The sequence below is a fragment of the Rhinolophus sinicus genome, linkage group LG02 (assembly GCF_036562045.2).
Source record: "Rhinolophus sinicus isolate RSC01 linkage group LG02, ASM3656204v1, whole genome shotgun sequence".
Taxonomy (NCBI): Eukaryota; Metazoa; Chordata; class Mammalia; order Chiroptera; family Rhinolophidae; genus Rhinolophus; species Rhinolophus sinicus.
In genome coordinates this window covers 83,410,654-83,696,882 of record NC_133752.1, presented here as the reverse complement: position 1 = coordinate 83,696,882, position 286,229 = coordinate 83,410,654, and the positions used below count along the sequence as shown (strand labels likewise).

At 35.1% G+C, this 286,229-nt stretch overlaps 1 protein-coding gene across 1 annotated transcript; it reads left to right on the top strand.

The window, feature by feature from the left end:
- The first annotated feature begins 49,059 nt into the window (after positions 1-49,059).
- On the top strand, positions 49,060-208,999 carry CCDC7 (coiled-coil domain containing 7). Its single transcript, XM_074324828.1, has 23 exons — positions 49,060-49,338; positions 50,494-50,586; positions 56,826-56,909; positions 68,293-68,313; positions 68,635-68,667; positions 73,008-73,174; positions 76,341-76,402; positions 77,658-77,714; positions 80,651-80,726; positions 90,416-90,446; positions 90,856-90,945; positions 118,887-118,972; positions 120,728-120,782; positions 124,322-124,543; positions 132,148-132,185; positions 147,471-147,765; positions 164,694-164,868; positions 165,311-165,439; positions 168,229-168,312; positions 176,658-176,768; positions 181,464-181,574; positions 186,378-186,485; positions 208,896-208,999. Exons 1-23 carry the CDS (start codon positions 49,060-49,062, stop codon positions 208,997-208,999), a joined length of 2,511 nt encoding a protein of 836 aa, XP_074180929.1.
- Positions 209,000-286,229: the final 77,230 nt, after the last annotated feature.

Here is a 286,229-nt window from a genome sequence, read left to right as displayed (position 1 = left end):
ATAATAATGTCAAACGAATGCTACACTATGACTGATTGCAAATGTGAAGTCACAAAAGACAGCACATATCAAAATGTGTCAAATACTGCATATACGTTTTAGTTGAACACATTCAGTGCAAAATTCTTTGCCAGATAAATTTCTAATGAGCCAAGGATAGAATAGGGTTTAAAGGAATTGGATGAAGAAAGGGGTGGGGAATTGCTTGCATTCTTCAGGGGACCTTTTCCCAGGCGCGCGCGCGCGCGCCCCCAACCCGCCCCCCCCCCCCCCCAACACACGTCTAGTGTTTCTATCCTTGCCTGGTATTTAATAGGTAACATTCTTAGGGAGCTATAGGTGGGGTGACTGTTTAATTCATTGGCTAAACCAGGACATTTTTGAGAGTGAAAGGGGGCATTAACTGAAATAACTAGAGACTGTCCAGATAAACCAGGAGGTAGAGCTCACTATGTATTCAGAGAGACCTCCTTGAACTTTTGCCAGACAGGTCACCTACAGACGTAGGTGCTAGGCCAATGTATATAAAACTTCACTTAGACCCTTTCTCTGGGCTGCATCTACTGCCCTTGTTCTATCTTCAAGGAAAGTAAACAATGACAGACTCAGATTCAGATGTATTTGATGAACAATCATGGTAAGGAAAATACCAATATTTCCATTTTATTTTGTGGTCTCACTAATAGTGACCCGATGAGACTAAATTTCAACGACATTTATTTGATTGAAATCAAGAAAACATTTTTAAGAAGTCATCTAATGAAGAGAGTAGATTAAAATTCTTCAGAAATTTTTAAGTGGTTTTTCTTCCAATAGAAAAATTTTGTTAGGGGCCATTTTCACTCTATACTTTCGTTTTTCTACCACCCCAGCCCTGTCCTTTTCTTTCCCATCCCTTCTCCCACCCTTACATACACATGTACATCCATATATGTATCTATACATATATAATTATGCAAATATAATTTACATGTGTATATATGTATATATACTTTTATTATCTATTTTATTATCTATAGATTAGAATATTCTGTACGTTTTCCACATTATGAATATTTTGAATTATATACTTTCCTGGGAGAGAATTTTCTTCAGAGGTTTTGTGACAATATTCATCATGTACAAGATTTGAACATCTTTTGTTTCAGTAAAGGTAAAATGTAGAGTAGGATGGTTGGAAAAATTACCACTGTAAGACATAGGATAAGTAATTCTCTTGTTGTTCACTTAAATAGTTCTTGAGAGCTTAGAGTGTGCCAGGCATGGTGCTTGGTATTATATGAATATATATTAATAAACAAGTAGACAGTTTATCTCCTTCATGGAGCTGATAGTCTAGTGGGGAGACAGAAGAAGAAGCCAGCAAATATTAAATTGCCAATTATGGTAAGTGCTATTTAAAGAAAGAAACAGAGTGCAGTCTTAGACAATAACAGGGAAGGAAACACGTAGATAAGGTGGCAAAGAAAGTTGTTTCAAAGCAGGTGACATTGAATCTAGATTTGAAGGATGAGAAGGAGCCAAACTTGAAAAATACATGAAATAGACGACCAGGAAAAGGTTAGAACGTGTGCGAATGCCCGGAGGCAGAATGGAGCTTGGAGTATTCCAGGAAGTAAAACAAGGCCAATGTCTGTGCAGTATTTTGAAAGGGAAAATGACATCCGATGAAGTCAGAAATCTAGTGACATTCTGCAGAGTGGAAAGCTACAGCAAGGAGGTCCATATCTAAGAAAGTGAATTGTATTCAGAGAGTAAAATGTTGGAATTTGAAATTTTGGAGGTTTTAGTGATGAAAAGATCCAGAGAAGCTGTGGCGAAATGGAGGAAAAAAACTCCATGCTAATTTTGAACTGAAATAGCTGCACCACAGTGTTTTGGTATTATATTTTTTAAAAGCCACATTTCATTTGCGTGTTATAGCCATTGGTTATGAATGAGTTCACAAATAAATACGAACAAGAAACAATTATCTATGATCATACATATTACTAGTAAAATGAAAAGGAAGAATTCAGGCAACAATTTACCTCAGTTTTCTGCTTCATTATAGTTGTATTGCCTTTGGTATTTTTTATTCAAAAAAACCTTACATTTCATATCAGTTGAACAAAGCTCAATTAACACTTTTTATTAAACAAAGAGGCAAAACATTATTAAAGCTTGAATTTAACTAATATAATTGGAATACAAGCAGTTATTCTTTTTGAATTCACTAACTGGCTGTTAGCAAACTACAATATTATGTACACATGGGCAGCAATAATATGTTCAATTTCTTAGATTCTGAGAGTTAGAAACATTTAAAAAGCAGATCAATTCAATGATGTGTAATGCTTTGAGTGAGCTTTGATTGTAATAGGAATCTCTAAACAAATCAAATTTTGAACCTGTTAGGTAATGCAGTTTTTAAGATCTTTACAGCTCAGAACTGTGAGGTGAAGGAAGATATATTTTTGGAATTCAGACGCTGGTTTCTGTGAAGCCTCCATTCCATCTAGACCTTTTTTTTTTTCATGAGCGAAAAAGAAAACCACTAATTTTGTTAAAAGCACCATTTATGGAGTCTCTTCCTCATAACCAAATGCAATTCTTACTACAATCAGTGTGAGTAATCCTCAAAGTATTTTCCCTGTTAAAATCTGTGATTGTGTAATTGCTATGCGGTAGTAGGCTGAGGAGATGAACCTGGGGACCTCATGGAATACAAGAAATCTGCTAACTTAAAATCTAATAATTTTAAAGTAATAACATGATACAGTACCCCATAATCAAATATAGTAGTATTTTTGCAGTGAAATATATTACCAACCAAACTAAATGGGGGTAAAAACAGACTGTAAGTAGTCTCATATCAGTTTAGGTCAGGTTTTGTCACCAAACAGATACTACAACTTGTGAAAAAGCTTTCAGAGTTTAAAGATTTTAGGAATGCATAATTGTGGATAAGAGATTGTGGATCTGTAGATTTTAGTCCCATTCAGGTATTTAAAAAAATTATTCTTAGCTTGAATGAAAGCTCATAATCCTAATGATTATGAATAGTTATAATTTGTAAATGGCCAGATTTCCATTTGTGGGCCCTACTGATTACTGTACACCATATTATTCAATTTCTTTAATAATAAGTTATTTGTGTGGTCTCAGAGAAATCCTTTGAATTTTAGCCTTTACATTTCCCCCATATTGTCCTCTTAAGAACAGTGAAAAGCTATGTTTGTTTGTTTTTTTGGCAAACATATTTTAAAGCAGTAACTCACTAGACTTTTTCTTTTCAAAATGTTTTAATATTATGCCTTTAGCAGAGATTATAAGAGTGTTTATTTCAGAACTCATCATCCATTGCGGGATGATACAGATTTCATTTATCCATTACAAGAAATGGCATTTCCAAGAAAGGTCATTCGTGGGAGCAGTTTGTGATCATTGGTGTGGCCAAGACTGCTTGCTGACTAACCAATATCCATCTCCCTTTTCTTTCTTACTAATAAAATCCAATTTTACTTTGGGTTTGCCACGCAAAATTGTGTTTATCACACAGTTTTAACCAGTGAGATTTAAGCTGAAGTCGTTTGGTGGAGCTTCTGGGAAAGCATTTGAAGGTGGCTGACTCAGCAGGCAGTGCTGTCTGCTTCTCACCTTCACCCTTCTTCCTGCTTGGAGGTTAGTCAGCACACTTGGGTGGCATCAGGAACTCTATTATAACAACCAAGAGTCACGCCTTGGCTAAGGGTAGCTGACCAGAAGGAGGAAAGCTAGGTTCTCTGGAGCCACCACTCCATCTAGACCTTCTTTAACAGGAGAAAAAAAATAAACCACTAATTTGTTTAAAGCACGGTTTTTTTTTTTGGTTTTTTTTTATGGGGGTCTCTTTTTCATAGGCAAATACAATTCCTAGTTCAATTAGTGTGAATAATCTTCAAAGTATTTGCTCTGTTAAAGTGAGCTACTTTTTAATTGCTGTGTAGTAATTGTGTAGTACTAGAGAAGGGGAATGAGGGAACTTTATGAATGCAAAAAATCTGTCTTAATCTGGGTTGTGGTGGCATGTGGTTACATATATGTATGAGATAAGCATATATTTATATATATATGTGTCATATATGTAGATATATATTATATATGTAAAATTTATTGACTTGTTCATTGATTAGTACACTAAGTGTGCTCTATTTTATGTATGATAGCCCTTCATTAAAGAAGGCTATTTTAATATATTACAGAGTAATAGGTTTTGAAATTTTGAATATAGACCTTGTAAAAGAGCTGGACAGATTTAATTCCTTTAAACAGTATTCAATAATCTTTTTGTTCTAAGTTCCTAAGACAGCTATCCATTTCTCTCATTTAAAAAATGGTGCTCCTGGGGAGGCCGGATGGCCAGTTGGTTAGAGTGGGAGCTCTCAACAACAAGGTTGCTGGTTCAATTCCTGCATAGGATGGTGGGCTGCGCCTCCTGCAACTAAAGATTGAAAACGGAGACTGGACTTGGAGCTGAGCTCCGCACTAGATTGAAGGACAATGACTTGGAGCTGATGGGCCCTGGAGAAACATACTGTTCCCCAATATTCCCCAATTAAAAAAAAATGGTGCTCCTGTATTTATACATTTCTCTATAATTATGTTGCCGGCACGGTGTTCTAGAGCTGCATATTTCACCAATATTCACTCTCTCGGTATTATTTTTCTTATATTCTATTTGACAGCTATATATGCATGACGCTGTCAGTAGCAGCCATCTTCATTTTATGAACCCTAAATCTTGAGTGATCTTAACTAACTGTCATTCAAGTTTCTCATTCCTGTGTGGCTTATCAGAATTCTTGGATCTGTGGTAATTGACCTATTGTGGACCTAGTGGATCTGAAATGGTTAGACAGCAGAGCCCTAGGTTGACGTTTTCTTGCAGTATGATATAGGAAGTATCATAGTAAAAACACAACAACAGGAAATTTTCATTTAATTATCAATATGAAAATTATTGTTTTTGGTATTAAAAAAAGGACTATAAAGAACTCCTCCCTCCATAACAAACTCCCCACAACATACACACACACACACACACACACACACACACACACACACACATACACATATTGCAGGGTAGTGATGAAAAAAATCACACATTGACAGAGACCATACTGCTTAAAATTTCAGCATTGCATGAGTTTATGAAGGAAAAGAGGAACTGGAATAGCTATAGCAATAGAAACACAGTTGGTAAAGACTCTTAAAGTATGAAACTTGAACAATTATAGAAAGAGAGATGAGAAGTTTCTGTAAGAGATCATTAAAGCTTCCACACAATCAACACCATTTATGGTTATGGAACATGAATCATTATTGAGAGTGATTGAACAAACAGAAAGTCCACAAATAATTCAAGTCTAGGATGACAAAGGAAGAAGAGTTTAATAGGATCAAATCATAAATAATTTTCCTAGCTATAACAAGCTAAGGATTCTTTTTTTCTTCATTTTTTTCTGTTTAAGATTTTTATTAAATATATAGCTAACAAACAATATTAGTTTCAGGGGTACACCGTAGTTATGCAACATTTATATACCTAAAGAAGCGATCATTATGATAAGTCCAGCAACCATCTGACACCATACTATGTATGCTATCACAATATTGTTGACTATATTCCTCATGCTGTACATTGCATCCCCTTGAGTTTTATGCCTGGAAATTTGGACCTCTATTCCCCTTCCTCTTTCACTTCCTTTTTAAATTTATCAATTACAGTTGACATTCAATATTCTTTCATATTAATTCCAAGTGTTCAGCTTAGTGGTTAGACATTTATATAATTTAAGAAGCGATCCCCCTGACTAGCCTAATACTCACCTAGCACTATACATAGTTATTACCATATTATTGATTATATTTCCTATGCTTTACTTTACATCCCCATGACTATTTTATAACTACCAATTTGTACTTTTTAATCCCTTCACCTTTTCACCCTGTCCCAACCCCCCTCATCTATGACCCCCAAAAATGTAGCACACATCTGACACCATACATAGTTATTATAATATTATTGACTATATCTCTTATGCTATACCTTACACCCCATAACTATTTTGTAACAACCAATTTGTACTTCTTAATCCCTACCCCTTCTTTTACCCACACCCCCAACTCCCCTCCCATCTGGCAACCATCACAATGTTTCTGCATCTATGAGTTTCTTTCTGTTTTGTTTGTTAATTTTGTTCTTAGATCCCATATATAAGTGAAATTGCATTGCATCTGTCTTTCTCTGTCTGACACTCCACTGAGCACAATACCCTCCAGTTCCAGCCATGCCGCTGCAGATGGCAAGAACCCATTCCCTTCCATGGCCGAGCAATATTCCATTGTATATGTGTACACCTATTCTCTATCCATTCTTCCATCAACAGACACCCAGGCTGCCTCCACATCTTGGGCATTGTAAACAATGCTGCAATGAACATATGGATGCACACAACACTTCGAAGTACCATTTTGGGTCTCTTCGGATAAATAACCTTAAGTGAGATTATTGGGTCTCTTCTTATACACTTTGTTTTAAAGTCTCTTTTGTCAGGTATAAGTATTGCTATCCCAGATTTTTTGTTTGTTTGTTTTTTCATTTCCATTTTCATGAAATATCTTTTTTCATCCCTTTACTTTCTGTCTATGTGTGTCTTTCAATCTGAAGTGAGTTGCTTGTCCATCCAGCACTTCTATGTGTTTTGATTGGAACATTTAATCCATTTACTTTGAAAGTAGTTGTTGATAGATATGTAGCTATTCCCATTTTATTATTCATAATTTGGATTTTTTTCCATCTCAAAGAAGTCTCTTTAAAATTTCTTGTAATATTGTTTTGGTGGTGAACTACTTTAGCTTTTTCTTGTCTGGGGAGCTCTTTATCTGTCCTTTGATTTTAAATGATAGCTTTGCTGGGTGTAGTAATGTGGGTTGTAGTTCCTTGCTTTTCATCACACTGAATATTTTGTGCCAATCTCTCCTGGCTTGCAAAGTTTCTGTTGAGAAATCAGCTGACAATCTTATGGGAGCTCCCTAATGAGTTACTTGTTGCCTTTCTCTTGGTGCTTTTAGGATTCTCTCTTTGTCTGTAACTTTTGCCATATTAATTATAATGGGTCTTGTGTGGGTCTCTCTGTGTTTCCTGTACTTGTATGTCTATTTCCTTCACTGGGTTAGGAAAGTTTTCAGTTATTATTTTTTTCAAATAGGTTCTCAATCTCTTGCTTTCTGTCTTCTCCTTCTGGTATTCCTATGATGCAAATATTGTTATGCTTGATATTGTCCCATTTTGGGGGGACTATCTTCATTTTTTTGGATTCTTTTTTCTTTTTGCTGTTCTGATTGGATGTCTTCTGCTACTTTATGTTCCAAATTGCTGATTCGATCATTTGCTTCATCAAGTCTGCTGGTGATTCCTTGTAGTGCATTCTTCATTTCAGATATTGTATTCTTCACTTCTGTCTGGTCTTTTTCTATTTGTGTGTGTGTTGTTTTTTTTGTTTTTTTTTGGTATGGTTTCTATGTCCTTTTTTATGCTTGCTATCTCTTTGTCAAAGTTCTCACTAAGTTCCTTGAGTATCCTTATAACCATTGTTTTGAACTCTGTCTCTGATAGGTTACTTGCCTCCATTTTGTTTAGTTCTTTTTCTGGAGTTTTCTCCTGTTCTTTTATTTGGGATGTATTTCTTTGTTTCATCATTTTGGCTGCCTCTCTGTGTTTGTTACTATGTATTAGGTAGATTTGCTGTGTCTCCTAGTCTTGGCTGGGTGTATATAATAGGTGTTTGTGGGGCCCAGTGGCACAGTTTCTTCCTGGGCACCTGAGCTGGGTACTCCAGGAGTGTCCTTTGTGTGGATTGTATATGCTCTCTTGTTATAGTTGAGCCTTGACTGCTATTGACACTCAGTGGGCGGGGTTGACCCTTGGGCTGACTGGCTGTGGGGTTTGGCCACATCCATAGCTTATTGGCTGCTGTGTGGCTGCTGTGTTGGAGCCACCCACTAGTGTGGCTAATTGGGCAGGGCCATGCTGTAATCTGAAGCCAATCTCTAAGTATGTTGGTTCCGGGGCATCTTGGGAGGGGCTCTGGTGCAAGCCCAGGTCAGCCACTGCCTGTGACTGGCTGGGGGCTACCTGGTAGGAGCTACAAAGTGATCCGCAGTTGTTTGCTGCCTGTGCTAAAGCTGGAGGGCCATAGAAGAGGCCACGCTGTGAACCACGCATGGCTGCTACCAGTATCAGGCCTGGGGTAACTGCAAAAAGCCAGGAAACCTGGAAGCCTGCTGCCACTGCCAGCTCCCTTAAGTTTCAGCCACTGATAAAGCCTCATGTGATGTGCATGTTGGGTGAGACAAAGTCTCAGGGAGTCACTTAGAGTGGGAAGAACTGTGGTCACCAGATTAATGTAGACTCTGGTTTGGTGCCAGTGCTGAGCCTGGAATGACTCAGCAAAAGTCTTGGAGTACACCAAGGCCAGTCACTGCCCGCCTGCGGCCCGTGGGCTCTGAAAATTTTCCTAGAAAGAGTTCAATGCTGGCAGGGATGGATGCTCTTGGAGAAAGTGCCTCCTGTGGTGCCCCAGGTGGGTGAGGCAGGGTGGAGCAGCAGAGCTCACCAGGCCAATCAGATTTAGATTTGGCCTGTGGGGGTGGGATCAACATAGGAAAGATGGCGCCTGCCTGCCGGCTGTATAGGAAGAAGACTCCTCACTGGGAAAATGCTGACTGTCCTCTAGTCCCTGAAGCCACACTCCTCAGTGTGCCTCTTGCATATCTCTGAGGCCCCCTGAGTCACCGACCCTCCATGGAGCCTAAGGTGAGTGCCTGTGAGCGAGTGAATCTGTGAATGGGGCCATTTAAGAGGATGGATGCCTAAGTTTCCCACAGCCTTCTGTCCCACCTGAATGGTTGGAATTCCCAGTGTTTTTCAAAGCCAGATGTTGTGAGGGCTCCTCTTCCCAGCAACAGTACTCTGGGCTGCAGAGCCTGGTATGGGGCTCGCCGTTCTGGGCGGAACCTCCGCAGCTGAGGTATTTTTCCTGATTCTCAACCACCACCAGGAGGTTTGGGGCCCGTTCTGCGTCTCTGCCCCTCCTACTAGTCTCGTTGTGGTTTTTGTTATAGGACTTCTGTTTGGCTAGACTTCAGATGGTACTCCGTGTTAATTGTTCTACAATTTAGTTGTAATTTTAATGTATTTATGGAAGCATGAAGGCACAGTGTTTATATACTCTGCCATCTTGGAGCTCTCCAAGCTAAAGATTCATATAATTCCTTAGTGTGGGGGGAGTGGGGATTGATGTTACTGATAGAATCTACACAGATGACTTGTATTTTAATATTTAGTTAGTTACACTTAATGAATCCTCCTGTCATTATATTGTATTTCATTAAAAGAACATTTTAGGCATTATTATAAGTTAGATTTGGGGATTGAATAGCCCTCAACTGGCAATTACCATCAAAATTTTGGTGCTCACAGCAGGTGGTATAGAGAAGTAGCATCCCATACCAAAATGTGCTTTTACAAGGCTTATTTCTATGTGGCCGGGTTAACACCTTACAGGGCCACACACTAGGAAACAGTGGGCATTTATTTTGCTAGTAAGGGTGACTAGTAAAAGAGAGACAATTCTTGCAAAGCCAGATTGCCAGTGTGATGATTCACTTCAACATTTAACTATTGAAAGAAGCATTACATGACATATGTGATGTAAATATATATATTTATAATTAGCAGACTATCATCCAATGGCAAATCTAGTTTCAGATATTCTTATTGATAAAAATAAGTAATGGTCTAAGTGTTTTTTACTCTTCTTGCATATTATTCTCTTTTATTGTATTCATTTTTCCCCAGTGGTAGAAGTAATATAAAGTCATCACCAGCCATTTGGAAATATAGAAATGTGTAATAAAAATATACTAACAACTTGTAGTCCTGCTCCTCTGCATCTCTTTCCAATGTCTTTCCTTGTACTTCTTTTTGTGTTGGCAAACTTTCAGAATAAAGGGTGCCAAGTCAGCGATCCCTATTATATAACTGAACAAGTATATATAATAGCAGTCACAAAAATAACTCAGACAGAAGTGATTACATAATTAACACAATTGCACCTTACTTTGATAAAGGGCAAAGAGTTTGCAAGAGGCATTAGAAAACTGTTCTCCTCTTTAGTTATAAATTATTTGTGAAATCACAGATAGCACAAGTATGAACTATTGTAATTGAAATAATCAGATTGCTTACTCCCTAATCATTTACCAAGATCTGAGCTGAATGAATGGGGTTATATGGGAGTGCATATTGTAAAGAGGGGTAACTTTGAAGCATGAAACATTTGGAAAACAAGGAAAGACAACCAATGGGCAAAAATGAAGATATGGGATTCTTGGGGGATGAGGGAGAAGAGTAAAAAAAGGGGAAGATGAAGCATAAAATAATATGGGATTGTGCAATAGATAAGAGTGACCAGATAATTTATAGTTAAATCCAGAATAATTTCAAGAATGAAAATGGCATTATTAATAATTGCAGTGGGATAACAGTCTGGATTATACAGGGAAAATCAGGATATGGTGTCAGTCAACAGTTTGCTACCTTTAACGTATATGTGACGAGGTCTCGATATTACCATCCTTAATTTTTTGACTCACCATTATTTACTCCTAAACAATTTTCAGTAGCAAAAGAAAATGCCAGATGGGTACTATTTATCCTCACTGAGGGTTCTTTAAAGAGCCTGCTTATCCGGGAGTTAGTGTAAAATGTTGATGAGGCCCAGATCAGGTTTCTGTCATTGTGAGAGTAAGTTAGAGTCCCTCTATTTTAGGGGACAGATTTCACTCTCAGGAATGCTAGTAAATATCTGTGTTATTGGCTCTTTATTTTGTGGTAAATTTAGGCCCAAAGCTGGCATGCTGAGCTCTGTCTTGGCCTCTCCGTAGTGAGTGTTGTAATATATTCAGTGTCATCATAGAAGTCTTAAAATGTTTGCATTTTCACATTTGCTGTGTCCATTGTATATATTTGGAAAATTAATACATCAAACTTCAGTTTGCAACCATAATTTGTGGGGTACTTACAATAGGAAACAAGGGTTAACAAAAAAAAAAGCTCATTCTGGATCAGCTTTCACCCTGGGAATCTGAGAAATAAGGGCTGAACTAACTGTTCATTGAGAGCTGTAACCCTCTAGGCTTGAGACTGTGCCAAGCATGATGCTGGAATTTCCTGTTGCCAAAAGAACCCCAAAGAATCCTCTGTCACTCTGAGGCCCCTTGGGCCTGCTTGTGGCACTTGGTACCATCAAAACAGATTTATGGTAGTCAAATCTCTGCCCACTGTTTCTCTCTTTACCCGGTGGTCTATATTAAAATAGGACTCAAACTAGCTGGACTCCCCAGCTCCAGATGCCCCCAAATGCCCTGTGTCGTGCAGGGTGCCAGGTGGGGTCTCTGCTCCCGTTCCCCACAAGAGAACGTAGGATATGATGAGACCAGAAAGGAACACCCACGGAGCCATAAGTAGGGGAGTCATATCACTATATTCTCTCTGGCAGCATCCACCTCTCTGCAATCCGCTCTTGTTAGCTCAGCCATCATCTTCTTGCTAGCCCCCATTTTCTGCTAGCGTAGCCACAGCAGTTATATTAGTGGCCAATGGCTCTCTGGTTACAGCTGACGGCCAACTAGCCACAGCTGATGGCCATCCAATCACAGTTGATGGCCATTTACTACCTGAGCCAGCACCTTTCTATGTGAGGCCGAGAGCCTGGAAACTGCTTTCTGGGGCTCTGTCCTCACATCCTGAGTATATGATAGAAAGGGGTGGAAACTTGAAAGACTATTCTGGAGACTTTCTGCGGGAGAGAGTTCTCTAGTGCTTCCATTTTCATTTAAATAATAATTTTATAAAGAATATAAGCATCTTATGGTTCATCTGAATGACGTCTCTACAGCCAAGCACAACCCGGTGATTTTAATCTTGTGTTTGTGTTTATAATTGAGTCAGCATTGAGCAATTCTTCTTTACTCAGAGAGCTAATGAGAAAAGAACCAAAGCAGCCTTAATGTGTACATGATACATTTATGCAAGTGAAGGCCACATGATATCACAACAAATTGTATGAACAAATGGTTTAGAGTAATTTGAATGAACAAAGAAAGTGATAGGGATTGTCATCTCACACTACCTGGTGGTAACCTGAGAGTAATTCGTGCTACAGTTGGTGATGAGAAAAACAGTTTCATCTGCCACATAAAATTAAGACTTTTAATTTAAAACTTATTGGTTTTATTGCTTGGTTTATATTCGCTGTACAGATTGGTATTTTTTATAGTTACATAAGCTCTATAAGCAGAAATAATTTCTATCTGGTTGTATGAAGGCACAAAGATGGTTAAAGACCATGGACTTAGTGGTCAAATTTCCTGGATATTAATGTTAGCACTGCTACCTGCTCCTACTGTGTTTCCCCCCAAATAAGACCTAACCAGAAAATAAGCCCTAGCATGATTTTTAATGACATCCCCTGAAAATAAGCCCCAATGTGTCTTTTGGAGCAAAACTTAATATAAGACCTGGTCTTATTTTCGGGGAAACACAGTAGCAGAGTAATTAACCTTGTGAATGTTACTTAACGTTTTTGTGCCCCAATTTCTTCATCTGATGGGGGATAATAGTACCTACTATTTCTATGAGGAGTAATTAAATATATGTAAACTATTAGAATAGGGCCTGGGGATGCTAGGTAGTGTATGGTAAAAATAATTTAGCTCAATATTTCAAGTGAAAATACAAAAGTGTGAGAAATTTGCTCTATTAGGTAAAATTAAGGTTTGTAATATATTTACTTTTTACATAGCACATCCTATTGATAAAATACTTTTTCATATACATTATTTTTCTTAGTCATTAACATCTATCCTGAAAGCTAGCTATTTGTGTCGTTATAAAAATGAGGAGACTAAAGCTTGAAGTGAGAATGCCCTGAAAAACATAGGTTTGCCATCAGTATTTGATAGTTCTTTCCCTCATGGTGAACAAAGGAATATTTTGTAATGGAACATTTTTCCGTTTTCTTTTGGGTTGCTAGGAAGCCCAAAGGTAATTTTGTACTTTAGCACACATTAGTGCTTGTGTAGGACTTACTGGTCTGGACATCTATGTTATATATTGTTTTTCCAGGTCTTGCTTTTCTGTTTTTCTTTCTTTCTTTTCTTTTTTTTTATTAGTTTCAGTACAAAACAATGTACTAGCTCAATTTACACCCCTCACAAAGTAATAACTCCCTCCCCCAATCTACTACCGCATTTCCCCGAAAATAAGACCTAGCTGGACCATTATATTAAAATAAAACCAGGTCTTATATTCATTTTTGCTCCAAAAGATGCATTAGAGCTGATGGTCTGGCTAGGTCTTATTTTTGGGGAAACATGGTGCCCCTCTGACATCATATATCACTGTTATAATTCCATTGACTCTATGCCTTATGCTGTACTCCATATCCTGTGACCATGTATATATTAAATTGTAGTTGACATTCATTGTTACTCAGCTTCAGCTTCAGGTGTACAGTGCAGTGATCAGGCATCTACAGCATCCCTGAAGTGACCTCCCTAATAAGACAAGTGTCCATCGAATACCCTACAAAATCTTTACAACATTATTAATGATATTCCCCAAACCATCTTTTCGTATCCCTGTGGAAATCTTGTGGTTACCAATTTGGTAATTTCTAATCCCCTCACCTTCTCCCTTATCCCCACCCCCTCCCTGCTAGCAACCCTCAGTTTTTCTCTAAATCTCTGAGGCTGTTTCTGATTGGTTTGCTCAGTTGTTCTATTCTTTAGATTCCACTTATAGGTGGGATCATATGGTATTTGTCTTTCTCTGTCTGACTTATTTCACTTAGCATAATGCTGGTTTTGCTTTTCTATCCTAATCTGTATTTTTCCTGATTCTGACATTTTATGTATGCTGTTTTATTATTTGGAATTCTTAGAATCTGCCTCATATACATTTTGGAAAAATTCGATTGATAAATAAACTGACCCATGGTTATATAACTAGTAAGATTAGGAACTGAGTTCTTTTGGTTTCATGGGGAAGTCACATTTATTGACCACCTAATAGGACCTGGTGCTTTATATACATTATCTCATGCAATCCACACATTAATTTGTGTGGGGTAAGTCAGTTATTGCTGTCTTTATTGTCAGATGAAGAAATCTAAGTGCAATACAAGTTCTAAGACTTCCCCAAGGTTAATATATGTTCTAATTTCTGGTCCTATAAATTGTTCTTAAACAAAATCATGAGCTTCCTTTTCTAAATTTTGCCCAGTTGTTTCGGGTTTAGATCTTTGTATCTATCTCCCCACCTCTTTCTCTCTTCTCCCCTGCCAATCCTCCCACTCCCATTTGTGGCTTTTCCTCTTGTAGCTTTGCTAAAAACAAAAATTACCATTCCAACTATTTGCCACTTAAATAAGATAGTTATCATTTTTTAGCTAAAAAAAAATACTTGCTCTAACAAATATCATAAATATCAAACAAAGATGGTGCCCTATTTATAGTCTCCTTAGTAGACTCTCAAGAGTGTCCCCGAGAACCGTGCTCTCTCTGTCACCGTTGTACATTTGCCCAGGATCCATATCTGCCTTCTAGAAAGAGCCAAAAAAGGAAACTAAGAAACTGGTGCTCCAAGCGTGAGGTGGCATGCAAATCCGTGTTCTCTGATCCTGGCCAACTTGTGTGTTTATTGCTTTATTTAAAAACCATAGTTTTATGGTTTCTATAGAACTTGAAGGCTGTCGCTCAGATTATCCCTGTCAGCATATTCCCTGGGTGTTCCAATTTGTGATAGGATCCCTCCTCTAATTGCTTGCCAGCAAGACACTTTTACTTATATGTTATTTTAAAGGGAGACTTTATATTGCTACCATTAATAGGAGAACAGTTTCACTTACTATTAATAGATGATAATCTTAAAACAAAATATAATGACAGTAAGACAATACTATTAAATTCTTTCCAGTGACAGGAATTGGAAATTAGGAGGCGGCCATTTATTTCTAAGCATCACATAAACTATTGCAGAGTATGCAAGCAGTACAACTTTCTGTGCCATCATTTTCCCTATTTGAAAAAAGCTTCCAAACCACTTACCATGTTCATCACGCGCCATTGTCCGTGAGGAAAAGAGGATAGTTTTCCTGTGCCAATTGCAGGAAGTAACTGGAGAATCTAAGGCATTAGGTTATGGAATGAAGGTACTAATAGAGGTTAGAAACTACAAATAAAGAGAGTCAGCAATGATATTGCGCTGAAACCAGAGGGTACCAAATTCAGCAAGATTCTGTCCCTTGGTTACACCTAGAAAGTTCGATGAGCCCTACTTGCGGGTTTTGAGTAGTATGATGAGTAAAGGAAAGCAAAAAGCATGGTAAATCTTAGAATAAAGGGCTTCGAATGAGGGAGAATATCACGACACTGGAGTTGAAGAAAAAAGGATAATAAGTGTTTTCAGTGGTAAAAATTGTAAGTCCTGACTTCTAAACAAAATTCTGCTTCTGATGATCATTCCAAATTAATCTATTGACTTTGGAAATATACATACTGCACATCCTGAAACATTCCTTTACATTTTACGGGCTTATAAAATAATGCGTAAGTTGCTTAGGTGGTAGCGACACTCAGGGATATTGCTGGTCACTGAATGAGCAAGGGAAGGCCTAGAGGAAGTCTCTTAGGAAAAGAACACAGATCACGGAGCCGTTCTAAATAGAATGCATCATTCAAGAAAATTCAAATAAATCATCTATTGACCAAATATAGGGATTATTTTGTGAGAGTCCTGATTAAAATGCCATTGGGAACAATTATCAGATACAATTTTTTCAATGATTCAGCTGCCAAGAATGAACATATATAACTTGCCTAAGCCTTGGATGAGAGGCACACTTTGATTTATTCTGGAAGAAACATATGGAGAAAAAATGAGAATTGCTAGATATTGTAACAAATCTATGAGTTGGGCTGAGAATAAGGAATGATTACATGTAAATATAAAAAGAAAAAAGCTGCAAATATTACATTGGAGCAATAAAAAAATTAGAAAGTTTCTTTAAATCAGTTGAGCAAGATTTGTGGTGTGAGTGTGGTGACAACAATGGTAGGAATACGTGGAACAAGCCATCAACCTTGAACTCTGTATTACAGGAAAATGCTGCTGTGAATATATTCAGTAGCCCAGTACCTCCATTAAGTGTAGCTCTAGAGACTAGTTAAGTATACGTTACCTGAAGCTTAAATTGCTTTCTAGAAAGCCAAATGAGAATGTAAAAACTTTTACGTGATTAACAGTTTTTGAGTCCTGTGGAAAAGGAAGATATAAATTTCATTTCTCTTTCTCTTCGTCAAAGCAGCAAAAAGCCAAGTTTCCTAACTGATTTAGGTCTCATAGCAATAAATGTGGTTGTAGGCTCACATCATTTTGAAGGGGCAAAGTATCTCTTGGGGTGTGCAGGGCTTTCAAAAATATCTGCTACTTAAGACTGAAAGATGGGATATGAACTCAAGATTTATATAGAACTGAATTTAATCTTAAATTCAGAATTTTAGAGAAGATAGTTGAATTTTCCTATCTTCTGGAGGTGTTCACCTGTCATGGTTGGATTTTACCACCTCCGAAGGAGGAGTAGTCTCCAGATCTTGAAGGTGCCTTGATGTTGAGTAGGCTCTGAAACATATATTAGCAAGTTTGACTTGGGCAGAGTCAGTTTTCTAAAAAATATAGGTATAAACATGGAGGGTCCCTCACTTCCAAAAGTCCTCTAGCTACAGAAGGGTACCCACATAATCTTAGAGATATCTGATTCAAACATATAGGGCTCAGACTAGTCAGAGTAAGCTGGTCTTGGGACAGAGGAAAAGACCACTGCCATAGCCAGGGGACATGAAGAATCCTGCCCTTTCTTGGATATGTTAGACAGTGACCTATGAATGTTCTTTTGTCCCTGAAAACTTCTAAATGTCCTTAAGGATCAATGGTATTTCACTGAAGGAGTCTTTTGAGGCATACCTACTTTATTGAATTTAACATACATACTAAAAAATATACAAATTGTAAGTATATAGCTTGATGAAATTTTAAAAAATGAATAGGACCCAGAACAAGAAACAGAATAATATTAGAACCCTGGAAACCCCCTTTATACCCTCTTCCTATTACTACGCTCCAAATAACTACTATCCTTACTTCCAACACTATAGACTATTTTTGTCTATGTTTGAACCTTATATAAACAGACTCATATGACATATACTTTCCTGTTTGGCTATGTTTGTGAGATTCATTCTTTTTGTTGTGTAGTTATAATGCACTCATTGCTGTATAATATTCCACTTTTGAATATACCTTCCTTACTACTTCCTTTCCTTCCTTACAAGTATTGGCCATCTGTATGTCCTCTCCATATAGTTTTTTTAAAAAATTGATATTCATGTCACCATACAGATGTCTCCAAACCTCACAAGCCTGTGACCACAAAATGAGGTCTCATTCTTTTCTATATTTAAAATATAATGACTTAGAGCCTCCATACAACTAGTGTAGTGAAGTCCAATCTTTCACTCATATCACATAGGTAATGTTGTTTTTTAGTGTTCTTTTTCTGTTTCCATTTTTACCTGCCTTCCCTGTTTTTGCTTTTCTCCTTACCACAAGAATACCTCATGTTCAAAATCTGGTGTATAGCCTAATGTAATTTTTCTATATTCAAATAGTCATTTATAAGCATATTTATACACATATTTTTATTTTTTTAATACACAATGGGATAATATTATACACACTTCTGTGCATCTTACATTTTTCATTCAATAATACCACCTGGAAATCTCTTAGCACTGACTAATTTCACCCATTCCTTCCTTGAAAGCAAACAAAAACAAAATAAAACAAAACTCTTGTCCATGCTGCCGCAGAACAAGCCACAAAACAATTGGGAGAAATATAACTAACGGGTTCCTTCTTGTAATTTTTCCATAACAAAGGAAATCTGTTCCAGGGAATAATTGATGTTGCTACTGGTTATGACAACTTTTAAATGAAAATTTTCAGATTCAAACCAAAGCAAAACAAGAAAGCAAAAATGGGGCCCTGCTTTCACCAGGCATCCTGTACCCATTTGATATATTGACTAGTTTTGGGGAAAAGACCCAAGAGAGATAGTGTTAATGTAGGATATTGGAAGTGCTAGGATGCACCTGAATGTTTGCAATCCTCATACGTGGGTAATGTCTGCCATAGGAAGCCAGAAATTTACCAGAAGAAAAGTCATCTTTACCACCAATAAACCAAAATCAAGAGGACAACAATTACAAATATGTAGTAAATGTTGGGTGGTGCACTTATGTCAGTAGTCAATTTCACAAGTTTTATTAGCATAGAAATGAGAGAACTGGTGGTAGAAGTTGATATAAAAGATGGCTGGGCAGTTTTAGCAAATTTCAGGTTTAATATGAGCAAACAGTGTTAAGTAGTTATTAAAGAAGCCATGGTATCTTAGGCTCTATTAATAAAACTGTACTGTCCAGGTCCCAGTGAGTCATAAATTCTCTATATTTACTCATGGTCAGTCCTTATTTGGAGTTCAGCTGTAGGAGCCATATTTTGAGAAGCATATTTTGAAAAACCTCCTCCAAGGAGGATAATTATAGGGGATTGTAATTTTATTTATAAAGTGGTATTTCTTTTTAAAAAAGGGAAATAAAACTGAAGTAAATTCCATAATGCTAACATTTATTCATTTTTGCAAGTTTAATAATATATTATAATTTATACTTTATAATAACCCCAAATACTTTCCAAAATTGGTTACCACTGCTAATTTCTCGTTGGTCTTTTTTTAAATGTAATTTATTTTATTTTTCAGAAGATTTTAATTAAAATATAGCTAACCTACAACATTATATTAGTTTCAGGTATATACAATAGTTATTCAATATTTATATACCGAAAGAAGTAATCACTATGATAAGTCCAGCAACCATCTGACACTGTACCACGCTATCACAATATTATTGACTATATTCCCTATGCTGTATATTACAAGCCTATGACTTGTTTTATACCTGGAGTTTGGAACCTCTTATTCTCCTTCACCTTACCCCCCTTTTTAATTTTTCAATTACAGTTGAAATTCAGTATTATTTTATATTAATTTCAGGTGTACAGCATAGTGGTTAGACAGTTGTATAATTTAAGATGTGATCCCCCTGTCTAGTTTAGTACCCACCTGGCACTATACATAATAGTTATTACTGTGTTATTGACTATATTCCCTATGCTTTACTTTACATCCCCATGACTATTTTGTAACTATCAATTTGTACTTCTTACTCCCTTCACTTTTTATACCCTGCCTCCCAGCACCCTGTCATCTATCACCCCAAAAATTCTAGTACCCATCTGACACCATACATAGTTATTACAATACTGTTGACTATATATTCTTAATGAAATACCCTACATCCACATGACTACTGTGTAACAACAAATTTGTACTTCTTAATCCCTTCACCATTTTTCACCCTGTTCCCAACCCCTTCCCATCTATCAAATCCAGTACCAATATAACACCTTACGTAGTTATTGAAATAGTATTGACTATATTCCTTATGCTATAAACTACATCCCCATGATTACTGTGTAACAACCAATTTGTACTTCTTAATCCCTTTCCCCTATTCACTCATTCCCAAACCTGTTCCCAATGGCAACCACTAAAATGTTCTCTGTATCTATAAGTTTGTTTCTGTTTTGTTTGTTTATTTTGTCCTTTAGATTCCACATATAAGTGAAATCACATTGCATCTGTCTTTCTCTGTCTGACATACTCCACTCAGCACAATACCCTCCTGGTCCATTCATGTCGCCGCAAATGGCAAGAACCCATTCTCTTCCCTGGCCAAGCAATATCCCATTGTATATATGTACCACCTCCTCTTTATCCAGTCTTCCATCAACAGCCACCCAGGCTGCCTCATCTTGGCTGTTGTAAACAATGCAGCAATGAACATATGGATGCATTTGTCCCCTCAAAGTAGTGTTTTGGGTTTCTTCAGATAAATACCCAGAATTGGGATTACTGGGTCCTTCTTTGTGTCTCATTATAGCCTTTGTTTTAAAGTCTGTTTTGTCTGGTATATGCATTGTTACACCAGCTTTTTTTGTTTCCATTTTCATGAAATATCTTTTTCCATCCCTTTACTTTTAGTTTGTGTGTGTCTTTGATCTAAAGTGCATCTCTTGTAGCAGCATATATAAGGGTCTTGTTTTCTTGTTCATTCAGCCCTCCTATGTCTTTTGAATGGAGCATTTAATTCATTTACATTGAAAGTAATTGTTGGATGATATGTAGCTATTGCCATTTTATTTTCATAATTTTGATTTTTTCCATCTTAAAGAAGTCCCTTTAAGATTCCTTGTAATACTGGTTTGGTGGTGATGAACTCCTTTAGCTATTTCTGGCCTGGGAAGCTCTTTATCTGTCCTCCAATTCTAAATGACAGCTTTGCTGGGTAGAGTAATCTTGGTTGTAGGTCCTTGCTTTTCATCACTTCGAATATTTCCTGCCAGTCCCTTATGGCCTGCAAAGTTTCAGTTGAGATATCAGCTGACACTCTTATGGGGGCTCCCTTATAAGTTACTTGTTGCCTTTCTCTTGCTGCTTTTAGGATTTTCTCATTGTCTTTAACCTTTGACATTCTAATTACAATGTTTCTTTGTGTGGGCCTGGTTAGATTCATCTTATTGGGGATTCTCTGCACTTCCTGGACTTACATGTCTATAGGTTAGGGAAGTTTTCAGTCATTATTTCTTCAAATAGATTCTCAATCCTTTGCTTTCTCTCTTCTTCTGGTACCCCTATGATGCAGATGTTGTTATGCTTGATGTTGTTTCAGAGGTCTCTTTACTATCCTCATTTTTTTGGATTCTTTTTTCTTTTTGCTGTTTCAATTGGGTGTTTTCTGCTACCTTAGTCTCCTAATTGCTGATTTGATTCTCTGCTTCATCTAGTCCACTGGGATTCCATCTCATGCATTCTTCTTTTCAGTTATTGCATTCTTCACTTCTGACTGATTCTTTTTTATGGTTTATATTTCTTTTTTTATGCTTGCTATCTCTTTGTTGAAATTCTCACTAAGCATCCATTGTTTTGAACTCTGTCTCTAGTAGGTTGCTTGCTTCCATTTTGTTTAGTTCTTTTTTTGGTGTTTTTCCTGTTCTTTCATTTGGGATATATTTCTTTGTTTTGTCATTTTGGCTGCCTTTCTGTGTTTGTTTATATATTAGGTAGATCTACTATGTCTTCTAGTCTTGGCCATGTGGCTTTATGTAGTAGGTGTCATGTGGGGCCCAGTGGCACACTCTGCCTGGTCACCTGCACCAGGTGCTCCAGGAGTGTCCCTGTGTGTGCCCTCCTATTATAATTGAGCCTTGGTTGCTATTGGCATATCATTGGATGGAACTGACCCTCAGGCTGATTGGCTGTGGGGTTTGGCCATGTCCACAGCTTACAGGCTGCTGTGCAGGGGGCTTACCCTCCTGAGTTGGATTTACCCCAATGGGATCTAGTACTTGTTGAGACTGCCCTGTAGCTGTGCCACTTGTGGGGCTATTTGGACAGTGCTCTGCTGTGATCTGAAGCCAACCTCCAAGTATGTTGGTTCTGGTGCAGTCCCAGGTCACCCACTGCCTGTGAGTAGCTGGGGACTACCTGGTAATAGCTACAACACGATCCATGGTTGTTCACTGCCTGTGCTAACCCTGGAGGTGTGTGGGAGAGGCCATGTATGAACCGGGGATACCTGCCACCAATACCAGGACTGGGGTAGCCCCGCATAATGGCAGGACACCCCAAGGCCTGCTGCCACCTGCCAGCTCCTTTAAGGATTAGCCACGATAAAACCTTTTGTGGCATGCAAGTTGGGTGAGGAAGAGTCTCAGGGACTAACTAGAGTGGGAGGAGTTGAAGTTACCAGGTTAATGTAAATTCTGGTTTGGTATCAATGCTGAGACTTAAGTTTCTCAGCAAAAGTTCAGAGCACACTGAGGCCAGTCCCCCACTGCCTGGGGTCTGTGGGACTCTGATAGTTTTCCAAGAAAAGGGTGCAGTAAGGGCATGGCTGATTCCTCTTGGAGAAAGTGCCTCTTGCACTGGGGGAGTTGGGGGTAGGGGTGGTGTCCCCGTGAGTTAGCAGGGAGGAGCTGTGAAGCTCACCAGACCAATCAGATTCAGATTTGGCTCCACCACAAGTGGAGGTATAGGTCACTTGTAGCCTTACTGTTATCTGCATTGTTGAGACTGGATCACTATGCTATCTGGGGTCTACTCAGTGGGAAAAGAGAAAAGGGCAAGGAAGAAATACAACCACTATCCCCACTCTCTTTTGGTTTCCACTTGCATAGAATATCTTTTTCTACCCTTTCACTTTGAGCCTATACATTTCCTTAAAGCTGAAATGAAGTCTCTTGTAAGCAAAATATAGTTGGGTCTTTAAAAAAAAAATCCATCCAGCCACTCTGTGCCTTTTAATTGAAGAATCCAATTGATTACATTTAGAATAATTATCGATATGTAAGGACTTACTAATGACATCTTATTAATTATTTTCTATTTTTTTGGGTCGTTTTCTTGTTCCCTTTTCCCTATGTTGCTGCCTTCCTTTGTGAACTGGTGATCTTCTGTGGTAGTATGCTCTGATTCACTTCTCTTTATCTTTTGGGAATAATCTAACTTTATACCTCAAGGAAATAGAAAAAAGAATAAACTAAGCCCAAAGTTTCAGATGGAAGGAAATATTAGGTTGGTGCAAAAGTAATTGCAGCTTAAAAGGTAAAAAACAATCGCAAAAACCACAATCACTTTTGCACTAACCTAAAAACAAACATTAGAGCAGAAATAAATGAAGCACAGACCAGAAAATCAATAGAAAAGATCTACAATAAAACCTGCTTTTTCTGAAAAGATGAACAAAACTGAAAACCTTTAGCTAGGCTAACTAAAAAAAAAAAAAAAAAAGATAGAAGACTCAAATTCATAAAATAAAAAAATGAAAGAGGATATGTTACAACTGAAATACATAAAAATCATAAGAAAAATAGTATGAAATACATAGGATCATCAGGGACTACTATAAAGAATGATATTCCAACAAATTAGATAACCTAGAAAATGAGTAAATTCAAAACATAAAATTTATCAAGACTAAATCATGAAGAAGAAGAACATATGAACAGACCAATAATGGTAAGGAGATTGAATCAGTAATCAAAAACCTCCTAAGAAAGAAAAGCCCAGGACCAGATGGCTTCACTGATGAATTCTACCAAACATTTAAAGAATTAACAATCTTTCTCAAACTCTTCCAAAATATTGAAGAGGGGGAACACTTCCAAAATCATTTTATGAGGCCAGCATTATTCTATACCAAAACCAGATAAGGGCACTATAAGAAAAGAATAGTACAGATCAATATCACTGATGAAATATAGATGCAAAAATTCTCAACAAAACATTAGCAAACAATTCAACAGCACACTGAAAGGATCGATCATACACCATGATCAAGTGGGATTTATCCTTAGGACACAAAGAAATGTGAGGAAAACCCCCAATCAGAACAACAAAAAGAAAAAAGAACCCCCCAAAATGAGGATAGTTTAAAGGGTCTCTGGGACAACACCAAGCATAGCAAAATTCCCATCATAGGGGTACCGGAAGGAGAAGAGAAAGAGCAAGGAATTGAAAACCTATTTTAAGAAAGAATGACTGAAAACTTCCCTAACGTAGGAAGGAAAGTAGACATGCAAGCCCAGGAAGCACGGAGTGTTTCAAACAAGATGAACCCAAAGAGGTCCACACCAAGACACATTATAATTAAAATGCCAAAGTTTAAGGACAAAGAGGGAATCTTAAAAACAGCAAGAGAAAAGTGGTTAATTACCTATAAGGGAGTTCCCATAGGACTATCAGCTAATGGCACCAAAATCTTTGCAGGCAGAAGGGATTGGTACAACATATTCAGAGTGATGAAGAGCAAGTACGTACAACCAAGACTACTCAACCCAGCAAGGCTGTCATTTAAAATTGAAGGAGAGATAAAGAGCTTCCCAGAGAAGAAAAAGTTAAAGGAGTTCATCATGATCAAACCAGTATTACAAGAAAAATTAAAGGGACTTCTTTAAAAAGAAGGAAAAGAAAAAGATTAAAAATATGAATAATGAAATGGCAATACTATGTATCTATCAATAATCACTTTAAATGTAAATGGATTAAACGCTCCAATCAAGATATAGGGTGGCTGAAAGGATAAGAAAACAAGACTTTTACATATGCTGCTTACAAGAGACTCATTTCAGATCAAATGACACACAGACTGAAAGTAAAAGGTGAAAAAAACATTTCATGAAAATGGGAATGAAAAATAAAGCTGAGGTAGCAATATGTATACCAGACAAAACAGACTGTAAAACAAAGGCTATAACAACAGACAAAGAAGGACCCAGTAATCCCACTTCGGGTATTTATCTGCAGAAACCCAAACCACTACTTCGAATGGACATGTGCATCCATATGTTCATTGCAGCTTTATTTACAACAGCCAAGATATGGAAGCAACCTAAGTGTCTATCAATAGATGAATGGATAAAGAAGAAGTGGCACATATATACATTGGAATATTACTCAGCCATAAAAAAGAATGAAATCTTGCCATCTGCAACAACATGGATGGACCTAGAGGGTATTATGCTAAGTGAAATAAATCAGGCAGAGAAAGACAAATACTATAAGATTTTACTTATTATGGAGTCTAAATAACAAAATAAATGAACAAACAGAAACAGACTCACAGATACAGAGAACATTTTGATGGTTGCCGAATGGAAGGGGTTTTGGGGGGTGGGTGAAAATAGGGAAGGGATTGAGAAGCACAAATTACAAAATAATTATGGGGATGTAAACTATAACATAGGGAATATAGTCAATAATATTGTAATAACTATGTATGGTATCATATGTGTAGTAGACTTGTTGGGGTGATCACTTCATGAGTTATATAAATGTCTAATGTTTAGTATATAAATGTGCTATGTTGTACACCTGAAACTAATACAATATATGTCAACTGTAATTGAAAAATAAAAAATATTTTAGAAAATGAAAGAGGTTAGATAAAAATTTTTTAAGTTATGGGAAAATATACATAACATAAAATTTACCATCTTAACCATTTGTATGTGTACAGTTCAATACTGTAAGTATATTCACATTGTTGTGCAATGAATCTCCAGAACTTTTTCTTCTTGGAAGACCATTAAACAACTATTCCCCATTTCCTGTCTCTCCACCTCCTGGCAACCACCATTCTACTTTCCATTTCTATAAATTTGACAACTCTAGGTACCTTATATAAGTGGAATCATAGAGTGTTTCTCTTTTTGTGACTGGTTTATTTCACTTAGCATATTGTCCTTAAGGTTCATCTATGTTGTAGCATGTCTTAGAATTTCTTTTGGTAGACTTACTTTTAAAAATAAGTTTTCAACTATTCCAAAAATAAAAAAATAAAAAAATAAAGCTAAAGAAACTCAAAAAAAAAAAAAAAAAATAAGTTTTCTAAGATGTACTTGCCAAAATTCCTAGATTTCATTTAAAATCACGTTTTTCCATGTGTTGAAAGATAAAGATGACTCTAACGCTGCAGATTATTATTGCGGAATTATAAAAAGTGAACTTCACGCTTAGAAAGCATCCTGTAATCACCAGTATGCTCCTCATGAATATCCCACTTTGTTTGGTATAGGTACACATGGGAATATTTATTACCCTGAATCAGCCAGTGTTCTCTTCAACAGGCTATTCTCTGTCATCACTCTTGTTCAGAGTTCTGTTAAGAAGTTTAATGAACAAAAAGGAATGCTGTAAAAGAGCATATTTAAAACCTTAAGTATGTGGACTACCGTGTTTCCCAGAAAATAAGACCTAGCTGGACCATCAACTCTAATGCGTCTTTTGGAGCAAAAGTTAATATAAGACCCGGTCTTATATTACATTAAAATAAGACCAATTCTTATATTATTTTTTGCTGCAAAAGATGCATTAGAGCTGATGGTCGGGCTAGGTCTTATTTTCCGGGAAACACGGTTTCTATTGATGGTGAGAATTTCTGAGCAACTTTAATTTAAATGCTAATTTTCCACACTCATGTCTCTTACTAGATACCCTTTTGAGCTTCACTTCAGGCTTTGCTTTCTGTGTTCTTTCTCTCTGCTTGGAACATACAGTCTCCCAGAGTTCCTGGAACTCTTCTGAATGTGGTGAATTGGGTCTCCTCCAAGCCCTTCACTGAAGCACTGCTAATTTACCCAGAGTTGGCCCCTTGATAACAGGCAGAAGGCAGTCTTGATTGTTAGTAGAAAATACTCGCTCAGATTCATCCCACTGTAGCTATTATTCATCCTTGGTAGCTGTTGGAACTCTTTCTTTTCTCCCTCTGTTTCATAAGGAAATGCTGCTGGGGTGTGCTTGGAGAAGGACAGTCCAACTGTGGAGAATTCCCCAAATGGGGGTCAACATTTATTTTTCCCCCAGTTTTGAGATTTAATTGACTTATAACATTGTATTAGTTTCAGGTGTTCAACATAAAGATTTGAAATACTGTGTTTCCCTGAAAATAAGACCAGGTCTTATACCGTATTGCCACGAAAATAAGACCGGGTCTTGTATTAATTTTTGCTCCAAAAGATAAATTAGGGAGTATTTTCAGGGGATGTGTTATTTTTCATGTAGAACAATCTACATTTATTCAAATACCGTCATGTCATCTTCTTCTGGAACATCGTCATACAGTACTAAATGCATCGTCTGGCTGATTTAACTGGGGCTTATTTTTGGGGTAAGTCTTATTTTTGGGGAGACACAGTATGTATATGTATATTGTGAAATGATTACCACAGTAGGTTTAGTTAATATTCATCATCTGACATAGTTACGTTTCTCCCCCTTAGGATTAGAAGTTTTAAGATCTCCTCTCTTAGCAACTTTCAAATATGCAGTACAGTATTGTTAATTATAATCACCATGCTGTGCATTAGAATAGAACTTATTTATCCTATAACTGGAAGTTTGTACCTTTTGACTACCTTCACTCAGCCCGACCCACCCCTGTGGCTCTAATCACCTCTGTTTTGTTTCTGAGCTTTGTTTTTTTTTTTTTTAGATTTCACATATAAGTGAGCTCATACATTATTTGTCTTTCTATGACTTATTTCACTTGTCACAGTGCCTTCAAGGTCCATCCATGTTATTGCAAATGGCAGGATTTCCTTCTTTTTATGGATGAATAATATTGCATTTTGTGTGAATGTGTGTGTGTGTGTATGTGTGTATATAACATTTTCCTATCCATTCATCTGTCATTGGACACCTAGGTTGTTTTCATATCTTGGCTATTGTGAATTATGCTGCACTAATGTGGGGGTGCATGTATCTCTTCAATATAGTGACTTTTATTTTCTTCAGATATATGCCAAGAAGCAAGATTGCTGGATCATATTGTAGTTCTATTTATAATTTTTTAATGAACCCTCATACTATTTTTCATAGTGGATGAACCAATTACAGTCCCACAAACAGTACACAAGTCTCTTTTTTCTCCACATCCTCACTAACACTTGTTATCTTTTATCTTTTTTATGATAGCCATTCTAAAAGGTGGAACTGACATAGAGCATTATATGAATTTCATGTGTGCAACATAATGATTTGATGTTTGTATATATTGCAAAATAATCATCACCCCGCAATAACTCTAGTTAACATACATCACCACACATACTTACAAAATAAAAAAAAAATTGAAATAATATAAAAAATTTTGAGATTTCTTTAAGGTACATAATATGGCCTATTTTGGTAAATGTTACATGTGGAGGGATATGATTATGTACTCCAGTCTTTTTCTTTTTTCCAGTGTTCTATAAATGTCAATCACTTCAAGTTGGTGGATAAGCCTGTTAGTGTTGAAAGTGTTACTTAAGTTTCTATATTACAATGGGTTTTCTGTATTTATTTTATCAATTATGGGGGGAGAAGCAATGAAATCTCTGACTCTAATTGTGAATTTTTCTTTTTCTGCTTGGAATCCTATCTGTTTTTGCTTTATGTATTTTGAATCTCTCGTTAGTTTCGTAAGTGTTTAGGATTGTTATGTCTTCTTAATGAATGACTTCTTTATCATTCATTATGAAATAACCCGCTTTATGCCTGGTAGTAGTCTTTATTCAAAAACTACTTTTTCTGTAATATAAGAACTATAGTTTTCTTTTCATTAGTGTTAGCATGAAATCTCTTTTTCCGTCTATTGGGAGGCAATTTTCTATGGATCTCTTACTTTTTTTGTACTTCTGTTTCAGCTTTTGTCCTGTACTATTTTTAAAGGATATTCATATAACAAACAGCCTTGAAAGATAGGGATGGTGTCTCCAACCTGGTCTGAAGGCATATTTTGTTTCCGACCAGAACAATAAAGAGAATTTCTCCTTTTAGGGCAATAATTGGGTAGGTTTGATTATTGATATGGTTGAACTTCATGCAATTATTTTGCTATCTATTTTCTTTTTCTCATCTGTCCTTTGTTCTCTTTTTCTGCCACCTTTTAGACTGGGTATTTTTAAAATTCTATTTTATCTTCTTTTAATTTTTTAGTAATTAGCTATAACTTTTCTGTGTTATTTTATTGCTTGCTTTAGGTTTTATAGTATATATCTTTAACTTATCACATGTATTAGTTTCCTATGGCTGCTATTACAAATTACTACAAACTTGGTGGCTTAGATAAAAGAAAACTATTCTGTCATGAAATCTGAAATAAATTTAATTGGGCTAAAGTCAAGGTGTTGGCAGAGTCACACTCCCTTCAGAAGCTCTACCTGGGAATTTGTGACTTGCCTTTTCCAGTTTCTGGTGGATGCTGGCATTCTTTGACTTGTGACCACATCACTCCAATCTTTCCCCTCATGGTTACATTGCATTCTCCTCTTTTTGTCTGTGTCAAGTCTCCTTCTACCTCTCTCTTATAAGGACACTTGTGATTACATTTAGGGATTAATAATATCCAGGATAATCTCCCTATATCAAAATCCTTAAATTAATTTCATCTACAAAGTCTTTGCCATATAAGTTAACATTCACAGACTCCAGAAGTTAGGACCTAATATTTTTGGGGCCATTATCCAGAATATATCCTAGTCTACTTTCAAATGGTATTATAACACTCCACATATAAAATAAGGACCTTACAGCAATATATTTCTACTTCTTTCAATTGGCTTTTGTACTATTATTTCATGCATTTTACTTTAACATATGTTCTGAATTCTTCACTACATTGTTACTGATTTTCTTTAAACAGTCAATTATCTTGGGAGATTTAAATTAGAAAAATATTTTTATATATTCCCCTGTAGTTACCATTTTTGGTGCTCTTTAATCCTTTGACAGATCTAGATTTCCAACTGGTATCATTTTCCTTCTGGTTGAAAGACTACCTTCAAAATTTATTGTAGTGTAGGAATGCTTTTGATTAATTATTTCAGCTTTTGTGTGTCGAAAATTTTATATTTCACCTTGTTTTTAAAAAGATAATTATTGTATGTAAAGAATTCTGGATTGACCATTTTTTTCTTTCAGTACTTTAATTATGTTGCTTTACTATCTCCAGTCTTGCATTGTTTTTGACAAAATATCTGTTGTCACCCTTACCTTTGTTACTCTGTATATAATGTGCGTTGTTTTTTTTTCTGATTTATTTTAAGATTTTCTCTTTTTCACTGCTTTTAAGCAGTTTCATTACAATTTGTCTCATTTCCATCATGTTCCTCACACATGGTGTTCATTGTACTTCTTGGATCTTTGAGGTTATACTTTTCATAAAACTTAGGGAAATATTTAGGATTCCACATACATGTATATTAAGTCATTTGAAGTTTTCCCACAGAAATCCAGATAATTTTCCCCCAGAAATCTTTTCTGTAGCTTTCTTTCTGGATAATTTATCCTGCTATGACATCAGGTTCATTATCCAGTGCATTCTTCTCTTATCCAGTGCATTTTTTTTTTTTTATCTCAGACATTGTAATTTTCATTTCTGGAAAGTTGATTTGAGTGCTTTCATGTCTTCTATATCTCTGCTTAACATGTTCAGTATTTCCTTTAAATTATTGACTATATGGAATACAGTTGTCATCACTTTTATTGTCCTTGTCTGCTAAGACTATCATCTGCTTTATCTGGGACCATTTTAGCTAATTACATGTTATATAACTTTTGACTGGATACTGGACATTGTGATTCTTACCTTCTTGGGTTCTAGATTTTTTTGTATGCCTATAAATGTTTTTGAGATTTTGTTCAGGATCTCAGTCAAATTATTGGAAACATTTGCTCTTTCCAGGTCCTATTTTAAAGATATGTTTGGCAGGTCCAGAGGAGTGTGTAGTACAAGACTAGTTTTGACTCCCTCTTGATTTGGGTCTGGTTGGTGGGAACATAAAATATTCCCAGCTTTTTGTGAGATCTGAGTATTATACTCCATGATTCTTTCAGGTGGTTCTTTCCGTAGCCTTGGGTAGTTTCCATACATGTGTACAGTGACCATTAATCAGTGAGTCCCTCTAAAGATTTATGGAGCTCGCTCTGTTCTTCAATATCTTCTCCAGTATCCTCTTCTCTTAACTTTAGCTTCCTTTGCCTTCCTGGACAAATTCTCCTCAACTTAGGCTGATTTCTGGGATCTGCCTGTTTTCTTTTCTCTTTGTATTATGACTTGGAAACTCTTCTCATTAGGAAGTAAGCTTAGGAAATCATAGGGTTCATCTTGTTTTTTTCCTGTTACACAGGGATTACTGTCATTCATTGCCTGGCAGCCATCTTGAAATTCATTGTTTTATACATTTTATCTAATTTTTTAGTTTTTTTCAGCTGGGAGCATAAACCCAGTCCCTTGTTACTCTGTCTTGGCTAGAAGCAGACCTCTTCATGTTATCTTTTGAAGAATGATAAAATAGTACATGTCTATGGTACACAGTCTATTATCCAATTCTGAATAATTTTCAGGTATGGCATTAGCCAGGAATCATGGGAAAATTATTTTCCATAATGATATCACCTGTTCTGTTTCTATTTGTTGGGGTTTTCTGTCCCCATTGAAGTTAGCATTGTTGAACATCAATTGAAGGTATAGATGTATCTTGTCTCATGTTGGGCTTATATTCCATGAATCCATCATAAACAGAAAATATTATAAGCTGAAAATGCATTTAATACACCTAACCTATTGAACATCATAGCTTAGCCTAGCCTTAAATGTGCTCAGAATACTTACACTAGCCTACAGTTGGGCACAGTCATCTAGCACAATAAATACACTATAGAGTATCTTTTGTTTGTCCTTGTGATCACATGGCGAACTGGGAGCTGTGGCTTGCTGCTCCTGCCCAGCATCGTGAGAGACTATTGTGCTGCATATCACTAGCTCAGGAAAGGATTAAAATTCAAAATTTAAAGTACTATTTCTATTTATGCCTATCACTTCCACATGATCGTAAAGTTGAAACATCATAAGTCAAATAATCATAACTTGGGACTGTCTGTATGAGTGGGTGTATTTCTGAACTCTTAATTTTGTTCCATTAATCTATTTGTCTATCTTTGTGCAATACTGTACTGACTTTTTTACTATAGCTTTATTATAACTCTTGAAACCACATCGAATAAGTTATTTAAATATTTGCTCATTTTAAAAGATCATTGTGGCTATTGTAGATATTTGCATTTCCATATAAATTGAAAAAATATTTTGTAAATTTTTACCGAATAGTCTGCTTGGATTTTGATTTCATTTAGTTTATCAATGTAATATTAATAAACATAGATTAATTTAAAGACTGCTGACATTTTATCAATGTTGAATTTTCCAATCCATGGAACATGGTGTCCATTTCCATTTATTTAGGTCTTTTAAAACTTCTCTCAGTAATGTTTTATAGTTTTATTTGTATATGTTTTGCATATTTCATATTAAAATTGTTCCTAAATATTTGATTTTTTGGGTCATAGTATAAATGATTTTTAATAAATCTTATATTCTGTCGGTGAAGGAATTCAATTGTTTGTTGCTGGTATGTAGGAATACAATTGATTTTTGTATCTTGACCTTCAACTCATGACCTTGATACTTTTAATTATTAGTTTTAGTAGTTTGTTTATATATTACTTTGGATTTTCTTTGAACACAATCGTGTTGTCTAGGGATTAAGACAGTTATATTTCTTTCATTACTTTCCTTATTGCACTGGCTAAGACCTCCAGAACATGTAATAGACATGGTAAGGGCAAATATCCTTGCCTTGTTTCCAATCTTAAGGGAAAATTACTCAATTTTTCACCATTAAATATGATATTAGCTATAGAATTTTCATAGATGTTCTTCATCAGATGATAACGTTTCTATTCCTAGATATTGCTTGTCTGTTTGCTAAGAATAAAGGACTCATTCATGTCATAGATTTGAACAACTGCCAAGTTTGACATTCTATGATTAAATTTATTCATCTTGCAGGCTTCTTCATTTTTACTTTATCAGCATTGATACTTGTCTTTATTTCCCAGCTATGTTGAATATTAAAGACATAGAGAGATAACGATGCTAGATTTTTGAGTTGACTAATGCTGAGTGGTTTGCTCATGTAATTTGACAACTTGACCATTCAGATTTTGCCAGTAAAATTAAAAAGAACTAGATATTATCAATTTTAAGATTCTGGAAAATAGTAGAAATCTGCTGTCAAATCTAGAAAGTTTGAGGATCTCTTTTAATTTTAATGTCTCTTTTCTGATTTTTGGTTCCATCTTTCCTATCCCTTCCATTTATAATGGTTTTCAGAGATTTTGAATTTAGTGATTCAATTCTTTGTAAACAATTTCTTCAGATTAAATTTATTGCCAACATTTTTTATGTTAGTGTAGTTTTTAATATGTTTGATCACTATATGCATATTTTCTCTTTATTATTGACATAATACATACTGAAAAATGCACAAATAATAATTGTAAACCTTCATGATATTTTGAACACACCCAGAAAGTCAGAGAAGGAAACATTTCACTGCAGAAGACTTCTTGGTGTCCCTTTCCAATCCCAACACTACCAATATTACACTGGAGGTTGAAATTTTCAGGAATTTGGTGAGGCAGTTATTAAACATAGCCATTGTTAACAATTAAATTATATCAAGTTAATATTTTTTTATATAAAGCATTTTACTCTGGTCAACAAAGCTTTATTTAGAGAGAGTTTTTAATTAAATGAATAATCTTCAATTTCTTACAGACAAAATATTATTTTCCTAAAATCAAACTATGGAAAAAAACTCTGCCTTGGAAAAATGCATATGAAAATGCGTGGAAACTTATGGCAAAAGAGACAATACATCTGTCTAGTCCACTTTATTTTTAAAACCTCAAAAATGCGACACAATTCCGTGGGAGTATAGAGTCTGATAAACGGACTCCACAGAAGGTCTCACTGAAAAGAGCTTTATTTTGGACAATGGCTGATGAGGGCCCGTGGCTCAGGTTTTGCTGGTGACGCCTAAGTTCTCAATGGGCCCGTATTTGATTTCTTTAGGTCAGATGCCTGAAAAAATCTGTACTTGTGAAGTGTCCTGGAAAGAGTTATATGGTAGAGAGAGCAAGAAAGAAAGAGTCTGGACGTTATTCTTGAGGACTCCATAGTTGCCGAAATTCCTCAACGTCTTCTGCGCCAAGAAAGCCGCAGATCCGCCCCTCTCCATATGCAGCTCGCGCCCATGCGCGGCAGGCGTTGGACATCAGCAACGTGTCAACGGCTCAGCCCAGCTGCTGGCACCCTGAGGTCGTTGCTGCCGCCCAGGGGGCCGCAAAGGCTGGGCCTTTCCTTTCAGCACAAATGTCAGTTTGTAAAATAGCAAGGCTGGAGTCCGGAGAGTTTGCAGACTTCCGTCTTGAAGGAAGTCTGGGAGGCTCAGAATTTCCATCTTGGTCACCTCAGAGCCAGCCTGGTCAAGGCAGAACCACCCTGTGACCTGACTTCGAACAGCCACAGCAGGTATACTCCTGGGAGGGGAGACCAGTGCGCTACCACCCTCACCAAGTTGTGCGAGTTTTCATTAGATTCTCTAACAAATGCGTGCTTATTTTTCTCTTAATTTTTCTGCTGTGTGACCTCAGTAGTATGCGTGCTTCTTTTGATGCATAATCTCAGGCAAATCATACTTTTCTACCCCAACACCTCCCCAATTTTGCATACTGTATCATTACAGATTTGAAATTGATATCACGTTAATCCTTGAAGGAAAACCAGAAAACATTTGTCTTTGTGGTGAAAAGTGACTGATCAACTTGGGCCAATTTATGGTGATATAATATCAATCTCCTAGGATTCTTAGGAGGGTTTTAAATGAAGTAAATATGTAAATATAAGTATTCACTGCATGTAACTTTTATTTTTGTATTTATGTGAACTTCATGGGTGCTTTCTAGCACGTGGGGAGTGTCCCATTTTTTTCTTACTGGTTTCTTGAAGTTGCCCACATCTCTGCCTTTCTGTTTGTTACTATAGGTAAACATTCCCTGTGCTTCATCTAAAGTTCATTGGCCCATTTGTGCATTAAAACCCATTTCTTCTTGTTTACTCAAGGATATCAGCCCAGCAGTTTTCCTCTCTACCACTGATACATTTTTACTTTTTATTGAATCATTTCCATCAGACTATGTATTAGTTTCCTAGGCCTGCTGTGACAAAGTACCACAAACTGAGTGGCTTAAAACAATAGAAATTTCTTCTCTCACAGTTTTGGAGTCTAGGAGTCTGAAATCAAGGTATTAACAGTGCTGTGCTCCCCCTGACGGTTCTAGGGAAGAATCTCCCCTTGCTTCTTCCTAGCTTCTGGTGGATGCTGGCAATCCTTCACATTGCTTGGCTTGCAGCTGCCTCCAATCTCTACCTCTGTCATTACAGGGCCTTCTTCTCTGTATGTCTATGCACATGTGTCTTCACATGCCTTCCTTACAATTACAGCAGTCATTGGATTTAGGGTCCACCCTAATCCAGTATGACCTCATCTTAACTTGATTACATCTGCAAAGAGTATTTTCAAATACGGCCATAGTCATAGGTGATAAGGGTTAGGACTTGAACATATCTTTTTGGGGTACACAGTTCAACCCACAACAGGACTAGTTTAGGTGTGAAGAGTTTCAGACTGCAGAGAACCAATGCTGTTCTATCTTAATTTTGCCAGTCCATCCAATAACTCCTATGGTCAGGTAGCTACTTTAAAACTCTTTGGGAGGAGACATTGTCTTGAATCTTAATCAATCAGCTTTGGAGAGAGAGAGAGACAGAGAAAGACTTAAGTCCTGTCCAGTTAATACTTCCTTATCCCAGCATGATTTTGGTGCTGCCTTGATATTACTCTGCACATACCCTGAGCCTAGGATATTATTTCTATGGAAATAAACATATATATATATATATATATATATGTGTGTGTGTGTGTGTGTATATATATATATATATCCCCCCCAAAAGTATACACATTTTAAGAAAGGAAAAAACTGTATTAAAATTGTAATACTCAATATATACCGATAACAAAAGATGAACATATTTGACTTCTGCACTTATGGGAAGTGCTTCAAAGTGGTTACCATCAGTGTCCAGACACTTCTTTTTTATTTTTCATAATTAAAGATTCAATTTTACTAATGTAGTGAAATTACATTACTAAAAATTTGTTTCATTTTATCTAGCTCTCTTTTTTATTGAAGTATAATTAACATAACATTATATTAGTTTCAGATGAACAACATAACAATTCAATATTTGTATACATTGCAAAATGATCACCACAATAAGTCTAGTTACCATCTATCACCTTCCAAATTTACTAAAATATTCTTTCTTGTGATGAGCACCTTCAAAAGCCACTCTCCTAGCAACTCTCAAATGTGGAATACAATGTTACTGACCATAATCACCATGCCATGTATTATATCCCCATGGTTATTTCCTTTATAACTGGAAATTTGCACGTTTTGATCCCCTTTACCCATTTTACCCATCCCCCAACCCTATTCCTTTCCTTTCCTTTTTTAAATTTTTTTAATTAAAGTTTATTGGGGTGACAATTGTTAGTAAAGTTACATAGATTTCAGGTGTACAATTCTGTATTACATCATCTATAAATCCTGTTGTGTGTTCACCAACCAGAGTCCATCACCATATATTTGATCCCCTTTACCCTCCTCTACCACCCTCCTCCCCCCTTACCCTCTGGTAACCACTAAACTATTGTCTGTGTCTATGAGATTTTGTTTCTCATTTGTTTGTCTTGTTCTTTTGTTGTTTTTGGTTCATATATCACATATCAGTGAAATCAGATGGTTCTCTGCTTTTTCTGTCTGACTTATTTCACTTAGCATTATAATCTCAAGATCCATCCATGTTGACACAAATGGTCCTATTTCATCTTTTCTTATTGCCTAATAGTATTCCATTGTGTACATATACCACAACTTCCTTATCCATTCATTTATTGGACACTTTGGTTGTATCCATGTCTTGGCCACCATAAATAAAGCTGCAATGAACACTGTAGCACACTTGTCTTTTTGTATAAATGTTTTCAGATTTTTTGGGTAGATACCCAGGAGAGGGATTGCTGGGTCATATGGTAATTCTATTCATAATTTTTTGAGGAGCCTCCACACTGCCTTCCATAACGGCTGCACCAATCTGCATTCCCACTAGCAGTGTGTGAGGGTTCCTTTTTCTCCACAGCCTCTCCAACATTTGTTACTATTTGTTTTGTTGATGATAGCCATTCTAACTGGGGTGAGGTGATATCTCATTGTGGTTTTTGTTTGCATTTCTCTGATTATTAGTGATGTAGAGCATTTTTTCATATGTCTATTTGCCATTTGTATGTCCTTTTTGGAGAAATGTCTCTTCAGGTCCTCTGCCCATTTTTCAATTTGTTTGTTTGTTTTTTTTGTTGTTGAGTTCCATGAGTTCCTTGAATATTTTGCATATTAACCCTTATTGGAGGCACTGTTTGCAAAAATCTTCTCCCATTCAGTTGGTTGTCTCTTTATTTTGTCGATGGTTTCTTTTGCTGTGCAAAAGCTTTTAAGTTTTATATAGTCCCATTCATTTATTTTAGCTTTTACTTCCCTTGCCTTTGGAGTCAAATTCATAAAATGCTCTTTGAACCCAAGGTCCATAAGTTTAGTACTTATGTTTTCTTCTATGCAGTTTATTGTGTCAGGTCTTATGCTTAAGTCTTTGATCCATTTTAAATTAATTTTGGTGCATGATGACAGACAGCAGTCCAGTTTCATTCTTTTGCATGGGGCCATCCAATTCTTCCAGCACCATTTATTGAAGAGGCTGTCTTTTCTCCATTGTATGTTTTTTGCTTCTTTGTCAAAAATTATCTGTCCATATATATGTGGTTTTATTTCTGAGTTCTCAATTCTATTCCATTGGTCTACATGTCTGTTTTTCTGCCAATACCATGCTGTTTGATTATTGTTGCTCTGTAGTACAAGCTAAAGTCAGGGAGTGTGATACCTCCAGCACTGTTCTTTTTTCTTAAGATTGCTTTGGCTATTCGGGCTCTTTTGTGGTTCCAAACAAATCTGATGTTCTATTTCTTTAAAAAATGCCATTGGGATTTTGATGGGACCATCAATAAAGCTGTATATTGCTTTGGGTAATATGGCCATTTTAACTATGTTGATTCTTCCAATCCATGAGCACAGAATGTCTTTCCATTTCTTTGTGTCTTCTTCAATTTCTTTTAAAAATGTTTTATAGTTTTCAGCATATAGATCTTTCACATCCTTGGTTAAGTTTATTCCTAGGTATTGTATTCTTTTTGCTGCAATTGCAAAAGGAATTGTTTTTTTATTTCTTTTTCTGAGATTTCATTGTTAGTGTATAGGAATGCAGTGGACTTCTGTATGTTGATTTTGTAGCCGGCAACTTTACTGTATTCGTTGATTGTTTCTAATAGCTTTTTGTTGGAGTCTTTAGAGTTTTCTATATATAGCATCATGTATACCATTGGCTTGAAGTGTCAATTTCCACCCTTTCACTTTGAGTCTATGCTTGTCCTTGTAGCTGAGATGTGTCTCTTGGAGACAGCATATGGTTGGGTTTAGTTTTTTGATTCAATCTGCTACTCTGTGCCCTTTTATTGGTGAGTTCAGTCCATTTACATTTAGGCTGATTATTGATATGTGAGGATTTCCTATCATTCTATCTTTAGTTTTCTGGTAAGACTGTGTCTCCATTGTTTCTTTGCCTTTTTGTTGTTGTCTATTATTTCTGTGTGGTGGTATTCTCTAATGTTTCCCTCTGTTTCTTTTTTTATTACAGTATATATTTCAGTTCTGGATTTTTTTTGAGTGGTTACCCTTAAGTTTATGTAAAAGAAAGATTGATATTTAGAGTATTCCATTTTTTTCAGCATGCTTGCTTTTTCCATTCCCATATTCCGGGTTAGGCCTTTACTCTCCCCCTTTTTATGTTTTGGTTGCCACAAATTGTCCCTGTTGATGGTGGTCGAATAGCCTCTGTTAGTATTTCTTATAGTGCAGGTCGCGTATTAGAAAATTCCCTCAGCTTCTGTATGTCTGGAAAGGTCTTTATTCCTCCTTCATATCTAAATGATATCTTTGCTGGATATATTATTCTTCACTCATAATTTCTCTCTTTCAATAGTTTGAATATTTGGTTCCACTCCCTCCTGGCTTGTAGAGTTTCTGCTGAAATATCTGATGATAATCTAATGGGCTTTCCTTTGTAGGTTACCGTCTTCTTTTCCCTGGCTGCCTTGAGGAGTCTTTCTTTGTCGTTGATTTTAGACGGCTTCAATACAATGTGCCTTGGAGAAGGCCTGTTGGGGGTTGAGGTAATTAGGTATTCTATTTGCTTCTTGGATTCAAGGATCCATTTTTTTCCACAAGTTTGGGAAGTTCTCATTGACTATTTGTTTGAATATACTCTCTGTTCCCTTCTCTCTTTTTTCTCCTTCTGGTATGCCCATTCTTCTTCTTCTTCTTTTTTTTTTTTTTTTTTAAGAAATATTAATTTTTAATGAACTGTTCCTTTTTTTCAATTAACCTGCTTCTCTTTGCTTCTGTATGCATCATAATTTATAGAATATAAAGAAGAGGGTAAGGAGTTAGCAACCATGTCTAAAAAACTCCAAAATGATGGATAAATTTCTAATTATGAAAGAAGCCAACATATCCTCATTAAAAGAAGCAACAGTAATTTTAAAAATGCTTTATTAATCTCCATTTCCAAATTCCCCTTCTAGAGGCAGCCACAGTTAAACTTGTTAGGTATGCTTTCAAATATTTTTGTGTTTATATCCAAATGCACTTTTTTATACAAATAAAATAACATTATAATGTATAATTTTTTAAAACCTATTATATAGTAGATATTTTCCCAAGTCAGTACTTATTAGCCAGATCCTTTTGATGAATGTTTAGGCTACTTCCAATTTTCTAGTAAAATTAATGCTTCATTGAACATTTTTGTTGATATATCTTTGCATTCTTGTGTAAATACTTTTTTTGGGGGGGGGGTTTACTGTTTTTTTATTGTCATTATTTTTATTAGTTTCAGGTGTGCAAGACAAAGCAATACTTAGACGTTTATCATTTATATCTCTCACACTGTGTGAACCCACCTCCCCCCATCCACTATCCCTCTGACATCGCACAGAGCCATTACATTTCCACTGTCTCTATTCCTAATGCTGTACTCCGCTTCCTGTAACCATATACATACAAATATATACATATACATATATATGTATAAAATTATAGTTGGCATTCATTATTGTTCAACTTCAGGTGTACCGTGCAGAGATCACGCATCTACATCATCCCTGAGGTGGTCTCCCAAATGGGACACATGTCCATCGGATACCCTACAAAATTTTTACATTATTGATTACGTTCCCCAAATTAATTTTCAAAACCCTGTGGCCATCTTGTGGTTATCGACTATTTTCTAATCCCCTCACCTTCACCCTTATCCCCACCCCCCACCCCTCTAGCAACCCTCAGTTTTTCCTCTATGTCTCCAAAACTGTTTCTGATTAGTTCATTCACTTATTCTTTTCTTTAGATTCCATATATAAGTGAGATCATATGGTATTTGTCTTTCTCTGTCTGACTTATTTCACTTAACATAATGTTCTCTAGGTCCATCCATGTTGTTGCAAATGGTAAGATTTCTTTCTTCTTTATGGCTGCGTAATACTCCATTGTATAAATGTACCACAATTTCTTAATCCAGTCATCTACCGATGGGCATTTTGGTTGTTTCCATGTCTTGGCTATTGTGTATAGTGCTGCAATAAACATAGGAGTGCATAAAGATTTTTGAATTGGAGTTTTGGATTTCTCCAGATAGATACCTAGGAGTGGAATTGCTGGATCATAAGGTAGTTCCATTTACAGATTTTTGAGATACCTCCATACTGTTTTCCATAGTGGCTGCACCAATCTGCAATCCCACAAACAGTGCATAAGCGTTCCCTTTTCTCCACATCCGCAGCAGCACTTGTTGTTTGTTGATTTATTGATGATGGCCATTTTGACTGGGGTGAGGTGGTATCTCATTGTGGTTTTTATTTGCATTTCTCTGATGGTTAGTGAGGTTGAGCATTTCTTCATATGTCTGTTTGCCATCTGTATTTCCTTTTTAGAAAAATGTCTCTTCATGTCCTCTGCCCATTTTTTAGTTGGGTTGTTTGTTTTTCGCAGTTGAGTTGAGTGAGTTTTAATAAATTTGTGATAGTAACCCCTTATCAGATAGATCATTAGCAAATATCTTTTCCCATTCAGTAGGATCCCTTTTTGTTTTATTGATGGTTTCCTTTGCTGTGAAAAAACTTTTTAGTTTGATGTAATCCCACATGTTTATTTTTTCTCTTCCCTCACCTGAGGGGATGTATCAGTAAAAATCTTACTCCAGGTAATGTCTGTGAAGTTTCTTCCTATATTTTCTTCTAGGAATTTTATGGTGTCAGATCTTACATTTAAGTCTTTAAGCCATTTTGAATTTATTTTTGTGTATGGTGTAAGGAGGTGGTCCAGCTTCATTTTTTTGCATGTGTCTGTCCAGGTTTCCCAGCACCATTTATTGAATAGACTGTCTTTACCCCACCGCACATTCTTGCCTCCATTATCATAGATTAAATGGCCATATAAGTATGGATTTATTTCTGGACTCTCTATTCTGTTCCATTGATCTATGTGTCTGTTTTTATGCCAGTACCATAATGTTTTGATTACTGTAGCCTTGTAGTATAATTTAATGTCGGGTATTGTTATACCTCCCACTTTGTTCTTATTTCTCAAGATTGCTGAGGCTATCCAGGGTCTTTTATGGTCCCATATAAATTTTAGCATTATATGTTCTAGTTCTGTGAAAAACATTGTTGGTAGTTTGATAGGAATTGCGTTGAATATGTATATTGCCTTAGGCAGTATGGACATTTTAACTATATTAATTCTTCCTATCCATGAACATGGTATGTGTTTCCATCTATTTGTATCTTCTTTCATTTCTTTCTTCAGTGTCTTATAATTTTCTGAGTACAGATCTTTTACTTCTTTGGTTAAATTTATTCCCAGGTATTTTATAGCCTTTGGAGCAATTGTAAATGGGATTGCTTTTTAAATTTCTCCTTCTGATGTTTTACTATTGGTATATACAAATGCAACTGACTTCTGAATACTAATTTTGTATCCTGCTACTTTACTAAATTCATCTATCAGCTCTAATAGTTTCTTGGTGGAGTCTTTAGGGTTCTCTATATATAGTATCATATCATCTGCATATAATGACAATTTTACTTCCTCCTTACCAATTTGGATGCTTTTTGTTTCTTTTTCTTGTCTGATTGCTGTGGCTAGAACTTCCAGCACTATATTGAATAAAAGTGGAAAAAGTGGGCAAGCTTGCCTTGTTCCTGATCTTAAGGGGAATGGTTTTAGCTTTTCCCCATTGAGTATGATGTTAGCTGTGGGTTTATCATATATGGCCTTTATTATGTTGAGATATGATCCCTCTATTCCCACTTTCTTAACGGTTTTTATCATAAATGGCTGCTGGATTTTAGCAAATGCTTTTTCTGCATCTATTGATATGATCATGTGATGTTTATTTTTCATTTTATTAATGTGGTGTATCACATTAATTGATTTGCAGATGTTGAACCACCCTTGCATACCAGAGATGAATCCCACTTGATCATGGTGTATGATCTTTTTAATGTAGTGCTGAATTCTCTTTGCTAATATTTTGTTGAGGATTTTTGCATCTATGTTCATTAGCGATATCGGCCTGTAGTTTTCTTTTTTTGTGGTGTCTTTGTCTGATTTTGGGATCAGGGTGATAGTGGCTTCGTAAAAAGTGTTTGGGAGTCTTCCCTCCCTCTGGATTTTTTGGAAGAGCTTGAGGAGAATAGGTGATAATTCTTTTTTGAACGTTGTAAAATTCACCTGTAAAGCCATCTGGTCCAGGGCTTTTGTTTGTTGGTAGATTGTTGATTACTGATTCAATTTCCCTGGTGGTAATCAGTCTATTCAGGTTTTCTGTTTCTCCTTGAGTTAGCTTTGGAAGGTTGTACGCCTCTAGAAAATAGTCCATTTCTTCCAGATTGTCAAATTTGTTGGCATATAGTTACTAATAGTAATTTCTTAATATTTTTGGTATTTCTGCAGTGTCTGTTGTCAACTTCTCCTCTTTCATTTCTGATTTTATTAATTTGGGTCCTCTCTCTCTTTTTTTTTAATGAGTCTGGCTAAAGGTTTGTCAATTTTGTTTATCTTCTCTAAGAACCAACTCTTGGATTCATTGATCTTTTGTATTGTTTTTCTGGTTTCTATTTCATTTATTTCTGCTCTGATCTTTATTATCTCCTTCCTTGTACTCCCTTTGGGCTTATTTTGTTGTTCTTTTTCCAGATCCCTTAAGTGTGAAGATAAACTGTTGATTAGTGATGTTTCTTGTTTCTTTAGGTAGGCCTGCAATGCTATGAACTTCCCTCTTAGGACTGCCTTTGTGGCATCCCGTAGATTTTGGGTCGTCATGTTTTCATTTTCGTTTGTCTTGAGATATCTTTTGATTTCTTCCTTGATCTCCTGCTTGATTATTTAGTAACATGTTATTCAGCCTCCATGAATTGGTGTGTCTTCCAGTTTTTTTCCTGTAGTTCATTTCTAGTTTCATAGCACTGTGGTCAGAGAAGACAATCGGTATGATTTCAATTTTCTTAAATTTATCAAGACTTGTTTTTTGGCCTTACATATGGTCTATCTTGGAAAATGTTCTATGTGCGCTTGAGAAGAACGTGTATTCTGCAGCATTGGGGTGGAATGCTCTGAAAATATTGATTAAATCCAAGTGGTCCAATGTATCATTTAAGGCTGTTGTTTCCATATTGATTTTCTGTCTGGAAGACCTGTCCCTTGTTGTCAGAGGTGTGTTGAAGTCCCCTACTATGATAGTGTTACTGTTGATCTCTGTCTTTATGTCAGTCAATATCTGTTTTATATATTTAGGTGCTCCTATGTTGGGTGCATAGATGTTTACTAGGGTTATGTCCTCTTGTCGGATCAATCCCTTTATTATTATATAGTGCCCATCTTTGTCTTTTAATATTTTCTTCATTTTAAAGTCTATTTTGTCAGAAATAAGTATTGCAACTCCAGCTTTTTTCTCATTTCCATTTGCATGAAATATCTTACTCCAACCCTTCACTTTCAGCCTGTGTGTGTCTTTTGATCTGAGGTGAGTCTCTTGTATACAGCATATACAAGGGTCTTGCTTTCTTATCCACTCAGCCACCCTATGTCTCTTGATTGGAGCATTTAATCCGTTTACATTTAAAGTGATTATTGATAGGTACATAGTTATTGCCATTTCTAAATTTGTAGTTAGATTGTTTTCATCTTTCTTCTATTTACAGAAGTCCTTTTAGTATTTCTTGCAATGCTGGCTTGGTGGTAATAAATTCCTTTAGCTTATTCTTTTCTGGGAAGCTCTTTATCTCTCCATCAACTTTAAATGATAGCCTTGCTGGATAAAGCAATCTAGGTTGTAGGCCTTTGTTTTCCATCACTTTGAGTATCTCCTGCCACTCCCTCCTGGCCTTCAATGTTTCTGTAGAAAAGTCATTTGATAGTCTTATGGGAGTTCCCTTGTATGTAACCCTCTGTCTTTCTCTTGCTGCTTTTAGGATTCTCTCTTTGTCTTTAACCTTTGCCATTTTAACTATAATGTGTCTTGGTGTGGACCTGTTTGGGTTTATCCTGGTTGGAACTCTCTGCACTTCCTGGGCTTGTATGTTGGTTTCCTTCATCAGGTTAGGGAAGTTTTCGGACATTATTACTTCAAATATGTTCTCAATCCCTTGCTTCCTCTCTTTACCTTCTGGTATTCCTATGATGCACATGTTGTTGCGCTTGATGTTATCCCAGAGGTCTCTTAAACCATCTTCATTGTTTTTAATTCTTTTTTCTTTCTGTTCTGTTTGGGTGATCTCTGCTAACTTGTCTTCTAAGTCGCTGATTCGATCCTCTGCTTCATGTAACCTGCTGTTAATTACTTCAAGTGAGTTCTTTATTTCAGTAATTGTGTTCTTTAGTTCTAACTGGTTGTTTGTTATGATTTCTACATCCTTCTTTATGTCGTCTCTAAGCTCCTTAAACATTCTTACCATCAGTGTTCTGAACTCTGTCTCTGATAGGTTGGTTGTCTCTGTTTCATTTGGTTCCATCTCTGGAGATTTCTTCTGTTCTTTTATTTGGGACATGTTTCTTTGTTTCCCCATTCTGGCTGACTCTCTGTGTTTGCTTTGATGTATTAGGTAGATCCCCTAGAGTTCTTAGTTCTTGCTGGGTTATCTTATGTAGTATGTGTCCTTTATATTTGACTTGCACTACTTCGTTCTTCTCCTCTGCGTGTGCTCCAAAGGTGACTCTTGTGTTGTGTATATTGTCCTGTTAAAGAAGATCTTTAATTGCTTTTCGCTTTTGAGTAAGTGGGGTTAACTCCTAGGATGACTAGTTGTGATACTGGCTCTGCCCACTGCAGGGTGTTCTGCTGCGTGAGGGTTGACCGCTTAAATGTGGTTTGGCCTCTATGGGCTCTTGTGCCTGTAGAGAATTCCCTCTGGGTGTGTCACTTGTGGGTCAAACCCCGGTAGTAATCTGGTTTGGTCTGGAGTTGGCCTCCGGGTATGTTGAATCTTGTGCCTCTTAAGCTGGGCCCTGGTAGGGCAATTTCAGAACAAAGCAAATCACCAAGCACAACAACAACAACAACAAAGAAAAAATCAAATACATTCACATGTAAAAACAACCGACAACCCCCACTCAACACAGGCAAAGATATCAAAGATATAAAGACAAAACAAAACAAAACAAAAAAGCAGCACCAGTCTTGGCTTAAGCCCACCAAGTAATCTCCAGGTTGTCCTCTGCTGTACCAAAGAGTCCCCTGCCTATTGTGCAGGCAGAGCCGGTCATCTGGTGCCCAGAGTGACGTTGGGACTGCAGATTTAGATGCGTGGGGCTGAGGGTCTGGATGGTAGTTTTTACAAAGCCAGTTCAGTTTCTGCCTTGCCTGCACATATGCACACTGAGGGTAGCACCACCAGCCCTGTGTCCAGTTCTACTGAGTTTTAGGGCACTTCTTCCGTGTGTGTGTGTGGTTGGCGGGAGATTTCTGAGCTGCTGAAAACTGGGAGCTACGACTGCCACTTACTGCTGATCCCTGGGTGTGCCTCCGCAGTTGTAAGTGCCCCGCCCTAGGCAGGCCAGAAAGGGTGGGGGCTGGGGATGGAGGGGTCTTCTGTTTCCCAGCCCAGCCGTGTCACACTCTTCCCACAGGCCAGAAAAGGTGGTGGCTGGGGGTGGAGGAGTCTCTTCTCTCCTAGCCCAGCAAAAATCACACTCTTCCCAGCCTTTTCCCTGGGTCAGAGCAGCCCACCAGTATTTCCAGAGCCTAACCACTAAGGCTCCTCTGTAATCTGACACTACTCCTCAGTTCAGGGGCCAGTTTAAGTCTCTGGAATGGCGTGGGTAGGATTGAAAGAGTGGGGGGAGGGGCCCTGGTATGGAGTTTGTGTCCTTTGTCCAGCCTAGGGCCCAACTGGAGGTATCAGCTGAGGTTATTGCCTCAAATGCTGGATATGCTCCCCCTCAGCGGGAGAGATCAGCTGTGGGATGCAGGGAAAGAGCCCACCTCCTGGCTTTTGTGTTCTCTGTTCCGTCCTGGGATCCCCTGCGTCTCTGCAGTTGTTGTGGATGTCGGCCTTGTTTCCACCACCGCAGATGTGGGCCACGTCTCCATTCCGCTCCCTTCCCTCTTCCCCTGCTTGCTCACTTTGCCCACCTGCAAGTAATCCTTGCACGAGTCTCTTAGCTGTTCTGCGTGATGAGCAGAGAGTCCTTTGATGGGTTATAAATAAGGTTATATCCTTCTGATAAGATCCGGAGGAGAACTCAGAAAGTGCTCCCCGCTGCCGCCATTCCTATGACGTCACTCCATTATTCTTATATCACTCTTTCTGATGGAGTCAGAAAGTTCTTGTAGAGTTCTTTCATTTCTTTTAAGTCTCAATTGTCTTTATTCTTCCAGCCGTGTCATTTCCAGGTTTCAGTCTTCGATGTCACTGATTCTTTCCGCCATCTGATCAACTCTACTAACCTAAGCTGGCTATTTCATTCTTCATTTCTTCTATTGAGTTCTTAGTCTCCAGAAATTCTATTTTGTTCTTTGTTAAAATTTCAGTCTTTTTGGTAAAATGTTCATGTTGTTCTTTGATTGTGTTTCTGAGTTCATTGAACTGCCTTTCTGTGTTTTCTTGCATCTTATTGAGTTTTTTCAGAACTGCAATCTTGAATTCTCTGTTATCTAAGTCACATATTTCCATATCTTTAAGTTCATTTTCTGGAGACTTTTCACTTTCTTTCTGAGCTGTCTTGTTGCCTGGGTTATTCATAGCAATCAATGATTTATATTTCTCTTCCTAGACATCTACAGGAGTGGGTTCTGCAACAGGTTGATAGGAAGAGGTCTTTCTTTTGTTTTCCAGTACTTTTTGGTAGAATGTTTTATTTTCTCTCCGACTGCAGCCTATTTTTTCTCTCTCACATTTAGTGCTATGTTTTCTCTGCACTATTCCGGCTTCTCACACAATGGGGGATTCCCTGTAAGCTGGGCTTCTCCTCTGTTATCAGTTCACCTGGGTCATTGGGCGCCACCTCCGTGGGGGGATGTGGAGAGCTTTTGAAGTTACAAAGTTCTTCCTGCACCAGATTCAGAGCCCATGTGTTTCAGCAATTCTGTTTACTCCTGCAGGGATCACCCAGATAGGTGGGGACAGGGGCGGGGTGAGTTGTGAGAGGTGGCCCAGAGCAATGGCGGCGACCACTATCACAGCCAGTCCTGCTTCCGCAGCTCCCTCCCCTTTGCCGGACCTAGTTGGGTTGCGAATCTGTGTCTGCGGACCACAGTTCTCAGTATTGCAAATATTCTGTTCTTTTGATCTGACACTGCTACTGTTCTGTTTCTAGCACTGGGCAGGTGGGGCGGGACGAGCTCTGGGAGGGTAGGGAGGGGTCAGCTAATCTCAGTACCTAAGGCTTCCATTCTCTGCGGCAGTGAGGGCTTAAACCACCGTTTTCAGCCTCCGTCCCTCAGTCTTTGCTTCGAGGTCTCTGCCATGACCATTGAGTTCAGCTGTTATATGCTGTCCCCTCAGCCCTGTGGGCCATAAATGGAGCCCTAGGTCTGAGTTCTTCCCTCTCCCGCAGCTGCAGTAGTTCCGGGATGCAGTGAGCTCGGAGCACTGAGCTAGGTCTGCGTCCTGTGCCCGCGCAGCTCCGTCTCCACACTTCTCTCTTCCCTCCTCCCCTGCTCACGCGATTCGTACACCTTTAGGTGAATTCAGTAGTGGGCCTCTTCATCTTGCCTGTCTGCTGTGCAGGGAGTCCTTTGTGGAGTTATAGTTCTATTTATTGTAAATTCCAGGGAAGATTTCCAGAGGCTCACCTCACACTGCCATTTTGATGACATCTCCCTCAGACACTTCTGATTACGGTGTACTACTGCTTGAGCAACGTTGACCAGTCCACTTGTATACATTTTTTTTGGAACTCCTGGTATATATATCGTGTGTGTGTGTGTGTGTGTGTGTGTGTGTATAGAGCGAGAGCGAGCCCAAAAAATGTGTACACATTTTAAGGAAAAAACTGTATTAAAATATGCTGATGGTAACCACTCTGAGTACCTCTTATAATTGCAGAAGTCAAATGTGACTTGTGTTCATCTTTTGTTATTGGTATGTATTGAGTATTTCAATTTTACTATATATATATATATATATATATATATATATATATATATATATATATATATATACACACACACACACATATGTGTGTATATATATATTACATAGTAGCTTAAAAATGGCAGAAAGCTAAGAATAAAATTTTAAAGTTTTATAAATATATTCTCTTACTGTTGCCACTGTCTTCTTCTCTCCTGTCAGCTCCCATCCTAAATGCCCTTATATAAATCAGTCTTCAGCCACCTCTAGGGGTTTCTTACAGTTCTTAAGAATTTGTTGTTATTATGTTGTTAGGAATGTTTCTTTTTTCATTTTGTAATTTCTCTAGACTTGATTTTGGGATTCACTATCTTTATGTCAACTGATAATCCTGCTATCATATAAAATCTGAAATCTTAATCTTTTATTCACAGGGAGAAGTAAAATTTTTTCACCTATAATTTGGAAGCTAAGTAAATAACAAGATGAAGCCAGTAAAGCATCTGTCAGCCTATAGTAATAAATTGACAAGTGTTCCAGAACTAAGTTACAAAAAAAGATTGTTTAATTCACCATTGTCACCTAAGCCAAAGGAAAAACATAGTGTAAAAGTAGTACGTGATAAACTTGAACCCATGGTCTTAAGATCTCCACCAACAGGAGAATCCGTTGTGAGGTTTGCTTTGCCCATTCCATCAAGTAAGACAAAGGAGTTAATAGCAGAAGATGAATTGCTCAGGAAGATTACCAAACATCTGAAGATGGTAAGACACTTGTTGGTCCCTGTGTTTGGGGGTCCCCATCCAATTCCCCGGGTTTAGTGATTTGCTAGGAGGAATCACTAGATTCAGCATATAGTCGTAGTAATGAGTAATATTTATTGTAATGAAAGGATACAAAACAAAATCAGCAAAAGGAAAAGGCTCATGGGTGAAATCTAGAGGAAACCAGGTCCAAGCTTCAAAGATTTCTCTTCCTGTGGAGTCACACTGGATATGCTTGATTCTTCCAACAACAAATTGTGACAACACATGTCAAATGTCTACCAGGGAAGTTTATTAGAGACGCAGTTCCCTGGGTTTTATTGGAGATTGGTCACATACTCTGTCTATCATATATCAAAATTCCAGACTCCCTGAAGGAGAGTAGGTGTTTGGCATAAATCATTGTTTGTACAAACAGTTTAGGGGCAGTGAATCACTGTAATTAGTTACTGATTAGTGGGAACTCTTAAAATCTTAAGTTCTGAGATGCACACAGATCTTTCTAAGGTTAGGCTTTTCTAAGTCTCATGCCTGCTCTGTTAACTCTTGACTACAGTTTAGAAAGTTTAGCTCTTAGTTTTGGGAAAGAAATATCCCTTTTTGTGGGTTTCTTTTTGCACAGTGATCCAGAATTGAATTGTAAAGGTACCAAATGCCAAGTGAAAACAATGAGGAATAGCATAAATATAAAAAGAATATAGTTTGTCAAACTTCCAAAATAAAGGTTTTCTCAAAGTTTGAGGGGTTCAGAGAATTTTCTTTAAAAATGTATTACTTTCTGGTCTCCATCTCTCTAATTTCCCCACTCTCTTCAAAGAACAAAGTCAAGTCAGTTAGATTTTGAGGAATACTTTGGTGGTAAGTCGAGACGATGCTTCAGTTATTCATAGGCAGACCCTCTCCTTGTCAACACAGAAATGGACGTGTTATAGGGCCTCTCTTCACGATTAGGAAGTAGGTTCAAGAACTGCTGCTCATCACTTCTTCATGATGATATGAGATGGAGAGTAAGATGGAAAACTTAAGTTTATGGCACTGGCAGAAATAAGTCTTACTGCCAAAAAAGTCCTGACGTGGTTTATTTGACATCTTTTTACATTTAATATAATAATTTTAAACTATCAAAGTATTGAATTTGCTTTGATTTTCTCTTAGGTGGTTTCTTCTTTGGAAGAAACCTATGGAGTTAGTACTGAAAATGCGGAAAAACCAGTTGTGAAACCTGAACATGAAAAGTTATCTTTCTCTGTAAGTATACATAACCCTAATGCAGAGACATCAACAGTGAAAAGAGCTAAGATTTCCTTTTGGAGTCCACATTTGTTCACTGAATGAATTCCCCATCCAGGAGAATGATCCTCTTAGGAAACTTGAAAATAGTGTACTGATTTTTCCATCCTCTGCCAACACTTAAAGTTTAATTAAGGTGCATGTGTGTTTGTGTGCGTGTGTGTGTATGTGTAAATATACATGTATATCTTGAGCCTATTTGTAATGCTAATGTTTCTGCTGTTTAATTTTTAAACATGTAGTTGATTGTTAGTTTTAGATGTATATGAGTATTCTTTATCACGTTAACAAAGTTTTCTTCTATTTCTAGTTTTCTGAATAAAAAAACAATAAAGAGGTTATTGAATTTTAACAAATGTCTTTGTTGTATATAATTGAAATAACTATTAAAGTCATTATTTGGTTCTCCTTTAATCCATTAATGAATTATTTTACATACTTTAAAAATATTCAACTGTACTTTAATACACTTACTCATAGAGTATTTTTTGTCTATTTTATAATTAGTTTTGTTAGTTAGGGATTGAGTTTGACTCCTGGTAATAAAACACCTATATTGAGTCTTTCAATCCATGAACATGGTGTGTCTTTCTCCATTTATTTAGGTCTTATTTGATTTCTTTTATCAGCATTTTATAATTTTCAGCGTACAAATCCTGCGTGTGATTTGTTAGATTTATACATTAATATTTCATTTTTTGGGGAATGATTTTCAATGGCATTATGTTTTAAATTTTAGTTTCCACATGTTTGTTACTGGTATATAGAAATATGATTAATTTTTGTTTGTTGATCTTATATCTTGCAACCTTGCTCAGTGTACTTTTTAGCTCTAGGAGTTTTTCTGTAGATTCCTTGGGATTTTCTACATAGGCAATTATGTCACCTTCAAATAGGGACAATTTTACTTCTCCTGTCCAATAGGAATGTTTTTTATTTTCTTTCTGTTGACTTGTGCTGCCTCTGGCTCCCAGTATTATATTTAATAATAGTGATGAGTATGGACATCCTTGACTCATTCTGATTGTTACTTCCAGACAAGGGTGGAAGTTCAGTTCTCTGCTTGGCTCCACCAACACTATTGTGGTAGGTGAGTTGGAGTGCTACCTACTACTGCTATTTGGTGGAAATTCACTCTCCAGCCCCACTGACACCACCCTGGTGGGGAATAAGGAAAGCCAACTTTCACGGCCACATTATTTTGCAGTCCTATTCACACAGGTGGGGCGGTGGTACAATTGTTTTCTTGGTGTTTGGCTCAAGTAGGATAAGTATTGTCAAAAAATTTTGTTTTATGATAGAGATCCCCTTTCACCATTCTCTGGCTTTTCTTAGGGTTTTTGTTTGTTTGTTTGTTTTTTGGTCTGTGCTTACTGGCAGTTCCAGGTTGCAGTTTTTTCCAGGGCTCCATTCATTTTGTGTATGTAAAATGAAAACCTAAGGAACTCACTATTCCTAAGGTCCTGAGAGCCCTGCTTTCTCTTCTCACCTTTCAGAATTTTCCAGTGTTTGTTTGTTGTGTTACGTCTAGGGTATTTTAGTTGTAGGAGGGAAGATTAGAGGAACGGGCCTAGTCTATCATAGCCAGAACTGGAAATCCAAAATTGTTTTTTATCTTTGATATAGTTCCATGTTCTGATGTCTGCTTTGTCTGATACCACCTTTCTGATGATTAGTCATTGCATATTATACCTTCTTTCAAATTGTTACTTGCAAACTATCTATGACTGAGTGTTTACTGTGTCTCTTTGAAACATATAGTTGAGTCTTGCTTTTTTATAACAGTGTCAATCTCTATCTTTTAATTGGTGTGTTTAGTTCATTTACAGTTAATTATACAATTAAATATCATATAATTAATTTATTATAATGAAATGTTAATGACATAATGTGAAGTCAGTTTACTATCCTGCTATTTGGTTTCTTTTTGTCCCGTATGTTCTTTGTTCCTTTACTCTTTGTCCCATATGTTCTTTGTTCTATGTGGGTAAATTATGTATTTTTTTAGTATTTCATTGTATTTCTTTTCTCGGCTTTTTATCTATGTCTTTTTTTGTGCTTTCTCTAGGGAATTCAGTATGTATCTTAAACGTTACAAGCTATCTTGAATAAATAGTATACAGCTTCATTTCTAATGTGAAAACTGTATAGCAGTATAATTCTATTTATCTTACTTCTGTTTTTGTGCTATTGTTGTCATATTATTGTTTCCCCTTTTTTCTGACTGCTTTAGATTTTCTGTTTTTTGGGTTTCAGCAGTTTAAGTATGCCTAAGTGAGGTCTTCAGTGTATTTATTCTGTTGGAGTCCATCAAGCTTTGAGTTGATGTTTTTTATCAGATTTGGAAAATTTTGTTCATTATTTCTTCAGATATATTACTGCCTCCCTTCCCTATTTTTATGACATTTCAATTACACATATATTAGACTGCTTGATACTGTGTAAAAAGTCACACACTATTCACTTATTTCAACGTTTCCTCTTTCCGTGCTGCAGTTTGAACAATATATATTACCCTGTCTTCAAGTTCACCAATACCTTCTGTGATGTCTGATGTGTTGTTAAACTGTATCCAATGAACATGTTATTTCAAATATTGTAATTTTCACCTTTAGGATTATCTTTTGGTTTCTTTTTAGGGGGTTTTCATATCTCGCCTTCTGTTACCACCTCTTCACCTAGTCTGTCTTTTCCTGTAAGTTCTTTTATTAAAAATTGAATTTAAAATTTTTTTATCTGCTAATTACAATATCTGGGTCATCGGTGTGTTTGCTTCTGCTATTTTTCTTTTGATTATGGCTCATATTTTTTGTTATTCATTTTATAATTTTTTTTAGTGGATCCCAAGCATTGTATTTAGTAGAACATTGGAAATTGTGGTACAATATTTTGTTTTCTTGAGAATGCTTGCCTTTTCCCATCTGGCATTTAGGGTGAAGGCCTAATCATTCTCATTTCTCTAAGAACTGAGTTGAGCAGGAACTGATCCATATGTTCAATTAGGTTGCGTTCTTGTTTGATTTGTCTAATCCATAGTATCTCCTATTGCTGCTTCCCCTGAGGGGCTGATTTCTTTGATCTTGTCAGTATTTTAGCTGGCAGGAGTTTGGGCTTCAAATTTAAATAGTTTTGGTTCACAATTTCGTTCAATCCTGGCAGAGTTTCAAAATACAATTACTACAAGAACACGCAGAATGAGATTTTTCTGCTTTTTAGCTCCTCCTTTTATGTAGTCATGTAATTGCCACCACAGTGAAACAGTAAAACATTTTTATTATCCCAAAAATCTCCTTTGCAGTCAATTTTCTTCTACCCTGGCTCCAGACAACCACTGATCTGTCACTATAGTATTGCCTTTTTTAGAATTTCATATAAATAAAATCACACAGTATGTAGCCTTATTTATCTAGCTTCCCCTTTCACCATAATGGTTTTGAGATTCACGTTGTTCTAGATGTCAGTGTTTTATTCCTTTTATTGTGAAGAGTATTCCATTTCATGGCTAAACCACAATTTGTTTATCCTTTCACCAGTTAATAAACATTTGGGTTGTTGGATCCAGTAGGTATTTTGGCTATTATAAATGAAGATTTTATGAACATTTGTGCACAAGTCTTTGTGAAGACATATGTGCTCATTAATCTTGGATAATTACTTAGGAGTAGAGCTGGTGGGTTATATTTTAAGTATGTGTTTAACTTTATGAGAAATTGCCAACCTGTTTCCCAACATGGCAGTACCCTACCAGCTCTGTATAAAAGTTCCAGTGGCCCCACATCCTTACCAAAATTAGTGTGGTCAGTCTTTCTAATTGTGACCTTTCCTAATGGATATGTAGTCTTCATTTTCTGCCACTTTCTTAGCAAAATTCAGATGAGGGGTGTTTGGTGAGAGAAACAACTAACTTTTTCATAATTAAAATTTTAAATATCCTTATCTCTGGCTACTACCTCCTCTTATACTTCCCGTTTAGTCTACCTCATATTCTGACTCCCAAATCCTTTGATTCTACTGGGTACTATAATCCAGTGGTTCTGCTACTTTTTACTGTCCCAAATCCTCCTTGTGTTTTTATTTACCTAGATCAGACTCCATGGTCCATTGTTATTGCTCCCTTGCATATGTAGTTAATGCTTTTGCCCTGTCCTTTATTGAGCTTATTTTGTTAAACTGCAATCCTGATCTAATTCATCTCTCTCTATCATCTCTATATTTGTGACATGTGAATGTGGGTGAAAGAAAATCCCCAAGTATGCTAATGGTCTCATTTTACCTTTGTGGTTAGTAACTCTAGTTTATTCATCTTCCCACTCTCTTAAATGCCTATTGTGATTTCCCCCCTCTGGTATAGGTCTTTACCGTGATCAAAAAATATATGAACCTATGACTATGTTTAAAATGCAGCATTGAGGGAACATATTCCTCAGGGAGAACATTATATGAGAACCCTAACTGTATATAAGCATCTGAGATTTGTTTATCATGGGTCAATTCTATGATTTACAAATCACTGGTCTTCTAGAAGAGCTTCAATTATTGTGACACTTTAATTTGTAGCTATTTTTTCCTTAAAGTTTTCTCTTAACTATTAAGTGGCAAGTATAATCAGAGGTCATAATTAGCATTCACTTTTTTAACACAGAGATATTTGTAAAGTATACACACAGTGGTTACCTTTTTTTGGCCACCCATTATATTTCAGGAGTCTAAGGCTGAGATGCTTGATTTTTTTCAACTGTGTAGAGGACAATAAAAGACATAACTGGGCATATGTCATTAATGGGCCATTCCTCAGAATATACTTTCTTTCACACTTTCAGGAAGAATTTGCTAGTATAGCATTTGGAGCATGGTTTCTTTTCTTATATGTTTGAAGGAACATAATTTACATGCATAAAATTATTTTCAAAGGTAGTTAAGTATGCTAAAATATATGATGTCAGACAATTAAGTTCGTGAACTCATCCTAGAAAAAGTGCTACATACCTCATTGCTGAATATCACTAAGGTCACCCCTGAAGTACTCCCCTTGGGAAGCTATGCACCAATGCCAGCACTTAATCCACCCTTCAAAGCAATTTTGGAACTCTTTTTCTGGAATGACCACCAGAACTGTCATCGTTTTACCCTTGATTTCCTGAAAGTTATCAAAATGTCTTTCTTTCAATATTTCCTTTATCTTCAGGTAAAGAAAGAAGTCACTGGGGGCCAGATCAGGTGAGTAGGGAGGGTGTTCCAATACAGTTATTTGTTTACTGGCTAAAAATTCCCTCACAGACAGTGCCGTGTGAGCTGGTGCATTGTCGTGATGCAAGAGCCATGAATTTTTGCAGACAAGTTCAGGTCGTTTTCGTCTAACTTTTTCATGCAGCCTTTTTAGCACTTCCAAATAGTAAACTTCATTAACTGTTCGTCTAGTTGGTACAAATTCATAATGAATAATCTGATATCAAATAATCTGATACACCCATGTGTCATCACCAGTGGTAATACAGTTCAGAACATCGTCTTGCCTCTCCAAAAGTTCTTGGCAAACTTTGATTCTCCTTTGCTTTTGTTCATCAGTGAGCTCCTTTGGAACCATTTTTGCACATACCTTTCTCACGCCAAGATTTTTAGTTAAGATTTTCCTGTTTCTCTATTGATGTTTACTTGGTCTGCTATGCTTCTCACAGTCAGCCGATGATTTTGATGCACAATTCGATGAATTTTTGCAATGTTTTTGTCAGTTCTGCTCGTTACGGGCCGCCCTGAACTCTCTTCATCAGTGATGCATTCTCTCCCCCTCAGAAAAATATTTAATCCATTTGTATACTGCCATTTTCTTCATGGTATTATCCCCATAAACCTGGACTAACGTGTTCCTGATTTCACTTCCACCCTTGCCAAGTTTACAAGGTATTTAATGGTTGTTCGTTGCTCTAATTCAAGCTTAGACATTTTTACCATGGCACACAAAAACACCCAACAACAGTAATGAACGCCACTCGGCAAGATAACCACCACACGTCAACAGGAACACAGCTGTGAGACACTGATATACCAAGGTTATGAAACCTTATTGAGCTGTTTGTACAGTGCTGCCGATGAAAGCGCATGGTGGCAAATTCGCGAACTTAATTGTCAGAACTTGTAGATGACTGTGCATATAAATTCTGAAATAAAAGTAACTTTTTATTTTGTTATTCTTTTCAAAGGTTGGGGATGATCTGCATTCATTTTTGTTATGTTGTTCACAATTGGCTGCTCAATTAGAAGAAGCAGTTGAGGAGGAACATCATGTATGTATTTTGTGTAAACTGCCCAGTATAAAATGTTACTTAATATTTTAATAATTTTAATTATTAGTAATCAATATTAATCAATAAAACAACAATATTAATTATATATAGTAAAATTAAATGTTATTAACAATAATTTTAATAATAAAATATTTAAAGTTATATTGGTTTTTTGACTTGAATGTGATAATAGTCAGTATTATTAGTCTAGATACAATGCCTTAAGTAATTATAAGGACATTAGAAAGCATTATTTATTTTTCTTTCTTTTTTTGTAGTTGTTATTTTATTTTATTTTTAACACTGTATTTTGACATTCAATATTATTTTAATTTCAGGTGTACAGCATAGTAGTTAGACATTTATATAATTTAAGAAGTGAACCCCCTGACTAGTCTAGTATACACATGACACTATGCATAGTTATTACCATATTAAGTATATTCTTAATGCTTTACTTTACATCCCCATGACTATTTTGTAACTACCAATTAGTACTTCTTAATCTCTTCTTTTTTCACTCTGCCACCCAACCCCCTTTCCATCTGTTAACCCAATAAATCTAATACCCATTTGACACCATACATAGTTATTACAATATTATTGACTATATTCCTTATGCTATATCCTATATCCCCATGACTACTGTGTAACAACCAATTTGTACTTCTTAATCTCTTCCCCTTTTTCACTCACTCCCAAACCCCCTCCTATCTGGGAATCATCAAAATGTTCTCTGTATCTATGAGTTTCTTTGTTTTGTTTGTTTGTTTCTTAGATTCCACATATAAGTGAAATCACATTGTATGTTTCTTTCTCTGTCTGACATACTTCACTCAGCAAAACCCCTCCAGATCCAGCCATTCAGATGCAAAAACCCATTCCCTTCTATGGTTGAGCAATATTCCATTCTATATATGTACCACCTCCTCTTTATCTACTCATCCATCAATGGATACCCAGGTTGCCTCATCTTGGCCATTGTAAACAATGCAGCAATGAACATATGCGTGCATTTGTCCCCTTGAAGTAGCATTTTGGGTTTCTATGGGTGAATAACCAGAAGTGGGATTACTGGGTCCTTCTTTGTCTCTTGTTATAGGCTTTGTTTTGAAGTCTATTTTATCTGGTATACGTGTTGCTACCCCAGCTTTTTTTTTTTTTCTATTTTCATGAAATACCTTTTTCCATCCCTTTACTTTCCGTCTCTCTGTGTCTTTTGATCTGAATTGAATCTCTTGTAGGCAGCATATGTAAGGTCTTGTTTTCTTATCCATTCAGCCACCTTGTTTTTTGATTGGAGTTTTTCATCCATTTACATTGAAAGTAATTGTTGATAGATATGCATTTACTGCCATTTTATTATTTATATTTTTGATCGTTTTTTTTTTTCTTTTCTTTTTATCTTAAGTCCCTCTAAGATTCCTTGTAATACTGGTTTGGTAATGATTAAACTCCTTCAGCTTTTTCTTGTCTGGGAAGCTCTTTATCTGTCCTTTGATTTTAAATCATAGGTTTGCTGGGTAGAACAATCTTGGTTGTAGATTCTTACTTTTCATCACTTTGAATATTTCCTGCCAGTCCCTACTGGCAAAGTTTCTGTTGAAAATCAGCTGACCATCTTTTGGGGGCTCCCTTATAGGTAACTAATTGCTTTTCTCTTGCTGTTTTTAAGATTCTTTGTCTTTAACCTTTGGCATTTTAGTTATGATGTGTCTGGGTGTGGGCATCTTTGGATTCATCTTGTTTGGGACTCTCTGTGCTTCCTGGGCTTGTATATCTATTTCCTTTGCTATGTTAGGGAAGTTTTCAGTCATTATTTTTTCAAATAGGTTTTCAATTCCTAATTCTGTCTCTTCTCTTTCTGGTACCCCTATGATACAGATGTTGTTATGCTTGATGTTGTCCCAGAGGCCCCTTAAATTATCCTCATATTTTTGGATTCTTTTACTTTTTGCTGTTTTGATTGGGTGTTTTCTGTTACCTTATCTTCTAAATTGCCGATTTGATCCTCTGCTTCACCTAATCTACTGTTGAGTCCCTCTAATGTAGTCTTCATTTCAGTTATTGTATTCTTTATTTCTGATTGGTTCTTTTTTATGTTTTCTATCTCTATTTTTATGTTACTTGTTTCTTTGTTGAAGTTCTTTGTGAGATCATTGAGCATCCTTATAACCAGTGTTTGGAACTCTGCACGTCTGATAGATTGCATATCTCTTTTGTTTAGTTCTTTTTCTGGAGCTTTGTTCTGTTTTTGTGTTTGGGACGTGTTTCTTTTTTTCTTCATTTTGGCCTCCCTGTGTTTGTTTCTATGTATTAGGTAGGGCTGCTGTGTCTCCCCATCTTAGTAGATTGGCTTTATGGAGTAAGTGTTCTGTGGGACCCAGTGGTGCCATCTATCTGGTCACCAGGGCTGGGTGTATCTGGTGTTTCCCTTGTGTTGGTTGTATGTACCCTCCTGTTGTAGTTGAGCCTTGGTTGCTGTTTGCATGTCAATAGGAGGGATTGACCCTCAAACTGATTAGTTGTGAGAACTGCCCATGTCTACAGTGGGGGAGTTGTGGTGCAAGGGCTGACCTTAAAGTGTAGCATTCACTTTAGCAGGGTTCTGGTGCCTGGCCAGTCTGCCCTTTGGGTGTGTCATCTGTGGAGGTGGACTAGTGATGCTCCTGCTTGGTCCAAAGCTGGCCACCAGGCATGCCAAACCTGGGGCCTCCTGGGAGGGGATCTGCTGCACTCCAAATTTAGTTGCAGCCTGTTCCTTACCTGGGGCCACCTGGTATGAGCCACAAAGCAATTCACATATGGCTGCAACTCACACTGGGCTTGGAGGTGCCTTAAGAGTGCAGTCAGCAAACTGAGGTTGGCTGTTGTAAGTGCTGGGCTTATGGCTGCTCAGCCAGAGGTATGGGACACGCTGAAGCCAGATGCTGCTTGTTTGGGTTTTGTGAACATTTGAGAGATTTTATGAAAGTTCGAAGCATGAGCAAAGACAAGTTGTTTGTCCAGAAAAGCCACTGGAAGGGTCTTGGGTGTGCCTAAAAGTTGGGTGGGTGGGGTCTCAGGGAATCACTAGGGTGGGGCAGATGAAAAGTGATAGCCAGTTTGATGGAGACTCAGATATGTGTCTGCCTGCATCTGCATGTAGGGCTGGGGAGGGCTCAACATAGAATCAATGGCTTCTGGCCCTACCTCCTGGAGAAAGCTGCCCCTCTAGCCCTCATCTTGAAACTAGTCAATTCAGTTCTTCCCTGTATGTCTCTGGTGCCTTTTGAGCTGCTGCCTCCGTGCTGGATCTCAAAGTGAGTGAGTACATCAGTAAGTCTGTGCGCCCACCAGTGAGTAAGTCTGTCAGCCTAGCCCTGCAGCAGCCCTCCGTTTCATTCACTCACTTTCTCTGCTGGTTTTCACAGCCAGAAGTTATGGGAACTTCTCTTCCTGGCACTGGAACCCTGGGCTTGGGATCCTGGTGTGAGGCTGGGAACCCTCATTCCTCTGGGGTGTGGGGGAATCTCTACAGATGAGATACCTCTCCTGAGTTTTAATGTTCACATACGGGTGTGGGACCAGCCCATTCTGTGTCTCTGTTCCTCCTACCAGTCTCGAGGTGGCTTCTTCTGTATGTCCTTAATTGTATGGCTTTGGTTAAGCTAGACTTCAGCTGATTCTCAATGATGATTGTTCTGTAGTTTAGCTGTAATTGATGTGGTTTTGAGAGGAGATGAGCACAGCATTTACTTACTCCACCATCTTGCCTGGAAATCTCTATTTTCTTTATTCTTAACATAGTCATTTAGATCAGTGAATTTTCCTTTAAGTGTAGCATTTATTGTGTCATAAGTATTTACATATGTAGTGTTTTATATTTTATATGCTTTTATAAGTAAATTTGTATTATAAAAATAATATGTCACAATGAAAATTAAAAATATAAACACATGCAAAAAGAAGAAAATAAAATTATTATAATTATATTTCCCCAAGAACCAACTATTGTAAACATTTTTGTTTACCTTCCTGTTCTTCCAGTTATATATATATATCTTTAAAAATGAAATTACATTTTACATACTCTTTAGTAATGCAGCTTACTATTTTTTGAGTTTTGAAAAGTAATGTGTGTTGTGTTTTATTTGATTATAAAGGTATTCTTGTGGAACATTTGAAAAAATGAGAAAAATATATAGGAAAATAAGTTATGTGTAATCTAATTTTAATAGATAAGCATCATTAACATTTTAGAATATTTTGGGTGATTCTCAATGATGGTTCTGTAGTTTATTTGTAGTTTTTATGTGGTTGTGAGAGCAGGTAAACACAACATTTACCTACTACACCGTCGTTGCCAGAAATGGTCTGAGTTAGTTTTGTTTTTTATTGATTTTACAGTGTTCTGCAGGTATATCAATGTATCCTTATAAATTTAATGCAATCCCAATAGATAGCTTTTATCTTCTTTTCCAAGTTTCATGGGAAGCTTAGTGTTTTCTCTAGCCTGATTGGATTGTGTAATACCTCCAGAACAATGTTAAATATATTGGAAATAGGCAGGAGTGAAATCAGCATCTTGGCAGTATAAGACATTCATCGTTTGTCTGCTCCCCCAACAACAAAAATTCAGTATCCATCCACAGACAAAAGTGCTTTGGAGGAGCTGTGGGATTCAGCACCGTATGGCAAGGGACCAGGGAGAAGCTCATCTACCTGGGAATTGGGTGATAGGCAGACAGTGATGAGTCCCAGCTGTGGACTGTGCAGTGATCCATGAAGTGGCTCCATGCCCTTTATCATGGTTCAAGGGCTCCTGGAAAACACTGACTTAGGTAATTACTCACAAGAGAGAACATTTGTGGAACTCCAAAGAAGGTCATTATATAATGATAAAGGTCTCAATTCATCAAGTAGATAGAACAGTGATAAGTATATATGCACCCAATATCAGAGCACCTAAATATATTTAGCACTTACTAACAGACATGAACAAAGAAATGAACAATACCATAGTAGTAGGGACTTTAACACTGCACTTTCTACAATGGATAGGTCATCCAGACAAAATAAACAAGAAAATGTTGAAATTGAACCAAATTTTAGACCAATAGTACTAGCAGACTTGTACAGAACAATTGATCCAACAGCAGCAGAATAAATTTTCTTCTCAAGCTTACACAGAATATTTTCCAGGATAGATCATAGGATAAGTAATAAAATAAGTGTGGCAAATTTAAGAAGACTGAAATCATACCAAGTATTTTTTTATAACCACAATGGTGTGAAACTAGAAATCTATAACAGCAGAAAGCTGAAAAATATAAGAATATGTAGAACTTAATGCACTCCTGCATAACCTGGTCAAAAAAGAAAGAAAAGATTATCTTCAAGCAAACAGAAATGGAAGCACTATAGACCAAAACCTGGCAGTTCTAAGAGGGAAATTTATAGAAATAACACCTACATTAAGACAAAAGAATGATCTTAAATAAACAACTCAACTTTATACCTCAAGGAGTTACAAAAAGAAGACCAACTAAACCCATAGTTAGCAGAAGGAAGGAAATAACACAAATTAGATTAGAAATAAGTGAAATAGACACAGAAAATAGAAAAGATCAATAAAACTAAGCCTGCTTTTTTGAAAAGATAAAAAAAAATTTTTTTGCTAGTTTAGGAAAAAGAGAGAGAAGACTCAAAATCAGGAATGAATGAGGAAACTCTACAACTGATACCACAGAATATGAAGGATCACAAGAGACTATTATGAACTATTACATGCCAAACCTAGATAACCTAGAAGACATGGATAAATTTCTAGAAATGTACTACTTAGAAAGACTGAATCATGAAATAGAAATTGTAAACAAACTAATAATGAGTAAGGAAATTGAGTCATTAATGAAAAAATCACACCTCACCCGCCCCCTGACATAATACCAGATGCTTTCATGGGTGAAGTCTACCAAACATTTAAAGAAAAATTAGTGCCAGTTCTTCTCAAACTCTTCCAAAAAAATTGAAGAGGAAAAAACACTTCCAAACTCATTTTATGAGGCCAGCAATACCCTATACCAAAGTCAGATGAGGACACTAAAAGAAACACTACAGACCAATATCATTGATTGATATAGGTGCAAAAATTCTCATGAATATATTAGCAAACAAAATTTAACAGCACATTGAAAGGATCATATACTATGATCAAGCAAGACTTACCTCTGTGATGCAGGATGGTTTAACATATGCAAATCAATAAATGTGATACACCACACAAATAGTATGAAAGATAAAAATCATATAATCATTTCAATAGATGCAGAAAAAGCATTTGACAAATGCAACACTCTTTAAAAACTCTCAACAAATTGGGTTTAGAAGGAACATACCTCAAATAATAAATGCCATATATGACAAACCTACAGCTAACATCATACTCAGTGGTGAAAGGTTGAATACTTTTCCTCTAAGATCAGGAACAAAACAAGGGTATCCACTCACATCACTGTTTTGAACATAGTACTGGAAGTCTTAGTCAAGTGGAGCATTTAACAGGAACACCAATGTTATCTAAGTTTTGGGCTGCTGATATTGCACCCAGCACATGAGTGTCTTCACGTTGGGTCTAGAAACGAAAATGATTTGTACTTCTGGGTATGCAGCCAAACAGGATCTTGAAGAAATATCTGCACTCTCATGTTCTTTGCAGCATTATTCACAATAGCCAAGATATGGAAACAAGCTAAGTGCACAGAAGAAGGTAAGGAAATTGTACACACCTACACAATGGGATACTATTCAACCATGAAAAAGAAGGAAATTTGCCATATGACAAATGGACGGACATTGAGGTCATTATGCTAAGTGAAATAAGTGAGACACAGTAAGATCAGTAATGTACAATATCACTTATATGTGGAATCTAAAAAAAGCCAAATTCATAGAAACAGAGTAGAATAATGATTACAAGGACTGGGGTGGGGGAAATGGGGAGTTGTTAGTCAAAGGGTACGAACTTCCAGTTAGAAGATGAATAAGTTCTGAGGATCAAATGTGCATCATGGTGCTTATGCAGTCAGCCCTCCATTTCCATAGGTTTCACATCTGCAGATTCAACTAACTGTGGATCAAAAATGTTCAAAAAAATAAAAATCTCAGAAAATTCCAAAAGGCAAAACTTGAATTTGCCATGTGCCGCGCACTATGCTGAATCCATGTGAATGAAGTGACATGTAGGCATATCCTGCTGTACTATGCAAATATGATGACATTTTATATAAGGGACTTGAGCATCTGCAGATTTTCGTATCTGAGGGGGTCCTGGAACCAATCCCTGGTGGATACGGAGGGATGAGAGATGACTGTAGTTAATGAACTGTATTATGTATTTGGAGTTACTAAAAGAGTAGATCTTAAATGTTCTCACCAAAAAAAGAAATGGTAATTACGGGACATGATGGAGTTGTTAGCTATTGCTATGGTGGTAATCATTTTGCAATATATAAGTATCAAATCAATACATTGTACACCTGAAAGTTACACAATATTCTATGTCAATTTATCTCAATAAAGCTAGAAAAAAATAATGGTGGAAGTAGACATTTTTGTCTTGTTTCTTTCTAGTAAAAGTGCTTATAGTGATTCTCCATTAAGTAAAATCCTATGGAGTTTGATCATCTATCTATCTAATCCTCACACAAATATATTATCATGTTAAAAACTTTACCCTTCTTATTTTCTCATGTTTTTATTAGACTTGGTGTTAAATTCTGTCAGACTTTTTCAACATTTATGGAGATAATCATACTGGTTTTTTCTCTGGACTTAATACTATGGTGAATTATACTAATAGTTTTTCTAGTATTCAGTCATTCTTGCATTTCTTGTTACCAACTTCTCTTGGTCATTCTGTATTATTTTCTTAATATGTTGGAGTTAGCTAATATTTCATTTATGATTTTTGTATTGATATTCATAAGTAACATCAGGTTATGATATTTTTTTGTGCTATCATTATCAGTATTAAGTATCAGTATTTTCAGTTTTCCATGAAAGAAATTTAGAAGTGTTCCTTTAATTTCTAGACTCTGAAACAATTACAGCATTTTGATTAGGTTCTAAAGATTTGCTAGAGTTTTCCATGAACCCATCTGGGCCTGGTGGTTTTTTGATGGAGTAGTTTATACATAATTTTCTGTAATAATTTTCTTATTTTATGGAAACTTGTCAGTTTAAGCTTTCGCTCTCTGTTAAGGTCAATTTTGGTAAATTGTTTTTCTTAGAAGTTACTCATTCTATTGAGGTTTTGAAGCTTATTTGCATGGTGGTATACAATGTAGTGTCTTATTAACATTTTTTTTCTTCTACCAATAGTTACATTTTCCTTTTCCATTTATTCTTTTAATGTATTTGTGCTTTTATTAATTTCTTGATTAACTAGCTAGTCATTTTTTGTTCATTTTTTCAAGGAACATGATTTTGTTTTATTAATATCATTTAATTTTTTTCATTTCCTCATTAATTTCTGCCCTTTTTCTTTAGTATTTCCTTTCTTATATTATCTTTTGGTTTACTTTTTTTTAAAATTAAAGTTTATTAGGGTGACAATGGTTAGTAAAATTACATAGATTTCAAGTGTACAATTCTGTAATATATCATCTATATATCACATTGTGTATTCACCATCCAGAATCAGTTCTCCTTCCGTCACCATATATTTGACCCCGTTTACACCTCATTTACCAGCCCCTTCCCCTCTTCCCCTCTGGTAACCACTAAACTATTGTCTGTGTCTATGAGTTTTTGTTTCTTTGTCTTGTTCCTTTGTTGCTTTCATTTTTATATACCACATATCAGTGAAACCATATGGTTCTTGAATTTTTCTGTGTGACTTCTTTCGCATAGCATAGTAATAATCTCAAGATCCATCTATGTTGCCGCAAATGGCACTATTTCATCTTTTCTTATGACTGAATAGTATTCCACTGTGTATACATACCACATCTTCTTTATCCAGTCATTTATCGAAGGGAAGTTTGGTTGTTTCCATGTCTTGGTCACTGTAAATAAAGCTGCAGTGAACATTGGAGCACATATATCTTTACAGATAAATGTTTTCACTTTTTTTTTTTTTTTTTTTTTTTGGTATATACACAGGAGAGTGATTGCTGGGTCATATGGTAATTCTATTCTTAATTTTTTGAGGAACTGCCACACTGCCTTCCATAGCGGCTGCACCAATCTGCATTCCCACCAAGAGTGTATGAGGGTTCCTTTTTCTCCACAGCCTCTCCAACACTTGTTATTATTTGTCTTGTTGATGATAGCCATTCTAACTGGTGTGAGGTGGTATCTTTTTGTGGTTTTTATTTGCATTTCTCTGATGATCTGATGATTAGTGATGTTGAGCATCTTTTCATATGTCTATTGGCGATCTGTATGTCCTCTTTGGAGAAATGTCTATTCAGGTCCTCTGCCCATTTTTAAATTGGATTGTTTGTTTTTTTGTTGTGAGTTGTATGATTATATATATGTAATATATATATGCTTGGTTTACTTTTTTTCCTAGTGTTTTGAGTTAGAATTTATTTGTGTTTCTTAGGGCTGTGAGTTTTCCACTGATCAGTGCTATAAATGTCTCCTATACATTATGATATACATTGTTCTCATTATCATTACTTTTTAGAAATTCTGTAATTTCTTTTAGTTCTCTATTCACTCAAGAATTATTGAGTAATATCGCAATGAAAGATGCTTTTTGGATTTTGCTTTTACAGTCCAATTTGGCATTGTGATCAAAGAGTGTTGTTTGTAATATTTCCACTTTTGCAAGCTACTGGTTTTCTCTATGTCTTAATATATAATCTATTTTTTCCACATGAACTTGAAAAGGAAGTATGTTTTCTATTGTGTGAGTGTAATCAGTGTTAGTCAGGGTGTATTTCATATATAACCAAAGGTTCTACTTTATTAAGTTATTTGATTTTATTAATGTCATCATTTATTTTTGGTTCACTTGACTTGTCAAACTGTTTTATATCAGTGATTATTATGTTACTTGTTATATAGATATTCCTAAATATTATATCTTCATTGTGGAATGTATGTTTTAACATTATAAAGTGTACTTCTTTGTCTAGTTTAGTGGTGTTGTGGCTCAATATTTATTTTGGTTTTAGGGTTGCAACTTCTACTTTTTTATTGTTTCTATTTTTACAGTAAATATCCATCATTTTATTTTTAACCTTTTTGAATCACTACATTATGATGTGTCTGTTGTATATAGCATGATGTTCATTGCTTTACCAGTCAATTTGAAAATTTATTTATTTTAATATGCAAGTGATGCCTATTTTGATATGCTTGATTCTCAAACTTTAGCATACAAAGGAATCAACTGGAGGGCTAGTTAAAACACATATTGCTGGCCCTACTCCCAAAGTTTTTGATTCAGTAGGCTGGAGTGGGACCTGAGAATTTGCATTACTAACAAATCTGATTGTTTAGGTAGTTCTGATGCTGTTGGTCCTGGGACCACACTTTTTGAACCATTGATCTAGAGTTAGTGTTGCCAAAGACAAAATTTGGACTAGCTTGAATTTTTTGCTAATTAACTCTTTTCTGATGGAATACATGTAGTAATATTTTTCTTTAATAATGCAATTCAAAACTTTTATCCAGATGTGACAGTTTTTTGTTTTTTTTTGGTGGCAGGTGTAATCATATTAACATTACATTTTCTAAGTGGTAAATATTAGTACCTTTTGGACTTAGTGATTGGTTTTGTATATTTAGTTTCTCACAATTTTCCATACCAGATATTTGCATTTTCTATTTAAAATATCAAGTAGTAGTATAATACTTTATGTCTTGATTTTTAGGCCTATTAGCAGAGCAAAGTTATATTGAAAAGGTAATATTGGGTAAAATAATGCTTTTCATGATTTTACTCTTTCTGTATGAAAATAAAATAATACTCTTCTGAGAGTAATTTGAATTTTATCCCTTTACTATATTAAGAAAATATACGAAATCATTTATGTGAATTATTTTGGGGTCTTCTAATATATATAGATCTAGTATAAAGATGTAAAATTCTTTTTTTCTGGAACTTTAGGTTGGTGCAAAAGTATTTGCAATTTTTGCCATTTTTAACCCTTTAAACCACAGTTACTTTTGCACCAACCTAATAAGTTGTCTGTGCAAGATGTACTAAAACTTATCTGCAAATATAAAAATACTTTGAGTTTTGGATTATAGATTTATAATTTCATTTTAGTAATTTGTACATTTTTGTGATTGAAAATTGTAAGAGACTTGAATTAAATATTTTATCATATGCATTGTGAATAATTTTATTTTAAAACGTATTAATTAAAACTTTATTTTATAGATTTTGGAATCTCTTTTTAAGGTATGTTCAATATATTTCACTTTAAGCCTACTAAAATTTAATACAGAAATACATTTAAGTTTTGAGAAAGTAAAAAGTAGTCACAAACTTGCTACTATATGTATTTTAAAAATTTATGTTCCAGTTGTATGTTACATTAGCCATATTATGAACCCTAGGATAAATGATATTTGATTCAGTACTAATAGTTGATATGTGAAAGTTCTCTCTCTCTCTCTCTCTCTCTCTCACAAACACACATATGCATACCCATTTATTTCACTGTAGAAATTTAACTTGTCAATAACTATTTCTTTTTTGTTCCTGTTTTTTTTTTTAAAGTGGTTTCAGCAGCAAGTCAATCAGGTGGAAGAGGTAAATATAACATTTCTTAAATGTTAATTAGATTAATATTTTGTCTCATTTGCAAACCAATTTGAAGTATAATTTAAAAAATTTTGAATAGCCATGGTTATAATCTTGATTTAGATAGAAAAGAATGAGTGGGTAGAATAAAAGTGTCTCAGTGATTTACACACTACATTCCTGAAGATATCTGGCATGCTCTGAGTTTGGCACATTCTTTCTTCTAGAATTGAACAATAGAAATTGAATTGTTATTTCCCTAATTTACATACAAGAGCAAGTGACAAGATAAAACTAATCAACTTAAAAATTCCCCTATATTTAAAAAATCTTGTGTCATATTATATATGCTTACTCATAAAATTATATACTGGTATTCTTCAAAATTAATGTTATTTCAATGATTTTGTTTTGCGCTTTTTTATTTTCATGTGCTTTACAACCAGTTTGAAAAACTACTGGTCTCTATCCTTATGGGCTTTTAATTTTATTTTGGAAAAGTCTTTATGGATGGTGTTAATATAGCAGAATGATTTTCAGGGTAGCTTCTGTGAGTCATAGAATTATTTAATTTTCCTTTGGCTGTGTTTGTGGTTTTGTTCAATTAAACACTCTGGAAGCCCAGACACTTTAAATTAAGTAGGTTTATTTATTTCGGATATAAATTAAAGAGTAAAGATAGAAATGGTAACTGTATCCTAGCACCTTCTTATTATTTTACCTCTGGCCCCAGAATAGACTTTCATGGTCTTACACCATGAGAGAAAAACCTTGCAGATAGTTTAGGAATGATGGAAGTAGTAGAATTTTTCTTAAAAACTGTTAACTGATAAACTGGCACCTAGTGTAGAGGTTAATCTGGGCATTCTCTCCTTGAAAGAGCCAACTAGGGGTATCAAATAAAATTGGAGTTGTTTTTGATTGTCTACAAAACCTTAACAGTTTAGGTGAGGACCATACTTTACAGGTTCAGAGCTTTTTTAAAAAAAATAAATTTATTATATACTACTGAAGCATTTCTCAGCCTACCCAGACTGGATTCTGGCCCTATAACAAAGAAAATATTCTGTATGGCTTTCTGCGATTTATGTTGTTAAATTCAACAGGCATTTTTTTTTTTTTTTAACTTTAGCCATAGTTAACATTTATCAATAACTTCCTTATTTTTAAAACACTATTTCTTTGTTTTTTGTGAATTACCCTCTCCTGGCTATTGTTTTACCTCTTTGGCGGTCTCCTGTTTGGAGTTACCTTCTTTGTATAACAGTTAAATATGTTGGATTGCCTCAAGATTTCATCCTATGTCTTCCTTTTTTTTTTTTTTACTTCAAACTTTTCCCCTAGGCAGTCTCATCCAGTTTTTTCACTCAAGTATTACCTTTATACTGGTGATTTAGAGATAAACACCTCTTGCTCAAAACCATACCTCTGAACTCCAGACATGTGTATAATTACCTACTAGATTATTCTATCTCAAACCCAGTGGGTCCAAATCAATTTTTTACTGCTAAACTCATACCTCTTCCAGGGTTCCCTCTCTCACTGAGTGGTAATGCTAGCATCTATCCTTTTGGGTAAACCAGAAATGTGGTAATTTACCTCGACAACTCGATTCCATCTATCCCTGGTATCCAATCCATCCCTGAATCCTTTTGATTTTATTTCCTAAATAGCTGCCAAATGTGTCTACTATACTCTGTATCTACTGCTTATACTTTGGTGCCAATAACCATTATCTCTAATATAAATCCTGATTTTCATATTCACCAGGAGTAATCTTGCATATACCACTAAACTTCTGATCTGAAATTCCAAGTTTTTCAGTGTTTAAACCCATAATTGATATTTTCTTAATTTGGTGTACCTGGTACATTGTCCAAGTGTTATATTATCTCCTGCCTTTCAGGGAGTGTTTCTTAAAGCATAATTGATAGAACGTGTTTAAATATCACCTAAGATACCTGTTACAGATGCACATTTCAGACCTCCAAATCAGACGTACTGAATTAAAGTTTTTTTTGTTTGTTTTTTGTTTTTGTGTGTGTGTGTGTGTGTGTGTGTGTAAGGAATCTTCCGCTTTAAGCGGCTCCCTTAGAGGATTATTATGCACTCTAACATTTGAGAATCTTGGAATACTACTGTGTTTATTGCTGACATATTTTATTGTCACTACATGCTGATGAGGTAAACGCCTGTGGTCCTGTTGCATTAACAGAGTTGAGGCCTTCAGAATATACAGTGACTGGCACTAGATAAATGCAGGATAAGCAAGCAGCCTAAATGCTTCAGAGTTGTGCTGAAACCTGTACTAGTAGGTCTCTTTAATGAAATCTTACAGCTGATAATCCCACTGTCTTGCCCGTATTTCCTTAGTTCTATGACATTACCTCTTCTCCTAGAAAGGACTTATGTTCACATTGAGTCCATACTGGGAAATATAATGTATCAGTTGGGGTCTAATAGAAAGGCAAAAATGACAGTAATCTGACTAGGGAAAGTTTAACATAAAGAATTATTATAATAGAAGAATACCTACTACAGAAGTGGAGATATGCAAGGATAGAAGATACAGGGAGCAGCCTCTACCTCTATGATTGAAGTAGAGCACTCAAGGATGGACCAAATCTGAATACCCACATCTTTCCCCTCCCCCTAACCAACGGCTAAGATTCAGATCTTGTGAAGAAGAAACAACTGTCATCCTCGGATGGCAAAAAGTTTGCTGGAGTGCCATGATGATGGCATTAGAACTCACTGGGCAGCTGCCCATGGGGGTGGTACATTGGGAAGCCATCCTCTGTGGTGCTGGGAAAATCTGTCTTCCAGGGAGGTGCCAGACTTCTTGCTGGGAAGCTGTCCAGACGGGTAATTTGCTGGTAATCTTCCCAAAGAGAGGTTTTGCACTGGTAGATTTTGGTAAGAAGTTCTGCGAGAAGCTGCCCTTAGGAATGAGCCATGCCGGGGACCTTGCTAGGAAGCCATCATGGGGTTGGTGCTGTTGAAACTTGCTGGAGGTGAACACTACTAGGTATACACTGTGCACTGCCCTAGGATTACACACACACACACACACACACACACACACACACACACTCACAAAACAGAACTAGGAAGAGAAGCTCCTTTTTCTTCTAGTGTCTAGGACCCTCCACTGACAAAGGTTAGCATCATGCCACATGTCAAGAGAGAAATGTTCCATTTTTATAAGTAGGACTTCGAAGAATGGATTTTGGATGAGAGACAATAAATTGATAACTGTAGCTGATTGCTACACCACTTTTTAGACTCAATTTATGATTAGTGTCCTCTTCTTTGGGCTCATATCTTTGTCCATAGAGTTTCCATACATTTCCTTCGACCCTTCCACCTGTTCTGCATCTCCTAATCTCAGGCTTGTAGTACATTGCCCAGTATTTACTTGTGCTGTTATATCCTAATCCCAGTCCAAATGCCCATTGCTAAAATGAAAACTCTGTTCTAAATTCCCAATGCTAGAATTTCTCTTTGCTGGGTCTGGGGACTATGCCTTGACTACTACTTCCCTCCCCCCCACCCCCCACGGCTGTCCCTCCTATCATAAGGATTAAAGATGTCTGTATGGATAGATTTCTATTATTCTCCTGTTAAAACTTTCTTACCTCAGTTGTTATTCTGTTTGCTTGTGCATCCATATATTGGCTGTTTCTGGGTTTCCTTTATTGTGTTTTTTTGGGCACTCATTCTTGCTGAACTTTGTTTAAATAGTCTTATTGCCTAAAGTACCAATTATTGTCTGTCATCTTATTCAGTGGCTCTTACTGATTCTTCCGGCAGCTCATTACTCTGTAGCTTGGTGTATTCCAAAAGGCTTGAGACACCCAAATGGATTTCAGTCTTCCCCATACAGACTGAGGGATACCAGCTCCATAGACCTTTATATATTGACTTTTGGGAGCTAGTAGTAGAAGATATTAGTCTTTGAGGGCAAATTACTGTCTTTCCATAATTTATCACAATAAGAGTATTCTTGTAAAGGATTTTGGGAAACAGTTTAAATTCTCTTGTAAATATTTTGAATTTCCTTTAATTGGTTCTGCTACAATTGTTAATGCACTTGCTTAAAATTGTTATATATTAAAATAGAGGATTGGATTTGAGTTTTGACATGTAAAGGTCAACACTTGGCTATAATTCTGTTGCTAAGTAATTGCTCATATCAATGTATTTGTAAAATATTAGTACTTGATTATAGCAATGGATAAAAATAATATAAAATTATTTAGATAAGATAAATGAAACAATGAAATTGCTTTGAGGTAAAGAAATGAAATGGGTATTTCCTAAGTAACTGGCTAATTTTATTATTTTAGCTAAGTAAAGGTCAAAGTTTTTTAGAAGTAGAGTATCCAACATCTGATAAAGAAGTCACTTTAAACATTGCACAAGTAGGAAAGCATGCTAAAAAGCTTGAAGAACTGAAAGATCGCCTTAGAGAAGGATCCAGATTCTCCTTGAAATCCCTGATGTCTAGCTCCGTGTAAGTTAAATATGAGTTAGTAGAATTAAAACAGTACTAGTAAGTATATAATTAGTAATGAATGTAAGATAGTGGTTCAAATATTATACTACATACATAGAGCTTCTAAATCAAATCAGAAGGTCTAGTCAGCTTGTTCTTATTTGAAATTTTAAATAGCTTGAAATGGCACTGTCAATACAGTAGACACCATATGTGGTATTAAAATTAAAATTCAATTAATTTAAAAAAACAATTTCTTTGTCATACTATCCACATTTCAAGTGCTTTGTAACCACCTGTGGCTATTGTTACAAAGTTTTATTGGACATTGCTAACTTTGAAATATCTGGCTTATAAAATCTTCTCTCAGTATGATTAGGTAGTGTTCATAATAAAAAGGAAACTAAGGTATGATTAAATATTTCATTGTTCATGAATATCATTATTTAAAGTTGCATAGGGTTATATTCCAAAGAATACATTCCTACTTTTTAGTTGAGAAAAGCCTTCTTTTCTTTTTGTGGGTGGGAGGAGGATTCAAATGAATGATTATGGTTATACTCCCATTATCTGTTGATGTTAATTTTTGATATTTGTGGTTTATCTGTCTTGAAATTAAGTAGATGAATAAATCATCATCATAGAATATCTTTAGTGATTTTTTTCCACTTCACATAGTTACTTTTTTGTGTGTGTTGAGAACACTTCAGATTCACTTTCTTAGCAAATTTCAAGTATACAATAGTATTATTAACTGTAAATACCATGATGTATATAAGATCTCCAGAACTTATTCAACTTATAACTGAAAGTTTGTACCCTTTGACCAACAGCTCCCCATTTCCCCAACTCCCCAGCCCTGGAAACCACTATTCTACTCCCTGGTTATAAGTTTTGACTTTTTCAGATTGCACATATAAGTGAGGTTGTACAGTATTTGTCTTTCTCTTTCACTTAGCATAATGTCCTCAAGGTTCATCAATGTTGTCACAAATGGCAATATTTCCTATTTATTTATGGCTGAATAATATTCCATTGTATATATTTACCATGATTTCTTTATCCATTCATCCATTGACTGAAAGTTAGATTGTTTCCATATCTTGGCAGTTGTGAATAATATTGCCATATACATGGGAGTGCAGATATCTTTTCAAAGATAGAGATTTTATTTCCTTTGGATACAGACCCAGAAGTGGGATTGGTGGTCATATGGTAGTTTTATTTTTAATTTTTTGAGGACTCTTCATATGGTTATCCATAAAGGTTGTATCAATTTATATTGCTAACAGCAGTATACAAGTGTTCCCTCTATCCATATCCTTGCCAACACTTACCTCGTCTTTTTTGATAATAGCCATTCTACCAGTGTGAGATGATATCTCATTGTGGTTTTGATTTATGTTTCTCTGATGATTGTGACATTAAGCACCTTTTTCATGTACCAGTTGGCCATTTGTATGTCTTTTTTAGAAAAAAATGTCTATTCATTTGTCTGTTTCTTTGTCCATTTTTGATTGGGTTATTTTTTTTTTTTTTTTTTTGCTATTGATTTGTATAAGTTCTTTATAAATTTTGGATATTAGCCGCTAATCAGATATTTCCTTCCATTTTGTAGGTTGCCTTTTCATTTTGTTGATATTTCTTTCACTGTACAGAAACTTTACATTTGATGCAATCCCATTTGTTTATTTTTGCTTTTGTTGGCTGTGCTTTTGGTGTAATATCCAAAATATCATTGCCAAGACCAATGTCAAGGAGTTTTTCCCCATGTTTTCTTTTAGGAGTTTTATGGGTTCAGGTCTTTACTTAAGTCTTTAACCATTTTTGAGTTTATTTTTGTGTACGGTATAAGATAATGGTCCTATTTCATCCTTTTACATGTAGACATCCTGTTTTCCCAGCTCTGTTTATTGAAGAGGCTATCCTTTCCTCATTGTGTATTCTTGGCATCATTGTCAAAGATTAGTTGACCACATGCATGAGTTTATTTCTGGGCTCTCTGTTCTGTTCCACTGGTCTATGTGTCTATTTTTATGCCAGTACCTTACTGTTTAGATTACTATAGTTTGAAATCAGGAACTATGATTCATCCAGCTTTTTGCTTTTTTCTCAAGATTTCATTGGCTAGTCAATATCTTTTCTGGTTCCATATGAATTTTAGGATTGTTTTTCTATTTCTCTGAAAAGTGTCATTGGAATTTTGATAGGGACTTCCTTGAATCTGTAGATCACTTGGGGTAGTATAATTATTCCAATCCGTGAACACAGAATATCTTTTTGTTTGTTCCTCTATTACTCTGTTATCTTTAATCATATCTGGTATGGTAACTTATCTAAATAAAAATTTATATTCATAAACAACCTTTTATTTGCATTAAACTTAAACTAGCCCTTTTTATTTTATAGTGTTAAAATAGAAAGTACCCATAATTGGGATAGATTACTATTTATTATGCAATTATTTTATTGATCTCTCCATCTGTCAATGACCAGATTTAGAGGAATGAAGGGAGTGGTACTTGAGTTGGCTCCAATGGGGGTTGCATAATAGATGCTTAGTTCAGAGGTTCAGATATATTCCCTTGAGCTATCTATTGTGAGGAATGAAATTAGTTTCTAATCACATATTAATATTGATACTTGAAATTCAAGTGTCTGATGTTTGCTGGGTATTTTCCTAGTAAGTTTATACACATTCTTTGATCCTTACAAGTGCTTTATGAGATAGGTACTCTAATACCTCAGTTTTAAAAGATGAAACTGAAGCTCAGAGAGGTTAAGTAACTTAAGTACACAAGGTCAAATAATTAGTAAGTGGGGAAAAAAGGTTTTGAGCCAAATAGTTTGACTCTAAAACTTGTGCTCTTTATAATTATACCATTAATAATACATTAGTAAAAAGAAATATCATGCTTCTACCCAATTTACTCTTGCTATTTTTGTTGTTAATGTTGTTGGTATATCTAATTATAGTTATGGAATACATAGAATTACATGGTTTGACTTTTATGCTTATTTGCTTGCTAATAATTAATTTACTGTGTTATTTGTGAATAAAGAGTAAAGAATATGTTAAATTTTATTTTACAAACTATATAGGTCTAGAGCATACATTCTAGTTCTTATTTAAGAATCTTATTCTTTGACAGTAAATATGTTTTATGTTTTGACATTTGAACAGGGATAGTAAAAATGCACCAGAAGCAATGCAAGGTTGTGAAAATATACAGCAGAAAATTGAAGGTGATATTTTATATCTGTTTAGCTTTTATAAAGTTTCCTAAATACATTAACATTTTGGGACTGATAGTTAAAATGTTTATAGCCATAAAATTATACATTTGTAAATTTAAAAAGGTATTCAATAGTGAATTTGATATCTTCAGTAAAGGTTCTTATTATATTCCAGATTCTGGGAATATACAAAATGAATAAAATTTGCTTGTTACCCCCATAAAACCCACAACTTACTAAGGACACAAGCACATTTTCATTTTATTATATATCATTTTATTATAGTGTAATGCATGATAAATATTTGTGTAATTTGAAAATAGTCTACAGAAATGAGTCAATTTGTTCAACTTGAGAGAGTTAGGAAGATTTTATGCAGCCTTAAAACATGAATAGAACTTAGATAAGTGAGGAAGGGAGATATTTGGTATATTAAAAATATAATATATGGTGATGGAAGGAAAACTGACTCTGGGTGGTGAACACACAGTGTGATATATAGATGATGTATTGCCGAATTGTACACCTGAAACTTTACTAACAATTGTCAGCCCAATAAAATTTAACTAAAAAAAGAAGAAGATATAGTATGAACAAACAGCATGAATTGGGAATTATAACCAGAATGGTACTAGAGTGTAAAGCAATAAGTAGGGATAAGGTAGGAGAGAACCTCGTCAGAGCGATTGGATGCTGTGCTAAGGAGCTTTTAATTAATTAATTAATTCTACATATAATAGGGAATCACTGAAGATTCTCTTTGTAGAGAAGTGACGTTGTTGGATTTTAATTTTAGAGAGATTATTCTAGCCATACTGTAGAAGCTAGATTTGGGGACTGGGAGTAGAAAAGGGAAGTTTTTGCTGTATCTTAGATGTGTAATAAGTGCCTATGTTAGAGCACAAGTTAAAAACAAAGGGGGGCAGATTTGAGAAATGGTTGTCTGGTAAAATTGGCAAAACTTGGTGACTGGGTATGAAAGGAAGGGAGATTAAATGATGGTAATATTAACCAAGAGTATATCAGAGGAAAAACAAGTTTCGTTGACAATATGATGAGTTCACATCACTCAGACACATTCTTTCAGATATTACCATTTGTTGCCTGGTTGGGAGGACGTGTAGTGTTGGCAGCTCCTTAGCATTTTCCTTAGCATTTTCTTTCTCTTGAATGAGTTATTAAAATAAATATGAAATTCATGAAATTTAAACTCAATACATAGAATTTATATTTGAAACTTATGACAAATTGACTATCATTTCAGAATTCATAAAAACCCACTCAACTGAAGAATTTAGAGATGTTTTTGCACCTGAGCCACGTAAGTTTCCACTCATGTAAGCATCCTTGTGTTAATAACCTCTGTTGAATGCATTAATTTCTATAATTTTCTATAATTTAAATTATTAAGTTACAACATTGATTCCCTGAAGTTTGGAGTCAACGAGCTGGCTATCAAGCAAGTCTTGAAATTCCTAGTTAAGGCTACATGTTACTAAAAACAGACTCATTTTTGAGGAGGGCCATGTTATTACTTGGAATGGAGGAATTGTAGTTGTGATTAGAATGTGCTACTGAAATGTTGCAGGGGTAGCAGACCTTTAAGGTAGAGCAGTGATTAATTTAAGAAATCGTTTGTACATTTTGTTACGAATTGCAGATTATCTCCCATACACTAATGCTGCTGATAGGTATGTAGGTACTCGGCTGCATCAAAGCTACTAGAATTAATATGTTAAACTTCTGACTACTTGTCAATAAGAAGGAGAAATTACCTTGCTTAAGTCTTAATACTGGAGAGAATTTTGTAACAGTCACGTAATGTATGCTGTGGAATACAGTTTTGACGTGAAAAATAAGATTTAGTTTGAAAAAAATGGAAGGGAATCTGGTCCTCTTTCAACATCAGCTTTAAACCCTAATGTTACCATGTTTAAACCAAGGACAGCAAGGACAGCTACAGTACTCCCAAGTTCTATAGAGAATTCTGATCCAAGACAGCCCAGACAAGGTAGGGTAGAAAGGTATCCAGAGCTTTGGCATGGATAGTGAAAGCCTTCCCTCTACATGAAACCCTCTGCACATCTATGGAGCTCGCTGTCTCTCAGTCTGTGCTGCTATCTTCTCTCTAGTCCTGTGTCCTGTGAATTCTAGCTGCTTTGGCCTCCCCAAACTCTAAACTTGGTCTCTGAACTCAGGGAGACCAGTAAAGTCTGTTTGGCTTCCTCTTCCTATGCCCTGGCCTGGAAACTCCAGGCAATAAACTGCGGTCACCACAGGGTTTTGCTCCTTTGTTTTCCTTCTGTCAGGGATTACTGCCTTGCACTATCTGTTGTGCAGTTAGTGCAAAATTGCAGTTTCTGAATATTGCAGTTTCATTTATTTTTGTCCAGTTTTTAATTAGTTTAAGGTGAAAAGGTAATTCTGGTCTCAGTGTTCCATCTTGGACAAAAGCAGAAGTCTCTGTGTCTACTTATAGGCCAGTGGAACACATCCTCCAAACACGAAACTAAGTTCTAAATAAATAAAATTTAATAGTAGAAATTTTATGCATGATTTTTACAACTACATTGTACAATATGGAGTAAAATCTTTTGCAAATTCCTAAGTATCTTTTCCCATGTCAGCTACTTCAGTCCCTGAGCTCCACTGGTATAGATCTACTTTCAACATCACTCTGTTTCACTTGTATACTCCCTTTGTCTCTTAACAGTACCCACTTTCATCTTCTCCAGCAAAACTTCATTCTGTTCTTCTTTTCCCATTCTCTGAATTGTATTAGATTCCATAGCCGAGTCAAAAAGACAAAAGCTACTGTTGTATTTCATTCTGTTTTCTTTGTTTTTTAGACTATCACTTAATGTCGAGGTTGCTTCATTTCATCATTAATGGACTTTGTTTTTTAGAGCAGTTTTAGGTTTATAGAAAAATTGAGCAGAAAGTACAGAGTTCCCATATACTGTTCTGCCTCCAATACCCCAGAACAAAGTTTCCTCTATTATTAATATTTTGCATTGGTATAGTAAGTACATTGTTAAAATTGATAAATCAATATTGCTACATTATTATTAACTATTTGTTTATTCTTTTGCCAATATATACTGTTTTGATTATTATAACTCTATAGTAAGTCTTAAATTTGGTTAGTGTCAGTCCTCCAACTTTATTCTGCTTCAATATTATATTGCCTTTCCATATGAAGTTTAGAATCAGATTGTTGATGTCCAGAGAATAACTTGCTGGGATTTTGATTGGGATCACATTGAATCTAAAGATTAAATTGGCAAGAACTGACATCTTAACAATATTGAGTTTTCCTATTGCAATTGCTTCCCTATGTACAAGCAGTGAACAAGTAGGATTTGAAATTACAAACACACCATTTAGATTAGCACCAACACATTCAATACTTAGGTATTAATCTAAATATGTGCAGGATCTTTATGAGGACAAGTACATTCTGGTGAAGTAAATCAAAGGTGATATAAATAAATGGAGAGGTATTTCATGTCAGTGGATAAGAAGGAACTGTGGTATGCTTCCATGTTATTTAACATTTTCTCTGTGCTTGTCATGTTTTGTTTATCTAGGAGCAAACACAGTGCAGGGACTGTCTTATGTCATATAATTCTTGTGTTATAAGATTGAAGAGTCTTGTGTTACTGCCCTAAGAGTTAACTGACTATTATGGATCCTCATTACGTTGATTCCCTTTTAAGTATCATCTTGAGTAACCTCTTGAGTTATTTGACTCAGTTGAAAATTTAAACAGGGTTGTTAGATTCTTCCCATAGACCTTATTGACTTTAGCAGCAACAACCAAAGCAGTTTTCTCTCTTAGCATCCTATAGTCCTCTTATATGTAATATCATAAGGAGGTTACAGACACTGGACCTCAGTCCAGTTTTGTCACTTACTAGATGCATAATTTTGATCATATAGATAACCCCTCTGAGCCTCAATTTCTTTATTTGAAAATGGTGATAGTATCTTTTTTGGGGGTTTATTTTGAGGATTAAGAGATGTAAAGTAGCATAGGGTCATGCACGTAGTGGACATTTAATAAAATGGCAACTGTTTTTATCCTAAGCATTTTGTTCCTTGAGTACTTACATGGTCCTGCTCTCCCCTGGTTATGCTTGTCTAGTTCTCACACATAGAGCAGTGAATTATATCAGCATAGAGGTATAACTTCAGCCATTTGTAATACCTTTAATGTTTTCTTTCTTTTCTTTTTTTTTTTTTTTTTTACAATAGAAACTGCTTATTCAGTATCTAATCAGTTGACTGCCATGTTGAAAATATTTGAAAAACAGTCAAATATGTTAAACAGGTAAGCTGTTAAAATGATTCATTTTCTTAATTATAAAACTGAGTACATATTTATTTTAGAAAAATTGGAAATATAAAGAAGAAAATAAGACCATTGTTAAAAATATTTCTGTTCTTACATCAATTTTTATGATATATATATATATACTTTTAAAACTTAAAACTATAATCATATAAAATATCAAACTTGATAGTCCCAATGGAAAACCGTATGTCAATTCCTCAAAAAAATATAATTACTATATGATTCAGCAATTCCATTTCTGGGGATATTCCCCCCAAATTTAAATAATCTCAAAGAAATATTTGTACACCCATGTTCAGTGTAGCATTATTCACAATAGCAAAAAGGTGGAAGTAACACAAATGTCTAACAATGAATGAATGGATAAAGAAAATATAATATATACATACAATGGAATATTATTCAGTCTTAAAAAGAAAAGAAATTTTAAGACATGGTACAGCATGAATGAACCATGAGAACATTATGTTAAGTAAAATAAGCCAGTCACAAAAAGACAAAAAAATTATTATTTCACTTACATGAGGTAACTTGTAGTCAAATTCACAGACAGGGAAAGTAGAATGGTGGTTTTCAGGGGCTGTGGGGAGTGGGGTTAGGGAGTTGTTGTTTAATGAGTACAGGATTTCAGTTTTGCAAGATGAAAAGAATTCTGGAGATTGGTTGCACAACAGTGTGAATATACTTTATTGAATTGTACACTTAAAAACGGTTAAAATGGTAAATTTTATGTTATGTATGTTTTACCACAATTTTAGAAAACTAAAAAAATTGCAATCATAAAAAATGTCATTTGTGTATATATTTTTCACTTAGTGATATTTCTTTGCAAACTTATATAATTATTTTTTAAGTAAATGTTTTAAAGTAAAACATATTCAGAAAATTCACATCATACAGTGTTTTCAAAAAATTTCTTTAGATTTAACATTGAAAAATTGGAAAATTTTACATGATCAGATTTTCTAGTTATCAAATCCAATGATCAAGACTTAATAGGAAAAAAAATGACTTAAAAGTATAACAGCTCAAATGTAAAGAAAATGATATTTAGGACAGCTGCTAAAAATGAAACTAAAGTACTTATGACTCATATTGATTGATGTTCAAGAATTTGGTGTTGTAATTCAGTTAGGCCCTATTTCGCATTTCCCCTTTTTCTCTTTAGCATCCTCCCTATCAGAAAGGTAGAGTCAGAACTTTCACAGCTTTGTCAGATGAAAGCTATCAGCTGTTCTAGGGATGTTCTTAAAGGTGGAGGTTGTTTCCATGAATATTCTTTTCATTGAACCAGGATATTAAAGCAGATATCTATACTGTTATTTATTTTAGCTCCTCATGTTAGGCTATTGGTGCTAGTTATAATTGTTTTTAGACTTGCTGGGCATAACAGAAAGCAGTGGGAAGGACTAGCTGAGTGGGTTACTATAAAGGAAAGGATTTACAACTTGAATTATCTTATACCCAGAATAAGTTTGTACAACTGTCTGGTCAGAATATGTTTTGTACGTTTCTTTGCATGTCAAGCAGTATCTTGAAAGTCACTGTAGATGACCTACAGTTCTTTCAGGTGTCTAAGGTTATATTAGTTACACAACTGGTATATTGAAAAAGCATGTCTTATAGAATGAAATAAAAAAAACAACTGGTTATGGACTGTTTGTGCTCACTTATATTTGCTAATTGGGTCTAATTTTCCTCTTGCCCCTGGATAAAAATTAGGGCAGTACCATGAGTTTTCTGATTACTCTTAGATAATAATTAATTTAAAATTTTTATAAGCACTGCCCTAAATTGGTAATTAATATTCCCTGTCAAATATTTTAATTTTTTATTAAAAGTTAAGACTGCTATCAGTATCCCAGCTGGAGCCTGCTGAGGGGTTGGCTTTTCTCTTTCATTACCCCCTTTCCCACTAACTAGTTGTAGTTTCTGTTCCCCATGTGTTTGGGAAAGGAAGAAAGAAAGGTAAGGTATACAAGAAAGGTCTTATTTGACTGTCACTACTTCCTTTATCCATAATTGCAGATAACATGCAACAAATTTTATGCATATTCTCCTTCAAGTGCCTCTCACTAGGCTTGAGATAAGGGCAACCATATCCATCTCTCTCTTAAGAGTTTTGATAGGGCTCAAGACACCTCTAACAGCTCTCTACAAAGAAATAACTCTTTCTAAATTTTCTTTCATGACCCTTTTATGTGGTTCATTTTGGTGAAAGATTTTAGTGCTCTTTCTTGACTGCCTAATTTATTTTTCAGGTGCTAAAAATAATAAATTTTTTGTCTTTTTGTGAGGTCATCTGCCTCACCTCTTACTTTGATATGTGATACTGTGAGCTTCAGGCCTCAGTTGACGCCTTCATTTAACAACTTGTTGCATTTATATACTTTAACATTTTGTTAAAATAAATACAGTGTGTGGCAAACATGTTAGCACGGTTTTAAGCATTAGTAACTTCAGAAGACCTATAATAATACAACCATTCAAAAAATATTATTTTGAAATTTGATTATGTACATTTCTTTTGCAGTTATTTAAAATTTTTCAATAATAATTTAAAAAGATTTTTCAGTTAAAATTGTTTGTTTGTGTCAGCATTTTCCATATTCAATCAGAGAGACTGAAAATTAAGTTATTGTTCAAAATTCACAAAATTAAATACCTTAAAGAAATGGAAATAAACCATCAAATGCTTAATTTTTGTAAGTTTGTAGCATTTAGATCTCTGAAGTCACTGAAGCTTAAAACTACACTAAAAGTTTTAGAACATACTATATTAATTGAACATCTACTATTTGGCTAAGTGCTTGGGACAGAATCCCAACTCAAATTAGTCTGAGCAAAGACATTTTATTGTTCATATTCTGGCCTTATCATTGAACCTAACGATAGCAATGTGGCTCAGTCTCAGAAATAAGTATAAACGAGAACTTTTGAACATTATCAGGATACTTTTTATTTTTCTCTGCACATGAGCTTTATTTTCTTCTCTCATTGCAGACCTCTTCTTTCCTTCTATTTTCTTTTTTTGGTAATTTTTTGCCATAAGTGGGAAGTCATGACTACTGACAATTCCTAAGATTTAGTCTTTCAGTTTTAGTCACTCCGAGAGATAGTATTTGAATTTTTTGGGGCATTTATGGATGATTTATTTATTTACTTATTTATTTATATTTTATAATTTTTTTATTCATTAAATTTATTGGGGTGACATTGGTTAGTAAAATTATATAGATTTCAAGTGTACATTTCTATAATACATCAGCTATATATTGTGTGTTTATCACCTAGAGTCAGTTCTCCTTCCATTGCTGTATATTTGATCACTTTTCCCTCTTCTACCACCCTTATCTTCTGGTAACCACTAAACTGTTGTCTGTCTGTGAGTTTTTGTTTTTTTGTTTGTCTTGTTCCTTTGTTGCTTTCAGTTTTATATCCACATATGAGTGAAGTCATATGGTTCTTGACTTTTTCTGTCTGATTTATTTTGTTTAGCATAATAATCTGAAGATCCATCCATATTGTCACAAATGGCAGTGTTTCATCTTTTCTTATGTATATATAACACATCTTCTTTATCCAATCGGCTATCAAAGGACATTTTGGTTGTTTCCATGTCTTGGCCACCATAAATAATGCTATAATGAACATCAGAGTACATATATCTTTACAGACAAATGTTTTCAGATTTTTCTGGTAGATATCCAGAAGAAGGATTGCTGGGTCATATGGTAATTTTAATTTTTGAATTTTCTAAGTCTAAATGTCCTTAGTGAGAAGATAATTTGTGTAACTGGAGACAGGTACCCATTTCTGGACCAGTCAACTCTAGTCAAAGTCTCATGATCATGTAAGCTCTCTCAGTAATTACACCGATTCAGAGGGGTGGGAGAGGAAGGGTTCCCTCAAAAAGGTGGGGTCTATTTCTGAGGTACTTAATAGTGAGCAGAAGTAATGGGATGAAAGCAATATTAACATAGGAAAACAGATGAAAGGATTGTATTTTGTTATTATGCATGTCAGGGCAATCACGCTGGTCTTTGGGGGGAACTTATAGACCTATTCATCAGGATCTGGTCATGCTGTTGATCTAGCTGTTGTTCTGTGGGTAGTGGAAAATGGAAAAGTAAGCATAGACCCAGAAGACCTTGAAAAGTTGTTTTTTTCAATTATGGGACAAATTGGAATTCCAAATACAGATTGGATTATAGGATGGTTTATGAAGGCATACAACTTCTTTGATGAACATGCTGAGAGCCCGTGTCCAGTGTTGGGGATGAAATTGTCAACGTTGATGAGAACATTACCCATCACCAGAATCATGTGTGGTCCTGATAGGAAAGCAGGCCTATTAAGAAACCCATCATGTTTTAGTCTAAGAAGGCCCAGGGTCAAAAGTAGGGTTAATAGGCTGTCTTGCCTTTCCAATTCTTTTTAGCTCAGGTACATGTATCACAGGTAGTTATGTTATATCAAAGATGGTGTCACATTAACTTCAATATGGCAAATTCAAAGTCTTGAATGAATTTCAGTGGCCAACTAGAGTACTGGCAAGACAAAGACATCCATTTGGCCAAAAAATAATGACAGAGTCTTCACACCATTGAAAAAACTAAATTTAATGTTGATTATAGACCTCAATGTAAGAAAACAAAATCATAAATATAGGGAAATGCATTTGACTCTATCAAAATTTGAAACATCTTGTTCAAAAAAATGAATCAAAGTTAAAAGATAAACCATGGACTGAGAGATAATAGTGCACATACAAGAAAAGGAGTGATAATAAGAATATATAATTCCATAAAAAGGTAAATAACCCTCAAAAACTAAGCAAAATATTTATGTACATGTAATTTAAAGAAGAGACAAAAATGGGCAATAAACATTTTAGGAGGCTCTCAATCTGACTTGTGATCAGGGGAGTGCAAAGCAAAATAGCAAAAATACATTTTTTGTCCTATCAGTTTAACAAAAAGTAACAGTTTTCTAATATCAAGTTTGACAGAGATGTAGTATAATGAATATTTTAAAATGCCAATACATTGGGAATTACCTACTTTCGAGGATAATTTAGCATGGTTTATTTAACAATAACAATAATGATGTATAACTTATTATACAGTATGCCTCTTTTAATCTAACCCAGATGAAGGAATATGGTCAATGAGGCATATATGAAAAAAATTTATCACATCATTGTGATAACAGCAAAAAACTAGAAAGAATTTCAATTTTTGTTAGTAGGAGTATGGCTCAATTATGTATAGTAATAAGGAATATCAACAATATAGTAATATCAACAACTGTATGACAACAAATTAGATACCTTACATGATATGGACAAATTCCTAGAAAGACACAAACTAAACTGACTCAAAATGAACTGGAAAGTGTGAATGGAACTATAACAAAAAAGATTTAGTTAGTAATTAAAATATTTCCCACCAAGAAATGCTCAGGCCAGATAGTTTTCCTGGTGAATTCTATCAGATATTTAAAAAGGAATTAATACTGTCCCTTCACAAACTCTTTCAAAAAGTAGGAGTTAATACTTCTCAACTCATTCTATGATACTGGTATTACTCTGATACCAAAATCAGACAATAGTTTAAAAAAATAAGAAACCTCAGACCCATATGTTATGAATATGAACCCCAAATCCCCAGCAAAATACTAGCAAATTGAGTCTAGCAACACATAAAAAGGGTTATAAACCACAAGGAAGTGCAGATTGTCCTAGTAATGCAAGGTTGGTTCAAAATGCAAATATCAATTAATGTACCATGTTTCCCTGAAAATAAGACCTAGCTAGACAATCAGCTCTAATGCATCTTTTGGAGCAAAAATTAATATAAGACCTGGTGTTCTGTTCTGTTCTGTTCTGTTCTGTTCTGTTCTGTTCTGTTCTGTTCTGTTCTGTTCTGTTATATAGACCCGGTCTTGTAGTAAAATAAGACCAGATCTTACATTAATTTTTGCTGCAAAAGATGCATTAGAGCTGATTGTCTGGCTAGGTCTTATTTTCGGGGAAACATAGTATTACATGATACTAATTGAAGGAGAAAAATATCACGTGATTGATTTACTAGAGAAAGTAAAAGCATTTGATAAAATCCAATACCCTTTCTTTTTTTAACTTTTATTTATTTATATTTAATTTTTTAAAATTAAAATTTATTGGGGTGACAATGGTCAATAAAACTACATAGGTTTCAAGTGTGCAATTCTATAATATATCATGTATATACTGCATTATGTGTTCACCACCCAGAGTCAGTTCTCCGTCTATCACCATATATGTACCCTCTTCTACCATCCCCTTTCCCCCCTTATCCTCTGGTAGCCACTAAACTGTTGTCTGTGTCTATGAGTTTTTTGTTTCTTTATTTGTTTGTCTTGTTCAATATCCTTTCATGATAAAAATGTTCCACAAACCAGGAATAGAAGGGAACTTCTTTTATCTGATAAAGGCTATCTATGAAAACTCATAGCTACCATCATACATACTTAATGGTGAAAGACTTAATACATTCTAAGATAGGAACAAAATAGGACATTCTTACCACGTCTACTCATCATTGTAGTAGAGGTTATAGCTAGGGCAATTACAGAAGAAAAGGAAATGAAAAGTGTTCAGACTGTAAAGGAAGAAGTAAAACTACCTCGTTTGCAGATCTCATGATCTTGTATATAGAAAACCCTAAGGGATCCATTAAAAAGTATTAGAAGAAATAAATTAATCTATCAAGATTGTAATATACAAAATTCATAAATAAAAATCAATTGTATTTCTATACACTAGGTGCCCAGGGTTGAACTGTGTCCCCCATAAAGGTATGCTGAAGCTCTAACCCCTTGTACCTCAAAATGAACTTATTTGGAAATAGGGTCATTGTAGATAGAATTAGTTAAGATGAAGTCATACTGGAGTGCAACGGCCTCTTAATCCAATAGGACTGGTATCCTTATAATAATTGAAGAAGATAGATACACACAGAGGGAAGATAGTCATGGAGGAAGAGATTGGTAGTTATACTGCAACTACCCAAAGGATTCCATGGACTATTAGAAGCTGGAAGAGGTAAGGAAACATCCTCCCTTAGAGATTTCAGAGGGAGCATGGTCCTATCAACACCTTAATTTTAGTTACAGTCTCTAGAACTGTGAAAAATATAAAGTCTTATTATTTAAGTCACCCAGATTGTGATACTTTGTTACAGCAGCCCTAAGAAACTCATACACTAACAATGAACATTCCAAAAATGAAATAAAACAATTTCATTTACAATAGTACCAAAGAAAATGAGAATGAATTTAACAAAAGAAACACAAGACATGTGCATTGAAAACTACAAAACATCATTGAAAGTGCTTAAATAAGACCTAAATAAACGGATAGACATCCCATCTTCATGGACTGTTAGACTTAATCTTAAAATGAAAACACTCCCCAAATTGATCTACAGATTCAATTGCAATCTTTATCAAAATACCAACTTTCTTGCATGAATTGACAAGCTGATTCTAAAATTCATGTGGAAATACAAGGAACCCAAAATAGCCAAATAAATCTTAAGAAGAAGAACAAAGTTGGAGGACTCACAGATAACTGATTTTAAAACTTAATAAATATAAAGTGATAGTAATCAAGACAGTATGGTACTACCATAAAGATAGACCTATATAGGTCAATGGAATAGAATTGAGTGTCCAGAAAGAAACCCTTACATTTATGGCCAACTGATTTTCAAAAGGGATGCTAAGATAATTCAGTGGGGAAAAGAATAATCTATTTTAATAACTGGTACTTGGACAATTGGATATTCATATGCAAAAGAATGAAGTTGGATCCAATTTCCCTGCCAGGCATTAAAATGATCTCAAAATTATCTAAGACCAAAATTTAAGAGCTAAAACTATAAACATCGTAGAGGAAACAGGAGTAAATCTTTGTGACCTTGAGTTAAGTAATGATTTCTTAAATACGACACCAAAAGCACACCAACAAAAGAAAAAAAACCATAAATTGAACTTCATAATGATATTATCAAGAACATGAAAAGTCAACTCATAGAATGTGAAAACCATTCACAAAGCATGTATGTGATAAGGGACTTGCATCCAGCATATATGAAGAATAACCCCTCAATAATAAGAAGATAAATAATCCCATTTAAAAATGGGTATATTCTTTGAATAGACATTTTCCCAAACAAAATATACAGATAAAATAAGCACATGAAAAGATGCTCAACATCATTATTTACTAGGGAATCGCAAATCAAAACTATAATGATATACCACTTCACAACCACTGGGATGACTATAATAAAAAAGATGAACTATAACAGTTGTTGGCAAAGATGTACAGAAATTGGGACTCTAATACATTGCTGGTAGAAATTTAAGTGGGACATCTGTTATGGGAAATGGTTTGTTAGTTCCTCAAAATGTTAAATATAGAGTTAACATATGACCCAGAAATTCTGTTTATACCCGAGAAAAATGAAAACATATGTTCACATAAGAACTTGTACATGGGTGTTCATAATAACATTATTCACAATAGCCAAATAGCAGAAACACCCCATATGTCCTTAAATTGATGAATGGGTAAATAAAATGTATATATCCATAAATAGAATATTGTTTGTCAATAGAAAGGAAAATATTACTGATAAATGCTACAACATGGATGAACCTGAAAACATTATGCTATGTATAAGAAACCAGTCTCAAAATGCTGCATATTGTATAATTCTATTTGTACGAAATATCTAGAATTGGCAAATCTATAGAGACAGAAGGTAGATTTGTGACTGCCAGAGCTGGGGCAGTGCTGAGAGGAATGGGGAGTGACTACTAATGGGCATGGAGGTTTTTTTTGAAGTAATTAAGTTATTCTAAAATTAGATCATGGTAATAATTTGATGAACATATTAAAAGCCATTAAATTCCACATTTTAAATGAGTGACTTGTATGGTATGTTAATTATATCTTAATAAAGCTTTAAAAATTCTGATTATAATAACTCATTTGTCAAAGAAAGTTATAGTTTATCTGTATTATGGAACAATTGTCATCAAACTGCAGTCTGTGGGTCAATTCTAGCCTGCAGCTTATTTTTATAAATAAAGTTTTATTGAAACATTCATTTACGTGTTATCTATAGCTGCTTTTGCAGAATTGGGTGGTAGTGACAGAGATCATCTGGCCTGCAAAGTCTCAAATATTCACTATCTGGCTCTTTATAGACAAAATTTACCAAATCCTTCTATGGAATAGGAAGCGGTATTTAAGAGGAGTGAGATAGATCAGTGTCTACTAGTATAAATAGCTCTCAGAAATTGTGATACGTGAAAAAAATAAGTTGAGAACAATATATACAGTGAAAAATAAAACAGACATCCAACCAACTAACAAAAATTGTAGAATCTAATAGGTACATGCAGTCTTGTATAAATGCATGGAACAAGTTCTGGAAAGATGCACAGCAATCTCATATTATCTCTGGGGAGAGCATTGCATTTTTGAAATGGTAGTCAAAGTATACTCTAACCTTATTTGTATTATTTAAAATTTTTTTTTACAAAAAATGTATAAGTATGTTACGTAAATAAAAATATAAATGACAAATTATAGATTTTTTCTTTTTCAGAACTAGGAATGATCAAGTTTTGTTAGAGACTGTAAGTATAGCACTCTCAGTTTGAAATTCCACTTTGCCTTTGTTAATAGATTCTAGAAATTGTCAGAATACCCAATCTACTAGGTTTATTCAAGAAATTTCTATGCTTAGGTGAGCTGGAAAGCTTTGTTTATTCTTTTGATTTTACTAGATATAATCACTCAGAAATACTTCACTTCTGAAATAGTAAACTGTAACATCCCATAGTATTCCAAACTTCTATTCATTATCATAGTCCCTTTGCCTCTTCCCCTCAATAATAGCTTCACTATACAGATTAGTACCAGCAGTTCATTACTTTCATGAGCTAATAAAGACTTTCTTACTTTAATAATTAAGTCCCCAAATAAGTTCTCTATATTGAGATGTTTGCTTTTTAGTAATACTAAAATTGTAATATATGTTTTTAGAAATACAAACAGATGGAAAGTGATTTCCAAATGTTATCAGAGGAGAAATTGATGCTGGAAAATGAACTACAAAAGTTGAAGAATACAGAGGTTAGTTAAATTTTAGTGTATGAAAATGGTATACATTACCCAAAAAGCCTTATTATATTAGGATATGAATCAAATATGTGTTTAAATGTTTTGTAATATATTTTCAATATTAGTAATTGGTAACAGCTATGTCTTAAAAATGTAAAATAATCCTGTATTTAAATTGCCATAGTAGCTATGAAAACCGAAAGGATGCTATGAAAAACAGACATAAAATTTAAGCATTCTGAAAGACATTTCTATGACAAATACTGAACTTTATTAAAATATCAATAAATTAGGGTTTTCAAATATCCTTTAAATGTATTTTATTGTATTCTTTGCAATTATATAATGTGTGTTTAAGTTCACTATACCAAGTGGAGTGAATAGAAAAATTTCTTTCTTTTTCACCATTTTCATATAGCTTATAAATAAAGTCAAATGAATTAGAAGCAAATTTATATTAACTATGTAAAACCATAAGATGTATGTTTTAACATAAAATCAATATAAAATGAGGGAAAATACTCTCAAATCCATTAATGTTGGGTACCTGATATTTCTTTCTTACTAGAGAAGGAAGCAGTAGAAATACCAGGAGATTTGCTACTTAATCAACTTGAGAAGCACTGATCCTACACACTTGTCAAATATAAGACCAGGGCTGTCACACATTCAATTAGGAATAGTTCCATTTAGGAATAGAAAATAAAAAAAATAAAATAAAATAAAATAGAAAATTGTCATAGTAAATAATTCAGTAGTCTGGCCAAGTGTAAGAATTTTGCAATGCTTAATCACGCACTATTAAATTCACATTCAAAAAACTTTGGAGCTTGTTAGATAACTTGAAGATGCTGCAGTAGTTTCTGGTTTTGCTTTCTTGTATTGTTCCTTAAGGTTTTGTGTGTAGAAACCTAAAAAGTGTGGAAGTGTGAAGGAGAAATAGGGAAGGAGCATTACTACATATATAGTAGTAGTAATATTGTATCCACATGAGGATAATGATCAAGAGATCTGAGAGATAGTCTGTTCAGAGAAAGGAACTAGTTGGTGTAATAGGAAGAGAATAATAGCTGATGAATTATGTCAAGCTCAGGATTTCTAATAACAAATACATAAGTTTTCTTCCAAAGTAGGCTTCCTTTCCTAACTAAATTAATTCTTTTAATAATTTTGTTTTTGTAGACAACCATTTTTAATAATCAAAAGCCACATTTGATTACTATTCTTGTCTGGCAAATGTTAATCAGTAGTTTCCTGTGTTGATTAGGGTTTTATTTACTTATTTTTCTTGTAAGTAGGAGACACTGCCCCTGACTATCTAAAGTAAGAAATTTATTGGATGGGTAACTCAAAGAATTGAAGGAAAATTGAACAACGTGTTTGGTAGGAATAGACTTGACCGTAATTCTTGGCGTCAAAAATAACCGAAGTTCATGAACTGCTACTGCATTTGTCTTTCGAGGGACTTTTTAGAGAGTGAGCGCATGGTTATTTTTTCCCCACCCGTTCATTTACTGGCTCTTGAATTACTCAGCTCATACTGCTTCCATTTCATAATAGTTAATTCTTAGGTGATTGGATCTTATTGGCCTTGCTTGGGTCAAATGTTACCAGGACAAGTGACATAAGAAACATGGCAGAATGAGGGGTCCCCCTTGATCTCTCCCTTTGAAGTTACAAGTTGAACAGCTATAATTCAATGAAGAATTCCTTGTGCAACACACAAACATACCTGAGAGACCCATGAATCGAAACATCTGAAGGTGGGCGAATCAGAGCAAATGGGAGGAGGGAAGGGAGAAGTGCAGCGATGGGTGCACAGACGCAGCCTGGAGCTCACTGAGGTCCCAGGAGAGGGCAGGATTCAGACTGTAGGTGCAACTCTCTTTGGCCCTGAGCAACCCTGCCTGAGTGATCAGCATGTAATAAGGGCGAACCCAGGGGCCAGAGATCTTTGGGCAAAGACTGAATACAGAAATGTGACAGTTGTGGTCTAACAGCTCTCACTGCCAGGCAGAAAACAAAGCCACAGAGTCGCCTCCCCCTACCCTCCCAGAGCTCACCACCACCACACACTCCCAGTGCTAGCAGCAGGCCCCAGAAGAAACTGTAGCAGTGTTGGGTTAAAAAGCAGAATATCTACAATCCTGAGAACTGGAGAAACTGTTCCTGAGTGGCAGACGCATACTGTGGCTAATTCCAGTGATAAGGGAGGAGATATAGGGGCAAGGCAGCTGTGGTCTGGCAATCGCCATTACTCAGAGGAGTGAAGATAAAAATGTATCAGCCGACCCCACGCCTACCTTTCACAGCTGATCCCAGTGGGGGCACCCGGGGCTGCTAAGGCCCACAGCTCTGCATCTGGCTGCAGGGGCAACAGTGGGATTATAGAGATGCAGAACCTCATCTCCCACCACATCTTCCTATGGTGGTGGTGTCCTGAGACCAAGGTGACCTGATCAGAGAAGAGACGCCCTCCTCCCAGGGAAACCTTCCAATGCGAGAAGCTGGAACAGGGCAAGAGAATATAAAACGCTCCAGTGCCACCTACTGGAAAATAAAAGAAAGACTTCTTAGTATTAGCTTGCTGCAGAATTCATTCCCATTGATGCCTAGGAAGAGAAATAATCCATCAATTGTCATGAATAACCAAGGTAACAAGGCAGCTCAGGAAAAAGAAAAAAGAAAAAAAAAATCCAGAAAATAAACTTAAAGACAGGGAAATATGTGACTTAAATGACAGATAATTCAAGATTGCAGTTCTGAAAAAACTCAATGAGATGCAAGAAAACAGAGATAGGTAGCTTAATGAACTCAGAAGAAAAGAGACTGAAATTTTACAAAAGAACCACCAAATAGAAATTTTGGACCTGAAGAACTAAATAAAAGAGATGAAGAATGACATAGCCACTTTAGGAAATACAGCTGAGCAGATGCCTTAGTGATATCAAAGACAGAAATCTGGAAATGACACAGATGGAAGAAGAGTGAGACTTGAGAGTCAAAAGAAATGAAAGAACTCTACAAGAACTATCTGACTCCATCAGAAAGATCAACATAGGAATAATGGGTATACCAGAAGGAGGAGAGACAGCGAAGGAACAGAGAGCCTATTCAAACAAATAACCAATGAGAACATCCCAAACCAGTGGAAAGACCTGGATTCTCAAATACATGAAGCAAACAGAACACCTGAGTACCTCATCTTAAAGGCACATTGTATTGAAACTGTCAAAAAGGAATGACAAAGAGTTCTCAAGGTAGCTAGGGAAAGAAAGACAGTAACCTGCAAAGGAAAGCCCATTATATTATCATCTGATTTTAAAGCAAAAACTCTACAATCTAGGGGGGAGTGGAACCAAGTACTCAAACTGTTGAGAGAAATTATCAGCCAAGAATAATATATACAGCAAAGTTATCCTTTAGATATGAAGGAATAATAAAGACCTTTCTAGATATACAGAAGCTGAGGGAACTTTCCACCACAAGGCCTGAATTCCAGAAAATACTAAAGGAGGTTATTCTACCTGAAGCAGAAAGATAAAAGCGTACAAAACTATGAGTAAGATGACTAACAGACAGAAACAGGAAATGGCAAAGCCTACACAGAATAGGGCACTGTACACTTAAACATAACATAAAGGGTAAAGGAGATATATAAAAGAGAAGACAATTTGGTACTGCAACCGGGAAATAAACTCACAGCATAAATAGGGATATTTTGTGACAGCAAAAACATAAAAGGAGGGGGGGTAAAGGTCTAAGTTTGCAAAGGGGAGTGAAGATGCATGCTGAAGAAAAAGGTAGTGTATGTGTGAAACTTTCTTTTACATAAACTTAATGGTGTACACTCAAAAAAATCCAGAACTGAGAAACAACGTAAAAAAAGAGGAAACAGGAAAATGTCATGGAATACTACCAAACTAAAATAACAGACAGAAACACAAAGGCAAAGAAACAATGGAGACACCGAGCTACTAGAAAACAAAAGCTAAAACGGCTATGAAAAAGCCTCATATATATAATAAACTTAAATGTAAATGGACTGAACAAATAAAAAGGCTCAGAGTAGCAGATTGGATCAAAAACAAAACCCAACCATATGCTGCCTTCAAGAGATACAACTCACATTATGCTAAGTGGAATAAGTCAGTTGGAGAAAGACAAATACCATATGATCTCACTTACATGTGGAATCTAAAGAACTGAATAAAGGAGCAAAGTAAACAGAAATAGTCTCAGAGCTATAGAGGGAAAACTGATGGTTGCCTAAACAGAGGGATGTAGAGATGAGGGAGAAGGGGAAGGGATTAGACAGCATAAATTAGTAACTATAATATTGCCATGGGATATGAAAGACAGTTTGGGGAATATAATCAATAATGTAATTTGTAGGGTGTCAGATGGGCACATGTCTTATTAGGGAGACCACTTCATGGATGGTGTAGATGCTTGACCACTGCACTGTACACCTGAAGCTGAAGCTGAATAATATTGTATGTCAACTATAATTATAATTATATATATATATATATATATATATATATATATATATATATATATATTCATGGGATATGGAGTAAAGCATAGGGAATAGAGTCAATGGAATTGTAATAGATATATACAATCTCAGAGGGGCAATAGATTGGGGGTGGGGGGTTATCACTTTGTGAGGGGTGAAATGACTATTGCATTGTTTTGTACACCTGAAACTAATAAAAAAAAAGACACAACTGAGCTTCGAGGACAAATATAGACACCAAGTGAAAGCGTGGAATATGATACTCCAAGCAAATGGCATTCAGAAAAAAGTGGGTGTAGCCATACTTATATCTGACGAAACAGACTTTAGGATAAAAAAGATAACAAGAGACAGAGATGGACATTTCATAATGATAAAGGTGATAATACATCAAGAAGACAACACATCAATATAAATGCTCCCGATCAGGGAGCACCAAAATATATAAAACAACTACTAACAGAACTAAAGGGAGAAACTGACAAAAACTCAACTATATAGGGACCTAAATATGCCATGGACAGCTATGGATAGCTCATCCAAACAGAAAATAAGGAAATATCAGCTTAAAGGACACATTAGACCAAATGGATATAATTGACATTTATAGGCCTTTCATCGTGGAACACTGGGCTATACAGTCTTTTCTAGTGCACATGGAACATTCTCAAGGATAGACCATATGTTGGGACACAAATCTAGCCTCAGCAAATGTAAGAGGATTGAAATCATATCAAGCATGCTCTTTGAACACAATGCTTTGAAATTGGAGATGAACTACAAAAAGAAAGTGGGAAAAATAGGTGGGGATTAAACAACATGCCACTAAAGAATGACTAGGTCAAAGAAGAAATCAAAGGCAATATCAAAATATACATAGAAACAAATGAGAATGAAAATACATCCTATCAAAATTATTGCTGTACAGAAAGCAGTGTTATAGGGGTTTTTGTATCATTACAGGCCTATAAGAAACAAGAAAAATACCCCCCCACATAACCTAACATAATATCTTAAAGAACTAGAAAAAGAAGAACAAATGAAGCCCTCAAACAGAATAAGGAAGGAAATAATATAAATTAGAGCAGAATTAAATGAAATAGAGAACAAAAAAGACAATTGAAAAAGTTAATGTAACAAAGAGCTGGTTCTTTGAAAATATTTATAAAATTGACAAACCTCTGGTCAGACTCACAAGGAAAAAAGAGAAAAGACACAAATAGACAAAATAAGAAATGAAGAAATTACGATGGATACCACAGATTGTAAAAGAATTCTACGAAGGACTAAATGCCCGCAAATTTAATAACCTAGAAGAAATAACCTAGAAGTTCAACAACCTAGAAGTTCTTAGAAATATATAACCTTCCTAAACTGAATCAAGAACTGGAAAATCTAAATAGACCAATTAACAGTAAGGAATTGAAACAATCATCCAAAACCTCCCCCAAAACAAAAGTCCAGGACCAGGTGGCTTCACTAGTGAATTGTACCAAACATTCAAAGATGATTTGATACCTGTCCTCCTTAAACTTTTCCAAAAAATTGAAGAAAAGGCAATACTTTCTACATCATTTTAAGAGGCCAACATTACCCTGATACCAAAACTTGGTAAGGATAACATACAAAAAGAAAACTACAGACCAATATCTCTGATGAATACATATGTAAAAATCCTAAACAAAATATTAGCAAATCTAATACAACAATATATTAAAAAGATTATACATCACTATCAAGTGGGGTTCATTCCAGAGGTACAAGGATGGTTCAACATACAGAAATTGATCAATGTGATATACCACTTAAACAAAACAGAAGATAAAAATCACATGATCGTATCAATAGATGCAGAAAAAAGCATTTGACAAGTATAATATCCATTTATGATTAAAAGACTTAATAAATAAAATGGGTATAGAAGGAAAGTACCTCAACATAATAGCCATATATATGAGAAACCCTCAGCTAATATACTTAATGGTGAAAGCTAAAAGCTTTTCGTCTAAGATCAAGAACAAGACTGGGATGCCTCCTGTAAACACTGTTATTCAACACAGTACTGGAAGTCCTAGCCAGAGCAATTGGACAGGAGGAAGAAATAAAAATCATCCAAATTTGGAATAAAGAAGTTAAATGGTCACTTTTTGCAGAAGACATGATTCTTTATTTAGAAAACCCTAAAGTCCAAAAAAAAGTATTCGAAACAATAAATAAATATACCATGTTCCCCCCCAAATAAGACCTAGCCAGACCCTCAGCTCTAATGCGTCATTTGGAACAAAAAGTAATGTAAGACCTGGTCTTATTTTACTATAATATAAGACTGGGTCTTTAATATAATATAATATAATATAATATAATATAATATAATATAATATAATATAATATAATACTGGTCTTATATTAATTTTTGCTCTAAAAGATGCATTAGAGCTGATTGTCCGGCTAGGTCTTATTTTAAGGGAAATATAGTAGTAAAGTTGCAGGATACAAAATCAATATACAAAAATCCTTTGTGTTCCTATATACTAACAATAAAATGTCAGAAAAAGGTAATTTTACTAACAATTGTCACCCCAATAAATTTAAAAAATAAGTAAAAAAAAAAAATTTCAGAAAAAGAAATGAAATAATCAATTCCTTTTGCAAATTGCAACACAAAGGATGACATACCTAGGAATAATCTTAACAAACAATGTGAAGGACCTCGACCTATGTGCATTGAAAACTATAAGACATTAAAAGAAATTGAAGAAGACACAAAGAAATGGAAAGATATCCTGTGTTCATGGATTGGAAGAATTAACTTAGTTAAAGTGGCCATATTACCCAAAGCAATATACAGATTTAATACAAGCCCCATAAAAATTGCAATGGCATTTAAAAAAAAGTAGAACAAAAAAATCATTAGATCTGTATGGAATCACAAAACACCCCAAATAGCTAAAGCAATCCTGAGAAAAAAGAACAAGGTTGAAGGTATCACACTCCCTGATTTCAATTTATACTACCAAAGGACAATAATTAAAACATCATGGTATTGGCAGAAAAACAGACACAGAGACCAATGGAATAGAGTTGAAAACCCAGAAATAAACATATATATATATTTAAAATTATATATTTAAAAATAATATATATTTAAAATAATATATATTATTAAACATATATATATAAAAATTATCTGCATATATATATATATATATATGCAGATAATTTTTTGACAACCGAGTCAAAAACATACAGTGGAGAAAAGAGAGCCTCTTTAATAAATGGTGCTGGGAAATTTGGAAAGCCACATGCAAAATAATAAAATTAGAGTGCTATCTGTCACCATATTCCACAATTAACTGAAAATGGATCAAGCACTAAATTCCATAGAAGAAAGCATAGGTACTTAACTTATGGACCTCGGGTTCAGAGAGGATTTTATGAATTTGACCTCAAAGTAAGGGACATACGAGCAAAAATAAATGAACGGGACTATATCAAACTAAAAACCTTCTGCACAGCAAAAGAAGCCATCAACAAAATGAACAGGTAACCAACTGAATGGGAGAAGATTTTTGCAAACAACACCTTGGATAAGCGGCTAATATCCAAAATATATAAGAAACTCATACAACTCAACATCAGAAAAACAAACAATCCAATTAAAAAATGGGCAAAGGACCTGAACAGACACTTCTCCCAAGAAGACAGCCAACAGATATATGAAAAAATGCTCAGCTTCACTAGTTATTAGGGAAATACAAATCAAAACCACAGTAAGATACCACATTACACCTCTTAGATTGGCTATCGTCAACAAGACAAATAGTAACAAGTTTTGGAGAGGTTGTGGGGAAAAAGGAACCCTTATACACTGTTGGTGGGAGTGTAAACTGGTACACCCACTATGGAAAACAATATGGAGTTTCCTTAAAAAATTAAGAATAAAATTAGCTATGACCAAGTAATCCCTCTTCTGGGTATCTACCCCAAAAACCTGAAAACATTTATCCATAAAGATATATGTACCCCTATATTCAATGCAGCATTATTCACTGAGGCAAGACATGGAAACAACCTAGTATACTTCAATAGATGATTGGATAAAGAAGATGTACTACATATATAAAATGGAATAGTACTCAAGCATAAGAAAAGGTGAAATCCTGCCATTTGTGACAACATGGATGGATCATGAGATTATTACGCTAAGTGGATAAGTCAGACAGAAAAAGTCGAGAACGATATGATTTCATGTGTGGGATATAAAACTGAAAGTAACAAATGTACAATATAAACAAAAATTCATAGACACAGACAACAGTGTAGTGATTACCAGAGGGGAAGGGAGAGGGGAAGGGTAAAAAGGGTGAAATATATGGTGATGGAAGGAGAACTGACTCTGGGTGATGAACATACACTGTAATATATAGCTGATGTATTGTAGAAATATACACTTGAGATCTATATAATTTTACTAACCAATGTCACCTCAATAAATTTAATTAAAATTTAAAAATATATGTAAAAAGTAAAATGGCATTAACTACAAAAAGAATGTCACCAGGACAATTTAAAATGAGGGAGGTTCAAAACCCTCCTACAATGTGGTGCCGTTCCTTAACAGAAGGGAAAAAGGACACTGGCCACAAATACATGGTGTCCAATGTATTTGGTAATGTTTTCCACATTACTGTCTTTTCTATTTACTTATTCCTGGTATCACCAAACTTTTACTCTAAAGGGCTAGATAAGTATTTTTAGGTTTTGCAGGCCATACCGTCTTTGTTGCAACTACTCAGATCTGCTTCTGTATATGAAAATAGCCATAGACAATACATAAATGAATGAGCAGGGTTGTGTTGCCTTAAAAATTTATTTACAAAAACAGGCAGCAGGGCAGATTTGACCTATGGTTTGTTGATTCCTTATTTACTCCATTTTGCTATCACCTGGCTTTCTATTCTAGCTTCCTAAATAGGATCCCCTCATTGTATATATTTTGGTATGGTATTGTTGGAAAATACTGCTTCAAGATTTGTTTCTGCTCTTTGTATTCTTTTCCATTGGCCTTGTCTATTCCTACACCAATACCTGAGATCCTTAATGATTAAAGATTTAGAATAAACCCTGATATTTTTGTAAGGAAAGTCAAGCCACCTTATTATTTATAAGAATTTATTTATTTTTGGCCTTTGCACTTCCATAGAAATTTTAGAGTTAAGCTGTCAAGTTCTGCAATTGCACTGAATCTGTACATCAAATTGGAGAGACTTACAGCTAGGATATCAAGACACATCTTTTTTTTTTTTTAATATATTAAATTTATTGAGGTGACAATTGTTAGTAAAATTACATAGATTTCAGGTGTACAATTCTGTATTACATCATCTATAAATCCCATTGTGTGTTCATCACCCAGAGTCAGTTCTCCTTCCATCACCATATATTCGATCCCCCTTACCCTCATCTCCCACCCCCCACCCCCTACCCCCCTTACCCTCTGGCAACCACCAAACCATTATCTGTAAGACACATCTTTTTGTTTATTATTAAATATCTCCATTTTAGGTTTTCTTTAACTTAATGATAAATGTTTATGATTTTATTCTTAAAACTTTATTAATTTTTGTTAATCTTAGGTATTTCATATTTTTATGCTATTTTAATTGCAATATTTTATAGATATTTTAACTATTACTAGAGAGGTATAATAAATTTTTATGTATTGAATTTGCATGTAGAAATCTACCTATACTGTCATAGTAATTAGATTTTTATTTCTTACTTGCATAACTAAAGTATCTACTCATGAATAATAGCCTAAATTTTCTTGCTTTTCATCTTGTAATACTTTCTGTTTCTTTTTCATACATTGCTGCACTGGCAAAGACCTCTAGAATGATACTGAATAGACTTGATGAGAGTGAGCATATTTTATTTGTTCCAGATTAAGGGATTTTTCTTTATAGTATATTTGCTAAATATTTGTTTTCATCCTCCATAATATACTTACAGCCTCTGCCCACTGCTCAATTCCAAATCCACTTCCAAATTTTTAGTTGTATGTTATGATAGCACTCCAATAACAAGTATATTAGTCCCCTTAAAGTTGTCCCATGGCATACTGAATCTGTTCATTATCTCTATTGTCTTTCTTTTCATAATTTTAGTACTTTTTAATTGCCAATATAGAGTAGATTTTTCTGAATAGTATTTTCGTATTTAAACAAGAAAAAATTATTTGGGGATCTTAATGATTCTCATTAGAAATTCATTATTATATTTACTTTCCATATTTTATGAGATATGTTAACTTCATGTTTAACTTAATGGAGAGTTTTACCACTATAGGGAATTGGTGTCTGATGTAACTTGTGGTTTGAAACAGAAAATAACCACCTAATACTTTAATAGGTCTCTATTATTGAGCTCATCTAAAATTTTTAACAAGCTAATTGTTAATTTTTTCTCTTTTTTTTTGAATAAAATAATCCAGTACTACATCGTAGTTCAATAGTACTTTAAAGCATGTGGTCAGTAGTGCTATAATATTTGTTTTGAAATGAAAATTTGTTTTAAACAATTGAACAATTTGAACATACTGTGAATTTTTATATTTGCTTATGGACAATTTCATCTGCAAAAAGTATAGGTGTAGGTAGAAAATAGCTTCTACATGCTACCTTGGTTCACCATGTATGTAGTGTACCACACCAGTCCATATCTGGTGTTACAATTTTTCATTCAGTTTCAGATAACCAACCTTCTAACACTGCACAATAACTCACAAATTGCTACCTACTCAGTGCTCACTTCCATGAATAAGCTTCATGTCTCTTGCAAGATAAAGAGCTATATTTCTCATAGTATGCATTTCTTAATCATTTAACTGTATAAAATGGGACTGATGTTTTTATTAGTTTTCTATTTTTTAATATGTATTACTAAAAACATTTTTCGTGTGCTATGTACCTAATATATTTTTCCCATATATCCTGCAGTTTGTATTGCATGATTTTTTTCATAGTGAGGTGATTTTCAGGAAGGCATATGCCATGTTATAGCAGAACTGACTATAATTTGTCAAGGAAATTTTATTGTTTTCATATACATGAACTTACTCGTAATACAATGTACATTCAGTAAAAGAACATAGTAAATAGTCTGACCTTATCATTAATTTTGTTTTGTTTCTATTCAAATAATCTTTCTTGAAAAATAGTATAGCAATTCTCAAAATAAAATGGAAATCTTAATAATGTATATTATCATTTATTTCCCTATAATTTATTGTCTTTATTTTTGGCTTATATAACTTACACAGAAAACAAAGCCTACACGTGATCAAACAAAGAAAACTATGAAAACAGACAAGAAATATACCAAAGAAAAATCTGAGGATTCAGAAGAGTAAGACATAAAGATGCATTCTAATATTTTCTGTTCTTGTTGATTTATTTTATACCAACAATTTGAGGTCACATAAAAATAACTTATTAATAGGTTTCTAAAAACCATAGCATTGTTCATGAGCCAGTAGCAACATTTTGGTGAACAATGGACTGCATATATGACATTGTTCCTGTAAGATTATAATGGAGCTGAAAAATTCCTATCACCTAGTGACATTGTAGCCACTGTAAGATCACAGCAAAGTGCATTACTAAGTGTTTGTGGTGATGCTGTTGTGAACAAACCTACTGTGCTGCGAGTTGTATGAAAGTATAGCACATAGTATTGTGTGATACATATTACTTGATGATGATAATTAATGATTATGTTACTGGTTTGTGTATTTACTATCCTATACTTGTTATTGTTATTTAAGAGTGTACTCTTTCTACTTATAAAAAAAGTATGCTGTGTTATGCCAGCAGCAACCTCATATATCTCATGTTTACCATGTCTCTTAAATTGCATCATTTTTCTCTTGTGCTTGATTTAATGTCGTTATTTTATAAGTTCTTGTAGCCTAAGTGTATAGTGTTTATAAAGTCTACAGTGGTATACAGTAATGTCCTAGGCTTTTTCACACTCACTCACACTCACTCACTGACTCACAAAGAGCACTTCCAGTCCTGTAAACTCCATTTATGATAAGTACCTTATGCAGGTATGCCATTTTTAATACTATATTTTTGCTGTACATTTTCTATATTTAGATATATTTAGATACAGCATTATTTAGTACAGTAACATGCTGTACAAGTTTGTAACCTATGAGCAACAGGCTATACCATATAGCCTAGGAGTATAGCAGGCTATACCGTCTATGTTTGTGCATGTGCACTATGTGATGTTCACAAAATCATGAAATCGTCTAACGATGGATTTCTCAGAATGTATTATGGTTGTTAAGCAGCACATAACTGTATATAGTTTTATAAGCAAGCTAGGATATGATTGTGGGAGAAAGCTGAGAAGGGAAGAACAAAGAACTAAAGAGGAGGAGAATGAACCACTACATATTTAGGAATGGTAAATAGAATTAAATCTATAAACAATTTCAGGGAAAATAGTTTACATTGTGTCCTTGGTGGTCTAGCTAATGATTTGTAATTTGTATGTTAAGTCCTTCTTCTGGGACTTTTTTTTTTTTAACTGAAATTCTTCATTGTATTTATTTTATAAAACCAATTATCTATTTATTATGTATGTGGATTTTTGTAAAGTGGCCTTGTTAAATGAATATTTTCTTCAGTAATATAAAATAATTTTGCATTTTGAATTGCCTTGGTCAAACCGTAATATAAATATATAGCTTAAAAAGATCTAATGAATTCAATCTTTGTAGAGCTCAACAAATTCTGAAAAGAAATTTATTGGAGAAATGGCCTTGACCATTGACTTACAGAAGAAAAGATGACCAGAGAAGAAAAAATGAACCAATGTACTTTGAAAATCATTGCCCCATTTCATCTTTTCATATTTTAATCATACCAGTGAGAAGTTACTTTGAGAAATGTTGTTCAATTATTCGTTATTTAACCTACATGGATTTTATGGCTTTCAAAAATATTAATTTCTTTAGAAAAAAATTGTTTTTGTAAAGGGTTTAGGTAGCCGTCAAGAAAGCAAAATAGTCTTGCGATTTAAAAAAATCTCATGATGTGTTTTAAAACATTTTTAATTACAGGAAGAAGTCTCTAGTCAAAGAGGTTAATACACAAGAAGATTTCCTTAAAGCCCAGGTAACACATTCTCTCTGTGCATCACAATTTGAGAAGTGCTCTGATAATTGTATGTGTAGACAACGTTAGTATGTATGTGACTATAGGTGTGTGTGTGTATTAAAGTTCTTCCTAAGATATTTCTTTTTTGTTGGTTGAGTGTTCTCAGTAAGTTTTAGAAAATAAACTGGTAAATCCAGGTATGTTTACTGTCAAGGTTATGAAAATTATGATTTACTCAACTACAGGTAATATCATGGAGGAAAGAACATCATACTAGTAGTCAGAACAGGGACTTACTAGTTAAGTGACATTGGACAAGTCCCTTTAACCTACTGGATCTTCATATTTTTTATTATTAAAGTTGCTAAAACTATAGCTGCCCTATCTATCTCAAGAAGGTATAAGAGGAGTAAGAAGCAAATAACAAAAAGTTCTTTAGAAATTGTAAATTATGTAGCCCAATCTTCTTTGTATGATCCAATTAAAAAATGCAAGTAATCCTTTATTTCATCTTTACTTTGGAATACTTTATTTTGCTACAGTTAACTTTTCAATAACCATCAGAGCTTCATACCACCCATTTCAGTGAGTGGCTGGAGTTAAGTTTTCCACAATATGCACGTGAAATATTAAAAAGTCAGATAACATAAATTTGGGAGAAAATGAGAGTGCTGCTTGTGATATTGAATGTAACATGTACAGCTTTATGGTATTAGTCTTCTATTCCTGCATAACAAGTTACCACAAATTTTGCAACTTAAGACAACTTATGTTGTCCCATAGTTTGAGTGAATTGGGGGGTCTAAGCATGGCTTAACTGTGTCCTATGCTCAAGGACTCACCAAGCTGCAATCCAGGTATTAGCTAGGCTCTGTTCTGTTACGCAACTTGGGGTCCTCTTCCAAGCTCAAGTGGCTGTGGCACACTTCAGTTCCTTGTAATTGTAGGACTTAGGCACTCAGCCATGTTGTAGGACTTCTCTGTAGGTGGTTTACACCACGGCAGCTTGCCAAGAATCTATTATGTTTGTTAAGACAGTGTCTTATGTAATGTAATACAATCATGGGAGTGACATCTGGTCACTTTAGCTACATAATGCAATCTAATAGAGGGAATGGCATCTCATCACTGCTACATTCTATTGGCTAGGAGCAAATCGCAGGCCACACTCAAAAGAATGGATCACACAGACCACAGCACCAGGGATGGGGAACATGGAGGCCATGTTAGAATTCTTCTGCCACATTTACTTATGAGCTTATTTTATATAAAACAACATTTTGTATATTTAAAAAGTTATTATAATCCCAGTATATTATTAATGGTAGAAGTCTTTAAGCTAGTGTTTTAGTTAATTTGGGCTTTGTCTTTGTCCATTGAGACTACTCTAACAAAATATCAGGTACTGGCCAGTTTATAAACAGCAGAAATCTATTTCTAACAGTTCTAGGTGCTGGAAGTTTGAGATCAGCGTATCAGCATGGTGGCGTGAGGGCCTTGTTCTGGTTGCAGACTTCTTGTTGTATTCTCACTGGTAGAAAGGGCAAGAGAACCCTCTCATGCCTCTTTTATAAAGGCGTTAATGTCATTTATGAGGGCTCTGCTCTCATGACCTAATCACCTCCCCAGGCCCCCACCTCACAATACCATCCCATTCGGCATTAAGATTTCAGCATTTGAATTTTTTGGGGGTGGGGGCACCAACTTTCAGACCATAGCAGGCTTCCATAACAAAATACCATAGACTGGGTGGCTTAAATAACAAATATTTATTTCTTACAGTTCTGGAGGCTGAGAAGTCTAAGATCAAGGTGCCTGATTCCTGATACACACATGTGTACATATGGCAGAAAGGGCCAGGGAGCTCTCTGGAGTCTCTCCATTAAGGGTATTCATCACATTCATGAGGGTACTACCCTCCTGACCTAATCACCCCCCCAAGGTCCCACCTCCAAATAATATCACATTAGGGATTAGGCTTCAATATATTAATTTTGGGGGGGACACAAACATTCAGTTTGCAGCAGCTAGTGTCATTTTAAATTATTATTTTTAAACGAATGTGAAGTCAATATTTTCTGTGTAGGTATAATTTTTTTCTGGGCAAGGCCTATGAGATTTAATGATAATTTTAAGGGAATCTCTCTCCCTTCTCCAAAATTCCATTATAAACCATCACTGGTGGGCCATATTACAGAGATTAATAGAAGTTAAAAAGTAACTTGTTTAGGGATAGAGAACAAATTAGTTGTAAATCCGAACTGCAAACACGGCTCTCTGAATCCTGCTCAGCAGTTTCAATTTGTGAAAATATATTCAGTTTTGCTTCCTCAAGCAGGCATGGATAATAGAATCAGTTGGTATTGTTATCTGTCTTCCCAAGTATTATACTTATACAGTGCTTAATAAGACATATAAAACTGTATGTCAGTTTTTATAAAGAATCATGTCACCTGCAAAAAGTGACAATTTAATTTCTTTATTCCCACTTTGGATGATTTTAAATTTTTTCTCTTGCCTGATTGCTCTGGCTAGCACTTCCAATATTATGCTAAATAACAGTAGTGAGGGAGCATCCTTATCTTGTTCCTGATCTTAGAGAAAAAGCTTTCAGTTTTTCCCCATTAAGTATGATATTAGCTGAGGGTTTGTCATATATGGCCTTTATTATGTTGAGGTACTTTCCTTCTATACCCGTTTTATTGTTTAAATCATAAGTAGATGTTGTACTTGTCAAATGCTTTTTTCTTCATCTGTTGATAAGGTCATATGATTTTATCCTTTATTTTGTTTGTCTGGTGTATCACATTGATCAATTTATGTATGTTGAGCCATTTTTGCATCCCTGTAGTGAACCCCACCTGATTGTGATGAATAGAATCTTTTCAATGTGTTGTATTCAATTTGCTAGTATTTGTCTTATGATTTCTGCATTTGTATTCATCAGGGAAATTGGTCTGTAGATTTGTTGGGTTCTTTTTTTTTTGTATTGTCCTTACAAGTTTTGTTTCAGGGTAATGTTAGCCTCCTAAAATGAGTTAGGAAGTATTGTCTCTTCTTCAATTTTTTGGAAGAGTTAGAGGAGGACAGGTATTAAATCATCAAATGTTTGGTAGAATTCACTAGTGAAGCCATCTGGTCCTGGACATTTACTGTTTCAGAGGTTTTGGATGGTTGTTTCAATATTTTTGCTGTTGATCTGTCTGTTTAGATTTTCCAGTTCTGCATGATTCAATATAGGGAGGTTATATACTTCTAAGAACTTGTCCATTTCTTCTAGGTTATTGAATTTGGTGGCATATAGTCTTCTTTAGTATTGTTGTATGATCCTTTGTATTTCTGTGGTATCTCTTGTGACATCTCTTTCACTTCTGAATTTTTGTGTCTTTTCCCTTTTTCCTTAGTGAATCTAGTGGGGGGTTTGTCAAATTTATTAACTTTTTCAAAGAACCAGTTCTTTGTTGCATTAATTTTTTCTATTGTCTTTTTGTTCTCAATTTAATTCTGCTCTAATTTTTATTATTTCCTTTCTTCTGTTGACTTTGGGTTTCACTTGTTCTTGTTTTCCTAGTTGTTTAAGATATACAGTTAGGTTATTTATTTGGGATTTTTCTTGTTTCTTGAGATAGGCCTGTACTGGCATAAGGTTTACTCTTGTTTCTTCTTTGACCCAGTCGTTCTTTAGTAGCATGTTGTGAAATCTCCACATATTTGTGGTTTTTCCTCCTTTAATTTTCAGTAGATCGCCAGTTTCAAAGCATTGTATGAGAATATGCTTTGTTTGATTTTAGTTCTTAAATTTCTTGAGGCTAGTTTTGTGTCCCAACATATGGTCTATTCTTGAGAATGTTTATGTGCACTAGAGAAGAATGTGTAATCCTGTAATGATACTATATATATATATATAATAATTCTTGACTGGTAATTTCTCTCTTTCAATAGTTTTAGTATTTGGTTCCACTCCCTCCTGGCTTATAGAATTCCTGCTGAAAAATTTGATGATAATCCAATGGGCTTCCCTTTTTAGGTTACTTTCTTCTTTTCTCTGGATGTCCTGAGAATTCTTTCATTGTCACTAATTTTTGACAACTTTAATATAAAGTGCATTGGAGGAGGCTTGTTTGGATTGAGATAATTGGGTGTTCTTTTTTGGATTCGAGGATCCAGTTCTTTCCATAGGTTGGGAAGTTCTTGTTGAATATTTATTTGATTAGGCTGTGTTCCCTACTCCCACTCTTGTCTTTGTAGTATACCCATTATTCTTTTACTGCTCTTTCTGATGAAGTCAGATAGTTCTTGTAGAGTTCTTTCATTTCTTTTTACTCTCAAGTCTGTCTCTTCTTCCATTTGTATCATTTCCAGATTTCTATCTTTGATATCACTAATTCTTTCCTCTATCTGGCCAGCTGTGTTTCCTAAGCTCATTATTTAATTCTTCATCTCTTTTATTTAGTTCTTAAGCTCTAGAATTACTATTTGGTGCTTTTTAAATTTTCAATCTCTTTGATAAAGTATTCATTTTGTTTGTTGATTTTATTTCTGAGTGTATTAAACTGCCTTTGTGTTTTCTTGCACCTTGTTGAGTTTTTCAGAACTGCCATCTTGAATTCTGTGTCATTTAAATCACACATTTCGCTGTTTCTAAGTTTATTTTCTGGAGATTTTTTATTTTCTTTCTGAGCTGCCTATTACCTTGGTTGTTCGTGATTTTTACTGGATTCTTTCTCTGCTTAGGCATTTATGGGAGTGAACTCTGCCCCAAGTTGATACAAAGAAGTCTCTGTTTTGTTTTCCAGTCGGTGGCAATGGATCATTTTATTTTCTCTTTCAGTACTCTAGGTCTTGGATCTCTGCTGGGTGGTGAAAAATGCCTTACTTCCCTGGGGAGGTTGGTATTTCCTCTATGACCATTCACGTTTGTCTCAGGGCATCACTCCTAAGGGAGACTGTGCTGCATGATGGGCTTCTGAGCCCCTGAAATCCCAATGATGCCCCTGCAGTCAGATGCTGAAGTTACTCTCCCTGAACGTTGTTGTGCTGCCTGAGTTGTCCCAGGTATGTCTGCTTTATTAGCCGTGAAGAGTGGGGATGGGGTGGGCTGGGAGAGGCCACTGGTATGTTTGTGGCTTTGTACTCTTCCCAGTAATGGTGAGTGCCACACCTCAGCTGCCTTGCCTTTGTATCTCCACCCTTGTCACTGGGATTAGCCACAGTGGGTATCTGCCTCTCAAGAACTGTCTCTCCACATCTCAGTGCTATACATATTCTATTTGTAACCAGACACTCACTGCTGCAGTTTCTTCTGGGGCCTGCTGCTACCGTGTTTTCCCCAAAGACTGGGTCTTATAATAATTTATGCTCCAAAAGACGCATTAGGACTTATGTTCAGGGGATGTCATCCTGAAGAGTCATACTAGGGCTTATTTTCCGGTTAGGTCTTATTTTCAGGGAAACACGGTAGCTATAGGAGGGTGCAGGGAAACGAGTTCTTGGTGGGTTGGGGGAAGCATCCTGGTCCGTGGCTTTGTTTTCTGCCTGGCAATGGTGGCTGGTAAAATACTGCTGTCACTCTTCTGTATTTGATCTCTGCCCTGAGGTCTTTGCCCCAATTGCTGGATTCAGCTGTATTACATACTGCTTACTTAGGCAAGAATGTTTGAGGTCACAGAAAGTGCACGTGCAGCCTGAATCCTCCCCTTTTCTGAGGCCCACAGTGAGTTCTGGGTTGTGTCCGTGGCACTTGTCTCTGCTCTTCACACTTCCCTCCTTCCTTGTCCTGCCTGATTCACCCAACTTCAGATGTTTCTGTGCATGGTTCTTTGAGATATGTTTGTATCTTGTGCGGGGAATTCTTTGTTGAATTATAGCTGTTCAACTTGTTGTAACTTCAAGGGGAGAGTTCAAGGGGTCCCCTCTTGCTGCCATGCTTCTGATGTGACTCCCTGTATTTTAGTTTTCAAATGAACTAGTTTGATTTCAGTTTACCCATTAGAGGATTATTATTCCAGTAATTATTCTAATATTTATTTAAAGTATGTACTAAAATAATCCTTTTGGACCCAAGGCTGTCTTTATGTTGTACAAGTTGTATCTTGAACAAGGGGGTGGGCTAAGGCAAAAGTGGGTGATGCCAACTGTACATCCTGGCATAGGCTGCCTTTGCCTGAAAGAAGGGTCCTGCTTCTTAATAATCAAAGATACCATATTGACTAGAAGCCAGAGTTGTACTTAACAAAATCATACTTAGATAAAATGATATAAAATATTTTTTTATTCTATTAACTTCAGATTGTTAGAAAAATAAAGTATATTTACTTCAGGCATGTATTTACTAAGTGGGTGATTTGCAGCTTAATCATATGTATATGAGAAAGGACAAATATAGAATTGATATGGAAATATTGAAATTGTTTTTTTCTATATTTAAAGCCTCTAAAGACTTTTTCGTTTTTTAAAATTGAGATGCAATTGACCGATAACATTATATTAATTTTGAAGCTGAAATCTATGTTAACATATACTGGAGACATAATGTCCTTAGTTAATTCCAACATAATAAATGTACATATAAGAAGGGAATTTTGATATAGTAATTGAGAATATAGAGTTTGAAAATGGGAAGGATTTCTATTTAGAAGTAACAACATGTAGAAAGAGAAAGACTTGAAAGAACAAAGGCTGTTGAGAGAAATTCAAGTGCTTGAGTATAATAGGAATTTTGGATTAAGGAGAGGAGTAGTAGGAAGCCTGGCATGGGCTATATGTGAATGGTATAAGTAGTTTGAATTTTCAGTAATAAATGGGGGCTTATGGAAGAATATTATGAATGATCCACATGATTTTTTTTTTTTAAATATTCTGATGCATTTTATTTTAAATTTTAAATTACATGGTGGTGGAGGAAAAAACTGGCTTTTCAATTCTACCAGGGGTATTACCTGCAATCGCTCCACTCTCATTATCCAACAACAAGAATGTGGTAGCACAATTTCATCAGGAGACATTGCGACCAAGTGAACAGTAGAATAAAGACTGACATATTGCATATTTAAACCTTGCGTATCTGACTTACAAAACAACCAGGCTTCTCTTATGAAGCAGACACATAAACCGAGGTTAACAGATCTCACAGTATTTTTACAGGTTTAATTAGGACCTCTAATTAAGCAGGGTCTCTTGAAGTCCTCTTGTACAAGAGTACAATGGCTTCAGCAAAACCTTCTGTTTATAATACATATCACTGTATTTTTATTTCTTCAGAGTTTATTTTTGACACATGATATTTTTTATTAAGATCATCCTGCCAGCTGTATGAAAGATGAATTTTGGGATAGAGATTGGATTTTGTAGTTGGGGAGAACAATTAGACAGTTTTGTTTTGTTTTTTACAATACTTTAACTCAGTGATAATCAACCTAATTATAAATCATATGAGTTTATTAATATAGAATTGCAAATAGTATTTCTTGTAATCTAAATTTTACCACTGCCAAATGGTATGATTTAATTTTATAAAAGTATTGATTCTTTCAAATATAATAAACACATTTCTAATCAGAATTCAAAAATGGCTTTTTAAAGGAGAAATAATTTGAAGATTATGTAGAACTTACCTGTAAAATCACCTAGGAGCCTTTTTTAAAAAAAATGCTGGTTCTGACCACTTTTCCAATTCCTTTTGAGATTATTGTTGCATGTATTTTGGTAGTTTATATTTTGATATAAATTTATCCATTTCTAGTGGCTTTTTATTGCTTGGAATTTTACATTATGTTATCTTTTGGTCCTTTTTGATTGTTTTCTTTTTCTGTATCTTCGTTTCTACCTCTTTTCCATTTCTTATCCATTTACAAAATTATGGGGGTTTTCTTTTGTTTGTTTATTTTCCTTTTAATCATGTTTGTTGGCGTATTATTATAGGCTTTTTAAACTACCTGGTTTTGGGTTTCATTTAGCTATTGTACTGTTTTATTTTTTGTTGCTGTTATTTTTTTTTATTTAATTACTTTAACTTTTATCTTTATTAATTTCTTCTATCTCTTTTTCTTTAGTTTATTTTTAGTTCCTTTCAAATATGCATTAGTTGTATATGTAATTTATTTATTTTCACTTTTGTTTAATAACAATAAACACTGTCCAGGCTATATAATTTTCATTGAATACAACTTTATTTGTATTTCATAGGCATTTGAGTTTTTCCTTGTAAAAAAATGCTTTTAGCTCACCTTTTCATTGTTGGTCTACTTTTTATAGAACAAACATGAGAAAATATGACATAAAAAGTCTACATTTTGGAAATTTGAAAAGGTTTTCTTTGTCGTCAGTGCATATTTTTGTTTCAGTTTAACTCTATAACTACACAAACGTTTAGAGGTTTACTACATCAGTAATTATTTCTTATTGATTTAGGGGTTGGCTAGGCTCAGAGGGATGATTCTTTTTCTGCTCCATGTTGTATCAGCGGTGGTCACTTAAGTAGCTTCATTTAGCTGTGGAATGTTCAAGATGTCTTCCTGGAATGTCTGGTGGTGGGTGGAATGGCTAAGGACTGAGTCATTCTCTCTCATATAGTTGCTCATCATTCAGTGGTCAAACCCAAGTATCCTTACATGACAGCTGGAATCCAGTAGATAAAAGCAGAAGCTGCAAGACCTTTTAAGACCTGAGCTCTGAAGCTTTAGAACATAATTTCCACATCTTACTGGTTAGGGGTAGCCCAGGCTCAAAGGGAAGAAAAATATGCCACATATCAGTGAAATCATATGGTACTTGACTTTTTCTGTCTGACTTAACTTCTCTTAGCATAATAATCTCAAGATCCATCCATGTTGTTGCAAATAGTGCTATTTCATCTTTTCTTACCGCAGAATAGTATTTCATTGTGTATATATACCACATCTTCTTTATCCAATCATCTATAGAAGGACACTTTGGTTGTTTCCATGTCTTGGCCACTGTAAATAAAGCTTCAGTGAACATCAGAGCACATATATCTTTATGGATAAATATTTTCACAAATTTTGGGTAGATACCCAGAAAAGGGATTGCTGGGTCTATTCTATTCTTAATTTTTTGAGGAAACGCCTTCATTTCTAATGCGTTTTTTGGAGCAAAAATTAATATAAGACCCAGTCTTATTTTAATGTAATATAAGGCCAGGTATAATATAATATAATATAATATATAATACCAGGTCTTATATAATGTAAGACTGGGTCTAATATAATATAATATAATATAATATAATATAATATAATATAAGACTGGGTCTTATATTAATTTTTGCTCTAAAAAATGCATTACAGCTGATGGTCTGGCTAGGTCTTATTTTCGGGGAAATACGGTAGGTATGTTTTTAACCTTCCAAGTTACTCCAGGCCTCAGTTTTGTTAATTGTTCTGTCACCACATAACAGAGCCCCTCCCCCCTTTTGTAGCTTTCAGTATTTTCCACCCTTCAATATTTCAGCCTCACCTCCTTCTATAGCCGTTAATAGACTATTTGCTATTCCTCTAGTCTTCACCTATAGCCTTCTTTCTACTTTTCTGGTCTTCACCAGTAGTCTCTTTACCACCCATCTAGCTTCTGCTCACTTGTTGGACCCAAAGACAATGACACATGTTTTAAGTTTTTATTGTTGCACCACCATGCTTCTAGGTATTTCTATTGCTGCCTATCAAACTACCCCAAAACTTAGTTACTTAAAATAATGATGACATTATTTCTCACAATTCATGGGTTTGCTGCACTCAGCTGGGCAGTGTCTTTGTTTCATGTCATATTGACTAATGCCACTTATGTGGATATATTCAGCTGGGAGCTCACCTGAAGCTCAATGGGAGCTGGCAGTGTCCAAGATAGTTTCTCTCACATGTCTGGTTTCTCATCATTTATTAGTTTAGCTCAAGCTTCTTTACATAGTGGCTGGGACCCACGCAGGCAAAAGCAAAAACAATAAAGCTGTTACAGACTGATGTTGAAAGTCCTTGAAGATTTTTCTTTTTCTTTCCTTTTTCTTTCCTTCCTTCCTTCCTTCCTTCCTTCCTTCCTTCCTTCCTTCCTTCCTTCCTTCCCTCCCTCCCTCCCTCCCTCCCTCCCTCCCTCCCTCCCTCTCTCTCTTTCTTTTTTATTTATTTATTTTTTTTACCACACTTCGTAAGGAAGTAATAAGGCTAGCCCATATTCAGGGGGAGGAGAGAGGGTATTGAATGGAAGAAATTGTCGGTAGCCATTTATGGAAATAATCCAACACAATATTCAATTTTTATAAGTGTTCTAATAACAAAGTAATGTAAATTATCTATTGCTAGGTATACCAGTTAACTTTTCCTAAATAGCAAATTACTCCTAAACGTAGTGATTTAAAACAGCAGATCTTGATTATTTCTTTTAGTGTCTGGATCAGTGTTCTCACTGGGCAGGTTTGGGTTGGGTTGGATGGTGTAAGATAACTTGATTCACATGTGTGAGGTCCTAGCTAAGACATCTAGGCCACATAGGACTTCTTTCTAGTCACTAGTCATCCCTTATTCCTAGGTAGTTTATAGAAGGATTCTTAATAGCAGCGAAGCAAATAAAGCTGGAAGACTTCTTGAGGCTTAATATAGTGCCATTTTCATTGTATCCTACTGGCCAAAGCAAGTCACAAGCTAGCCCAGTTTCAAGTAGTGAGGAAACAGACTCCACTTTTTAATGGGAGCTACTACAAAGAATTTATGGCTATTTGTAGTCTACCACAGTGGGGTATGTATTCTCTTTCCCTTTTTCTTCCCCCTCTCTTTATAAAATTCAATTAAATTTAGATTTGTTTCAGTGTTTTAATTCTCTACCTTTATTAGTTAGAAAATAGGCTAGGCTGCTATATAGAGACCTCATATAATTCAACAGTTTAAACAAGATAGAATATTACTTTTCTCTCAAGGAAAGCTTGAATAGGTGTGGGTATAGTAGTTTGATGTTTTCTGGGACTCCATCCTCTTAATTCTTGCTCTCATTTTTCATTGGAGTTTAGAAATTTTACTAGGCCTTAAATTTACTCAGCTCAGGGAGGTATTGTTTTCCTATTTAATTATTTCTTTTTCTTTTTCTTTTATACCTCTGTAACTAATATTTAAATATTATGATTCTTAGACTAATTCTTAAATCTCTCTTTTTAATCGTGGCTTCTATTTGTATGTTTGTTTTGTGTGATGAGATATTTTTTCCATTTACTTTACAATATTTCTAAATCTATTCTTATAAGTAGCATTTCTCCTTTTCACTTTTTCTTCAACTTTTAAGTTAAAAAATCATGTTTTTATAAATAAAATCTCAGGAGACCCTAATTCGGGGCTCTAAATGCATCCATCAGAGATCTCTATCACAGTTCTAAAGTTTTCTTCCTAATAATTTTCTGTCCCTTTAGTTTTGCTTCAATAGGGATACCTCTTTGGATTGTTCAACTTGGCCTTCCTGTCTGAAGTTACTTAGTCCCAGCAGATGATTTATTGTATTTCTCTGCCTGTTTGTGGATATGAGTTTCCTTAGCACATCATAGGCCATATATAGCAATGTCTTGAGCAGTGGCTAGAAGGTTTATTTTCCCCCATTATCAACAGATTCTGTTTTTATAGATGCCGTGTTCTCTAAAATTTCAATGAGAATAAAAATGGAGACTTAAAGCTTTATTTTGTTTCTTAAAATAACTCTGTTTCTGAAGTGGGATATTTGCTCTATACTTTAAGATAGTTTTCCATTTTCATTTGACCTTCATTTTTTTCTGATGAGAAGCAGTCATTCATATCATCATTTCTCTGTGTGTAATTTGTCAATTTTCTTTGTCTACCCTCAAGATTGTTTTCTTTCTACGTGGTTTTCAACAGTTTGACTCTTATGTGTGTGGGCATGATTTTCTTTATATACATCAACATGGTGTTTGCCGAGCATCTTGAGTATGTAGATTTCACTAAGTTTGGGAAATTCTTAACTTCTTTTTCAAACACTTTTTCTACCATTTCTCTCTCTCTTTTTTTATGGAAATGCAGTTACATTTTAAATATTTGATATTATTCCAAATGTTTTTCAGTCTCTATTCATTTTTTCAATCATTGTTTTTTTAGATAGATATTTTCTATTGATGTATCTACAAATGGTCTGACTCTTTACATTGCCATATCCAATCTGCTCCCTTGTTCATCCATTTAAATTCATATGTTGTATATTTCTGTACTAGGATTTTTATTTGTCTGTTTTTTATAATTTTTATTTGTATGCTAAGATTTCTATACTTTCATTTATTATGAGCATATTTTCCTTTACTTTGGTTATTGTTATAGCAGTGGCTTTAAAATTCTTGTATGCTGGTTCTAAAATCTGGACTATATAGGAATCGCTCTCTGTAGATGGTTTTTCTTTTTATTTTGTCCGGACTAGTTGTTTTAAATAATTAAAAATAATTTTTTTCAATTACAGTTGACATACAATATTAGTTTCAGGTGTACAACATCATGATTAGACATTTATATAACTTACAAAGTGATCACCCTGATAAATCTAGTACCCATCTGAGACCACACATAGTTATTACAATATTATTGACTATATTCCCTATGCTGTACTTTGCATCCCCATGACTATTTTGTAACTACCAATTTGTACTTCTTAACCCCTTCCCCATTTTTATCCATTCCCCCCAAAGTGCCTCCCCCCTGGCAGCCATCAAAATGCTCTCTGTATCTATGAGTTTGTTTCTGTCTTGTTTGTTTATTTTGTTTTTTAGATTCCACATATAAGTGAAATCATATGGCATTTGTCTTTTCTGTATGACTTACTCCACTCAACATAATACCCTGTAGGTCCATCAATATTGTTGCAGATGGCAAGATTTCATTCTTTTTTATGGCTGAGTAATATTCCTTTGTATAGGTATTAGTCCCCACAGCTCACTGAATTTGTTCATTATTTCTTAGTCTTTTTCCTTTCATTATTTTAGTACTTTTTGATTACCAGTATATATTTGATTTTTCTGAATAGTATTTTCATATTTAAACTAAAAAATTTATTTGTGAACCTTAACAATTCTCATTAAAAATTCATTACTGTATTTATTAATAATTTCCATATTTTGGAGAAATGTTACACTTTGTTTTTAACTTAAGTGAGAAGTTTGCCACTGTAGTGAATTGTAACTTGTGGTTTGAAACAGGAAATAACCACCTAATACTTTAATAGGTCTCTATTATTGAGCTCATCTAAAATTTTTAGCAAGCTAATTGTTAATTTTTTCTTTACTTTTTTGAATAAAATAATCTAGTACTACATAGTAGTTCAAGAATACTTTAAAGTATGTGATCAGTAGTGCTATATTTGTCTTGAAATGAAAATTTGTTTTAAACAATTGAACAATTTGAACACAATGTGAATTTTTCATTTGCTTATGCACAATTTCATTTGCAAAAAAGTATAGGTGAAGGCAGAAAAGAGCTTCTACATCCTACCTCTGTTCACCATGTATACAGTGTACCACACCAGTCCACATCTGGTGTTACAATTTTTCGTTCAGTTTCAGATAACCAACTTTCCATCGATGCACAGTAACTTCTAAGTTGCAATCTATTCATTTCTCACTTCCACGACGAATATGCTTCATGTCTTTTGCAAGATAAAGAGCTGTATTTCTCATAGTATGTGTTTCTTAATCATTTAACTGTGTAAAATGGGACTAACATTTTTATTAGATTTCTATTTTTTAAAATGTATCACTACGGGTGGCCGGTTAGCACAGTTGGTTTGAGTGTGGTGCTGGTAGCACCAAGGTTGCCATTTCGATCCCTGCATGAGCCAGTGTGAGCTGCGCCCGCCATAAAAAAAAAAAAAAAAAAAGTATCACTAACAACGTTTTTTTGTGTGCTGTGTACCTAACCCCAGTTTCCCCATATATCTTGCAGTTTGTATTGCATGATTTTTCATATATCATGCAGTTTGTGTTGCATGATTGTAGTGAGGTGATTTTCAGGAAGGCATATGCTATACTATAGCAGAATTGACTATAATTTGTCAGGGGAATTTAATTATTTTGATATACATTAACTTATATACAGTGTATTTTTAGTATAGCACTATAATAAACATTCTGACCTTATCATCAATTTTATTTTGTTTCTATTCAGATAATTTTTCTTGAAAAATAGTATAGTGATTCTCAAAATAAAATGGAGATTTTAGTAATGTATATTATCATTTAATTCCCTATAATGTATTGTCTTTATTTTTGGCTTACACAGAAAACAAAACCTACACATGATCAAACAAAGAAAACTATGAAAACAGAGAAGAAATACACCAAAGGAAAATCTGAGGATTCAGAAGAGTAAGACATAAAGATACATGCTAATACTTTCTTTTTTTGTTGATTTATATTTTCAGTTTATACCAACAATTTGAGGTCACATAACTTATTAATAGGTTTCTGAAAACCATAGCATTAGCAAATATGGTCATGAGCCACATAACAACATTTTGGTCAACAATGGACTACATATATGACAGTGTTTCCATAAGATTATAATGGAGCTGGAAAATTCCTATCACCTAGTGACATTGTAGCCACTGTAAGATCACAGCACAGTGCATTACTAAGTGTTTGTGGTGATGCTGTTGTAAACAAACCCACTGTGCTGCGAGTTCTATGAAAGTATAGCACATACTATTGTGTGATACGTATTACTTGATAATGATAATAAACAATTATGTTACTGGTTTATGTATTTACTATCCTATACTTTTTATTGTTATTTAAGAGTGTACTCTTTCTACTTATAAAAAATGTATATTGTTAAACAGTATGCTGTTATGCCAGCAGCAGCCTCATGTATCTCACGTTTACCATGTCTCTTAATTGCATCATTTTCTCTTGTGCTTGATTAATCTCCTTATTTTTATAAATTAATGTAGCCTAAGTGTATAGTGTTTATAAAGTCTACAGTGGTATACAGTAATGTCCTAGGCTTTTTCACACTCACTCACACTCACTCACTGACTCACCCAGAGCAGCTTCAAGTCCTGCAAGCTCCATTTATAAGTGCCCTATGCAGGTGTACCAATATTTAATACTATATTTTTGCTGTACATTTTCTATGTTTAGATATATTTAGATATACCATTGTGTTACAGTTGCCTACAGTATTGAGTACAGTAACATGCTGCACAGGCTTGTAACCTATGAGCAACAGGCTATACCATATAGCTTAGGTGTGTAGCAGGCTATACCGTCTATGTTTGTGTAAGTGCTCTCTGTGATGTTCACAAAACCATGAAATCATCTGATGATCGACTTTTCAGAATGTATTATTGTTGTTAAGCAGCACATAACTGTATATAGTTTTATAAGCAAACTAGGATATGATTGTGGGAGAAAGCAGAAAAGGGAAGAACAAAGAACTAAAGAGGAGGAGATTGAACCACTACATATTTAGGAATGGTAAATAGAATTACATCTGTAAATAATTTCAGGGAAAATAGTTTACATTGTGTCTAGCTAATGATTTGTAATTTGTATGTTACGTCCCTAGTCTGAGCTGTTCCCCCCCTTTTTTTACTGAAATTCTTCATTGTACTTATTTTATAAAACCAATTATCTATTTATTATGTATATTGATTTTTGTAAAGTGGCCTTGTTAAATGAATATTTTCTTCAGTAACATAAAATAATTTTGCATTTTGAATTGGCCTGTCAAACCCTAATGTAAATATATAAATTAAAAAGACATAATGAATTCAATCTTTGTAGAGCTCAAGAAATTCTGAAAAGAAATTCATTAGACAAGTGGCCATGACATTTGACTTAAAGAAAAGATGATCAGAGAAGAAACAATGAACCAATATACTTTGGAAATCCTTGCCCCATCTCATCTTTTCATATTTTAATCATACCAGTGAGAAGTTAGTTTGAGAAATGTTATTCACTTATTTATTATTTAACCTATGTGGATTTTATGGCTTTCAAAGTATGAATTTCTTTAGGGAAAAAAATTTTTTATAAAGCGTTTAAGTAGTCCTTAAGAAAGCAAAATAGTCTTGCGATTTAAAAATCTCATGATATGTTTTAAAACAATCTTAATTACAGGAAGAAGTCTCCAGTCAAAGAGCTTAAAATACAAGAAGATTTCCTTAAAGCCCAGGTAACACATTCTCTCTGTGCATCACAATTTGAGAAGTGCTCTGATAATTGTATGTGTAGACAACGTTACTATGTATGTGACTATAGGTGTGTGTGTGTATTAAAGTTCTTCCTAAGATATTTCTTTTTTGTTGGTTGAGTGTTCTCAGTAAGTTTTAGAAAATAAAATGGTAAATCCAGGCATGTTTACTGTCAAGGTTATGAAAATTATGATTTACTCAACTACAGGTAATATCATGGAGGAAAGAACATCATACTAGTAGTCAGAACAGGGACTTACTAGTTAAGTGACATTGGACAAGTCTCTTTAACCTACAGGAACTTCATATTTTCCATTAATAAAGTTGCTAAAACAATAGCTGCCCTATCTATCTTAAGAAGGTATAAGAGGAGTAAGAAACAAATAACAAAAAGTTCTTTAGAAATTGTAAAGTATGTAGCCCAATCTTTTTTATGTAATCCAATACAAAAATACCAGTAATCCTTTATTTCATCTTCATTTTGGAATACTGTCTTTTGCTATTTTGTGAAAATGTATTCAGTTTTGCTTCCTCAAGCAAACATGGATAATAGAATCAGTTGGTATTAGAATCAATTGATAATAGAATCAGTTGGTTATCTATCTTCCCAAGTAATTATAGTGCTTATACAATGCTTAATAAGGCATATAAAACTGTATATTAGTTTTTATAAAGAATCATGTCATCTGCTAACAGTGATAGTTTAACTCCTTTATTCACACTTTGGATGATTTTAAATTTTTTCTCTTGTCTGGTTGCTCTGGCTAGGACTTCCAATACTATGGTAAATAACAGTAGTGGAGAGGAAATTCTTGTCTTGTTACTGATCTTAGAGGAAAAGCTTTCATTTTCCCCCTGTTAAGTATGATATTAGCTGAGGATTTGTCATATATGGCCTTTAGTATGTGTTTATACCCATTTTATTAAGTGTTTATACCCATTTTATTAAGTGTTTAAATCATAAACTGATGATGTACTTGTCAAATGCTTTTTTTTGCATCTACTGATATGGTCATATGACTTTTATCCTTTATTTTGTATTCTTTATTTTGTTATTTTGTATTCTTTATTTTGTATCACATTGATCGATTTATGTATATTGAACCATCGTGCATCCCTGGAATGAACCTACTTGATTATGATGTACATAATCTTTTTAATGTTGTATTATATTTGCTAGTATTTTTCTTAGGATTTTTGCATCTGTATGAATATTCATCAGAGATATTGGTTGTTTTATTTTTATTTTTTTGCATTATCCTTACCAAGTTTTGGTTTTAGAGTAATGTTAGCCTCATCAAATGAGTTAGGAAGTATTGTCTCTTTTTCAGTTTTTTGGAAGTGTTAGAGGAGGACATGTATGAAATCATCTTCGAATGTTTGGTAAAATTCAGTAGTGAAGCCATCTGGTCTTGGACATTTGCTTTTCCAGAGGTTTTGCATGATTGTTTCAATTTCCTTGCTATTGATCTGTTTAGATTTTCCAGTTCTTCATAATTCAGTCTATGAAGGTTGTATATTTTGAAGTACTTGTCCATTTCTTCTAGGTTATTGAATTTGGTGGAATATAGTCTTTCATAGTATTGTTGTATGATCTTTTGTATTTCTGTGGTCTCTGTCATAATATGTCTTTCACTTCTGATTTTATTTGTGTCTTTTCCCTTTTTTCTTAGTGGCTATTGCCAGGGGCTTGTCAAATTTATTAATTTTTTCGAAGAACCAACTCTTTGTTGCGTTAATTTTTTCTAACGTCTCTTTGCTTCTCTATTTTATATAATTCTGCTCTAGTTTTTAGTATTTTCTTTCTTTTGCTGACTTTGGGCTTCACTTGTTCTTCTTTATCTAGTTCTTTAAGATGTAATATTAGGTTGTTTATTTGGAATTTTTCTTGTTTCTTGAAATAGGTCTGTAATGGTATAAAGTTTGCTCTTATTACAGCTTTGCAGCATCCCAAAAGTTTTGATATGTTGTATTTTCATTCTAATCTTTTTCTATGTATCTTTTGATCTTTCCTTTTATATCTTTTTTGACTCAGTCATTTTTTAATAGCATGTTGTGTATTCTTTACATATTTGTGGTTTTTCTCACTTTCTTTTTCAGTAGATCTTCAATTTTAAAGCATTGTGTTTGGAGACCATGCTTTGTTTGATTTCAGTTCTTAAATTTGTTGAGGCTAGTTTTGTGTCCCAACATATGGTCTATCCTTGAGAATGTTCTATGTACACTAGATAAAAATGTAGAATCCAGTGTTCTGTGATGAGAAAGCTTCTGTAATGTAGATTGTGTTCATTGTGTCATTTAAGGCTGAGGTTTCCTTATTGATTTTCTGTTGGGATGATCTATCTATGGCTGTCAATGGGATATTTAGGCCCCCTACTATAATTGTGTTTTTGTTAGTTTCTCCCTCTTGTTCTGTTAGTAGCTGCTTTATATATTTTGGTTCTCCCTGATTGGGAACATTTACATTAATAAGTGTTGTATCTTCTTGATGTATTGTCACCTTTAGCATTATGAAATGTTTGTCTTTGTCTCTAACAAAGTGTTGGAAAGACATATACTTTTCATTGAACAGTTTCAGTTGTGAAAAATTAGTGTAAAGAAGAAAAAAGTGTACAGAGATTTTGTTCAACTATGTATAATATAAAATTTTTTATACTGACTGGGTGGTGAATACACAATGTGACATATAGATAATGCATTACAGAATTGTACACTTGAAACCTTGTAACTTTACTAACCATTGTCACCCCAATAAACTTTAATTTATAATAAAACCAAAAAAAAAAATGTTCAATTACCAATATGGCCATTGATAAGAAATTTGCTAAATAAATTAAGGTATGTTATTAAATGTACTTCTGTTAGCTATTCTCATTTAGATGTTTATTTATTGTCATGGACACATATCTATGACATTACATAATGAAAAGTCATATTGTGTATGTATAGTATGATTCAATAGGTAAAAATTAAAAATATATATGTACAGTAGTTATATTTAGAAATATTTTAAAAAGATATACATCAAAATGTTAACAGTGAGTTTTTTGTTTATAGTGAGGTTATTTGTGAATTTTATTTTGTTGATCTATATATTCTTTCATAGAAAATAATATTTTAAAGAAAAATTTTATTCTAGAAGGAGTAAATTATTTACACATTTTCTTTTATTATTTGTTATGATAGATGCCATTCTGGTTACAATCCAGCACTTTGTATAATGTATACCTTTTACTGTGGTTGTATACTAATTACATCCTTTAAAAAAATAACAGCAGGAGAACCTCTTGGGTATAAAAATAGTCCTTTCATTGGAACAGATTCCATCATAGTTTTTAATTTTGAGGATCTATTAAACTATGGATTATATCAGTGGTTTAACTTAGGTTCTTCTAACTCAGTAAAAATGAAGTTGAGAAGTAATATAGGAATGAATATTTGCAGATTCCTGAATGTTGTAATATTGGCAGGAAAATGTCACAGAAATAATGCTTGATAATGGTTACTTTCTAAAACACAGGAAGCTGAAACAGCTAAGCTTCAATTAAAGCATTTCCTAAATCAAGGAGAGTTACTTAAAAGTGAGGAGATGACCCACACCACAATGGAAAGGACTGTTAGTAAAATAGAAATTAAAGGTGAAGATTTAAAATATATACCAATGGAAAAAGAAACAAAAAAAGCACAAGTTGTAGATTCAAGTGGACAAGATACAAAGGGTAAAATCCAAGAACATCCGCAGGTAAGGAAATAACCAAAATAAAGACAGTAATATGTGCTGTAACAGCTTAATCTTTTATATTATTATTTATTTTAGATATTATTTAAAAAATCTCTATGCCCCTTTTTTGCTTGGATTATTGCCTTTTATCTTCTGGGTATATTCGTTGTTATTTTGAATACAAATCTACACATTAAATATGCATTGATTTTGTTGCTGATTTTTTTTTTAGGCATCCAAATTTTGAATTTCATTTTCAGGATAGTTGTGCCAATACAGACTTGTCAGATATAAAATAATTTCTTATTTATTTATTTATTTATTTATTTATTTATTTATTTATTTTTGCTGTATATATATATTGAGATAGATTTGACATACATTATATTAGTTTCGGGTGTACAACATAATGGTATGACATTTGTATATTTTGCAAAATTTTCAACACAATATGCCTGGTTAACATCTGTCACAATACCTAGTTATAGAATTGTTTTTCTTATAATGAGAACTTTGAAGATTTTACTTTCCTAGAAGCTTTCAAATGCACAATACAGTATTATTAACTATAATAACCATGTTGTACATTACTTCCCCTGGACTTATTGACTTTATAACTGGAATTTTGTACATTTTTACTTCCTTCACCCATTTTGCCCATCCTTAACCCCCATCAGTGGCAACTACCGATCTGTTTTCTGTATCTATGAGTTTAATTTTTTTTAGATTCCACATGTACCTGAGATCATACAGTATTTGTCTTTCTCTGTGTGACTTATTTCATATAACATAATACCATCAAAGTCCATTTATGTTGCTGCAAGAAAAAAATTGTAACTTTGTATGGTGGTGGATGGCGATTAGACTTATTGTGGTGATTATTACATCGGTATATACAAATGTCAAATCATTACGTTATATACCTGAAACTAATATTACTTTGTATGGCAATTGTAATTCAATTAAAAAAACACTCACAATGAGGTTGTTACTTCAGACCTGTTAGAATGGCTGTTATCAAAAGGACAAAAGAGAACAAATGCTGCTGAAGATGTGGTGGAAAAGGAACCCAAGTGAAATTTCAGTGAGAATGTAAATTGGTGCAGCCACCATGGAAAACAGTAATGAGGTTTCAGAAAAAATTAGAAACTGAACTACTGTATATTCCAATATTCACAAATCTGGGAATAAGCAAATGAAATGAAAACTAGATCTCAAAGTGATGTCTGTACTTTTATATTCATTGCAGCATGATGCACAATAGCCAAGACATGAAAACAACTTAAGTGTCTATCAGTGGATGAATGGGTGAAAATGTGATGTGATGCACACACACACACACAATGGAATTTTATTCAACCATTAAAATGTAGGAAATCCTGCCGTGCAACAACATGGATGAACCTTGAGGGCCATCCCTCATTTATAATTAAAATAAATCAGCGGAGAAAGACAAATGTTGTATGATCTCACTTGTATATGGAATTTAAAAATGTTCAACTCATAGAAACAGAGAGTAGAATGGTGGTTGATAGGGGCTGAGGGTTGGAAAAAAATGGGGAGATGCTTCTCAAAGGGTACAAATTTCAGTTACAAGATGATTAAGTTCTGGAGACCTAAGGTACGGCATGACCACTACAATTAACAATATTGTAGTGTATATTCAAAAGTTACTATGAGAATACAGCTTTAATTTTCTCATCATACAAAAACAAAATAGTAATTATGTGAGACAATTACAAGTTAACTAACCTTATTGTGGTAAAAATTTCACTATATATGTATATCCAATCATCACATTGTATACCTGAAACTTATACAATGTTAATATGTCAATATAAAGGTGGAAAAATATAAACAAGAAAAAAAGTAGTTATATTTTGTTTTTGTACCTGTTTTGGTTTGTATGATTTTTCATTTCTTTGTATATAGTGCTCCTTCCTTTTATTTTACTACTTTTAATTTTTTTTTAATTGGGAATATTGGGGGAACAGTGTGTTTTTCCAGGACCCATCAACTCCATGTCAAGTCGTTTTTTCAATCTGGTTGTGGGGGCACAACTCAGCTCTAAGTCAAGTCCTTGTTTTTCTTCAATTTAGTTGTGGAGGGTGCAGCTCACGGGCCCATGTGGGAATCGATCTGGTGACCTTGGTGTTATGAGCACTGCACTCTAACTACTGAGCCAACCGGCTGCCCTGGGAATTTGTGCTTCTTAATCTCTTCCTCCTTTCACCCATCCTCCCAACCCCACTCCCATCTGGCAACCGTCAAAATGTTCTCTGTATCTATGAGTTTATTTTTTTTTCGTTTGTTCATTTATTTTGTTTTTAAGATTCCACATATAAGTGAAAGTATGTGGTATTTGTCTTTTTCTGTCAGAGTTATTACACTTAGCATAATACCCTCTAGGTCCATCCATGTTGTTCCAAATGGCAAGATTTCATCCTTTTATGACTAAGTAATATTCCATTGTACATGTATATATGCCACATCATTATCCATTCATCTATCAATGAACACTTAGATTCTTTCCATATTTTTGGCTATTGTAAATAGTGCTGCAGTGAACATAGGGGTGGAAATGTCTTTTTCGAGTTTTGTTTTGGGTTTCTTCAGATAAATGCCTAGAAGTTAAATTTCTGGGTCATATAGTAGTTCTATTTTTAACTTTTTTGAGGAACCTCCATACTGTTTTCAATAGGGGCTGCACCAACTTATAATCCTACCAACAATGCACAAGGGTTCCCTTTTCTCCACCCCTTGCCAGCACTAGTTTGTTGATTTATTGATGATAGCCAATCTGACAGGCGTGAGGTGGTGTATCATTGTAGCTGTGATTTGCATTTGCCTCATGATTAGTGATGTTGAACATCTTTTTATATGTCTGTTGGCCATCTCTATGTCCTCTTTGGGGAAATGTCTGCTCAGGTTCTCTTCCAGTTTTTAATCGAACTGTTTGCTTTTTTGGTGTTATGTTGTCTGTATATGTTCTTATATATTTTGGATATTAACCCCTTATCAGGTGTATCATTGGTGAATACATTATCCCATTCAATAAGCTGTTTTGTTCGATGGTTTCCTTTGCTGTGCAAAAACTGTTTAATTTTATGTAGTCCAATTTGTTCATTTTTCTTTTGTTTCCCTTGCCCAAAGAGATATAGTCCAAAAAAAAAATATTACTATGAGTTATGTAAAAGAATACTGCCTATATTTTCTACTAAGAATTTTATGGTTTGGGGATTTACATTTAAGTCTTTAATCTATTTTCAGTTTATTCTCATATATGGTGTAAGAAAATGATCCAGATTCTGTCCATTTCCCCAAACCACTAATGTAGGGACTGTCTTTAGCCCACTGTATAGTCTTGCCTCCTTTTTCATAGGTTAATTGACCATATAGGTGTGGGTTTATTTCTGAGTTCTATATTCTATTCTATTGTTTGCATTTATGCTAATGCCATGCTGTATTGATTATTATAGCCTTGTAGAATAGTTTGATATCAAGTAGTATGGTATCTCCAACTTTTTTCTTCTTTCTCAATATTGCTTTGGCTATTCGGGATCTTTTGTAGTTCCATATAAATTTTAGGATTATTGGTTCTAGTTCTGTGAAAAATGCCATTGGTATTTTGATAGGGATTGCATTTGATAGGGATTGTTTTGAAGTATGGACAATTTAATGATTCTTTCTATCCATATCCATATGCTTCCATTTATTATATTTGTATCTTCTTCAATTTCTTTTTTTGCTGTCTGTAGTTTTCCAAGTACAGGCTTTTCACTTCCTAGGTAAAATTTATTTCTAGGTATTTTTTGATGCATTATAAATGGAAATGTTTTCTAAATTTCTCTTTCTGATAATTTATTTTTTGTGTATAAAAATGCAACTGATTTCTGCGTATTAACTGGTATCCTACTACTTTATTGAATTCATTTATTAGTTCTAATAGCTTTTTGGTGGAGTCTTTAGAGTTCTCTCTATATAGTGTCATGTTATCTACAAATAATGACAGGTTTACTCGTTCCTTTTTAATTTGGATGCCTTTTTTTTAATTTTTCTTGCCTGAATACTGTGACTAGGACTTCCAGTACTATGTTGATTAATTCCCACTTTGCTGAGAGTTTTTATCGTAAGTCCAAGTTGGATTTTGTTAAGTGCTTTTTCTACATCTATTGATAGGATCATATGATTTTTATGTTTTATTTTGTTTACATGGTGTATCACCTTAATTGTTTTGTGGATATTGAACCAACCTTGTATCCTAGGAATAAATCCCTCTTGGTCATAGAGTATGATCTTTTTATTGTATTTCTGAATTCGGTTTGCTAAGATTTTGTTGAGGATTTTTGCATTTATGTTCATCAGCAGTATTGCCTATACTTTTCTCTTTTTTTGTCATGTCCTTGTCTGGTTTTGGAATCAGGGTGATTCTGGCCTTGTAAAATGAGCTTGGGAGCCTTCCCTGTTGAAATTTTTGGAATAGTTTGAAAAGGATAGGTATTATATATTCTTTGAATGTTTGGTAAAATTCACCTATGAAGCCATCAGGTCCAGTACTTTGGTTTGTAAGGAATTTTTTATTAATGATTCACTTTTGTTAGTAGTTGTTGTTCTATTCATATTTTCTCTTTCTTCTTGATTAAACCTTGGAAGATTGCATGTTTCTAGGCATTTATCCATCTCTTGCTGGTTGTCCAATATGTTGGCATATAATTGTTCATAGTATTTTCTTATATTCCTTTGTATTTCTATGCTGTCTGTTGTCACTTCTCTTTCATTTCTGATTTTATTTATTTGGGTCCTGTCTCTTTTTTCCTGATTAGTCTGGTTAAAGTTTATCAATTCTGTTTATCTTTTCAAAGAACTAACTCATGGTTTCATTGACCTTTTGTATTTTTTTTAAAGACTGTTTCATTTATTTCTGCTCTGATCTTTATTATTTTCTTCTACTCACTTTGGGGTTTGATTGTTGTTCTTTTTTAATTCCTTAAGTATAAGGTTAGATTCTTTGAGATTTTTCTTCTTGCTTGAGATAGGCCTGTAATGCTATGAATTTACCTCTTAGGACTGCTTTCACTGTGTCCAATAGATTTAGGGTTGTTGTGTTTTCATTTTCATTTTTCTCAAGGTAGCTCTTTATTTCTTCCTTTATCTTGCTGTTGACCCATTCATTATTTAGTACTATGTTATTTAGCTTTCATGTATTTGTATGTTTTTCACTTTTTTTCTTGTACTTGATTTCTAGTTTTATACCATTGTGTTTGGAGTATATGCTTGATATTTCAATCTTAAATTTGTTGAGACTTGTTTAGTGGCCCAACATGTATTCTTTCCTGGAAAATGTTCCATGTGTACTTGAAAAGAATGTACATTCTGCTGCTTTGGCATAAAATATTCTAAAAATATTAGTTAAATTAATCTCACCTAATGTTATATAAGGCCACTGTTTCCTTGTTGATTTACTGTCTGGAAAATTTATTGATGTCAATGGGGTGTTAAAATCCCGTACTATGACAGTATTATTGTAGATCTCTCCTTTTATGTCTGTCAACATTTGCTTTATATATTTAGGTCCTTCTATGTTGGGTGCCTAAATGTTTGCACTGGTTATATCCTCCTGTTGGATTGACCCCTTTATGATTATTTAGTGTCTTTCTTTGTCTTTTTATTTTTTTTAATTGAGGAAGGGGAACAGGACTTTATTGGGGAACAGTGTGTACTTTCAGGACATTTTTTTCCAAGTTAAGTTGTTGTCCTTTCAATCTTAGTTGTGGAGGGTGCCGTTCAGCTTCAAGTTGTTGTACTTTCAGTCTTAGTTGTGGAGGGCGCCACTCAGCTCCAGGTCCAGTTGCCGTTGCTAGTTGCAGGGGACGCAGCCCACCATCCCTGGCAGGAGTTGAACCCACAACCTTGTGGTTGAGAGGACGCGCTCCAACCAACTGAGCCATCCAGGAGGTCAGCAGCAGCTCAGCTCAAGGTGCCGTGTTCAATCTTAGTTGCAGGGGGCACTGCCCACCATCCGTTGTGAAACTCGAGGAGTTGAACCGGCAACCTTGTGGTTGAGAGCCCACTGGCCCATGTGGGAATCGAACCGGCAGCCTTTGGAATTAGGAGCACGGAGCTCCAACTTCCTGAGCCACCGGGCTGGCCCTTTCTTTGTCTTTTTTCAATAGTCTTTGTTTTAAAGTCTATTTTGTATGACATAAATATTGCTACTCCAGATTTTCTTTGTTCCCATTTTGCATGATATATCTTTTTCTATCCCTTTACTTTCAGTCTGTCTGTGTCTTTTGATCTGAAGTGGGTCTCTTATAGGCAGCATGTTTTTGTATCTGTTTTTAAAGTTGTTTACTGGAGTAAATACTATTTTAAAATAGAGGGAAGGGTAAGACCTATTTCTATGTGTGAGGAACTAAACATCATTTTCTATAAAACCATTAATTGAGGATGATAATATTTTATAAAAATACCGTTAGGGTAAAATGAGACAATGTTAATGAACTGCTTCTGTATATTGTGAAGCACTGTGTGAATGTTAGGTTGTATCATCATTTAGTTCTGTCCTAGTGATTTACATAAGTCATATGAATAATGTGGTGTTATATTTGTTACTATGTTGGCTAACTCTTGTGACATATAGGTCCAAAATGTATAATGGCTCACACACAGCAGAAACTTATTTCTCATATGTATGGTCCCAGGTAGTCTAGGGTCATTATTTGTGTTAGGGATTATGCTCTACAGGGTCATTTATGTATCCTGGCATGTGGAAGCTTTGCCATCTTACAGTTGGCTTCCTGGACCATGCTGGGCATAGACATCTTTCTACCAGAAAAGAACATGGAAGACCAAACATCAGTCATTTTCATGGACCAGGCTGGAAGTGGTGCTTGTCATTATCTCTTATTTCATTTGCCACATTTAAGTGCAGGAAGTGCTTAGAAAGGTGGACTAGTGATGTGACTAAGAAGAAAAGAAAATTAATCTTGTGAACATCTAGAAATCTTTGCCACAGGTGGGTAAGGATAAAGCCAGCTAATCGCTGTATAAAAGAAACTGAGTTAAGTAAAAGTCAGACCTGAGATAAAAATCTAGAATCAACATTTATGCTATAGGAAATAGCTATCTTTCCAAGGGTAAGTTATTGAATAAAATTATACTCTCTCTGGTTTCCTGACACTTTTGATCACACATCAAATAAATGCATTTTGAGAATGCATTCTCAATACACTTTAAAAATTTGTAAATTAAAAAGAAGTACTACTGTATTAGTATACAATATGTTAGTACTACCATACTAGTATACTATTGGCATTTGAAGTATAAATGCTTCAAAAATAATATAAAAAGATTAAATATTACGTAATAGATAAGTTTAAAATAATTTTTATTTACTACATATAAAACCCTCTTTACTCTCATTTAGAAATATAGTATTGGTAGCAATTCGTTTTCTACAATGTCTCATAATGCCAAATATAGTAATTTCTTAATTTTTTTGAGTCCTTGATCTTACAAAATTGACATTTAAGAAAGTGCTTTGAATAATATTTTTGAAATGATTTAATGTAAACACATTATGTGCATATTTGGTATATTTAAATTTAGTATTATCTTTATCACAGATCTCAGTTGTCCACAATGGAAGCCCCATTGAAAACAGGTAAAATGTTTAAATTGATTATTCTTTTTCTAATCTTTATCAGTTTACATAACTAAATGGTAAAAATAGCCATTCTAAAATCAGTATCACAAAAGTTCTTGATTCACATCTTTGCTTACAATATTAACTCTTATCTTTGAAACTAATTTTAAATAGAATGAAACTTTAGATACTGTTAAAGATTGATGGTTTTGGATGCTGTCAAAATAAAAAATTTTAAAAGAAAAATTTAAGTTAAGGACCAATCTAGCGTACAAACCCATATTTCCCCCGCCCCACAACAGCAATTGAATTCGTAGATAATGAGAAACCAACCCTTATTTTGAAGGTAATTACCATCCTTCAGAAGCATGACCTCAGTACATAAAACAAGTCATTTAAAAGTTTTTCTGCCTTTCATTTTTGCTGAATCGCACATAAATACATATGCATGCATATAAGTAATTGAATTGATTCATCCAATTAAATCCCATAGTTTTCACTAGTGAGACTGTTTGATTAACATATTATGATTGATTCATAGAGCTATTCTCAAACCAGTCAAGAAATTGAAAGCCTGAGCCAGATATATTAGTGGAACAGTAAATTAAATTCTGTCTGTAAGAGGTTGTTTATTCTCCAATGAGAATAAACTGTGTGTTTCCTTTTAGTCATTGACTTTAATTATTGAAAATTCAAATTCAATGTACATGAGGCACTTATTCCTTAATTATACACAGCTTGACATGTAAAATTTTGGCTTGATTGCTGCACAGAAAAGAGGAAAGAATTACCTAGCAGTATGCATTTCTTGGCTCCATTACTATTTTTAATATATTTGGATTGCAGACCCAGATGAATTAGCAAGAATTAGGTAATAAATGTAATGATTAATAACCAGAAGTTTTGAAAACATCCATTTTTAATGTCTGTTGTGATTATATTGTTAAAAGCATATGTTTTTAATATCTTGAGAAAATTAAATATTGGCTTATTTACTTGTTGCTTTGTAAACTTATCATGGGTAGATTTCTCATCCTTCATTCCTTTACATTATAAATATGAATTGTTAGTATTATGAATATTTGAGAAGGTATAAGAAAAACTATTAATATTTATCTTTGTTAATGGAACTTAACCAGCTTACGAAATGTGTAGAAATAGAAACAAATAAAGCATGATAGCCTTATATTTATGTGAAATTATGGTACAGCATGGCATATTACTATAGGTTTTCCATGAAATATGGGGAAATACAGGTTTGAAAGTGCTAAAAAGCTAATAATTTATCACCATGAAGAACATGAAATGATAACTCTTCATATAAGTTTTTTTTTTTTTTTTTTTTTTTTAATAATTTTTTCCCCCCAAGGTGTTTTTATTAGGGAAGGAGAACAGGACTTTATTGGAGAACAATGTGTACTTCCAGGACTTTTTTCCAAGTCAAGTTGTTGTTCTTTCAGTCTTAGTTGTGGAGGGCGCAGCTCAGCTCCAGGTCCAGTTGCCGTTGCCGTTGCTAGTTGCAGGGGGCACAGCCCACCATCCCTTGCGGGAGTTGAATCGGCAACCTTGTGGTTGAGAGGGCAAGCTCCAACCAACTGAGCCATCTGGGAGCTCAGCGGCAGCTCAGCTCAAGGTGCTGTGTTCAATCTTCGTTGCAGGGGGCGGAGCCCACCATCCCTTGCAGGACTCGAGGAATTGAACTGGCAACCTTGTGGTTGAGAGCCCACTGGCCCATGTGGGAATCGAACTGGCAGTCTTCGGAGTTAGGAGCATGGAGCTCTAACTGCCTGAGCCACTGCCTGAGCCAGCCCCATATAAGTTGTTTTAATATGGAACATTTAGTTGCTGCTAATGAATTTGATAGACCCTTTATATATTTGGTGAACCTCAGAAAGTAGAAACATTGGCTTAAACAAAAGTGTTTTAAAAAGAATCTTTAGTCTCTATGAAGACATAGTAAGGCAGTCTCAATTACTTTCCATGAGCTTCTGGAAAAATCTTGAAGAGTGGTTGTGATAGTGTTACTGTGAGTTAGTGCTCCTGACAGTCCCTATTCTACTTGGCTGATAAGTTACAGTTAAGAGTGATAATGGGAAGTGGAAGAAAGGAAGAAGGGTTGGATGGGAAACAGCAGACTAAGAATGATAGGGAATATAGGATATCAAATGCGGAAAAAGGATTGTAGAATGGGTATCAAATAATTCCTCTTAAATGGCTCCTTTTCTAGAAATGTTATTTGTATAATGTTGCCTAATTTCAGGAGGAAAATTATTTCAATTAATTTCAATTCAATTTAGTTCAGATAAAAAATATGGCCCGAGTATTCATGCTGGGCAATGCACGGTGCTAGATATTATGGGGAGTTTAAAGATGACAACTATATGGTTCTTGCCCTCAACACAGTAACATTTGGGTAAGGTAGACAAGACGTGCAAAAATAAATATAACATAATGCAGAAGATGCATTCTATACAAAGTCACCAAAAAGCTGCTTCAAAAAGGAGGAAAAGTTGTTTCTGGCTGGATTGAGAATAACATAGCATTTAATTTAAGAAAGACAGTTGGGTTGGATTTTAACAGGGGAATATGAGGGAAAGGTGTTACATGTGGACTAAAGAGTTGATGTAAAAAAGAAGTGTGTTTAGAATCTACACAATGTGTCAGGGAAAGGCCAGTAGTTATTGTTTTGGAATCTAGACTGAGGAGAATAATGGAGGATATGATATGAAATAGGTTGTTTCAGCTTGACTTGATGGGTTTTATATAATTGCCCTTAAGAGATTTAGGTTGAATATTGCTAAATATAATAAAAAATTCAAAGTGTTAAGCACATGGCAGAATATTATTTCATCAAACTTCATTTTGGGTTACTTCTTAGATCCTAATAGAATTTCTGAAATACTTTGGAAAAGTCTCCCAAACCTTCAGAGAGTGGATGGGAACGAAGTAAGGAGATCCCACCTGAGCAGACACGTGGTATTGCTTACAATAAAGTACACATTTTTGAATTTTACAACATTTGGCAATTTATTTTGGTTTAGGGAATCAGTTAGTTGCAAATTTTTAGTCAAGCACAATTGATATTAATAATTTAGTGTTTCACATCATACGTGTTGTTAGCTGTTCTTAATGATTTACAGTATTGAAATTCACACCTTTTAGATATGAAAATGTAAAACTATTTCATGGTGTTTTATTTTTAAGAGTTACACATCCAACCTACTTCTTTCTAAACCCCCATTTTCAAGACTTTTTCTTCCAATACTAGTTAAGTTTGTTATAAAGCAAAACATCAGTACAAAAGAAGTATATTAATATGTGTCCATTTCTTCTCCATAGATTAGATGATTATCTGTTACATTTACTCATTCATTTATTCACTAAAATCATTCATTCAACAAATATTTTTGTCACCTTCATATGCCAGGTAATCTTCTGGGCATTGGGTTTTACCGATAAATAATACAAATTAGGTCTGTTCTCTTGTGGTGTTTACATTACAGTGGGAAATAGGGGAATTGACAAGTGAAAATAAATGAACAAGATAATTTTAGAGAGTAATGAAGTAAATGAAGACAAGAAAACTCCCTTTCTGATAGAGTCACAGGAAAGGATATCTTAGATTGGGTGGTCAAGAAAGGTATTATCTATCATGGAAAAGGATTATATAACTGTGAAACAAAAAACTATTATTTTCTCTTTCCAATTTTTACCAGAATAAACTTCTACAAATGGAAATTTACCCTATTATTAAAAACTCTAGAGGAAATTTCATAATTTTCTCAGTTAACTGTTATACAAGGAACATATTACTAGTGACCCAAATTGTAGGCATAAGGTATATTTCATAAAGGAAATCTTACAAACTAAGGAATAATAGAGGGCACAATATCCCCCGAGCTATCATTCATTATTCTGTAGAGAGATGTGCTTGGACTGAGCATAGCTGGATTCACAAGGAGGAAGTACTCCTCAGAGAGACTTCCTCCTCACATAACACTTTACAAAATTGCATGGGAATTGAGTAAAGATAGGGAACACCTACTCAACCATGTAAGAGTGAGAGATTCCTGGTTGGGGCAAGGGCCTTGTTAGAAAAAGAGAGCAACTGGGGGAGTAGGTACTTGGTACAGTGACATACCTGCTATGAGTGAGAACTATTTTTTTCCACTGAACATCCTGGTGAGCCAGCTTTTCCAAACTACCAAAAGTGGGAAGGATGATGGCCACTAGGGCCATCTAAAAACAAAGATTGTGTCTCCTCAGTCCACCTCTTAGTCTTGGAGTCCCATTAATATAAGTCTATTAGCTCTGGCTAGCACCTCGTCCTGAACATAACAGTTTCCACAGTATTGCCGGGAGAAGGATGTCAGTAAGGTGCCCAGTTGGGTTAGGTGAGGGTGTAGAGCATGCATCCTAATAAATTCACATTGCAAGCTCGACTTCCTGGACAGCAAAGAAGGCTGTTTGGGAATGTCTGTTCAATATCTGCAATCAAAAAAGAGAAATTTATTTGTCATTGCCCTTATGACATTCCACTTCCAACCATTTCCCAGGGTCAGGCGTGTTCCTACCTGACAAACTGAGATCTGTTGTTCCTCCCTGGAGATGCGCCAGATTATCATTTTTCTGAGGAGATAAGTTCAGAGACCTCAAAGTTATTATTTTGCCATCATAAGTCACCTGCAGGATCAGAAGAGGATGTCTGCAGACCATCTGATGCAAAGACAATGCTCATCTTTTAAATGAGCAATAGGTTGTGTCTTCCCATGTACTGAGGTCAAATAATCTTTTCACTTATTCCCTAATTTCATAGTGCTTTGGAGTTCAGTCAGTGCAGAGGGGCCCTTGGTGAGTATGGCAGGCTATCACTGATAAATAACCAGGGAAAGCTGGACCAAGAAGCACTGTGGAAGTTGTTTTAAATTGTCTGGCCTAGGTGGCAACTAGACTAGGCTTGATGGGCAACAGTAGTTTATGTATGTTTTAAATGAAGTCCTTATTAGATATCCCATGCCTTCATGGTGGATGGATTTGAACAGGGACCCAAGGCTATAGTAGAGATGATGGTCACACATTCTTGCCTGGCTTTTTCATACCAGATGTTTTCCTTTGGATTTAGTGTTTTCTTATAGGCATATTCATATGAAAAATAAGGATAGAATTTGTTACTAAGTTGGATCTATTTCCTTGGGCAGAGGTGTCTCAGAAAAGTGTGTGTATTTAATTTTTGTCCTGGGTGGCCCAATGGCCTGACCATATAACTAAGCCATTAGCAATGGCTCATGAGTGTTTGTAAAACTACACTTCAGTCTAAGGGGAGTGTACCCTATGGCCATGAACAATGCCTGAAATTCACCCAATTTTGAAAAATGTTCAATTCCATGGGATCTTAACACCTTACCATCATTCTGGTGGGCGAATGCAGCACTCCATTAAATTTTATGACCTTCAAGAGGGGCTGTTCCATCAGTGATTCATGTTTTCTTGGGAGGTGGCAAATCTAGCAGACAAGGACCTTACTAAGTCAATGGTTTGGTTAAAACTGCAGGGGTGTATCTCTGCCCAGTGAATGTGCGACCATGAATTTGGCTAAGGTCTTAAGGACCAGTATTGGCTCTTGATTAGATGTGCTCTCTCCCCTTTTCAATAGAATTTTCCTGAGGTTGTATCACCTTATGGATTTTCGTTTAGAGAAGACCCATTATGGGACAAGATTGTTGGGTTGAAAAGTGAAAAAATCTGTCCCGTTAGGGCCCAGTAATAGGCTAGTAGTCACTGCTCAAAGGGCATGTGTCATTCAGTAGTAGGAAGAAATCATTGAGTTCAAAGATCCAGGAACTGAGAAATAACTTCAAGTATTGTTGCCAAAGGATCCAATCGGCAAAACTTTCCTTATAAATACCTATAATCCCACTTGTTTGAAGAATATGGCAGATATAAAGTTCAAACTCATTTTTGTGATGCCTGGAACTCTTTTCAATGTAGGAGCTTCCATTTAAAGTTAGTTACATTGATAACAGATACTTTGAGGAATCACCAGGTGTACCTAAAGAAGAAAGTCCTCTGTAGTTGGGGGCTGCAAGGAATTTTTTGGATGCTCTCCAAATGATGACCGTCTCCTTCAAATTCATTTGACAGACAGGGTGCTGGATTATGTTTTCATTTAAAGTTATTTTTAATCAGATGTGCCTAGAAAACAAGCAGTACTTTTTCAGTATTGACCACTGTCCTCAATATAATAGAATATCTGGATATTTCTAGCAGTTTACATTGTGTTAGGTTTTGTCCCATCTGTTGAAAACGTATGACAGGAATTCAAATGTTCCCAAGAAAGATTAGTAAAGGTATGTAGCACATCTTGCTAAGACCTTGGCTGCTGCCTACATGTATCAGTGTTGATAGCAATTTATTTAGGAGCTGGTATAATGGCAGAGCCTGAGGAGGGGGGATACGGTTGTTTTTTTCCTTAAGTTTCAGTAGCCCATTTTGGTGCCCAGTGGTTTTTAGCTAGACATTGCATAGCATTCCTGCATGTATCCCATTGGTTTTTAGAGTAATTTATCTTTACCCTCCCTGAAGGCAATAGTATTGAATTGTTGTGGCAGTTCAGACAGTTCTTCACACAGTCATGTACTTGGCCAACAAGGTGGTTATCCAACCAGCATGGCTGTGTACCTGTTCTGGGTTTAATAATTCAGAACTTCCATATCAATTATGGAATCTAAGAAAGAAACAACAAATTCAGTTGTAGTATAAAGTACAATAATAGTAGTTCCATGTGTCAGGCATTTCTAAGACATCTACCATCACTAGGAAAACTCACAGGACTCAGTGTATAGTCATTATCATAGCTATGATTTGTTGTAGCAAAAGGATACAAACCAAAATCATCAAAAGGGAAAGACACATGGGGAAAAGTTCACAAGAAACCACATACAAGCTTCCCAGAGTCCTCTTCCAGTGGAGTCACGCAGAGTGCTCTTAATTCTTCCAGCAATAAATTGTAAAAACATATGTGAAATGTCAAGCTCTTTAGAGACTTGGTGTTGAGAGTTTTTGTTATAGCTGGTCATGTGGCACCCTCTGCTTACCATGTACCAAAATTCCGGACTCCTAGGAGGAAAACAGGTATTTTGCATAAACCACATTATTTGTCTTAACAGTTTGGGTACAGTGTGCCACTTTTATTAGTTAGGAATTGTAGCAACCCTCCCCAAATCCAAGTTCCCAAATGCCAGCCAAGACTCAGCCTTGCAGTCAGGTGTTTCTAAGGACAGCAGTCTGTCCTGCTATGCTCTTTTCTGAGCAGTACACCCCCTTCAGCCTTGGCCAAGGCATTTTAACTCTAAGGTTATCATCAATGAGGGCCCATGTTCCAGGGTCAGACCAACCTATAGTATTGTTCTCAGTAATGCCCTTTAGGAGTCCTAGACTTAGCTAATTAAAAGAAATCCCATTAACTGTATCTTAGAAAGCCAAGTGGCTTCCTCATTAATTTTTCTGTGTGTGTGTGTGTGTGTATATATATATATATATATATATATATATATTTATTTATTTATTTATTTATTTTACTTTGCCCAAGGCACCAATTTAGGTCCTGCACATACTCCACAACACTGGCCAATAAGATGAAGATGACCTGAAGGCCTTCCAGGGCAGAAACAATGTCATGACGATCGGGGCACAATAAATAAGAAGTATAATCCCAGACAGCACCTGTGGTACCCTTGGAAACAAAGACTTTACAATTGTTAGGGCAGGCCGAGAAGACACACCGAGGCAGTACATGTTAACAAGGACCCCACATGCTCTCCTACCATTTGGCCCCCCACCTTAGGGTTCCCAGTCCGGTCCAATTGATCCAATTGATTTAGTTGCATCCTTTGAGTAGGAAGGACTGCTTGAAGGCTGTCATTTCCAAACAGTTTTTCTTTTGAGTGACACCAGTTAATCTACCTGGAAAGTACAGATGACATCTGAAGCTGTTGTGTGTGAAAAGTGCAGGATCTGGGCTATGCTGTGTGCACTTAGGCTCAGTAGTCAGTTTGAATTCAAAGGGCTTTCAGCAGCGTGGAAAAGCAGCAAAGGGAGTTTTCCTTCAGGAAGAGGGGAAAACTTCCTGAAACAGTCTGACAAACAGATTGTTAGTGCTCTCCCCCCTCCCCAGTGCCTCCCACGGTGCTGATGTTTTGTTTTTTGTCAGGTACTGCAAAATCAGTGTTCCCACTCAGTAATCAGAACTTTACTTTTTTCTCCCAAATCACGTTCTATTTTCCAGATATTTTGACTGGAAGCATTGTTGTATGGAAGAAGGAAAAAGGCATTTTTGCAGAAAAGCATTTTTTTTTTTTACAACGTAACAAGAAAGATACATCATGTTAAAAATTGATCAGAACAAATACTGAATTTTCATTAATTTCAAAATAGGTTTATTTCTTCTTTTGTTCTGATCATTTAGCCAGTGAGCAGCCTAGAAAAAAAAGAAATAAATTCCTTTCTGGGAACAGCTATATTTAATAGTCAAACTGCCTTACTAAGTTGTGTGTACAAGGACAGAGGTGAGAGAAATAAAGTCAGGCTATCAGTCAATTGTTGCAAACTGCAAGTAATCCAGATAGTCAAACACAATAATCAACATCCAGAGAAGGAGGTGACAATCTGATCTGTTCAGAGCCGGCAGAATGGGCCAGTCTCTGAGATGTACCTTTTCCCAATTTGTAACGTTCAGCAGGGATAACAAGTTAGGAATGTAATCAGTCTCTGTATACAGAGTAGATCAGCAGCTGGTTTTAAGATGGTTCCATTAGAGAACATGTCCTTTTTATGTGGATGTTTGTATGTGACCCAAATGGTCCAGCCTACATTCATGATGTTTTTACAGTTTAGGGCCACAAAGAAAGGTGTCCTGAAACTGGAACTGTCCCAGACTCTAACTGAGCCTATATCTCCTCTGTGTTCTACAGAACAACCCACGCTGAGGCTGAAACAGCCCATAGCAGACAGTATCAGGTTTCAGCTGAGAGTCAGGTCCAGGCAATTAGGATCTGTGAATTAGCTTTTGTTAATTGTTTAATTAGTTAATTATTTATTATTTTTTATTAGTAGCAAAACTGAGATGCTATAGAGACACACAGCCCTGTTCCAAGTCCAGTGACAATCAATGCTTTCCCAAGCCCTTTGGTTTTGTCAGTCTCCGAGCCTAGATTGACCCACTCATAAATGTGCATATCAAGCCAGAAAATCATCCTCCTCTAAGAGTGAAACATCTGATTTTACAAGAGCCTATTAGCAACTAAAACCTACTTTTTAAAACTCCAAAAGTATATTGTCATTTAGGGATTGGCTCTCTCATTCCTTTGGCTTTTCTTTTTCCAGAGGCTCCAATAGGCAAAATCACAATTATGGACTCTTGTCCTATTTTCAATATTCAAAGAATTTAAGTTCCAAGCTATCCTTGGTGGCAAAATGCCGGGAAGTTGTGTCCCATAACACCTTTTCTTTGTAGCTTTCCCTGATCAGCATGATACTGCTAGCATTTATGAAATTAAGACATAACTTTCACGTCAATGTATTTTCATATACCCAGATGCGGTAGCTACAAAATACAAAGTCATTAAAAAAATTCCCCCATTAAATGTTGAAGGGAAATCAGAGGGTCAAATTTCCAGGTATAAAACAAACAAGTCATGGGGATGTAATGTACAGCATAGGGAATCTAGTCAGTAATATTGTGATAGAACAATACGGTGTCAGATGGTTGCTGGACTTACCATGGTGATCACTTCTTTAGGTTTATAAATGTTGAATAACTATGGTGTGCACCTAAAATCAATATAATGTATGTTGGCCATATTTTAATAAAAATTAAAAAAAGAATTATCAATTAGGATTTTAAAAACACCCAAATATCTGCAGTTTAAAAATAAAAGAGTTAATTACAATTAAATTAATTAGAATGGTTAAAAATAGAAGAATGAGAAAACTCACATAAGATAAATTTAAAAGCAAGAAAACCAGGGTTTCTTGTATTAATATGAAATCATGTTGAATTAAAGGGAAAATAAAAGCATTTACTAAAAAAGAAAAATATTCCCCCTTTTTTCCTCATTGCAAATTTATACTAGCAGTAAATTCAGCATTTACAGGGTTAACATTACAGCTGCAGGGAGATCCCACCTGGCATGCAAGTGGAAATGGGTGACAGTAGCAGGGCTCCACCAAAGAAAAGGCTGGAGTCCCCCACTCCTTAACCCCAACCTTCACTTTTTTTTTCTCTCTGGTTTATTTGAAGCATTGTATCAGCCTTAGGAGCTGATTTAACTTTTTTCTCTTTCACCGGGAAGAGAGAGTAACTACAAACTAATTATTATTGCCTTTGGTCCATCCCAAACGCACCTTTGGGAGTTTTTAGGCGGTCTCTCCTCCTGCTTGGTGGAGAGAACAAAAACCAATGACATTAACCGGGCTGCGTCTTTTTCCCTTACTTTACCCAGCACCATAAAAGTAGGCAGGGGATCCAGCAACCAATTCTGGAGTTGAATGCATCATTTTCAAATTTCATAGTTAATTTTTACCTTTCACAACAGACAGCTCAGCTGCTATTTCATACCATAGATGACTCCACAGCCACCCAAAATGAATCATATCCCATCCCAACCTTTCATAATTTATTTTCCCAAACAATGCTTTCTTCATAGTTTGATGTGTTAGGGGTCATTCTAGTGAATCCCACTTCCAACGCCAACTACATTGGGGCTCCCCAAGACCATCCCTAGGTACCATGATTTGCTAGGAGGACTCACAGGACTCAACACAGTACTTATTAAGATATTATAGCAAATGGATACAAAGCACAATCAGTAAAGGGAAAAGGCATGTGGGGCAAAGTTTGGAAGAAACTAGGTATAAGCCTCCAAGTCCTCTCTCGGTGGAGTCACACAGGACATACTTAATTACTCCAGCAATGAATTGTGAAAACACGTGAAATGTTTTCTACCAGTGAAGCTCATTGGAGACTCAGTACCCAGGGTTTTTACGGGTGGCTGGTCATATAGATACTCTGTACCTACCATACACCAAAAATCCATACTCCCAAAAGGTAAGCAGGTGTTCAGCACAAACCACATTGTTTGCACAGTTTGGGCACAGTGAGCCTCTTTTGTTGGTTCTGGGAATAGTGGGAACCCTGGCAAGTTCCCAGAAGCCAGCCAAGCGTCAACCTTGTAAACAGGTCTTTCTAAGGATAGAGGTCTCAGCGCTGCTAGTATGTCAACTCCTTTCTGCACACCATGTACCATTAGGTACATAGTAAGTAAGTTTAGGAATGCTTGTGGTCTCACCCTCTGGGGCACTGAAGAAGACAGGGCTCTAGCTCAAGCCTTCGCCTCAGTCTGTCCTATTTATATTAACTATGTTAAGATTATTCCAAATTTTGTATCGGCCCAATGGTTTTCCTCCCTTCTGTTGCAAGAGAGGCCACAGAGCAACTCATCCATGCAATTTTCTTAAGTCCTTTTCAGGCCTTAGTACTGTTGGCCTGTTAACTTTCAGTCATGCTTATGCCAATTTTTCTAGGCTTTGCTGAGCCTGGCTTCTTTGATTAAATAGAGTACTGTAGCCACCTACTTACGACTTTATTGCTCCAAATTTTTCTTTCTTATTTCCCCAGATTTTTCTTTAATAGCAAATCTGCTCCAGAATTTCTAAGAAATGTTACCATTTTTGGACTTCAGTGGTCTATGAACTGTGTGTCCATCCCACCCACATGGGGGTTATGGTGTCCCATACCTCTGTGGCTACCTGGCTCCGGTCGTTCTGGTTTGGCAAAGTAGTCTGCCCTCTTTGGAGCTTTTGTGACTATGTACAATGTAGTCACTGAGTTATTGGCCATTCCAACTCAGTAGTTTGCTGGTGTAGGGCTTCCAGTGGGTTTATTTCCCACCTCAGTGGTGCCCAATCGAACTCTTTCTGTTTTCAAAAGCTGTAAGATCCGACGAGTCACATACAATTAGCTACACATAACAAGGTTAAGAAAAACTTAAAAGCAGAGTAGAAGCAGAACACATGTAATATTCTAAGCTCTCATCTTGCACAAGGAACATTTGGGTTAGGGAGAACTCTATGGATGCTGCAAAGTACTCTAGGGGAAGGATCCTATCCACACACTAGTTTATATACATACGTGTATTTATAGAGAAGTTGGGAGGGGTGCAGACAAAAACAGATTATTCTGGAGCTATGAACCTCCCTGATCAAGGGGAAATAGATGTGTTGGAAAAAGAGCATCTGGAGGGAGTTCCCATTCCAATATTACAGGTATCAGGGAAAGATTTTGAGAGTTTCTGCCAAGCTACCAAGAGGGGAAGGGAGATAACCACTGAGGCCAATTAAGAGAAAACATATTTATCATCCTGATTCACCAATGATTTGGTTTTTCTCCTGTTAGAATAATTTTCTTTTTGTTCCATACAATTTTCTTAAGTCGTGTTTCTAGATATTTCTGTAATGACAATAGCTGTTATCTGCTGCTAGTCAACATTTTCAGTGTAAGAATTAGAATGGTTTACACACTTACAAACTATTTTTAAGTAATCTGCCAGCCTTATTTTCTCTAGATAGAATAATTCCAAGTATTTTAACATTTTACATTTCTAGGCTCTTCATCATCTTATATTTCTACTAAACCTTTTCAATTTTTTTGAGTTTCTTTTTAGTTGAGGAGCCTAAAACTGGTTACTATGGAGAATTTGACCAATGCTAATTATAATTTTTAATACTGCAAACATATTTTATAATTTTTGACTTTTATTTTTACATTCTCTATATTGAAAATTTCCTAGAAAGTTAACTTTAAAATCATTTTAGATTGTATTATATTGCACACTTTGAATCCTAGATCTTTTTGTGTTTTGTATATAGAATGTGTTCTACATGTTACATTATTGCAGATAAGAATATTAAATCCATTCTCTTCTATATTTTCATTGATAATTAAAAATTCAGTATATACATCAATACTTGCAAGAGTTTTTTTTCCTAAGTGGTAGGGGAATGGGTTGGGGATTGTGTTGACACTTTAGAAAACGGATGGAATTAATAAGGAAAGCTCCTGAAAAAGAGGTCTTGGAACAGAAAACAAACAGACAAACAAGCGAACACAAAAAACAGCATAGTTTGGGCAGTAATGCAATGGCAAGCTTCCATTTTGCCTTGGCGACAATGCGTTAAGAGGGATTATGAGGTGTTTATGATGATATGCATAACAGATTCTACCCCTATACATCTATTTACTTGGCAAGAAAAGGATGCAATGGTCAGATCTTCAGCATTAACAAATGCTTTTGCAAGCAGGAAATTTATTCTTTAAACCACTTCAGTGATGTGGAAGACTGTCATATAGAATGCTATCAATATGCTTATGATATCAGAGCTGTTAAAATACATGCTCATAATTATACGATTGTAGTGTTTTAAAATGGAGTGATGACTAGAAAGAATGTTAAAGTGGAGAACAAATGACAGAAATTAGGCAAGACTTATAAAATATATTTAGGTTGTTTTTTTGATAATTTACCAAAGAATGGGGAAGGGGAAAAATCACTTGCTTTATTATTATTTTCTGTGTGAATACATGCTGCCTTCTATAGCGTTTCTATCCTCTTCCTCTCTCCACCTCCTTCCGCCCTCCCTCCCTCCCTCCCTTCCTCCTTCCCTCCCTCCCTCCCTTCCTCCTCCCCCTTCTCCTCTTTTATCATCCAAACAAACATCAGGGCTTTCAGATATGCCTATCTGCACTTAGAGACATCACTTTGGTGGATGGGAGCTTGAATACAGTACTGCTTGCATGCCTTCCCAGTATATTTTATTCTTGCTCCCTCTCAGCACAAGTATCGTGGTGTTATGCAGTGATCCTTTATGGTTTCCGGAGACAACAGCAGTGGGGAATACTTGCATGTGGGAGTATGAATATAAATGAACTTTGTATTAGTATTTAAATTGTTCTTGAGATTGCCACACATTTCCTTTATTGTTCAATTAGGATCATTTTCTTATGTAGAATCAGATCTTTAATGATATCCCCTAACAAACACTTTAAAATCCTTAAAAGTATTTTGCTTTCTACTTAAAGCTATGTGGTAATATTAGTGGCAAGAGTCGTGGTTTTTTTATAGCTATGGGCATGTTTGTAAAGAAAACAATTTATATCATGCACTTGAGCTATTTTTTATGCTTCCATGGCTTAGTGAGAATAGGTCCTCTAGGATGTATCTTCAAAAATGGTCTCCAGAAGAGTGTTAGGTTATTTCATAACTAGTCACCTTAAATTCAAATACCTAATATAACTATTAAATCATGTTTGATGATGATACGCCCGCCTTAATTTAGGGCAGGCAGCCACCTAGTCTCTTTACTTTAATATTAGAATCCTTTTTATAATGCCACTACAATAGTCTGTCATAAATTATATGTTTTTAACTGTCAACCATCTTATACTTTTATTCTCAGAATTGTCCTCTCTACCCACCCCCTTTTTAATAATCCAAACTCTGATGTTTGGGGTGGGTAGGAATTATTTTAAACATTTTATAATAAACCTTATGCAAAGTATATTAACTGGAGTAATAGCTGTTTGAAATGAAGGACCATCAAACTCTGTTGCATTTGACAGAGCTAGGAAAGCTTTGTTAAATTCTATAGACCATAGGTAGCTTGACCATTTAAATTGTCAAACTAGAATGCCAAGACAATCATAAACTTGAGACTGTGTAGGCAAACCATGGCATATGGTCACCCTAGTTCTGGAACCCTAAAAGCTGATTCTGTGTCAACTGATGGAGAATAAGTACCTCTTACCTTGAAGAACATTAACTCAGAAACTGGGAACTGACTCTTGTGGAATACAGTAACCTTTTAATGTCAAAACTGTTATAGAGAGATTTTTATTCTGAAATGAAATTGTGGAAAAATAACTTGGGAATAAACGTGACTAAAGGGCAACCTCCAAACCACCTTGTACCCTACTTTGGCTGACCAGATCATTCTTGTTCTATGGCCTGGTATGACCTTGAATAACTATTATGTTAAATGTTAATTCTGTGTATCTATTTTAACTCCCAGAAAACACATTATTATCTTCAACATGTTATCTATCTTCAGTGTCATATTTGTATTACCATTCATTAATGGATAATTATAATTGCTTATTTGATATTCCTATAGTTTATGATAATAATTCTTCAGTTACAAATAAAAATGTTCTTCACATTATCTAATACCTGATGTTTTATAATTCTAAAGATCAGAGAAGAAAAGAGCTAGCCCTGCTATTTCAGATCTTTCACAGTTCCGTAAGTCTCAAGATGGATCAGTTTTTGTAGAGCGTTCACATGAAGTTTCAGCTCACAAAGACCTATCACCTATCCCTCCATCAAAGTCTCCTGATAAATCATTTGCAAGAGTATTATCGAGCAAAGAAATTCAAGATTTACTGTCTGTTGGAACATTACTTCCAGGGAATGAATCAGTAACCACATCATTTGTTTCACCGCCTGTTGCTATTGAAAGAAAGTCAATGGATAGTGGTATCTCAAAGGTAAGATGTAGTACAGTAACATGAAAGCCATTTACTTTGAATTGCTAGACTCCTTCAATATTTTGAATAAATATTAGTTAAAAACATCAATATTTTCTTATTTAAAGGAAATTAAAAGTTTGCCTCTTAGTGCAATCTGCTTTATATTTAGGATATTTAAAGCAATATTTGGGAATCAAAGTAATATTTTAACATAAAAAATTCTAATCTGTATTGACAAAGAAGTTGTGGCTTGATTAGTGTTATTGATAAATTAAAAGACACACAATTCCTGAGACAGAAATTTTCATTTTAGGTTCATCTATAAAAAAGAATATTATACATTAAGGTAGTTTTAAAAGCATAGGTCATTTCTGAAGTAATCTTATATACCTTAAGTGAGACCTAGAAAATCATCAGAATCGCTATTGTTAAAATGATATTAATTAGGAAATTCTTAGGGCAAAAATGCTGGGAAAATGGAAATGATAAAAAGGCTGAATATATTTGACATACATTCACAATGTATTTGTATCATAGGAGTTATTGAAGTGGCCTTATAAAAATAATTTTGTAAGCCATTTGAGTTTGTCTAAAGACTCATTCAGACTAAAATGTAAATCTAAACTAGATTTATAATCAATAATTATTAACATGATTTATTTGAAATTATTTATGAGGGAGAATTACAATACTGCTTTGGTTCCCTCTTCACTATTAAGTGTTCCCAACTTCTCGGATCTATGAATTGTTCTCATTTTTTAACTTGAGACATTCAGGAGATAATGAAAAATAAAATGTTTCTGCAATGATATTGTAGATATAAATAAAAAATTGTTCTCTCTCTAAAAGAAGGAAATCAGAGTTCCAAGATACATCATTTGTAATTACTTACTATAACTTTTGTCGTTAAGGCTGGTATTTTAGAAGAGATGTTACCAAGTAAGACTGAAAAACAAACTAATCAAGAAGAAAGAGAATTTAAAGGTAAAAAGATTTTCTGTTTTGTAAGACAAAAAGATAACATAGAAATATATTGACCAATATGTAAAATTAATTTGTGGAGTTAATATTGTATTACCCAAAGAGTCTATTTCAACTAAGATCTGTGCAAAAGGGAAGTGATAGCTTTGCACCAACTAAATAACAACATTATGAACTCTTCATTAGGGTATAGCAGGAAAAAAGGTGATTTGTGGTATAAATAATTAATATATTAGCTAGATTCTTTAAGTGTTTGATATAAAATATATTTAAAAACAATGGTAAATTTATTCTTCCTTTCCAACATATATAGCTTTGATAACCAACCCATATCTTACTGCTTTGGCCTCAACTTTCAAAATAAAATTAAATGGTTGTGAGGTAGAGTGTAGAGGCATCACTCTTCTGTTGTGCTTTGAATTTGAAATGAGAGTGCCTGTACTGTTTCAGCTATGATGATTGGTTATCCAAGATAGTTATTATTTTTTAAAGAATATTTTCCTTAATTTCACAAAGGATAGCTGCATTTTATGGGATACTTCATTAGGATCAATAAATACCATTTCTGAAAATATGAGGCTCGAGTCACAGATTATACTCTAACAGACATTCTAAGGCGATGTATTTTTCCTGTCTACATTGGATATCCTTTGTTTTTAAAAAATTTTCAATTACAGTTGACATGCAATATTATATTAGTTTCAGGTGTAGACATTTATATAACTTACAAAATGATCCCCCTGATAAGTCTAGTATCCACTTGGTACTAGACTTAGGTATGGGACTATATTTCCTATGCTGTACTTTACATTCCCACAATTATTTTGTAACTGCCAATTTGTGCTTCTTAATCCTGTCCCCTTTTTCATTCATCCCTGTAAATCCCCTCCCATCTGGCAACCATCAGTTTGTTCTTTGCATCATCTATGACTTTGTTTCTGTTTTGTTTGTTCAGTTATTATATTTTTTAGATTTCACATGTAAGTGAAATCATATGGCATCTGTCTTTCTTTGTCTGACATTTCACTTAGCACAATACCCTCTAGGTCCATCCATGTTGTCACAAACGGTAAGATTTCATTATTTTTTAATATGGCTGAGTAATATTCTTTATTATGGTCAGGATGCTTTTTTTTGTTCAAAGTTTATTATGAATTTTTACTGAGCAGTTGAACTGAATTTTATCAATTGATAAAAATGTTTTATTGTGGTAAAATATGCATAATGTGAAATTTGCCATTTTAATAATCTTTTAAATATGCAATTCATTGGCATTAATTACATTTACAATGTTGTGATTCACAAACATCGCTACATCTATTTCCACAACTTTTCATCAACCCAAAAAGAAACTTATTAAGCATATAACTTCCATTCCTGCCTTTATCCTGCTCCTGGTAACCTCAAATTTGCTTTCTGTTTCTATGAACGTGCCTATTATTATATGTTTCATATAAGTGGAATCATACAATATTTGACTTTTTTTCTGGACTATTAACTTAGCATAGTGTTTTCAAGGTTCATCCACATTGTAGCATGTGTGAGAATTTTATTCCTTTTTATGCTGAATATTATTTCATTGCATATGTATACCACAGTAGTGTACGGTGATTTTAAATCTCTGTTTTTTAGTTGTTTTGGGTAGAAGTGTAATTGCTGGATCATTTGATAATTCTAAGTTTAGCTTCATGAGGAACTGTTTCCCACAGTGGCTGCACCATTTTATATTCCCACCAAAAATATACAAGCATGCACATCCTTGCCAACACATGCTTTCATTTTTTCTTTAAATTATAGTCAATCAATAGATATGAATTGTATGTCATGATTTTGATTTGTGTTTCTTCAATTGCTGAAGCTGTTAAGCATCTTTTTGTGTGCTGATTGATCATTTGTATATCTTCTTTGGAAAAATGTCTATTCAATTCTTTCACCCACTTTTAAATTGGGCAGTTTGTCTTATTGCTGAGTTGTAGGAGGGTCTTTATATATTCTTGATATTAAATATTTATGAGATATATAGTTTATAAATATTTTCTTTCATTCTATCCGTTGTCTTTTCACTTCTTGATAATGTCCTTTGATGCATGAAAGTTTTTAATTTTGTGAAGCTCAATTTATCTATTTATTTTTTTGCTTATGCTTTTGGTGTCATATCTGAGAGTTCATTGCCAAATCCAAAATAATATTTGTCCTTATGTTTTCTTCTATGAGCTTTATGGTTTTAACTCTCATATGTAGGTCGTTGATCCATTTTGAGTTAATTTTTCTTTATGTTATGAAGTAGTGGTACAAGTTAATTCTTTTCCTGAGGAAATTGTGCACCATTTGTGGAAGAGCATCTTCTTTTCCCACTGAATTGTATTGACAACCTGGTTGAAAGTCAGTTGACCATATGTACAGGTTTATTTCTGTGCTTTCAATTGTATTCCATTTGTGTATATGTCAATTCATATGTCAGCACCACACTGTTTCTATCTACTGTAGCTTGTATATAGTAAGTTTTGAAATGGGGAAGTGTGAGTTCTCAAACTTTGTTCTTTTCAACAATGTTTTGCTATTTGGGACCCTTTGTAATTATACACAAATTTTAGGATAAACTTTTTCTATGTTTTGCAAATAGGCCTTTGGATTTTGACAGCGAATAAGCTGAATCTGTAGATTGCCTTGGAAATATTGCCATCTTAAAAATATTAAATTTTCCAATCCATAAAACTGGGATGTCTTTCCATTTATTTCAGTCTTATTTAATTTATTTTAGCAATATTTGGTGTTTTTCATTGTTCAATTCTTGTAACTCCTTTATTAATATTATTTGTAAGTATGTTATTCTTTTTTATATTATTATAAATGCAAATTTTTTTCTTAATTTCATTTTCATTTTAGGTATTTAGATATATAATTGGTATTGCATACTGATCTTGTATCCTGAACTTTGATGAATTTGTCAACTTTAATATTTTTGTATGGAATCTGCTATTTTCTATATACATACAGGATCATGTCATCTGTGAATAGAGATAGTTTTACTTCTTCCTTTCCAACTGGAAGTCTTTTATTATTTTTGTTTCTCTAATTGCTCTGGCTAGAACTTCTCGTACAATGTTGAATAGGAGTAGTAAAAGGAGGCATCTTTGTCTTGTCTCTAATCTCAGTGGGGAAAGCTTTCACTCTTTCACCACTGAGTAAAATGTCAGCTGTGTGTTTTCATAAATGCCATTTATCATGTTTAGAAAGTTCTATTTATAGGCTCCAGAGAGTTTTTTTTTAAATCATGAAAGGTGTTAAATTTTGTCAGATGAGTTTTCTGCATCAAGATAGCCATGTTTCTCCCCCCTTTTGTTTTATTAATGTGGCAGATTACATTTCTTAGGTTGTAGCACATTTTCATTCTTAGGACAAATCCCATTTGGTATATAATCCATTTTAATATATTATTGGACTTGGTTTTCTAGTATTTTGTTGAGAATTGTTACATCTATATTCATAAGGGATATTTTTTATAATTTTATTTTTTTATAATGTCTTTAGCTTAGTTATCAAGGCAATATTGGTCTCATTGAATGACTTAGGAAGCTTTTTTTTTTAACTATTCTTTTTTGGGAAGAATTGATAGTAATTCTTTAAATTTTTGATAGAATTAATCAAAAAAGCCATTTGGTCCTAAAATTTTTTTTTGTTGGAAGGTTATTGATTGCTTATTTAATCTCCTTGCTAGTTAAAGGTCGGTTAAGATTTTCTTTTTCTTCACGATGCAGTCTTGGTTCGGTCTAATGTTTCTAGGAATTTGTTCATTTCATCTAGGTTATCCAATTTGTTGGTGTACAATTATTCATATTATTCTCTTATAATCCTTTTTATTTTGTAAAATCAATTGTAATATCCCCTTTCATTTCTTAAATAGTTATTTGAATTTTCTCTTCTAAGGTAATGTAGCTAAACAATAATTATCAATTGTTTATTTTTTCAAAGCGCCTACTCTTGGCTTCATTGATTTTCTCTATTGTTTTTCTAGTCTCTATTTTGTTTATCTCTGCTCTAATCTTTATTATTTCCTTCTTTATGCTAGATTAGGGTTTAATTTATTCTTATTTTGTCTAGTTCCTTCCTTAAGATGTAAAGTTAAGTTGTTGATTTCAGATCTTTCATCTTTTTCAATGTAATTTTTTAAAGCTATAGATTTTTTTCTTATAACTGCTTTCACAACATCTCGTAAATTTTTGTACCTTGTATTTTTATTTTTGTCAAGATATTTTCTGGCTTGCCTTGTGATTTCTTATTTGACCTGTTGGCTAATTAAAAGTGTGTTGTTTAAATTCCACATACTTATGGATTTTTCAGTTTTTCTTCTGGTACTGATTTCTAGTTTGATTCCATTAAGACTTGTTTTGTGGCCTAATACATGGTCTATCTAGGAGACTGTTCCACATGCACTAGAGAAAAATATGTATTTTGCTATTGTTGAGTGGAGTGTTATATATATGTCTGTTAGGTATAATTGGTCTATACTGTTCAGGTTCTATATGTACTTATTGATCTTATGTATGGTTCTATGAATATTTGAGAGAAGAGTATTGAAGTTTCCAGCTATTGTAGAACTATTTCTCCCTTCAATCTGTCAATATTTGCTTCATATATTTTGGAGTTCTGTTTTTTTTGTGCATATGTGCATATTTTTTGTGCATATGTTTATAGTTATATGTTCTTAACTATTCTTTTATCATATATAATGTCATTCTTTGTCTCATGAAGCAGTTTATGACTTAAAGTTTATCTTTTTTGATATTAATAAAGCCACCTGTATTAGTCCTGCTGTATGACCCTTTAAATGAGTTTTTGATCCGGTTTGCTAATATTTTATTGTCAATTTTTGTAACTATATTCATCAAGGAAATTGGTCTATAGTTTTCTTTTCTTGTGGTGTCCATATCTGGCATTGGTATCAGAGTAAAACTGGACTCATACAATGAGTTTGAAAGTGTTCCTTCTTCTTCAATTTTTTTAAAGAGTTTAAGAAGGATTGACATGAATTCTTTTTAGAATTATTGGCAGAATTCACCAGTTAAGCCATCTGGTTCTGGGGTTTTCTGTGTTGGGAGGTCTTTGATTCCTGTTTTCAAATTCTTACTCATTATTAATTAGTCAGATTTTCTGTTTCTTCTTGGTTCAGTCTTGGTACATTATATAATACTAGAAACTTATCCATTTCTTACATGTCATCTAATTTGTTGATGTATAATTGTTCATAGAAGTCTTGTATGATCCTGTGGATTGCTGTAGTATCGATTCTAATTTCTCCTCTTTCATTTTTGATTTTATTTGATTTCACTCTTTTTTTCTTAATTAGTCTTGCTAAAGGTTTGTCAATTTTGTTTATCTTTTTGAAAAAAGTGCCCTTAAATTCATTGATCTTTTCTATTGTTTTTCTGGTCTTTATTTAACCTATTTCCATTCTGATCTTCATCATTTCCATATTTCTGCTATTTTCGGACTTAATTTATTCTTCTCTTCCTAGCTCATGAGGTACAAAGTTAGATGGTTTATTTGCCATCTTTTTAACTTTTCTTTTTCCCACCCCTCACCCCCCACCCCCCTTACCCTCTGGCAACTAACTTCTTAATATATGATTTATTGCTTTAAACTTTCCTGTCAGAACTGCTATTGCAGTGTCCCATAGGTTTTGTGTCCCATAGGATATGTTGTATTTACATTTCATTTTTTCTAAATATTTATTTTTCTAAGTAATTAATTCTCTATTAATTGATTTCCCTTTTGATTTCTTCTTTGACTATTGATTATTCAGGACTTTGTTGTTTAATTTCTACATAGTTGTGTAGCCTTCTGCTATTGGATGGAATATTTTAGTGTCTGTTAGGTCCATTTGGTCTAAAGTTTGGTTCAAGTCCATTGTTTTCTTGTTGCTATTTCTGTCTGATCTATCCATTGTTGAAAGTGGGTATTGAAATCCCCAAAGTTACTCTACTGTTGTTACTCTATTGTTGTCTATTTGTCTCTTCATAATTGTAGTTACTTAGTACATTTAGGTACTTTGATATGGTGTGCATGTATATTCACTATTATTATATCTTGATGGATTGTTACTGTGAAGGCATTTATTTAATACATAGCACTTTTTAAACTTAGGTATGATTCTTCAAATTTTTGTTTTATTTGGATCTCTATCTCCATCTACTTCTTTGTTTTCCTTCACCATTTAAGCTGGTTTGGTATAATTCTATCTTAGAATATGCCTGCCGAAGACTACCACCTTTGGTTCCTTGTGCACTCTAAGCCTTTCTTTTGAGCACCCTAGGTAACACTTCCTTAATGCTCTGACATTCCAGTTTTTGAACCTCATAATGGAGCCCTCTCTTTGTAGAGAGAAGCACCTTAATTGGGTTCTATCACTAGACATCAAGATATGAGGTCTGACAATTATGTTCGCAAACTCATCCTAGAAAAAGTGCTACATACCTCATGCTGAATATCACTATGGTCACCTTCAAAATACTCCCCTTGGGAAGCTATGTACCAATGCCAGCACCTAGTCCACCCTTCAAAGCAATTTTGGAACTCTTTTTCTGGAATGGCCATCACAGCTGTCATCATATTACCCTTGATGTCATGAATATCATCCAAATGTCTTCCTTTCAATATTTCCTTTCTCTTTGGGTAAAGAAAGAAGTCATTGGGGGCCAGATCAGGTGAGTAAGGAGGGTGTTCCAATACAGTTCTTTGTTTACTGGTTAAAAAATCCCCCACAGACGGTGCTGTGTGAACTGGTGCATTGTTGTGATGCAAGAGCCATGAATTGTTGACAAAAAGTTCAGGTAGTCTAACTTTTTCTTTTCTTTTTTAAATTTAATTTAATTTTATTAAATTTATTGGGGTGACAATTGTTAGTAAAATTACATAGATTTCAGGTGTACAATTCTGTATTACATCATCTATAAGTCTAACTTTTTCATATAGCCTTTTCTGCACTTCCAAATAGTAAACTCAGTTAACTGTTTGTACAGTTTGTACAAATTCATAATGAATAATCCCTCTGATATCAAAAAAGGTTAGCAACATCATTTGCACTCTTGATTTGGGCTGATGGAACATTTTTGGTCATGGAGAATTGGCTGACTTCCATTGTGCACTTTGACACTTTGTTTTAGGGTCATATTGGTACACCCATGTTTCAACACCAGTGATAACATGGCCCAAAACATCGTCTTTCTTCTCCAAAAGGTTTTGGCAAACTTCGACTCACCTTTGCTTTTGTTCATTGGTGAGCTCCTTCGGGACCATTTTTGCACACTCCTTTGTCAGCTAAGATTTTCAGTTAAGATTTTCCTAACTGTTTCTCTAATGATGTTTACTTGGTCTGCTGTGCTTCTCACAGCCGATGATTTTGATGCAAAATTCAACAAAGTTTTGCAATGTTTTCCTCAGTTCTGCTCGTTCCTGGCCAGTGATACATTCTTTCCCCTCAGAAAGAATTATCCCCATAAACTTGGACTAACATGAACCTGATTTCACTTGCACTCTTGCCAAGTTTAACAAGATATTTAATGTTTGTTCATTGCTCTAATTCAAGCTCAGACACTCTCACGACAGCACCCAAAAACATGCAACAGCAATAATGAACGGCACTCAGCAAAACATCGCCACACATCAACACAAACACAGCTGTGAGACACTGATTTACCAAGGTTATGAAACCTTACTTAGGTCTTTGACCAGTGCTGCCATTGTAAGCTCATGATGGCAACATCACGAATGTAATTGTCAGACCTCGTATATCAAATATATATTGCCATTTTTTATCCCCTTGTATCCATACTTATCTCCTGACCAACACTTGTTGTTTGTTAATTTATTAATGATAGCCATTCTGACAGTAGTGAGGTGGTATCTCATTGTGGTTTTTATTTGCATTTCTCTGATGATCAGTGGCTTTGAGCATCTTTTCATATGTCTACTGTCCATCTGTATGTTCTTTAGAGAAATGTCTCTTCATGTCTTTTGTCCATTTAAAAAAATTTTGTTGTTGTTCTGTATTTTTTTGGTGTTGAGTTCTATGAGTTTTTTTTTTAAAATAAATTTTGGATATTAATCCCTTATCAGATGTATCATTGGCAAATATCTTCTCCCATTCAATAGGATGTCTTTTTGTTTTGTTGATGGTTTTCTTTGCTGTGAGAAAACTTTTTAGTTTGATGTTATCTGTTTGTTTATTTTTTCTTTTGCTTCCCTTGCTTGAGGGGATATATCAGTAAAAATATTACTAAGGGTCATGTTTGTAAGTTTATTTCCTATATTTTCTTCTAGGACTTTTATAGTGTCGGGTCTTACATTTAAGTCTTTAATCCATTTTGAGTTCATTCTTGTATATGGTGTAAGAAGATTGTCCAGTTTCATTTTTTTTTGCATGCCTCTGTCCAATTTCCACAGCATCATATGTTAAATAAACTGTTTTTACCCCAGGTTAAATTCTTGCTTCCTTTGTCATAGATTACATGACCGTATAGGCATGAATTTATTTCTGGGATCTCTATTCTGTTCCATTAATCTACATGTCTGTTTTTATGCCAATACCATGCTGTTTTTATTACTATAGCCTTGTAGTACAGTTTGATATCAGGTAGCATGATACCTCCCGCTTTGTTATTTTTTCTCGGGATTGCCATGGCTATTCAGGATCTTTTGTGATTCCATATGAATTTTATGATTACTTGTTCTAATTCTGTGGAAATGTCTTTGGTATTTTGGTAGGGATTGCATTGAATCTGTGTATTGCTTTGGGTATTATAGACATTTTAACTGTATTAATTCTTCCTATCCATGAGCATGGTATATGTTTCCATTTATTTGGATCTTCTTTAATTTCTCTCTTCAATGTCTTATACTTTTCTGAGTAGAGGTCTTTTACTTCCTTGGTTAAATTTATTCCTAAGTATTTTTTGTTGTTGTTGATGTAATTATAAATGGAATTGTTTCCTTAATTTCTCTTTCTGGTACTTTGTTATTGGTATATAAAAGTGCAACTGATTTCTGAATATTAATTTTATATCTTGCTACTTTACTAAATTTATTTATCAGTTCTAATAATTGTTTGTTGGAATTTTTGGGGTTCTCTATTTCGTGTCATCAAGGTATCTTCTGATTTCTTCCTTAATCTCATTGTTGACCCATTCATTATGTAGTAGCATGTTATTCAGTCTCCAAGTGTTTGTGTGTTTTTTAGTTTTTTTCTTGTAATTTCTAGTTTCATAGCACTGTGGTCATAGAATATAGTTGATATGATTTCAATCTTCTTAAATTTATTTAGACTTGTTTTGTGGGCTAACGCGGTCTACCTTGGAAAATGTTCCATGTTCCTTTGAAAAGAATGTATACTCTGTTGCTTTGGGGAGAAATGCTCTAAAAATATCAATTAAATCCATATGGTCTAATGTGTCATTTAAGACTTCTATTTCTGTGTTGATTTTCTGTTTGGAGGATCTGTCCATTGGTGTCAGTGGGGTGTTAAAATCCCTGCTGTGATTGTGTTACTATTGATGTCTGTCCACATTTGTTTTATATATTTAGGTGCTACTCATAATTATTTTCATGCTAGACCTCTCTCTAGACTTAATTAGCATACTTCAGGCATATATATTTTTTGTGATGATGCCTTTGTTATTTTTCCTGTGAGACTTTTTTCCAGTAGCTTGAAGATTCTTCTAGGAGTCCCTAAAGTCTTAGAATTCTTAACAAATGATGTAAAATAAGAAATCAAATCAGTGATTGGTTCTTCTTTATTTTATTTATTATTGTTTTTTAAATTAAAGTTTATTGGGGTAACAATGGTTAGTAAAGTTACATTTGTTCTTTTTTAAAATATTAAATTTATTGGGGGGACAATGGCTAGTAAAATTACATAAGTTTCAACTGTACAATTCTATAATATATCATCTATATATCACATTGTGTGCTCACCACCCAGAGTCAGTTCTCCTTCCATCATCATATATTTCACCCACTTTAACCTCTTCTACCATCTTCCCTCCCCCCTAACCCTCTGGTAACCACTAAACTGTTGTCTGTGTCTATGAGTTTTTGTTTCTTTGTTTGTCTTGCTCCTTTTTTGCTTTCAGTTTTATATCCCACATATAAGTGAAGTAATATGATTCTCAATGTTTTCTGTCTGCGCTATTCTGCTTAGCATAATAATCTCAAGATCCATCCATGTTGTGGCAAAGGGAAGTATTTAATCTTTTCTTATGGCAGAGTAATATTCCATTGTGTATGTATACCACATCTTCTTTACCAATCATCTATCGAAGGACACTTTGGTTGTTTTCATGTCTTAGGCACCATAAATAATGCTGCAATGAACATCAGAGTACATACATCTTTACAGATAAATATTTTCAGATTTTTTTGGATAGATAGCCAGGAGAGAGATTATTTGGTCGAGTGGTAGTTCTATTCTTAATTTTTTAAGAAAACTCCATATGTTTTCCATAGCAGCTGTACCCATTTTTGTACAGTCCCTATTGATTTGTTCTTAAACCTAGAGTAGTTTTCTTTGTGGTCACTTCTGGATTTAATGTTTGTCTTGAAGTATGTGTTAATGTTCACTTATTTGATCTGGAAATAAACAGTCTCATTTTCAACCTTAGAAAGCCTGGAACATCTGGATTCTTTATGCTTCTTTTTACATCTGATTGCAAACTAGCCAGTACTTTGCTAAACTCTTTTAATTGTTGAATTTCTTTTTATTTTTTATATTTAATTGTGATAAAAGACATAACATAATTTACCAGTTAATCATTTATATATGTACAGTTCAATAGTGTTATGTTTATATACCTTGTTGTGCAATAGATCTTCAAAATGTTTTCATTTTGCAAAATTGAAACTCTAAACCCATTAAAGAACAACTCCTCATTTCCTCTCCCCAAAGCTCATAATAATAGCCATTCTACTTTTTGTTTCTATGAATTTGATTAAGTTAGATATATCATATAAATGGAACCATACAGTATTTATCCTTCTGTGGCTGTCTTATTTCACTTAGCATAATGTTCTTAAGTTTCATTTATGTTGTAGCATGTGGTAGTATTTCCTTCCTTTATAAGGCTGAGTAATATTCCATTTCGTGTGTGTGTGTGTGTGTGTGTGTGTGTGTGTATCATATATTGTTTATCCACTTATCCATGATGGACATTTGATTTCCTCCGAACTGTTGGTATTTGTGAATAATAGTTGCAATGGACATTAATGTGCAAATATCTCTGTGTGACCCTGCTTTCAAATCTTTTGGATATATACACAGAAGTGGAATTGCTGTATCACAAGATAGTTCTATTTTTAATACATTGAGCAACATTCGTACTATTTTCCAGCAGTTACATCAGATTACATTTCCACCAACTGTGCACAAGTGTTCCAATTTCTCTACATCCTGTTATTTTTTGTTTTTTTGTTTTTTTATATTAATAGTAATCATCTTAAAGGGTATGAAGTGATATCCCATTGTGGTATTGATTTGCATTTCTTTAATCATTACTGATGTGAGGATATTTTCATATGCTTGTTGTATATCTGTATATCATCTTTGGAGAAATATGCAATGATAAGTAACAGCACTTATGGGAACATCTTTTATTTGTTCCTGAATTTAATGGAAATGTTTCTACTGTTTTATATTAAATGTAATATTTGCTTTAGGTTGCCTTTTTCAAGTTTCTTTTTTTAGTTTTCAATTACAGTTGACATTCAATATTATTTTACATTAGTTTCAGGTGGATAGCATTGTACACCACTGTTAGACATTTATATCATTTATGAAGTGATGCACCTGATTAGTCTAGTACTCATCTGGCACCATACATATGTATTAAAATATCGTTGACTATATTCCCCATGCCATACTTTATATCCTCATGACTTGTTTGCAACTACCAATTTGTGCTTAATACCTTCACCTTTTTCAACCAGCTCCCTAACCTCACTTTTATCTGGCAACAATCAGTTTGTTCTCTGTATCTATGAGCCTGTTTCTGTTGTGTTTGTTCATTTATTTTGTTCTTTAGATTCCACATATAAGTGAGATTATATGGTATTTGTCTTTTTCTGTCTGACTTATTTCACTTTAGGTCCATCACAAATGGCAAGACTGCATTCTTTTTTATGGCCTAGTAGTATTCCATTGCATATTTTAACCACATCTTCTTTATCTAATGGCCCATTAACGGACACTTAGGTTGCTTTCATATCTTGGCTAAGGTAAATAATGCAGCAATGAACATAGAGGTGCATATATCTTTTAGAATTAGTGTTTTGGATTTCTGTGGATAAATACCTAGAAGTAGAATTGCTAGGTCATAAGGTAGTTTTATTTTTAAATTTTTTAGGAACTTCCATACTTTTTTCCATAGTGGTTGCACCAATTTGCAATCTCACCAACAGTACACAAGGGTTCCCTTTTCTCTACATACTTGCCGATATTGTTGTTTATGGATTTATTGATGATAGCCATCCTGACAGGTGTGTGGTAATATCTCATTATGGTTTTCATTTATATTTCTCTGATGATTAGTGAAGTTGATCATCTTTGCATACATAAGTTTGTTGGCCATCTGTATGTCCTCTTTGGAGAAATGTCTATTCAGGTCTTATGCACATTTTTAATTGGATTGTTTGTTTTTGTGGTATTGAGTTCTATGAGTTCTTCATAAATTTTGCATATTAACCCCATATCAGATATATTATTGGTGAATATCTTCTCCCATTCAGTAGGCTGTCCTTTTGTTTTGTTGATGGTTTCCTTTGCTGTGTAAAACCTTTTTAGTTTAATGTAATCCTGTTTGTTTATTTTTCTTTTGTTTCCCTTGCCAGGGGAGGTATATCTGAAAAAATATCACTAAAAGCAATGTCAGAGAGTTTACTGCCTATATTTATTTCTAGGAGTTTTATGGTTTTGGTTCTTACATTTAAGTCTTTAATTCATTTGGAGACGATTCTTGAATATGGTGTTAGAAGGTGGTCCAGTTTCACATATATCTGTCCAGTTTTCCCAACATCATTTATTGAATAGACTGTCTTTACTCCATTGTATATTCTTGTCTTCTTTGTCATAAATTAATTGGCCATATAGTGTGGATTTATTTCTGAGCTCTCTATTTGGTTCCACTGATCTATGTGTCTATTGTTATGCTAGTATCATGCTGTATTGATTACTATAGCCTTGTAGTACGGTTTGATATCAGGTAATGTAATACCTCCAACTTTGTTCTTATTTCTAAAGATTGCTGTGGTCATTTGTGGTCTTCTGTGGTTCTAAAACATTTTAAGTTTATTTGTTTTAGTTTTGTGAAAAATGCCCTTGGTATTTTCATAAGGATTGCATTGACTCTATTGATTGCTTTGGATAGTATGGACATTTTAACGATGTTAATTCTTTCTATCCATGAGCATGGTATAGCCTTCCATTTATTTGTATTTTCTTCAGTTTTTTTCTTCAATGTCTTATAATTTTCTGAGTACAAGTCTTTCATCTCCTTGGTTCAATTTATTCCTAGGTAGTTTTTTATCATTTTTGTCCAATTGCAAATGGGATTGTTTTCTTGATTTCTCTTTCTGACAGTTCATTATTGGTGTAAAAAATTCTGAATATTAATTTTGTGTCCTGCTACTTTACTCAATTCATTTATCAGTTCTAGTAGTTTTTTGGTATAATCTTTGGAGTTCTTTCTATATAGTATCATGTCATCTGCAAATAATGACAATTTTACTTATTCCATTTCATTTTGGATGGCTTTATTTCTTGTCTTGTCTGATTGTATGATTAGGACTTTCAATAGTATGTTGAATAAAAGTGGTGAAAGTGGGCATCTGTGTCTTGTTCCTGATCTTAAGGAGAACCGTTTAGTTGTGGGGACAGAGTATGATGTTAGCTGTGGATTTGTTGTATATGGCCTTTATTATGTTGAGTTATTTTCCCTCTATTCCCACTTTGCTGAGAGTTTTTATCATAAATGGATGCTGGATTTTGTCATACACCTTTTCTGCATCTTTTGATATGATGATATAATTTTTATTTTGCATTTTGTTTTAGTGGCATATCACATTATTTGATTTCTGGATATTGAACCAACTTTGCATTCCAGGAATAAATCCCACTTGATCATTTATGTATTGCTGTATTTGCTTTGCTAGTATTTTGTTCAGGATTTTTGAGATTTGTACATCAGGGATATCAGCCTATAATTTTCTTTCTTTCTTTTTTTTTGGTAATACCTTTGTCTGGTTTTGGAATCAGGGTAATGGTGGACTCATAAAATCAACTTGGGAGCCTTCCCTCCTCTTGAATTTTTTGGAATAGTTTGAGAAGGCTAGGTATTAAGTCTTCTTTGAATGTTTGGTGAAATTTACCTGTGAGGCTGTCCTGTCCAGGACATTTGTTTGTTGGGAATTTTTTGATTATCGATTCGATTTTGTTTATAATCAGTTTAGATTTTCTGTTTCTTCTTGATTAAGTCTTGGAAGGTTTTTCCCTAGGAATTTATCCATTTTATCCATATTGTCCATTTTGTTGACATACATTTGTTCATAGTATTTTCTTACCTTCCTTTGTATTTCTTTGTTTTCATTTGTCACTTTGCCTCTTTTATTTCTCATTTTATTTATGTGGGTCTTCTCTTTTTTTTTCCTTGTGGAGTCTGGTTAAAGGTTTGTCAACTTTGTTTGTCTTTTAACAGAACACGTTCTCGGTTTAATTGATTTTTTTATTGTTGCTTTTCAAGATTCTATTTCATTTATTTCTACATTATTCTGATCTTCACCATTTCCTTCCTTCTACTCACTTTGGGCTTTGTTTGCTGTTCTTTACATAGTTCCTTTACATGTAAGGTTAGATTGTTTGAGATTTTTCTTGTTTCTTGAGGTAGGCCTATATTACTTTGAATTTACCTCTTAGGACAGCTTTGGTTATGTCCTGTTGATTTTGGGTCATTGTATCTTCATTTATTTCTATTTGCCTCGAGGTATCTTTCGATATCTTTCTTGATGTTGTTGTTAACACATTCATTGTTTAGTAGTATGTTATTTAGCCTTCCTGTGTTTGTGTGTTTCTCTTTTTTTCCCCTTGTAATTGACTTCTAGTTTCATACCATTGTGTTCAGAAAAGACACTTGATATTCCACTCCGTGTATATATTTGTTGGTCATCTGTATGTCTTCTGCTCATGTCCTTTGCTCATTTTAAACTCAGATTATTTGTTTGCTTTTTCTATTGAATTGTACAAGTTCCTTATTTGGTATTAGATACTTCTCAGATGTATGGTTTGCAAATATTTTCTCCCATTGTGAAGGTTATGCTTTCACTCTGTGTTGAAATTTGTTTCAGAATTGCTTAGCACATAGCACTAGAAAAACCTACTAAAAAGATATAGTGATTTTATTTGCATCTCACTTTCCTAAGACTGAGGATATATACCAGATATGTATTGTTGTGTTACTTGGATTAGTGATTTGTTCCTTCCAAAGGGTCATTTGTTTCTTTATTTGTCAGTATTACTTCCCTTTTCTTGTTCTGCTGATTTATTTTAATTTTTTTGGAATATGTACGGCATTGACCTATTTCCCAAAGTATACATATACAAAAGGTATACTTAGAGAGGTGTCATTCCTCCTGTAACCCTTCTGTTTGCACTCCCAGTCCTCCTGCCACCCTCTTGAAGGTAACTAAGTGGATTGTTTTCTGATTTACCTTTCCCATGTTTTATTTTGTGTCTCTCTTTTTTTTTTTTTTTTTAAACTTTTTTCACATCATTGTATCCTGGGAAGAAAGAAAGAGTTTAAAACACAGCCCCATTAAAACTCTTCTCACAATTTTCATGTCAGAACTTACATTATGATAATTTATTTGTACCTTTATAAAAATGAGGGAAAATGCTCCTGTATACTTGTTTTAAATTTGAAATTTAGGTATTTTACAATATATCCATTTTTCTAGTTAGTAGACTAAATGCATCTCTTTATGTAGCTCTTGATAAAGTACCATATGAAAACCATGAAAATCTTACTCTTGAGGATGAAATGCTGTTAACCCTCCCCAAGCAAATGTTGGAACAAAAATCTTTTAGCTTGATGAGACGTAAAGGTAAGTATAATAATTATCTTTATTATTTTAATGATTTATGTTTATAATAATTATCTTTAAATTATTTTAAATTAAGCTTATCAAAATATATTTTTCAAGGGGCTTATGTATATATGTTTGAGCATATATTTTGTAGAAATTTTACACTTTGATGTAAGTGTGAATACCCTCAGATAACTATAGAACTAAAAAGCTTTTTGATACCTTTGCCTGATATTTGCCTGGTCAGTGACTACTGTGTAACAAGACTGCCTCTATACACACTCAAGAAAACTATTCACACAAATTTTTCACTTCACTTTTATGGTTTATTTAAATAAATAGCTCACTCACTGCTGTAACTTTGCAGTCCCCTTTCTTTAATTTTGTACAAATGAGAAAACAATTTGCTGACTACTTGGCACATGCAGAAGTTTTATAATAGATTTGTTTTTCCATTCAGCAATTTTTGTAGATCGGCAAAATGATATGATATCTGATGAAAATCAATTGTCTGAGGACATGGATTTATTTTTAAGAAGTCAATCTCAAACTAAGAATCTTGAAGCTACCAGAAATGAAACTTTTAGCAGTAAGTAATTAATTAAATATCTGGTAAAATTATTTTTATTTAAATTTAGGAGATCTTTGTTCCATAGTTCATAGGTCGACAACTATTTTGTTTATAGTTCTAGATCTTTATTGGTGATTTATCTCTGTGTTTTATAATTCCTGACTTAGATGTATTAAATTTCCCACTATGACTATTGATTTCTCTATTTCTTCTTATATTGTATCAGGGTATGCTTTATACCTTATGACACTTTATAATTAACATACATATAAATTTAAAATTAGTAATTTTTCTAGAAGACAGATCTTTTTTTCCTAATGAAAGGACCCACTTTATCCTTTTTATAGTTTCTGTTTGCCTTAAAAACTATCATGCCTGCTATTAATGTGTAGCTCCACCAACTTCTTATTGGTATTAACATGATACTTTTTTCTATCTTGTTGGTTTAAGCTTTCTGTATCTTTATGATTTTTCTCTAGCTTTTGTATGAAGCTTATAGTTGTATATTTGTCATATTCTATATGATATCTTTATCTTTTAATTAGCACTCATAGTGACACTTGATCCAATTTTGATATTTTGAGGTTTGGTACTCTATTGTCTGTGCTTCTTGTTTTTCCTACCTGATAAGTTTCTTTTACTGTCTTCTCTGTTCTATACGTTTATATCATTACATATCTTTTTCTTAGACATATCTGATACCTAAAATTTTAACTTTATTTTAAAAATGTGGCTATGCCAAGAAAACTAGAAAATATTTTAAATTATTAGTATTAGCCAACATTAAATTATTAATTTTAAATTATTGATGTCTCTCAGTATCTAAAAAGTATCAAGACTGACTCTATTTGTAAAAGTGAAAAAGGTAGTAAAGTGTCTTTTTTTTTTTTAGATATATTTATTGGCATGACATTGGTTAGTAAAATTGTATGGAACTCAAGTGTAGATTTCTATAATATATCATCTATATATTGCATTGTGTGTTCATTACCCGAGTCAATTTTCCTTCCATCACCATATATTTGATCCCCTTTTCTCTCTTCAACCACTTCCCCCCCTTCCTTACCCTCTGCTAACCACTAAACTGTTGTCTGTGTCTATGAGTTTTTGTTTCTTTGTTTGTTTGTTGCTCTCAGTTTTATATCCCACATAACAGTGAAGTCATATGGTTCTCAACTTTTGCTGTCTGACTAATTTCACCTAGCATGAAAATCTCAAGATCCATCCATGTTGTTGAAAATGGCAGTTTCATTTTTTCTTATGGCTGAGTAATATTCCATTGTGCATATGTATCACATCTTCTATATTCAGTCATCTATCGAAGGACACTTTGGTTGTTTCCATGTCTTGGCCACCATGAATAATGCTGCAATGAACATAGACATACGTATATCTTTACAGGCAAATGTTTTCAGATTTTTTGGTTAGACACTTAGAAGAGGGATTGCTGAGTCATGTGGTAATACTAGTCTTAATTTTTGAGGACCCTCCATACTGTTTTCCATACTGGCTGTACCAATTTGCATGCCCACCAGCAGCGTGTGAGGGTTTCTTTTTCTCCATAGCCTCTCCAACTCTTCTTATTTGGGATTTTTTGTGTTTATGGACATAGGCCTGTAATAATACAAGTTTTCCTCTTAATGCTTCTTTGGTAACATCACAAAAATTTTGATACAATGTATTTTTATTCTCATTTGTTTCTCTGTATCCTTTGATCTCTCCTTTATTATTTTCTTTAACCCACTTGTTCTTTAATAGCATGTTGCTTACTCTCCATGTATTTGTGGAGTTTTTTGCTTTATTTTTATAGTTGATTTCCAATTTCAAAGCATTGTGGCTGGAGAATATGCTTGGTATGATTTCAGTCTTCTTAAATTTGCTGAGGTTAGACTTGTGTTCCAACATATGGTCCATCCTTGAGAATTTTCCATGTGCACTAGAAAAGAATGTACAGTCTGGTGTTCTAGGATGAAAAACTCTGTCAATGTCAATTACTGTGTTTCCGGAAAATAAGACCTAGCAGGACCATCAGCTCTAATGCATATTTTAGAGCAAAAATTAACGTGAGACCTGGTATTATATTATATTATATTATATTATATTATATTATATTATACCCGGTATTATATTATATTATTATATTATATTATATCCAGTCTTATAGTAAAATAACACCAGGTCTTATATTAATTTTTGCTCCAAAAGATGCATTAGAGCTGATAGTCAAATCTGGGTCAGAGTCCTATTGATGGTGACCTCTTACAGCAAATCATACAGGATTATCTGTTTTTCCCTCATTCTGGTATATAAGTTGAGTGGATCATAGATGCCAAAAGACCCCAAAGTTCAGTTCTTTCCCATCTCCCCATTGAACTCTGAGGATTTCGGTATATGGCATTTTTTCCTTAGTGGGGACATGTAGCCCTTGGTTTGATCCAAAGCTGAGAGTTGTTGTCAAAAGTTGGCAGGGTTTTTTATTCATCTCAAGATTTACTGGGAGAGGTACAGGGAATAACACATCAGTCACAGGACCTTCATCCTGAAGACCCTGGGGGGCTTCCTGTTGCACCCTCCGTGGCACACTACCTGCTCATGAGCTCCTTGTAGAGAGCCCACCTCTCTTCTCATTTGAGAAAGCATTGTTAAGTAACAAGACCCAGTTGCTTTTTTTCAGGAATTATTTATGATCCAAATTCTCTCATGGGCTAATTGATCTGATTTTATAGGGAGGTTTAATTGAGCTTGATAATTGAAATTTGAGCCTGGTTAGCAATGCTGTCACTGATCTTCTCATGCTCTCATTGTAGAACCAAGTGACCACCAGTGTGGTTTGAAGGGCTACTATAGCCTCTACAAGAGTGGTCCAAACATGTATATGGAACTCATCACAAGTAGGCCAGATCTTTCAGAGCCTAAGTAATACCCAGGTGAGGAAGATAGAGAGTCTTGGGTGTTTGTTTCACATCCATCCCCTTTCCTTTACTTCTTTGGACAAAGTGGTCCATGAAGGCACTCTGAAAGAGGGGTTCCATAGTTATATACCCCAAAAAGTGCCACTGTCCCTCACTTTAGTTAGTAAGATTATATTTTTCATTGTGGAGGTAAACTACCCAAGTCTCTAAAGTCTCTTCAGACACCTGGGAAAAGTGATCCTAAAGGGCTCTACATTCTTTTTCATTAAAGAATGTCCCTATAACTGCATCATGGGTGTCCATTGGTGCCAGGGACCTGCTTAGAGTAAACAAGTCATTAGGTTCAACTGTACTCACAGGGTCTCTGATGACTTTTAATCTCATCATTAGAGGACCATAAGCAATAACCCAGAAATTGCTTCCATAGCTTTCTCAGAGCCCCTCTGTCGAGTCTCTAATTTGACCACTAAGCAGCTTGGCTGTGAAGAGAAGGACCATTGGTACCCCTCAGAACTGAAAAGTTTACATAAGCCATCTGTTAGTACTCTCCAAGATCAAACTGCATCGTCCGTGTGGCAACCCCTAAGACCCACGGCATGGCTGATGAAGTGTCCCATTTCATCAGGGATCTTCAAACTCCAACAAATGATCCACTACCAAGAGGCCCCGTGGACTTTTCTATCATCTCCCAAAAGTGCCACTGTGGAATCTTCAGGATTTTTGTGTGTTTTTTCAGAATGACATTGTACTTAATTCACTTCCCTGCTGTATGTGCCAGTTTGTCACAGAGAGAGTTCCAGATGTCTCTCTGGTTATATAAGAAGTGAGCCACATTCAATGTACCAGTTAAGCCTTTATTCACTTAGTGTGACTTTATAAAGAAAAGGTTAAACAGGAATGAGCCCTGTCTCCCCAGTCTTCATTTTTTTCTATGCAGTTGTATCAAGCAAGTGTCAGTGGTAATAGCACAGACAAGGGAATCCTTTTACTTCTGAGGGGGTCCCAGACATAAGTGTCCTGCTATTTTATGGAACTAGAGACTGGAAAAGAAGGAGGTGAAAAGTCTAGGAGGGAGAAATACTAAATACTGAGTTAGAACCAATAAATATGTCTTCAAGGTCCCCTAATAAGGTGGTCTTAGAATGGGTACTTGAAAAATGTCTCATCTAAGGTCATCCACCACTCATAAGTAGCTCTCTGAATGCAGGTACCTAGTCTATGAATACAGATGTGTGTAAAAACTTGGACAACCTAGAGGGACCTGAAACCTTGATAATAACCCCTCCAGAAATTGCACATTGCCCTGGCTGTCAACCCAGTCTAGTGTGGAGACGGCAGCTCGCTCCCATTTGGCAAGCTGTGGGAAACCTTTGTAATTGTCCATAATCGGGCATGAAAAATCACACACGGGATTTTGGCCTGGAGCTGTACTCTTCATATATACGTATATACTTCCACACTCACACATATATACATATTTATGCACATGTATACTTACATACATGTGCACCTGCCTATGCACATACACAGACATATTTAGAAATGATGAGTTCTCACAGACACTTCCACTCCAGTCTGTCCCCTCGTGGCTTGTCCCTGCCTTCTTCTATTTTATACATATATATCCTTTCTTTCATAGTGTGAATCCTGATTTTGAACAACATTAACACATTTATTCATTTGCTCAACCCTATGTTTCTAAATTTGTTTTAGAATTGCTTAGCACATAGTTCTAGAAAAATTAACCTACTAAAAAGATTTTGTGAATTTATTTGTACCCCATTCTCTTGTCTAAGACAGAAGGTATACGTCAAATAGCCACCAGTTTTCAAATGGCCCCCAAACTCAAATCTCCCCCATGTGTCTGTTGAACTCTGACCTTAGCATAGGTCCTCAGATCTCCTCAGACATTGGGACCTGACGAAAACTCTAAAATTGTTTACTTTTTAAAGCCTAGAGACCTGGGAAAATTAGGCAGGTTCTCTGATTAATCTCAAGATTCACTGGGAGGTATGGAGAGAAGAGTTCTTGTGTTAGTCACAGGCGTCATCACCATCTGACTCCAGTTGGGCTGCCTTTTGGGTCTCCCATGGATTGTCACCTGGTCAGGAGATTATTGGTGAAGAGTCCGTATATCTACATCTTGAGACCTATTGTTGAATAACTAGACCCAAAAATCTGTTTGAAAAAGCCCTTCATTAGATCATCCAGGAGTAGATTCCCTCTTATCATTTTTAGGTCATCCTCTCTGCTTGTCAAACTTTGCTATCTAGCAGTAGCCACTTTTTCATGTCCAGAAATTTGTCAGTTAAGATCTGGATTGTGTGATGGACCAATTGATTTAACCTTGCGATGAGATTTACTTGAACATACTGGCAAGTGTGGCATGAACAAACGTAGAAATCTGAGTCTGGTTAACAGTCTCCTCACCCACTGTTCTCACTCCTCATTGTTGACCTGAGGGGCCATTAGGATGGCTAACTGTGCACTTTGAACAGGGCTGTAGATGTAGTCCAAACAAGCTTTTCTTTTTTAAAGACAATTTTTTTTTTTTGCCTCAGTACTGTTTATTTATTTTTTTTACATTTTAAAAAATTTATTGGGGTGACAATTGTTAGTAAAATTACATAAATTTCAGGTGTACAATTCTGTATTACATCATCTATAAATCCCATTGTGTGTTCACCACCCAGAGTCAGTTCTCCTTCCATTACCATATATTTGATCCCCCTTATCCTCATCTCCCACCCCCCATCCCCCATTACCCTCTGGTAACCACTAAACTATTGTCTGTGTCTATGAGTTTTTGTTTCTCGTTTGTTTGTCTTGTTCTTTTGTTGTTTTTGGTTTATATACCACCTATCAGTGAAATCATATGGTTCTCTGCTTTTTCTCTATGACTTATTTCACTTAGTATTATACTCTCAAGATCCATCCATGTTGTCACAAATGTTCCTATATCATCTTTTCTTACCACCGAATAGTATTCCATTGTGTATATATACCACAACTTCTTTATCCATTCATCTATCGAAGGACATTTTGATTGTTTCCATGAAAAGACAGTTTTTTAAAGAGAAGTTTTAGGTTCACAGAAAAATTGAGAGGAAGGTACAGAGATTTCCCATATAGCCCCTGCCTCCACACATGTATAGACATGTATATTAACATCACTCATCAAAGTGGTATATTTGTTATAATTGATGAACCTACACTGACATATCATAATCACCCCAAGTCCATATTTCACATTATAGTTCACTAAACAACTTTTTTTTAGTGGCAGGAAGCTCATCACAAGTGGGCCACACCACTTAGAGACCCAATAGTAGCCAGCTGAAGGAGAAAATCTTGGGTGTTCATGTTCTTCTTCCCAACCCTCTTCCTCATTCTTCCTGGGCAAAGTAGTCACTGTCAGGGCATCAGAATGACAGGGTCTCTCATGATGCACCCAAGAAGGTACACTGTTCCTTGCTAAGTTGAACAGCATTACCCCTTTTATGGTGAAGGTGAACTACCCATCTGTACGGTCTCCTTGGATGCTGGGCAAAGTGATCCTGAGGACTCTACATTCTTTTTCACTGAACATGAGTTTCAAACACTCAGTTTGTCAAAGCCAGTACATTGTGCTGTGGACATGCTTAAAGTGAACAGTGATTGAGTAGAACTCAGCAAGAAGGAACTGCAGTCTGTTAATGACCAACTACATTGTTTTCTGGTTTATCTTTCCAGCGTTTCATTTTGTACAGGTAACTCTTTCTCTATTCTTCTCCTTATGTTCCCTTCTTTCTTTCTGAAAGGGTAGCATACTAGATAGCCTATATTTCAGGTATTTTTTCCACTTAACATTATCATGTAGAAATATCTCCAAGTCAATTTACTGGGATCATTCTTATTCCTTATACATTTGTATAAAAAACAGTAGGTACCACTGTATATATCATAGTTGATATTGCCATAATTTATAGTATATATCATGATGTAGTCAACCAATCTCCTATGCTTGTACATTTAGGTAGTGTTTAGTATTTTGCAATTAAAAATATGCTGTGATGAATAACATTGTGAATATACATTTTAATTGTTTTAAGTTGTTTTTTTAATTGTGATATAAAACACATGCATAAAATTTACCATCTTAATAATTTTTACGTGTACAGTCCAGTATTGTTAAGTACATTCACATCATTATGTAATAGATCAGAATTATTTCATGTTGCAAAACTAAAACTCTATACCCATTAAACAACATCTGTCCGTTTCCCCCTCCCCTCAGTCCCTGGCAACCACCATTCTATTTTCTATGTTTATGAAATGTCTATTTATATAATGTCCTCAAGGTTTATTCATTAGCAGCATGTGACAAAATTTCTTGCCTTGTTAAGGTTGAATAATATTCCATTACATGGATATACTACTTTTTGTTTATCCAATTATCTGTCTATGAACATTTAGGTTGTTTCTACCTCTTGGCTATCGTGAATAATGTGACTATGAAGATGGGTGTGCAAATATCTTTTCTAGATGCTGCTTTCCATTATTTTGGACATATACTCAGTAGTGGGATTGCTAAGTCATATGGCAATTCTATTTTTAATTTTGTGAGGGTTTTGTTTTGTTTTTTTTGCTATACTGTTTTCCTATTGGCTGCACCATTTTACATTCCACCAACTGTGTATAAGGCTTCCAATTTCTCCACATCCTTACCGACACTTATTTTCTGTTCTTTTTTTAAATTTAATAGTGACCATCATAATTGGTGTGAGATGATATCTCATTATGGTTTTGATTTGCATTTCCTTCATGATTAGTGATACTGAGTATCTTTTCATATGCTTGTTGGCCATTTGTATACGAGTATATCCTTTGGAGACATTGAGTGGTTACTGTTGCAATTACATTAAACTTCTTAAAGTTATAACAGTCTGTTTTAAACTAATAATAACTTCAATCACATGCATACTTTAACCACATACATACTTTGCTCCTTTAAAGCTCTTCCTCTCTATTTATTGATGTCACAAATTACATCTTTATATATTGTGTACCCATTATCATAGACTTATAGACATTTTTGTTCTTTTTTCTTAATTCTATGTGAGAATTAAACGTAAAGTTATGCATCAAAATTTCAACAATAATGGTTTCTACATATATCCATATATTTACCTTAACCAAAGACTTTATATTATTACATAGCTTTGTGATGCCATCTACTGTTTTTTCATTTCAATGAAAGACTTGAAAGACTTTTTTTTTCTTTTTCTTCTTTTTTTTTTTTTTTTTAGCATTTTCGGTAGGGTAGGTCTAGTGGTATAAACTCCCTCAGCTTTTATTTTTCTGGGAAAGTCTTAATTTCCCCTTCATTTTGGAAGGAGTGTTATGCCAAATATAGTATACTTGGCTAATAGTTTTCTTTTTTTTCTTCTTTTGTCATTGTGAATATATTATTCCACTGTGCTTTGGTCTGCAACGTTTCTGCTGAGAAATCTCCTTATAATCTTATGGAGACCACTTGTATGTGACAAGTTGCTTTTCTCTTGCTGCTTTGAAGATTCTCTCTTTGTCTTTGACTTTTGACAGATTGACTATAATGCGTTTCAATATTGGTCTTATTGGTTTTTCCTAGTTGTAGTTCATTTAGCATGTTGAATTTATACATTGATTTCTTTTTTCAAATTTGGGAAGTTTTAAAAACATTTTTATTAAATTTATTGGGGTGATATTGGTTAGTAAAACTATATAGATTTCAAGTGTACATTTCTATAATACGTCATCTATATATTGCATTGTGTTCACCACCCAGAGTCAGCTCTCTTTCCATCACCATGTATTTGACCCCCTTTCCTCTTTCTATGACCCCCTCTCCCCTTATCCTCTGGTAACTACTAAACTGTTGTCTGTGTCTATGAGTTTTTTTCTTTGTTTGTTTGTATTATTCATTTGTTGCTTTCAGTTTTATAGCCACATATGAGTGAAATCATATGGTTCTTGACTTTTTTGGTCTGATTCATTTCACTTAGCATGAAAATTTCAAGATCCATCCATGTTATTGCAAATGGCGATATTTTTTATGGCTGAGAAATATTCCACTGTATATATGTACCACATCTTCTTTATCCAATCATATATCAAAGGACACTTTGGTTGTTTCCTTGTCTTGGCTACTGTGAATAATCCTGCAATGAAGATAAGAGTACATATATCTTTATAGATAAATATTTTCAGATTTTTGGGGGTAGATACCCAAAAGAAGGATTGCTGGGTCATATGGTAGCTCTAAGTTTTTTGAGGAACCTTCAATGCTGTTTTCCCTAGTGGTTATACCAATTTACATTCCTACCAGCAGTGTATGTGGGTGTCTATTTCATCACAGCTTCTCCAACACTTATTATTACTTGTCTTGTTGATAATAACCAGGCTAACAGGTGTGAGGTTGTATCTCATTGTGGTTTTGATTTGTATTTCCCTAATAGCTAGTGAAGTTGAGCATTTTTTTCATATATCTGTTGGCCATTTGTTTGTCTTCTTGGGGAAGTGTCTGTTGAGGTCTTCGAACTATTTTTAAATTGGATTGTTTGTTTTTTTATGGTTGAGTTGTAAGAGTTCTGTATATATTTTGGATATTATTAATAGCCTCTTATCTGAGGTGTTGTTTGCAAACATCTTCTCCCATTCTGTTGGTTGCGTCTTTGTTTTGTTGATGGTTTCTTTTACTGTGAAGAAGCTTTTTTAGTTTGACATTTTTGTCATCATTTTTCAAATAAATTTTGTGTTCCTTTTTTCCTTTCCTTCTGGGAGTTCCATAATTTGTCTCTTGGTCCATTTGATTTTGCCTCATAATTCCTTATGTTCTCTTCACTTTTCTTAATTAGTTTTTCTCCACAGACTCAATAATTTCAAATTACTTGTCTTCCAGTTGGCTGATTGTTTTTCTGCCTGATCAAGGCTGTTGTTAAACCCCTCTAGTGAATTTTTCAGTTCAATTATTGTATTGCTCAGTTCCAGAATTTGTTTTTTTAAATAGTTTCTATAACTGTTGATATTCTAATTTTCTTCATACATCAATTCTTGACTTCATTTAGTTGTCTATCGTGTTGTCTTTCAGCTCACTGAGAAGCTTTAAGACCGTTTTTTAAATTCCAAATTCCTTGTCAGTAATTCAGAGACCTGTGGTGTTTGTTTGGTTTCTAAAGCTTTATGTTGTTCTTTAGATTGGGGCATATTTTACTATTTCTTTATATGCCTTGTCATCTTTTGTTGAGATTTAGGAATTTGAAAACACAGTCACCATTCTCAGGCTTTACAAACTGGGTTTATGCAGGGAAATACCTTGACTAATAACCCTGACAGAAAGGTTTTGAGACTTCTCAAACCTTCCTGGGAGATGTGCCTTTTCTGGGCTTGTGTGTGCTCTTTTATTCCAATATATATAGCTGCTTTTAACTCTCCTCATTTTCCTAAGAGGCTCTACTCTGTTTCTTTTCAGGAGCTTTTGTTTTTGGTTTCCGTTGAATTCCTCTGCCTGTAATCTCTTGCTCTTCCATCATTTGCAGGACTATATACTCCCTGCAGCTCTAATGTACCATGACACTCACCTTTATTTCAGCAGCCTCCAACCTGGTATCCAATTATGCAACATTCCCATCAGCATTCCAAATCAGGCAAGACAGAAACCAGTCACTTAGGTGGCTCCCAGGCATGCTAGAAAGTTGGATGCATGTTCCACTCTTTTCTTTTCATTCCAAGGGAGGAGCTGAAAATTGGGAGGGTTTCTTGTGATTCTGGCACACTGTGCCAGGGAGATGCTGGGGCTAAGGTGGGCAGTATGCAGTAATCTTTCCTACCCTTTTTGGTGCAGTTTTGTTTCTTTGTAAGAAATTTGCTCGGGTGCTGCAGTTTCTTAACTGGTTTCTAGTGTTCTCATAAAGGTTTTTGGTCTGTACCTGTATATTGTCATTAACTCAGTGTCTCCATGGGGGAATGAGGGCCTGGAGCTTCCTAGTCCTCCATCTTGCTGATGTCTTATTCTAGGATTACATTTTCACTTAAGTATAAAAAGCCTAGGAAAATAGAGAATAATATAAAATATATTTGATGCCTAGAATTATTAATGAAATAATGAAATAGTTTCAACACAAACCCATTACAACTTTCATTTTATATCAGATCTAACATTGTAGTAGTTTACTTACGACTTTATAATAATGAGAAGAAATTCTTCTGTATACTGGTTATAAATTTGAAAGTTAGAAGTTTTACAGTATGTGAAAACAGTTTTCACAATATGTTTTTCTGTTGACTTAATTATTAACTTTATGTAGCTCAGGATGACGTAACAGATAAAAAGCTTCTGCTTGAGCAACAAGACTCAACATTAAAAACACAAATGCAAGTAAAGAAACAAAGAACATCTGAAAAGGAAAGATACATTAGTAAGTATAATATTTACAGGTAACTTTAAATTATTTTAATTAAATTCAGTAAAAGACATGTTTACTTTAGTTCATGAATTAGTCCTGAGATTATATTTTATGGAATATTTGTAGTTCCTTTGACCTTAGTTGTGAATATCCTAAGATAATTAGAGAGCAAACGTCAAAGTATTCATAACTTTCATTGGTATTCCAGGTTGTTGTATTTCTTTACAGCCATAGGTCATACTCAAGAGACGAAACCCCAATGACAGGCCAATAATTTTCTCACAAAAGATGTATACCTTTCAGCAGACTCTGGCAGATTATAGATCCAAAACCCCAGTTGGTGTCTCTCAGCTGTGGTAATGGCCTTCTGCTAAAGGCCTTCCGTAATTGGTAAACAGAGATGTTGCTGAGAACTATAACTCAAAAAGCAAATGAGGATGTGAGACGCTCAGGGGAAGGGTAGCCTGAGAGGCCTGTTGGAGGGCCGCAAGAGCATCCTCTTGACTGTGGCTCCACTAAAAGGAATGACTTTTCAGGTAGCCTAATAGATGGATGCTCAAGAACCTCACATTGGGAATGTTAGAGTGCAAGTAGCCAAATAGTCCCACCAATAGCTGGGCTTTGTTTTCATTGCTGAAGCAGAGTCGGCCCAATCTGGCAGTCTTCTGCTCTTGAATGAGCCATTGTGCCCCATACAGATCATGCACAGGAATTTTAATTAAGTACTGGGTAATTGTGCCTTGTCTGTAATAATGGTTCAGCCATGTTGCCACCACATGTGGGTCAATAGGATGTCTAGTCCTTAAGTGGTGCCCTTAGCTGGGCCCACTTGGAGAATGTCATCAATAGAGCATTTGCTCTGGGTGTAGAATGTTTCTAGGTCATGACTATGCGCTGATGACAGATAGTTGGAGAATTTATGTAGCCTGTGGAAGGACATTAGTGATGCATTGCAATCCATTTCACATATGGCAAACTGATCCTCGTCATCCATGTGGACAGATGTGTTTCATAGGGTATTTGCATTGTCTATTATGGAATTCCAAATTCCCTCATTATGGACAGTTGCTTCCATGATGGTCACAATATTTGAAACAACGAGTACCTCAGTACTACATTACTGGAGTCTTTATACAAAGAAGGACATATGCCTGGGTCCACTGAATTATTGAAAGGAGAAATAGTCTCAGGGAGAATTTTTCTTCACTAAGCTCATCAATAGGTTCAGTTATTTCTTTTTCTTCCCATGGCAGTTGTTTTTGAGAAACTAGGCACTAGATACTGAGAGTTGGGTCGTTTCACAGTCTTTCACATACCTTCCGAAAGTGACCGTTTTCATCAGGGTTTATGAGAGAATGCAAGTTGGGTTTCATGTAGACAATACACCTATAACAATAATGCATTCAGTAGTGGTAGTCATAACAATGGAGTACTGAGGTGGCCTGAGTGGGCATACTATTGTGGGGTCTGGGTAAGTTCCCGTTGGTGGTGGATTTGGACCCAAATCCAAAGATCACTATCCATTTCCCTCTCATCCTGGTGTTAGAGGTTGTGGAGATCACAGTCACTTATGTACTAATGTCCCAAAGGCCCAGATATGCAATTCTCCTGCACATCTTTATTGAACTCTGACTTTAGCATAAGTTCTACTATCGCCACTGGGTCCATGAGGCCAGGCCTAACCCATAGTCTTGTTTATTTTTGAAAGCTATAAGGTCTTGGTAAAAGTTGGGGAAGTACTCTGATTCATGGCAAGGATCACTGGGAAAAGCAGAGGCATAGTGTTTTTATTAGTCATAGGAACCATCAACATATGTAGTGGCCTATCGAGCCTTCCTTAGTGCAATACCTGGCCATAAGATCCTCGGTTAATAGCTCATCAGTCTACTCCTTTGAGATGCATTTTTTGATAAATGCACCCTCGATCTCTTCAATGCCTTTCCCAGATGGTCTAGGAGTGATTACTCGATTGCCATTTTTACATTGCTCACTCTGCTGGTCAATCAGTGCTATCTTGGCAGCATCCAGAAATTTGTCAGTTAAGATCCAGATATACTCACTTCCAGCTAGACCCTCTCTTTTTCCCCCATGGGAGCGATTGTAACCCAAACACAAGCGTGGATTGAGAAGCCAAAGGGATGAACAGAGTGGGAGGCCTGTTGGATGGGCCTCCGGAGCATCCTAGTGTTCTGTCCAACTCAAAGGCAAAGATCTTTTTGGTATCCTGATCGATGATAAATGGTGACCACATGGTGAATGTCAAAGCACTAGTAGCTGAAAAGTCCCACTAGTTTGTTGGGCCTCCTTTGTACTTGTTGGGACTTAGAGGAACTAAAGATTGTCAGTTGTCTACTATGGAATGAGACATACTGCCCCTTCCCAGTTTACTCCCAGATAGTTCACGTGGGTACTAGGTCCTTTTACTTTCTCTGTATTAATGACCAAGCCTTGTTCCATATGTGAATGCCCATAAGTTCTCTCTTGTTGGGTAATGACCTTTTCCAAGCTCAATGGAGGATATCATTAATATGTGCTAGTGCTCCAAGCAGGAGTGGGGCTTTTTCTTGTGGAACAATATTGAAGGTGTATTGCAACCCAGTACATGTATGGTAAACTGACCCTGATCATTCATGTGGACAGTGATGCTAAAAGGAATATTTGCATTGTCAGTTGCTTCATACCTACTTCCCTCACCTTGGGCAATAGTCTCTATGGCAGTCACAATTTCAGGGAACACCAGTGCCCAGGACTGCATGGCTATATTGAGCCTCCTGTAGTCAATTGAATTACCGTGTACCTGAGGCTTAATCCACATGCCAGATGGGGCTACTGAATGGAGAAATAGTCTCATGGAGAACTTTTGCTTCATTAACTCAGTAATCAGGAAGCTGTATTTTTTTCTCCTTCAGGTAGTTGATTTGGTCAAAGACATTAGGCACTGGTAATCTGTTAGGTTCAGAATTTTTTACATGGGGCCACTGAAATGTCCTCAGTTGCAGGATTTCCTGCCATGGCTTGGGGATGAGGAGTTCGGGATTTACACACAGACAATATACCAACAACACATTCAGTAGTGGAGACCATAGTAATGGAGTTTTCTAGTGGCTTGAAGGGAAACACTTATAGTTGGGTCTGTGTAAGTGTCCTGTTTGTGGCTATCTCAGACCCAATACCAGACAGTATTATCTGTTTCCCTCTAATCTTGGTCCAAAAAGCCCAAGAAATGCAATTCTTCATCACCTCCCTATTGAATCATGACTTTGGCAAATGTCCTCATGTTTCCACTGATGACATATGGACTTTGGCCTCACACATAGTCTTGTTTATTTTTAAAGTTTAGAGGCCTGGATGAAATGAGGGGGGTGCTCTCTAATTCATCTCAAGATTCACTAAGAGGACTGGATGAAATAGTACTTAATTAGTCAATGACTTATCATTATGTGGACTCTCATGGAACTCTGTGTGGTGCCCCAGTGGACATTATCTGGTCACAAATATCTGATGGAGAGCCTATTAGTCTCTTCCTTGAGGCTCATTGTTTTGTAACAAGACCCATTAGATATCTTTTGAAAAGACCTTAACCAGATGATACAGGAATAAGTACCTTGTTGCCATTTTTGCATGGTAGTGAAAAGTTGGTATCTTTCCAGTAGCTGCTTTTTCTTTGCTTGGAAAATTTTCAGTTAAGATCTGGATTGTGCCATGAATCCAGATTGTGCCACCTTATAAGGAAGTTTAATTGATCTAGGTAACAAGTGAAAGTGGCAAGAATGAACTTAGGTCTGAGTGTAGTAAACAATATCATCATTTACTGTTCTCACTCCTCATTGTTGAACCAGGGACTACCAGGTGGCTGCAGAGTACCTTGTAGGTTACTATAAGAGTGGTCCAAAAAAGTTTCTCAGTGGCAGGAACTCACGATGACTGGCCCAAACTAGTCCAAGGCCAAATAGTAGCAAGCTAAGTAAGTAGAGAGTCTCAGGTATATATGACATTGCCTCTACCTGCCCCCTTCTTTTTCCTCCTTGGGCAAAGTGGCCACTGAAAGACAGTCTGAATGAGGGGATTTGTAGTGACACACCTCACAAGGGACCACTGTCACTAGCTAAGTTTAACAAAATCTCTATGGTTTCTTTGGGTCACTGGGCAAAACAATCCTGAAGGCTCTACATACTTTCTCATTAAACATGAGAAGAATTTGCTGCATCATAATACCAGAGACATGCTTAGATTTAACAGTAGTCATCGTGTGCAATTCCATGTTCAGGGTCTACACAACTTTTAATGATCAACTACTTTGTTTTTTGGGGTGACAGACTACTTTGTTTTTTGGTTTATCTTTCCTGTGTTTCTTTTTCTAAGGGTAAGTATCTGTCTATTTCATTTTCCATTTTATTTTCCCCTAAAAGATTTTTGCTTGGAAAATTTTCAGTTAAGATCTGGATTGTGCCATGAATCAACTGACATCACCTTATACAGACTAATATAAAATATATTTGACGCCAAAAATATTTATGAAATTAGACTGTTTCATGCACACATTAAAATTCTTCTCACCATTTTTATGTCAGATTTAGCAAAATGGTAATTTATTTATATTTCATATTTATAAAAATGAGAGAAAATCCTGCTATATACTTGATATTTAAGGATTTCACAATAGATCTGTTTTCCTGTTCATTGCACTAAATGCATATCTTTATGTAGTTCATGATGGTGTACCAGATGAAAATCTAATGCTTATGCATGAAGATTCAATGTCAGAAAAAGAAATGCAAGTAGAAAAACAAATGACTTCCAAAGATGCAGGACTCATTAGTAAGTATAATAATTATAGATAACTTTTAATTATTCTTTTTTTTTTTATATTCTTTTAATTAAATTATACTCATCAGAAGATATTTTGTATTTGGTTAATAAATACGTATTTGGGCATATATTTTATAAAAATTTTACACTTTGACCTAAAGTGTGAATACCCTAAGATAATTAGAGAACAAAAGCAAAAGTATTGATAATTTTTCATTGGAATTTCTTGTGTTGAGACTATTTCATAGTCATGGGTCATGTGCTTGCTCAGTATCCACTGAAACCCAGTAATAGGACAATAATTGTCTCTTAAAGGGTGTGTACCTTTCAGCTAACTATTCCTGGAGATTATAGATTCAAAAGTCCAACAGATGCCTCTGACCTGGATCAGTGTCCTTCTGCCTTAAGGTCCAGTTGGTGAATAGAGAGTTTGCTGAGATCTGTAACTCAAAAGGCAAAATGGATCAGAGGGGCTTAGGGGAAGGGTAGCCTGGATGGCTTGTTGGAGGGCTTCCAGGTCATCCTCCTTGTTGATGCCCCATTGAAAGGAAATGGCTTTTCTTGTAACTTCATAGATGGGTGGCATTAAGAATGCCAGTAGGTGAATTATCCCATCAATTGCTGAGTCTTTCTTTAATTGTTGGACCAGAGAGAGCCAAAACTAGCCATATCCCATGGAATGAGACACCATATCTCTTATAAATCATGCTCAGAAATTTCACTTGGGTACTATGTACCTGTACCTTGTCTGTAATGGTCCGTCAAGTTGCTACCTGTACATCAACAGGGTGTCCAGCCCTTGTTGGGGTAGTTCTCTTGTCTGGACCCAATAGAATGATATTATCAGTAGAGTAGAAGGCTAGTCTTCCCTTGTGTAGTGGGATCTTTTCCAGGTTATGCTCTACGCATTGATTACAGATAGGGAATGTAGGTAGCCTTGTGAGGGTATAAGTGGTAAACTGTACCCATTTTACTTGAGAATGAACTGATCTTAATCATTCCCAGGTAGAGGGATACTGAAAATGGCATTTGCGCTATCAGTTGCTGCATAACAAGTTCCCATACTCTGGATAATAGTTTCTACAACAATCACAATGTCAGATACCACTGGTGTCAAGGGCTGTGCTATGGATTAAACAGACAAAATCAATTGAGCATCTATGAACTCCAAGGCGAGGTGTACAAGTCAACTGAGTTATTGAATAGGAACATAGTCTCAAGGAGACTGCCTGCATTAAGTTCAGCAAAGAGAGGCAGTTATTTCTTTTTCTTCCCAGGAATGTTGGAGGGGGGCAAATGTGCTAGGTGCTGGTAATCAGGTAGGTTCACAATCTTTTCATTCCCCTCTAAAATGGCCCTAATGACAGCAATTTCCATCATGTCTTAGAAGAATGTGAGTAGAGTTTCACATAGGCAATACATCTATAATAATATAATAATAATACATCCATTTTTGGGGGCTATACAATTGAGATTTTTCTTGACCCAAAGGGACCCACCCATAGTTTGGTCTGGATAAGCGTTCTATTGTGTTGGCCTTAGATCCAAACCAGACAGCATTACTTATTTCTCTGTAATCCTGATGTCAAGGGTTGTCATGATTACAGCTACCTCGTTACCACCATTCAAAAGGCCCAAGAAATGCCAATTTTACATAATTTCCCAATTGATTACTTTCCTTAGCTGAGGTCCTCAGGTGCCCATTGAGGACATAGGGACCTGGCCTGCCCTATATATAGTCTTATTTATTTTTAAAAGCTGAGAGCTAGGGTAAATATTGTCTGGACTTTCTGACTCATGTCAAGATTCACTGGAAGGAATTGAATGATAACACTTATTTTAGTCATAGTGACTGTCACAATGTGTACCTACTGGCACGGCCTTTTGAGTGCCCTGTGGTTACTACCTGTCCATGAGAACCTTCAAGAGTCCATCAATATCCTCATTTTTGAACTCACTGATGAATAACGAAACCCATAGATTGCTTTGAGGAAGACTTTGCTGAGTTTGTCCAGGTTTAGGTAACTAATTATCATTTTTCATCATTTTCTTTGTTGGTCAGTGGTTGCTATCTTTTCAGTAGCTGATAATACATGCCCAAAATTTGTCAGTTAAAATTGTGTAGTAGACCAGTTGACTGGACCTTATAAGGAGCTTTAATTGAGCTTGATAGCCAACAATTGTGTATATATATTGGGATATAGAGTATAGAGTTCAGCATAGGGAATAGAGTCAATAGAATTGTAGTAGATATATATGATGTCGGGGGCAGTAGATTTGGGGGGATTGTCACTTTGTGGGGAGTGAAATGTCTGGCTATTGCATTGTTTTGTACACCTGAAACCAATTTTAAAAACACACCAAAAAACACTGAGACAGAAGGACTGAACTTTGACACATATAGATAGAATGCTGTGAGTGCATAAAAAGTTTCAGGCGAAGCCTGCTGGACTAAAAGGTTTGGTGATGGTGTGTACTGATACACCAACATATATGCTGGGGAAGGGCCCCCCAGGTGGAATTCTGGCTGTGGACTTGCTCCAAAGGAACCCAACTCAGAAGCTCCTGAGAGCAATGTCTACTTGGGGAGCAGTGCTAGTGTTACTGAACAGAAGGTTTTTCAGGAGAAACCGTTCCCAAGAGGATCGTGGAATTCTTTTTTTGACTCACCAATACTTAATGAAGAGCTACAGAGTTCCAACTCTTGGACAGTTGCATCTCTCCCAGATGTATTTTTCTGTCATGAGCAGAAGCCTCTCCCAGTATACTGGGCTGCTGATCTCCAGTACAGTCTCTTTGCCTAGAAGTGGGACCTAGCATCGCAGATTGTTCTGGGAACTAAGCAGAGAGGATGAAGTCAGCACTATACCACTGCTTAAGTCCAGTCCCCAGCCTTCTTTTCCTGCTCTTTAATCCAGAAGTGTTTCTCTAAAGCCAGAAATCCTTGAACAACTTGTCGAATATGTCACTAGCCACTTCATCTTTATGGTGCTATAAAGTTATTGTGAAAGCTGCCATGCTAAATCCAGGAATCTATTCCAGCAGTTGTTCTTCAATATATTTTCATACCAAAGAAATAGGCGTGTAGATGAGTTTATTCTCTTCTGTGTCTTCAAACTCCTGGTAGTACTTGTCCATGAAATTTCTCTGTAATAACTGAAACAAGAGAAAGAAAGCAGGGAGTTCTCTTCCTCTAGGATGTCCATCGCTGCCACTACATCCACCCACGGAGGAGCAGAGCCTCCTACCCTGCCCAAGGCCTGAGCCCAGCCTCTGTTCCGCTCTGCAGAGCCCCAGCAAGCATCCAGGGAAGCCTTGCTGCCATGGCCATAGTGGCTCCTGGTCCAGCCGTGTCAGCACCTGCACATGAGGCCCTGGCCTCAGGGTCCTGACTTCTGGGCGCCGCGTCCATCCTCCCATCCTAAATTATTTTAAATCAGTCATATCAGAATACCGTTTTTCTTTGGTTCCTGTATTTGAGCATATATTTTACAGAAAATTTATATTTTGACTTAAAGTGTGAATATTCTAAGACAATTGGAGAACAAAGTCAAAGTATTCATAATTTTTGTTGGTTTCTGGTTGTAAGATTATTTTACAGCCATGGGTCACGTGCTCAGACCAAAACCCAATAAAAGACCAATAGTATCTCAAAGGGTGTAAGTGCCTTTCAGGGGACTCTAACAGATTTGGCATCCAATAGCCCTATGGTCACTTCTGACTTGTGGCATTGTCCTATGTCATAGACTCAAATTGGCAGAGAAGTTATTGAGAACTGTAATTCAAAAGGCAAATGTGGATCAGAGGAACAAAGCAGACGAGTGGCCTGAGAGGTTCTTTGGAGGACCTGTAAGGCATTCCTTTGGTTGGGACCCATTCAAAGGTAGAGGCTGTTTGGTAACCAGTAGCTGAATAGTCCCACCAATCACTGGGCATCTTTTGTATTTGTTGGGGTCATTATCTCCATTTTTTTTTCTTATTTCCATTTCTTACCTACTTAAAAGATAGCATACTAGATATCCTGTCTTTCAGGTTTTTTTCCACTAAACATCATTTCATAGAAATACCTCCAAGTCAGTTTGTAGGGGTCTTTTTCATTCCTTTTACACCTATATGTATAGCTTCATATCCCATAGTTTATATTATCATAATATACATACCTTACTTTAGTCTACTTACCCCCTATACTTGTACATTTTGGTGGTTTTAAGTATTTTAAAATTGCAATTAGGCTGTAATGATTAATCTTGTGCATATGTATTTTTGTTGTGTGCTCTATGAATGTGTATTAACTGAAAATATAAAAAAATGTGAAAACTAGAGACGAATAAAAAACATTTGAAGCCTATGGATATTAATGATATAATAAGATACTTTCCACACACCCTCCATTAAAATTCTCACAGTTTTAATATCAGATCTTGCATTATGGTAACTTTTAATATTATTATTATTTATTTACTTTTCTGAGAATGTTCTCTCTGATAAGTTTTTGTATTTATTTTCTTATTTTTTTATTTATTATTAAAATTTATTGGGGTGACAATCATCAACAAAACTACATAGTTTCAAGTGTACAATTCTATAATACATCATCTATATATTGCATTATGTGTTTACCACCCAGAGTCAGTTCTCTGTCCAGGGTAAGAGGTGAGAGGGGATGGTAGAAGAGGGCACTGTGATAACTTACTTATAACTTTATAAGAGTGAGAGAACAATCTGCTGTATGCTTGTTATAAATTTGAAACCTAGGGATTTTATACCATATTTCTGTTTAATTTAGTGGATTAAATGCTTTTCTTTATGTAGCACAGGATCAAGTACCAGATGAAAGCCGTATGCTTGAGCATCAAGGCTCACCATCAAAATCAGAAATTCAAATGAATCAAAGAATTTATAAAGGGGAAGGACTTAATGGTAAGTATAAAAATTATAGATGACTTTAAAATATTTTATATTAAGCTCAGAAGATCTCTCTATTTTGGATCAAGAATATGTATTTGAGCATATGTTATAGAAGTTTTACACTTTGACTAGAGTGTGACTACCCTAAGATAACTAGAGAAAAAAAAATAACAAAAAAAAATTGATATCCTTTGGTTGAAATTTCTGGTCTTAAGATAGTTTCATGACCATAGGACATGCACTCAGTATCCTCCAAGGCCCAATAGCAGGTGAATAATTGTTTCTCCAAAGTCATGTGCCTTTCATCTGACTCCAGATAATTATGGGTACAAAAGCTGAATGTAAGCCTCTGACTATGGCAGTAGTCTTCTGCCATAGGCTCCAATTGGCAAACATGTTTCTGAAATATGTAGTTCAAACATCAAATGGTGATCGGTAAAGCCAGGGGAAAGAGCAGCCAGGGAGACTTGTTAGAGAGCCTTCAGGGCATCCTCTTGGTTGCGTCCTCAGTGAAAGGAAGCAGCCTTTCTCGTAACCCCATAAATAGGTATTATCAAGGACCCCACATGGGGAAAATAAGAGTGTAAGTAGTGAAGAGTTCCCCTAATTGCTGTGCCTCTTTTTATTTGTTGGAATTGATTTGTTGGGTCAAAGCGTGGCGTTCTTCTCCTCTGGAACGAGATGTCATGCCTCTTAGAGATCATGCCCAGAAATTTCACTAGGGAATCAGGTAACTACTTTGCCTGTACTAAGGGCATAGCCAAAAACTACTGGTGGGTCAACAGGACATCTACTTCTTGAACAAGGTAGTGTGCTTGTCTGGGCGCACTTGGGTGAAGACTAGTCCTCCCTCTGGGAGCCGGCCATTTATAGGTCATGGCCTATGCACTGATGACAGATAATTGAGCAATTCAGTGTTCATGTGAAGGACATGACTAGTATACTGCTACTCATTCCATATAAAGATAAAAAGACCCTGATCATTTGTGTGGCAAAGGATGCAGCAAAGGGCATTTGAGATGCCAGTTGTTGCATATCAAGTTCCTTCAGTTTGGAAAATAGCCTGTATGACAGTTACAATGTCAGGTACCAATAGAGCCCAGGCCTGTACTCTAGCATTGACCTACCAAAATCAATCAAGTCACTATGCACACTGTGTGTAAAGACCAACTTATTTATTAAAATGGGAAATAGTCTCATGGAGAATTTTTACTTCATTAAGCCCAGCAATGAGAACTCTTATTTCATTTCCTCCCCAGGAATTTGTTTTGGGACACACATGTTTTGGGCACTGTTAATTTAGAAGTTTGCAGTCTTCCACATGCCCCACTAAAAGGGCTCACTGACTTACCAACACTTGCCCTAAGCTCCAGTGAAGGAACAGAGACTTGAAAAGTGCCAGGGGCATATGGAGAGAAAATAAGTTGTCTGGCAGCTCTCTAGAGGACGAAAGTGCAGTCAGGTGCCATTGTTCCTTTGTTAAGCCCTCCCCCACACAGCCTACAAGTGAAGGCAGGCACCAAATCTGAGTCTCTCACAACCTGGATAACACCCCTTTCACCCCACCCTAGTGATTCACTGAGACCCCGCCATACCCAACTTGTGCTCCAGCCCAAACCTCTTTCAGTGGCTGTTGCTCACAAGTGGCTAGCTTCAGTCCATGCTGTGGATTTTCCTAAAATCTCTCACAAGTCCGTAAACCCCAAATAAGCAGTGGCTTGCCTTGGTGTGCCATGTACCTCTTTTTAAGTGGCCCCAAGCCTGGCACTAGGGCCATCTGATCTTGGTTCATAGCATAGCCTCTCCCAAGCACCTTCAAGCCTGGCACAGGCAGCTACCAACCACAGATCTCTTTGTAGCTCTAACCAGTGGCCCCAGGCTGGACACAGGCATTATCTGACCTTATCCTATGCCTGAGCCCCTCACAAGAGGCCCCAGAACCAACACTCCTGATGGCCAGCTTCAGACCACACCAGAGCACCACCCAATTTGTGCCACAAACAACATGCCCAAATAGTGGATTCAGCAGCTACTGGAGCCCTGCTAAGAGGAATCCCACTCCATAGAGTCAGTCCCCACACAACAGTTTATCTGCTGCAGTCATGTCCAATCCTCATAGCCAGTCAGTCTGAGGGTCAATCCCACCCAATAATGTGCAATTAAGCCTCAACTACAATAGGAGGGCACACAAACCCATACAAGAGACACACCTGGAACACTCGGTGCAAGTAAACAGGGAGACTGTGCCACTGGGCCCTATGGGAAACCTACTACATAAGGCCACTCTGCCTAGACTGGGAGATTTAGCAGATCTACATAATATGTAGAAACAAACATAAGAAGGCAGCCAAAATGAGATAAAGAAACATTTTTCAAAAGGAACAACAGGAAAAAAAATCCAAAAAAAGAACTAAACAAAATGGAGGCAAGCCATCTACGAGATACAGACTTCGAAACAAAGTTATATGGATGTTCAGTCAACTTAGGGGAAGAATAGATGATCTCAGTGAGAACATCAACAAAGAAATAAGAAACATAAACAAGGAGAGAGAAAAAAAAACTCTCAGTAATGAAGACTACAGTAACTTAAACAAGGAATACATTAGATGGAATCATCAGCAGATTAGACAAAGCAGAGAATTGAATCAGTGATTTGGAAGACAAGGTAGTGAAAAACAACCAATCAGAACAGCAAAAAGAAAAATAATTTTTAAAAATGAGGATAGTTTAAGGGACCTCTGGGTCTACATCAAGCATACCAACATTTGTGTCATAGGGGTACCAAAAGGGGAAGAGATAGAGCAAGGAATTGAAAACCTGTTTGAAGAAGTAATGACAGATAACTTCCCTAACCTGGTGAAGGAAATAAACATACAAGTCCAGAAAGTGCAGAGGTTCCCAAACAAGATGAAACGAAAGAGGCCCACACCAAGACACATCAATTAAAATACCAAAGGTTAAAGACAGAGAATTTGAAAAGCAGCAAGAGAAAAGCAGTTACCTACAAGGAGCTCCCATAAGACTGTCAGATAATTTCTCAACAGAAACCTTGCAGGCCAGAGGGATTGGCACAAAATAGTTAAAGTGATGAAAAGCAAGGACCTACAACCAAGACTGCTCTACCCAGCAAGGCTATCATTTAGAATTAAAGGAGAGAATAAGAGCTTTCCAGACAAGAAAATGCTGAGCAAGCATTTCTTGTAAACCACCAAACCAGGCTTACAAGAAGGTTGAAGGAACTTCTTAAAGAAGAAGAAAAAAATAAAAAATATGAATAATAAAATATCATGAAGTAAATATTTCTCTGACAATGGCAAACACATACCAGCTGCAGTGGATTAACCAGTACTAAAGCTAGTATAAAGGTTGAAAGCAAAAGTAGGAAGATTACATGCAATTATAGTAAATTAAAGAATACACACAAAAGAAGTAAAAAAGAGTGACAAACCATAAACTTAGAGGGGTGAGTAAAAATGGTAATGATTTTAGAATGTGTTCAGACTTAAGCAACTGTCAAATTAAAATAAACTGCTATAAACACATCTTGGTGTATATGAAGCACATAGTAACCACAAACCAAAAATCTACAAGAGATATAAAAGAAATAAAGAGAAAGGAATCCAGATACAACACTACAGAAAGCCCTCAGCATACAAGGGAAGAGAGCAAGAGAATAAGAAAGGAACAGAGAAGAATTACAAAAACAATCAGAAAACAATAAAATGGTAATAACTACATGCCTATCAATAATTACTTTAAATGTAAATGGATTAAAAGCTCCAATAAAAAAATGAATGAATAAATAAGAGGTGGTACATATGTACAATGGAATATTACTTGGCCATAAAAAAGAACGAAATCTTACCATTTGCGACAACATTATTATGCTAAGTGAAATAAGTCAGACACAGAAAGACAAATACCACATCATTGCATTTATATGTGGAATCTAATAAGCAAACAAACAAAACAGAAACAAACTCAGATACAAAGAACAAATTTATGTGAGGGGATTGGGGGCTGGGTGAAAAAGGTGAAGGGACTAAGAAGTACAAATTGGCAGTTACAAAATAATCATGGGCATGTAAAACACAGCTTAGGGTATATAGTCAATAATACTGTCATTATTATGTATGGTGTCAGGTGGGTGAAGACTTACGGGGGGATCATTTTGTAAGTTACATAAATGTCTAACAACTATGTTTTACACCTGAAACAAATATATATAGGTTGGTGCAAAAGTTATTGCAGTTTTTGTAATTATTTTTAACCTTTAAACTGCAATTACTTTTGCACCAACCTAATAATATTGAATGCCAACTGTAATTGAAAAATAAAAGTAAATAAAATACATCTATATCAATGTACACTTAATAGAGGAGTTATAAAAATGGAGTTTTGTGGTGGCCTGAAAGGATACACTCAGAGCAGTGTTTGGTAAAGGGTTTCCTTGGTGATGGCCTCAGATGAGACACAAGAGAGCCTTATCTCTTTCCCCCAGTACCTGGTGTCAGCGAATATAGAGATCACAGTCACATGTGCACCAGTGTCCTAACAGACCTAGAATGTAATTTTCACACCCCCTCCCTTTGAATTCTTACTTTGGCATACATCCTCAACTTACCAGTTGTAATGTAGGAATCTTGACCTAGATCTTAATTTTGTTTATTTTTGAATGCTGAGAGGTCTGGGTAAAAGTAGTGGAGATTTCTCTGATTCATCTCAATATCACTTGGAAGAACAGAGGGAAGAGCACTTGTTATCAGTCATAAGGGTCATCACAATTTGAACTTTAATGGGCATGTGTGTTGGGATGGGCACCTGGCCAGGAGGTCTTTGGTGGAGAGTCCATCAAAGTCCTGTGTGAGACCCCATTGTGAGCAATTACAGCTCGAGATTTCTTTGGCAAACTCTTAACCAGATTGTCCAGGAGGGCCTGATAACCGTTTTCAGGTTACTCTGTTCACTAGTTGAAGTGTACTATCCTGTTGGCAGGTACTTTTTCCATGCCTGGAAATTTGTCATTTAAGATATGGATTGTGCTGCAAACTAAGTGACATCACTTTATAAGGAGGCTTAATTGAGCTAGGTAACTGGCAAAGGTGGCCCGAATGAAACTAGAAATCCGAGTCTGGTTAAAAATCTTATTACTGTCCTCACTCCATGTGACACTAGAGACCACCAGGTGGCTCTCAGAACCATTAAAGCCTCTGGGAGAGATGATCCAAACATGTTTTCCAGTGGCAGGGAACTCATAATGGGTGGGCCGTCCTGTTGGAGCCAAAATAATACACAGCTAAGGAAGGAGAAGGGTCTCACATGTTCATGTCTTTCATCCCCCTTTTCCTCTACCTCCTTGGGAAATATGGGAACTGTCAAGTTCTACAGTGGGTTCTACAATGACAAGCCCTACAGAGTACCGCTCTTTATCACTAAGTTTAACAAGATTACCTCATTCTGCATGGAGGTAAAGTACCAATACAGTAGCCCTGTAGAGAGCCCCATGGCATCCTCTAATACTTGATGAGACTCATTTGCCTGACTGGCAAAGTACCCCGTGGTCTCTTGCAAATAATTCAGTAGTACCCCACTCCCTACCATGTCCTGCACACTCATTAGCACTTCCCAAAGTGTCCCTTCCAGAAAGGAATTGTGCTTCATTGACCCCACTGCTCTTTGTGCTAATTTGCTAGAGATGCTGGTCTATTAAGATAACAAGCCACACTCAAAGTAACAATTAACCTTTATTCATTTACTACCACAGTATAGATTATAGTCTAGAGGAGGGGTGTCCTAACTACGGCCTGCGGGCCAACTGCGGCCCGCAATCCATTTTTTATTGGCCCTCAACAAATTCCAAAAATATATTTAGTTTACTTAAATAAACCAGGTGAAGCAATATATACTTCACCTCGAGTGAGTGGCCCGGTTGTTTGTGTATTTTACTGCATATGGCCCTTGGTAAAAAACGTTGAAAAAAGTTTGGACACCCTGGTCTAGAGAGACACAGGACACTAGTTCCACTAATATTCCATTTTACCCCATGAAACAGCACCTGACTAGGGTCAGATACATCAGTGCAGACTGAGGCAGGGGATGGCCTCGCAGCTGAAGGAACTCCAGAGAACAGGCTCTTGCCATTTTATGGACCCTGGGCTGAGGTAGCTAGAACTCTGAACAATATCAACACATTTATTCATTTGCTCAAACCTATAATGCTTCTCAAATAGTTTCAGAATTGCTTACCATATACCATTAACAAAACCAACCAACTAAAAAGATTTCATGATTTGTTTGTGGTTCACCTACCTCCCCCTATTTAACTCTCATGTCCAAGAGTGAGGATTTATGTTAAATACCATACTGAAACGTTACTGCTTTTATTTTTCCCTCAGCAGTTTCATTTCTTTAAGTTTACTTTCTACCTTCTTATTTTTCATTAAGTTTACTTTCTACCTTCTTATCCTTTGATTCCACCTTCTTATCCTTACAGATTGAATTACATTTTGATATATGTAGAACATAAGCTGTATCATTAACATTTCTAGGCATTATATATATATTCTCTATTGGGTCATTTATACTTTAAGTTAATACATTTCATAGAACGAGAAATGAAAATGCATATGGACAAGATTATTCACTACAGCATATTTTTAATTGTGAAATATTCAAAACCACATACATTTTCAAGCAAAGGAGACTGGTTAAATAACTAAGGTGTATAGTGTACACTGTAGTATAATACAAATTTATGGTAAATAATGTGTTACAAACAGCAATTTCATAGCATTTCACAGCAATGATGGCAGTTATTACTTTTTATCCCTGAGATAATTAATATTTTCTTTTGAGTGATGAAAGTGCTAGGTGTTGGAGGTCTGATAGGTTTATAGTCTTCTACATGCCCCATTAAAATGGTCCTACTTGCAGTAATTCCCTTCAGGGCTTTGGGTGAATGCAATCAAGGAGGCACATAGACAATACATCTATAACAATAATCCATTCAGTAGCGGGAGCCTTAACAATGGTAACACGTTACACCCATAGTCGGGCCTGAGTGAGGGTTTTGGTTGTGGTGCCTTCAGACAGATAAACAGAGAGCATTACCAATTTCCCCATTCTCATGCCAAGGGTTTGGGGGGGGGGGTCACAGTCACTTGTGCACCATTATCCAAACAGTCCCCAAAATGCAATTGTTCCTCATATCTACTTTGAACTTTGACTTTGGCATAGGGCCTCCATTCCTCACTGTGGGCATAGAGGTGTTAGCCATTTAAAAATAGTATTGTTTTTTTTTTTTTTTAATTAATTAATTTATTTTTAATTAGTTTCATGTGCACAAGACAAAGCAAAACTTAGACGTTTATCATTTATATCCCTCACACTGTGTGAACCCCCCTCCCCCCATCCACTATCCCTCTATACGTTCCCCAAATTAATTTTCAAACCCCCATGACCATCTTGTGGTTACCGACTATTTTTCAAAACCTCTCACCTTCCCCTTATCCCCACAGTATTGTTTTTTTTAAAGCCAAAAAGTTTGGGTAAAGGTTGGTATGGCTCTCTGAATCATTCCAGAAATCACTGGGAGAAGGAGAAAGAACAGCACTCATGTTAGTCATACGGATCACCATACGACACACCCTAAGGGGGCTGCCATTTGGCCCCTAATGGCCATGAGTTCCTTAGTGGAGAGAACATTAACCTCTGCTTTTGAGCTCCTATTGTTTAGTAACCAGACCCAGAGATCTCTTAAGAAAAGCCCTTACCAAGTTCTTCCAGGAGTGTCTGCCAGATTACCATTTTTATGTCACTAACTGTGATGGACTCTTTTTGTTATTTTGGCAGTAGTTGCTTTATTCCTGCCCAGGATTTGTCAGTTATGATCTAGATTATGTCATGGACAAATTGACCTGACCTTATGAGAAGGTTTAATAAAGCTTGATAACCAGCAGGAATAGCATTAATGAATGCAGAATCTTGTTAGAAATCTTATCATCTACCAATCTCATTCTCTCATCGTAGAACCAAAGGATCACCAGTGTAGTTCGTGGAGCTGCTGTCATCTCTGAAAGCTTGGTCCAGACATGTATTTTAGTCATCCCTCTTATGGGTGGGCCAAAACTGTCAGAGCCCAAATAGTACGAGTTGAGGGAGAAGGAAGACTTGGGTGTTCCCCTCTGCTTCCTTTAACAAACTTTGTGTTGTCAGGACACTCTTAATGAGGGGTTCTATAGTGACACACCCCACTAAGTGCCACTGTCCCTCACTAAGTTTAAGAAGATTACTTCTTTCATCATATAAGCATACAGCCCAAGTCTCTAGGATCTCTTTAGGTAACTGGGCAAAGCAATCCCAAAGAATTCTATTCAATCCATTAAACCAAAAGTCTCAATAGCTTGCTTTGTTGTAGGCTATCCATTGTTGTCTGGGACCTTATCTGGGCTAAAAACAATCATTGGGTGCAACTTAACTTGCAGAGTATGCAGCTATTTTTAGTCCTACCATCAGAGCAGTAGCCAAAGAATTGCTTCCTTAGATTACCCAGAGACCCTGTGTTGGATCTCTAATTTGACTCACCAGGCATTTTGGCCAGGGTGTCTGGGGATAAAGAGAAGTACCCCTCAAACTTAAAAAAGCTTACCTAAATAATGTGCTAAAACTCTCAAGAGTGCCTCACGGCGTTCCTCAGATAGCATCATTTGTACTATGCTATTTTTTCCTGTTTTATTTATTTATTTATCTATTTATTTATTTATTTTTCTTTCAAAACATATTTTAATTTCTTAAAGTTTCTGTATAAAAGTTCCCTTAATTGTTTATCACTTAAAAGGGTTATTATTTTCCTTTTTTCTAAAAAAACTTAGTCCTTTTCCTGTTTTATTGAGATATAATAGACATACATCACTGTATAAGTTTAAGGTGTACAGTATAATTGTTTGACTTACATATATTATGGAAAATATTATACTGTTGTTTGTGTTTTATAGGTATATATCAGTTTATTCAACCACTTCTCTATTCTTGAACATTAAGATGATTTTGAATATTTTGCAATTGCAGATAATGCTATAATGACCAACCTATGAATATGCATTTTCACTGGTTGGTCTATAACTGGGTATTAACCTAAAGCATAAATGATATAATAAAATTAGAATCTAAAGTAAACATGTTTGATGCCTGGGAATATTTATAAAATGAAGAGACGGCTTCAACATGCACGCACTACAAATGTTTTCAGAATGTTTGTACCAGATCAAATATTATGATAATTTACTTATAACTTTATAAAAGTGAGAGAAAATGGTGGTAATAACTTGTTATAAGTTTGAAATCTAGAGATTTTATAGTAGATCTATGTTTCTATTAAGGGACTTATTTTATCTTTTTATGTAGCTCTTCGTGGAATACCAGGGAAAAGTCTTATGCTCAGACATCAAGATTCAGTGTCAAAAACCCAAGTACAATCAAAGAAACAAAAACCTTCAGAAGGAGAAAGACTCAATAGTAAGTATAATAATTATAGATAATTTTACATTGTTTTAAATTAAAAACATCAGAAGAACTTTCTTTGGTTTGTGACTACGTATTTGAGCATATATTTTATAAAAATTTAATATCTGACCTAACGTGTGAATATCCTAACATAACTAGAGAACAAAAGCAAATAATATGTTTTGATTGGAATTTCTTGTCATAAAATTGTATGACCACGGTCATGCTCTCAGTATTCACCAAAGCCAATAACAGACCAATAATTGTCTCATAAAGGATATGTACTTTCTAGCCAACTCTGACAGATTGTGGACTCAAAGCCCAATAGGTGCCCTTCGCCTATGGTTGTGGCCTTCTACCATAGACTCCAGTAGGTGAAGAGAGATGTTGCTGAAGAGATCTGTAACTGAAACAGCAAATAGAAATCAGAGGGACCAGGAAAAAGAGCAGCTAGGGTGCTCAGTTGAAGAGCCTGCAGGGGATCCTGTTCCTCAGGGCCCCAGTTAGCAGTCTTTATGATAACCTGACAGATGGGTGCTATCTGATCCCTGTGAGAGTGTGGCATTATCTGAATAGTGCCATGAGTTGCTCGGATTAGTTTTATTTTTTGGGGGTAATGAAGGCCCAAAGCATGACAATCATCATCTCTGAAATGATACACTGTACCTCTTTACAGATGATGCCCGGAATCTTACTTCAGTTTTAGGTCCTTGTAATGGTCCTTACTGATAATATTAGTCCAGTTACATGCTGCATGTAGGTGAACAGGGCATCCACTTCTTTTTGGGCAGTGCCCTTGTCTGAGCCCACTAGGATGATTTTATCAATAGAGTGGAAGGCTAGTGCTCCCTACAGAAGCGAGACTTTTTCCAGGTCTTGACTTATGTATTGATTATAGATAGTCAGAGATTTTAGGGAGTCTGTGGAAGGACACTAGTAATGCAACCCATTCTATATTCAGCTAACTAATCCTGACCATCTGTATGGAGAAGGATACTGAAAAGGGCATTTGTGACGTCAACTGCAGCATACCAAATTCCTTGATCTTGGGCAATAACCTCTATAACTGTCACAATGTTATGTATCACTGGTGCCTAAGGCAGCATTAACTCTCTGTGCAGACCTAATCAATTTAGAGTCTAGGCATCAAAGGTCTTACGCACAGGCCAGATGGAGCTATTGAATGGAGAAATAGTTTACAGATATTGTGGGCTTTTAAAAGCTCAACAATGAGGGCAGTTGTTCCTTTGTATCCCCTGGGCTGTTGACATTGCTTTTGGTAAACAGTTGTGCTTGGTGCCAATAATTTGGTAGGTCATGAACGTTCACATACCCCACTAAAATACCTAACATCAGCAATCTCATCAACGGTTAGGGGTAAATGCAAGTTCTGGTTGATATAGAAAGTACATTTCTACCAATAATATATTCAGTAGGAGAACCTATAATAATGGAGGTTTGTAGTGCCCCAAAGAGATATAGCTGGGTCTGGAAAAAAGTCCTGGTGGTAGAGACCTCAGACTTAAAATTAAAGTCTGAGAATTATCTGTTTCCCTTTCATCCTCATGTCAGGGATATCAGAGAAATGTGTTCACCAGTATTCAAAAGGACTAAGAAATGCAATTTTTCCCCACTTCCACTTTGAACTCTGACCTTAGCATAGGTGCTTAGGGACCCACTGGAGAAATAAGGATCTTGGCTAATCTCTAGTCATGCACATTTATAAAAGTTTAAAGGTCTGGGTAAACATAGGAAGGGTTTGTATTGATGGACCCCACTCTCACTAAATTTAACAAGATTACCTCCTTCATCAAGGAATCAAACTACCCAAGTCTCAAGATTCACTGAGATAGGTGAAGGAAATAGCACTTGAATTAGTCATAGTAACCATCATTATATGGACCCCAGTGCCTGCTGGGACCCTCATGGGTCACACACTAGTCATGAGTCCTCGGTGGAGATTCCATCAATTTATTCTTTTGCGACCCCTTTGTTCTGTAATCAGATTGGTTTATCTCTTCTGTAAGGCTCTTGAGTAGATGGTCCAGCAGAGGGTACATGATTGCGATTTTTATATCACTCCATCTTAAAAATTTTGTTCATTTTTATTAATACAGAAATACTAACTGAAAGTTACCTTTTAATATAATCAAGGTTACAAATGAACTTACTAGCCAATAAACAAATAATATTCACTTGACTCTCCTCTTGGATGAATAATTCTCTATTCCATAATACAGTTATTTTTACCAATTTATTTTTAAACTGCCTTATTATTTCAAAGAAATTTATTAGTTTTAGTTATTAAATAATTCCTTCAATTGAGAAACTTCGTATATCAAAATACTTCCTGCAAGTCAATACATTCTTCAATGCCTTCTACTTAGTTGTCTTAAAATGCAATATAGAAGAAATGTTTTCTCTCTTACCATGCAAACTGCCGTATGCAAGAGGGTTAATTATTAGAATAAATAACAGTATTCTGAAGGACAAAACAAAGAATATTTTTAGACAAAGAATACCCTATGTACTCAGAAATTTCAGGATAATCATACATTATGTATGTACATTTAAGTACCTCATGCAAGTACTATCATACTGGTTGAATGTCATTATGAACTACAAGCCCTTTTAACTGAATTTCACGTTATACAAAACTTAAGTGTGACACATTTCTATTATTAACCATTACAATATTTTTTGTTTTTTTAAACATATTAATCAAAATTGATACATTACCCAGACCTTCTGATTTGAAATATAACTGAAGGAAACCATTACAAACTCTTAACAAACAGGCATTCTTCTATACAAACATATGAGTAAAAAAAAGAAATAGCAATTTCAATGCAATTAAGCTCTCTGATTAAGACATACATTTTCATGTATATAAAAAAATAAGTATACCTTCAAAAATAAGTTCCATAGAAAACAAATTATAACATTTTTTCAATAAGGAACATTAAAATAATTCCAGTTAATAGAAAATAAAACAGCTTCAGCCATATATATTATAATTTATCATGCACATACTCCAAAATCTCCAGAATTTAATTAGGAAATTTAAAGAACTTCTTTTTAAAGTATGTCTTAGGAAAACCAACCAAAACAATTGGTGCCTTAACTAAAGAGAACATGCATACGCAGCCATATTTGACCTATTTGCAAAAATTGAATGAAATATAGAGGAGATTACTGTTTTCCAAAATTTCTGCAATGTAATATTACCATGTTTCCCCGAAAATAAGACCTAACTAGACAACTCTAATGCGTCTTTTGGAGCGAAAATTAATATAAGACCTGGTCTTATTTTACTATTATATAAGACCGGGTCTTATATTAATTTTTGCTCCAAAACACGCATTAGAGCTGATAGTCTGGCTAGGTCTTATTTTCGGGGAAACAGGGTAGAAATTAAGTCAAAACACTTGCCTGCAAAATAGAAACAGCTTGAGATGTTTCCAATGCTAAAGCAAATTTCTGAGTGTTAAATACCACAAGAATGAAAACAGTCTCCTTTGAACATTTACATCTGATTTACAGTTAAGGCACAGATTGAAGGTCTGACAAGAAGTTTTTCATCTCACCTGTATTCTTTTGTCCCTTATGAAATGTAGACTTCAAGGGGAATGATCACATATAAAAACATATCAAGTGAGTTGGGGGTCCTGACTGCAACATCTTAATCAAATAGAAAGAGGAATTTTAAACTCTCTTACCTCTTCAGACATGAGCATTAATTCCTATGCTAGACAAGGTAAGCAAGTCCTTTGAAATCAAAACTAAACTTTTGACAAAGAACAGTACTGGAGAAACGGAATGCATGAACCACCTCACCAAAGATGGTACTTTAAGCCTTTACACATGACACATGGAAATGATGAACTGTTTCTTTTAGATTTGGTCTTTCTTTATCTTTTCATAACTGTGAATTCTGAAAGGTTAGCAAGTCATTACACTCATACGTCTTGCAATCCCTTTCTTTACACAATAGGCACACCACATATACGGCACATATATCCATGTAATATTATCAACACAGCATAAACATTCACACATTTCACATGAAAGAGGCTCTATGCATCATATGGTATATCCCAATAAAAAGAAAACATTAGAATGCCATTTCAGCAGTTACAGGGTGGATATGATCAATATAGGTAATTTGTTTTATACTTGTCATATATTTTCATAACTCATCCACAGGAAGAAGCACAGGGCAAAGGCTTTTTTAAAAATAAAAAGTTATGTGCCACCTTCAAAAATGACATATTAACCAGACATCGACATTCAAAAGCTAGGTTGAATAGGACCTTTACAAGGGAGATTTTTTTTACTTTCATATGTTTCCTTGTTATTAATTAGTGTCATTTCTTTTCAGGTTAAAGAAGTTCTTTTAATATTTCTTATAAGGCTGTTTTGGTGATGATGAATTCCTTTAGCTTTTGCTTGTCTGGAAAACTTTATCTCTCCTTCAGTTCTGAATGATAACCTTGCCTGGTAGAGTATTCTTGGTTGGAAGCTTTTTGCCTTTCAGTATATCTTTGACTATATAATGTCACTCCCTTCTGACCTGCAAATTTTGTTACAAAATATGCTGATAGCCTTGTCAGGTTTCCCTTGTACATAACAAGTTGTTTTCTCCTACTACTTTTCAGAATTTCCCTTTATCTTTAACTTTTGATGTATTAATTATAATATGTTTTGGTGTGGGTCTCTTTGGCATTATCATGTTGGAACTCTCTGGGTTTCCTGGACCTGGGTGTCTGTTTCCTTTCCCAAGTTAACAATGTTTCAGCCATTATTTCTTCAAATAAATTTTCTGCCCTTTTCTCTGTATCTTCTCCTTTTGAGGCTTCTGTAATGTGAATGTTACTCTATTTGATGTTGTCCCATAGGTCCTTTAAGGCATCTTTACTTTAAAAACGTATTTTTATCATTTTGCTCTTCTGTTTGTGTGAGTTCCAATGCTTTGTCTTCAGCGCACTGATGTGTTCATTTGCTGCATCCTGTCTGTTGTTGAACCCCTCTAGTGTATTTTTCAGTTCAATTGTATTCTTTAGCTCTTTGAATTCTCTTTGGTATTCCTTTTATTTTCTGTCTGTTTGTTGAAGTTCTCACTTTGTTCAACCATTTTCCTTTCAAGTTTGGTGAGCATATTTATGACCATTACTTTGAATTTCTTATCAGGTAGATTATTTCCACATCGTTAAGGTCTTTTTCTGAGGTTTTGATCTTGTTCTTTCATTTTGAACATATTTCATTGTTTTCTCATTTTGCTTGACTCTCTCTGTTTGTTTATATTTATTGGGCAAAACAGTTATTTATCTTAGTCTTGAAGGAGTGGCTTTTGTGTAGGTGATGAACCCTATCATTCAACCATGTTCTAACTCTTAGTTGTCTCTCAAATCTTTGTGATTGTCTACAAAGCCTGATTTATTCTTAATAGGGCCACCATTGTTGAGTTTATGCCAAGACCTCTCAGTGTTCCAAGGGGAGGAATCCTTTTTAGCGTCCAGTTTCAGGCTCATTGGAAGCCAGAACCTGAGGCAGCAGCTTTTAAACTATGCAAATATAAACAGCCCTGTGGGGCTGAAATCATAAACCCTACTGCACTCCAGACTAGATCTGGAAGTGACAGTTGCAAAAATCCTGGCTCCAGCAATGTGTATGAGGTTGATCAAATACAGTGAATGTTTAAATTTAAAAAGAAATCTATTACATTAAAAGACACATGACCATTAATCCCCCTCAAAATATTCCTGCCTCACTTATCCCATCATTCTTGCCACTTTCTGAAGCAGTTCTGGAAGTCCTCTTTTGTGAGTGTCTTTAATTGCACTGTTGTGGCTGCCTTGATGTCCTGAATCATTTTGACTTTGGGAAAGAGCCAGAAGTCAGTCGCATGGTGCCAGATCTGATGAATAGTTTTATTTGACAGAAATTGCCATAAATCAGAAGTAGTGTGTGACAGAGTGCTGTCACGATGAAGGATGATTTACAGCACACTTTAAAACACACCTTCTCTCAACTGTAGCGCACATCGAACTGACTTTACTGAACAAGTTGAAACTTGGCACACACTGTTTCTAAGGTTATTCACACTGCTTCCTGTGTTGAAGATCCCTGCCTTTCCGTTGAATGGCACTTGGCAGCAACACTCACCATATTCTGTGATCACAATGGAAAGGCTCCATGTCACACATCGCTACCGGTATGGCAATTTCTGTCAAATAAAAACATTACCGTGTGTCCTCATGCACCTTATTCACTGGATCTGGCACCGTGAGACTTCTGGCTCTTCCCCAAAGTCAAAATGACCATGAAAGGAAAACATTTTGAATCGATTCAGGACATCGAGGCAGCCACGACAGCACAAATAAAGACACTTACGAAACAACTTCCAGAACTGCTTCAAAAAGTGGCAAGAACATGGGATAAGTATATTCAAAGTGAGGGGGAGTATTTTGAGGGGGATTAAGTCAATGTGTTTTTTACTGTAATAAATTTTTTTTTCACTTAAACATTCACCATATTTTTTAATCACACATGGTTTAAGCATGTTTCTGGGAAGTATTGTTGAGCTCTAGTAAGGCCAAGGGGGTGTGCAAGGATGATGTCACTTTGTTTACATACACCAGGGGTACTTCAGTGTCCTCTAGATGTACTAGAAAACCTGAAGCCTATATCTCAGGCTGAAGTTCTAGGATAAGTAAATAGGCCTTTTTCACAGGGAGACTGGGGATGTGATTTAATCTGCTCTTTGTTCATGCCTTGAGAGTGGTAGCTTGCTAAGAACTGTTTTTATTATTATTATATTCCTCTTGAGCCCAGGAGAATACTCCCCCCCCAACCCCCAAGGGATGCCGCAGGTAATCAAGGGGCATTCCTTGTGTGGATTGTGCATACCTGCTGGCTTTAATGAGGCATTTGGGGAGAATAGGGGGTAGGGAACACTTGCTATCTTCAGCAAGGCAGCAGGAAAATATGTTGACTGCATGAGACCATGGGCTTTGGTGATGCAGCAGGAGAGTGTCTTGTCTTTGTGCACATGCCAGCTTTGGGCAGGCAGTGGGACAGTGTTGTGACTGCGCTCACCTGCCCCAGCCACAGAGTGGGGTAGTAATTTTTTCATAATTATCATAAATCACAATGAACCCCAACAATTTATTTATTTATTAGTTTTGTCCAAACAACTTAGCACCTGTTGGGTACTGCATAACTTTTGTGGAAATATAAATTTTTAACACAGTTAAGTGAACACATAGGAGCATGATTGCTGGATCATATAAGACTGTATTTAACTTTGTAATAAACTGCCAAACCATCTTCAAAGTATCTATAGCATTTTATATTCCCATCAGCAATGAACCAGAGTCCCCATTGCTCCATATCCCTGACAGAATTTACTGTGAAGGTAAATATACCATCACTTGTATTTTCTGTCTTTCCTGATCTGTTTTTGAATCTCTTTTTCAATTTATTTTAAATGTACTCTTTATAGTTTTTTTATTTGCCCATATCTGTTATAAAAATAACAGCATCAGTTCTTTGATCATGTTTTTCTTCAATATTGTGTTGGCTGATCTGGGTATTTTGCCTTTCCGTATAACTTTAGAATCAGTTTGTCAATATCCATAAAATAGCTTTTTGGAATTTTTATTGGATTGCATTGAATCAAGTTGGAAAGAACTGACATCTTAGCAGTATTAAATCTTCTTATCCATAAACATCAAATATCTCTCCCTAATATCTTAATCAATTTAGATTTTTGATTTCTTTCATCAGTGTTTGTTTTTCTCATATAGCTCTTGTATTTATTTTGTTAGAGTTATACTTAAGTATTTCATTTTTTTGGTGCGAATATAATGATTTTGTGTTATTATTCAAATCCCTCTTATTTATTGCTCACATATATGAAAGCAATTAACTTTTGTATATAAACCTGTATCTGGCAACCTTGCTATCTTAGTTCCAGGACTTTGTTTTGGTTGTTGTTGTTCAACAAAAATAGTTTTATTTATTTTTGTCCGTCAGTGTATCTTTTATTTCCTTTTTTTGTCTTATTACATCAGCTAGAACTTCCATTATGATGTTGGATGTTGGATAGGAGTGGTGAGAAGGGACATCCATGACTTATTCCTGATCTTAGGGAGAAACCATTTAGTTTCTGAGTATTAAATGTCTTGTTACCTGCTGGGTTTTTTGTAGGTTGACATTAATGTGATTTACTTATTTTTTAGCATTGTCCTGGAAATTATTTTAATATTATTTTTATTAAAGTATAGTTAGCATACAATGTTATTAGTTTCATGTGTACAACATAATGATTTTACATTTATGTCTTTTTTTCACAGTAGAAAATTACAGTTTCATTTATTATAAAACATTTCACAAAAATAATGTTCAAGATACAGTGTTTAAAGGTTTTAATGAGCTAAAATCTAATATGTCGTTCATCTTTCTTATTTCGTATTAGTATGTAGTGAGGTAATTGTAATTGATTCTTAAATTGTTAGAAGGTCACTTTGATTTGTATATCTTATGATGTATCACACCAAGTCTAGTAACCATCTGTCACTGTACAAAGTTGTCACACTATTATTAAATATATTCTCCTTCACCTTTTTTACCCATCCCTCCACTCTCCTCCCTTCTGGCAACTGTCAGTTTGTTCTTCATTCCGGTGAGTCTGCTTTTGTTTTGTTTATTCATTTTTTTCATTTAAAAAAAAATTCTACATATAAGTGGAAGCACACAGTATTGGTCTTTGTCTGACTTATTTCACTTAGCATAATACCCTCTAGGTTGTCACAAAATGGCAGGAGTTGTGACAAAAAAAAGTGGCTCTTTTTATTGCTGAGTAATATTCCATTATAAATGTACTGAACATTTCCTTTATCCATTCATCTATTGATGGACACCTAGGTTACTTCCATATTTTGACTATTGTAAACAATGCTACAGTGAACAAAGGGGTGAATGTATCTTTTCAAATTATATTTTTGTTTTCTTTGGATAAATACCAGAAGTGGAATTACCTAGTCTTATGGTACATCTATTTTTAAAATTTTGAGGAATCTCCATACTGTTTTCCTTAGTGTCTACACCAATTTGCAATCCTATCAGCAGTGCACAAGCATTCCATTTTTTCCCACATCCTTGCCAACACATGTTATTTGTTGAATTTTTGATAATAGCCATTCTGAGTGGTATGAGGTGGTATCTCATTGTGGTTTTTATTTGCATTTCCCTGATGATTAATGATGTCAAGCATCTTTTCATGTACCTGTTGTCCATCTGTACATCTTCATTGAAGAAATGCCTATTCATGTCCTCTGCCCATATTTTTTGTTCAGATTGTTTATTTTTGTTGTAATTGAGTTATGTGAGTTCCTTATGTATTTTTTATATCAACCCTTTATTGGATATATCATTTGCAAACATTTTCTCCCATTTAGTAGGTTGTCTTTTCATTTTGTTGATGGTTTCCTTAACTGTGAAGAAGCTTTTTAGTTTGATGAAGTCCTATTTGTATATTTTTGTTTTTGTTTTTGAGGGGACATATCCATAAAGATATTACTAAGACTGATGTCAAATAGTTTACTACCTGTGTTTTCTTGTAGGAGTTTTATGATTTCAGGTCTTACATTTGTCTTTAATCCATTTTGAGTTTATTTTTATATGTTGTATAAGAATGTGGTCCTGTTTAATTTTCCTGTGTGTATTTATTTAGTTTTCCCAGCACTACTTATTGAAGAGAGTATCATTTCTCTATTGTATATTTTTGTTTTCTTTGTCATAGATTAATTGACCACATAAGCGAGGGTATATCACTAGGCTCTATATTCTGTTCCATTGACTGACCTACGTGTCTGTTTTTGTGCCAGTACCATACTGTTTGGATGATCATAACTCTGTAGTAGAGTTTGAAATCAGGGAGTGTGATACCTCCAACTTCGTTCTTGTCTCTCAATATTGCTTTGGCTATATGTGTTGTTTTGTGATTCCATATAAATTTTAGGATTATTTGTTCAAGTTTGCATTCTTTTCCTGCCTTCTCTAGCTTTAATTACATATTTAGTATCCTATGTTGGTTGGTTGTTTTCTTTTAACACCTTAAATATTTTTTCCATTCTCTTCTTGCTTGCATGATTTGATAAGAACCATGATGTAATTCTTATCCTTGTCCCTCTATATATAAGGTATTGTGTTTTTTGTTTGCTTTTTTTCCCCTGTTCTGAGGTCTTTCATGATTTTCTCTTTGTCTTTGATTTTCTGTAGTTTGAGTATGATATGATGATTAGGTGTAGATTTTTTGGCATTGATCTTTTTTTATGTTCTCAGTTACTATGATCTGTGTTTAGATGTCTGTAATTAATTTTAGAAAGCTCTGAGCCATTACTTCAAATATTTGACCTGTTTTATTGTTTCTTCTTCTGGTATTCCCATATGTGTATGTACACCTGATATATGTATTTACAACTTTTGTAATTGTCCCAAAAACTCATATATTATGTTCCTCTTATTCCATCTATTTTCTCTCTTTAATTTCAGAGTTTCTAATGACATATCTTCAAGCTCACTGATTATTTTCTTGACTGTGTTCAATCTACTCATGAGCACATCAAAGGCCTCCTTCATTTCTTTTGCTGTGCTTTTTATTTCTAATATTTCATTTTATTTTTTTCTTAGAGATTACAGACCTCTGCTTACATTGCCCATCTATTCTTGCATGTTTTCTTCTTTTTCTATGAGATCTTTTAGCATATTAGTCATACTTATTTTAAATACCCAGTATGATAATGCCGAAAGCTCTGTCATATTGAGCCTGGTACTCATACACTCATATTTAAACTCTGTCTCGGGGCCGGCCCGGTGGCTCAGGTGGTTAGAGCTCCATGCTCCTAACTCCAAAGGCTGCTGGTTCGATTCCCACATGGGCCAGTGGGCTCTCAACCGCAAGGTTGCCAGTTCAATTCCTCCAATCCCACAAGGGATGGTGGGCAGCGCCCCCTGCAACTAAAATTGAACACGACACCTTGAGCTGAGCTGCCGCTGAGCTCCCGGATGGCTCAGTTGGTTGGAGCGCGTCCTCTCAACCACAAGGTTTCCAGTTCGATTCCTCGACTCCCACAGGGATGGTGGGCTGCGCCCCCTTCAAGTAGCAATGGCTACTGGACCTGGAGCTGAGCTGCGCCCTCCACCACTAAGACTGAAAGGACAACAACTTGAAGTTGAACAGCACCCTCCACAACTAAGATTGAAAAGATAGCAATTTGACTTGGAAAAAAAAAAAGTCCTGGAAGTACACACTGTTCCCCAATAAAGTCCTGTTCCCCTTCCCCAATAAAATCTTAAATAAATAAATAAATAAATAAATAAATAAATAAATAAACTGTCTCTTCAGACTTTTTTCTTTTTTTACTTTTAGCACACCATGTGTTGTTGTTGTTGTTGTTGAATTGCAGACAGGATGTGTTGGGTAAAAGGTACTGAGGTACACAGGTCTTTAATGGGAGGCTTTATATTTATCTGGCTATAGGTTAGGCTGAGGGTGTGGTTATTTTTTCCTGATCTATAATTGTCAGTTGCTAAATTTTTCTATTTTGTTCTTTTTTTTTTTTGTCTCCCCTGATATCTTTGGGTTTGCCCTCGAGACTCCTTCTTAAATAGGGTTAAAGGTCGTTGGTTTTTTTGTTTGTTTGTTTTGGTTTTCTTTAGCTGTAATCTGTTATTTTTATATAGGAGTCCTATTAATGTGGTTGTAAGGTGTCAGGACAGGGGAAACATTCTATTATTCTCTAATTAGTTCTCTGTTTGTTAGTAATGCTGTGCCTCTGGGCTCCAACTTTCTCAAGTGTTTCTCACTTCTCTCCCAACCCTTTGATAAGACAGGAAGGCTAGACAGGGATGCAATTGTGTATCTGCTTACCCCCATGTTAAATAGTTTTCTTCCGCAAGGTATGTTAGGTTCTGGTAAACCCTGTGTTGGTTAAGCTCTGGTAAAACAGTTTCTCTCGAGAACAGTCTTTTGTTAAGGAGAACAGAAACCTTGGGTGTCTTTAAAAGTAATTACTTTCCCCTCCCCTTGTTGGAAGCATGTGGGGATTTTTCTCAGAGCTTCACCTTGAAAGTTTGGTTGAATTCCTAGAGGTAAAATACATGATTATGTGGGAATACTACTAAGACTCAAGTTAGTACACAATGAACTTTCAGCAATTCATCAGTAACAGTTTAAGTGTTCTTCCACTGGCTTCAGCACTGGGCTTCTGCTGCCAAAAACTGTGCTCCTTGTATCTACCTTTTTCTCTGCTTTTCGGGACAGCATTTTGCCTTGTAACCTCAATTCTCTCATTGAGTGTAAGAAAAATTTTGATTTAGAAAGTTTGGTTCTCCTTTATCTTAGTGCAAGAATGGGAACAATTACATCAATAGAAGAGGAACAATTACATCAATCTATTGGTGCAGATAACATATGATGTTAATTCTAAACAATATTTAAAATTTTCCATCCTGTAGTCATCAGTCCAATAGTCATAATAACTGCATCTTTTTATTTTGCAAACAGTTCTTTGGCAAGGCACAAGGTTGCTTAGGCCCAGTCCAAAGGTTATTTTGCCCTGTTTTAACATTCCAAAGATTTGAGGCATAAGACCTGCAAGGCAGTTCCTCTGGCATGGCAACTCCAGGTCTGTTTTAAAGTGGCTCTGTTTATATTACTGTTTACATTAGGAACAGATGTTAAAATTTGTGAAACGAACTTCTGGCATTTATTATTTTTCTCTTACTTGATGTAATATGTAAGAATATTCGCCTAACCTTTCGACGTTATAATCTGATACGTTACAATAGTGTTTCTATATTTATTGATTAGAAGGTTTTGTATCTAATTTACTGTTTTTATTTGTTTGTTTGTAGATCAGGATATGAATAAGCTCTCAGATGAGAGTTTTACATTTGAAGATCTAGAACTAGCTAGCCAAAGATTGAGCGGTATGTATGATACTGATAAACGCATTTAAAAATAGTAGTCATAAAACACTTGACAATTTAAAAATACAGTTTAAATGTGAATCAGCTGTATTTATGGTTTATAGTTGAATTTTTAGATTGGATATTTTAGAACATAATTTACCAAAAAATTGGAATTCTGCAGAGTTAGTAAATGTTGTAATACTATTAGTACCACTTGGTAGTACTTCTCCTGGTCTTTACTATTCTAATTATTATATGTCTTAAATTTATTCACTAAGAAACCATGCCTTTTTCATACTCTGGGAATAGATTTTCATGCAGCACCAATTTAGGGAACACTTTTATGTTAATTTTATATTATAATTATTTCATTTTTAAAAGTATGACATTTACCCATTATTCACATATCAATTCTAATCAAATACCATCACTGCTAAAACATGTTGGTTATATAGTTATATCATTTCAAGAAGGGAAAAGGAACATTTGTTTTTTTAATCTACTGGCACTTAATATTGATGTTCTTATATATTTTCTATTACAATTCACAATATTGGTGTTTATTTATCTATTTATTCCCCCTGCTTCAGAAATGGATTTGAGGAAAAATTGAACATTGTTAGAAGGATTTGAACAAATTTTATTTGGATTTTGACTTAGTGTAATAGATTTCATTTATGTTTGATCTTTTTATGAACCAAATAAAACTCAGGTATTTTAGGTTATTTCTATTACTTTTTCTTATTTTGAACTATAGAAAGGTATAAGAAGTAATATAACGAGCACTGCTGTGTTTGTGTCCCAGTTTAATAAACGTATCTTAAATAGTGAAGTTCCTTCTTTTCCTCTTTAGAGTACTGTCTCCTTCTATTCTGAACTTGATGCTTATCATTTCCTTATATTTCTCTATACTCTTGCTAGAGATGTTTTGTATCTGTAAATAATTTATTGTTTTGTATGATTAAATGGTAGTGTGATATATGCTTTCTTTAGCAATTTGCTTAATTCATTCAAAATTTTTGAGATTTTTCACTATTGATAATTTTAACACTTTGTCATTTATTTTTATTGTTGTATAATGATCTGATTTATGTATATATCACAATTAATTTGCCTATTATCCTGTGGATGGCTATTTGGGTTGTTTCCATTAGGAGATGCCTATCTTTTTATGAGATGCAAAGTAGGGGTAGTGTTTAAAAGAACAGATGCTAGAGATACACTGCCTGTCTTTAATGTCTACCTCTGTCTCTTACTAAGTTAGTTTATCTCTCCATGCCTGTTTCTTCATCTGAATCATAGGGCTATGGATAGACTCCACCTTATAAGGTTATCTTGGAAATTATATGAAGTGCTTCAAATAGTGCCTGGATAATAGTAAGCTCTGTAAAACTATTTACTGTTAGTATTATTTGCTATATATTATCTATGTTGTATTATATAAACAATTTTTTAAAAAAAGAAGGCTAGGTACTAATCATATACTGTGTTATAATTTTGATATGGCACAAAGATTGGACCTTTTAAAAGAAACTATAATATCCCAGAGTCTAACAGCAGAAAATTTATAAAATGTCAAAAACATGGTAGATCAGGCCGGCCCTGTGGTTCTGGAGGTTAGAGCTCCATGCCCCTAACTCTGAAGGCTCCCGGTTCGATTCCCACATGGGCCAGTGGGCTCTCACCCACAAGGTTGCCAGTTCAATTCCTCAAGTCCCGCAAGGGATGGTGGGCAGCGCCCCCTGCAACTAAAATTGAACACAGCACTTTGAGCTGAGCAGCTGCTGAGCTCCCAGATGGCTCAGTTTGTTGGAGTGCGTCCTCTCAACCACAGTGTTGCTGGTTCGACTCCTGCAAGGAATGGTGGGCTGTGCCCCCTGCAACTAGCAATGGCAACTGGACCTGGAGCTGAGCTGCGCCCTCCACAACTAAGATTGAAAGGACAACTTGACTTGGAAAAAGTACTGGAAGTACACACTGTTCCCCAATAAAGTCCTGTTCCCTTTCCCCAATAAAATCTTTAAAAACAAACAAAAAAAAATGATAGATCATAAAACATAATAGTACATAAGTAGGCTAAATAATGATCTATGTCATTATTCTCATGGTTTAATTACAGATAGGCTTACCAACATACAACTGAAAAATAAAAATTCAGTTTATGTCATCTCAATGGCTTATTCCCTTTTGCTTTTACTGTAGAGCTCAGTTTATTTCATTTTATTTTAGTCCTATCTAGCCTTATTTTTTTAACCAGGCTACCCCCTTTATAAAAGTAGCAATGATGCACACACACACACACACACACACAATTAAAATACCCAGGAATAAACTTAACAAAGGATGTGAAGGACTTATATACTGAAAACTACAAGACATTATTAAAAGAAATTGAAGAAGATGCAAATAATGGAAAGATGTTCCATGTTCATAGATTAGAAGAATCAACATAGTTTCAAAGCAATATACAAATTTAATGAAATCCCCATCAAAATCCCAATGGTGTTAAAAAAAAAAAAAAGACAAAAAATCATCAGATTTGTCTGGACTCACAAAAGATCCCAAATAGCCAAAGAAATCCTGAGAAAGAAGAACAAGGCCACAGGTATTACACTCCCTGACTTCAATTTTTACTACAAAGGGACGATAATCAAAGTAGCATGGTATTGGCAGAAAAATAGACACACAGGCCAATGGAATAGAGTTGAGAACCCAGAAATAAACCCATATATACAGAGGGTGCCAAAAAATGTATATACATTTTAAGAAAGGAGAAAACTGTATTAAAATACAATAAATGACACCAACATTCATTTGATTAATGCCATCTTTTGAGCAAACGTCATACTACACATTGCTACCATAATTCAATTCAACTTCAAAAAGTAATACATAGACAACACCTCTTAAAATGTGTACTTTTTTGGCACCCCTGGTATATGGGCAGATAATTTTCAACACAGGAGTCAAAAATATACAACGGAGAAAAGAAAGCCTCTTGAATAAATGGTGCTGGGAAAACTGAAATGCCACATGCAAAAGAATGAACCTAGACTGCTCTCTGTCACCATGTACCAAAATTAGCTCAAAATAGATAAAAAACTGAAACATAACTGAAACAATAAATTGCATAGAAGAAAGCATAGGTACTAAACTTTTGGACATCGGGTTTAGAGAGTATTTATGAATTTGACCTCAAAGGGAAGTAAACGCAAAAATTAACGTTATGTATTTTTAAGAACTTGTCCATTTCTTCTAGGTTATTGAATTTGGTGGCATATAGTCCTTCATAGTATTCCTGTATGATCCTTTCTATATCTGGGTGTCTGTCATAACTTCGCTTCTCTCTTTTCTGATTTTGTTTATTTGTGTCTTTTCTCTTTAGCCTTAGTGAGTCTAGCCAGGGGTTTGTCAATTTTATTAATCTTTTCATAGAACCAGCTTTTGTTGTATTAAATTTTCCTATTGTCTTTTTCTCTATTTCATTTAATTCTGTCCTAATTTTAATTATTTCCTTCTGCTAACTTTAGGTTTCATTTGTTCTTTAAGATGTAATGTTAGGTTGTTTATCTGAGATTTTTCTTGTTTCTTGAGATAGGCCTATAATGATATAAATTTCCCTCTTATTAATGCATTAGTAGTCTCCCAATAATTTCGATATGTTGTATTTTCATTCTCATTTGTTTCTATGAATCTCTTAAATTCTCTTTTTATTTCTTCTTTGTCCCAGTCATTCTTGTTTATCATGTTGTTTAATCTCCAAATATTTGTGGATTTTTCCACTTTCTTTTTGCAGTTGATTTCCAATTTCAAAGCATTATGGTCAAAGAATATGCTTGGTATCGTTTCAATCTTCTTAAACTTATTGAGGCTGGTTTTGTGTCCCAATATATGCTCTATCCTTGAGAATGTTACATGTGCATTAGATAAGAACGTATAGTCTGGTGTTCTGGGATGAAAGACTCTGTAAATGTCTATTATGTCCTTTTGGTCTAATGAGTTATTTAAGGCTATTACAAACAATAAACAAATACAGTAAAGTTGCAGGATACAAAATCAATGTACAAATATCCATTGTAATCCTGTATACTAATAATGAAATTTTAGGAAAAAAAAATGCAAAAATAAATTCTTTTTGTGATTACAATAAAAAGAATAAAATACCTAGGAATAAACTTAAAGGATGTGAAGTACCTGTACACTGAAAATTATAAGACATTATTAAAAGAAATTGAAGAAGATACAAATAATGGAAAGATATTCCATGTTCTTGGATTGGAAGGATCAACATAGTTAAAATGGCCATATTACCCAAAGCAATATACAGATTTAATGCAATCTCCATCAAAATCCCAATGGCATTTTTCAAAGAAATAAAACAAGAAATCATCAGATTTGTTTGAAATCACAAAAGACCCCAAATAGCCAAAATAATCCGGAGAAAAAAGAACAAGGCCAGAAGTATCACACTCCCTGATTTCAATTTATACTACAAAGTGACAATAATCAAAACAGCATGGTATTGGCAGATAAACAGACACGCAGACCAATGGAATATAATTCAGAATTGAGAAATAAACCCACATGTATATGGGAAGATAATTTTTGAAAAGGAGTCAGAAATATACAATGGAGACAAGAAAATCACTTCAATAAATGGTGCTGGGGAAATTGGAAAGCTACATGCAAAAAAATGAAACTAGACTGCTCTCTGTCACCATGTACCAAAATTAAGTCAAAATGTATCCCAGACCTACACATAAAACCTGAAACAATAAATTGTATAGAAGAAAGCATGGGTACTAAACTTATGAACTTTGGGTTCTGAGAGGATTTTGTGAATTTGACCTCAAAGTCAAGGGAAATAAATATAAATGAATGGGACTATATTAAACTAAAAAGCTTTTTCACAGCAAAAGAAACCATCAACAAAACAAAAAGGCAACCCACCAAATAGAAGAAAATATTTGCAAACAACACCTGCAATAAAAGGCTAATATCCAAAATATGTAAAGAACTCATACAACACCCCCCACACACACATACACAATCCAATTAAAAAATGTGCAGAGGACCTGAACAGTCACTTCTCCCAAGAAGACATACAAAACAGCCAACAGATATATGAAAAAATGCTCAACTACACTAGCTATTAGGGAGATGCAAATCAAAACCAATGAGATACTACCTCACACCTGTTAAAATGGCTATTATCAATAAAACAAGTAATAACAAGCATTGGAGATGCTGTGGAGAAAAGGGAATCCTCACATACTGCTGGTGAGAATGTAAATTGGCATAGTCACTATGGAAAACAGTACAGAGATTCTTCAAAAAACTAAGAATGGAATTACCATATGACCCAGCAATTCCTCTTCTGGGTATCTACCAAAAAATTCTGAAAGCATTTATCCATAAAGATATATATACCTATGTTCATTGTAGCATATTCACATTGGCCAAGACATGGAAACAACCAAATTGTTCTTCAATAGATGATTGGGTAAAGAAGATGTGGTACATATATACAACTGAATATTACTCAGGCATAAGCAAAGATGAAATACTGCTATTGGTGACAACATGGATGAATATTAAAATTATCATGCTAAACTAAATAAGTCAGAAAGAAAATTGAGAACTATATGAGTTTATTCATATTTGGAATATAAAACTGAAAGGAACAAACAAACAAGACAAACAGAAATCATATACACAGATAACAGTTTAGTGGTTACCAGAGGGTAAGGGGGGAAGAAGTATGGTGGTAGAAGAGAGTAAGGGGGGTGAAATATATGGTGATGGAAGGAGAACTGACTCTGGGTGGTGAACACACAATGCAATGTATAGATGATGTATTATAGAATTGTACCCTTGAAACCTATATAATTTTACTAACCAATGTCACCCCAATAAATTTAATAAAAATTTTAAAAATTAAAAAATATCAGTGGGGATTCTGTCTAGGTAAGACAGAGGGCTGCTGGATCCTCTTAAATGATCCTCTTAAATGGCCCGCACACATACTTCCTTATACACACTTGCTCTAATCTGTAGAGAAAGGGCAATAGCTCTAAAAGCACTGTGGACATATGGAGAGGAACTGAATTGTCTGGCCTCAGTGCAAGGGCTGGAGAGGCAGCTCTCTCAGGGACTAAAATGCAGTCAGGAGCCATTGTTCCCTTGTTGAGCCCTACTCCCACACAGCCTGCAGGTGCATGTGGGCACCAAATCTGAGTCTCAATTAACATGGCTAATACAGCTATCACCTTACCATGGTGATTCTCTGAGATCCTGCCCCATCCAATTTATTTGCCTGGCCAGAACCTCCTTAAAGGTTAGTCTACAGAAGTGGCAGTCCTGAGCCTTCACTGCAGAGTTTCCTAAAATATTTCAAAGGTCCACAAACCCCAAACAAGCAATGACTGGTCTCAACATGCCCTGTACCTCTTGTTAAGCAGCCCCAATTCCAGTAGCAGTGGCAAGCAGCCTCAGTTCACAACATAACCACTCCTAGGTGCTTCTAAGCTCAGCACAGACAGTTACTAACTGCAGATCACTTTGTACCCTTTACCAGGTAGACCTGGGCTGAACACAGGCAGAGGCTGACTTTGGCCTGCACCTGAGTACCTCCCAAGATGCCCCAGAACCAACACACTGGTGACTGGCTTCAGACCACACCAGAACATTACCCAAGTAGTGCCATAAATGACGTACCCAAAAGGTGTATTCAGAAGTCACCAGCACCCTACTAAAGCAAGTCCCACTCCATGGTGTCAACCCCTGCATATAACTTTGTCCACTATATTCATTTTAGTCCTCATTCCCCATTTAGTCTGACAGTCAGTTCCACCCACTGATGTGCCAATAGCAATCCAGGCTCAATTACAACAGGAGAGCACACTCAACCCTCCCACAAGGGACACCCTTGTAGTGCCTGGTGCAGGGGACCTGGGAGACTCTACTACTGGACCCCACAGCACACCTACTATGTAAGGCCACACAGCCAAGACTGGGAAACATAGCAGATCTACCTAATACAGAGAAACAAACACAGGGAAGCAGCCAAAATAAGGATACAAAGAAATTTTCCCAAATGAAAGAACAGGAGAAAAATCCAAAGAACTAAACAAAATGGAGGCAAGCAATCTACCAGAGGCAAAAAATTAAAACTCTGGTTATTAATATGCTTAATGAACTTAGGGGAAGAGTAGATGATCTCAGTGAGAACTTCACCAAAGAGATAAAATATATTAAAAAAAAAAAAAAACATAGATAGAAAGCATAACAGAGAATCAGTCGGTCATGAAGACTACAATAACTGAAACAAAGAATACATGCATTAGAGGGAATCAACAACAGATTAGATGAAACAGAGGATTGAATCAGCGATTTGTAAGGCAAGGTAGCAGAAAACACCCAATCAGAACAACAAAAAGAATAAAGAATTTTTTAAAAATTAGGAAAGTTTATAGGGCCTCTGGAACATCAAGCATAACAACATTCACATCGTAGGGGTACTAGAAAAAGAAGAGATAGAACAAGGGATTGAGAACCTATTTGAAGAAATAATGACTGAAAACTTCCCTGACCAGGCAAAGGAAATGAATATGAAAGTCTAGGAAATGCAGAGACTCCCAAAAAGATGAACCCAAAGATGCCCACGCCAAGACACATCATAATTAAAATGCCAAAGGTTAAATACAAAGAGAGAATCTTAAAAGCAGCAAGAGAAAAGTAGTTGTTTACCTACAAGGGACTTCCCATAAGACTGTCTGCTGATTTCTAAACAGAAACTTTGCCGGCCAGAAGGGATTGGCACAAAACATTCAGACTGTGAAAAGCTAGGACCTACAACCAAGATTACCCTACCCAGCAAGGCTATCATTTAGAATCGAAGGAGAGAAAGCTTCCCAGGCAAGAAAATGCTAAAGGAATTCATCATTACCAAACCAGTATTACAATACATGTAAAGGGACTTCTTTAAGAAGAAGAAGAAGAAAATAAAACATATGAATAAGAAACTATCACAAAGAAAAAAAGTCCTCACTGAGAAAGGCAAACAGATAATAAAAGCAGTGGATCAACCAACACTGAAGCTGTAAAGATTAAAAGGCAAAAGTAAGAAGATTATATGTAATTACAAGAGTAGATTAAGAGATACACACAAAGACATACACATAAATAAATTATGACGAAAACATAAACATGGAGAGGGTGAGTGAAAAGGTGATTTTAGAATGTTTTCTAACTCAAATAACCATCAACTTAAAATATACTGCTATAAACATAACTTTGTATATATAAAGCACGTGGTAATTACAAACCAAAAATCTACAAGAGATATGCAAGAAATAAAGAGAAAGGAATCCAAATGCAACACCACAGAACATTATCAACATATAAGAAAGAGAGCAAGAGAATAAGAAAAGAACAAGGAAGAACTACAAAAATAATCAGAAAACAACAAAATGACAATAACTACATATATATCAATAATTACTTTAAATGGAAATGAGTTAAATGCTCCAATCAGAGGAATGGATAAAGAAGCAGCACATACGCATATACATAATGGAATGTTACTCAGCCATATAAGAAAATAAAATCTTACCATTTGTGAAAACATGGATGAACCCAGAGGGTATTATGCTAAGTGAAATAAGGCAGACAGAGAAAGACAAATACCATATAATTTCACTTATATGTGGAATCTAATAAACAAAATAAAAGAACAAACAAACTCTGAACAAACTGATGGTTGTCAGAAAGGAGAGAGGTTAGGGTGAAAAATGTGAAGGGATTAAGAAGTACAAATTGGAAGTTACTGTATAGTCATGGGGATGTAAAGTACAGCTTAGGTAATATAGTTAATAATATTGTAATAATTATATATAGTGTCAGGTGGGTGTAAGACTTACTGGGGTCTGACAATTAAGTTCACGAACTTGCCACAGTGCGCTTACATTGGCAGCACTGTACAAAGAGCTCGGTAAGGTTTCATAACCTTGGTATATCAGTGTCTCACAGCTGTGTTCGTGTCGATATGTGGCAGTGTCTTGCTGAGTGGTGTTCATTATTGTCATTGTGTGTTTTGTGTGCTATCACAAGAATGTCTGAGCTTGAGTAAGAGCAATGAACAAACATTAAATTTCATGTTAAACTTTGCAAGATTGGAAGTAAAATCAGGGACATGTTAGTCCAAGTTTATGAGGATAATACCATGAAGAAAACAGCAGTGTACAAATGGATTAAACATTTTTCTGAGGGAGAGAATGCATCACTGATGAAGAGAGGTCAGTGTAGCCAGTAACAAGCAGAACTGATGAAAACTGCAAAAATTCATTGAATTGTGCGTCAAAATCATTGGCTGACTGTTGGAAGCATAGCAGACCAAGAAAACATTGATAGAAAAACAGGAAAATCTTAACTGAAAATCTTGGCGTGAGAAAGGTGTGTGCAAACAATTGTCACCCCAATAAACTTTAATTAAAAAAAATGGTCCCAAAGGATTTCACCGATGAACAAAAGCGAAGGAGAGTTGAAGTTTGCCAAGACCTTTGAAGAGGCAAGGCAATGTTTTGGGCCATATTATCACTGGTGATGAAATGTGGGTGTACCAATATGACCCTGAAACAAAGCATCAAAGTGCACAATGGAAATCAGCCAATTCTCCAAGACCAAAAAAATTCCATCAGTCCAAATCAAGAGTCCAAATGATGTTGCTAACCTTTTTTGATATCAGAGGGATTATTCATTATGAATTTGTACAACTGGACAAACAGTTAACCAAGTTTACTATTTAGAAGTGCTAAAGAGGCTACGTGAAAAAGTTAGACAAAAACAACCTGAACTTTTCGTCAACCATTCATGGCTCTTGCCTCATGACAATGCATCAGCACACGCAGCACTGTCTGTGAGGGAGTTTTCAGCCAGTAAACAAATAACTATATTAGAACACCCTCCCCACTGACCTGATCTGGCCCCCAATGACTTCTTTTTTTACCCAAAGATAAAGGAAATATTGAAAGGAAGGTATTTTGATGACATTCAGGACATCAAGGGTAAAACAATGACAGCTCTGATGGCCATTCCAGAAAGAATTCCAAGATTGCTTTGAAGGGTGGACTAGGTGCTGGCATCGGTGCATAGCTTCCCAAGGGGAGTATTTTGAAGGTGACTATAGTGATATTCAGCAATGAGGTAAGTAGCACTTTTTTTAGGATGAGTTCATGAATGTAATTGTCAGACCTCATATTACAGAATGCCATGCTCTGGTTATTAATCCCAAGGGAGTAGGGTAGCATCCACCAGTTACTAACCCCAGGGTAGAACTCTATAGTTCCCATTTTCTCTTGGTATCAGAGTCGCTACTTAACATACAATGCAGTTAAGCAGTGGATGGAACAACACTTTACATAAGAAGAGACAGAACAAAATTGGCTTTAGTAATGTGTCAGTCCCCCATGGTCAGTGAGTCTTCCCAGTGTGTGGTAACAGCCACTTTGCCTGTACACATTCCTTTTGTGCCACAGAGGGGACAGGAAGACCCTGTCACCTCAAGGTAAGGTAGTTTCACTGGTGAATTTTACCAAACATTTATAGAAGAATTAATTCAATTTTTTTTCAAACTCTTCCAAATAATTGAAAAGGAGTGACTACTCCCAAACTTATTTTTTGAGACCAACATTATCCTGATACCAAAGCCAGGGAAAAGCATACTGTAAGAAAAAATGAGAGGCCAATATCTTGGTGAATATAGATACAGAAATTCTCTACAAAATACTGTCAAACTAAATTCACCAGCACATTAAAAGAATCATACACTATGACCAAGCAGGATTTATGCCTGAAATGCAAATATATTTTAACATTCATATCAATAAATGTTATACACCACATTAATAGAATGAAGTATAAAAATCATGTTGACCCCCTCAGTACTTGCAGAAAAATCCAACAAGCTTTCATGATAAAAGCTCTCAACACATTGGGTATCAAAGGATCATATGCCAACCTCCCAAAGGCTATATGTGACAAACCCACATCTGATATCATATTCAATAGTGAAAAGCTGAAAGCTTTTCCTCTGAAATCAGGAACAAGAGAAGGTGCCCACTCTCATCCCTCCTATTCAACATAATAATGAAAGTTATAGCTAAAGCAATTAGGAACGGAAAAGAAAAGTCACACAAATTGGAAAGGAAGAAGTAAAACTGTCTCTGTTTGCAGATGACATGGCATTATATATAGGAAACACCAGAGACTTTGCCAAAATCCTTTTGGAACTAAAAAACCATTTCAGTAAGGTAGCAATATGCAAAATCAGTATACAAAAAAAAAACCAAGTTGTGTTTGTAAACACTAACAATGAGCTATCTGAAAAACAAACAAATAAAATCCCATTTACAATAGCATCTAAAAACAATAAAACACTTAGGAATTTACCTGAGAGATGAAAGATCTTTGCATCAAAAAATGTAAGACTTTGATGAAAGAAACTGAAGAAAATACAAATAAATGGACGGTTTTTGTGTTCATGGATCGGAAGAATTAATATTGTTAAAATGATTATACTACCCAAAGACTAATAGATTTAATACAACCACTGTCAAAATTGCAATGGAATTTTCACAGAAATAGAAAAACTATCCTAAAATTTGTGTGAAACCCAAAAGGTCCTCAAATAGCCAAAGAAATCTTGAGAAAAGAGCAAATCTGGAGGCCTCACACTTTCTGATTTAAACCGTATACTACAAAGCTATTGTAATCAAAATTCTGTGGTACTGGAATAAAAACAGATACATATATGGATGGAACAGAATCTAGAGTCCAGAAATAAACCTTTACGTACATGGACAACAAATATTACACAAAGGAGCCAAGAATACTCAATGAGGAAAGAATAGTCTCTTCAATGAATGGCATTGAGAAAATTGGATATCCACATGCAAAAGAATAAAATTGATCCCCTAATTTACACTATACATAAAAATCAATTTTAAATAGATTAAAGACTTAAATGTAGATCTGAAATAATAAATCTCCTAGAAGAAAACATAGGGAAAGAAACTCTTTGACATTGGGCTTAGCAACAAGTTTTTTGGATATGACACAAAAACACAGGAAACAAAACAAACATAAAAAAATAGGACTACATCACATTAAAATCTTTTTCACAGCAAGAGAAACAACCAGCAAAATGAAGAGGCAACCTACAGAATAAGAGAAAATGTTTGCAAAATATATATTGGATGAGAGGCCAATATCTGAGATATTTTTTAAAGTGTATATAATTCAGCAAAAACAACAATAATCCAAAGGAAAAATAGGAAGGGGACCTGAATAGACATTTTGCCAAAGAAAACATAGAAATTGACAGCAGGTTCATGAAAAGATTCTCAACATTACTAATCATCGGGAAAATGCAAATCAAAACCACAATAAGATATCATCTCACATCTGTTGGAATGGCTATTATAACAAAGACAGGAAATAAGTGTTGTTGAGGTTGTGATGAAAAGGGAACCCTTGTGCACTGTTGGAGGGAATGTGAATTGATAGAGCCAATGGAAAACAGTACAGAGGATCCTCAAAAAATTAAAAATGGAACTACCATGAGATTTAGCATTCTCACTTCTGGATATATATCTAAAGGAAATGAAATCAGGATCTTGAAGCCATATCTGCACTCTCGTGTTCACTGCAGCATTATTCACAGTATTCGAGATTTGGAAACAATTTAGGTGTCTTTTGACAGATTAATGGAATATGAAAATTTGCAATATATATGTGTATCAAATCATCATGTTGTAAACCTTAAACTTGTATAATGCGATTTTGCAATATATATGTGTATCAAATCATCACATTGTAATCCTTAAACTTAAATAATGCTATATATCAATTATATCTCAATAAAGCTGGAAAATTTTAAAAAGAATATATGCTTAAATTTTTTAAATGACTTGTTACCTTAAGATAATCCTACATCTTTTTTCTTTAGAACCATTAATATAGTAACATATTAATAGACGACTTACTTTGTATTCTGGGAATAAACGCTACTAGGTCATGCCATGTTATTATTTTAATACCTACTGAATTTCATTTCCTTACTTTTTATTTAGGATTTTTAGTTTTATAATCTAAAGCTGTGCTGTGTAATGTGGCAATCTCTAGCCACATATGGATATTGAGCATTGAAATGCAGCTAGTCTGAATTGAGATGTACTGTACGTTTATAATACACACATGAGTTTGAAGACATACTATGAAAAATTTATGTAAACCAGCTCATTAATTGTTTTAATTTTTATTGCATGTTGAAATGGTATTTTAGATATATTTGGTTAAATAAAACATTACTAAAATTGATTATATTGTTTCTTTTATTTTTAATGGTGCTATTATTACTTTTGATTACATATATGACTTGCATTGTATTTCAATTGCATTGTATTTTTATGTGTCAATTACGCCAACTATATTTACATCAATGTTAATGTCTTTGTAATGACTATTTTGACTTTATAAATTTTAAAATCCTCTTTTTATGTGCTATAGCATAGGATTTAACGCTTTAAGAATTATAAAAAATTCCACCTATGAAAATATCTTGGCCTGGCACTTTTCAAACGGTTATTATTTTAATTACATTTAAATTTTAAAAATTATTCTTTTCATTTTTTTCTGGCATATTTTGCTCATTGTTATTTTCTTTTAAATGTGCCAATTTCATTTAGATTTTAAATTTTATTTTTCTGTTCCTAGAAGATAGGAAGATATATTGGTAGATAAATGATGATGTTTTGCAAAGAAATATAACCTAGTAATTGGTTCTCAAATCCCATTTATGTGTTAGAATTAATCCTTTCCTAAAGTTAGATACTTCTCTTATGGCAGTCTGGTAATTTGTTTTATCCTCCAAACATTCTTAAAACTTTTAAATTACTTGCAATTATTTAAAAGTCTTGGAATTCCTTGTAAAAATCTACGTTTCTAGCTTCTCTTCAGAATTTAGATGACCCAGGAACATCAGCCCTGCATTTGTCACAATCAGTGCCAATAATACCTTTATTTAAAACATGTACTTTCCATTTCACTTGTGCTGTTCATGCCACTCCAAACACTACCAGTTTCATTTCACTCACATTACATGCGCAGCCCCAGTGTTTACTGATTGGAGAATAAGTTTTAGAGTTTAAAAGAACAAAATTCATTGTAAGATTGTGTACTTAATAACTATGTGAACTTCCAAAATATGTATAATCTCTCTAAGCTCTACTTACCTCATCTGTTAAATGGAAATATAATATCTACTTCCTTGAATTCTTATGATAATTAAATGAGATAATATTTGAAAAGTATTTAGTATATTATAGCATGTTGCAGCTATTTGGTAAAGTTTTAAAATTATCAGACAATTTGTATTTAATTGAATAATCAGTATCTTAAATTGTGAAGTAAATAGGTTAAATAATTATAAGGTAGAATATCTCTAATTAATTTTATGTAGTATAACATTACCTCAAAGAAAATTTTATTTTTAAATACACTAATATGGGAATCTGTTATGATTGCAGTTAAAAATGAAGCAGACTCAGAACTTCCACGTACAGCAGAAAATCTTCCAGCAATGACTCCATCACTTAGTGACATAATATTTCAATTAGGTTTAAACAAAGTGGTAGGTAAGTAGACACGATGTTTGGGCACAGTAGAACACAGTCTAAGAGTGAAAATATTTCAGCTGTGTAGTTCTGGTGTTAAAAGAAAACAAGAAAGTCAAACATATAGCAGTACCAAACAACACAAACTACAATAAGTAATTATGGGATAGACAAAACAAAAAGATCTAAAATATGACTTTAGAAATATAAAGCATAGAGGGGGGAGTAAAAATGTAGTCCTTTTAGAATATATTCAAACTTAAACTCCTATCAGCTTAAAATAGACTGTTATAGACATAGAATGATAGACATAAACCTCATGGTATCCACAAAACTATAACCTACAAAAGATACACAAATGCAAACAAAACACTAAAGAAAACCAGCAAACCCCTAGGAAAGAGATCAAGAGAAGTAGAAAGGAATAGAGAAGAACTACAAAAACAATTAACAATATGGCAATAAGTACATATCACAATTACTTTAAATATAAATGGATTAAAACTCCAATAAAAAGACACAGGGGGCTGAATGGATTAAAAAAACATGAGCTATCTATAATGGTGCTTACAGGAGACTCACTTCAAATTGGAAGGTATATATAGGCTGAAAGTGAAAGGATAGAAAAAGATATTCCATGCAAGTAAAAATGAAAACAAAGCTGAGGTAGCAATACTCATATAAGACAAAATAGAATTTAAAACAAAGGATGTAAAAAAAAAAAAAAAAGACAGATAAAAAACATTCAGATATTGCAACATGATTACCACCCTAGCATTAGCTAATGCCTCCATCATGTCACATAATTATTATTTCTTTTTTTGTGGTAAGAACATTGTCTAATCTCTTCTAAAATTGACTGTAATGATGTTTATAAAATTCTGTAAACATATTAAAATAATTGAACTGAACACTTTTTTACATGAGCAAATTTTATGAAAAGTTATATATTTAAAAAAAATAACTCAGTGAATTCTAAGCAGAATAAGATAATACTTTTTTTCAAAAGTGAGAGGATATGGTGAGGGAGAAAATTGTTACTCTTACTAGATTACAAGTTTCTGTAACACATATCTTTTAATTCCTACTCCTAACCCAAATCTTCCTCAAATGCTATTTTCATTGCCTCTTGCTTATTTAAGGATCCTTTGCTTCTTTAATTCAAATGACAAAATTCTTCTTACATATTCTACTTGGAGAAAGAATCAACTGGTTCTTTATCAGCTAATATTCTCCAGTTTTTTTGTTTCTGTAGATCTTATTACTTTCACAAATGTTATTTAATTATTGAAAATTTGTTCTACCCAAACTGACACACCTTTATTCATTTTAATAATGATGTCACAACAGGTTACCACCTGCATACAGATTGTAGTGTTGGTACAATTTGGTTGCCAAGGTCATAGCACAACATTTAATACTTATTCATTGACTCAGCCATTTCTCTAAAGAAAGATTTCCATCTGGGCATCTGAGCTATGACAGATTTCCAACTTCAGGTACAATCTCTGCTGGAAACAACTTCACCACAACATTTTAGACTCAGTAGTAGACCTTAGATGACTATTACTAATTATTCTTTTTTTCAGTATGAACTTTCCCTTAGTAATGTTTATGTATTTTTTCCTGTAATTGGGCCAATTTGCAGTTTTTAAATCAAATTAAATTTTCAAATCACATAAAAACTCAAATGGAAAGAGATCCAGTCTTAATCCTGGTACTTCTGCAAATTTAACCATTTCCTCCTCCCAGTCTACAAGGTCTACATACTAAAAGTACCTGAGAAGGCACATTTTCTCAGTCCACGAAATATTGTTATTTTTTTCCACCACTGATGCCTATTTTGTTTACAGTTAAATAACATAAAAGGGCATTAAAATGTTCCTGGACAAATAAAAGTATTTCTGCTCCATGGTGATTTTCTGTGACAGTGGGTACCATGGTTTGCAATATAATCTGTGGGGAGGAATGTTATGTTTCATGTCACTAGGTATATTCCTACAGTATGATTATGATTTCAATGTAAACTTGAAAGTTATATTATTACCATCAACCCTCCAGGATATTTTAATTTGGCATAAGAAATAGCATTGTGTAGAAAACGCACTGGTTAAAACTTATGAGGTTTAAGTTTGCGTGTCAATTTTGTAAGATTCTGGATACAGAATCTTGGTCAAATCATTAACATTTGTAAGCCTTAGTATATGGAGGTTTAATGATTGTTAACAGCCTTTCCACATCTAAGGTGTAGTGGCTGTGCAATCCAGAAATTTCATTATGATGACTACCTATTAATAACAAACCTAATTAAGATGGTCCTGCACACATACATATACATACACACTTGTATGTTAGTGTTAACGTACAAAGTGTTTCAATATCTGTTTATTTTTATAGAGACTGATATAGAACACTTGAAAGGTGCTACTGAAAGACGTATGTTAATGGAAGAAGTGAAGGTACAATCGAAGAGGCTCCTTGGTAAGAACAAGAATTTTGCTAGTCTAATTCTTCTGGTTTATTTACCTTCTTTGGCATTTAATTAAATATGGATCTTTGATGGCAAGTATCTACATGTTATTATTATATGGATAAAATTTTCATGAATATCCTCATAATTAGTTATACTTTGGTATTTACAAGAAGTGAAAAATTATCCAGATGTGAGTTTTAGAATTTATCCATTTAGAAATTAAGCCATAAAAATTAAATACTATAGTGACCTTAGAATAAGCTTGGTGCAAGCATGTTCAATGCTACTGACTTTCTATTTCTGACTTAGATAGAATGTTGCTAGAAATTGGCAAAAGGAGAAAGACTACCTGAATAACATACTAATAAGAAAAAGAATGTAACAGTTAATTCATTTGTATTCTAGTCCATCAAATAGCGGGAAATTCAGTTATTTCCTGCTATTTGATGGAATGTCAGGCATATTTATAATACCTTAGCTGTGACAGTGTCCATTAGTTGTGTTATCTAGGTCAGAGATTATATTACTGCCTTTACTCTTGAAACAATAATAGACACACTGCCCTTTGTCTTCAGAGGTAATAACAAAATAGACAGATAACTTAGAGAAATAAGGGAAAGAAACTTTCAAAGACAGCCCTTCTAAAATCACTGTAAATCAAAGATGACTGTGCATGTTCAAGGCTTTACTCTTTGGGGAGCAACAGCAGCAGCTTCACACTGCAGAAACAAATGACCAGTAAAATAATTCAGTGAAGTATCTAAAAAATAAACATGAAAACAATAATAATAAGCCCCAAAAGAGGAAGAAGAAATCAGTTTGCAGAGGCACTAGATTATATATCTAAAATGTCCAATTCTTAGCATAAAATTGTGGGTCATGCAAAGGAGCAGTAAATTGTGACACGTAACAAGAAAAAAAAAGACAACAAATGCAACAAAAAATGCTTACGAGAATCCAAGATGTTGGACTTAAAGAATAAAACTAAAAATCAGTTCTTTAGTTCAAAGAACTAAAGATAAACATTCTTAAAAAGAAAAAAAGATATGATGAAAATGTCTCATCAAATAGGGAATAGCTATAAAGAAAAATATATTGTTTTGAAAAGGACTGCATGAAAACATGCAGGAGTTGAAAAGTACAATAATTGAAGTAAAAAAAAAGAATCATTAGAGGGGCTCAGTAGATTTATACTGTCAGAAGAAAAAAAATCAGCAAACTTAAAAGTACTGAAATACTACAAAGGAGAGCAGAGAAATTAAAGAGCAGAAAATATAATTAAAAATAAGGGCTCAAAAGAGAACCAGATATAAATACAATGGTTAATATTACAAAACTATATACACAGACTTGCTGTTCTCACTTTCTCTATATGGTGCAAAGTTATGTAAAAGAATTTTAAAAAGCTATTCTAATAAATAAATTCATGTTTATAAGTGTAATATGTATAACAAGAGTGAAAACTGGGGAAAGAGTATAGTAATTTAGAGTTATATATAGGACTATCTACATGGAATATGAAAGTCACATTTCTAAAACTGATTGTAATTTAATTAGTACAAATCTGAAGTGGTTTCTAAAATTGACTGTGCTGATTGTCACATAATTCTATGAAAAAATTATATTAATAAGAGATTAGACATTTAAAATGGGAAAATTGTATAGTATGTTATATGTTTATTTTAAAAAATTGCTCAATGGAAAGATATTGTGAGGGAGAAAGAAATGTGACTTTTAATTGATTATAAATTTCTCTCCAACATACCTTGTTTGATAATAGTATTTAAGCCCATTTTTGTTTTCTCAATTCAAATAAATAATTTCTTCCAATTGCATCTATTGGAGAAAGAGCAAAGTCTAAAACATGTCTACAAATTTTCTTTAGTCATGTGTTGATATACCTAATATGTCTTGCCCAAGTATTATTACTTAATTATTGAAAACTTGTTATGCCCAATTCAATACGTCTTTAGTATTTGTAATGATGCTCCATCTGGACTTCAACACTGTTTTGATTATAGTGATAGTGTATCACATATACTGTCATGATGGTAGTGCAAACGTTAAATATTCATAGGCTTGGTCATTTCTCCAAAGGAAGAGTTCCAATCTGTGACGTGTTTTCAACTCAGTTAAATGCTATGTTGGAACGAATTTTTACATGCAAAACTTTACCCAGTAAGTGACCAAGAGTCACCAATTCTAATTACACCTTTTGAAATATGCAATTTCATAGATACAGACAACAGTTTAGTGCTTACCAGAGAGTAAAGCAGGTGGGGAGTTACAAGAGGGTAAAGAGGATCAAATATATGATGATGGAATGAGAACTGACTCTGGGTAGTGAACAGATAATGCAATATATAGATGATGTATTATAGAATTGTACACTCAATAGAGATAGGCATTATTTATATTTAAAATAAAATAAAATACAATCAGAATGGTAGCATGGAAACTCCAACAACTGCAAGGAAAAATTCACTGGACAGCCTCAAGGGTAGATTTGAATAGTTGGAAGAAAGAATCTCTCCACTTAAAGTCATGGGAACCATAGAAGTAGAGCAGAAGAATGGCAGAAAAACCATTGAAAGAAATAATGGCTGAAAAATGTCCAACATATTGGATGATATGTATGATTTTGCACATTCAAGCTCATTGAAATCTAAGTACAATAAGTACAAATAAATCCACAACCAGATGCATCACAGTAAAAGTTATGAAAGTAGAATAAGTAGAAATAAATCCAAACCAAGCCCATCACAGTAAAAGTATGAAAGACAGAAAATCTTGTATGTAGCAAAGGGCAAACAACTCATCATGTAAAAGAGAATTTTGGTAAGATTAACAGCTGACTTTGCATCATAAACTGTGGAGGCCAGAAGGCATATTCAAAATGCTGAAAGAAATATTGCCACCGAGAATCATATCCAATGAACATCAGAACACATATATCTTTACGGATAAATGTTTTTAGATTTTTTGGGTAGATACCCAGGAGAGGGATTGCTGGGTCATATGGAAATTCTATTCTTCATTTTTTTGAGGAACCTCCACGCTGCCTTATATAGCAGCTGTACCAATCTGCATTCCCACGAACAATGTATGAGGGTTCCGATGTGGTATATATACACAGTGGAATACTATTCTGCATAAGTAAATATGAAATAGTGCCTTTTGTGACACCATGGATAGATCTTGAGATGATTATGCTAAGCAGAATAAGTCAGACAGAAAGAGTCAAGAACCATATGATTTTACTGATATATGGTATATAAAACTGAAAACAACAAAGGAACAATTCAAACAAATGAAGAAACAAAAACTCATAGATACAGATAATAGTTTAGTGGTTACCAGATGGTAAATGGGGAGGTGGGTGGTAGATGAGAGTAAAAGTGATCAAATATATGGTGATGGAAGAACTGATTCTGGTTGGTGAACACACAATGTGATATATAGATGCTTGTATTACAGAATTGTGCACCTGAAATCTATGTAACTTTACTAATAATTGTCAACTCAACAAACTTTAATTGTAAAAAAAGGACCATATCCAAACAAACATTCTTTCAAAAGTGAAGGTATGCTTCCTCTAAATTTGTCTCACAGCTTCCCTAAAAGTTATGAAGTTTCAGTAAGAAGTAATTATAATCAATAATGTTGTAAAGATTTTATAGGGTATCTGATGGACACTTGTGTTAAAAGGGAGACCACTTCATGGACAGTGTAGGTGCCTGACCACTGTCCTGTACACCTGAAGATGAATAATAATGAATGTCAACTATAATTTAATATATAGACAGTCACAGGATGTGGAGTACAGCATAAGGAACAGAGTCAGCGAAACTGTAACAGCTACATACGATGATAGAGGGTTAGTAGATTGGGGAAGGGGGTTATCACTTTGAGTGGTGTAAATGTCTATTACATTGATTTGTATACCTGAAACAATAATAAAAAAAGAAGTATTATAACAGCAATTTTTTTATTATTATTTTTTCTTGGGGTGACAATTGTTAGTAAAATTACATAGATTTCAGGTGTACAATTCTGTATTACATCATCTATAAATCCCATTGTGTGTTCACCACCCAGAGTCAGTTCTCCTTCCATCACCATATATTTGATCCCCTTTACCTTCATCTACCACCCCTTCCCCTCTTACCCTCTGGTAACCACTAAACTATTGTCTGTGTCTATGAGTTTTTGTTTCTCATTTGTTTGTCTTGTTCTTTTGTTGTTTTTGGTTTATATACCACATATCAGTGAAATCATATGGTTCTCTGCTTTTTCTGTCTGACTTATTTCACTTAGCATTATAATCTCAAGATCCATCCATGTTGTCACAAATGGTCTTGTTTCATCTTTTCTTACCACCAAATAGTATTCCATTGTGTATATATACCAAAACTTCTTTATCCATTCATCTATCGAAGGACATTTTGGTTGTTTCCATGTCTTGGTCACCGTAAACAAAGCTGCAATGAACATTGGAGCACACGTGTCTTTATCTCTAAATGTTTTCAGATTTTTTGGGTAGATACCCAGGAGAGGGATTGCTGGGTCATATGGCAATTCTATTAGTAATTTTTTGAGGAACCTCCACACTGCCTTCCATAACGGCTGCACCAATCTGCATTCCCACCAACAGTGTATGAGGGTTCCTTTTTCTCCACAGCCTCTCCAACACTTGTTACTATTTGTCTTGTTGATGATAGCCATTCTGACTGGGGTGAGGTGATATCTCATTGTGGTTTTATTTGCATTTCTCTGATGATTAGTGATGTTGAGCATTTTTTCATATGTCTATTTGCCATTTGTATGTTCTCTTTGGAGAAATGTCTCTTCAGGTCCTCTGCCCATTTTTCAATTGGGTTGTTTGTTTTTTTATTGTTGAGTTTCATGAGTTCCTTGTGTATTTTGGATATTAGCCCCTTATCGGAGGCACTGTTTGCAAAAATCTTCTCCCATTCAGTTGGTTGCCTCTTTCTTTTGTTGATGGTTTCTTTTGCTGTGCAGAAGTTTTTAAGTTTCACATAGTCCCTTTCGTTTATTTTAGCTTTTACTTCCCTTGCCTTTGGAGTCAAATTCATAAAATGCTCTTTGAACCCAAGGTCCATAAGTTTAGTACCTATGTTTTCTTCTATGCAGTTTATTGTGTCAGGTCTTATGCTTAAGTCTTTGATCTATTTTGAATTAATTTTGGTACATGGTGACAGACAGTAGTCCAGTTTCATTCTTTTGCATGTGGCTTTCCAATTCTCTCAGCACCATTTATTGAAGAGGCTGTCTTTTCTCCATTGTATGTTTTTAGCTTCTTGTCAAAAATTGTCTGTCCATATTTATGTGGTTTTATTTCTGGGTTCTCAATTCTATTCCATTGGTCTATGTGTCTGTTTTTCTGCCAATACCATGCTGTTTTGATGATTGTAGCCCTGTAGTACAAGCTAAAGTCAGGGAGTGTGATACCTCCAGTATTGTTCTTTTTTCTTAAGATTGCTTTGGCTATTCGGGGTCTTTTGTGGTTCCAAACAAATCTGATGATTTTTTGTTCTATTTCTTTAAAAAATGCCATTGGGATTTTGATGGGGATTGCATTAAATCTGTATATTGCTTTGGGTAATATGGCCATTTTAACTATGTTGATTCTTCCAATCCATGAGCATGGAATGTATTTCCATTTCTTTGTGTCTTCTTCAATTTCTTTTAAATATGTCTTATAGTTTTCAGCATATAGGTCCTTCACATCCTTGGTTAAGTTTATTCCTAGGTATTTTATTCTTTTTGCTGCAATTGCAAAAGGAATATTTTTTGCATTTTTTTTTCTGAGATTTCATTGTTAGTATATAGGAATGCAATGGACTTTTGTATGTTGATTTTGTAGCCAGCAACTTTACTGTATTTGTTGATTGTTTCTAATAGCTTTCTGGGGGAGTCTTTAGGGTTTTCTATATATAGCATCATGTCATCTGCAAAGAGTGACAATTTAACTTCTTCATTCCCAATTTGGATGCCTTTTATTTCTTTCTCTTGCCTGATTGCTCTGGCAAGGACTTCCAACACTATGTTGAAAAGCAGAGGTGATAGGGACAGCCCTGTCGTGTTCCTGAACATAGAACAAAGGGCTTCAGTTTTTCACCATTAATTATGAGATTAGCTGAGGGTTTGTCATATATGGCCTTTATTATGTTAAGGTATTTTCCTTCTATACCTATTTTATTAAATGTTTTAATCATAAATGAATGTTGTATCTTGTCAAATGCTTTTTCTGCATCAATTGATATAATCATATGATTTTTGTTCTTTATTTTGTTTATGTGATGTATCACTTTGATGGATTTGCGGATGTTGAACCATCCTTGTGCCCTGGGGATGAACCCCACTTGGTCGTGACGAATAATCTTTTTAATGCATTGTTGAATTCGATTTGCTAGAATTTCATTTAGGATTTTTGCATCTATACTCATCAGAGATATTGGTCCATAGTTTTCTTTTTTTGTGTTGTCCTCACCAGGTTTTGGTATCATGGAAATGTTGGCCTAATAAAATGAGTTAGGGAGTACTGTCTCTTCTTCAATTTTTTGGAAGAGTTTGAGCAGGATTAGTATGAGATCCTCTTTGAAGGTTTGGTAGAATTCACTAGTGAAGCTATCTGGTCCCGGACTTTTGCTTTGGGGAAGGTTTTGGATGACTGATTCAATTTCGTTACTGGTGATCGGTCTGTTTAGATTTTCCAGTTCTTCATGGGTCAGCCTAGGAAGGCTATATGTTTCTAATAACTTGTCCATTTCTTCTAGGTTATTGAATTTGGTGGCTTATAATTCTTCATAGTATTCTTGGATGATCCTTTGTGTTTCTGTGGCGTCCATGATAACTTCCATTTTTCATTTCTGATTTAGTTAATTAGTGTCTTCTCTCTTTTTATCTTAGTGAAGAATAGAGAATTGACAGGGGTTTGTCAATTTTGTTAATCTTTTCAAAGAACCAGCTGTTTGTCACATTCATTTTTTCTGTTGTCTTATTGTTCTCTATTTCATTTAGTTCTGCTCTGATTTTTGTTATTTCCTTTCTTCTGCTGACCTTGGGTTTCATTTGTTCTTCTTTTTCTAGTTCTTTAAGGTGTAACATGAGGTTATTTATTTGGGATTTTTCTTGTTTCTTGAGATAGGCCTGTAATGAGATAAATTTCCCTCTTAAAACTGCTTTCGCTGCATCCCAAAAATTTTGGTAGGATGTATTTTCATTGTCATTTGTTTCTATGTATCTTTTGATCTCTCCTCTAATTTCTTCTTTGACCCAGTAGTTCTTTAAAAGTATGTTGTTTAATCTCCATGTATTTGTGTTTTTTCCTGCTTTCTTTTTGCAGTTGATATCCAATTTCAAAGCCTTGTGATCAGAGAATATGCTTGGTATGATTTCAATCTTCTTAAATTTGCTGAGGCTGATTTTATGTCCCAATATATGGTCTATCCTTGAGAATGTTCCATGTACACTAGAAAAGAATGTATAGTCTGATGTTTTAGGATGAAGTGCTCTATATATGTCAATTATGTCCATTTCATCTAATGTGTCATTTAGGGCTGCTATTTCGTTATTTATTTTCTGTTTGGATGATCTATCCATAGCTGTCAATGATGTATTTAAGTCCCCTAGTATAATTGTGTTTTGGTCAATTTCTCCCTTTAGTTCTGTTAGTAGTTGCTTGGTATATTTCGGTGCTCCCTGATTGGGGGCATAAATATTGATGACTGTTATGTCTTCTTGTTGTATAGTCCCCTTTACCATTATGAAATGTCCATCTTTGTCTCTTGTTACCTTTTTCACCCTGAAGTCTGTTTCATCTGATATCAGTATGGCTACACCTGATTTTCTCTGGGTACCATTTGTTTGGAGTGTCAATTTCCACCCTTTCACTTTGAGTCTATGCTTGTCCTTGTAGCTGAGATGTGTCTTTGGAGACAGCATATGGTTGGGTTTAGTGTTTTGATCCAATCTGCTGGTGAGTTCAGTCCATTTACACTTAGGGTGATTATTGATATGTGAGGATTTCCTATCATTCTATCTTTAGTTTTCTGGTAAGGCTGTGTCTCCATTGTTTCTTTGCCTTTTTGTATTTGTCTATTAATATTTGTGTGGTGGTATTCTATGATGTTTCCCTCTGTTTCTTGTTTTGTTATAGTATATATTTCAGTTCTGGAAATTTTTTTGAGTGGGTACCCTTAAGTTTATGTAAAAGAAAGTTTGATATTTAGAGTATTCCATTTCCTTCAGCACGCTTGCTTTCTCGATTCCCATATTTCGGTTCCGGCCTTTACTCTCCCCATTTTTACGTTTTGGTTACCACAAATTGTCCCTGTTGATGATGGTCAAATAGCCTCCTTTAGTATTTCTTGTAGTGCAGGTCATGTATTAGAAAATTTCCTCAGCTTCTGTATGTCTGGAAAGGTCTTTATTCCTCCTTCATATCTAAAGGATATTTTTCCTGGATATATTATTCTTGGCTCATGATTTCTCTCTTTCAATAGTTTGAATATTTGGTTCCACTCCCTCTTGGCTTGTAGAGTTTCTGCTGAAAAATCTGATGATAATCTAATGGGCTTTCCTTTGTAGGTTATGGTCTTCTTTTCCCTGGTTGCCTTGTGTATTCTTTCTTTGTCGTTGATTTTAGACAGCTTCAATACAATGTGCCTTGGAGAAGGCCTGTTGGGATTGAGGTAATTAGGTGTTCTATTTGCTTCTTGGATTCGAGGATCCAGTTCTGCCCACAAGTTTGGGAAGTTCTCATCAACAATTTGTTTGAATATATTCTCTGTTCCCTTCTCTCTTTCTTCTCCTTCTGGTATGCCCATTATTCTTATATTGCTCTTTCTGAAGGAGTCAGAAAGTTCTTGTAGAGTTCTTTCATTTCTGTTAAGTCTCAAGTCTCTTTCTTCTTCCATCTGTGTAATTTCCAGGTTTCTATCTTTGATGTCACTGATTCTTTCCTCCATCTGGTCAACTCTACTACCTAAACTGGCTATTTCATTCTTAATTTCTTCTATTGCGTTCTTAATCTCCAGAGATTCTATTTGGTTCTTTTTTAAAATTTCAATCTCTTTCTTAAATTGCTCATGTTCTTTGATGTGTTTCTGAGTTCATTAAACTGCCTTTCTGTGTTTTCTTGCATCTCGTTGAGTTTTTTCAGAACTGCAATCTTGAATTCTCTGTCATTTAAGTTACATAATTCCATATCTTTAAGTTCCTTTTCTGGAGACTTTTCATTTTCTTTCTGAGCTGTCTTGTTGCCTTGGTTATTCATGGCAATTGCTGATTTATTATTTCTCTTCCTAGACATCTACAGGAGTGGCTTCCGCAACAGGTTGATAGGAAGAAGTCTTTCTTTTGTTTTCCAGTACTTTTTGGTAGAATGTTTTATTTTCTCTCCAACTCCAGCCTTTTATTCTCTCTCACATGGTAGAGCTATGTTTTCTTTGCATTATTCCAGCTTCTCACACAATGGGGTATTCCCTAGGAGATGGGCTTCTTCTCTGTTAATAGTTCGCCGGGGTCACATGGTGCAGTGTCCGTGTGGGTATGCGGAGGGCTTTTGAAGTTCCAAAGCTCTTCCTGCACCAGATTCAGAGCCCGTAGGTTTCAGCAGTTCTGTTTACTCCTGCAGGGATCCACCCAGGTAGATGGGGCCAGAGGCAGGGTGAGTTGTGAGAGGTGGCCCAGAGCAATCACGGTGACCACCACCACAGCCGATCCTGCTTCCACAGCTCCATCACCTTTGCCGTTACTAGTTGTGCTGGGAATCTGTATCTGTGGTCCACAGTTCTCAGAACAGCAAATATTCTGTTCTTTTTGTCTGACACTGCTACTGTTCCGCTTCTAGCACTGGGCAGGTGGGGGCGGGGTGAGCTCTGGGAGGGTAGGGAGGGGGCGACTAGTCTCAGTGCCTAAGGTTTCCGTTCTCTCCTCGGCAGTGAGGGCTTAAACCACCATTTTCAAGAGAAGTAGAGCCCTTTAGTTTTGTTATGTACTAGTTTATAATTACATTACTGCCTATTATCCTGGTATAACAGTGTTTAACATACTTCTTGATCTTTGGTGTGATACCAAAGGAGGCAGTGAATTTAATAGAAATAAGGGAAGGAGACAGTCAAAGAGAGCCTTTTAAACCAACTGTCACCTAAAGGTCACTGTGTGCATGTCCAAGTCTGTACGTTTAGAGGAGCAACATTAGAAGCTTGACGCTGCAGGGATAAACAATAGACAATAGTCCAACCTTCACTCAATAAATAACCAGGCAAACAACAAACCTCCAGAGGGGAGGTGAACCCAGAATCCAGATTTGCTCCAATATATTATCTAAAATGCCCAGTTTTTACTACAAAATCTGAGACAGGTAAAGAAACAGTGAAGTGCATACCATACACTATAAACTTCAAAAAGAGTGAAAAAGGTTTTAAAAAGAGTTAATGGAGTGATGGGATATTGTGAAGAAGGAAAATTGTGATTTTTACTAGATTATGTTTCTCTAGTACATGTCTTTTTTTTTCCTATTCCTTAATCCTATCTGCTGTCAAATGCCCTTCTTAATGCCTCCTTGTTTATTTAAGCATCTCTGCATGCTCTTTTCAAGTGGACAATTCATTTTACTTATGCCGGTTGGGGAAAGAACCAGAGAGCTTCAGATATATCTGCTAGTATCCCCTGTTTTGCACTGCTGTAACTTGTGTTTCTTTCACAAAATGTAGTTATGTACTTGTTGAAACTTGTTCTGTCCTATCTTATGTGTTTTGGTTCATTATGGTAATAATATGGTCCTACCTCTTTTTAGATTGCAGTGCATGTATGTTTGAGTTCCAAATGTCATACTGCTATCTTTAACATTTATTCATGGTCTCAGCCATTACGACAAACACATTCAAGTTCATGATTGGTTTCCAACCTGTGGTACGTTTTCCTATAACCAAGTTTCATTCACAAAACATTAGGCTCATTGTTTGAGATCAGGCCAATCTAGTAATTCATTTTTCAATGTGATTCATCTTTAATAACTTTCATGTTTTTTCCTCTCATTTGACCTAGTTACTAGTTTCTAAATTCAGCAAAATGTCAAATCACATAAAAAATCAAATGGAATGAGATGCAATCCCAAAGCTGGTACTACTGCAAATTTTGCTAATTTCCTCTCTTCTCAGCTACTAGGTGAATATACTAAGGAAACTTGATAGGCACTTTTTCATAAACCACAGATTATCTTGTTATTCTTCTACATCATTAATGCCTACTTTATTTAAAATTACATAGTCTAAAAATATTTTCAAAAGAGTCAAAGAATTTCTGTCTCATAGTACCTTTCTGTGATGTTGGACCACGGTTTGTAACTTGACTTGTGAGCAAAGGGGTTATGCTTCACCTTAACAGCTATATTCCTACAGTATGAATGTCCTCTTAGTGTAAACTTGGAAGTTATACTATTAAAATATACTCCCCAAGATGATTTAAGTTTGTATAGGAGACAGCATTATGTAGAAAAAGTACTCGGTAAAAAATTATGGGGCATCATTTTATGTATCAATTTTGTCATTGTCTTGATATGTGTTCTTGATTAAATAACAAAACATCTCTAAGCCTCAGTGTAATGAGGTTTATATGATTGTTAAGAGCCCTTCCAATTCTAAGGTTTTATGATTGTACAATACAGACATTGTATTATATGTCTTCTTCTATAACAAATGCTAATTAAATAGCACCACACACACACATACACACACACACACACACACATAGGATAATGGTTACTTTAAAAAGCATTTTGAAATCTGTTTTATGTCTACAGAGACTGATATAGAACATTTTACAGATACTGTTGGAAGAGAAAATATAACTGGTGAAATCAAGACCCCATTTAAGAGTTACTCTGGTAAGAACAATAATTTTTCAAGTTTAATATTTATGGATTATCTTTTCTGGTGTTTAATCAAGTATGGATCTTTAATAACAACAGTGATTATGTGTTATTATTGCATGTGTAAATTTTTTTATGAATTCCCTCTTATAAACTCTAGTATTTATTATCAATAGAAAATTAGCTAGATATTATTGACTTTATAACTCATCCATTTAGAAAGTAATCTGTAAAATCCAATGCTCTAATGACATTAGAATATGCTTGGTATAAATATTTCTAATGCTATTCTAAGTTTGCTTTGAATTTTTTTATAATAATATGTTAAATTTTTATTTCTATGTTATATGTGGAATCTAAAGAACAGAATAAATGAGCAAACTAAACAGAAATAGTCTCAGTGATATAGAGGAAAAACTGATGGTTGCTTTGAATTTGAAAAAGCAAAAAGACTAGTTGATGAGTGTTATAAGAGGAGAAGTATAACAGAGTTATTGCATTGGATACCAATTTTCTTTACATAATTAAGTTGGCATGTTTCTATCTCTACTAGAATAGTGTTTTCTAGCTGTGTTATATGATTTACAAATTATACTACTGGCATTAGTCCTGGAGTAACAACATTAGGTATATTTCTCTTTCATGAAAGAAATACTGTAATTATGAGCTTTTTTTGCAGAATTAATGCTGAAAGCTAGAATTTGGAAGTTGCTGAATCCTCAGATATAAGCATCAAAATATGTGTTCTCACTGAAACTTAAGATTAAGGCAGGATTTCTGAAATTTGGCTTTTTAATGTTTTATTATTTTATTATATATACAGTTGTATTCCTGAAAAGAAATATTGTTAAAAATGAATCAAACAAAAATTATTTACTCAAACAGCTTATAACTGAGGAAAATCTGTTAGTAGTTGCTTGGTATATTTCGGTGCTCCCTGATTGGGGGCATAAATATTGGTGACTGTTATGTCTTCTTGTTGTATAGTCCCCTTTACCATTATGAAATGTCCATCTTTGTCTCTTGTTACCTTTTTTACCCTGAAGTCTGTTTCATCTGATATCAGTATGGCTACACCTAATTTTCTCTGGATACCATTTGCTTGGAGTGTCAATTTCCACCCTTTCACTTTGAGTCTATGCTTGTCCTTGTAGCTGAGATGTGTCTCTTGGAGACAGCATATGGTTGGGTTTAGTTTTTTGATCCTGTCTGCTACTCTGTGCCTTTTTATTGGTGAGTTCAGTCCATTTACATTTAGGGTGATTATTGATATGTGAGGATTTCCTATCATTCTATCTTTAGTTTTCTGGTAAGGCTGTGTCTCCATTGTTTCTTTGCCTTTTTGTTGTTGTCTATTATTTCTGTGTGGTGGTAGAAAATCCGGTGGTATAAATATAAAATTGCTTGAACCAAGCAGTTTTGTGTTTTACTCTAACAAACTAGGTAAATTATGATAAGCTATTTTTCTTTCTTTTTTAAAAAAAGATTTTTATTAAAAATATAGCTAACATACAGTATTATATTAGTTTCAAGGGTACACCATAGTTATTCAACATTTACATAGCTAAAGAAGTGATCACAATGATAAGTACAGCAGCCACCTGACACTGTACTGTGCTATCACAATATTATTGATTATATTCCCCATGCTGTACATTACATCCCCATAACCTATTTGTTTTATACTGGGAAATTTGGACCTCTTATTCCCCTTCACCTTTCCCCCTTTTTTAATTTTTCAATTACAGTTGAAAATCAGTATTATTTTATATTAATTTCAGATGTACAGCATAATGATTAGACATTTATATAATTTATGAAGTGATCCCCTGGCTAGTCTAGTACCCATGTGGCACTATATATAGTTATTATCATATCATCGACTATATTCCCTATGCTTTACTTCATATCTTCATAACTATTTTGTAACTACCAATTTGTTCTTCTTAATCCTCTCACTCTGCCCCCTAACCCCCTCCCATTTATCATACCAACAAATTTAGTACCCATCTGACACCATACATAGCTCTTACAATATTATTGTCTATATTCCTTACATCCCCATAACTATACTCTACATCCCCATAACTACTTTTTAACAACCTATGTTCTTAATCCCTTCCCCTTTTATCACCCACACCCAACACCCCTTCCATCTGGCAAACACCAAAATGTTTTCTGTATCTCTGAGTTTCTTTCTGTTTTGTTTGTTTATTTTGTTCTTTAGATTCCACATATAAGAAAAATCACATTGCCCCTTTCTTTTTCTGTCTGACACTCCACTCAGCTGGCTGCTCATTGAGAAAGTACCTCCGGCATTAGGAGAGTTGGGTGGGGTGAAGTCTCACCATGGCTCACCAGACCAATTCAGATTCAAGTTTGGCCTTTTTGGGGAGGGCTCAATACAGGAAAAATGGTGTCTACCTACTGGCTGCAGGGGAGAAGGATCCCACAAAGGGAAAATGGCAACTGTCCTCCAGCCTTCACTTCAAAGGCACATACCTCTGTCTGCTCCCCCCCTCCATGCCTTTGACACCCCATAGTCATGTTTCCTTCACCAGAGCCCCAGGTCAGTGCCTGCTAGTTAGTGAGTCTATGCACTGGCCCTTCAAGGGGACATCTGGGTGTCCTGCAGCCTTCCATTCCACCCGGATGTTCAGAATTCCCACTTTTTTTCACAGCCAGATGTTGTGGGTGCTCCTCTTCTCGACACCAGTACTCAAGGTTGGTGAGTCTGGTGTGGGACTGGACTCCCTCATTCCTCAGGAGGGGTGAACTCCATGGTTGAAATATCCCTCTTAATTTTCAACCGCCACATGGAGATTTGGGGCCAGCCCATTTCACATCTCTGCCCCTCCTATCAGTCTCAAGATGATTTCATCTTTATATTCTTACTTATAAAACTTCTGTTCAGTCAGACTTCAGATGGTTCTCCAGGTTGATTGTTCTATAATTTAGTTGTAATTTTAATATATTCATAGAAGGAAGCATGCACAGTGTTTATCTACTCTGCCATCTTGTCGTTAATTCGTTGCAGTACTTCCAATTACTTTTTTTCCCTAATTCTAACTAAGAACTCAGATTGTGTATTTAGTTTCTTTAAAATATGTTTGTATCTTTTTTATCTTATGCATTAAGATTTCTAGTTGTTAATCGCAGAGGAAATGATAGCAATAATCCATTATTAATCATTTGCTGGATCCCATGCTACGTACACAACACTTTTAGATTAATAATACTAATACAATCACTATTAATTATAATTGCTGAGAACAGATTTTTTTTGTATATCCTGTATATCCTGTCCCATTCCCTCCCTAATTTTTAAGTTTATATAGTCAGATAACAAAGCCTTTAATACCATGTACTCTTCATTTCAGCCATTACCTAGTCTTAGTTCTACAAGGACATAGAGAGGATGCCAAAAAAAATGTATACACATTTTAAGAAAGGAAAAACCTGTATTAAAAATGTAATACTCAATATATATCGATAACAACAAAAAAAGAATACCAGTCATGTATTTACATTTTTTTGGCACCCTCAGTATATATTAATGCTCACCAGTCTTTATTTTGACATCTCTCTATTCATTTTTGTTGTCTGAAACTCATTTTCTAGTAGATTCTTCAGAAAAGGCTCATGGAAACAGTATTCACTAAATTCCTGTATATTGATAACAGTTTGTGCCCTTTGTATTAGAAAGTCAGTTTTCGTGGGTCCAAAATCCTTGGTTATCATTTTGTTTCCTTGAGTATCTTAAATATGTGGCTCCATTTTCTTCTACCATAGGTGTTGCTTTGAAAAAATAATCTGGTGACAATCTAATGTTCTTTCTTTATGTAAGGACACTTTTGATCTAATTACCAAAATTCTTTTTATTTTCTTTAAAGTCTAGTAATTTTATTGAGATATGTCTTGGTCAATTAAGGTCAATAGTGTGAGGTATGTAGTGCTCTCTCCATATATAATTGCAAATTTGTTTTTTGCTTCAAGAATGTTTTCTTAAATTGTAGGTTTTAGTATTTATTCTGTTTGGTTTATTTTCCTTTGATTTCTTCTTTAGCTACATCATCCACATGATTTATCTTCTTAGCCTACCAATGTATTACTTTTTCTCTTTTTTCCATTTTTTTGTTAAATTTATTGAGATGACATTGGTTAGTAAAATTAGGTTTCAAGTGTACATTTATATAAGACATCATCTATATATTACATTGTGCATTCCCACTGAGAGTCAGTCCTCCTTTATTAGCATATATTTTACCCCTCATTTCCTTCTTCTACTACCTACCCCCCCTTACCCTCTGGTAACACTAAACTGTTGTCTGTGTCTATGAGTTTTTGTTTGCTTGTTTGTTAGTTTGTTTGTCTTGTTGGTTTGTTACTTTCATATATGAGTGAACTCATAGGTTCTTTACCTTTTCTGTCTGATTAATTTTGCTTAGCTTGACAATCTCGTGATCCACCCATGTTGTCAAAAATGACAGTATTTCATCTTTTCTTATGACTGAGTAGTATTCCATTGTGTACCGGTATATGTACCAAATCTTCTTACCCAATCATCTATCGAAGGACAATTTTGTTGTTTCCATGTCTTGGCCACTGTGAATAATGCTGTAATGAACATAATGATACATATGTCATTACAGAGAAATGCTTTCAGATTTTTGGGGTAGCTACCCAGAAGAGAGATTGCTGGGTTATGTGGTAATTCTAGTCTTAATTTTTTTAGGAACCTCCATACTGTTTTCCATAGTGGCTGTACCAATTTACATTCCTACCAGCAGTGTATGAGGGTTCCTTTTTCTTTACAACCTCTCCAACACTTGTTATTACTTGTCGTGTAGATGATAGCCATTCTAAAAGGTGTGAAGTGATATCTCATTGTGGTTTTGATTTGCATTTCCCTAATAGCTAGTGAAGTTTCATGTATCTGTTGGCCGTTTTTATGTCTTATTGGGAGAAGTGTCTGTTCAGGTCCTCTGCCCATTTTTTAATTGGATTGCTTGTTTTTTTGTTGAGTTGTATGAGTTATTTATGTATTTTGAATATTAGCCCCTTATTGGAGGCATTGTTGGCATATATGCTCTTCCAATTGGTTGGTTTCCTCTTTGTTTTATTGATGGTTTCTTTTGCTGTGCAGAAACTTTTTAGTTTTCATTTATTTATACTCTTACTTCTTTTGCCCTTGAAGTCAAATTCACAAAATCCTCTTTGAACCCAAGGTCCATAAGTTTAGTACCTATGCTTTCTTCTATTCAGTTTATTGTTTCAGGGCTTATGTTTAGGTCTTTATCCATTTTGAGTTAATTTTGGTATATGAGACAAATAGCAGTATAGTTTCATTCTTTTCATGTGGCTTTCTAATTTTCCCAGCACCATCCATTTATTGAATAAGGTTTCTTTTCTCCATTTTATGTTTTTGGCTCCTTTGTTGAAAATTATCTGCATATATATTTGTGGGTTAGAGAGCGAGCTCTGAACAACAGAGTTGCTGGTTCAATCCCCACGTTGGCCAGTGAGCTGCGCCCTCCACAACTAAAATGAAGACAATGAGGTGCCGCTGAGCTTCCGGAGGGGCGGCTGGATGGCTCCATTGGTTAGAGCACGAGCTCTCAACAACAAGGTTGCCGGTTCAATTCCCACATGGGATGGTGGGCTGCACCCTCTGCAACTAAAGATTGAAAATGGCAACTGGACTTGGAGCTGAGCTGTGCCCTCCACAACTAGATTGAAGGACAGCGACTTGGAGCTGATGGGGCCTGGAGAAACACACTGTTCCCCAGTATTCCCCCCCCCAAAAAAAAAAAAAAAAACTGAGTAAAGAGCTTCAAAATTAGACTCAACCATGCAGAAGAAAGAATCGGTGACCTAGAGAAGATAGGATATTTGAAATTATCCAATCAGAGGAGGAAAAAGAAGAGAGAATGAAAAGAGTGAAGAAAGCTGATGGGAATAGTGGGACACTATTAGAAGAAATAATATTCAAATATGGGAATGCCAAAAGGAAAAGAGAAAAGGAAGGAGAAAGTATATATATTTTTTGTTTTTTAAAATTTATTTTCCAGTTACAGGCAATATACAATATATTAGTTTCAGGTGTACAACATAGTGATTAGACATTTACATACATTATGAAACACAATGTAAATAAACAAAAGAGAGAGAAACTCATAGATACACACAGAAATTATATTTAAAGATGTAATGGCTTCCCAAACCTCGGGCAAGAAATGGACATCAAGGCACATGAACTCAAAGGACCCCAAATATGTTGAACCTGAATAGGGCTACACACTATAATTAAATTATCAAAAGTCAAGTACAAAGAAAGAATTTTGAAAGCAGCAAGGGGAAAAAAGAAATTTACACACAAGGAAACCCCCATAAGACTATAGGCAGATTTCTCAACAAAAATATTTGAGGCCAGGAAAGAAGAGGATGATATATTCAAAACACTGGAAAAAAAAATCTGTCAGCCAGGAGCTCTTCACCCAGGAAAGCTGTCCTTCAGAAATATAGAAGAGATAAACACTTTCTCAAACAAACAAAAGCTGAGGGAGTACATCCCCACTAGACCTGCACTACAAGAAACACTAAATGGAGTTCTTTGATTGGATGTAAAAAAAATGCTAATGAACATTATAAAAACATAAGATGATAGAATAAATGTAACAAAGGATATGAACAACCTATACACTAAAAACTATAAGACATTATTTAAAGAAATTATACTCATAGAAGACACAAAGAAATGGAAAGATATTCTGTGTTCATTGATTGGAAGACTCAACGTACTTAAAATGGACTTATTATCCAAAGCACTTTACAGATTTAACATACTTCCGATCAAAATTGCAATGGCATTTTTTAAAAAAGAAAATAGAACGAAAAGTTATCAAATTTGTATGGAATCACAAAAGACCCATAATAGCCAAAGCAATCTGGAGAAAAAAGAACAAGGCTGGAGGTATAGCAATCCATGACTGCAATTTAAACTACAAAGCGATAATAATCAAAATAGCATGGTATTGACAAAAAAGCAAACACACGGACCAATGGAATAGAATTGAGAACCCAGAAATAAACCCACATATATCTGCGTAGACAATTTGTGACAAAGAAGCCAAAAACGTACCATGGAGAAAAGAAAGCCTCTTCAATAAATGGTGCTGGGAAAACTGGAAAGCTATGTGCAAAATAATTAAAGTGGACTGCTCTCTGTGACCATATACCAAATTTAACTCAAAATGAAACAAAGACCTAAATGTAAAACCTGGGACAATAAATTTCATAGAAGAAAGCATAGGTACTAAACTTATGGCCCTTGGGTTTAAAGAGGATTTTACGAATTTGACTTCAAAGGCAAGGGAAGTAAAAGCAAAAATAAATGAATGGGACTATATCAAACTAAAAAGCTACACAGCAAAAGAAACCATTGACAAAACAAAGGGAAAACAAATTGAATGGGAGAAAATATTTGCAAACAACACCTCCAATAAGGGGCTAATATCCAAAATATATAAAGAACTTATACAACTCAACAACAACAAAAAGAAAACAAACAATCCAACTTAAAAATGGGCAGAGGACCTGAACAGATACTTCTTCCAAGAAGACATACAAACAGCCAACAGATGTATGAAAAGATGTTCAACATGAACATATATGAACATATATGAACATATATGAAAAATAGTTCAACATCATGAGCTATTAGGGAAATGCAAATCAAAACCACAATGAGATAGCACCTCACACCTGTCAGAATGGCTATCATCAACAGCACAAGCAAAAAAAAGTGTTGGAAAGGTTGTGGAGGAAAAGGAACCCTCATATACTGCTGGTGGGAATGTAAATTGGTACAGCCACTGTGGAAAATAGTATGGAGGTTCCTCAAAAAATTAACAGTATAATTACCATGTGACCCAGCAATCCCTCTTTTGGGTATTTACCCAAAAAATCTGAAAGCATTTATCTGTAAAGATATATGTACTCCTATGTTCTTTGCAGCATTATTCACAGTGGCGAAGACATGGAAACAACAAAAGTGTCCTTCGATAAATGATTGGGTAAAGAAGGTTTGGTACATATACACAATGGAATATTACTCAGACATAAGAAAAGATGAAATACTGCCATTTGAGACAACATGGATGGATCTTGAGATTATCATGCTAAGTGAAATAAGTCAGACAGAAAAAGTTGAGAACCATACGACTTCACTGATATGTGGGATATAAAACCGAAAGGAACAAATGAACAAGAGAAACCAACAAGCAAAAAATCATAGACACAGACAACAATTTAGTGGTTACTAGAGGGTAAAGGGGAAAAGGGGTGGTAGAAGAGAGAAAGAGGGTGAAATATATGTTGATGGAAGAACTGACTCTGGATGGTGAACACACAATGCAATATACAGAGGGGGCCCAAAAAATGTATACACATTTTAAGAAAGGATAAAACTGTATTTAAAATTGTAATATTTAATATATACCAATAAAAAAAGATGAATACAAGTCATGTGTATACATTTTTTGGCACATCCCAGTATAGATGATGAGTTATAGAATATACACTTGAAAACTATATAATTTTACTAATCAATGTCACCCCAATAAATTTAATAATGATTAAAAAATAAATTAATAAAAATAAGGAAATATAGGGGAAAAAATCCTTAAAAAACAAAAAAGGAGTGTAAGAGTCATTGGTATAGTAAGTATATAGTCAATTAGATTCTGTAATATAGTAATAATGGTGCATAATTTACTTACAACTCTAGTTTAAAAGTTAAAAACAAATATAGTAAAAATAACCATAATTACAATAATCTTTTATTGGACACACAATATAAAAATTTGTACATGGTAACATCAATAACCTAATTTTTGAGGAGGAGGAGAAGGAGAAGTAAGAGTGTAAAGCTTAGCAATGCTATTATACTTAGTTGTTATCTGCTTAAAATAGGGTCTTGTAATTTTAAGATGTTTTACGTAAGTCTAATGGTAATCCCAAGGGAACAACCGGTAGTAATTATACAAAAGAACATGATAAAGAAGTCAAAGCATACTGATACCAAAAACACACAAAAAAAAGACAGATAAGAAATAAGGAAAATGAATCTATAAAACAGCCAGAAAACAATTTTAAAAATAGCAGTAGTAATACCTTATCTAATGATAATTACTTTAAAAGTAATTGAGTTAAATTTTGCAGTCAATAGCCATGGAATGGCTGAATAGATTTTTTCAAAAATGTAGTTGAATTTATGCTGCCTACAAGAGATCCACCATAGCCTTAAAGACCCACATAGACTGAGCAAAGGGAAGAAAAAGACATTTCAAGCAAATGGCAACCAAGAAAAATAGCAGGGGTAGCTATACTTGTATTAGACAAAATAGACATTAACAAAGAAATGGTTAAAAAATAAAGAAAAACTAGCAAAGGGGTAAATCTCTCAACAAGATATAATAATTGTAAATATTTATGTACAACATTGGTATACCTAAATATATAAAGCTAAACATATAACAGTACTAAAAGAAATAAACAATGCAGTAATAGCTGAGACCTTTATTAACCCACTCTCAACAATGGATAGATCATCCAGACAGAGAATCAATAAGAAAATAGTGGATTTGAACAACACTATAGATCAAATGAATGTAGCTGACATATACAGAACATTCTATTTGACAATGAGAGAATACACATTCTTCATAATAGCACATGGAACATTTTCTAAGATAGACCATACCTTAGGGCATAAAACAAGTCTCAGCAAATTTTAAAAGGATGGAAATTGTACCAAGTATCATCCATGACTACAATGTTAACAAAAAGAATTCAATTACAGGAGGAAAAATTGAGGAAGATATGTATATTAATCAACACTCTTCTGATCAACTAGTGGATCAAAGAAGAAATTAAAGGAGGAATGAAAAAGTATCTTGAGACAAATGAATATGGAAGTGAAACATACCAAAACTTAATGGGATACAGCAAAGTAGTTACAAAAGGAAAGTTCCTAACAACAAATTTGCCTTAGAAAGAAGACTGCAAAGAAACAACCTAACTCTATGCTTCAAGAAACTACAAAAAGCAGAATAAACAAAGCCCAAATTTAGCAGAAAGAAGTAAACAACAAAATTAGAGCAAAAATAAATGATACAGAGAACAGGAAAGCAATGAAAAAGATTAACAAAATGAAGTTTTTTGAAAAGATAAACAAAGTTAACAAACCTTTAACTAGACTAAAGAGAGGTAAAGAGAGGACCCAAATCAACAAAACTGTACACGAAAAAGAAACGTTACTACTGACACCACAGAAAAACAAGCAGAAAATCTGAACAAAACATTCACTAGTAAAATGATTGATTCACTAATCAAAAATCTGAAAATGAAGAAAAGCCCAAGGCTATAGAGATTCAATGGTGAATTTTACCAAACATTCAAAGTACAAATAATGCCAACCTTTCTCAAACACTTCCAAAAAATCAAAGAGAAGGGAACACACCCAAACTCATTCTACGAAGCTAGCATTACCCTGTTACTAATCCAGAAAAAGACAGTACAAAAAAAAAATTATAGGCCAATATCCATGATGAACATAGATGCAAAAATTCTCAACAAAATATTAGCAACTCAAATTCAATAATGTATTAAAATATTAAGAGGATTAATGCCTTCTATAGTGGAATTTATTCTGGGAATGCAAGAATGGTTCAATTTGTATAATCAATCAATGTCATATACTACATTGGCAAACAAAGGACAAAATCATATGATATCTCAACTGATTCAGCAAAAGCATTTGACAAAATTCAACATCTTTTCATAAAATCTATTAAATTAGGTATAGAAGGAACATACCTCAACAAATGAAAATGGAAACACATCACACTAAAACTTAGGGGATGATGCAAAAGCAGTTCTAAGAGAAAAGTTTATAATGTTAAGCATCTACATTATGAGAAAGAGAGAGAGAGAGAGAGAGAGAGAGAGAGAGAGAGAGAGAGAGAGAGCTATCAAATAAACAACCTAACTTTTCACCATAAGTAATTAGAAAAAGAAGTAAACTAAGCTCAAAGTTGGCACAAGTAAGGAAATAACAAAGATCAGAAGATCAGAGTAGAAATAAATGAAATCAAGACCAGAAAGAAATAGAAAGATCAATGACGATAAGAGGTCTTTTTTTTTTTTTTTAAAGATAAACAAATCTTTAGCTAGACAGGGAAGAAAGAGTAGGGAAGAAAGAGAGAAGACTCAAAGTCAGAAATGAAAGAGGAGACATTACATCTGACACTACAGAGATACAAATATTATAAGAAATACTATGAATAATTATAAGCCAACAAATTGGATAACCTGGAAGAAATGGATAAATACCTAGAAACATACAAGACTGAATCATAAAGAAATAGAAAATATGATCACACCAATAACAATAAGGAGATTGAATCGGTAATGAAAAACCACCCATTAAAGAAAAGTCCACTGAGACAGTTTCACTGGTGAATTCTACCAAACATTTAAAGAAGAATTGACACCAATCCCTCTCAAACTCTTCCAAAAATTGAAGAGGAGGAAACTCTCTCAAGTTCATTTTACAAGACTAGCATTACTGATTCTAAAGCCAGATATGGACACGACAAGAAAAGAAAAACTTACAAGCCTGATGAATAATATCCCTGATGAAAACTGAAGCAAAAATTCTCAACAAAACAGTAGCAAACCAAATTCAACAGCACATTTAAAAAAAACCATACTCCATCCACTGGGATTGATCCATGGCATACAAGGATGGTTCTACATATATAAATCAATATATGTGATACACCCCACTAACAAAATGAATGATAACAATGATATAATCATCTCAATACACACAGAAAAGGTATTTGGCAAAGGTCAACACCTTTTCATGATAAAAACTGTCAACAAATTTGGTATAGAAGGTACATACCTCAACATAATAAAAGCCATATATGACAAGTCCACAGCTAACGTCACTCTCAATGGTGAACGTTTGAGAGGTTTTTCTCTAAGATCAGGAATAAGGAGCCTACTCTCACCTCTCCTATTCAACTTAGTGCTGGAATTCCTAGCAAGATTAATCGAAAGATAAAAAAATTAAAGGCATCCAATTGGAAAGGAAAAAGTAATATAGTCTATGTTTGCAGATGATATAATCTTACATAGAGAAAACCCTAAAGATCACCATAAAACTGTTAGAACTAAAAATGAATATAGGAAAGTTGACGTGTACAAAATTAACATACAGAAAAGTATGATAATTTGCATTTCTAAACACTAACAATGAAATATCTGAAAAAGAAATAAGGAAAACAATCCCAATTACAGCAGCATCAAAAACAGTAGAATACTAGGATGCATGCTTGGGAAGTGACAGCCCAGATGTCAGTTGGGCTGTGGATGAAATATCAGAATGTGGTGTTTGAAGAAGGGGAGCACTGTCAACATGAGAGGTCTGTTCTCAGGGACCCCCAGCCCTGTTGGCTCGAGTCCAGGGAGAGATTGCCCTGGAAAGTAGGGGTGGTGGGGTGAGAGGGCTGAGCACTGTTTGGCCCAGGCTGAGGGTGCCCAAGGGTGAGGTTTGATTTCAGTGGTGTATCCTTCAGAGGACTGTGGGCTGGTGGGATGCTTGCTCTGTGAGGGGCCCTTTCACACCCAACTGATAGTGGAGTTCACCTGGTCAGATGGGCCCAATGCATTTTATAATGAAGGTTGACTGTATCAACTTCATATGCAAAAGAAAATAATACTAAGGAATAAATTTAAACAAAGTTGAGAATGATCTAAATACTAAAAACTAGAACACTTTGATGGAAGATATTGAAACACCACAGGTAAATGGATTTATATAGTGGATTTATGGATTGGAAGAGTTAATGTTTTTATTTTTTATTAGTTTCAGGTGTACAAAACAATGTAGTGATTAGACATTTATATACCTCACAAAGTGATAACCCCAATAAGTCTATTACCCATCTGACACTGTACATAGTTATTACAATATCACTGACTGTATTCCCTATGGTGTACTTTATATACCTGTGACTTTTAAAATTATAGTTGACATTCAATATTATTTTATATTAATTTCAGGTAGACATTTATATAATTTATGAAGTGATTCCCCGATAAGTCCACTACCCATCTGACACCATACACAGTTTTTACAATATTATTGGCTATATTCCCCATACTGTATTTTACATTCCCGTGACTCTTTTGTAATTACCAATTTGTACTTCTTAATCCCTTCACCTTTCTCACCCAGCCCACCAACCCCCCTGCCCAGAGTTAATGTTTTCAAATGCCAATACCACCAAAAGCCATCTATAGATTCAATGGCTTTTCCCCCAAAATAGACAAAAACAATTCTGAAATTTGTTGCAACTACAAAAGACCCTGAATAACCAAGGCAGAACAAAGCTAGAGGCATCACACTTCCTGATTTCAAACTATATTACAAAGCTATTCTAATCAAAACAAGATGGTACTGACATAAAAACAGACCATAGACCAATGTAACAGAATTAAAAGCCCACATAAACCCTCATATTGACAACTAAAATTTGACATGGGAGCCAGTAATGCTTTATGGGAAAATGAACTCTCTTCAATAAATTGTGTTGGGAAATTGGATAGCCACAATGCAAGTATAAAATTGAACCCATATCTTATATCATTAACAACAACAGAAAAGCCTCGAAATGCATTAAAGATTTAAATGTGAGATCTGAAACCTTAATGCTTTTACAAGAAAACACATGGGAAAAGGTCCTTGACATTGGTCTTGGCAACAATATTTTGGACATTGCACCAAAACCACAAGCAACCAAAGGAAAAATTAACACGAACAGCATCAAACCAAAAAAGCTTCTGCACTGCATAAGAAACCCTCAACACAGTGAAAAGGCAACCTACCAAATGGGAGAAAGTATTTTCAAACCATCTATCTGATAGGGGTTAATATCCAAATTATATAGGGGACTCATACAACTCAATAGCAAAATAATCCCCAAACAATGTGATTATATAATAAATGGGCAGAGGACCTGAATAGACATTTTTCAAAGAAGATATACAAATAAGCAACAAGTATATGATAATGTGTTTAACATTCCTGTTTAATAAATGCAAATTAAAACCACAATGAGATATTGTCTCACACTTGTTAGGATGGCTATCATCAAAAAGATAAGAAATAAATGTGAGGATGTGGGAAAAATGGGACCCTTGTACACTGTTGGTAGGATTGTAAATTGATACAGCCACCATACAAAATAGTATTGATTTCAAGAGTTTAAAAGAGAACTATCATATAACTTAACAGTCTCACTTATGGATATATGTGTGAAATCAATGAAATCACTATTTTGAAGAGATATCTCATGTTCATTGCAACAATAGCCAAGGCATGGAAACAACCTATGTGTCTGTAGACAGATGAAGACATAAAGAAAATTTGGTCTAACGTGTACAATGGAATATTATTCAGCCATAAAAAGGATATCCTGCCATTTGTGACAACATGGATAAAACTTGAGGTCATCGAACAAGTGAAATGAGACGGAGAAAACGTTTGTATGATCTAACTCATACGTGGAATCTAAAAAAGCTGAACTCATTGAAACAGAACATAGAATGGTAGTTACCAAGAGATGGGGGGTGGACGAAATAGAGGAGATGTTGGTCAAAGAGTACAAACTTTCAGCTAAAAGATGACTAAGTTCTGGGATCTAATGTATGTTGTGATGACTATTGTTAACAATGTTGTGTCCTTGAAAGTTGCTGGGAAAGTAAATCTTAAATTTTGTTATCACAAATTTTAAAAAGGTAATTACATGAAGTGATGAAGGTTTTACTAGCTCTTTTGTAATAGTGTGTGAAGTCTGATAATTAAGTTCATGAACTTGCCACTGTGCACTTACATTGGCAGCACTGTATCAACAGCTCGGTAAGGTTTCATAACCTTGGTATATCAGTGTCTCACAGCTGTGTTTGTGTCAATGTGTGGCAGTGTCTTGCTGAGTGGCGTTCATTACTGTTGTTGGGTGTTTTTTGTGTGCCGTCGTGAGAATGTCTGAGCTTGAATTAGAGCAATGAACAAACATTAAATAAGAAAGTTAAACTTGGCAAGAGTGCAAGTGAAATCAGGGACATGTTAGTCCAAGTTCATGGGGATAATGCCATGAAGAAAACATCAGTGTACAAATGGATTAACCATATTTCTGAGGGGAGAGAACGCGTCACTGATGAAGAGAGGTCAGGGTGGCCAGTCACAAGCAGAACTGATGAAAACATTGCAAATGTCATCAAATTGTACGTCAAAATCATCGGCTGACTATGAGAAGCATAGCAGACCAAGTAAATATCAATAGAGAAGCAGTTAAAAAAATCTTAACTGAAAATCTTGGCATGAGAAAGGTGTGTGCACAAATGGTCCCAAAGAAATTCACCAATGAATAAAAGCAAAGGACAGTTGAAGTTTGCCAAGACTTTTTGGAGATTCAAGACAATGTTTTGGGCCATGTTATCACTGGTGACAAAACATGGGTGTACCAATATGACCCTGAAACAAAGCGTCAAAGTGCACAATGGAAGGCAGCCAATTTTCCACTACCAAAAAAGTCCCATCAGTCCAAATCAAGAGTCAAAATAATGTTGCTAACCTTTTTTGATATCAGAAGGATTATTTGTTATGAATTTGTACAAACAGTTAACCAAATTCACTATTTGGAAGTGCTGAAATGGCTGCATGAAAAAGTTAGACGAAAATGACTTGAACTTTTCGCCAACATTTCATGGCTCTTGCATCACGACAGTGCACCAGCTCCCACGGCACTGTCTGTGAGGGAGTTTTTAGCCAGTAAACAAATAACTGTATTGGAACACCCTCCCTATTCACCTGATCTGGCCCCCCAGTGGCTTCTTTCTTTACCTAAAGATAAAGAAAATACTGAAAGGAAGACATTTTGATGACATTCAGGACATCAAAGGTAATACAACGACAGCTCTGATGGCCATTCCAGAAAAAGAGTTCCGAAATTGCTTTGAAGGGTGGACTAGGTGCTGGCATTGGTGCATAGCTTCCCAAGGGAAGTATTTCGAAGGTGTAGCACTTCAGCAAAGAGGTATGTAGCACTTTTTCTAGGATGAGTTCATGAACTTAATTGGCAGACCTCGTATGTTCACACATCAAAAAATATATATTAAATATGTGCAATTTTTTGTACACTAAGTATATATGACTTAATAAATTTGAAAAAAGAAGCTATCAAGAAACACAGAATAAAAACAAAGAAGAGAAAATGATGAAATAGTTTATATAATAGAAACTGGAGTAATAGACAAGTGGTCACTCAGTAAAATGTTGGAAGAAAACATTATGTATCCATAAGTAAAGACTGATACATGGAGTTTGGGGAGTAGTGTGTGAATACTGACAGTCTTCATGTAATTTTTCTTTGTAAATTTTATTGTAGATATGACTATGTTTGAAAAAGAAAATAGATCCTCACCTCAAGATTTCTTTACCAAACGTGTCAGACAAAAGACATTCCCAACAAAAGTGATCAATTTATCACCCTTTGGCAGTCAAGGTAAAAAATTATATATAAGACATAAAATAAGTGTATAATTACTTAGAAGTATTGTTGTAGTATGGTTTTTTATTTTACTTACTAATTTTGCATCTTGCTTTTCACTCAGAAATATTTTAGATAAATCCTTTCTAGCCTGAAAATGAAATGACTATCTTTTTTACTGAAAGTGTATTTCTTTTTTTTAAAGTTTATTGGGGTGACAATTGTTAATAAAGTTACATAGATTTCAAGTGTACAATTCTGTATTACATCATCTATAAATTCCATTGTGTGTTCACCACCCAGAGTCAGTTCTCCTTCCATCACCATATATTTGATCCCCTTTACCTTCATCTACCACCCCTTCCCCTCTTACCCTCTGGTAACCACTAAACTATTGTCTGTGTCTATGAGTTTCTGTTTCTCATTTGTTTGTCTTGTTCTTTTGTTGTTTTTGGTTTATATACCACATATCAGTGAAATCATATGGTTCTCTGCTTTTTCTGTCTGACTTATTTCACTTAGCATTATAATCTCAAGATCCATCCATGTTGTCACAAATGGTCCTGTTTCATCTTTTCTTACTGCCAAATAGTATTCCATTGTGTATATATCCCACAACTTCTTTATCCATTCATCTATCGAAGGACATTTTGGTCGTTTCCATGTCTTGGCCACCGTAAACAAAGCTGCAATGAACATTGGAGCACACGTGTCTTTATGGATAAATGTTTTCAGATTTTTGGGTAGATACCCAGGAGAGGGATTGCTGGGTCATATAGTAATTCCATTCATAATTTTTTGAGGAACCTCCACACTGCCTCCCATAACGGCTGCACCAATCTGCATTCCCACCAAAAGTGTATGAGGGTTCCTTTTTCTCCACAGGCTCTCCAACACTTGTTATTATTTGTCTTGTTGATCATAGCCATTCTGACTGGAATGAGGTGATATCTCATTGTGGTTTTTATTTGCATTTCTCTGATGATTAGTGATGTTGAGCATTTTTTCATATGTCTATTTGCCATTTGTATGTCCTCTTTGGAGAAATGTCTCTTCAGGTCGTGTGCCCATTTTTCAATTGGGTTGTTTGTTTGTTTTTTGTTGAGTTGCATGAGTTCCTTGTATATTTTGGATATTAGTCGCTTATCGGAGGCACTGTTTGCAAAAACCTTCTCTCATTCGGTTGGTTGCCTCTTTATTTTGTCGGTGGTTTCTTTTGCTGTGCAGAAGCTTTTAAGTTTGATGTAGTCCCATTCATTTATTTTAGCTTTTATGGAAGTATATTTCATAGTATGGAATTATTTATTCAATTATTTTTCTATTAAAGGACATTGAGGTTTTTTTAGTTCTTTGGGTGTTTTGTTTGTTGCTTTCACCACTGCTAAATGTGTTCATGAACATATATTCTTACATATTCGTGCTTTTATCTTTGGGGTAGAGTTCCAGGATTGAGATTGTTAAAGCATATATGGATTAAAACATACTTTCAGATCACATTCCTAAAAGGCTATTAAAATTAGTATTTTCACCAGCAATCTTAAGGAAAAACTAATTTTCTCTGAACTGCCATCAACCATACAGATTGGTGGTTTTGTTTTGTTTTGTTTTGTGTGTGTGTGTGTGTTTCATTTATGCTCATCTGACAGTTATTAAATCATACCTCAGTCTTATTTTAATTTTTTTCCATATTTGTTATATTTGTTAGTGATCTTTTACTGCATAACTACCCCCAAAACTATTTAGCTTAAAACAGTAACTATATAGTTTACGATTTGGGAACTTAGCAATGTAGACTGGTTTGGGCTGGGCCAACTTACGCATCTTTGGTCAGCTGGTGGTCAGTGGCTTCATTCACATGTCTGGCAATTGGCTGGCTGTTGTTTGGGATGATGGGTGTATACACCTGGAGTCTATTAGTAGATAGAAACTTCACTTGTTGTATGAAAAGAGAGCAATAATTTAAAAAAAGCTAGTTAACTAAGTACAAATTTCTTAACTAGGTAGTTGAAAGTGTAAAAACATTCTAAGGTAACATGGAGGAAGCAGTTTCAGGAAAAAATTGCCAACACTACGGCTGCAGGAGACCTCTGAGTAGAGGATGTGGCTTGGCTGGTCCTGTTTCTGATTCTTCAGGAGAGGGCTCAACATATTTCTGGAGGGACACTGCCAGGGTCTCAGGTAGTGAGAGTTTAAATAAAACTGGTTCTGCAAATTTTGGAAAAAATACAAATCATTTATGTCATGGAAAGAGCTTCTGCTCCTAGGATAAAAGAAAAACAAAGAAAAACCATTTCTGAGATGACATTCATAGGAACTGAAAAGAGACATGAAGCTCTCAGAAAGCTCATTGGTAACCAAATGGGAGAACGAAATCTCGTGATTCTCCTCTGGCATGCCTTGTTTCACGCCTAATTTGGAGCTACCTGGCAAAGCAAGAATGTCGTTTTCAAGAGTCCCAGAATCAGTACCACAAAGCAGAGTAGCTTGGGAGTTAAGAGAAAATTAACTTTTCAAGTAGCACAAAAAGTAACCTGGCTACCTGTCTCATCATCCAGCTGATTAGCTTAGCAGTTTTCATAGTGTAACCTCAGGTTCTGACAGCAGCATATGGACAAGCAACAATGTACAAGCAATTTTGAAGTTTCTGCTTGCATTTGTTTGCTTTTGTTCCATTCACTAAAGTCAAGAGCCAAGACCAGAGTTGTGTGGGAGGACACGAATATAAGTAGTCCAGAACACATTGAGACCATTATTGAAACCAAGTCACCAGTGTTCCCTCTGGTTGCAAATATTCCTGACCTCTTCATATGCAAAATACATGTACTCTTCCCAGAACCACACACATTCTCATTTAATTATAGCATCAGGGCCGAAGACCACAAATCTTGTGATCTATAGTCATTTTCAGAGGCAGCTACTATGATGTGACTTCCCACAACACACACACACACACACACACACACACACACACACACACACTGCACAGTATAATAGCAAGACAGGGATAGGTTCTATAGTAGGCACTCCTCTACAAAAAGGCAGAAAAAAGCCAGGCACATAGCAGTCAATGATCCATATATTTAGGTCTTCTTTCCATCCTTCAATTATATTTAAATAGTATTATAATTGTTTCAATAAAAATATGCATGCAAAAGTGAATGAGCCAGGATGTTGGGAGATCCCAGAATGTAATGCTAACCGGGACATATGGAACTGGCTGTATTACAGATGTATGACAGGTGATGTCAGCATCAGAATGGCATAAGCCACCCCTTGTTTTTGTCCTTCTCTTTCAACAACAAAAATTTGGCATCCACCCATGAACAAAAGTACCTTGGTGGGAATTGTGAGATCCAGCATCAAATGCCAAAGGGACCCAGAGGAGTTTTACCCACCTGTTCATCAGGTAATAGGCACCCAGACCTTCATCCTGACTGTGGGCCCTGCAAGTCGCTCATGAACCGGTTCCAGCCCCTCTCAGCTGTGAGCTGGGAGCGCCTGGAAAACACTGACATGGGCAGTCACCCACAAACGAGAGCCTTTGTGGAAGTCCGGGTTTCCAGAGGAGAAATTACAGCACTCTGCTGGATCATAAATATAAGCGTTTGGACAGTGGAGTAGATAAGAGGAACAGTTTGACTACATGCAGCACATATGCCACCACCCCAAAGGTGGCGTAGCTAGGACCAACTGAGACCTTCACATTCTATGATTTCTCCCCCATGGGGAAAGGGAGAGCACTCAGTGAGTACCAGGCTTCAACCACTGTGCAGGAAAGACACTGCCAAAGGGACTCATTTCTCTCTTGCAGCATGCAGGTACTAAATGGTGCGGTGAGAGGAGATCAGGAGAGTGGCAGATAAGATTCTCAGCATTAAAGGGATGCACTTCCTGCTGCCTGTGTTGAGGAAGCCCACCCATAAGTTACTGAAAAAGCCTCTCCTCCCCCAAGACACATGTGCCTTATCCCCACCGCCCCACCCCGACTCTGCAGCCAGCTCCATGTATATGCTTTTGAGAGCAAGCTTTGGTGGACAGCTAGGAAACACTTGAGAAAGCAAGCTGGGGTCTGTGGGCCAGAGAGAAACCACAAATTTGAGTTGTAGTGCCACCACTGGGGGAAAAAAGGAGTCAGCAGCTGGCTTGCTGTGCTATAGGAGTTAAAGACATACAAGCTTAAGAATTCTGCCACAAGAGGGAGCAAGAAGCTTGGAGCAGGTGTAGCCACTGTAAGTCTGAGAAAGCCTCGTCTCTAGCAGTGCTGATGGAAGGTTATTTGTCGCCTAAAAGCAGTTATAAAAACTACAGGAGGTGACTGCTACTTCACATGTGAAGACAGCAACACAAAATTTCAAAAACATGAAAAATCAAGGAAATATGACACTATCAAACATGACACTACAATAATCTTTCAGTAACCAAACCCAAAGACGTGGAGATCTACAATTTACCCAATAAAGAATTCAAAATAGTTGTTTTATTTTATATATATATATATTAATAATTAGATGACATTACCAGTATATAAAATTTAACAATATAATTGTTTTACCTATTTTCTATATTATATATAATGGAATACTATTCAGCTATAAAAATTAGGAATCCTGCTATTTGTGATAACATGGATGAAATTTGAAGGCATGCTAAGTGAAATAAGTAAGACAGAGAAAGACAAATACTATATCTCACTTATATGTGGAATCTACAAAAACCGAACTCATAGAAACAGAGTAGAATGGTTGTTGTCAGTGACTGAGGAGTGAGGGAAATGGGGGAAATGGGGGTCAAAGGGTGCGGACTTCCAATTAGAGGATGAATAAGTTCTGGGAACCTAATGAATTGCATGGTGATTATGGTTAACAATACTGCACTATTTACTTGAAAGTTGCTAGGAGAGTATGTGTTAAATGTTTTCACTACAAAGAGTATATGGGAATTATATGACCTGAAGGAGAAGTTAGCTAATCCTATGGTGTTAATCATCTTGCAATATGTAAGTATATCATATCGACACACTGTTACATTTAAGCTTACACAATGTAATATGTCAAATATATTTCATTTAAGCTGTGAGGGGGGGACAAAGAATAAATATATGACATAACCTTACTGACAGATGGAGAAAAATGAGCTTCTCAAAGTAACTAGAAAAGACTGTTTTGATTAGATACTATCAGGCTAAAAATACAAACAACTTTACATACATGTTGTATGAGTATTCCTGCTGGTAAGTTTGTTATTCAAACAGGTACAGATTAGCAATTATTTTTATTTTATTTTTAAGATGTTTTATTAAAATATAGCTAACATACAATATTATATTAGTTTAGCTGTACCCTATGTTATTCAATGTTTGTATACCTAAAGAAGTGATCACCATGATAAGTCCAGCAGCCATGTGATATTGCACAATGCTATCACAATATTATTGACTATATTCCCTATGCTGTACATTACCTCTGCATGACATTTGTTTTATACCTGGGAATTTGAGTTTCATTCCCCTTCACCTTCCCTCCCCCATTTTAAACAATTTTCAGTTACAGTTGACATTCAATATTATTTTATATTAGTTTTAGGTGTACAGCATAGTGGTTAGACTATTACATAATTTATGATGTGATCCCCCTGAATAGTCTAGCACTCACCTGGCACTATATGTAGTTATTACCATATTATTGACTATATTCCTTACGCTTTACTTCCTATCCCCATGACTATTTCTTAACTACCAATTTGTACTCCTCAATCCTGTCACCTTTTTCACCCTGCCCTCTAACCCCCTGCCATCTTGTAACCATCAGCTTGTTCCCTGTATCTATGAGTCTGTGTTTTATTTGTTCATTTATTTTGTTCTTTAGATTGCACATATAAGTAAAATCATATAGTGCTTGTCTTTCTCTGTTTGACTTACTTCACTTAGCATAATACCTTCCAGGTATATGTTGTCACAAAGGGTAAGATTTCATTTTTATGGCCAAATAGTATTCCAATGTATATATGTACTACCTCTTCTTTATCCACTCATCTACTGATCGGCTCTTAGGTTGCTTCTACATCTTGGATATTGTAAATAATGCTGCAGTGAACATAGAGGTACATATGTCTTTTCAAAAAAGTGTTTTGGATTTAGTCAGGTAAATACCCAGAAGTGGCATTGCTGGGTCATAAGATAGTTCTATTTTTAATTTTTTGAGGAACCTCCATACTGTTTTCCATAGGGGCTGCACCAATTTGCAATCCCACAAACAGAGCACAAGGGTTCCCTTTCTCCACATCCTCACCAACACTTGTTTGTTGATTCATCAATGATGGCCATTCTGACAAGTCTGAGGAGATATCTCATTGAGGTTTTAATTCACATTTCTCTAATGATTAGAGATGTTGAGTATCTTTACATATGTCTATTGGCCATGTGTATGTCCTCTTTGGAGAAATGTCTATTCAGGTCCTCTGCTCATTTTTTAATTGGATTTTTAGGGTTTTTTGGTGTTAAATTGTGTGAGCTCTTTGTAAATTTTGGATATTAACCCCTTATCAGGTATATCATTGGCCATATATATATATATACACACACACACACACACACACACACACACACATACTCACAAACACACACATGCATGTCATATGCAAATGACAGTTTATTTCTTCCTTTCCAATTTGGATGTCTTTTATTTCTTTTTCTTATCTGATTGCTGCGGCTAGGACTTCCAATACTATGTTGAATAAAAGTGGTGAAAGTGGACATCCTTGTCTTGTTCCTGATCTTAAGGAGAATGCTTTTTAGCTTTTCCCCATTGAGTATGATGTTAGCTGTGGGTTTGTCATATATGGCCTTTATTATGTTGAGGTATAATCCCTCTATTCCCAGTTTGCTGAGAGGTTTTATCATAAATGGATGCTGGATTTTGTTAAACACTTTTTCTGCATCTATTGATATAATCATATGATTTTTATCTTTGGTTTTGTTTATGTGGTGTATCACATTAGTTGATTTGCAGATACTGAAACAACCTTGCACCCAGGAATAAAATCCCACTTGATCATGGAGTATGATCTTTTCAATGTATTGCTGAATTTGGTTTGCTAATATTTTGTTGAGAATTTTTGAATCAATGTCATCTGATACATCAGCCTATAGTTTTCATTTTTTGCAGTATTTTTGTCTGGCTTTGAGTCAAGATAATGGTGGCCTCATATAATGAGGTGGTCTTTCACTATCTCGAAATTTTGGAATAGCTTGAGAAGGATAGGTGTTAATTTTTCTTTGAATGTTTGGTAAAATTCTCCTGTGAAACTATCTAGTCCAATACTTTTTTTTTTCAAGCTTTTTTTTAAATTTTATTACTGATTCAATTTCATTAGTAGTAAAATGTTCCTTATCCACTTGAGAAGTATGTATATTTTGTCATTTGGGGGTACAATGCTCTAAAAATATCAATTAAATCCATCTGATCTAATGTATTATTTAAGCCATTGTTTCCTTGTTGATTTTCTGTCTGGAAGATCTGTCCAGTGATGTCAATGGGGTGTTAAAGCCCCTATTATGCCTGTATTACTGTTGATCTCTTTTTTTTTATGTCAGCTAATTAATTGCTGTATGTATTTATGTGCTCCTATATTGGGTACATAAATATTAACAAGGGTTATATCCTCTTGTTGGATTGATTCCTTTTTCATTATAAAATGTCCTTTGTCTCTTATTATAGCGTTTGTTTTAAAGTCTATTTTGTCTGATATGAGTATTGCTACCCCAATTTTTTTGTTTCCATTTGCATAAAATACATTTTTTCTTGTAAACAGCATATGTATGGGTCATGTTTTCTTATCCATTTAGATACCCTATGTCTTTTCATTGGAACATTTAATTGACTTACAATTAAAATGATTACTGATAGGTATGTAGTTATTGTCATTTTATTATTTATATTTATGTTCTTTCTGCTTCCCCCCGCCCCACCATTCTTCTTAAAGAAGTCCATTTAACATTTCTTGTAATACTGGTTTGGTGTTAATGAATTGCTTTATCTTTTCTTGTCTGGGAAGCTCTTTATTTCTCCTTCAATTTAAATGATAGATTTGCTGGGTACAGTAGTCTTGGTTTTAGGTCCTTGCTTTTCATTACTTTGAATATTTGATGCCAATCTCTTCTGACCTGCAAAGTTTCTGTTGAAAAGTCAGCTGATAGTCTTAAGGGAGATGTAGGTAACTAACCTCATTTCTCTTACTACTTTTAAGATTCTCTTTGTCTTTAACATTTGTTGTTTTAATTATGATGTGTCTTCATGTGGGCCTCTTTGGGTTCATTTTGTTTGGGACTGTAGTCCCAAAAGACTGTAGTGCAGGCCAACTCAAGCTGTCTGCCAGATGCAAAAAAGCCTCTGGTGCATTGCACAAGTTGGGTGGCAAAAGTCCCACAGCGTCACCAGGGTGGAATGAGCAGAGCACACCAGATCAATGAAAATTCAGATTTGGCCATGTGTGGGAAGGGCACAACACAGGAAAGATGGCATCTGCCCACTGGCTACATGGAGGAGGGCTCAACACAGAGACAGTGGCTGCTTTCCCTGCAGCTCTTGCCCTGAAGCCACATAAATCAATCTCTCCTTGTATGTTGTTGGCACCTCCTGAGCCATTGTCCCTCTGCTGGAGCCCTGGGTGAGTTCCTGGGAGCAAGTGAGTCTGTGCATGGGCCCTTTCAGAGGGTGCCTTGGTTTCCAGCCACCTTCCATCTCACCCGGACAGACAGAATCCCTACTGATTTTCCCAGCCAGATGTTGTGGGGGCTCTTCTTCCCAGCACTGCTGCTCTGGGCTGTGATGCTGGGGCTCCTCGCTCTTCAGGGGGGAACCTCTGCAGCCCAGATACCCCTCCCAATTCTCAACTGCCACATGTGGGTGTGGAGTCAGCCTGTTTCTTGTCTCCAACCCACCTACCAGTCTCAAGGTGGCTTTTTATTTCTGTTCTTAGTTATAGATTCTGTTTAGCTAGTTTTCAGATGGTTTTTCCAGTTGATTGTTCTATAATTTTAATATGGTCATGGAAGGAGGCAAAGCAGTGTTTACCATCTTCTCCATCTTGACCAGAACTCTGATTTCCAATTATTTTTAAAAACACTTAATTGAGGTGAAAATTACATACCATAAAATTCACCCATCTTAATTGTATGAGTCAAGGAATTTAGTAAATTTATCTAGGTCTGCAATCATGATCTTAATTCAGTTTTAGAAGATTTTCGTCATTCCATTAAGATCCTTCATGACAGTTTAGTTCAGTTAGTTCCTGCTCCCAATTGCATGCAGCTACTAATTTGCCTTTTGTTTCTATAGATCTGCTTTTACTGGACATTTCACTTGAATGTATCCATACAATATGCAATGTTTAGTGTGTAGCTCCTTTCACTTAGCATGGTTTTTTTTTTGAGGTTCATCATATTTCATTCTTTTTTTGTTGCTAAGTAGTGTTTTCTTGTATAGCTGACTGTAGCACATATTCTTTCTCCATTCGCAGTTTGATGGATATTTGGGTTCATTCTATTTTTTGGCTATAATAGATAATGCTGCTCTGAACATTCAAATGTTGATCTTTATGAAGACATATATTTTCATTTCTCTCAGGTGGATACGTAGGAGTTACTGTGTTGTATGGTAAACTTACGTTTAACTATTTTTTAAAATGCCAAACTGTTTTCCAAAGTGGCTCTTCCGTTTACATGCAAACTAGCAAGAAATGAAAGTTTCTGTTGCTCGCCATCCTTGCCAGTATTTTACTATTGTCTGTTCTTTTAATTCTAGACAGTCTGTTGGATGTGAAATGGCATTTCATTGTGGTTTTAATTTACATTTCCCTGATGTCAAATGATGTTGAGCATCTTTTCATGTGCTTAGTAACCATTTGTGTATTTTGTTGAACAAATGTCTTTAATTTTTTTTTTTTTTGCCCATTTGTAAAGTTGTGTTTTTGAAGTTCTTAAAATTTTAAGAGTTCTTTATATATTCTGGACACAACTCTTTTATTAGATACATAATTTCAAATAATTTCTCCCAGTCTATAGCTTATCTCAACTTTATTAATGGCCGTCAAACATTTAGAATTTTGAACAAGCCCAAATTATTAATTTTTCTTTTGTGGATCATTTTTAAAATATGTGTATCTAAGCAATCATTGCTTAATTCAAGATCTAGAGATAGTCTATTTTTTCTAAGTGTTTTACAGTATAACTATTACATTTAGATCTGTGATTTATTTTGAGCTGATGTTGTGTATAGTGGGGACTACAGTTTTAGCTTCATTTTTATTGCAAGTGTCTATCCAGTTGTCCCATTATTACCATGTGTGAAAAGAGAATCCTATTCCATTGAATTGCCTTGGCAAGTAGTTGAAAATCATTTAGCTCTAATTATAAGGGTTTTTTACTGGAATCTCAATGCTGTTCCTTAAATCTATTTGTATATCATTATGCCATTAGCACACTATTTTAATAATTGAAAGTCTATAGTTCATGTTATAATTACGAAGTGTATGCCCTACTGTTTTATTCTCCTTTTACAAGTGGTTTTGGCTATTCTACATCTTCTGCATTTCCATATAAATTTTAATTTCAGGTTGTTAATTTCTGGGGGGAAAAAACCTCCCATAACCTCCTGGAGTACTGATAGGGTGATACGGTTTATTTTGAATCTATATACCAATTTGAGGAGAATTGCCATCTTAAAAATAGGAGTGTTCTGAGAATTCCAGTTCAAGATGGTGACAGAGGTGACTCCTGAACTCACCTCCTCCCAGTGACACACCCAATCTACAGCTACATACAGAACATTTCCCTCTAAAAGAAATCTAGAAACTAGCTAGGTAACTCATATACATCAAGTCAAGAAGAAAAAAAAAAAAAAAACACATTGAAATGAATGGGAAAGATTGAGACACTATTTTGCCATAAATCCCATCCCCAGCTCAGTGACATATAACGGGGAGGGAACTCACAACTCCCAGATGTTCCCTGGAACCCCACATCAGGCACCCCAACTTTTAAGACTTCCACCTGAGATATGGGCCCCCAAAACATTTAGCTTTGCGAGCCAAAGTCGCTTGGATCCACAAAACTCACAAGGAAATAGTGAACTAAGAAGTAGTTCTTAACTGGCTTTTGTGGACTCACTGTGGCTGTCCCCCCAGGAACCAGTACAGAGGCAGCAGACTGAAACCAGTCTTTCTATGAAAGAGGCCTATTTGCTTATTTTAAAAGCTGTGGCCTGCTGGACAAGCTTCTAATAAACATCTAGAGGCTCACTGCAATACTCTCCAGAGACGGGGTAGGCCAGCCGGCACCATCTTTGCACTCTCCATCTGTCTCACCTCCAGGTTGCCAATAAGGAGCTTGTACACATGTCTGGTGTCCTGGCTTTCCTGGTTGCTACCCAGGAGATGCATCCCTTGATCATCTGGCTCTTGTGGCCAGTGGGGCCTATGTTTGTGAGTCCCTCAGTACTGTAGCAAACAAACAAAAACGGTAACCAGCTGTCTCCCCAAGACCCAGCTCAGAGGCATTAACTGAAACTAGTCTTTCAATGAAAAAGGTCTATTTTCAGATCTTGAAACAAACAGCCTGAGGCTTCTATTTTAACACATATCTAGGGGCCAACCACAATCCTCTCCAGAGGCTGGGGAGGCCAGCAGGGATGTAATTACAGCTGGGTGACTATAGTTAATAATGCTGTATTATATATTTTAAAGTTGCTAAGAGAGTAGATCTTAAAGTTCTCACCACATAAAAACATGTGTAACTATATGTGGTAATGGATGTTAACTAAACTTATTGTAGTAACCATTTTATAATATACGAGGTCAGACAGTTATATTCACGAACTCAACCTAGAAAAAGTGCTACATACCTCATTGCTGAATATCACTATGGTCACCTATGAAGTACTCCCCTTGGGAAGCTATGCACCAACACCAGCACTTAGTCCACTCTTCAAAGCAATTTTGGAACTGTTTTTCTGGAATGGCCATCAGAGCTCTTGTCATATTATCCTTGATGTCCTGAATGTCATCAAAATGTCTTCCTTTCAATATTTCTTTCATCTTCGGTTTAAAAAGAAGTCATTGGGGGCCAGATCAGATGAGTAGAAAGGGTGTTCCAATACAGAAATTTGTTTACTGGCTAAAAACTCCCTCACAGACAGTGCCGTGTGAGCTGGTGCATTGTTGTGATGCAAGAGCCATGAATTGTTGAAGAAAAGTTCGGGTCATCAAACTTTTTCACACAACCTTTTCAGCACTTCCAAATAGTAAACTTGGTTGACTGTTTGTCCAGTTGGTAGAAATGCAAAATGAATAATTCCTCTGATATCAAAAAAAGGTTAGCAACATCATTGCAACAAGTCCGTGAACTTAATTGTCAGACCTCATATACATAAATCATTAAGTTGTACACTAAAATTAATACAAAGTCATATGTCAATTGTATTTCAATAGATAATAAATAAGTAGTAATGTTCTAATTCATGAATATTGAATTTATTTATTTATTTACATATTCTTATATTTCCCTCAGCAATGCTTTGTAACTTGCACTACAAACCTTGCCCCTCTATTTATTACTATTTTATTTTTTGTGATGCTTTTGCAAATAAAATTGTTTTTCTAATTTAGTTTTTAAATTATACAGTTCTCATATATAGAAACAAAACTGATTTTTGTTTAATGTGCCTGGAAGTACAATTTTAGGCAGTTGTCTTTTAAACCAGTTAATTGAAGAAAAGAGTAAAAAAAATGTATATTGTCATTTATATTTATCTATATAATTACCGATAAGGTGCTTTTTCTGTAAATTTTTTTTATGTAGATTTAGGTTTCCAGCTAGTGTCATTTTGTTGCAGCCTGAAGTATTCCCTTTAGTATTTCCTTTAAGACACGTCTGCTAACATAACAATACAATTTCTTAGTTCTTTTTAAGAATGTCTTTGATTCATCTTTATTTTTTGGTTTCAAATCTTTTTATTTATTCATTTAAAGTTTCTTGGGGTGACATTTCATAAAATTATATAGGTTTCAAGCGTACAATTCTAAAATTCATCATCTACATATGGCATTGTATATTCACTACACAGTTAAATCTCCTCCCATCACCATATATTTGACCCCTTTTAACCTTTTCTACCTCCCACTAAACTGTTGTCTGTGTCAATGATTTTTTGTTTGTTTGTCTAGTTTGTTTGTTGCTTTCAGTTTTACATTCCACATATGAGTGAAATCATATGGTTCTCTACTTTTTCTGACTTATTTCGCTTAGCATGATGATCTTGAGATCCATCCATGTTGCAAATGGCAGTATTTCATCTTTTCTTATGGCTGAGTAATTTTCCATTGTATATATAAACCATATCTTATTTATCCAATCATCTATAAAAGACATTTCAGTTGTTTCCATGTCTTGGCCACCATGAATAATGCTGCAATGAACATAGGGATACATATGAGTATATCTTTACAGACAAATGTTTTCAAATTTTGGGGGTGGATAGAAGAGGAATTTCTGGGTCATATGGTAATTCTATTCTTAATTTTTTTAAGAACCTCCATACTGTTTTCCACAGTGGCTATAGCAATTTATATTCACACCAACAGTGTATGAAGGTTCCTTTCCCCCCCGCAATCTCTCTAAAACATGTTATTACTTGTTTTGTTGAAGATATCCATTCTAACAGGTGTGAGGTGGTATTTCATTGTGTTGTAGTACGTTCCTTCTATAGACTTTTTAAGTGTTTTAATCATAAATGGATGCTGTATCTTGACAAATGCTTTTTCTGCATCTCTTTAGATGATCATTTTTATCTTTTATTTTGTTTATGTGGTGTCTCATTTTGATGGATTTGTGTATGTTGAACCATCCTGGCACTACTGGAATGAAACCAATTTGATCATTGTGTATAATATTTTTAATGTATTGTTGTATTCAATTTTCTAGTATTTGTGCAGGATTTTTGCATTTCTATTCATCAGAGATATTAGTCTGTAATTTTCTTTTTTTGTGTTGTCCTTACCAGGTTTTGGTATCAGGGTAATGTAGGCCTCATAAAATGAGTTAGGAAGCATTGCCTCTTCTTCAATTTTTTTGGAAGAGGTTAGGAAGGACAGGTATTAAATCATCTTTGAATGTTTGGAAGAACTCACTAGTGAAGTCATCTGGTTCTAGACTTTTACTTTTTGTGAGGTTTTTGATGATTGTTTCAATTTCCTTACTGTTGATCAGTTTAGTTATATTTCCCAGTTCTTTGTGATTCAGTCTAGGAAGAGTATTTATTTCTAAGAATTTGTATAAGTTATTCATTTTGGTGGCATATAGTAGTAGTATTTTCAAAGTATTCTTGTATGATCCTTTGTATTTCTGTGGTATCTGTCATAACTTCTCTTTCATGTCTGAGTTTGTTTATTTATGTCTTTTCTCTTTTTTCCTCAGTGAGTCTATCCAGGCTTTTGTCAATTATATTGATCTTTGTATGAACCAGCTCTTTGTTACGTTAAGTTTTTCTATTCTCTTTTTGTTCTTGATTTAACTGTGCTCTAATTTTCATTATTTCCTTCCTTCTGTTGACTTTGGGCTTCATTCTTCTTTTCATAGTTCTTTAAGATGTAATGTTAAGTTGTTTATATGGGATTTTTCTTGTTACTTAATTTAAGATAGGTCTGGAATGATATAAACTTCCCTCTTGTTACCTCTTTGGCAGCATCCCAAAAGTTTTGATATGTTGTATTTTCATTCTTATTTGTTTTTATGTATCTTTTGATATCTTTTTTTTTTTATTTCTTCTTTCACCCAGTCATACTTTAGTGTCCCATCCTGCACAGCAAGAGCTGTGGGAAGCGAGAAGGGCGGTGCAGGGTTAGGAAAGACAGTAACCAAGAGTAGAGTACAAGCGGGGCCAAGGGACTCAAGCCTAAAGGACTGAGCCCCGAATCACGCCAACGCATGGCTTTTATTAGTTAACCATTGAGGAGGTAAAGATTGTCAGTCTCAAGATTGACAAGATTGAGATACGTGCCTGCTGGCTGTCTTCCCGAAAGTCCCCATTGTACTTCAGATTGTACTTTGCCTTCACACACACACACACACACACACACACACACGTATGCCCAGGAGATCCATTGAAGGGGAGGGACCGATATGATTTCATCGGGCCTCCGTTTGCTGAGGCACTCCCTTGTGAAATCCTGAACAAATTTTTCATTTGTTCCCTCTTTCTTTTGTTGTGTGTCTCTTATAAACTCCAGGCTTGGTTAGCGCCATCAGGTGCTAAATCACAGTTTTTCCTTGTGACTGGACCACGGAACCGCAGATTAGGGCTCAGTTCTGGATTTTTTTGTGTGTGGTTACCATTAAGTTTATGTAAATGCAAGTTTCATATATACAGTAGCCCTTTTTCTTCTGCATACATCTTATCTCCATTCCCCTTTGCATATTCAGACCTCTTTTTTGTTTTTCTTGTCACAAATTATCCCTTTTTATGTTGAGTTCATTTCCGAGCTCCAGTAGCTGTTATCGACTCTGTTTTTATTTTTTTAATGTTTTTGCCTCATTTAATCTTGTTATATTTAAGTGTATAGTGTCCTATTATGTATAAGGGTTATAATTTCCTGCTTCTGTCTGTCTGTTAGTCACCTTACTCATAGCATTGTATCCTTATGTCTTTTTTATTTAGGTAGAATTACTTATTTCAGTATTTCCCATAATGCAGGCCTTGTTACGGGAAATTCCCTCAGCTTCTGTATGTTTAGAAAGGTCTTTATTACTTCTTCATATCTAAAGCATTGCTCCTTCATATCCAAAGCACTTTGCTGGACATATTATTCTTTGTAGATAATTTCTTTTTTTCAATAGTTGGAATATTTGATTCCACTTCCTCCTGGCTTATAGAGTTTCTGTTTAAAAATCTGATGATAATCTACTGAGCTTTCCTTTGTAGGTTACTGTCTTCTTTCCCCTGGCTGCCTTGAGAGTTCTTTCTTTGTCATTAATTTTTGACAGTTTCAATATAATGTGCCTTGGAGAAAGCCTTTTTGGATTAGAATAATCAGGCATTCTGTTTGCTTCTTGGATTTGAAGATCCACTTCTTTTTATAGGTTTAGGAAGTTCTCATCGATTATTTGATTAAATAGGCCCCTTGTTCCCTTCTCCCTCTCTTCTAATTCTGGTATACCCATTATTCTTCTATTCCTTTTTTAAATGGAGTCAGATAGTTTTTGTAGAGTTCTCTCTCTCTCTCTCTTTTTTACTTTCAAGTCTCTTCTTCCATCTGCATCATTTCCAGATTTCTATCTTTGATATCACTAATTTTTTCCTCCATCTGGTCAGGTCTATTTCCTAAGCTCACTGTTTCATTCTTCATCTCTTTTATTGAGTTCTTCAGCTCCAGAATTTCTATTTGGTTCTTTTTTAAAGTTTCAGTCTCTTTGATAAAGTATTCCTTTTATTCATTGATTTTATTTCTGAGTTCATTAAACTGACTGCCTGAGTATTCTTGCATCTTACTGAGTTTTTTCAGAAATGCAGTTTTGAATTCTGTGACATTTAAATCACATATTTCCATGTCTTTATCTTCTGGAGATTTTTCATTTTCTTTCTGAACTGCCTTGCCACCTTGGTTGTTCATGGTATTTGATAGATTATTTCTCTGCCTAGGGATTTATGGGCATGAACTCTTCATCAGGTAGATAAGAAGAGGTTTTTTGTCTTCCAGTAGGAAAAAACTTGCATTGGAGCACAAATGTTTTCTTTTCTCTTGTACTTCTCTGGTTTCTCGGATCTCTGCTGGGTGGTGGAAAATTTGTTGTGTTCTCTGGGGAGGTGGGCATCTCCTCTATGACCAGGTCACCTCAGTCTCAGGGCATCACCCCCATGGGAAAATGTGATGGGTGACGGGGTTCAAAGCCCCTGAAATCCCAGTGCTGCCCCTACAGCCACATGCAGTGTTACGCTCCCTTTGATGTCCCAGTTGTCCCCATGGGATCAGCCTCAATGAGAGGAGGCAGCATGGGCTGGGAGAGTCCGCTGGTGTATTTGTGTCTCTATTTTCCTCCCAGTAATGGCAACTGCCAGACCTCAGATGCCTCGCCTCTGTATCTCTACTTTTGTCACTTGGATTAGCTGTGTTGTTTGTCTGCTGCTCAGAAACTGTCTCTCCAGTTCTCAGGGCTATAGATATTCTTCCTGTAAGTGATATTCTGCCATCACTTACTGCTACAGCTTCTTCTGCGTCCTGCTGCTAGCTTTGGAAGGGTTCGCAGAGACAAATCATGGGAGGGTGGGGGTGGCAGCCAGGCTCTGTGGCTTTGTTTTCTGCTGGCAGTGGGGGCTGCTAGAACACAGCTCCCACTTTTCTATATTGAGTCCCCTTCTCCCCCTGCCTCCCCATTGATGGGCTCAACCACATTAGGCAGGAATGCTCAGGGCTACAGAGAGTGCCTCTGTAGCCTGATTCCTCCCCTCTCCCAAGACCCACAGTGAGCACCAGGCTGTATCCATGACACCCATCTCTCTCCTTCTCCCTTATCTCCCGCTTGCCCCAATTCATCCACCTTCAGATGTTTTGATGCACAGATCTCTCAGACGTGTTTGTGTGTTGCACAAGGAATCCTTGGTTGAATGTAGCTGTTTAACTTGTAACTTCAAGGGGAGAGATCAAGGGGATCAAGGGGACCTCTCAGGCCACCATGCTTCTGATGTCACTTCATCTTTACTTTTTAATGATAGTTTTTCTGGGTATAACGTTTTTGGTTGTGAATTTTTGCTGTCAGTGCTTTGAATATGTCATCCTACAGCCTTCTGTTCTTCATTGTTTGTGACGAAAAGTTAGATATTAATCTTTTATATCTTTATTGAGATATAATTCATATACTATATAATTTACTCATTTAAAGTGTGCAACTCAATGACTTTTAGGACATTACTTCCATCACCACATTAAACTTTGAAACATTTTCATTTTGTGAGAAAAACAAAACAAAACAAAACCTTTATACTTCTTAGTCGCAATCCTCCAGTCCTTTTATATACCCCCAGCTCTAGGCAACCAGTAATATAATTTTTATCTCTATAAAATTTGCCTATACTGAACATTTCACAGGAATGGAATATTACAATATGTGGCCTTTTATTACTTGCCTCTTTTATTTAGTTCTGATCTATAAATCTATCTTTCTAATTGTATATACAGAGCTTGACAAAAAAAATATATACACATTTTAAGAAAGGAAAAAGCTGTGTGAAAATTGTAATACAATGAATGATGCTAGCACTCATTTGATTAATGCCGTCTTCTAAGTGAACCTCATACCACACATTGCTACCGTAATCCAATTCAACTTCAAAAAGTAATACATAGATAACATCTTTTAAAATGTGTACATTTTTTGGTACCTCTGGTATTTTATCTTAATTCAATTCATAATCAAAAACTTGAAGTTTTTAAACTTAAAAAAAATTATTGTTATTGGCAACTAACTCACTGTGTATTAAAAATAGTTATAAATGTAATCCATCTTATATCTAACATATTTTCTAAATATTTCTAGGGGGAACTTCTAAGTCCTTTTCACACTATGTGACTAAACCCCCAAAAGCACCTTATAGAACATTTAGGTCAGGCAAGTATAAAAGCCATTTGTCATCAGCAAATAAAAAGACCTCAGGTAATTTTTAATATTCTTCATGTACAATGTGATTTTTAAATTAATAGAGCTTTAATTATATGGAAATAATCAGACTGTACTAGCCTTAGTCGTTTAACCAGTTTAGCAAAGCATAAGTGAAAGTAAATGATGAATTAAGCCTGTGTAACATACATACATTCTTAGTGGATTACTAGTGTCCCTGGCAAGGCTCTTCCTTCCCGACTACCACTTGGAACTCTGCTTTTCCCCCTCAACCTTCCTTTCTTGCTCACTATGATAGCTCCAGCAGTTGACTGAGGTAAACTCATTTTATAATTCTCTTCCTTATATATGTCCTTGTTTTGTTCAGTCCAAGACAGGGTGTGCAATAGAAAGACTTAGCATGAAGATAGGTGGGAAGGAAAATAAACATTATGTTCATTTTCCCTTTCCCTTCATTACTACCTCCCCAGACTTCTAATCCATTCATATCTACGATCCAATTTACAGACCCTATTTCTTATTCATTGCTCCAGATGCATTATATAGTCATTACTCTAGTACATTTTTTACCAATATACAGTTAGAACTTTTATTAAAAATGCAGATTATTTTTCTTTGGTTTATTATATTTTCTAAAACCATCAATAATTATATATGTTATCAATACTTTTGCCAGTTTTTTATTCTAACTTTGCATCTTTGTCTCTTACCATCATATCTATTGGCTACATTTTACCATTCTGTTGATATGTAATTCAGAGAGAAGATAAATTTGACTGTTAACTGAAGTAAGACATATTAGACAAACAACCCTGAAATTTTAAAAATTAATTATAATATGCCCTTTCTGTTCAAATAGGCTATCCCCTTCTTCCTACTAACTGCCAGACAGTGAGATCAGAATCTTTCAATATATTTTAGGCAAATGTAATTGACTTTAGATTTACTAACCACTTTATATTACTTACATTACTGCTTTCTATTTATTAGCTCCTAGTTTTACTATAATTTCAGTTTCTTCTTCTAAGCTATAACACCTTTTCTTTGAGGGAGTTATTAATTAAACAATAATATTGCCTAAAGAAACAACAAAGAGGAGGAGAATAGGAATTAACAAGTAGTAGTCTGAATAATCCACTATTTAACATTTTACTCCATGATTAGAAAGCAATAATAATGGTCTTCTTTTGTGGATTGAATGACAATGATGTTGCACAAATGTTTGTATTTTCCTTATTATTCCTTAAGGGATAAAAAATTATTCCTTAAGGAATAATTGTATTATTCCTTAAGTAATGAAAAAGTTGAATGTTTCATTTCTCTGCAAGATATATATTGTAGAAATTGAACACATTAATGTACATTTTCCCCCACTAATGTTGAGAAAGTACCATCTAAATGCCCATATTGTGACTTTTATTTTAGTGTATTTTTCTTGAACATGTTGGAGCTATTTTTATTATTGGTGTAGTTTTGTTTTTAGCAGTGCTCAAAATATGTATTTTTACAATAGTATTTCTAAGCATCTCTTCTTCCATTCTAGCACTAGATTTTTCGCTGTGGAAATGTAAACTTATTTTTAAGTAAATATGTACTATTGCATATAGATCAAAATTTTATCTGAGAATTTATTAATTTAATTGCTGAAGTTATTTTTACTGTCCTGTAAAAAAAGGCTCTTTCTCTGACATTTTTATATACAGCATTTCTATTATTTCTTTTTCTTGATTTGCAAGCTAACTGATTATGTTCATAAATATCAAATACCCAGCAAGGAAAAACCAGAGAGATAATATTTGTGTTATTGAAGCTGCTTTATCTAAATTATTGGAAAAAATATAAGGAAGTTGTGCTTTAGAAGTCGATTAACATTTATTTTAACTTTTTAAAAGATGAAATAAGGTCATTTTTAGGATAATTTAATAATAGTATTTTTATTTTTTAGGGCATCGAAGAAAATTAAGCAGAAAACGTGTTGGATTTACAATTATCCTGCCTAATTTGATGTCTAAAGCAAGAAAAACTACCCGTAAAGGTAAAAAAAAAATCACTGCTATAAAAAGATATGCGAAATAAAACCTTATACTATGCTTTCATTGTCTCTATTTACCAATCACTTCAGACCTATGGGCCCACTCCTCAGATGAACAATGTTATAAGCCAATATTTGTGTGTGTGTGTGTGTGTGTGTGTGTGTGTGTGTGTGTTTTCTGGTTGTACAATAATAGAATCATATGCATGGTTCCTCCTCACCTCTGATCCAGGTATGTTGATATAGATTTATTTTACTTTAATACTTTTAAGTTGTTGCATGTTTTATAATGTGAATGTGATATAATTTACTCAATTATTTCTCTATTGAATGCTATTTATATTATAAAATTATTTTTGTACTATGACAAGCAATGGTGCATATCATTGTGCATATATATGCGTATTTATACTGTGATGATTGTGTTTCTAGAAATAGATCATGTAAACTGGGATTGTTGTATTAAAGGGTATGTATGTTCTTATTTTAATGGATGTTGACAAATTACTTTCCAAATTACCACAGTTAACAATTCTGCTAGTGAATTCATGAAGGGCTTGTTTCTCAGCATCTCAGCCAGCACTAGCCATTTTATAGACTGGTAAACAATATTGTTAAGATATCAATACCATCCAAAGTGATCTACAGATTCAGTGCAGTCCCTATCAAAATCCCAAAGGTGTTTTTTGAAGAAATAGAAAAATCCATCCTAAAATTGATATGAAATCTTAAGGGCCCCTGAATAGTGAAAATAACCTTGAAAAAGAATAAAGGTGGAGGACTCACACTTCATAATGTCAAAGCTTACTACAAAGCTTCAGTAATCAAAAGAGTAAGGTACTGGCATAAAGACTGACATATAGACCAAAGCAATAGAATAGAGAACCCAGAAATAAACTCTCACATATATGGTCAAATAATTTTTACAAGAATGCCAAGACCATTCAATGGGAAAAGGAAAATTATGACAACATATGGTGTTGGGAAAAGTGGATATTCACATGCAAAAAGAATGTAAATGGACCCATACCTTACACCATAAGCAAAAATTAGTTTAAAATAGATCAAAGACCTAAAAGTGAATGCTAAACTATAAAACTCTTAGAAGAAAACATAGGGGAAATTTTTCATGACATTGGATTTGGCAATTATTTCTTGGATATGACATCAAAGGCACAGCAAAAAGAAGAAAAAGACATATTTTATCAAAACTTAAAAATTGTTCATCAAAGGACAATATTAATAAAGTAAAAAGGCAACCTAAAGGATGGGAGAAGATATTTAGAAATCATGTATCTGACCAGTTAATATCCAGAATATTTATAGAACTCCTAAAACTCAACAATGAAAACAAAATACTTTATTAAAAAATGAGCAGACTTGAATAGACATTTCTCCAAGGATGATAGACAATAGCTATAGGCACATGAAAATATGATACACATCACTATTCATTAAGGGAATGCAAATAAAAACAATGAGATACCACTTCACACGCAATAATATGGCTATTATTTTTTTAAAAAGAAAAAGAAAAAAAATAAGTGTTGGCAAAGTTGTGGAGAAATTAGAACCCTTGTGCATTACTGGTGGGAATGTGAAATGATGCAGCTGCAATGGAAAACAGTATGGGGATTCCTGAAAATATGGATTATTTTTTTAAAGCTACTATGAAGGAATCAATATTCTTATTTGTTTTTGGTATGTTTCAGATTTTCTGTTTCCTCAATTTCAGCTTTGTTGGGTTGTGTTTTTCTAGAAATGTATTCATTTCTCCTAATTTTTTAATTTGTTGGTATATAATTTTTGATAGACTTATGATCCTTTGTATTTCTGTCGTAGTAGTAGTATTGTCTTCTTTCATTTATAATTTTATTAAGTCATCTTTTTTATAATTCTTGCTAACTGTTGGTTAATTTTATCTTTTCAAAACACCAACTCTTAGTTTTATTGATCTTTTATATTGTTTCTCTTGTCTTTATTTTTTTTTTTTATTCTTCTCTAGTCTATTATTTACTTCCTTCTGCTAACTTTAGGCTTATTTTTCCTTTTCTAATTTCTTGAGGTGTAGGGCGGGTTGTTTGAGATCTTTCTTGTTTCTTAATATAGTCATTTATTGCTTTAACCTTAACTTTTAGGTGTGTTTTTTCTGTAGCCATAAGTTTTAGTATGTTGTTTCCATTTTTATCACTAGACGTTTTTCTTTTATTTCTCTTTTGATATTTTTCTTTGACCCATTGGTTGTTCAGAAGTGTGCTGTTTAATTTCCACATATTTATAAATTTTCAGGCTTTCCTCCTGTTAGTGATTTTTTTGGTTTAATGTGCTCAGAAAAAAACATTTGATATTATTTCAATTTTAAATTCTTAAGACTTCTTTTATGACCTAGTAGATGATCTAATTTGTAGAATGTTCCATGTGCACTTGAGAACACTTTTCTGTTGTTGTATAGAATGTTCTGTGTATGTCTGTTAGATGTATTTGGTCTATGGTGTAATTCAAGTCCATTACTGCCTAATTGATTTTATTTCCGGATGATTTATCCATTGAGAGTGTGTTATTGAAGTCCCCCATTATTGTTGCGTTGCTGTCTATTTTTGCCTCCATATCTGTTAACAATTGTTTAATATATTTAGGTGCTCCAAATTGGGTGTGCATATGTTTATAATTGTTATATCCTCTTGATGAATTGACCCCTTTCTCATTATATGATGACTATGTCTCTTCTGACCATTTTTAGCTTAAATTTTATTTTGTCTGATATAAATACAGCTACCCTTGCTGTCTTTTGGTGTTTATTTGCATTAATATCTTTTCCCACCCCTTCACCTTTATTCTATGAGTGTCTTGAAAGCTTAAGTGAGTCTCTTGTAGGCATACTCTTGGTTTTTTTTGTTTTTTTTTATCCTTTCAACAACTCTGTGTCTTTTTTTTTTTTTCAAGTGTGTTTTTCCAGGACCCATCAGCTCCAAGTCAAGTAGTTGTTTCAATCTAGTTGTGGCAGGCACAGCCCACCATCCCATGTGGGGATCGAACTGGCAACCTTGTTGTTAAGGGCACCGTGCTCTTAACTAACTGAGCTAACCAGCCCAACACCTCTATGTCTTTTAATTGGTGAATGTAAACCATTTACAAATTTAGAGTAATTATTGATATGTAAGGACTTACTTTACCATTTTGTTAATTGCTTTCTGAATGTTTTATAGTACCTTTTCCCTCTCTTGCTGCCTACAAAAACACTGATGGGTTTTTGTAGTGATATGCTTTATTTTCTCTTTATCCATTGTGAATCTATTATTTTTTTGTTTTGTGATTACCATAAGGCTTTAATAATACATCTTATAATTATAACAGCCTATTTAAAGCTGATAACAACTTCTTCAATTCCATAAAAAAAAAAGTTTTACACACTTACTTTCCCCTCGATTTTGTCTCAATTTAAGTCTTTTATATTATGTTTTATATTATATTTTGTATAGTTTCCATTAGCAAAGTATTGTAGCTATAGTTATTTTAAACATTTTTGTCTTTTGTCCTATATGCTAGAGGTCAATGTGATTTGCACATCACCACTGCAGTATTCACGTATTTTGAATTTGACTTTGTATTTATCTTTACCAATAGATTTTATACTTTCAATTTTTTTTCCATGTTGCTAATTAGCATCCTTTTGTTTCAGCTTGAAGAACTACCTTTTTGCCTTTCTTGTAAAGCAGTTCTAGTGGTAATAAATTTCCTCATTTGAAGGTGGCTGTTAGGTCACTGGCTGGTGGGTGCAGCATTTCTGGTTCCTAGGAAGGAACAGCAATATATTCTCCATACAGCTCCATCCGCTGAAGTCAATGTTGGGCGACACTGTGGGGGTCTCCTGCAGCCAAGGTCCTGTGGGAAGCAGTGGCAACTAGAGCAGTTAGGGTCCTTGGAGGTGAAGGCCGCTGTGGTCTCATTCTCCTTTTTTGCCTGTGGGAGGAAGTTCTAGCTGAGCAAAACCCTCTTGGTGCTAGATCTGATGTGTTGGCACTCAGATCATCAGCAGAGCTATTCCTTGGATCAGGTGCATACAGAACTACCAGTGCTTGGATTCTGGGACACAGGTTCATTCGTGGCAGTGGTGTTAGTGTCTGAGGTGTAGGCATGTGCAGATTTCCTGTGGAACTGAGGTCTAGGTCTTTGGGATTCACTGCAGTGACCTGAGGGAGGGAATTGGGGGCTATGCAGCAGCAACATGGGCTCTGGGATGACAGGGTGCAGTGGTGGCTTGGGCCCAGGGAGCAGGGTACAGTAGCATCATGGCCTGGGGATGGTGTGTCAAAGTCCCAACTCTGGCCCCAGGGGGCAGTCACAGAATACTACAGTATGTCCAGGCAATGGCTCATGAAAGCCAAGTGTCAAGACACAGAGGGTGGAGTTTCGAGCAGCAGCAACTCAGCCTGGTATAATGGCCTGTCAGAGCCTCTACGTAGGACCTGGGGCAGGGCTCAGAGCAGTGGCAGCTTCTCTGGTTCCATAGATGATGAGGCACTGTAGCTTCCCAACCTTGGAAAATGGGGTACAGCAGCTACTGGGGCCACTGGGGACAGGTCTCAGCCACAGCTGGAGCTCTGGGGAACAGATGGGGGGGGGGGGGTTGCTCCGAGCAGCTCCGTCAGCTGCGATCAGCACTGGTGCACACTGCTGGAGACCTCAGTAGCAAAGGCTGCAAACGTCCATGACAGTGAGGCATGCTGAGTTTCTTCTGCTCTATTACCCCTGGGCTGAAATCCTTCCAGATTTTACCCCTGGGCTGGAGGATGAGGTGACTCAGGCAAAGAGCTTCCTATGCTTTTTTATGCAGCCATCTTGGGTTTTGACCTCAAGATTTCTGCTTTCTCTTTGTAGAGTGGAGCTTTCCTAGAACTATGTTAATTCGTTTGTAGTTGTTTATTGCTTTTGTAGGGGAGACAGCTTTGGGACTTCCTACCCCTCCATCTTGTTGATGTCGCCTCTATTATTCATTCAGAGAAATCATGCATCTTTTCTGCTTTTCTTTATTTATTTAAAAAAAAATGTTTTTAATTAAAGTTTATTGGGGTGACAATTATTAGTAAAATTACATAGATTTCAGGTGTACAATTCTGTATTACATCATCTATAAATCCCATTGTGTGTTCACCACCCAGAGTCAGTTCTCCTTCCATCACCATATATTTGATCCCTTTACCCTCATCTACCACCCTCCTCCCTCTTACCCTCTGGTAACCACTAAACTATTGTCGGTGTCTATGAGATTTTGTTTCTCATTTGTTTGTCTTGTTCTTTGTTTGTTTTGTGTTTATATACCACATATCAGTGAAATCATATGGTTCTCTGCTTTTTCTGACTTATTTCACTTAGCATTATAATCTCAAGATCTATCCATGTTGTCACAAACAGTCCTATTTCATCTTTTCTTACCGCTTAATAGTATTCCATGCTTCTTTATTTTTTAAAGCATAAAAATGTATCTTCAAAATCGTTCCATATCAGCACATCCAAATCAATCTAGTTCTTTTTAAGTCCTTTATATTTGCACATACTGGGCCTGTGCATATTTAACTGGGCCTGTTAAATAGGTACTTAGGTTCTTCCCAGTTTTTTCTCTATAACAATGTTGCAATAAACATCATTGGAATCAATAGCTATTTTATAATGCAGTCTTGGTTTCTATTAGCTCAAAGATAAATCTTCTATGTAAAAGGAACTGCCAGTATTTCCTCCCTGACACTAATTTCTTTTGACCTTTTTCTTTCACAATTTACAAATTGGCCTTTTAAAACTGATTGTTTTAAAAAGAAACATAGATATATTAAGCATATAAATTTTATGTATTCCAAAGAACACTATTTCAGTGAACTTGAAATTTTTAAATTTCTGTATCAACGCTTCTCAAAGTGTGATTTCTGGACTAGCAGCCTGGGCATTAACTGGAAATTTATTAGAAATACAAATTCATGGACCCTACCCCAGATCTACTGAATCAGAAGCTGTGGGGTTTGTGTCCAGCAATCTGTTCTAACAAGTCCTCTGGGTAATTCTGATGCAGGCTAAAACTGGAGAACCATTGTACTCTATTTACACTAAGTTAAGGATGGCCTGGTATCATTTCTATAGAAACAGAGGTAGACTTACGTGCTGCTTTTCCATTTCCATTGTTACTATTATTCACATATCGTTTTCCATGTCATGTATAATAAAAATTATATCAACTGTAATGAAATTAAGTAAAACTATTTTTAAAATCACACAACTTTTCTTTAAAGTGCCACGTACCACTGCTCGAAAATCTCCCCGCCACCCATACTCTTGAAAACAAATGAATTCTGGGAAAGCTAAGCAACATGTGCAAATCCGTGGAGACAGAAATGAAAATTACAAGTGTGAAAGCCTTATGAAAATAATACTGACTTGAGTGGATGGTGCTTATTGAATAATCGTGGGAAATACCCTGAATAAACAAGGTAGGCTTAGATCATGGAGGTTCTTAATCTGCAGCAGGTGAGTCTGATGTTTAAATTGCTTTCCTTTTTTTCTTTAAAACAATTAGTTATCTTTTAAATCATTAGTGATGAAAATATTCACCATATTCACAATGTTAATGTTTGAACACTGCACACACAACAAATTTCAAAAAGGAAGTAAACACAAATTCCTCATGTCAATAACCTGATATGCATGTGTTAAAGCATATTCTGTAAAATTTGTAACGGCACTAATACAAGTGATAAGAATTTTAGACATAATTCTTGTCAATCAATGTTAATATTAAAACATTGTTTATAACCACATTTTTACTGTGCTCTGGAGAGTATGAATATTATTGGAAGAAACTGTCTTAAATCCAATCTGAATTATCACTAACTTCTAGGTATTTAAATTTATATAATATCCTTTGGTACCTTGAATGTTAGTATATTTTCTCCCCAAGGATTAAAGCAATGAACAGTAACAATAACCTAAGTACTTTAGAAATCTGTTTTGTGTCAAAAAATTAATAAGAAAAATCGGGTTTTTACAGAAACAATAAAAATGGAAATAAAATTAATGAAATAATGGCTATACTCTATAATCTCTAATTGCAAAGATATAATTTATATTTTATGTATTAATAGTAGTAAAAATGTACAACTTATAAAGTAAGAAGAAATCATGAATTGAGCATAAAGTACCACTCAAGAGAAAGTAAATGAATTCTTTACTGACAGTATCTAGTCTCTGAAACTGTGAAAAGATCCCAGGGGTACCATACAGGTGAAATATGTGAATAACTCTTGTAAGGATTTTGGATAGAGTATTATGCAGAAATGAATAGGAGAATTGTTATTACAAGTTGCCAATAATTGGGTTGTGAGCAGAGTAGATTTCATACTTCTCTCTAGAATTATTTTTCCAACATAAGTTTTAGTTTAGCATAGCAGCCAGCCCACATGAATGGTGATTGCCAGCTATGTAAATTAGAGTATCATCTTCATAAACAAGCTCTGTCCAGAAGGTTGTGAAAGAATAATTTTTTGTTCATAAAAATGATGGGATCATTCATGCTGTTGAGGCTCATTCAGTTGGCAAGGTTGCCTTTAACATGCCATTTTCCATTTGTCGCTATTTCTCATTGAAATCAAATTAGTGTTGTTCTAAACATCCAGTTCCAAAATATCTCACAGAGTTGGTCCAGGAGATTGGAGATCAATAGGAGCGGACAGTAATCTAGTTGTAATTATTTGATACCTTAGTACTTTGTGAGGCAGAAAAAAAAGTCCTTATTTTTCTTTTTCAAGAACGTGTGATTACTTGGGGAGGGGGTGTTAGAGTAACTTATTTCTCCCTCTAAATGTTGGTGGTTAACTTTTTGCACAGGGGCCAAGATTTTAGGTGCAGAGAAAGAGCAGAGAGAGAGAGAGAGAGAGAAAGAATGTTCACTTGGAGGTTCCTAGGTACCAGTTGATTAGTTATCTTCATGATGCAGGGGCAATATTCAATTCAATTGTTTTCTGATTTAGGAAACAATTCTTAGTATGTTTGTGGCGAGCCAGCCGCCACAAGTCGATCAGAACCTAAATGGGGGATTGGGAATGAAATAAAAGACACTCACACAAATGCTAATGCTGCAGGTCTTCAGTGATGCTGAAGCCTGAGTTTATTCTTCTTCACCAATATATGCAGTTTGAGTATGTGCAACTTAACAAAGAAAGTATGCATTACCTTAGCAAATGTAAATTTTCAACTTTTACATAGAGGATACAAAATCACTGAAACTCCCAAAAGTAATTATCTTATCAATTGCCCTGATAGACATCAGTCTTCTGTGTCCGGGAACTGGCCACTCCCACCACATTCCTCAGCAACTTGTGAGCACCCTCCAGGCGCCGGCAAAGACAATGTCTTAGGAGAGCAGAAACCATGGCTCCCCACATATGTTGTGCTCTTATCTAGATTAATAAGCACTGGGGTGATAATTAATAGGGAATTTTTAACAGGTTGTGCGTGTTACTTATGGGATATGAATTTTCAACAGAAACGGCTGAGGAATAAGGGAAGTTGGTCGCTGAGTGAAATCCTGGTCCTTGCAGGTGCCTGGCACTTTGAAGTCTATCATTGCTGTAATCTAATGGCAGGAACACATAAGACATACTTTCACTGAGACATAGACTGCTGCTTCTCAGTACGCAGACTGGGAAGGGTAAAGCACTGTAATCGTTCTGTCTCTTGTACCTTTTCTACTCTCCTATCACCTACCTGAACAGCCAGTCAGGTGCCTGAGTTGCAGATGGTAAGCTTACAGGCTGGGTGCCGGTGGCTAACACGCCCCAATACCCAAAAATATAATTCCTAACCTAGAAATACAGAGTTCCCAGGCCCTTCAGTTTGGTCATAGTTCACAGTGATAGAAACGCTGTGTGGACAGGCTCTCACATGTGAATATATTCTCATGGTTAAGTCTATCAGTTCAGAGCATGTGTTAATCATCTGAAGATCAAGGACACAAGTTCATCTAAATTACTCAAGGATATGTAGCAGCAGATAAAGGATGGGAACCCATACAATTGGACTGTAAAGTCCAGGACTTTAATCTCTAATATATTTCCCACCACAAGACCAAAGCCTTAACAACTCATCTCACAATGCTGTTAAAAAGTTAATCTGACATTTGTTAAAAATGGTAATGAAGACTTTATTCAAATTGTTGTAATAGAGGAGGGAGGCTAAACTCAACTCCAAATACAGGAAAGAAAACTGGGGATTTATAGCCAATGGGCAGAGTGAGGATGTAAAATTACTAAAAAGAAGCTCTCATTATTTTATAAACATTTCTAGGAATTAAATATATTTACATTAGTCTCTAATTTTCTTGGGTTATATATATATATATATTTTTAGGTTAATTCATAATCATAGAATGAAAATAAAAACACATATGCAGAAGGTTAATCATTATAGCATAGTAATTGCATAATATTCAAAACCACCTAAATGTTCAAACATAAGTTGTTTGAATAACATAAGATATACGAGGTCTGACAATTATGTTTGTGAACTCACCCTGGAAAAAGTGCTACAAACCTCATTGCTGAATATCACTATGTTCACCTTCAAAGTACGCCCCTTGGGAAGCTATGCACCAATGCCAGCACCTAGTCCACCCTTCAAAGTAATTTGGGAACTCTTTTTCTGGAATGGCCATCAGAGCTGTCATCGTATTACTCTTGATGTCCTGAATATCATCAAAATACCTTCCTTTCAATATTTCCTTTCTCTTCAGGTAAAGAAAGAACTCACTGGGGGCCAGGTCAGCTGAGGAGGGAGGGTGTTCCAATACAGTTGTTTACTGGCTAAAAACTCCAGTGCCGTGTGAGCTGGTGCATTGTCGTGATGCAAGAGCCATGAATTGTTGGAGAAAAGTTCAGATCGTTTTTTATCTAACTTTTTCATGCAGCCCTTTCAGCACTTCCAAATAGTAATCTTGGTTAATTGTTTGTCTGGTTGGTACAAATTCATAACGAATAATCCCTCTGATATAAAAAAAAAGGTTAACATCATTGAACAAGTTTGCGAGCTTAATTGTCAGACCTCATACTCCATCAGCAAAGTAATTTATTTTAAGAAATGAGAGACCTATCACGTTTCCCTGAAAATAAGACCTAGCCGGACAATCAGCTCTAATGAATCTTTTGGAGCAATAACTAATAGTAAAGGTCTTATAGTAAAATAAGACCCGGTTTTATATCATATTAATACCGGGTCTTACATTAATTTTTGCTCCAAAAGACACATTAGAGCTGATTGTCTCGCTAGATCTTTTATTTTCAGGGAAACACGGTAGGTGAAGGATAACATTTTATCCCATGTTATCTACCTTCATTCTATAGAACAATTAGTGTAAAATATACTGTAGTAACACAAAATAAACAAAACTGAAAGTTTCAGAAATGCTTGTATAGGTGTGTGTAAGGTTAAATTAAAGTTACAATTATTTGTTTATTTCAGAACACTTCTTTACTATCTGGAACAGATTTGAAACACTAAGACCAAAGCCTCTTTGTTGCTGATGTTAAGGAAAGGAGCTTTATGTTGAAGTTACAGCTTGCTTCTAGTCACTAATGTCCCTGTAATGCCTTCTGGTGTGGTGTAAAAGCAATTAAATGAAATTTGTGCTGTAGATTTTTGATAATGTCATGATTATTAGTGTCATGTTATTTGCAAATCTATTCTGTATACTAGAGAAAAGACACTTCCATACATTTTTTTACACTTCCAGATAATGAAACTGATATTAGAAAATATTCTGCTTCAGTTTTCATATTAAAACTCAAAATTCATTAGAGATGAGAACAAAGTCCTTATTTATATAAATAACATTTATTAAACTTAGTGAGACTATAATTCATACTACTAGCTCTTGTTGAAC

Bases quoted from the DNA above. Each gene is read 5' to 3' on its own strand.
- CCDC7 (XM_074324828.1), top strand. From the start codon at position 49,060: ATGAAGCCAGTAAAGCATCTGTCAGCCTATAGTAATAAATTGACAAGT. The intron at 90,447-90,855 runs GTAAGTATAGCA...ATATGTTTTTAG, and splicing joins ATCAAGTTTTGTTAGAGACT to AAATACAAACAGATGGAAAG. The intron at 164,869-165,310 runs GTAAGTATAATA...TTTTCCATTCAG, and splicing joins TAGCTTGATGAGACGTAAAG to CAATTTTTGTAGATCGGCAA.